The sequence below is a fragment of the Adiantum capillus-veneris genome, chromosome 27 (genome assembly GCF_014529385.1).
Source record: "Adiantum capillus-veneris isolate H3 chromosome 27, ASM1452938v2, whole genome shotgun sequence".
Classification (NCBI taxonomy): domain Eukaryota; kingdom Viridiplantae; phylum Streptophyta; class Polypodiopsida; order Polypodiales; family Pteridaceae; genus Adiantum; species Adiantum capillus-veneris.
In genome coordinates this window covers 123302160-123590517 of record NC_140957.1, presented here as the reverse complement: position 1 = coordinate 123590517, position 288358 = coordinate 123302160, and the positions used below count along the sequence as shown (strand labels likewise).

Here is a 288358-nt window from a genome sequence, read left to right as displayed (position 1 = left end):
GACCATACCAATCACTACCAAGGGATTAACTGTGAAGGGAATCCTTGATGGTGGCACTGGGGTCCACAACCATAGTAGTGAAGATGGCCAATGGGTCTATTGTTAAACCTATTGGGATGCTAGAAGATCTCAAGATCAAGGTCTTTGGACATAAAATAAGGATTACCTTCATTGTTATGGATTTCTCCAAACACACTATGGCATCGGAGATGATCTTAGGACGTCCTTTCATGAGGGAAGCAAAAATGGTGCATGACTGGTCTAAAAACCATGTTTACTTGCAGTTCCAAGATTCTATCATTCGAGTGGATCTTGTAACTAGCCGAGCACATCCTCTAGGAAACAGGTTTATAATTGATCATAGATCTGACACCACAGTTCACTCGGCCCCATTGCAGTATTGTTACACGTGTAAAGCGGACACTGATGTTGGGGAAGTTTCTCCTTATATGGATGTACTACCTGGGATGACTGAGTCAGACAATGTGGATTGGATCCACCTAGCAGCAACTATAGACACTTGGGGAAATAGGGAGACGACATGGGTAACACCTGAGGGGGATGAAATGCCACCACTTGTACCCTTAAATATGCTATAAGAAATGCATATAGCTTCTGATGACCTACAAGATGAAGGTTTGACTGGCATTGGAACCAGTAGTGCCTCACAAGACTATAGCCCACACGATTTGGGGTCAGAATCATCAATTGAAATTGGCTCTGAGGACGAAGAATCTGAGTTAAATCTTAGTGCAAATGTGGGGAAAAACCATTCAGGGCCCAGTGGTACCCTAGATGACAATCTATCCAAGGGAGCAGAAGACACAAGTAGTGATTCATCTAGTGACTCTTCACTAGAGATCGGCCGTAATCGAAAATTAAACAAGATGAGTAAGAGATATAAGAGACAATGATATCGAGAAAATGTGCGTGCTAGAATAAATGAAAAGAAATCTATCACAGAATGGCTTAATTATATAGGGGCATGTGATGCTCATCGAAAGTTGGTAGATAACTAGGGTGAATACCTTCAAAGCTTTTATGTGGTGTAGTCCACAACCCATTGACATCGCACAACTAGAGGCTACAGAGAAGCCAAAGTTGAGGCCGTACCATAAGGAGACAACAAAATCGAGAGTTAGCTCAACAACAAAAGGAATCGGAAGTGAAATCACAGTCCATAGAACAACAAGACTCCACAAACTTACACCCTGCACACCTGAACATTTCAAATCCTATACCACAGAGGAACGTAAGGTTGTGTATACTAAGGCTCAAAGAAAACATATCGATGGGAGCAGTGGAGTCTATGACGGTCAAGCGATAGTTAAGGAAATAGAGTTAGCAAACCCAGGAGAAGAGTCCAAACCTGTTTTCATTGCCCAAGATCTGACAGAGACTGAGGAGTCTGTACTTAAAGAACTTCTCAAGGAATTCAGGGATATATTTGCCTAGATATATCATGATATGAAAGGTGTTCCACCTTCCTTGGTGCAACACACAATCCCCATGAATAGCATGGCTAAACCACTTCAGCAACAACCCTATCCAATGAATCCTAAATATGCAAAAATCGTTCAAGAAGATATTGAAAAGCTTGTGGAATGCGAATTCATATACCCTATTGAGCACTCATAATGGGTGTCTCCAATAGTGATTGTGCCAAAAAAGAATGGGAAACTCAGAGTGTGCGTGGATCTCAAGAAGGTCAATGCCGCCACTAGGAGGGACCATTGTCCCTTGCCATATTTAGAACATGTGCTTGAAAGAGTTGCAGGGAAGGAAGCTTATAGCTTTTTAAATGGGTACTCTGGCTACAATCAAATCACAATTGCGCTGGAGGGCCAAGCTAAAACAGCCTTTATAACCGAATTTGGAGTGTTCGCATTTCGTGTTATGGCTTTTGGCTTAACCAATGCCCCTGCTACCTTTCAAAGATTAATAAACACTGCTTTTAGAGAATATTTGAGGGAGTTTTGTGAAGCCTTCTTAGATGACCTTTGTGTTTATTCCTCTTGGAAAGAACATCTATCATGCTTACGAAAAGTGTTTGAGAAGTGTAGATTGTATCGCATCTCCTTAAACCCTTTCAAATACCAATTTTGGGTTAAACATGGAGTCATTTTAGGACATATAGTGTCCAAAAATGGGATTTCCACAGATGAGAGCAAAATGAAAGCCATTGCTGAGTTGCCACCTCCTACAAACTATAAAAGAGTTCAAAGGTTCATGGGCCATGTTGGTTATTACCGACAGTTTATTTTAAACTTTGCCGAGATAGCTCGTCCTTTGTACAAACTTCTCATTGAGTTCCAATGGACCGCGGAGTGTGACCATGCTTATGAGTCATTGAAAAAGACCTTGACTAGCGCTCCTATTTTACGAGTGCTCGATTGGAATGTAATTTTCCATGTGCATATTGATGCATCGAACTTTGCTATTGGGTGTGTTCTAGCTCAACCAGGAGAACATAAACTTGACTACCCCATTAGCTTTTCAAGTCGTCAATTGAATGATGTCGAGAGAAACTACACCACTACAGAGCGAGAAGGTTTAGGTATGATTCATGCAGTGAAGAAATTTCGCTACTACCTTCTGGCCAATAAGTTTGTTTTCTATGTTGATCATCAAGCATTGTTGTATCTAGTAAATAAACCTTGTTCCACGGGAAGAATTACATGATGGTTGTTAATTCTCCTTGAGTTTGATTTTACCATTGTCGTGAGACCTGGTAAAAGACATGTCATGGCGGATCATTTGTCTCGCATACCCACTGGAGTCGATGATGAGTTGCCTGATACTTCTCTATTCCTAGTCGAAACCATACATGAATGGAGTGAGAAGATTGTGAACTTTTTAGTTAATGGTTTTCCACCCAAAGAGCTTCGTAAAGACATAGCTCGAAAATTGTTAAAAGAATGTGAACCTTACTCTCTCATTGCAGGAACTCTCTACAGGCTGGGGAAGGATGATATTCTTAGACGTTGTGCCCGTGAGGATAAGTATTTATACATACTACAAGAAGCCCACATGGGTATAGCCGGAGGACATTTCTCAGGGGAACTAATAGCTAGAAAGGTGTTGCAATCAGGCTATTGGTGGCCTACCTTATTCAAGGATGCATCACTTTTTGCAAAAGGATGTGATGAATGCCAACGTTAAAAGATCACACAATGAAAGGATAGGATGCCCTTACATCCTGTTAGTGAACCATTTGAAAAATGGGGTTTAGACTTTGTAGGCCCAATTAGTCTGGCAGCTTGTAGCACTCAATCTTGATATATTATCATTGCCACTGACTATGTGACAAAGTGGACAGAAGCCAGGGCGACACATAAGGCTGATGCGAGGTCAACTGCCAAGTTTCTCTTTGAGAACATTATTACAAGATTTGGTTGTCTCTTTGAGATTGTGAGTGACAATGGTACTCATTTTATAAATGAGTAATAAAAGAACTCACTACCAACTTTATGATAGCTCACCATAAGTCCACACCTTATTATCCACAAGCAAATGGCCAAGCTGAGAGCACCAAGAAGACCTTAATCTCTATCTTAACCAAAACGGTGGAGGCTCATCGCACACATTGGGATTTAAAGCTTACATCATCTCTATGGGCTTATTGTACTGCGTACAAAGTTGCCATTAACTGCACATCGTTTAAGATGGTGTATGGCCAAGAAGCGGTTATGCCATGGGAGTCTATCGTTCCTAGTCTTCGAGTAGCTTCTCAAGAAGGTTGGGATGGTAACCCCTTAGTTGAGCGATTATATATCCTTGAAAGGCTAGATGAAGAGAGGCAATTAGCTGTGCAAAATGCACTTGTGGAGAAAGATAGGAGGAAGAAATGGTTTGACCCTCATCTAAAGAACAAAGATATCAAGGTTGGTGATAAAGTCCTTATGTATGGAGTGCGTAACGAAAAGAAAAAGTTGAAATATGTGGGAAAAGGACCATATAGAGTATGTGAGATCACCCCACAAAGAACCATTCGCGTGGAGACTCTTGATGGAGTTGAAACCATTGGATTCCTCAATGGGAGCAAATTTAAAAGATACTATGATCCTTTAAGCCAAGAGAAGCTACGTGCCATCCATACAAAAAAGGCAGCCAAGGCACAAACATAATTAAAGAAGATACAAGCTCAAGATGAGGCTAAGGAGCGACAACAACGCACAAGACGAAAACAAGAGGCTAACCTTGGAGTCACACATGCATTCCACGTTGAAATCGACAAGGATTGGTTGGACTCTGACACACCTCTACGATACCCTATTGAGCTAAATAGCACCTATGGAAAAGTGCTATATAACGCCTTATTGGACACGGGTGCTAAATATAATCTGCTATCATATGGGGTGTGGTATCAATTAGGGAAGCCACCTCTATTTGAGAGTATTATCCAAGTCAAGGGTGTCAATAAGAAAAAAACTTCAATTTTTGGAATCTGACACACTTTTGTCAGTTATGACAATGGGGTTGTAGCTCAAGACTTTTTGGTCATGCCTGTTGGAACTATGGAGGGTAATATAAACCTAGAACGCACGTGGATGATAGCGACCAAATGCACTATTGATTGGGGGACAGGGGGTGTTACAACACAGAAACCAACTCTTAGCCCTGCCACTCAAGCCATAGTCCCTGAGATATTGCCTCTTAAGCAAATAAAACCCAAAACATTGCATGTCCAAGAGGTTGAACAATATGTCCCCATACCCCAACTCTCTAGAGCTTCAACTGATGTAGTTGAAATAAAGTTTGAGACACACAAGACCCATCCCAATATAACAAAGAAAACATACAAGTGGGTCCCTAAAGCTTCTTTAGCGACTATAGTCAGTGTTAAAAGACAGGAGCCTGGTAAGAGACGTCCCATGCGTCCCAAGAAATGTAAAGAAACGTTGCGTTGGATTCCTAAAAAACTATTGGAAGCCCAAGGCTACTATAAAGAAAATGATCAAATCTGGGTACCAAAATGTAAATTGTGCTCTTACTTGTCACCGGGCCCATATGAGATCAATCATGTGCCTCCAAAACAAATTGAAGATCGCGGAAAGGAAAAAATCAATGAATGCTACACACCTGCTCCGGAGCTAGTTTGGGTACCGAAGAAAGAACGATTTGTTCCACCTAGCTCAAGAACAGCGAAATCAAATGAAGCTTCTTGCTCTTTGTGTAGTTCTTATACGGAAATAGAAGCTTCAACACAACCTCCACGTACCATTGTACATATCCATACAAGCAAGAAAGAGTTTGCACCTCCCGTTGTAAGTTCACCACCTACAACAATGTTGCAAATAAAATCATGGGAGAGTACCTTACCACCCTTGCAACTAGATGAAACGCATAGGGCGGTCAAAAACTATTGGTTAAAGCCTTCACCCATAACAACTTGGAACAATTGGTTTCAAAAGGTGACGACATCATTCCAAAAGGTATGATCTACCCAAACAAGGGGGGAGTGTTTGCTGACATCCATCATTCAGTTTCTTCTCTCAACTTTCCTCCCTGACCTCTTAATATCCAATCTTAGGAAATGTATATATAAAGCCTTATACTCACATAAACAGGATAAAAAAGTAAAAGAGCAGGAGCCATAACACAAAATCATAAAAACACATTATGCACAAGAACACGACCCTTGTAATATTTTCACTCTAACCATCATCTATTTGTGTGTACAGATATGGCTAGTATGCTAGAGTCATCCACTCAAGCCTTGGGTGAGAGGTACCCTCGTTACTTTCCACAAATGTTTCACATGGTCTTTCCGGTGCTTGCCTGTGAATGGGATTTGGTAGGTACGCTAGCATGTGAGAGGAATTTCGAGGAGTTAGAATGGCTGATATGTCTCTTGACCACGACTGATCCATACTTAGTAGAGAGTGTATCTCCCATTCCACAAGCCTATCCTTTTGACCAAGATGACTATAGGTGTCTAGTGACCTTCTTAGTCTGATGATGAAGAAGATTTATATGATTATATGGATGGCACATATGGTCTCACGGATGATGACTTTGTTTTTGTCGACGACAAGGATAGGGGTTTAGCCCTAGGATTTCCCCCCAATCTCTACAATATCCTATTCCCTTGACTCTCTAGAGGGAGTGCAAATAATTAGGTTAGGGTTCCTTATGTTTTTTTAATCGTGTTCAATAAGTGTTGGTACCTTTTCCCACTGATGTGCCTCCTAGAGGTATTCTTTGTGTTTCTTAGTGTGTACAGGAACGTATTGTTGTTGTTAGGTTTTGGACCTTCATAGGATCTTTCTCTCATCACACTTCAAATCAAGCGCAACCATCAACACAAACAGGTATTTCTTGTCCATTAGCATTGCCCCTTATCTTCTTGCATCCATGTTTGTTTGCTTTAATTGTGATTGATAACATAATATCCAGCACATTTTCTTAGTATCAAACATTAAATTCAATGTAATTTTTTGTCATAATCACTTGTCTAGGTTTAAAAATCAAGCAGTCCGACTAAGCTAGTTTGACCAAGCTAGGTGTTAGAGATCTTCTCTTAATACCATGGGGAATGCCTTCCTAATAATCAATGGATACTTAGGTTCTTAATCCGATTTAGGCAGCATTGTGTGAAATGTATTAGGGCTTTCTAGTGGGATTAGTCCCTATTGACCTTTAGCTTAAGTCTTATAAAGGGAGTTTACTAGTGTGATGAGCCTGGGGAGGGTAACAGTGTTATATGACCCGCCAAAGTTACAAAATTAAAATGCTGAAAACGAACAAACAAAAAATCAAAGTGCCACAATGTAAAATCTTAAGCTGGAAGAGAAACCTCAGCTTGATTTGGTACTCCACTCACATGTATCGCCTATGGTACTACAGCCCTAGAGGTTCCCAGTGTGGGCGCTTTCCTTGAAAAGCAAAAAACCCAAGGCATACAAAATAAGCACACATCAAAATTGGATCACTGTGAAAAGACTTTGGGGGGTCAAAAAAAAGGTAATCAGTCAGGCGATGATTTCATGAGAAATTCCTTTTATCGTAGCTTAACTACAAGGTCTTCTAGGTATAGCCTCTAGTCAACCCTCGGACATGAAATACTTGGCTCTCGCGATTAAACAACTTAATTGACCAGAGAAAATTGAGAAGCTTGCCCATGGTATTAATAGTCGATCTTTAGTGCCTTTCGACCGTTAAATGAGCGACCCCAGACTTGTTTAATTTTTTTACCTTTACAACTGTTTACGCATTTGATTATATTGAAATTTAATGTTTATTGCTGACAAATGGTTTAGAATTCTGCTACCAATCAATTTGTCTGCCTAAAACTGCATACGCTTTTTACTTGTATATGAGAATGCAATTACTGTGCCAATGTTGTTTGATTTTGCAATGACCGAAGAAGGCTAAGGACATTCATCTCAAATGCTCTTCCACCTCAATGAATAATCTTTAACTCAATAGCTTCCGAGGACGGAATCTACATCAGGAAGGGGGGCACGTTAACCCTCATGCACATTCCTATCACCTACAATGGGGGCTGTATTATTTATTTGTTAGAGTCAGGTACTGGGCTTGTCGGTCCAATAGGAAAAGGGTAAGAGTGATCGCCGATGAGAGGCGCACTCTAACTGGAACATGTATTAGTTGGCTAAGCATGGGTGCCCAAGTGTGAATGGAGCGAGCTCATATAAAAGTCAACTAAACCTAAAGTTCGATCATTCTTTCATTTGTGCAATTGAAGAGTGCTCTTGTTCCATATCCATCCTCTTCTTCTTCACCTCTTTGTGTGTGTGTGTGTGTGTGTGTGTGTGTGTGTGTGTGTGTGTGTGTGTGTGTGTGTGTGTGTGTGTGGATGCGTGAGAGAGAAAGTGTGTGTGTGTGCGATCGAGCATTGCAACGACGGCATGGTGGCGGTGAAGCATTTGAGCGCGGCGCAGCGGCAGCTCCTTCTTCTTCACGGCGAGGAATCCTCCATGATAGCAAGCGTAGAGCGGTGAGTGACACACCATCGCCATCTTTGAGCTTACTACTTTAGGCTAGTTGCGTGCTTGGAGCCATTTGTGGCTCGCACACAGTGTATCGGCAAGTTCCTTGCATTGACACGTGCGACAAATGCGCACAGCATTGCATGGGTGCCCAAAACTAATGAGCACAATAATCACAAAAATGATCGCTTAAGATTTCACTAATTCAGTTGCTCTTACAACTTGAAGCTTATCATGAGCCCAATCTACATTATACAACACTGCATTTATGAAAATTAGATGAGAGATATTATTTACAAAAGGAATCTATAAATTGATTTTGCACTTCTACTTCAATCCATCTTTCACTTTGACCATTGTAACTTACAAATGTGTAATGTGTGAAAATCACTACAAAAATTCTCCCTTCCTAAAGGTTATACGTCCTCAAACGCTGTTGGAAAAGGTTTGTATGGGTAAAGAATATTTTGAGCATTTCAATGCCAATAGGAAGAGTATTTGCCAATATAGATTCTTTGTTGTGGCCAAAGGTGTTTGGTGTCGCAGACCAAGGTGGTAGAGTTGCTATAAAAGTATTTTTAGAAGGCAAGGTAACTCCCAGCAGGCAGGAATTGTCCCTTAGAAGGCCGAACAGTGGATCAGTTACACCAGTAGTAATTACCGCAGGCAGTTATTGCAGTAACTCTTGGGAGCTATAAATAGGACCCATTACATTGTAATTGGGCTTCTTAGTGGTTCCGAGCTTCTTCACTTCTTATTTTAGCTGCTTGTCTTTTGGTTTTAGCTCTCTAAGCATTCTCGGGTTTATGAGCTCTTCGCCTCTAGCTTCACTTTGTAACCATTTGAGCTTAAACCTATCATACATTGTACTGGTTGTCCTTGAGCTATTAATCTGAATTTGCTAATACTCTTTCTAGTCTTTCAGTATGTCTCTCGTTTCAATATAACATTCTAGTTCAGTTATCTAATTTAGTCCAGTTAGTTCTCTGTTCCAGTCTCACTAACTGAACTGACGACATAACCAGTAGCTTTAAATTCTAACACTGGAATCAGTTGTCTGAAGAGACCAGCTCCAATTCCATTTTGGCTATCACGGTGGTTAGAGTTGTTCGCTCTTCGACCAGAAAACTCTTATCTCCCAGTTAGAATTTTTAGTTGTACTGATGGCACCCAAAGTCAATCGTGGTCGCAAACCATCAAGTCGGTTAGGCACTGATTCCAACCGCATCAACCCTATTCCTCAGGAATCAGAAAGAGAGTCTCATCCTAAGAGAGACCCGGTGACTGAGACTGAGGCTCAAGATGAGCATAGTCATGTTGATGAGGCCAGGGACTCTCAGCACTCCATTCAGTCCAAGAGGAGAAGGGCTGAGCGGGAAGAACGCAAAACCAGGAGTTCTCGGTCCACATGAGACTGAAGAATAAGTTGATTGGGATACTGACACAGACCACTATAGGAAGTCTTCAAGACGAAGTCAAACTCCCAAGGACAGAAGAAGCAGAGATGATGCCGATCGACATGATTATACTTCTTCATTGAAAATCTCTTTCCCGGTGTTCAAAGGGGGGAAGAAAGATGAACCAGATGTTCATATTCAAGATTTTGAACAGTATGCTTGATGAAGATGACTGGGGAGAATATTGTTCTCAGACACTAAGAGATGCAGCAAGGAAATGGTACTACCATTACCCAACTTTCCAGCTCATATCATACAACAAATTGCTCAAGGCTTTAAGACTGGAATATCTAAACAACAGGGGTGATGAGGACATCCTCTGCGAGCTAGATAAGATTAAACAAGGAAAATTGTCAGTTAGAAGTTATGTTAAGAAGATCATGGAGTTAACCAGGCAGTTGCAGGAGCCACCATCAGAAAATTGGTTACGTGCATGGTTTTTAAATGGGTTCCGCAGTAAGAAGCTCAGAGAACAGGAGGTGCCTGCACCAACAAAGAAATTAAATGGTTTGGTGCAGCGAGCTCTGAAGCTTGAATAGCAGGCTAAGAAGGAGAGAAGTCACAAGAAGAGGAGGTCTAGCAGTAGTAGTTCTTCCGTTAAGAATTATGATTCCAGTGAGACCTTCAGTAGCTCTGCCAGTAGCTCAGATGAAAAGAGCAAAGATAAGGCCAAGAAGGGGTCTTGGTCCAGAAAGATTGATGAAATGGCCCGGTAGATTGCTGAAATCGGCCAGATCAGACAACCAATTAGGAGATGGAAACCTGGTGCTCAAGGTGCAAATCTAAAGATCATGTTTCCAATGAACGTCCACAGTGTACCTATTGTAAAGCATTTATGGAACAATTGTGGCATTCGCATTCATCACTTCAACAAGGGAAAGGTTTTGTCTGTAGTAGCATTTACCAATGTTGAACCAGCAGAGTAGAGACAACTAGTGTACCCCAAGAGGAGAAATCAGGTACCAGTGGTACTGGTACTGGGCACGACAGATACCAAGGAGGTATTGGCCGAGGCTGAGGTCGTGGTAACTTTCAAAATCGAAGCCTTAACTGTTATACTTGTGGCAAGTATGGGCATTTTGCGACTCAGTGTCCAGAAGTACCTAGAACTACGGCTACTGAGGCGAAAACCCTAGAGCCAGTTCTAATAAGAGCAATTACATGCAGTAAAGACATAGTCATTGAGGAAATCCCAGATGAGCCTGCAAAACTAGTCAGTTCTGAAACTAGAAAATGGGCTCAATAGAGAGAGGTATGGAAGGCAAAGGGCAAAGAGAAGGTAGTCAATAGATGGTAGGAGCAGAGAGAACTGGCGGCTAAGATCATAGAAGATCTAGCCAGGAAGCTACGAGAGTAGCGAGAAAGTTCTAATGCTCGGGTCATTGAGAAGATACCAACCCAGTCTTCTAAGAAAACACAAACAGATCAGTCAGAGTCTGGGATTCCTGAGACTATGATGGCTACAGTTCAGGGACTGGTGGAAGAACTAGGGAACGTTAAATCAGATGTAACTGCAATGGGAAACAGTGAAGGGGGCATAGCAGGTACTAGAACAGAGGAGTGGCACTGTGCAGATAGTCCCGATTCTTCAAGTTCTATAATAACTCTAATCAAGAGAGAGAAGAACTTCATGTTAAGATCTGTGAAAGAATTCAAAAAATAACAGTAAAATTCATCAGACAGCGAATGAAAGCTGAAGCGGATGCCAAAGCAGTTGACTTGGCAGTTGTCAGAGATGATGAAGTGTCAGTGATCCAGGTAGACTACAAAGTTAGGAAATAGTAGGAGCCACTCTATGGTGTCATACTGGATGGAGGGGCAGGAGTAAACATCATGGGGGCACACCTTCAGCAAAGAATGGGTATCACAAACTTGAAACCAGCACCCTTCAAAGTTTGAATGGCCGATCACAGAGTTGTGCAAGCAACAAGGATGATAGAAAGTATGCAGATAAGGGTGGGGAAAGAAAATTCTAAGACCAGCTTCCTAGTATTGGATGTGCAAGGCGCATATGGGATGCTACTAGGACGCCCATGGTTGCGAACGGCACAGGCTATTCATGACTACGCCAATCAAACTCTAACAACACAGGGTGCCAGTAAAAGATTCAGATCCAGACAAACAACACTAGGAGGTAGAGAAAGACACTGCGACCAGAAAAGCTTTGCTAGAAGTATGGAGTAAAGAAAATTGAGAGGATGCTGGCAACAATGAATATTTTTCCATTGGCTAAGATAGACCTAAATGCAGTATTATTTGACAAAGATTAGGTTGAAAAGCAAAGGAAGCAATTTCCAGGTCAGTTCACTGAACTGAATTCTAGAGAAAGACCAGTTCAGCTAACTGGAAGGCCAGAGAAACCAGTCGACTCTAAAGAAGAATTCTAAAATTCCAGTACACCAGTGGCCTCTGAACAAGCACACTCTGTAGAAGTTATGAAGTTCGGAATGACAATTCAGAACTAAGAGGTCCGTCAGAGTCAACCAAAAGGAAGGGAGGTGGGCCTAATTGGTTGCTTCCAGATGATCAGGAAATCAAAGAGTGGAACCTGGGTTTCGAGGAGAGTCCTATTGATCAAAGTAAACAAGCACTTGAACCCAAGAATGAAAGAAAAAGCGCGACTCATGTTCCAGAAGTACAAAGACGTATTCGCATGGGAACATACCGATCTAAAGGGTGTAGATCCGGAGGTCTGTCAACATAGAATACCTTTGAAGCTGGATGCTAGACCAGTGCGACTGCAACGGTACAGAATGAATCCAAATTATGCTAAGAAGGTCAAGGAAGAAATAAACAACCTTCTTAAGGCTGGATTCATTACAAAAGTCTCCAGTAGTGATGACAGGCTGTTTCCTATTGTGGTAATGCCCAAGAAGAATGGAAAGCTTAGAGTTTGTGTGGATTATTGAAATTTGAATGCTCAAACCATTAAGGATCCTTTTCTATTATCTTTTATGGCTATGCTTCTCGATGAGATTGCACGCCATGAGATGTATAGCTTTATGGATGGCTATAGTGGTTATAATCAGCAACAGATTGCTCCTGAAGACCAAAGTAAAACTACTTTTATTATTAAATGGGGTGCATTCATGTATCTGGTTATGCCATTAGGTCTTTGCAATGCTCCAACGACCTTCCAATGATGTATGATGGAAAAATTCAATGAGTTTCGCCACCATTTTCTCATCATATTTATGGATGACTTCACTATATTTTCAACTGAAGAGAAGCATTTACTCTTTCTGAAAATGGTTTTCCAGCGTTGTAAGGAAAAGAGGATCTGTCTGAACCCATTCAAATCTGTTTTCTTGGTCTGGAAGGGACAACTACTGGGACATATAGTGTCCAGAAATGGCATGGAGATGGCCAATGATAAGATCCAATGTGTCCAGCGGGCCAAGGCACCCCGTACAGCATCAAAGTTAAGCTCGTTATTGGGATATATCAATTTTTATAGAATATTTATTTATATGTTTGCTTCCAAGGCATTACCCTTGTATGAGCTCACAAAGAAAAATAGCAAGTTCATTTGGACTGTTGAATGTGAGGAGAGTTTTCAATGTTTGAAGAACGCCCTTATCAGAAATCCAGTACTTCGACAACCTAATTAAAGTTATTTTTCATGTGCATGTGGATGCTTTGGGACTAGCAATGGGAGCAATCCTGGCTCAACCAGAAGGGAGAACCGATTATCCAGTGTATTTTGCCAGTCGAAAATTCAGTCAGGCTGAACAAGGATATACTACTACGGAGAGAGAAGCCTTAGGAATGGTTTTCAGTGCTACTAAGTTTTGACATTATTTCCTGGGCAAGCTATTTCATTTTATGTGGATCATCAGGCATCATTATTTTTTATTAACAAAGTTATTATTCAAGGAAGATTGATCAGATGGATGATGTTCCTGATGGAGTTTGTATTTCACATATTTCACAAGCCCGGTAAATCCCACTGTGGTGCTGATTTCCTGTCCAAAAGTATTGATGGCTACTCTGAAGTATCCTTGAGAGATGAGCCAATGGACGCAGAGCTGTTTCAAGTAACAGCTGAGGAAAACATAGATCCAGAATGATATGATGTATATCAGTTCCTTTCCAATGGAGGATTCCCAAAAAACTGGACTCAAAATCAGAAGAAGGCTCTGATTATTAAGAGTCTGAAGTTCACCACCATAGGAGGATTGCTCTATAGACTGGGAGTAGATAGGGTTCTTTGAAGGTGTGTGCCAATGGAAGGAAGAATGCAAGTTATTTTTGAAGCACGCGATGGGGATTCTAGAGGACATTTCTCCACTGATATTACTTACAAGAAGATTTTGCAGGCTGGATTGTGGTGGCAAAGTCTCATATCTGTTGTTAGGAGTTTTTGTAAAACATGTGATATATGCCAGAGGATGGGCAGACCAACAGTAGCCCGTATGACTCCACTTACTCCAGGTCAACCACTGGGAGTATTTATGAAATGGGGTCTGGACTTCATGGGTCCATTCAAGAAAATCACTCCCAAGGAAGAACCGGTATATATTGATGGCCACTTGTTATGTCACCAAATGGGTAGAGGCCAAGGCTCTTTTAGATAACACTGCGAAGTCCACTGTTGTATTCTTATTTGAAAATATTATCTATCATTATGGATGCCCTGTGGATATTGTGTCTAATCAAGGGACACATTTTATTAATGATACTATGGATATTTTGATGGAAATGCTCTTAGTGAAGCATAGGAAGTCAACGCCATATTATCCCAGGTGCAATGGGCAAGCAGAGAGCAGTAATAAAACCATCAAAACCATTCTCACCAAGATTGTACAGAAGGAGCCACACCAATGGAATCTTCAGCTCTAGACTGCTCTATGGGCCTACAGGATAGCTTATAAAGTCACCGTTGGATTGACACCGTTCAGAATGGTGTATGGTACTGAAGTTGTAGTACCTATTGAATTCATGATTCCCAGTCTCAGGATGGCGATTGAGTATGGATTGGATTTGAATCACAATCTTAAACATAGATTGGAGGAATTAGCACACTTGGATGAGTTAAGACAACGTGCTATGCTGGAACACGAGATTGTTCAGCAAAGAAGGAAGCACTAGCATGATAGACGAATCGAAGTTAGGGAGTTCCAGAAGGGCAACTTGGTTTTGCTCTATCAATCCAAACTGCACCCTAAGAAACCAAATTTAAAGATAGCTTGGGCTGGTCCGTATGAAGTTGACTGGGTGTTTTTTTCAATTGCACAGTAAGGCTGAAGGATTTATCTGGATTACTGTTGCCAGGTGTTTATAATGGGGCCAAGATCAAGCTATATTATTCTAATGAGAAAGAGACTTCCAGAGAAGAAGAAACTGGCATTTTGGGAACTGATGGCCAGGAAAATTCAGAATCGGCCATTCTAAACCTCTTCCATGTACAACCAGTACCAGAGCCAGTCACGGTGTCAAGAAAGTCTTAGCACAACAAAACAATGCCAGTGGAAGAGACAGTAAAGTATCCGAGCCAATACCAGCTTTTATGGGGAAAAGGATCAGTGGGACTGCATGTGATAATCTTTAAAAGGAACATGGGGAGTATTAGCCAATGCATGTGTGCCACATCACTAACACAGTGCACAAAACTCTAGGAACGGCAAGTAGTGGAGCTTTTATGGCGCAAACGTGTATAACAGTAAGGCGAGTGGGCATTCTTTTTCACAAATCTCCTGTGCGACACCTGCCTGCTGTTACACACTCGCCATCACCAAGCTCTGAAGCTTCTTCACTACAACCACAAACCTCCTCGTCCGAAGAATCTGTCGATCACTGTCTGTCCCTACCCGACACACCTAGCTACGGATTTGACTATCCAAGTAAGTCTTCTTCCTCTACAGACTTACCAAACTTACCATCCTCACAGTGCAGGGGTAGAAGGGAAATGTCGGAGAAGATGCAGGATACCATAAATGAAACTTTGGCAATCATCACCTCTCTTAAAGATTCTCTACCACTTATCCCACATAGCAAGATACAAAGGTATGTGTTCACTAAGCAGGCAAAAGCGTTGCTGCGACTATGGGACTTGCATGTGGTGGTACAAGCTACAAGAATAGATTTTGACACGGCCATAATCAAGCAGGTTCTTGATTCTTTCAATGCTGAGGATGGCAGTGTTGTTGTCAACGGTGTAAAAGATACAGCAACTCTTGATGATATTGCTTATGCTTTCAGAATGCCCAATGAGCCAAAGCCGACCACAGCGTCTGTAGAACAGATAAGTCCGACTCTGAAAGAGGATGAAGCAGCCAAGAAGAAACAAAAGTCTAGCGCACAAGGGGTTCCTGTAGTAGCAGGACTGGACGTCCCCTCAGCTTACAAGTTTGTTGATGAGGTTGTTGGCCCAAAGAATAATCCCACGTATGTGTCAAAAAAGTTGTTTGCTATGCTGCTTGCAAAACGATTAGACGTTACAGGTAAAATCAACTTATGTCAGATCTTATCTCATAATGTGCTCCAGCAGATTGCCAAGCTGAAATCTCAGAATGTATTCAAAGCTTGGTATGTTTGGAAATTTCTATATTGGACAACTACTCCAGATGTTCATTATCAGGTATGGATGGCTTGGAGTCGGAAGCGCATTGCAGAGACTAACAATGTAGAGCTATCTTCAGACGAAGAGGCTCCAGGCAATCAGTTGACCCTAACTGGACTAAAGAGGAAGGCCACACAGATGGAAGCCAGTGGTTCAAAGAAACCGAGGATTACGTTGGCGAAAAGCACTGCTTTATTAAAGCAACTAGAGAGTCAAATTAAGTCTTTGCCTCCTCAAAAACTTTCAGCAGGCCAGATTTCAGCCACACTTGAAGAACAGACTCTAGCACAGACCAGTGCTGGGAAGGGCCAGCAAGAAGAGCAGACTCCGACAGACACCAGTGCTGGAAAAGGTCAACAAGAAACGTCCAGTGTTGAACAGGTGGCAGTTCATATTGACAAAGGAAAAGGGTTCAGAACTTGTCAGTCCAGCCAACAAAATTCCTTTCAGTGAATTGGATTTATCTATAACCAAAAAGGACAAATTGCATTAGTTACAGAATCACCCTCTCAAAGGACGACTAATTCTTCACAAACCTGACTACACAACATTACCTTACATGGATCCTGTTACGATTTATGAGCCAATCCACTCCGACCCGACAACAGCAATAGATGGCTGCTTGATTCTTATCCAGTCATCATGGAACACAATTGCCAACACCTTTGGACAAATGATGGATACATCAGCTTCCACTGATGAAGTGTCCAAGTTAAAAGAAGAACTGGGAAGCAGCCAGCAGCAGCAAGTTCAAAAACTGAAGCAGGATATCACGGCACAATCTTTGAGGCACAGTATTGTTGAAAACCAGTCAACCAGGACAATCAAGGAGCTACAAGCAAAGCTGTTCAAGCTTGAAGTAGAGAATAGGCAGTTAACTGAAGACAAGGTAGAAGCTGTAAGAAATGCTATAGATTTCAGACTATGTTGAGAATGAAGAGGGTAGATTACAATGCGTTACTAACTAACCACACTGCATTGAAGGCTTCTCTTACATAGAGGTATATATATAATAACCTGGCTAATATTCTGAGTCCAGAGGGCAATGTCACTCTGAATATGGATAATTTAAAGGCACTTATGGAAACCATGCAGAGTAATTTGCAAGACAAGCTCTCTGAATACAATAGTGCTTTAGCAAATCAAGCTATCCTGGATTATATTGATAAGCAGAATGATCCTGATGAGGATTCTGAGAAATCAAAAGATCAGGATGAGGAAGGGGAGGACAACCCAACAGATAAACCTGATGATGATGATAATATTCCTCTTTCTCCACGTGCGGGCTCTGGTGTTGGTGGATTAGTTGCCACAGGGGGCAGTCAACCCAAAAAAGACCAGCCAGACCAGCAATCGGAGGACCAGCGGTCTGATGATCAGCAACCAAGAAATGGATAGATGGACAACACTAGAGGTTCTCTAGTACACCTGTCACACACAGCACAGTCCAGACAACAAAGGAAAAGCGAAAGCTGTGACTAAGTCCCTAAAGGGTGATAAGCAACATTTATTACATCTCATCACACTGAACAAGAGAATGATACATCAACATAGGATGTATTTGGAGGATGGTACTCTTATCTCTGATCTAGAACGCTTTCAAAGGCTATATGTTGGAGCCAAAGTGATGATTCAGCATTGGAAATCAATTGCCTTCCATGGTCAAGAATTGTGTCAATTGCCTGTACATCCCAGCAGAATCCAACTGCTAGAAAGGATACCTGAGTGGCACTGACTTGTGATGATAGGATAGGTAATCCACACTGGCAGCGACAGTCCACTGCAGACCAACATTCTCTAGCCCCTGAACTAGATCTACTGCTTGGAAACAGGCCTACATACAAGTGCATGAAGAAAGTGAGAAATCAATTGAAAGAAGTTTTACTTCATATGCAAATTGCCAAAGGAGTTTTGGACTAGAGGGTGCAGGCTCTGATTGAAGATTAGACTTCCAGCAGTAAAGGACCTCGGACTCAAATGACAGTAGGAGAACAGGCAACTGCTCTCTGAAGACTCTTTCAACTAGTCCGAGTTACTAGGAAGATGATACAGCAGGAGAACCAGGATGTTCTCAATTTTTTGGAGTTTGTACCTAGCTCTCCAATTCTCCCGTATGCATTACCTACTAAAGAAGCTGAACTGCCCAGATTTTTTCCAGCTTTGTATCCTCAGCATCCAGAACCAATGGATCGGCTCACCTACTTCAATATCACTGATGAACTTCAGGACTGGAATGAGCAAGCCAGTGTGGAATGAAAACCGTGGCAATCCCTGATCAATGACGCTCTCAAACTGGATGATGTCATGGGACTACAAGGAGAAATGTAGAGGGTCAAACTCTATATGGTGTTACCATATACATCTGGTAGTGATGTGTGTGAACACACTAGGACCGCCGGGGCATTTTTTCCCTCTTTAGGAGGTTTTTTCCCCCGTGCATTGTATATACGCCCATCACTCTAGGGCTATCTATTTTTTCATTGCACACTAAGTAACACATTCTCTATTGTGTGCCTTGAGCTTCCTTCGTCTTCTCCAAGCTGTGTGTGTTTCTCTGCAACCCTAATTCCAACAATTGGTATCACAGCAGGTCACGTCCTCCCGGGCTTAGTCGCCAGCTGCTCCAGCACACGCCTGCTCACTTTCTCCGATTTCAGTGAGCTTTGGTGAGCGTTCGCAGGTCGACAAATATTTTGGGCGAGCTCGATGAGCTCGGTCTGCTCAGATTTTCGATTTGGGCTCATTTCGGCCTCCGTTTCCACTACGGGCAGTACTGCATAGGCTATTTCGTCATTTTGTGCAGATTTTCTGTCAGTGCCGTTTTCTGTATAACAGGTGCCTTATAGTCTTCTACAGTTTGTGCTATATAGCACAAGTTCTTCCCGCTCCATTTCTCCTATTTTCGGGCAGTTTTCACATCAGGTGCAGCATTTACCATGGCTGACACAACAACACAGATGTGTTCAAGATGTTTGCTGCTGAGGACAGGTTGGATGGGGACAACTACCCTATGTGGGCTTATATGATGCAACATGTTCTTGTGTCAAAAGGTGTCTGGAACATTGTGCAGGGCATTGATGTACGTCCTAGTTCTGAAGATGTAAGCGATGTTGAGGATGTTGCAGGTCTTGCTGCAAGGATTGCAGCTGTTAGAGTTGTTTTGCCTACGGCAGAACAAGCTCGTTGGAATGTTAAGGATGCGCAGGCTCATGCATTGATTGCGTTGTCTGTGAAGCGCACCATTATTCCTCACATCCGTTCAGCAAAATCTGCAAAACATGCTTGGGATATTCTAGCAGGTCTTTATGCAAGCCGCAATGAGGCTAAAATTGCTTTGCTGCGTAAAGAGCTAGAGTCGAAGATTATGCATGAGGAAGATGATATGGACACTTTCCTTGCTAGTGTCAAGGATATCAATGAGCAACTCATTTCTGCAGGTGAAGTCATTTCGGACAGTTCCCTTGTGCAGACTGTTCTTGATGCCTTACCAGATTCCTACCAGACTTTTGCTAGTACTTGGAGACTAATGACCCAAGGAAATCCTGAAGTTGTCAAGTTTGATGCATTATGCACATTGCTGTTGCAAGAGTCACTTTCTAGAAAAAACAGGACTAGACAACGTGCAGTTGAACAGGCTTTTATTGCTTCTCAATGAAAGGGTGGTAACAGTAATGCAGCCACTTCTTATGGTTCTGCTGCGAGTGGCAAAAATTCTGTTCCTAATGCTTCTGCTAGCAGCACTTCGTCTGGCAATTCTGGTGATAAGGGCAAAAAGAAGATGCGTTGCCATTATTGTAAAGCCAATGATCACTTGATCAAGTCGTGTCCTAAGTTGAAGGCCAAAGAGGCTAAGAAGAAAGAGGGTGGTTCCACTGCAAATGCTGGTTCCACTACAAATGCAGCCATTGTTGAGTCTTCTGTGAAAGGAGATTGTGATGCTGATGTTGATGCAGAATGGGCTTTTAGCGCAGAGTGCACTTACAATCCTGTTGTCCATGATGCATGCTTGTCAGTTGCTGCAGATTCACATGTGTGGTATTTCGACAGTGGTGCTACAAAGCACATTACCTCACATCGTGAATTGTTTACCTCTCTCGAGTCTGTCCCTCATGGGAATTCAGTCACTTGTGCCAACAACGCCTCTTATCCAGTTCAGGGAGTTGGAAAGATTGTGCTCACTGCTGCTAATGGCAGTTCCTTCACACTTGTTGATGCACTTTATGTACCTGGGATCAAGAAGAATCTCTTGTCTGTATCTGCACTTGCTAGACTTGGACTTGTAGTCAAATTTGTGGATGACAGATGTACAGTTCATGATCTCAGTTTTGGTGATGAAATTGTTGCATCTGGGCTTTTGTGCCGTGGGCTGTATAAGCTCACTTTGTATGACAAGTGTGGACAAAATTTTGCAAATGCTGTTGCAGATTCAAGGGCTATTTCAGATGCAAAACTTTGGCATGCACGTTTTGGTCATCTGAATTTTGCCAGTTTGCTGCGTTTGCAGAAATATGATATGGTTGCTTCTTTGCTGCCTCTTGAAGCACCTGTCAAACATGTTTGTGAAGGCTGTATTCTGGGTAAAATGCAGCGTTCTAAGTTTCCAAAGGATGGTTCAGTTAGGGCCACATGCAGGTTGCAGCTTGTGCATAGTGATGTTTGTGGGCCCATGCAAACTCCGTCCTTGGGCAATTACCTGTACTTCGTGACTTTCATTGATGATTACTCCAGGCATGCATGGGTATTTCCGCTTAAAGCGAAGTCCGAAGTTTTTATGTGCTTCAAACAATTTTTGGCTATGGCTGAAAATGTCTCAAGATGTACTATGGGCACCCTCCGTTCCGATCGAGGGGGGGAGTATATGTCTCATGAATTTAATGCATTTCTGGCTAGTTGTGGGATAAAACACCAATGTACAGTGCCTTATACACCTCAACAAAATGGTGTTGCTGAGAGGAAAAACAGGTCACTAACGGAAATGGCACGATGTATGGTCAAAAGTCAAGCTTTGCCGCATTCTTTTTGGCTTGAGGCCATCATGTGTGCCACTTATGTACTTAACAGGTGTCCTACGAAAGCTTTGCAGTCTATTACTCCATATGGAGCATGGCATGATAGAAAGCCTTCTATTGAGCACATGCGTGTTTTTGGCTGTTTGGCATATGCTTTGGTGCCACAAGTGCAGCGCAGAAAATTGGATGATAAGGCTGTCAAATGTATTTTTGTTGGTTATAGTGCTGAAAGCAAAGGTTACACGTTGTATCATCCGCAAACAAAACGTATTCTGGTTTCACGGGATGTAGTGTTTGTGGAAGACTCTGTTCAGCCCTTGCTGTCATGTACTAGAGACAGTAATGTAAGCTCACAGGACATTTATGACACTTTGTTGCCTCTTTTCAGTGGTGGAAATACGAATGTAAGTTCCAATGTGGCAAATGTACAACCTATGGGGGTTTCTGAAAATGTTTTAGAGCAGCCTATTACTCATGCAGATGTACATGATGTACTTGATGAGGAAAGGGCTGAAAATGAGCAGGCTAGAGGTATGCCAAAATGGCTGGTGCACACTTTGCATGACAGTAAATTGGATGCACCTTTATCTAGTCGTACTCGTTCAGGCTCTCACCATGCATCTTATGCATCAGATTGTTATGCTTTGGCTGTGTCTAGTTTACATGATGTTGAGGAGCCTCTGTCTTTTGATGAAGCACAGAATTCAGAAAATTGGATTGCTGCCATGAAATCAGAATATGATGCACTTATAGATAATGACACATGGACTTTATGTGATTTGCCTCCTGGCAAAAAGGCCATTGGTACGAAGTGGGTTTACAAGTTGAAACGCAAGCCGGATGGTGAGATCGATCGCCATAAGGCTCGACCTGTTGCAAAGGGTTATGCACAACAAAAAGGCATAGATTATGAAGAGACTTTTGCTCCCACTTGTCGTATGACTACTGTGCGTTTTCTATGTGCATTGGCAGCTCATTTTGGTTGGGATGTACATCAATCATACATTGTTACTGCTTTCTTGAATGGTGACATATTTGAGGAAGTTTATGTAACGCAGCCTCGCGGTTTTGTCATAAAAGGACAAGAGGACAAAGTGTGCAAATGTAAGAAGGCTTTGTATGGGTTGAAGCAATCTCCTCGTGCTTGGTATGAGAAAGCTGACACTCATTTGGTTAAACGAGGCTTTCGTAACAGTCCAACAGAAAGCACATTGTATGTAAAGCGTGAGGATGATGTATTTCTCATTGTGGTTCTTTATGTTGATGATTTGCTGATCACTGGACCAAATGAGAGACATATTGCTGAATTTAAGGCTGATTTGAATGCTACTTTCAAGATGAAAGATTTGGGGCTGTTGCATCATTACTTGGGTATACAGTTTAAGTAGTGTGATGGTGGTATTGCCTTGTGTCAGAAAAGTTACATAGAGACATTGCTATGTAAGTTTGGACTTGAGGATTGCAAACCTATTGCCACTCCCATGGAAACAGGTTTGAAGTTGAGTCTACATGATGCTGGCGATCCTGCTGATGTCACTCTTTACCAAACTGCTGTTGGCTGCCTCATTTATGTATGCAACACAAGGCCAGATATTCAGTTTGCAGTCTCGCAGGTAAGCAGATTTATGCATAGCCCAGGGTCTAAGCATTGGCAGGTTGTCAAGAGGATTTTCCGCTACCTTAGTGGCACTTTACATCTTGGCTTGTTTTATCCCAAGGGGGGATCATTGCCGCCAGACTTACATGCTTTTTCGGACTCAGATTGGGCTGGTTTTTTTGACACGCGAGTGTCCACAAGTGGTTTTTGTTTCATGCTTGGCAGTTCATGTATATCATGGTTGAGCAAGAAGCAACCTACTGTGGCCACTTCGAGTTGTGAGGCTGAGTACAAGGCAGTCTTCACAGCTACGGTTGAGTGTGTATGGCTCAGACGCCTTATGGCTGACTTGGGTGTTGGACAGGACACTGCCAACACTATCTACACTGACAATCAGAGGGCATTGGCAGTTGCGAGGAACCCAATTTTTCATGCTCGCACAAAGCACATTGAGGTGCATTACCACTATGTCAGGGAGAGGCTCTCAGCAGGAGAGATCAGCTTGGCTTATGTGCCAACACAGGACAACCTTGCAGATCTTTTCACAAAGGCATTGTCTCGTGAGAAGCTTGAAGCTTTCCACAAAGCTTTGGGCTTACTCCCCTTTGTGGACTGATCCTGTCCTCAGGGCATGGCACTTCCCTTTACTCATGTGCCAGCTCTCGTTCACCGCATCACGCCAGGGGGGATTTGTTACCATATACATGTGGTAGTGATGTGTGTGAACACACTAGGACGGTCGGGGCATTTTTTCCCTCTTTAGGAGGTTTTTTTCCCGTGCATTGTATATACGCCCATCACTCTAGGGCTATCTATTTTTTCATTGCACACTAAGTAACACATTCTCTATTGTGTGCCTTGAGCTTCCTTCGTCTTCTCCAAGCTGTGTGTGTTTCTCTGCAACCCTAATTCCAACATATGGGACATTGGAAGATCCAGCTCCGTGGTTTAAGAAGATCACAAATCAGTTGCTTCAACTGACTGTGGAGTCTTTAAGATCCCTGAAAAGGATATCACTGCTAAACCAGGATTGGGGCCACAGTACAAAGAGGAGGTTGAGATTCTCTTTGAAGTAAGAATTTAAAACAAATCAGCCTCTTCGGCAAGGATGAATCCACACAGTGTCGGACTCTGTATGATCCTGACACCAAAACCTACAATCCTCTCACGCCTTATGAATTTGAGATGTCCACTGAAAGGCAGGATCATCTTGAGCAGGAGGCCATTTACAGATTTATACAAAAGGACAATGCTAGCAATGGGACTTTGAGGCACCAACACAGAAGAAGGGCAAGAGGAAGTGGGTTTAGTGTAAGGATACTGGGTAGTTCCATCTCAAAATCAGACGGTGGATTTTCCCAGTGAGGCACTGGAATTTCTTTGGTTGGGCACCCTTGGAATTACAACTATAGGGGTGTCCAGCACTCAACAAGCATGAAAATGGTATAAATCTAGCAATATCGAAAGAGTATTACCATGAGGAACATTGGCCAAACTACCAACCAAAAGGGTTTAGGGTTTAGGGTTTAGGCCAACCAGAAGGCCGGATGGTTTCCTCAACACCAAATCAGAATTACGTGGTGGATTTTTTTCCAGAAATTTTGGAGTTATACCAAAATTCAAGAAAGGAGGTAAGGATGTAGAAGGCAAGGAAAATCCCAGCAGGGGGGAAATGTCCCTTAAAAGGCCGAACAGCGGATCAGTTACACCAGCAGTAATTACCGCAAGCAATTACTGTAGTAACTCCTGAGAGCTATAAATAGGACCCGTTACATTATAATTGGGCTTCTAAGTGGTTCCTAGCTTCTTCGCTTCCTAGTTTAGTTGCTTGTCTTTTGGCTTTAGCTTTCTAAGCATTCTCGGGTTTATGAGCTCTTCGCCTCTAGCTTCACTCTGTAATCATTGCTTCTGTAATCATTTGAGCTTAAACACATCATACGCTGTACCGGTTGTCCTTGAGCTATTAATCTGAATCTACAAATACTCTTTTCAGTCTTTTAGTATGTCTCTCATTTCAATATAGCATTCTAGTTCCGTTATCTAATTCAATCCAGTTAGTTCTCTGTTCCAGTCTCACTAACTGAACTGATGACATAACCATTAGCTTTAAATTCTAACACTGGAATCAGCTATCTGAAGAGACCAGCTCCAATTCCAATATTGTTGAAAAGTGGTTATGAAGTGCGTTGCTTGGAGCTTATTTGGCATTTAGTGTAACATAGATACAAGAATATGAACACGTTATTAGAAAACTTAGATTAGGGTACATGAATACTTAGATGACCAAAGGGGAAGAGAACCCAATGGGAAAAAGTACTCTTGGTATACATGCATGGGCTTTTTATATGTACTTGACTCAACTAGAAGTGGATTTGGTCATGATAAAGTACATATTAAAAAGATATAATAAGCTACACAAAATGATTTGGATTTAAGGCAAAGGATTGTAGTGTGAGAATAGTGTGGATATTCAAAATTCCATATAGGTTAAGGTCCTCTTTGAGTAGAAAATATAGGAATTAAATACAAGAGAACAGAACCTTTAATAATGTGGGTCCTATAGTAGAAGAAGTAGTTAAGTAGTTATTAGCTTTTTCATTGATATTCAACTTGAGCTGCTATCTTACAAGTTAAGTGCAAGAGTGGCACACAAAAAGAGTTTCTAATGGATATGTCCAATGATAAGACGTCTTTATGCCTATATGGAAATGCATTGAAAAACAAATGTTGGAACAAAAGAAAGAATTGATGAGTACTTAAAAAGTAGGCATAGTTATCAAAGCATTTTAGCAAGCTACCACCTCTTTTAAGAAATGTTTTCACTGTCAAGGATAGGTGCTCCTATCTCTTAGTGCACTTGTACATGACTGTTGGGCCCTACAAGGACTAGAGTATTCTTTGACCTTATGTTCACCTCTTCCACCATGATAAACACACTTATATAGTTCAGTTCTCCCAACTTTAGCTAAGCCTATTACCTTTTACCTTTAGCACAAAGTTTATTAGATTTGAAGGCTTTGGAATTGACACTTTGCTCATTTAGTCTCTTGGTTTCCCGAGTCTGAATATGACTATGCTAAAGGATTCTTTTTTCCACCTTGAAGGCTTTGGAATTGACAGTTTTCTCATTTAGTGTCTTGATTGCCCGACTTTGACTATGCGAAAGGGTTCTTTTTTGCACCTTGGTGTGTAGACTTTGATGACTTGAGCTGGTACATCAACAAAGTGGAGAGATTGTTGCTGGCATGAAGTTTCTTCTTGGGGATTGTTGACTAGGCGACTTCCCATCACACAGGTGACGTGGTCCTTATTGTGATTTGGAAACTTTGGGTAATGATACCATTGTTTTCCTCATGGATTCATTTAGTCTTTTAGTGTGAAGATCTCCTTGCATCTTAGATATTATTGCATTTGGCCTTGGGTTGATTTGCCTTGGACTAGGAGTTGCTGCATAGTTTACCTTTTTTATACTTGACTCTACTTCCAAAGCACTCGGAAAATGGCAAAGCTCATGTTCATTTCCACGGGCATCCTTGTATTTGTATCTAAATTGAGTCACATGAAAATACTTGAACACGTCCTTACAGTGCCATGCTTCATTGTTCTTAGGCAAGAGAAGCTTAAAGCATTTTCCCTTACCATCATTATACATGCAAAAATATTTATCAAAAGAAGCAATGGACCTCAATTAATAGTGACCTACAATCATGTGCTCAAACATTTGTGGTCATCTTTTGGGAATGGTATTTAACACTTGGGGGGTCCATTGTATAAACATGCTAGTATACCACGTGAGTTTAGCAAAAGGGTTTTTTATTTTTTAAAATTTAAGCAATTTAACAAAGATACATTAACGAGAGAGAGGTTTTTTATCCATTTTGGAAGAAAATCCGTTACTTCATCGAAAAAGAGTGGTCAATCTATTCATGTTCAGATATTAACATAGGGATTTTTTAATACCCTATTAATGCACATTATATAGGGGGGTTCTTCATAGTGGAACCCCAAAGATTTTGCACCATCTTTGTTGGCTTAGACACAAGCATTGTTTTTGTTGGACAACGCACTTGATCAATAGGGAGTTGTGGGCTTGATCAACATGAATGAAGTCTAGGTGATTAGTTTTATGAGTTGTGGGCTTGATAGTCTAGGTGGTTAATTTTATGAGGTAATGGGCACAATGATTCCCCCTTCCTATCTCGCCCCATATCTAAGTCAATGGGTAGGGACGTTTTTAGGGCTCAAATCCTCACCTACCACCTGCTCTAGAGGAGGAGTAACATGCGGAATGGCCTTCCCAGAGTAGACATTATTTTGATTAGCTTTATGAAGGTTTTTAATATCCAATGATTACTCCCTAGTTGCATCTTGATCTACAAGGAATCTGCACATGAGAGTAGGGATAAATTAATGCCGTAAGCATTGGTTTCATTAGGGCTTGATGAGCAAGACCACATTTTGATATGTAACCATTGCAAAAGTTTCCCATGAACACAATGGATTTAGTGATTGGGTCTCTTTTGAGCTTGATTTGAGGCATAATGGGAGGGTCCAATTGTGCGTCTACATTCCTTACCCCATAGAAATTGAATCCAAATTCATTATGGTACTTATAATCTAGTGATGGGCTGTTAGGCACCATGTGAAATACTATAATTTGATCATCGTTATCTAGGGTCTTGTCTTCCTTTAGCTTCTCCTCACTATCATGTATTTGCAAGAATGCTTAGGATCTTTTTCTCCGAACAATGGCCTTTCTAGATTATTGGGTGCCCTTATTTGATCCGCACTAAGTTCTATGGTTATTGTAGTTGTGAGTGTGGGAATGCAGTGCGTGTGCAGAGAGAGAGAGAGAGAGAGAGAGAGAGAGAGAGAGAGAGAGAGGATGTGGGTGAAGCAGTTCACCATAATGTGTGAGAGATCCCCTTTTTTTTCTATCTAGTAAAGAATAAGGTGTGTACAAGTGAAGGCGGTTGGACGCCTCTGATGTGTCCAAACGGGGTAAGAGTCACACCGCCTTTACCCCAACATTCTCCCACTTAAAGTCAAATATGCCAATAAGTGGTACTACTATATGACCTAGCAGCATGTACATGAGGTATAAAAAGGAATCTTTCTGATGTGTCCAAACGGGGTAAGAGTCACACCGCCTTTACCCCAACATTCTCCCACTTAAAGTCAAATATGCCAATAAGTGGTACTACTATATGACCTAGCAGCATGTACATGAGGTATAAAGAGGAATCTTAGCACAACCTATGCTCACTAGCTCTCTTAAATTCGATGCATGCCACTGTATAGGCTATAGTGGTGTGTGAAAATGTATATCCCTGCTAGAATCAGCATGCATACCCCCTGTAGGTATACTTTAATGACATGCACTACTCCATGATGCATCATGCTAGCGTCAATCATCAAACAACTGACAACCCCAATTGCAAACACTCCCATTGTAGTTGTTATGTCGGGTCTTGACACTAGGAGGTCGTACATGAGATTCTTTAAGGCTTATGATAAACACGTAATCTCTGTCAGCATATCCATGCCAATCGCATCAATGCCATGTGTGCAGTGACCTCTACCAATCTATCCATAGGAGGTATCTCAACCCTCATTGCATCACCACTAGAACTACTCACACATGGACACGTCAATCCTTACTCCACGGTAGTCGTCACTCCCTCATTGTCCATAGGGACTGTATCCACATGTCCTGCCATCACCATATCAGCCTCTAGGATGAGCATGTCAAAGAACTTCATATCGCTCATCTTTGTGGTGGGAAGCATCTTTGTCCTAAGAGGATAAATCCACTGTGTCTCGCTAGAGTACGGCCGCTCTAACTCTGCATCTACAGACACGTCATGCATAGAACTCTCGAGCTCATCCACAAAAGATATGTGTCTAGTCGCTGACATGATTATAATATAATCGAGACCATGCCATCTTGCACCTCAGATACATGCATGGGGTAAACCTAGGCAATTATGGCTCCTCTTGCAATGACTAGCAAACCGCAATGCATTTGGAAAGAGTGCTCTCTAAGCACTACCTGGCATCCATTATCTCTCAACTATCTCATCAAGATCAAACTATGTGTCAATTGAGGAGCATATCCTACATGAAAAATTGTGTATAATGCACCACAGGGCAATGAAAAATATATGTCTCCTACACCCTCTATGTTACACGTTGAACCATCAGCAAGTCACACACAACCAAGTCTCCCACTAGAAAAACTACTAAACCACTCACGACAGGGTGTGATGTGGAAAGCATCATCACCATCTAGTAACCACTGTCGAGAAAGTGTGTTATCCATAGACAAATCTGTAAGAGGTATACTTGAGTCAAGAGTGACATCACCATTTGGCATATACCGCCACTATTATTGCCTCTCTAATATGTGTCAAAGCCGCATTTGCATCTCTCATACATCAACATCTCTACCTCATGTGTCTAAAGCAAGGACGTCTAATGTGCCCTTTGTGACCACAATGCCAATATCTTAAGTGTCGACACAAATGAGACCTCTATCTCACGTAATTCATCATCATAGACTCAAACCTATCACACATTTCAGCTGCCATAAGTGACTACCTATATTGTGTAAGTAGAAGATTTACGATCAAAACCTGTAGCCATAATGAGCATACTCTATCACTCGAGCAATATCACCAAAACAATGGCCATAAAAATGGGATAAACAAGAGCTATGGCTCTACAACATGCACAAGGGCAAATGCATAAACCAATGTTGAAGAGAAGTGCACCAAACCTGAGATGAAAGGAGCGCCCTACAGGGAGAAAACACTCTCAAAAGAGCTCATCATCAGCATTCATAGTGCTCAAGTGCATCAGCACATAAAATCTCATGCACTAGTGTAGCCACACTATGCTCTACATTGTCTCAACTGCCAAAATGTACTTGGAACCTATAAAGTAAGTGGGAGAATGGCCTAAGCACTACCAAAGCTCAAGTCCGCTACCTGTAACTCATAGTCACTACAAGCCAAACACTCTCACAATGCGATGCATTGGGTTAACCCTTTGTATAAAGGAGGGGATGTAAAGAATAGCAAATTTATTTGGCTGCATAATGGGGGAAAAATTGAGTGAATGGGCTTTTAAAAATGGCTAGTCTGCAAAAAGACAAGCTGCTTTTTATCAATATTATAGCAACATTGATCATCTTGTCACTCTTTATGTTCTCATGGAGGATAAGTAGATTGAAAGGTAAAAAGTGACTGTATCATTCCTTTGTAGACTTTTGTGTAAAAATTTGTAGAGGAGGATGGAAGAACTCCAAGTGCCAAGCCAGTTTATGGTTACGGTTTCTTGCATCTATGAGAAGGTGATATGTCCACTCATGGGAAGAGGAATTTCAAAAAAAAAATTAAGCACTATTGCGGTTAAAAAAAGGACTCCTCCATTGTCACCAACTCTCTTTGTGTTATGCATTGATTAATTGGAGAAAATGGTACTTGAGTTTCTGTAACAAGAAGGCATTGAAGATGTTACTATCTCCTATGCAATAATCATTCTTTTGTTGTATGTGGATGATGTAATGCTTCTAGCACATACATCAGAAAATGTACAAATCTTATGGTAATCCTTGAGAACTTTTTCTTGCAAAAAAGGCAAAAAAAGGCTGATTGTGAATCAATCCAAAACAAAGGCTATGCTTGCAAACGGAATATGATCATGAAGTTGAAATCCACCATCGGGAAGTCATGCATTTTGTACATTAATGAGACACTTTAAGTTGTTGAGAGCCTTAAGTACCTTGGCCTTGCAGCTCCAACAAATCACAAGTAGGTGAATGTGATATGCATCATTTGGAAGTTGCAAAGAGAGCATACTATGCATTTGAGGACACGTCCAATTTGAGGGATGTCAAATGTTGGCTCTCAAGAAATACATTTTTGACACATTGGCAACATCAGTTCTTTTTTGTGGAGTTAAAGTGTGGGCACGATCAATCCTCTCCTTCCAATACATCTCTATTCTTCTTTTGCTGCATTCCCCCTCCCTCCTCCACCAATGAGATTATATGCCACCTCCCGACTTACAAGTTTAGAAGGGGGAAGTATTGGTGACCTATCCTATCGTATACACTTGTCTAGATTTTTCCAAAAACCCTCTTACATGTACTTACGTTGTATTGTAAGTTTTCCATGAGCCTCTAATTGTGAGGTCAGCTGAGTACAAGGCACCTTTCACAACTGTTGTTGAATGTGTTTGGCTTAGACGTCCTTTGAATGACTTCTGTGTTGGCTGCTACCACGATCTTCATTGACAATTAGAGTGCTTTAAGAGCTGTAAGGAACCGAGTGTTCCATGCTTGCACAAAGCACATCAAGGTGCATTATGATTATGTCAAGAAGAGATTTTTACAATAGAGATCAACTTGGCATATGTGCATACGTAAGATAAGTGTGCTAATCTTTTCACAAAGGCTATGGCTTATGAGAATTTTGAAGCTTCTTGCAAAGCAATGGTCTTATTCTTGTTTATGGACTGTTAACATAGGGTATATCACTTTCCTATATATGAGTGCCAGCTCAAGTTCACTGCATCACTCCCAGGGGAACTTTGTTACCATAATATGCATATTATGGTAGTGATGTGTGTGAATACACTTAGGGTTTCCAAATCTCTTCTTCCTTCTTTAGCAAGTTTTCCTTCCTCCAGCTTGTATATACGCTCATCATTCTAGAGAAATTTTGTCTTTAAATTGACAATAATACTACTTCCTACGTTGTGTGTTCTTGAGGTTCACTTTCATCTTCTCCATCTTTGCGTGCATTTTCATAGAAGCCAAAGAAGGAAAGTTTATGTGAGTCAAACGAGTGGCAATGCTACTAAGAAATTTGCACATTTAGTTGATGAGAAGTCTATAAATGGGAAGAAAAATAGAAGAAGCAATGCTATTAAGAAATTTGCACATTTAGTTGATGAGAAGTCTATAAATGAAAAGAAAAATAGAAGAGACAATGCTATTAAGAGTGTGACATCAAAGTGCTCTCCCAGTAGCATCAACATTATCAAAGCTATCTCCATAGGAGTAGCAATAGGCTTGAGATCTTCAAGGTGGAATCTACACAACGTCTCAGCATCTTGTTTTTGACACAAAGCAATACCTCTACCTACTTGCTTTAATTGTATGCCCAATGATGCAAAATCCCCAAATCATCTCATAAGGGGCACTCAAATCAGCCTTAAAATCAACAACGTGTCCCTCATTTGGTCCAATGAGCAACATGTCATCAATGAGAGCACAATAATTAGAAATACATCATCTGCATACTTGATATACAAAATACTCTCAGTTGTACTATTTTGAAAATGATTCCAAACAAGTAAGCATGAATCTTTTCATACCAAGCACATGGAGCTTGCCTTAAACCATAGAAAGCATTATGAAGCTTGCACACTTTGTTTTCCTACCTTTTTTGAAAAAAACCATGAGGTTGCACTATATAAACTTCCTCATGCAAATCACCATTCAAAAATGGAGTCTTTATGTCCAGCTCATGTATATTCCAACCATTATGAGTTGCAATGCACAAATTCTATGAATGTTGGTAATAGCAAAATTGGGAGAAAGAGTATCATCAACATCAATGCTTTTCTCTTGAGCATACCCTTTTGCCACAAGTCTAGTCTTATAGCAATCAACCCCATGATCTTTTTTCAACTTGAAAACCCGTAAAGTCCCAATTGCCCTTTTGCTAAGGGATCATGAGTAGGACATGGTTTGTTCAAAGGTCCTAGTACTAGCTCTTTGAGCCGCCAATAGTCTACATGAATTATTAAGAATCTTTGGGAGTAGGGATCATGTTACCAAGCATGAGGTGTTTCAAAATCATCAAGTAAAGTTGAAAGATGTAAAAAAGGATGCCTTTCCTTAGGAATGTCACAGTGTTATTACTCAAAATTTTCCCAATCTTTTTTATAAAACAAATTTTTTTGAAAGGTGCTTGTTAACGTAGTGATGGTAGATCTTGGCAAGCTCAATTGAGCACTAGACTACATGCCACAAGAGACTAAATGTCGAGAAATTTAGGGTGATATGCCTTCTAGGACTAGAGTGACCATGGGCAACCATGCTAGTCTAGACAAGCCACCACTATATAGACAGGCCTTGAGGTGTTATCCTCATATTATGTATGCATACCATGAGTGGGCAAGTTAAGATTTATGATACCATTGAGCTAATTTCCAAGGTTTTCATCTCCTGAGGTTATACTTTAGGCTATGGGAAGTGAATCTATGTTACAAAGGGGGGAAGGGACATTAATTTAAGTGGCAAGACAAGTTTTTTTTTTGGGGGTGGGGGGGGGAGAGAGAGAGAGAGAGAGAGAGAGAGAGAGAGAGAGAGAGAGAGAGAGAGAGAGAGAGAGAGAGAGAGAGAGAGAGAGAGAGAGAGAGAGGTAGGGAGGTAGGTTCACCCAAAACAAAACATGATTGATGATTGGGGGATGAGAGTCTTTGTTGCAAGTGGTCTAAAAAGGAAACACCCCAAATTTAAAGTAGTTTTATTTAGCATGTGGACAACTAAGGCTTTTGCGAAGACCCAAGAAAGTGAACTTGTGTCAAGATTTACTTGCTATTGATGGCCTCTGCAATGGTTCATGATTGGCATTGGCAAAATAGAAAAGCAAGTCCAGATTGTACAAAGGAGGGCATTCCACGTCTCCTAGATGCCACCATTCCTTGAAGGATAGACAAGGATCTCCCCCAATCTTTCATGTAAAGTTGAAGAGAAAAATCTATTCAACATGGTGGAAATTTATTGGCTTGAGAGGTAGACATCACAGTGTAGGGATCATAGTTATTATCAGGTTAATTCCTAATCCACAAAGGAATAGTTTGCTAGCAGAGCACATACCCCCTCTGAAGAAAGGAGGGATTATTTGCTACTTTGAGCATCATTTAGGGTTTAAGGGTCCCAAAAGTGGTATTACAACCAAGAAAGTCAAATCACAATATATGCTTATGGTGAAAACCTAAGAGACTTAAGGAATACACAACATAAGGCAAAAACCACCATTGATACATTTTTAAACTATAGAGGTTATGAAGACTAGGGGCTATATAAAAGATTGGGAACTATTGTACTATGGACTTACTACAAATTCCACTAAAAGAGGTCACTCGCACATTCATGCATATAGATCGGTAATATAGAAGAGTCCAAACCGACAGAAACTATAGAGGTTATGAAGACTAGGGACTATATAAAAGATTGGGAACTACTGTACTGTGGACTTACTACAAAATCCACTGAAAGAGGTCACTCGCACATTCCTACATATATATCGGTAATATAGAAGAGTCCAAACCGACAAAAACTATAGAGGTTATGAAGACTAGAGGCTATATAAAAGATTGGGAACTATTGTACTATGGATTTACTACAAAATCCACTGAAAGAGGTCACTCGCACATTCATACGTATAGATCGGTAATATAGAAGAGTCCAAACCGGCAGAAATCGCATTTGGAAGCCCAATGGCAAACAAGGTCCACGCATATAGAATGACATGCATACATAAAAGGTCCACACGTAGAGAATGACATGCGCACGTGCGCATGCACACACACATGGAGAGGAGCACAAACAGGAATGGTCCAATCCCTCTCCTTGCACGAGTGAGCTTCTTCCTAGTGCATCTATTTTGTTGCATTAGTTGAACTCAAATGAGCTCAAAATAAGTTCGTTTCACTTAAAATAGTATATGCCTAATTCAGCATAAATTTTGCATGGTTTAAGAGGGGTTTCCTATGAGCTCAGAGCTTAATAGAATTTTTTCTTTGTTGTAGAAGTGGATGCCCTCCCAAATCAATGAGTCTTTGTAGTCTTCATCTACTTATCTATCAACATATATCAATCACACATTAGATTGTGTTTCTCACAAACGGTATATTCAAGGTAGATAAAAATATCAAATACTTATTATTTATCATTTTCATTAAAAAATCCCCAAGTTTGAGAGTAAACCTCCTCTATTTTTGCCTCAATTAGCAATCTATGCCATACTACCTTGATATGCACTTTGTACATAATTATTATGATTCCTCAACGTGCGTGATCCACACAAGAATGTGTGTTTCCTTGATCAAGGCTCTACCCTCTATAATTACTTGAGGAACAAGAAATTATCACCATTTTTGTCTCAATCAACTCGCGACAAATATGTGTTACCTCAATTGATCATCTAAACAAATATCTTTTTGTTATCAACGCTCTCTAGAGAAAATCACCATGCACTATCTCATTCGACAATTTTTTGAATTATGTGCTTCAAAAGAAAGGGGTTCCTCTTCATCACATACACTAGAAGTAGCCAAAGTATAAACAATCTCATGCATATGACGCATGGCAAGAACATGAATGAGTACAACTAGTCATAGGTGCAGCCAATTTACTGTGACATAAAGTATGCACCGGCTATTTTGGCATATCCTTAGCCTATTTATTCTCAACCCTTTCCACATCAGGTACATCATGTACATCTTCATCAATAATAGACTGATCTATAACATTTTTGAAAACCCCCATAGGCTCTATATTTGCATCATTGAAACTTAGATTCAAGTTTCCACCATTAAAAAGGGGCAACAAAGTGTCATAAGTATCCTACGAGCTTACATTATTATTGTCTTTGGTACATGATAACAAAGGTTCCACAAATACAACACCTCATGAAACCAGGATACACTTTGTTTGTGGATGGTATAACTCGTAACCTTTGGTTTCAGGACTGTAAAAACCAACTCTGATACCAATTGTTGGAATTAGGGTTGCAAGGATGCACACACAACTTAGAGAAGATGAAGAAGGTCGAGTCACACAACAGAGAGTATATTTCTTAATGTAAAAATAGAAAGATAAGTTAGTCCTAGAGTGATGGACGTATATAGAATGCACAAGGGAAGAACCTCCTAGTGATGGAAAAAGTACCTTGGCGGTTCTAGGTGTGTTCACATATATCACTAGTGTAAAACCCAAGAGCTGCGTAATCAAGATTCTCTGCTCAACCCCCCATTATATAGCCATTGGCCACTGAATAGAATCTCCTTGTTCGCCTTTAGCAGCCGGCCCTTGGCTCGAGTCCTACTTTCATGGGTTTGCCCTTGGCATGACATTACTCCCCCCTTGGAGAAATGTTTTCGTCCTCAAAAACCCAAGTAGTAATATCTTCGTAAGAACACTGATGTTTTCTTAATTGGCGTCCCATACGTGGGCAGTTTTCCTTATGATCGATAATAGGTGCAGTGAGGAGGTTCAAGGAAACCAAGAGCAAAATCTTGATTTTCAACATTGTCATCCTTGTGCAACCACTTGTATCTAACCAGTTCTTAGACTTTCTAAAGATAGTGGAAAATGCAAAAAAATCTTGGCGCAACTTTTCATGAAGTTGTGAGCCAGATTTCCAACTCGCGCGAGTATCTTGAAAAGCTCATAGCTAGTGAGGATAGAATAGGGAGTGTCCTCATGTCAGACTTCTGAACATTTTGGAACTCAAGTAACTACATGTTCACCCCTAATGAAGGCTACATGCCAACATGCTTTGTCAGCAGACCTACTAGGTCCTTGACGTATGAAACTATTGAATCGGTATCTAACCCCACCACAATAAGTGTTCAAGTTGAAAACCTATGCAAATTCTAGAATAGGGAGAGAATTGCCCATTCAGATTGCTTTCTGCTAACGTATGCTCTTAGCAGATCCTTTAGCACTAGAAAAATACTTGTAAGCTGTAGAATACTTGTAAGCGGCCCATCCAACGCGGGATGAATAGTAGCAATAAGAGTGAGGTACTTTCCCCCAACCACTTACAGATAGTCTTCCACGACTGACGATAAACTATGACTCAATCAGTCAGTATTTAGCCATATAAAATGTAAATACTCGATATGGAGTGGAGGCAACCAACTAGGTTGAAAGCGGGTTGGAGTGGAGTAAGCTCATAAAGTATAGACCATTCCACCACAGACACCCATCCGGAGCCATGACCTCGTATGGTAGGGTGTAAACTCATAAATCTTCTTGAAAAGTTGCACTTGAAGTGCAAAAATTTACAAAAACAAGAAAGTCCATGAATTTGCATGCCGCTCCTAACAAATTTGTGTTAAACACTAGGGCCCATAACACCTAGTGTGCATGCAGTTAATCCGAACCGCAAGTCCAGGATGAGACTTTTCATGGCACTTACGTGAAAGCCTTGCAACAAGAGTTGGACCATGACAGAATGTGAAAACTCGGTCACACCCAGGTACCAACCATGAGACATTCTCATGAACGTATCATACTTGGCTATATGTAGAAACGACCCTCCATTAAGGTGGTTGCACAGCACTTGTAATCACAACAAGTCTGTACGTAGTACCCGACAATTTCTGGCCACTAAAATTGTTCCTGATACGATGTGCTCCAAATGGTCTAATAAACAGATGTGACTAGCACATAGGGACTTTGTCGCGACACATCATTAGGAATTAGGCGCCAATGTCAGTCCCTGAGACTCATATTCTCCACATGTGGAATATGTCTCAAATAAGGATGTCAGGAAAAATGATATCCATCAAGTACGAGCTTGTACTTGTGTGTGAAGGTAACTAAAAACACTCTACGACGTGAGTGAACCCTCATTATCATTGCTCCACACCGGCTAAACCGAACTCCTTGAGTTCCTAGACCATGTTGTATCCCATGTGACAACATGTACCAAACAGAACCATACCATGTAAGATTAGTGAAGATAAAGAAATGAAACTTGTAACCCTGGGTGTTGCCGTGGCAATCCAAACCCTTGGGTATAGCTTGCAAAACCAACCCCCTTGGTGAAAGGTTGGAAAGAACCTTTTGACTATCCCTTGGTAGATAGTGTTTCTTAAAAAACAAAGTGTGAAGGTGTCCAAAAATGACCATCAACACGTATTCTGTGATTTAGTAATCACATATGTGGTCATACCACAAAACTGTTCTCCTATATACACGCCTAGTGCTATAGAGAAAACGGGAGATCCACGCAAGGCGGAACCCCTAGCTCTTATGGACAGCCATGCTGTTGGAAATGCTTGCCCCATCTATACGCCATGCTATAGATCAGCCTATGCGAGTGTAAGTTTACCAAACTAAGCTCAGTCGTTGCACCAAAACATGTAGTGCTAACAAAATACACATATGTAATGACAAGATTTTTGCTTGGCATTTAACATCAATGTGGAGTCCACAGGGTAGATCTGTTCAAGCTAGAGAACAATCACCCAAGGAATGCCAACAGTTGGGTCTTATTTGAGCTCTGACAATGGCTCTTAGCCAGCCGGTCTGGCTCATAGCCCTTATGTCAAATAGTGTTCAATTGATGAATCGATGAAGATTAATTTGGGTGGCTGAGGGTTAGAGCACCTTGGCTCAGGCTGACTCACAAGCAAAGCATGTATCAAAAGCTTCTTAGAAAGTTTTCATTATTCTTCAAGAGAAATAAGAAAGAGAGAGAAGGAGAGCATGTTGGGCTGAGGAACTTTCCTGAAACTAGTATGATGTGTATAGTTGGTTCCCCTGCTCTGGTGCATCATATGCCTAGCGTGCAGCTGATCCTTAAGCATGCAACAATCTGCCGATATGCCACTCTCATCGAGACAAGTAATTGAAAAACTCAAATCACATCTGGATGCACCTATCGTGTAGGGGTCGTGACTGTACAAGGAGGACTTAAATATGGCACTTTGCCTGTGAATTAGTCCTAGATTTAGGTTCTTTTTAGTGGTATTGTGTGGTGACAACAACCAAAAATCATGTGAAACAATCCTCAAATTATCTTGTCCTTCATAGAGTTTCCGGTGTTATAGCGGAAGCGCAATCCATAGGGTAGTGAATTCATTCCACCTGGCTAGCATGCCTTGCATGCAAAATTGTATCCCTTGGCTACATTGACGGCTCAAACATAAAAGCCAAAATCATAAGTGCTTTGCACAGTCGGTACTGGTAGGGATGCTGTGAGTTGATATCCCAATGTTTGCCAGTGCCCCAAACTTGTGTGCTAATTCCCTTGATGCGTAATCAAGAGGCACTATCTTAGCACGAGTTAGAAGCCTTGCTTCACGTATAACTGGCAAAGCTCTTTGCTTTGCATAATTGACAATCCTTTCCAACGGAAATGCATAAGCATGAAAAATCAAGCAAATCTTAACATAGTCTAACCTGGTCTTCCGACTGTAAGCAGACATCCTGAACCTTTGAAGGAGAAACTTGCTCGAATCCGCCGACTCATAGCCAATTCAAATGAGTGAGAGAGAGTTGTCGCGTGTATCATAGATACTCTCATATGGCATTCACGCCCGTCTGGTACATAATGAAAGATCCTGCAAGCATAGTGCCAAATCCCTCCCGAGCTTGTATGCTCATAGCATATGCCAATCTTGGGAAGTCTTAATGCAAAATGCACAAATTGAATACGTGCTTCACATAAGTAATGTGTAGCCAACAAATGCTGCTATCGATCCACATATATCTTGGGAAAATTGATCGACCATGTCGAATATCTCATCCTTGACAATGTGCAGCTAATGAACAAGTAGATGGCCTTGCCGATCATGTGCCGTTGTCGGCTGTCCGAGACATGGGAAAGAGATCTCTGTCGGATGTGCAAAGAGTCGGCCATGCCGAACAATTTGGCACCATGCATGAAGTCTAGGTACAGGCCTTGCCGAACGCCATGAGTTTTGGTTAGTCTTACCGGTTAACCTCTGACGAGCGTATGCTTGGTATGAGTTTGTGATCTAATTTGTGGGTGTTAACCAACAATATATGCAACAAAATGTAAATGCTTCGAACTGTCACAAGCCGTGCTTGTACTTAGAGTGCTAAATGTGGAGTTATGCACAAGAATTTTCCAAGACATGCCGTGCATGCTTGCTTGTGCCACAAAATCTTGCGCGACAGAAGCACCTTGTGCTTGCCGTCTCAGTAATCACGCGAATCGACATGCCATGCTGTCAATATCTTGCATGTTGCACGACCATGCATGCCAAGCGTGTTGTAGCCTTAGAAATTTCTTGCACTGCATAATTGTAACTAATCAAATAAGAAAAGTGAACAAAATATGCATACCATGTTTGCTATTTGTGTGTAGATCGCCTCCCAAAACCGAGGTGTCCTTGCCACATAACTGGCAGTAGAATTTTTGAATGATGTTAGTGCCAGCTTCTGAAGACGAGGGTGAGTCCGTGGTCATGATGTCCAGCATCCTGTCGATGGCCTTGCAAAGCAGCATTAGCAATGGCTTGTAGATATAGTCGTGCTATCTTCAACTTGAATTTTCTATCGACAATAATCGTGCCATGCCATAAAAAATGGTTGTGCCAGTAGCCATGCTTGAGGCTGTGGCTACCAATTTTCTTTTTGTGCGTAGTCAAATTCTTGGAACTTGTTTGCAGCCTTGCATGCTGTGTCGATTGTTTCTTGTCGTCGGCATGATGCTAATTCCTTCTCATCCAACTGAGTGTTGTAGACATCGTGTTGCTCGAATGCCTTGCATGCCTTGACAAGTTGATGCCTTGTCAAAATTGCGGCAATCGTGGAGCTGAGATGGTGTACCAAATCCATGGTAATGTTGTCCGAAGAACCAGAAAATTTGCTAAAGGGATGCTCGTGCAATCTAACGCCCCTGCTCCTAACCAGCTCCAAAACAGCTAGGCTTGGCTTTGCCGTGGGTGAATGGCCGCTTGATCACTTAAATCACAAAGTCCTGGGCCCTTGGCCAAGTGTGAAGGTCAACAACATAAAAACTGCAGTAGCGAATCGCGATGACGGGGCCGCTTGCGCAGGAGAAGACAGAGGGAGAGAGCGCGCCATCCCGACTTCGTCTACTGACGACGTTGCAACGGGATTTTTTACCCATGAGGAGGCGCTCCCATCGAACCCAGCCATGCAGACTTTCGTGCAGGTCGACAACCCAACATGTGTGTGCAAGCGACCGTTCTCACAATCGGTTGGAGCCCACCATGGTGTTCGGTGCAGCCCTTTCACCTTCTTTCAAGGGACCCTGCCCACGCCATGGTAGCCTAGCTCGAAGGGGGGGGAGAGAGAGAGAGAGAGAGAGAGAAAGAGATGCACAAAGCCATGCAAGTCACATCTTTTACCCCTTCCTCAATAGCTCTCCTCCCCCGAGCTCTGATACGAGTGTAAAACCAAGGAGCTGCGTAATCAAGATTCTCCGCCCAACCCCCATTATATAGCCCTTGGCCACTGAATAGAATCTCCATGTCCGCCTTTAGCAGCCGGCCTTGGCCCGAGTCCTACTAGTGTAAAACCCAGGAGCTGCGTAATCAAGATTCTCCGCCCAACCCCCCATTATATAGCCCTTGGCCACTAAATAGAATCTCCCTGTCCGCCTTTAGCAGCCGGCCCTTGGCCCAAGTCCTACTCGCTTGGGTTTGCCCTTGGCATGACAACTACCACGTATGGATGAAAGCACAAATGGGTGGACAAAAAAGACAACGGAGCTATTTTTTAAAGTGTTTGACCAAATATATTTGACCAAAATGAAAAGATCTAGGACATGTTATATATCACTAGATAGCTCTTCAAAAAAGAATCTAGATCTATATTGGGCACACAATTTACAATTGATTTGTAAAAGAATTACCAATCCACTTTTTAAAAAATAGCTATTAAAAAACAGTTTTCCACCCTTAAAAGTGTACCATACATTCATGTTTGCACTCATATATGGTAACAAAAGGTGAATAGTAATTGTGGAATACTCTCTCAAAGAATCTGCCAACAACAAAAACAGGATGGCTTCTCTAAGCTTCCACCGTAGATGGCACAAAGCTAATGTCCAGTTCATCGAGAGCTAGACCCAAACTCCCCAAGCCTGCATCTGATTGAAAACCGCCACCCTGCAAGACAGGATAAAAGATGTCAAGCCTCACAAACCAAATCGATTAATGATACAAATCAATGGAACAGAATGATTAGTTAGGTCTGCAGAACATGGCTTCATTCAGAAAATCACCTAATACAACAAGAGAGTCATCAAGAAAATCAAGCCCGAAACCTGAGTAGACGTCCGGGACACACACACATATACAGAAATTGTACATTTTATATTTTTTCTGATTGGACCTACCTTTTCATGTGAAGCATTGAAACCTTATTTTGTTTTCAAGTTTTTCAAAAGATCACTTCATTCAATAGCCTAGCCTTACATAACTTGACCTTCTTTTCATTTTTTTGTTTTAGAATACCAATGTGAACCTTCACCTTGTTAAATGGGCACGACCTCCAAACTTTTTTCAATTGCATTTACATGGTTACTTGATCCACGTTTACAAATTTAGCACCTTATGCATCTCAAAATTTCATGATTTTACCCATTTACAAGATTTATAACCGATTGATCGCCAAAGTGAATCATTTTTCATGTTTTCAACCTATGGAAACAAACAGCAAATTTTTGAAACGACCATTGAAAAACCATAGCTTTCCCCGGAGTAAACAGTTTTAGAATCACCATTTTTTGCTTACTGTTAATATAGTCATGAGAACTAGGCTTTTGAGGATGAATTTTCCTTTTGTGATGTCATTATCTACTAACAAGGATCTACAACCATGAGAGACCCGGTTACATTCAAAAAGATTAAGTGTTTTTCTTTTACAACATAGAATTTCAATGCGATGTCTAATTTCTTGATATATAGGTCCCTCCTTTTTCCATAGAAAAAATCCATTGTTTTCGACACATAATAGAGCTTTATAATGGACACTACCTCAAAATCCTTTTTCTACCTTCACATACTAAAACCAGAAAGTTCATAGGAAAACAAGACACTTTAGTGTATCTAAACACCTGGGTGTTCACATATTTAACTAGTGATGAAGGGAAGGAAAGAAAACTTCCTTTTCTGCGTGTGCATGTGGCAACGGAGTAATACAAGGCAAGACTTCAATATAGAGAGACTAGTTGAGATTTCTTCTCTGAACTACTTTCGACTTGAAACCTTGTTTACTTTCTTGAACAATATGTTTCAATGCACTAAAATGTGGAATGCTTGACATGGAAACTCTAGTTGGTTAAGCTCCTTAGGGCCAAGAAGTACCAAGCCACATTGATAACTTCACACCTTGCCAGTCCTAGTTGGTCCGAAGGAAGCACTTCGTAACATATTTGCTGCCAGTCCATCTTCACCTTGACTAAGACCTTTATAATGAGGTGACCATTACCATTCCAGACATATGTTGCCAAAGATCTAAATATATTTGAACTTCAGTCATCCACAGAAGAGCACTCTTCCTTCTTAGGACTAGCCCTAGGAAGGTTCATATAAATCAAGCCTACTAAACTTACCCCTTTCTAGCCAAAATGCCTCAGACAGAGGTACATATACAGATTTCCCACATGAATCCCTCAAAACCAGCTACATACTCAAATATTTACGAAGAGCAATGACTAGAAGGGGTTCCCAGTACATTTAAGTAGTTGACAAATCTCCAGCAACACCCCCTTACGCACAAAAATTACACACACCATCAATGCTCAAACGTTTCCGAGGGCTTATTCCCTCTCCAACAACATTTACCTTCCATCAATGTGTGAACAAGAAGAAAAACCTTTGCCGAGGTACAATGCAAGCCTCCTTTGTAGTAGCCACAGTGGTTGAGAGGTGATGATAAGATGTACAAGGTGTGAAATATTGCGAAGGGCTTCTAGCCCTAGCATGCATTGGACATAACTTACTTTAACCAACTGTACATTCTCAGAAGAGGCAAACTTGAAACACATCTTTCGTCTTGCCGCAAACAAACAGGAGCAAGTCCATGCGCCTTTGGCCACCATCTCAAAGAATCTGCCAACAACAAAAACAGGATGGCTTCTCTAAGCTTCCACCGCAGATGGCACAGAGCTAATGTCCAGTTCATCGAGCGCTAGACCCAAACTCCCCAAGCCTGCATCCGATTGAAAACCGCCACCCTGCAAGACAGGATAAAAGATGTCAAGCCTCACAAACCAAATCGATTTATGATACAAATCGATGGAACAGAATGATTAGTTAGGTCTGCAGAACATGGCTTCATTGACCAATATCAGAAAATCACCTAATACAACCAGAGAGTCATCAAGAAAATCAAGCCCCGAAACCTGAGTAGACGTCCACACACACATATATATAGGTGAGTACCAATAATACCCCTCATATTTGTGGAAACTCCCAAAATACCCCCCCTCACATTCAATATTCCCAGCATATCCTTAGACAAATTTTGGAAGGATTATGCCTATTTTGCATGGTTTATTTCTTTTGACAGCAGAAATCTACCTTTAAGTTTTGTTTCAGGAGTTGGGGGGATGGGTATCCTTTATCATCTCCCCAAAACAAAGCAGAAAAAGATATACATACAAATAAAAACGGAAGGGGAAAGAGACGACAAAGACTCCAATTGCACCCGCACCCATACTGCTAGGGCAGACGCTTTTGTCAAAAGTTTCCCTGAACTCATCCCCCAAGAGGCCAACCTTATCTACTCTCTTACAGAAGAGCCCTTGAGAGACCATATTGCTGAAAGTTATGGGCATGACAACCACCGACTACCTCAGGTCAGAGGCCTAGGTACGCCAGGACTTGCTTCAGCCTTCCCTTTGCAGTTTCCTCTGTCAGGTAGCTTATCGCTCACCATGCTAAACTGCCCTTGAAACCCGACGGTTTTTCCAAAGGAAATGCCATACTCACTTGGAACGGCACTCTGTTGGCGTATGTCGGTGTGTCCCTAGGTCTTTTCTTTTTGTTTCTTGTTTTGTTTTTGCTTTTGTATTTGTGGTGGTGTGTCTGTGTGTCCCTTTGATGGTTTGCTTTAGGGGATGTGTGGGTTTAGTTGTGTGCCAGTGTGTGTGCGTGGAAGCTTGTCTTTAGAGTCTATGGGGGTGTCCTTAAGGTATGCTTTTGGGTGTGTATGCGTGTGCAAGTGTGGGTGCGTGGAAGCTTGTCCTTAAGGTTTGCGTTGTATACTTTTATTTCTGTCGTTTTGTTTTGCTTTTTGTTTTTGTCGTTTTTGCTTGTTATGCTTCCTTTGCTTGCCTGAGTTTTTTGTACGGGGGTTTAATTTTGGTTGTTGCTTGTTCGTGGTTGGTTCGTTCGGGGTTGGTCAGCTTCGCTCCGCTCAGCTCTTTCTACCAAGCTTCTTCAATCGTTTTCCACCTGGATGTTGCGTCAAAGCCTCCTACACTGCCTCATGGAAGTTCCCTCTCCAAATACGGTCTTCACCCCCCCTTCAGCAAGTGGACTACTAGCTCTTCTGGATGAAAGCTCCTTGTCACCTTCGGTGCAGTGCTTTGTTACCCACCTCGTGCCATACTCCTGATGTCACGTGACACATCCCAACCCTATGTGTCCGTGGACAAGCTACACCACAACAAGGTTCGGTCAATTCAGTAAAGTCTAGATTAGCAGTGATCTGGCACTTTTGTGAGTCTATTCGTAGACCGTGCATGGCCAATCACTTAGCATAGATGCATATCCTCCAGTTGCACACAGCATGATCATCGAAATTCCCATCAGAATCCATTAGCATCAGTTAGGGGAATTTTCCAATGCATTTAGCCTATTTTCCTATTTATTGGGATTTTCACTTATTATTTTTAAGTGACTTTCGAACAAAAGTAGGTAGGGCAATTTTGCTAAGTTAATATATAAGCAAACCCAAGTTAGCACTTTCTGGCAGAAGAGGCAGCAAGAGCTTCCCGCTCAACAGGCAACTGCTCAGCAGTACCCCCCAGCACCCCCCGTGTTTGGATCTCCATCCTCGCCGGGCAAGTCCCCATCTCTGGCGTTTTCCCTCTTTGCAGTTGCCGCCGGCAGCATCAGGTTCCCAGCATCTCCCCCTTGCATGATCGCCCATAGTACCTCTTCCGCAACGTTTTCATCACAAAAACGCTAGCCTAAAACCTCAGCTTTTTCCAGCGTTTTCAGCCCTAATTACTAACGCTAGCCCTGCTGCATACTTCAGCGTTTTTCCAAGCATTGGATACTTGCAGATCAGCGTTTTTCTAGCACCATCAACCAGCGTTTTTCAGCCATATGAAAACGCACTTTCAGCAGTGATAAAAACGCAGAATTCAGCCTATAGAAAGGTAGCAGTGCCAATCCCTCTTGGTTGCAGAAGATCCCCAAGTTTAGCCCCGAAAAACGCAGCCAAAAACAGAGAATTTCAGCCCCGAAACAGTCCACGAAAATCAGCGATTAGAAGACCACAGATTCCAGCCTAAGTCGCCGTCGGCATCACCATCGTCGTCATCGGCACAGCCCCATTGCATCAGTCCATTGCATTCGCATTGTACACCTTTGTGCAATCAAAGTAGACCACTCTCGCCGACGAGAGTGGGGCCTTCGGAGGAGGGTTTTACAACCTCTGGGGTGTCGTATCTCTTCTCTCTCCTTCTCTCAGTCTCATTCACTTGCACGCACAATATCCACTCACTCTGTTCGTGATCATAGCACTCTCCATAAGACGGAAAGCTCTCTCTTTCCCTAAGAACTAAAAGGAACCTTGAGCAATAAAGATCACTAATCTTGAGAAAATACAACATTCATTCCGCTGCACCTAACACCTGAAGTATCTTGGTGATGTCAGTTGTCTCTGTTAGTGTAACTATGTCAGTTTCTATAAATAATTAATTTATTTACTAGAAAATAATTACTTAAATAGTTGTGTAGTCTAGAACAAGGGCTCTCATCTCACAGCCATAGCTACGTTCTCTAGAAGTTTTGTCGCGAAAAGTTGCAGCCTACACTCTCTTTCTCGAGTGTAGTGGCTGTAAATTCTCTAGTTTCAGCCCCTAATCACCTCTATTGGGGTGAATTTCAACACAGTATTCATAGAATTTCATTCTCTACCTACCCTACGTATACGCAAAATTTGGTGCGATTCAATCACAAAAAAGGCCTCCATTTTGGCATTGGAACGTGCACAGGTAACAATTTCAAGATATGTGAAGAAAATTACAGCAAGCTTATGTGCGTGCAATTTGCGTGTTTCTCCCTTGTGTTTATTGCAGGAATGACTAAGTATGAAGGTGACCAATTAGCGGAAGATAGACTCTCTTCTTTGAGAGCTTTCGAGGAGGTTTGTGGAAGATAGACTCTCGCTTACGAGAGCTTCCAAAATCTCACAAAAGAGGGGAAGAATCCTCTCAGCCAAAAGCAAAAAAAGGATAAGAAAGAATGGAGGACAGGCGTTTGCCCCGTACCTATGCTTATTCCATAAGTATTTGTAAGTTGCCTCATGGATTAAGCTTCATAGCCTTTTGCAAGGCTTCATGCAACCCGGCTTCAAACTTCCGCATTTCTCCGAATCTTGAATGAGGTCACTTTCAAGAGAACGTCCCAAAACTTATCCACATATTGTGGAATTGTTTCGTTCTCTAACTGAGAGAGTCGATCCCATTCCTTCTTTGCTTCTTCCTCATAGTCTAGAGGAAAGAATTGTGCATAGAATTCCTTCTTAAAACCGGTCCAATCTTGAGGCTTGCGTTTATCGAGGTTCAGAGTCAACCACCAACTACTGGTTGTGCCTTTCAGGTGCATACTGACATGGCGAAGCTTAGACCTTTCTTTAAAATTCTCTTCTGCAAATGCAACTTCAAACTGGTAGATAAAAGCTAGAGCTTTGTCGTTGTCCCGCCGTCCGTTGTAGGAGTCAAATTTTACATCTTTGTCACCTGACTAAAATGATTTCTGTCTGCGGTGCTTCTTCTTATAATGCTCCTTCTTTCTGTGTTTAGACTCCTTGTTGACATGAGCCCTTTCCTTCAAGTGCACTTCCTGCTGAAAAGGATATTAAAGGAGCATATCTTCTAGAGAGACTATATCATCCAAATCTTTCATATAAGAAAACTGAGGAGAATCAGGAGGATTCAGTTCTTAAACCTTTGGATTAAACCGCACATGACGTTCTCGAGGCTTGTTATGCACGATGCGGGAGGTTCCAACTAGAGGATCTTTCTGAGGTTCTGGCCTCTTTGGCTTCTGCCAAAGAAAACTCTCGTGCATGCGGGAGGTTCCGACTAGAGAGTCTTTCGGATGCTTTTGTCTCTTTGGGTTCTGCAGGATTTCTCCCGACTCCAATGGCATTTTCTCCTTTCCTTTTTCAAGGGTATGAAGAATCTTCTCAACTTGTGGATGGGAGAGAGGTTTCTGCAACTCTACCACCTGCTGCTGGAGGAGAGTAAACTCTGTCTCACATCCTTCCATTTCTGTAATCTGCCAACAGTCATCAATCTCTTAAGAAAGAGAGAGATGACCTAGCTCTGATACCACTGTCACAAAAGGCGGAAGCGTAAACTGACTTTTAAATGCAATTCATATACTCAAGAGAATTGGAGAGAGAGAGAGAGAGAGAGAGAGAGAGAGAGAGAGAGAGAGAGAGAGAGAAAACTTGACACATTACAGGGGACTAGAAGATGGGTTGGTCCCCCCCCCCCCCAATAAAGAGAATATCTTTATTACTTCGGGAGAATGTTTACAAGCACAAGAATGGGGTAAACGCCCGTCCTACATTCTTTCTTATCCTTTTTCTGCTTTTGACTGAGAGAGTGAGAGAACTAAGAGGATTCTTCCCCTCTTCTGTGAGATTTTGGAAGCTCTCGTAAGCAAGAGTAACTTCCACAAACCTCCTCGGAAGCTCTCAAAGAAGAGAGTCTATCTTCCGCTAATTGGTCACCTTCATAATTAGTCATTCTTGCAATAAACACAAGGGAGAAACGCGAAAAACGCACACATATGCTTGCTGTAATTTTCTGCAAATAACCTGAAATTGTTACATGTGCACGTTCCAATGCCGAAATGGAGGCCTTTTCAGCAATGGAATCGCACCAAACTTTGCGTATACGTAGGGTAGGTAGAGAAGAATGAGATTCTATGAATGCTTTGCTGAAATTCACCATAAAAGAGGTGATAAAGGGCTGCAAACAGAGAATTTACAGCCACTTCACCCGAGAAAGAGAGCGTAGGCTGCAACTTTTCGCGACAAAACTTCTAGAGAACGTGGCTATGGCTGTGAGAGCCCTTGTTCTTGTGAGAGTGCGCATGTGTGGGAGAGAGAGAGAGAGAGAGAGAGAGAGAGAGAGAGAGAGAGAGAGAGAGAGAGAGAGAGAGAACACAAAACGCTGGTGTAGGGAAAGAGGGGGCAATCAACCCCCCCCCCCCCCCCCCGACTACCAGAGCATAAGACCTATACGAATGCCAGATGATATCTGAGAAGTGGGTACCTCCCTGGCCCCATATATAGGTGCCCAAGGGGGAGGTCGAGCAATGCCAATGAAGAGCCTAGGACCCGGCCCATAAGTGGGCGGCCAGACAATGCAATGGGTGGCAGCCCGGTGACATACTAACCGTACATGTATGCCCTAGACCTGAGTGAAGCAGTAGAATAGTGTAAATCTAACACCCCTCTCATCACCGGATGTTGAACAAACCGCATGAAGCCGAAGAAGTGAGGCAAATGATGAAGATGTCTGCGGCAATGTCCACTGAAGGACATTACTCCATATGTGTAGCAACAGTTTGGGGTGTCACGAACCGCCGAGAGATCTCTATGGTAAAGTGCCGTCACGAGCAGTGTAGTAAGTTGTTGTACTCCGCCGATACATGGTGAAGATACTGCGTGGAGGTCCCGAACTAAGTGTGAAAACAACTCCTTGTCATAAAAGAAGTGTCAATAGACCTGCAAGTGTCTTGCCCAATAGGATTTGGGGTGTCTATAATCAAACAATCTGGAGAAAGTGGGGAAGCCCAGGAACCGTCATGAAAATGACCGAAAGCCTGTCAATGCATGAACCTGCAACCCAATGTGACCAGGTGGCTAAGCTGTGTAAAACACTAAGAAGGCCAGATGTAGCTATCTACACCGTAAACGTCCTCCGAAACAAGGAAAGAGAAACTAAACAGTCTCAACTCCTTAGGTGTCAACCAAAACAAAATCCGCGCCACCACCACCACCAAACTGCATCCCCCTACTACCCAGGTCGGGGGATAAGTCTGTTGTAAGGTTAACGAGGGTGAGTGTAAGCCAGAGTAACTGCGAAACGTTTCAAACCCGAAACGTTTCACCCTGAAACATTGTGTTCACCCCGAAACGTTTCACCCTAGGCTAAGGCCTCAATGAAACGTTTGACCAAAACGCCAATTTTGTATATATATAGTGTTATGTATAGACAAAACAATTGTTCACAATGCAATGAGTAAATACACATGCCATGTTAACCTTGAAATAGCATATACATAATAAATAAATAACTATTTAATGCCCAGATTCTCGAAAGGGATTTTTTTAAAAAGGCATTTCACTCCAGGCGTTTCACCCTGCAAGTGAAACATTTCACCCGTTTCGCGTTTCAGGCTTGTTGCATTTCGGCCTGCTGAAACGCATTCCGTGGTTTCGTTGGTGTAAGCAACTCTGAAGGTAGCAATCCAACTGATCAAGAGTGTAGAATCGGAACTGCACTACCAACCAAGCCAAGCCCGAGTGACTCCAGATGTAGTCGCGGGATGCCTGATCTCCCCCGAGATCCTCCAAGAGAGTCCAAAGCACTGAAGTCCTACTTCAGTTTGTAGATCCAAGCAATGAACCTATCCAAGATCCTCTCCCTAAGTCCATGTAGATGCTCCTGTGTAAGCAAGTGATCAGACGTGTCGAGGTCAAGTGATAAGTGTCTATCTGTCACATGACACATCCCAACCCTATGTGTCAGTGGACAAGCTACACCACAACACGGTTCAGTCAGTCCAGTCAGTCTAGATTAGGAGTGACCTGGCACTTTTGTGAGTCTATTCGTAGACCGTGCATGCCCAGTCACTTAGCATAGATGCATATCCTCCGATTGCACACAGCATGATCATCGAAATTCCCATCAGAATCCATTAGCATAAGTAGGGGAATTTTCCAGTGCATTTAGCCTATTTTTCTATTTTTGGTTATTTTCACTTATTATTTTTAAGTGACTTTCCAACAAAAGTAGGTAGGGCAATTTTGCTAAGTTAATATATAAGCAAACCCAAGTTAGCACTTTCTGGCAGAAGAGGCAGCAGGAGCTTCCCGCTCAACAAGCAACTTCTCAGCAGTACCCCCCAGCACCCCCAACGTTTATGGACTCCATCCTCGCCGGGCAGTCCCCATCCTTAGCATCAGCCATCGCCATAGAAGCTTCCCTTTCTTGGCGGTTTTCCCCCAGCATGTAGCATCGTCAGAAGGCATCAAAGTCTAGCGTTTTCCTCCTAACCGCATCAGCGTTTTTCAGCATTTACTAACGCTAGCCAGCAGCAGCAGATTCCAGCGTTTTCATCAGCTTCCAGCCTTGGTAAAAACACAGCCATAACAGGTTTTACAGCAGAGGATTCAGCCCATAAAACGCAGCCTTGAACCTGGTTGTTCCAGCGTTTTATTCAACCCTAAGTCCCTCGCCAAAACAGGGATTTTCAGCCGTGTGAAGCAACCCCAATACCACTCAGAACCTCAGCAGTTTTCTCCCTTTGGACAGCAGATAGAAGTAGACCAATTCAGCCCCGAAACAGTCCAAGAATTCAACATATAGAAGATCCCAGATTTCAGCCATCAAGTCGTCGTCGTCATCACCGTCGTCGTCGTCGGCATAGTCCAAGTTGCATAAGTCCATTGCATACGATTGTACACCTTTGTGCAATCAAAGTAGACCACTCTCGCCGACGAGAGTGGGGCCTTTGGAGGAGGGTTTTACAACCTCTCGGGTGTCGTATCTCTTCTCTCTCCCTCTCTCAGTCTCATTCACTTGCACGCACAATATCCACTCACTTTGTTCGTGATCATAGCACTCTCCATAAGATGGAAAGCTCTCTCTTTCCCTAAGAACTAAAAGGAACCTTGAGCAAATAAAGATCACTAATCTTGAGAAAATACAACATTCATTCCGCTGCAACTAACATTGGTATCAGAGCTTTGGAAGTGTTCTGCATTACTCAAGGAAAGAACCACAAGAATTTTTTTTGCTTGTTGCGATCGCACGTACCCAAGTTTACTTGGGCGTGGCGATTCCTAATCGTGTTTTGTTGAAGAGTGACAGGAATCCCAAGAAAGAAGGGCTTGTCCAGCCTCCCCTTGTGTCTCTTTTCACTCATTGAGAGCGGACCGTGCACTTAGCGGCCGGCCAATCGACATGAGGTGGGAAAAAGCAACCTTGGTGTGAGCGCAAGGCCGCCAAGAGGTGTGCCCGCAGAAAAGGGTAGAACTCGGATGAAGAGAAGATCCTTCTCAACGCGATTTGCAAGCGAAAGAAAACCTCAAGACCCTCAAGAACACAAGAACCTCAAGAACCCAAGACCCTCAAGAACCCAAGTTCCTCGTGAACTTAAGAACCCAAGTTCCTCGTGGACTTAAGACCCCAAGAACCCACAAGAACCCACGATTGCAGAATGGTCATCACTCGAAGCGGAATGGATACTTCGCTTCGAGGTGATGAGCATGAGAGAGGCGAAGAAGAATTTTCCCCACCAGGAGGTTTTTCCGACCCTTCCCCATCTATGACAAAGATCGCACGAACTCTTATGGAGGAGTTGGACCAAGAAAGAGAAGCAGAAAGAAAAGCCTACGAAGAAGACATGGCAGCCATCGAGCGTAAGTACCAAGAAAGAATGGCAACCATAGCGCGTGAGAGCGAGCAAACACGCTTGGAAGCCAAAGAAAGACAAGCAGAATTTGATCGTGAGAACAAAGCCCTCAAAGAACAGAGTGACTGACAGAACAAAGAGATGTTGCGACTTTTTTCTCAAGTACAAGCGTACTTTGCACAGAATCACGAAAAGGAGACGCTCTCAGTCTCTTTTTCTCCAAAGCATGACCCACAGGATTTGCATGATTGTGTGAAGCATGATGATGATTTGATTGACAATGACTTGCATGATGTTTTGATTGACAATGATAAGCACAATGATTTTGATGACAAAGATAAGCATGATGATTTGAATGATATTGCTAAGCATGATGATTTGGATGACAATGACAAGCATGATGATTTGCATGATCAAGATGTGATTTCTCACAAGCATGATAAATTGCATGAAGATGATGTGATTGTTCACAAGGATGATGTGTTAGTGGATACTTTTTCTAGCGAAGCTAACCTCGTTGTGAATTCGATCAATCACGAAGATCCGATCTTGGCTTTCGAGTCGAGGTCCAAAGAACCCCCACAGGACGATTCGATCATTCAAGACGAACCAATCTTGGCTCTCGAGCCTTGGTCCAAGGAACCCTCACAGGAAGTATTGTGTGATCGCATGATTGATACGCACGCATTGTTCGAGTGTTTCATTCGTGAAGGTTTCCTATATTTTAGTCAGCATCGTTATGTGGTCCCTTTCCTAGGCATGACATATTGTATGTTGAGCACGTTTCTCTCATGGATAGCACGAATGTATGCGGATTGTTCATGAAAAGCTGAAAGATATGTATGTCAGGAAGTCACAGTCCATGTCTCTTCCTTGGCATGACACAGTTTCCGAAAGAGCACATGATAGTATGAGCACCAAGCACAAGCATTTCCATTGGGATTTGCCACAGTTGATTGATCTCGATCATACAGAAAAGATTCGACGGCATTGTTTGCATGTGTTAGATGAACGGTTTGTCACTCCGTCTCTATGTTCATCCACATTGCATACACAGTCTTTAGAGAAGACAAGATTTTTTTCCTTTACTTTACATGGAATGGGTATGTTCATGGTTTTGTGTTGGAGATGGTTTCAGGAATTTTCAGCCATGGAGATTCTTGAAGACGAAAGAAGCAGGATACTCGACGAAGTTGACGCAAGAAAGGTGATTCAAACGATTTTGAGTCGCTTTCGGCGCGGCCCAAAGAAGCAAGCATTGCAGACCTTTATGAAGTTCAAGTACCGCTCGGCCCACACAACAAAGTGGGCCGACGAAGAGTCCCTTCCAGGATTCCGGATGCTGTTTCTCCCTCGATGCCATACAGTTCGGTACCAGTACCTCACTTTGAAAAGGAGGGGATGTCACGTGACACATCCCAACCCTATGTGTCCGTGGACAAGCTACACCACAACACGGTTCAATCAGTCCAGTCAGTCTAGATTAGGAGTGATCTGGCACTTTCGTGAGTCTATTCGTAGACCGTGCATGCCCAGTCACTTAGCATAGATACATATCCTCCGATTGCACACAGCATGAGCATCCTAATTCCCATCAAAATCCATTAGCATCAGTTAGGAGAATTTTCCAGTGCATTTAGCCTATTTTTCTATTTTTGGTTATTTTCACTTATTATTTTTAAGTGACTTTCCAACAAAAGTAGGTAGGGCAATTTTGCTAAGTTAATATATAAGCAAACCCAAGTTAGCACTTTCTGGCAGAAGAGGCAACAGGAGCTTCCCGCTCAACAGGCAACTTCTCAGCAGTACCCCCCAGCACCCCTAGCGTTTATGGACTCCATCCTCGCCGGGCAATCCCCATCCTCAACATCAGCCATCGCCATAGAAGCTTCCCTTTCTTGGCGGTTTTCCCCCAGCATGTAGCATCGTCAGAAGGCATCAAAGTCTAACGTTTTCCTCCTGACCACATCAGCATTTTTCAGCATTTACTAACGCCAGCCAGCAGCAGCAGATTCCAGTATTTTCATCAGCTTCCAGCCTTAGTAAAAACGCAGCCATAACAGGTTTTACAGCAGAGGATTCAGCCCATAAAAACACAGCCTTGAACCTGGCTGTTCCAGCGTTTTATTCAGCCCTAAGTCCCTCGCCAAAACAAGGATTTTCAGCCGCGTGAAGTAACCCCAATACCACTCAGAACCTCAGCAGTTTTCTCCCTTTGGACAGCAGATAGAAGTAGACCAATTCAGCCCCGAAACAGTCCAAGAATTCAGCATATAGAAGATCCCAGATTTCAGCCATCAAGTCGTCGTCGTCATCACCGTCGTCGTCATCGGCATAGTCCAAGTTGCATAAGTCCATTGCATACGATTGTACACCTTTGTACAATCAAAGTAGACCACTCTCGCCGACGAGAGTGGGGCCTTCCGAGGAGGGTTTTACAACCTCTCGGGTGTCGTATCTCTTCTCTCTCCTTCTCTCAGTCTCATTCACTTGTACGCACAATATCCACTTACTTTGTTCGTGATCATAGCACTCTCCATAAGACGGAAAGCTCTCTCTTTCCCTAAGAACTAAAAGGAACCTTGAGCAAATAAAGATCACTAATCTTGAGAAAATACAACATTCATTCCGCTGCACCTAACACTGTCCACCAAAGATGGTGGTGTCTTCTCTGAGAATGTCGGAATCCCATATGCCATGAGCATGGTCATATCTCGTGTGAACTACTCTGATGAGTGTATAGGTGTGTCCATAGCAGAACACAAGTGACCACCCCCGCTCTGGAGTGCGCAACCGCCGAATATATGGACACCACGGCCAATAGAAAAGAACACATTGAATAGACTTTTAGCACTTCAATCACAACTGAAACTGAAAGAGAGAGAGCACACGCAACACAGAGTGGTCGAATTCCACCCCTGAGAGTACTGGCCCCAAACCTTGGCGCCCCTTTTGATATTTCTGTATATTACTTGAACTTAGTGCAATGCTTGTAATCCACTCTCTGCACCTTCCAGCCAAAGCGTGCCAAAGAATGAGCCCTCTTCACATATTTATAGGCCCTTGGCCATAAAAAGCAGTTACATGAAAATCTTTCAAACTCAAAAGCTGATATAAAAAGCTGCTAGCACAAATTACTGAAATCCGTACAGTGCCACGTCAGTACCTGTCAGCGCAAAACGTGGAAATCCGTACATTGCCACGTCAACGCGAAATCTGGGCGTCCATATAGTGTCCACCCAAAAACGCAATTGCAAGGTAATCAATACACTGCTGTCCACCGATTTTCAGCTGCTCCTACGCTCCCGGCAGGTCCAAAGCGGTGCAGAGGGCGTGGGGAGGGTGGTGAATCACTGTCACTGCCCCTGAAGGCTGAAAACAGAGAAAACAGCAAGGGAACCTGGCTATAAAAGCATGTGGATGAAGAGGAATGAAGAGGAATCAAGATGGCAATGCACCGGATGCAAGGCCGGGTGGGGTAGGCAAGATCCATAGAGGGTGTGACCAAGCGCTGAAAACGCTGACCTGCTGTCCAGAAAATGCTCGCAATTCAGCCCCAAAAACGTACATGCTGCTGTCCAAAAAAACCAAATCTGCTGGCTGAAAACATAGCTAGAGGGAGGGGTGTTGCGACGAGGAAACAAAAGGCTAGCTCTTGCAGCCAGAAGGTGATTGCCATGTGGATTTGCAAAAAACGCAAGTGGAGAGGGGTCCTCCACAACAAAAAATTCTGCATCCTGTCGCTTGCCTCGCTGATGTAAAAACCGCTCCCAGATCTGATCTTGGGAGAAAACCTGATGCAAAGAGAGGGAAGAGGGGGCGATCAACCCCTGACGACTAGAGCATAAGACTTGTACAAATGCCAGATGATATTTGAGAAGTGGATACCCCCCCGGTCCCATATATAGGTGCCCAAGGAGGAGGTCGAGCAGTGCCAATCAAGGCCCCACGACCCAGCATAAAAAGGATATATGTAAGGTGCCCATACAAGGTGGGCGGCTGGATAATGCAGTAGGTGGCGAGCCTGGAGACATACTAGCCGTACATGTATGCCCTAGACCTGAGTGAAGCAGCAGAGTGGTGTAAATCTAACAATTCTAGACTGTGCAGATTTCAGCCCATTAGCATTGTCGTCGTCGTCGTCGTCGTCAAGTACCACAGCATCTAGAAGCATTGTACTAGACCTTGTGCAATCTAAAACAAATACCTCTCTAGCAATAGAGAGCCCGACCCTTGGAGGGGGGTTTGGGACCCCATCTGGTGTTGTATCTCCTCTCTCTCCCAGCACTCTCATGCACTTGCACTCACAGATTTCCACTCACTTTGTTTGGTCATTGCACATTATCCCTCTAAGCAAGGAAGGCTCTCCCTTCCTCTAGAGTAAAAGAACCCTTGAGCACCCACAATTCACTCATCCTAAGCTTACACCATCATTCACCTCAAGGAAACAAACACAAAGAACCACATTTTTTTTTTTGCTTGTGGTCACACATAACCCAAGACCACTTGGGCGAGTCGATCCCTAATCTGTGTTTTTGAAGAGTGGCAAGTAACCCAAGAAAGAAGGGCCAGACAAGAACCCCGAATACTCAAGAACCTCAAGAGCCCCGAGTACTCAAGAACCCCTAAAACCCCGAGCATCCAAGTACTCAAGTACCACAAGAACCCAAGTATAAGGTGCAACGGAATAAATGTTTGCGCTTTGCTCAAGATGAGTGCTCCGAACTGTGCTCAAGGTTCCTTTTGTTCTTATGGAAGGTAGAGCCTTCCGTTCTTAATGAGAGAATGCTATGATCACAAACAAAGTGAATGGACACTGTGCGTGCAAGTGTATGAGACTGAGAGATAGAGAGAGAAGAGAAATACGACACCAGAGACGTTGTAAAACCCTCCTCCGAAGGCCCCACTCTCATCAGCGAGAGTGGCCTACTATTGATTGCACAATCTGGTACAAACGGTATGCATGAGACTGATGCAAGTCTAGGCTATGTTGACGACGATGACGGGGATGACGAGGCCGACAAAGGGACTGAAAATGGAATGCTTCTAACTACTGTCCAAAAAGGCTAACTGCTGAAATCTGGTGTGGATGAATTGCTCATTTTTCGGGGCTGTTTTGGGCTGCTGAAAAACATTGCAATAGCCTGATAAAAACACTGATGACTGTTGTGTTTTATGGCTGAAAACGTTGTTGTCCTGATGCGATCTGATGCTGAAAAACGCCAGGGAACAAGGCCTTCTGGCGATCATGAAAAACGCTAGGTGCAAGGGGGCGCTGCGGTCAAGTATCTGCTGAAAACGCTAAGGCAAAAGGGGGCTGCTGGCGATCATGCAAAACACTAGGTGCAAGGGGGGGGGTACGGTCAAGTATCTACTGAAAACGCTAAGGCAAAAGGGGGCTGCTGGCGATCATGCAAAATGCTAGGTCTTAGGTGAGGGAAAACGCCAAGAGGTTCTTGGGGAGTCTTGCTGAGAGAGGGGGGAACCTGTCGCCAATGGCCTGCTGTTCTCCTTGCTCATCTGCTGTTTAGGGCTAACCTTGGTTTGCTTATATATTTTCTTACCCAAATTGCCCTACCTACCTTTGTTGGAAAGTCACTTAAATTAATAAGTGAAAAAAGTCAAAATAGAAAAAATAGGCTAAATGCCCTGGAAAATTCCCCTGATGGAATCTCACGGATTCTGATGGGAATACTGACGATCATGTTGTGTGCCACCAGAGGATATGCATCTATACTAAGTGACTGGGCATGCACGGTCTACGAATAGACTCACAAAAGTGCCAGATCACTTCCTATTCTATACTGACTTGACGGAACTGAACCCTTGTCGTGTTGTAGCTTGTACACGGACACATAGGGTTGGATATGTCACGTAACATCCCCTCCTTTTCAAAGAGAGGTACTGGTACCGAACTGTATGGCGTCGAGGGAGATCACTAATAGCATCCGGAATTCTGGAAGGTACTCTTCGCCGGCCCACTCTAATGTGTGGGTCGTACAGTACTTGAACTTCATAAAGGTCTGCAACGCTTGCTCTTTGGGCCGCGTCAAAAGCGACACAAAGTCTTATGTGGCTCCTTCAATGCTTCAACTTCGTCTAGAGTCGTGCTTCTTTCTTCTTCAAGAATCTCCATGGCTGAAAATTCATGAAATCATTTCCAACACAAAACCATGAGCATACCTATTCCATGTAAAGTGAGTGGAAAAAATATTGTCTTCTCTAAAGACTGTGCATGCAATGTAAATGAACCAATAGACGGAATGCCAAACCGTTCACCATATACACACAAACAATGAGATCGAATCTTTCTCTTAGGATCTAGAGCAATCAACTGTGGCAATTCACAACGGAAATGCCCATGCTAGGTGCTCATACTTTCATGTGCTCGTCCTACGAATGTGTCATGCCAAGGAAGAGACATGGAATGTGACTTCCTTAGATACATACTTTTCATGAGAAATCCGAATACACTCGTGCTCATCCATGAGAGAAACGTGCTCAACATACAATATGTCATGCCTAGGAAAAGGGATCACATAAAGATGTTGACTAAAATACAGGAAACGATCACGAATGAAACACTCAAACAATGCATGCATACTAATCATGCGAACACATAATACTTCATGTAAGGGTTCTTTGAACCTAGGCTTGAGAGCCAAGATCCATCCTTCGTGATTGATCGAATCTGCAACGAGGTTAGCTTCGCTAGAAAAAGCATCAACTAACACATCATCCTTGTGAACAATCACACTTGAATCCGTACCAGGAAGGAAGGAAGAGACCAGCCAACACTCATGCACTTGTGCCCATGCATTGAATTGGGCTTGTCAAACCAACACTCGAGTCCAAGCAAAGAAATTTCCATGTCCAACTTAACTTTTCAAATGAAACAACAAAAAAATGAAGGTGAGATTAGCTCGCTAGAACCTCACCTCTTGACTCATTCTCAGTTCCTCAGCCCGAGCAGCAGCCTCCGCTTGAGCAATCCTCTGCCGGAATGTTTGAGCCATCTCCTCAGCCTAAAAAATGACAAGAAAACTCCTCATTGATAGCCATATTTATATCGTTAGCCTTCAAGAAATGGGAAAGCAAGTCACAACTTACTGAATCGTAAACAAGGGAAGGATTTCGTAGCATGTCTCCTGGTGTTGGCTCCAGCTTTTTGGTAGACAGACTAATTCTTCCCCTCTCTCTATCTTGACTCAGAATCATGACCTGAATCAAAGATTAAAAGTGAGCCTCACCATTAATTAAGAGCAAAAAAGGAAAGGGGGGTCGGGACGCTCATAAAACCTCACAACTAGACATAGGGAATCCAATTCACACCTTAAGCTTGTCACCCGGTTGCAAGACATTCTCAACGTCTGTTATCCTTTCATGGCTGATCTGGCTTATGTGCAGCAAACCACTCACTCCTCCCATGTCAATAAAAGCTCCATAAGGTTTTACACTTTGCACCACACCTTCTACAACAGATCCTATACCCAAGGAAGTTTGATTCTCTGCCAGTGCCTTCTTGTTGCTTAAAACAAGGCGTGATTGCTCCTCATCTAACTCCATAAACTTGACTGGAATAATACGACCAATCAAGTCTTCAAAGAGCGTTTTCTACATAATTCAAAAAGCCAGAGTTTATCCTTGGCTGAGCCTAGAGAATCACTTTCAAAAGAAAGTTTAATTACTTACTGAAGCAATGTGGGAAAATGGTACAAAACCCCGTAGACCTTCTATATCTACTACAAGACCACCTCGATTGGCTGCAAGTACCTGTCATACAAACAGATACACCAATACCATTATAAGATTAAAAGAAATATGTAACATTTGGATTCAGAGGAAGAGAAATGAGAAGACCTTCAAATAGAGTAAGAGAGCACACAGTCTTTTAAGTTTTCACAAGGGCAAACAAAAAGATGCCATTCACGCTAATGCATGGACCAGAAAGAAACTTCAGACCACTTGCAGCCAAACATACACATGAACAGCACTAGAGAGCTTTAAGGCACTTCAAAAAGTCTGAGAGGCACTGATCACAGTGTTCCAAACAACTTCAACCCTAAACTCTCCAACAAAAAGGGCGAACACATCTCAAAGTTGGAAAATTCTTTACCAAACAAAACACTGCAATTATGATGCTTTATACTTACAAACGCTTTCACAATAGCATCCTCAGACTGTAGCTGCTTGCAACGTTCCCATGCTACATCTAGCTGTAACTTTTTTAAACTCAGCACCATCCGTCCGTGGTCATCATCAGATTTCATGACATAAAAATCATCTTCTAGTCCCGGGAAAAGCCCTACTTCTTCTACATGCTTTATTCTCAGAATTGAGGCCTCGCTTGTAGGTAAAAATGCAGGAGCTTTAGCTCCAATATCAACCAAGGCCCCATTGTTGTTGGCCAAAAAAACAGTTCCTTTAACCTGCAAAGAGAACATCTCACCTTCAATGATGTTTTCGGAAAAAAAGGCAAATCTCATAATCAGCGACAGCGCGGTACAAATCACACCAGACAGAATAATCGGCAGATACCAGTTTCCTCTAGACAGAGAAAACAACCTTATGACAATTCTTTGCGTTACAGTCACAAAACGTTCTCACCCTAAAAAAGAAGGCTGTATACCAGCCAAATTAGCTAAACTATCTACCAGGATTGGCTGATGCACATTCTAGGTTTTTACTAAACATCTAGCAAAATGCTTATCAGACATCTACACTGAACTGATACCCCCATCAGCACCAGCACAATCTAGTTGACAATTTTCAACTTCAAGTAGCATGCCTGCCACAAGTCAACCCCACCCTAGGCGCGCGCACACACATGAAGGCTGGGGCATAAAGCTGCTTGTAGTTGTTAAAAACCTGAAAGTAGCAGCTATAGTATCCAGCCAGTAACTGCAGCTGTGGTGATCACAGACCAACCACTACCTTGCTATAAGTTTTCTACCAATTTCAGAGAGGGTCTCTCTCGGTCTCTCTCTCTCTCTCGTGAGTGTTCACTGACACAACCACTCACCGTCTGTCCGATCTCGAAGTTGAAGTCATACTTGGAAAGAGCTTGGGAGAACTCTTCCATAGAAAAGGAGAGGCCCTCCAGGGGGTTTTCAGTGGCACGAAGGAAGTGTTGTTCGGCAACAGCCAGAAGGTTATCCTTCTTCTTGGGCACAACGGCGGCTGTCGCGCAATGGATGCGGCTAACATTCTGGGCAGCACGGAAAAGTCTGTGGCCGGAGAGGCCGCTGCATGTGAAGCCCAGGGAAGAGTTAGGACTAAGGCCCAGCGGTTCCTTCATCGCTGTCGATGCAACACGTTGGGCTACTGCTGCCACCATCTCTCGCCCTCCTCTTTCTGGCTTTTTGGTTGTGTCGGAGTAGCTCGGAGCAGCACGCCACACACTTCCGCTTACATTTGCTTCGGATAAAGCCGTGTTATGTACGCGCGATGAGAGAACATCAATTAAACTAGACTGCTCCGTTAGCTGCAGTAGGCTTATTGTAGATTTAAAATCAACCCAAATGAATTAGAAAAGAAACGAGCACGTCTACAATTGTGCTCAGCTTTGTTATTGTTGTGACCCTCACTCTATTCTTTTTAATAGGAATCTTGAAAGATCTCTTGGGTTTAGGGAAAGGAAAAAGGAAAGGGCACACTTTTGCTATTGAGTTAAGTGGATTGGGAAGTCCTAAGGGGCTAGCTTGGTTGGTTGAACATTTGATCGTCTACCATCCGGGTCAAGGGTTCTAGTACGGGTATCGGTTGAAGTTTATTCTAATATAATTGAAAATCACGAGAGATGCTTGGGGAGATTTAGAAGAGAGTGAAGGGGAAGCAAGCTATGTATAGAGGCCATGCTCCTCCCTTCCCGATTTGGGAATGTGGAATTGTTCTCTCTCTCTCTCTCTCTCTCTCTCTCTCTCTCTCTCTCTCTCTCTCTCTCAATATAACTGAGAATCACGAGAGATGCTTGGGGAGATTTAGAGGAGCGAGAAGGGGAAGCAGGCTATGTGGAGGCCATGCTCCTCCCAATTTAGGAATGTGGGATCTCTCTCTCTCTCTCTCTCTCTCTCTCTCTCAAATGAGAGGATTCGTGATGAGATAAGTTGCTTGGGAGATCACGACCACAATGAGTTGAGAGAATTTGTTGTTGTGAGGGACGAGGACACGTAGGTGCACCAAGGTGCAAAGGGTTACGAGGGCACACAGGCGAGGCGAGGGGGCTAAGCGACTTATTGCTTTTAAGCCTTTGTGAGACGGTGTTAACATTTGTGTACCTCTCTCTTTAAAGAGGAGCATTGAGTATTGTGTCAAACATTATTTTTTATATTTTTAGAATATATTGTAATCTAAATAGTTCATTGTTAGATTTTTTTCAAAAAACATAATCTTTTATTGTGATGCCACATGTTTAAAAATACTAGTGTCACTTTTTATATTTCTCTCTCACACTAAAGGCTCTCGTACATAAATTCTTCTCAAGAAGTTCTTCTAAGCAGCCTTATGTAGGCATAATGAATTTTCACCTTGTTCGATTTTTTATTTTTGTGAAGCCATGAGGTCTCCCCAATCTCGAAAAATTGAAAAGCCTTTCAAAACATGAAAAGGAAATAAGTGAAGGGTGAGTTTAGGAAATGAAAAGCCCCATAGAAGTGGAAAGTCAAAAGATTTTTTGTGTTTTTCTTTGTTTAATTTCTCTTTAACGTTTTCTTCTCTTTAGAGAGTCCTTGCACTATGTAAGTAGTGAATATATTTATTTTCCAAGAAGCAAGGAAGCAGGGTAGAGGATGTCAGCTACCAATTGAGTCGGTGAAACATGGCATGTGTCGTGCCTCCAACATTGAGGAGCCATCAGCAAGGGCAAGGCGACATATCACCGATAGTAAGCAGCGAGGGAAGCAAGGGTGGAGAATGACCTGTGTTCAAAGGCAATGAAGTAGGACGCATCGGAGCATGTCAGGGAGTGGAGTACGAAGCGCAAGAGCATGTGAATTGCTGAGGTGTGACAGGAGAAAGGGCTAGGTCTAGGTTGTTTCTTTCTTTTATAAAACTATTAAAAAAAGACAGTAGATAGCAACTCACTAGAGTGACTAGCCCATAACAGATAAAGTTATGTGAGTGTAGAGCCTGTGTTCAAGCATCGAGGTGACCTTGAATTGAAGCTTTGATTTTTGACTGGAAGCTTGGGAGCACAGCAAATCTGATGAGATTTCACAAAATAAAAGTGAGAAGTAACCAGTATGTACCCAATCTCAGAAAAGGAAAAATCTTGTGTAGAAGAAAAAGGATACAAACTGAATGGTTTTTAGCCTTATGAATTACAAATTTCCTAATAGTCACAAAAGAGACGGATAGCCATCAAGTTGAATTAAACTTGTAAGTTCTATGCCAACACAAAGGTTGCTCTCGCCATCTGTGTATGCTCCTCACTTTCTACCATGAGTAGAGCCTCTCTCTCTCTCTCTCTCTCTCTCTCTCTCTCTCTCTCTCTCTCTCTCTCTCTCTCTCTTTTGGATACCCTCTCTTGGTGTAATTGGTGATGAGAATGTTGACTAAATGTAATGCCAGCGTTGCCTTTGCGAGTGACTGAGGGAAAGTCCTAGAAGGAGAATTGAGCCTTGCAAATCTGCATGCGAATATAGGGAGGGGATGTCCTTGCATGGAAGTGGAAAGAACAATACACATAAGATGTGTGGCGGATAAAGTTGTCAACTAATATGCAAAGAAGACTAGGGGAGACATGTTTGTGGAGAGAGATAGAGAGGGGGGGGGGGGGTTTTAGAGTTTTGGCAGTTCACCGATGTGGTCCCATTATTTATTTTGGCTTTTAGGCATTTATTTTACTTATTTGTCAAAGTTTGGGTAGGGCAATTTACTAAGGTTGTTATATAAGCAACCCCTTGCCTCCATTGTATACACATTCAGTTATTCATTGCCAAGGTTGATTGGTTCAGGAGACTCTCTACACTTTCGCATCGTTGACTTTGACATGGTATCAGAGCCCTTGGTGGAGCTTCGTGCTCGAAGAGCCTTGGTGGAAGAAGAGCGGCCTTGGGAAGAGAAGACCAGTGAAAAGAAACACATGCTAGTTTCGCCGCCTAACTACTCTTGGAGTGCCATGGGAAGATAAAGGGCCACAACAGTTAACGTTTCAACATGCTAGCCGCTACAGCACGTTTGACGCTACCTGTTGAAGAACTAGGACGACTGCATTTTAAAACGCTCGTCAATGTAGTGTAGTGGAGAACGCACATGACCTCCACCCCTTCCTACTCTTCCCCCCTCTTTTGTGCATGCGTTTTAGACAGCATTGTCAATAACTCTACTTGACGACAGCACCGACCATCCTCATCCACAACATTTTTGACAAGCCCTGCTCCTTCCCATTGTGGCAACGGCCCCTTCTACCCTAATGCACTAGGAGCATTTTAAAATGCCGATATGTGTAGTTCCCACCACTTCATTGCTGACAATTACCCCCACTTACCCAATCTACATAAGGCACCATCGATTGCTTTGGGGTGTAGTTCAGAGAGGGCATTGGAGGGACCTTTTCTTGATCGTCTTTGGGCGGGCGACGAGGTAGAAGCTTGTGAAGGGTATCAAACTTTGAATCGGCTTTGGGAAGGCGGCATCTTGGAAGGAGAGGTGTGAAAGAGGATCGGCTTAGCGCGAAGCCGATTAGTGGAGTATTGTGCGGCCATCTTTTGGCGCAGCTTGGGATTAGTGCGGACACCTTTTGGAGAAGGTCCTAATCCTAGTTCTTGCAACTTCAATATCATCCCCCCTTGCTCGAGTGCTAGTGACTAATTGAACGGCACTAACTAAGATCATTCGAATTTGATCATGCGACTCCGGTTCTCACGAAAAGCCTTATGGGATATTGTTGACGACTTTGTTGGAATTAGGGTTGTAGAGAAACGCACATATCTTGGAGAAGACGAAGGAAGCTCAAGGCACACAATAGAGAGTGTGTTACTTAGTGTGCAATGGAAATATAGATAGCCCTAGAGTGATGGGCGTATATACAATGCTTGGGGGAAAAAACCTCCTAAAGAGGGAAAAAATGCCCCAGTGGTCCTAGTGTGTTCACACACATCACTACCACATGTATATGGTAACAAATCCCCCCCGGAATGATGTGGTGAACGAGAGCTGGCACATGAGTAAAGGGAAGTGCCATGCCCTGAGGACATGATCAGTCAACAAAGGGGAGTAAGCCCAAAGCTTTGCGGAAAGCTTCAAGCTTCTCACGATACAATGCCTTTGTGAAAAGATCTGCAAGGTTGTCCTGTGTTGGCACATAACCCAAGCTGATCTCTCCTGTTGAGAGCCTCTCCCTAACATAGTGGTAATGCACCTCAATGTGCTTTGTGCGAGCATGAAAAATTGGGTTCCTCGCAACTGCAAATGCGCTCTGATTGTCAGTGTAGATACTGTTGGCAGTGTCATGTCCAACACCAAAATCAGCCATAAGGCATATGAGCCATACACACTCAACCGTAGCTGTGAAGGCTGCCTGTACTCAGCCTCACAACTTGAAGTGGCCACAGTAGGTTGCTTCTTGCTCAACCATGATATACATGAACTGCCAAGCATGAAACAAAAACCACTTGTGGACACTCGCGTGTCAAAACAACCAACCCAATCTAAGCATCTAAGTCTGGCGGCAATTATCCCCCCTTGGGATAAAGCAAGCCAAGATGTAAAGTGCCACTAAGGTAGCGAAAAATCCTCTAGACAGCCTGCCAATGCTTAGACCATGGGCTATGCATAAATCTGCTAACCTGTGAGACTGCAAACTGAATATCCGGCCTCGTGTTGCATACATAAATGAGGCAACCAACAGCAATTTGGTAAAGAGTGACATCAGCAGGATTGCCAAGATCATGTAGACTCAACTTCAAACCTGTTTCCATGGGAGTGGCAATAGGTTTGCAATCCTCAAGTCCAAACTTACATAGCAATGTCTCTATGTAATACCACCATCACACTGCTTAAACCGTATACCCAAGTAATGATGCAACAGCCCCAAATCTTTCATCTTGAAAGTAGTATTCAAATTAGTCTTAAATTCAGCAATATGTCTCTCATTTGGTCCAGTGATCAAAAAAACATCCACATAAAGAACCACAATGAGAAGTACATCACCCTCATGCTTTAAATACAATGTGCCTCCTGTTTAACTGTTACGAAAGCCTCGTTTAACCAAATGAGTGTTAGCTTTCTCATACCAAGCACGAGGAGATTGCTTCAACCCATACAAATCCTTCTTACATCTGCACACTTTGTCCTCTTGTCCTTTTATGACAAAACCGCGAGGTTGTGTTACATAAACTTTCTCAAATATGCCACCATTCAAGAAAGCAGTAACAATGTCTGATTGATGTACATCCCAACCAAAATGAGCTACCAATGCACATAGAAAATGCACAGTAGTCATACGACAAGTGGGAGCAAAAGTATCTTCATAATCTATGCCTTTTTGTTGTGCATAACCCTTTGCAACAAGTCTAGCCTTATGGCAATCGATCTCACCATTCGGCTTGCGTTTCAACTTGTAAACCCACTTCATACCAATGGCCTTTTTGCCAGGAGGCAAATCACATAAAGTCCATGTGTCATTTTCTATAAGTGCATCATATTCTGATTGCATGGCAGCCATCCAATTTTCTGAATTATGTGCTTCATCAAAAGACAGAGGCTCCTCAACATCATGTAAACTAGGCACAGCTAAAGCATGACAATTTGATGCATAAGATGCATGGCGAGAGCCTGAACGAGTAGGACTAGACAAAGGTGCATCCAATTTACTGTCACGCAAAGTGTGCACCAGCCATTTTGGCATACCTTTAGCCTGCTCATTTTCAGCCCTTTCCTCATCAAGGACATCATGTACATCTGCATCAGTAATAGACTGATCTGTAACATTTTCAGAAACCCCCATAGGCTGTACATTTGTCTCATTGGAAATTACATTCGTATTTCCACCACTGAAAAGAAGCAACAAAGTGTCATAAATGTCATGTGAGCTTACATTACTGTCTCTAGTACATGACAGCAAGGGCTGAACAGAATCTTCCACAAACACTACATCCCGTGAAACCAGAATACGCTTTGTTTGCGGATGATACAACCTGTAACCTTTGCTTTCAGCACTATAACCAACAAAAATACATTTGATAGCCTTATCATCCAATTTTATGTGTTGTGTTTGTGGCACCAAAGCATATGCCAAACAACCAAAAACACGCATGTGCTCAATAGAAGGCTTTCTATCATGCCATGCTTCATATGGAGTAATACCCTGCAAAGCTTTTGTAGGACACCTGTTAAGTACATAAGTGGCACACATGATGGCCTCAAGCCAAAAAGAATGCGACAAAGCTTGACTTTTGACCATACATCGTGCCATTTCCATCAGTGACCTGTTTTTCCTCTCAGCAACACCATTTTGCTGAGGTCTATAAGGCACTGTACATTGGTGTTTTATCCCACGACTAGCCAGAAATGCATTCAATGCATGAGACATATTGTTAACCCTCACGGCACACGGACACCCATCACCTACGATGGACGCGTATTATGTATTTGGTAGAGTCAGGTACCGGGCTTGTCGGACCAATAGGGAAAGGTAGAGTGATCGTCGATGAGAGGCGCACTCTAACACGAACATGCTAGGGTTAGTTGGCTAAGCATGGGCGCCCAAGTGTGAATGGGGTGAGCTCCTATAAAAGCCAACTAAACCTAATTTTTACTCATTCTCTCATTTGTGCAATTGAAGAGTGCTCTTGCTCCATCTCCATCTTCTTCTTCTTCACCTCCTTGTGTGTGTGTGTGTGAGAGAGAGAGGGAGAGTGTGTGTGCGATCGAGCATTACGAAGGCACGACGGTGGCGAAGCGGTTGAGCGCGGCACGACTGCAGCTTCTTCTTCATCGCGGCGAGGAATCCACCACAAAGGCGAGCGTAGAGCGGTGAGTGACACACCCTTTGTTTTCTTGAGCTTGCTAGTTTAGGCTTGTTGTGTGCTTGGAGCCGTTTGTGGCTCGCATACGGTGTATTGGCAAGTCCCTTGCTTCGACAGTGCGGCAAGGAGCGCACATTTTTGGCGCCGTTGCCGCACTGTCGAAGCAAGGGACTTGCCAATACACCGTGTGCGAGCCACAAACGGCTCCAAGCACACAACAAGCCTAAACTAGCAAGCTCAAGGAAACAAAGGGTGTGTCACTCACCGCTCTACGCTCGCCTTCGTGGTGGATTCCTCGCCGCGATGAAGAAGAAGCTGCAGTCGTGCCGCGCTCAACCGCTTCGCCGCCGTCGTGCCTTCGTAATGCTCGATCGCACACACACTCTCCCTCTCTCTCTCTCTCACACACACACAAGGAGGTGAAGAAGAAGAAGATGGAGATGGAGCAAGAGCACTCTTCAATTGCACAAATGAGAGAATGAGTAAAAATTAGGTTTAGTTGGCTTTTATAGGAGCTCACCCCATTCACACTTGGGCGCCCATGCTTAGCCAACTAACCCTAGCATGTTCGTGTTAGAGTGCGCCTCTCATCGACGATCACTCTACCTTTCCCTATTGGTCCGACAAGCCCGGTACCTGACTCTACCAAATACATAATACACGTCCATCGTAGGTGATGGGTGTCCGTGTGCCGTGAGGGTTAACATGCCCCCCTTCCTGATGTAGATTCCGTCCTCGGAAGCTATTGATTTGAAGCTGGTTCGTCGAGGTGGGATCGCATTTGAGATGAATGTCCTTAGCCTTCTTCAATCACTACAAAATCAAACAACATTGGCACAGTAATGGCATTCTCTTAAAAAGCATATGCAGTTTTAGGTAGACACATTGATTGGAAAAAGAATTTCAAACAATTTGTCAGCAATGAACATTAAATTTCAATGTAATCAAATGCATAAACAGATGTAAAGGTAAAAAATTGAACAAGTATGGGGTCGCTAATTTGACGGTCGAAAGGCACTAGAGAATATTAATACCATGGGTAAGCTTCTTAATTATTTGTGGTCAATTAAGTTGTTTAATCGCGAGAGCCAAGTATTCATGTTCGAGGGCTGACTAAAGGCTATATCTAGAAAACTTTGTAGTTAAGCTACCATAAAAGGAATTTCTCATGAAATCATCGCCGGACTGATTACTTTTTCTTTGACCCCCCAAAGTCTTTTCACACTGATTCAATTTTGATGTGTGTGCTTATTTTGTATGCCTTGGGTTTTTTGCTTTTCAAGGAAAAGTGCCCACACTGGGAACCTCTAGGGCTCTAGTACCATAGGCGATACATGTGAGTGAAGTACCAAATCAAGCCGGGATTTCTTTTCCAGCTTAAAATTTTACATTGTGGCACTTTGATTTTTTGTTTGTTCATTTTCAGCATTTTAATTTTGTAACTTTGGGGGGTCATATAACACTGTTACCCTCCCCAGGCTCATCACATTAGTAAACTCCCTTTATAATACTTAACCTAAAGGTCAATAGGGTTAAGCCCACTAGAAAGCCCTAGTACATTTCATACAATGCTGCCTAAATCGGATTAAGAACCTAAGTAACCATTGCTTATTAGGAAGGCATTCCCCATGGTATTAAGAGAAGATTTCTAATACCTAGCTTGGTCAAACTAGCTTAGTCGGACTGCTTGATTTTTAAACCTAGACAACTGATTATGACAAAACATTACATTGAATTAAATGTTTGATAGTAAGCAAATGCGCTGAATATTATGCTACCAATCACAATCAAAGCAGACAAACATAGATGCAAAAAGATAAGGGCAATGCTAATGGACAAGAAACACCTGTTTGTGTTGATGGTCGTGCTTGATTTGAAGGTTCCATGAAGGTCCAAATCCTATCAATAGCAACACGCTCCTGTACACACTAGGAAACAAAAGGAATACCTCCAGGAGGCACATCAGTGGGAAAAATTAAAACTCCTAAAAAACAAACTCAAAACACAATCTAGACCCCTAACCTACCTATCTGTCACCCCTTTTCGAATCAAGGAAAGAAGATATTATATAAACCGGGTGGCCACCCTAAGGCTAGGCCTCTATCCTCATCATCTAGATAAATAAAATCGTTGTCCGTGAGGCCATAGTCTTCCTCGGTCTCTATTAGTTCCTCTTCATCATCCTCTTGTGCAAGCATGCTAATCAAGAACCTCGTGATGCGTGGATACTCATCTTGTGCAAAAGAATAAGCATGTGCCATTGGAGACACATTCGCTACTGGGTAGGGATCACTAGTTAGCCATAGACGTATCAGCCATTCTAACTCCTCAAAATTTCTCTCACATGCAAGGCTCTCTATCAAATCCCATTCGCAAGAAAGTATAGGGTAGCATACGTAGAACACTTGTTGAAAAGACAAGGGGTACCTTTCATCAAAAATAGAAGTGCATGCCTCTGGTGAAGTAGCCATTTCTGACAAGACAGATAGATTTGGTTAGGCCTTTAAAACATAAGAGTTGTTTTTGTGTGTTGCTTGAATTGACACGGTGAATTTGGACTTATATGTAAGATCTGATAGGGTGCTCTCTCATTGCTAGGCGCTCTTGCTCTTTACTATTTTTGTTTTTTTGTGAGTATAAGGCTATATATATACATTCCCTAAGATCGGAGATTAAGAGGTCAGGGAAAAAGGTTGAGAGGGAAGCAAGTGAATGATGGATGTCCACAAACACTCCCCCCTTCCTTGGGTAGATCATACCGTTTGAAATGAGCTTGTCACCCTTTGAAACCAATTGTTCCATTTGGTAATAGGTGAGGATTTTTGCCAGTAGTTTTTTATTACCCTAGGTGCCTCGTCAAGTTGCAAGGGTGGTAAGGTACTTTCCCAGGATTTTATTTGCAACGTTGTTGTAGGTGGTGAACTTACCCCGAAAGGTGCAAACTCTTTCGTGCTTGGATGGATATGTACAGTGGTAGGTGGAGGTTGTGTCGAAGCTTCTATTTGCATATAGGAACTACATGAAGAGCAAGAAGCTTCATTTGATTTCCCTGTTCCTGAGCTAGGTGGAACAAATCGTTCTTTCTTTGGTACCCAAACTAGCTGTAGAACGGGTGTGTAACATTCCATGATTTTTTCCTTTCCGCGATTTTCAATTTGTTTTGGAGCCACAGGATTGGGTTTACATGGGCCAGGTGACAGGTAAGAGTACACTTTACGTTTGGGCACCCAGATTTGATCATTTCCTTCATAGTATCCTTGGGCTACCAATAGTCGTTTAGGAATCCAACGCAGCGTTTCTTTACATTTCTTGGAGTGAGTGGTACGGTTCTTACTAGGTTTCCATTTTTTTGCATCAACCATGCTCACTACAGAGGTTTTAGGGACCCACTTGTATGTGATGGTTCTTGTGTGTCTCAAGCTTTCTTTCAACTATATCAGTTGAAGCTCTAGAGAGTTGGGCTATGGGGACGTATGGTTCAACCTCCTGGACATGCAATGTCTTGGGTTTTATTTCCTTGGGCAATATCTCAGGGACTATGGCTTGAGTGGTAGGGCTAAGAGTTGGTTTTTGCGTTGTAACACCCCCAGTCCCCCAATCAATAGTGCATTTGGTGGCTATCATCCACGTGCGGCCTAGGTTTATATTACCCTCCATAGTTCCAGTAGGCATGACCAAAAAGTCTTGAGCTACCACCCCATTGTCATAACTGACAGAAGTGTGCCAGATTCCAAAAACCGTAGTTTTTTTCTTGTTGACACCCTTGACTTGGATAATACTCTCAGATAGAGGTGGCTTCCCTAACTGACACCACACCCCATAGGATAGCAGATTGTATTTAGCACCCGTGTCCAATAAGGCGTTATATAGCACTTTTCCATAGGCACTATTTAACTCAATGGGGTATCGTAGAGGTGTGTCAGAGTCCAACCCATCCTCTTCGATTTCCACGTGGAATGCATTTGTGACCCCAAGGTTAGCCTCTCGTTTTTGTCTTATACGTTGTTGTCGCTCCTTAGCCTCAGCTTGAGCTTGTATCTTGTTTAACTCGGTTTGTGCTTTGGCGGCCTTTTTTTGATGAATGGCCCGTAGTTCTTCTTGGCTTAAAGGATCATAATATCTTTTGAATTTACTCCCATTGAGGAATCCAATGGTTTCAACTCCATCAAGAGTTTCCACACGAAGGGTACCTTGTGGGGTAATTTCACATACTCTATATGGTCCTTTACCAGCATATTTCAACTTTTTCTTCTCTTTACGTACTCCATACATAAGGACTTTATCACCAACTTTGATGTCCTTGTCCTTCACATGGCGATCAAACCACTTCTTTCTCCTATCCTTTTCCACAAGAGCATTTTGCACAGCCAATTGTCTCTCTTCGTCTAGTTTTTCTAAGATAAACAAACGCTCGGTTAAGGGGTTACCATTCCATCCTTCTTGCGAAGCTACCCTAAGACTAGGAATGACAAACTCCCAAGGCATAACCGCTTCTTGGCCGTATACCATTTTGAATGGCGTACAATTAATAGCCACTTTATAAGCAGTACAATAAGCCCATAGAGCAGATGTCAACTTCAAATCCCAATCAGTGCGATGAGCTTCTACCGTCTTGGTTAAAATAGAGATTAGAGTCTTGTTGGTGCTCTCGGCTTGTCCATTAGCTTGCGGGTAATAAGGTGTAGACTTATGGTGGGATATCATAAAGGTCGTGGTAAGCTCTCTTATTACCTCATTTATAAAATGGGTACCATTATCACTAACAATTTTAAAAGGGCAACCAAATCTTGTGATAATGTTCTCAAAAAGAAACTTAGCTGTTGTCCTCGCGTCAGCTTTTTGTGAAGCCTTAGCTTCAGCCCACTTTGTTACATAGTCCGTAGCAACTAGAATATATCGAGATTGAGTGTTGCGAGCTGCGGGACTAATTGGACCTACAAAGTCTAAGCCCCATTTTTCAAATGGTTGGGTTACTTTAATAGGATGTAAGGGCATTCTGTCCTTGCGCTGTGTGGTCTTGTAACGTTGGCACTCATCACACCCTTTTGTAAAAAGTGATGCATCCTTAAATAAAGTTGGCCACCAATAGCCTGATTGCAACACCTTTCTAGCAGTCAGGTCCCCTGAAAAATGTCCTCCTGCTATGCCCATATGTGCTTCTTGCAAGATATACAAATATTCATCCTCGCGGGCACAACGCCTAAGAATATCGTCCTTGCCTAATCTATACAGGGTTCCGGCAATCAAACAATAGGGTTCACATTCTTTTACTAGCCTTCGAGCGATATCCTTACGAAGTTCCTTGGGTGGAAAACCATTAACTAAAAAGTTAACAATGTTCTCACTCCATTCAGGCATAGTCTCAACTATGAATAGGGAAGTATCGGGTAATTCATCATCAACTCCTGTAGGGGCTTCACAATTGGGTATGCGAGACAAATGATCAGCCATGACGTGCCTTTTACCGGGTCTCACTACAATCGTGAAATCAAACTCCAGAAGAATTAACAACCATCGTGTGATTCTTCCTGTGGAGCATGGCTTGTTTACCAGATACAACAACGCTTGATGATCCACATAAAATACAAACTTGTTTGCCAAAAGGTAGTAGCGAAATTTCTTTACTTCATAAACCATTGCCAAACCTTCTCGCTCTGTAGTGGTGTAGTTCCTTTCAGCATCGTTCAATTGACGGCTTGCAAAGCTAATGGGATAGTCCAATTTATGTTCTCCTGGTTGAGTGAGAACACACCCAATAGCAAAGTTTGATGCATCAATATGCACATGGAAAATGACATCCCAGTTAGGTGTCCTTAAAATCGGAGCACTTGCTAGTGTTTTCTTCAATTGTTCATAGGCCTGGTCACACTCTTCAGTCCATTTAAATTCAATGAGAAGCTTGTACAAAGGACGTGCTATCTCAGCGAAAAATAAAATAAACCGTCGATAATAACCCACGTGTCCCATGAACCTTTGAACTCCCTTGTAATTGGTTGGTGGTGGTAACTCTAGAATCACTTTAATTTTGCTCTCATCGGTTGAGATACCATTCTTGGATACTATATGCCCTAAAATAACTCCATGCTTGACCCAAAATTGGCATTTGAACGGGTTCAATGAGATACGATATAACCTACATTTTTCAAACACCTTCCGCAAACATGATAGATGTTCTTTCCAAGAAGAGTAAACACAAAGGTCGTCTAAAAAAGCTTCACAAAACTCTCTCAAATATTCTTTAAAAGCAGTGTTTATTAATCGCTGGAATGTAGCAGGGGCATTTGTTAAGCCAAAAGCCATCACACGAAATGCAAACACGCCAAATTCTGTGATGAAGGCAGTTTTAGCTTGGTCCTCTAGCGCTATCGTGATTTGGTTGTAGCCTGAGTACCCATCTAGAAAGCTATAAGCTTCCTTGCCTGCAACTCTTTCGAGTACATGTTCGGAATATGGTAGGGGGTAATGGTCTCTTCTAGTAGCTGCATTAACTTTTTTGAGGTCTACGCACACCCTGAGTTTCCCATTCTTTTTTGGCACGATAACTATTGGCGACACCCATTCAGAGTGTTCAATAGGATATATGAACCCACATTTGATAAGCTTTTCTAGTTCTTCTTGAATGATCTTTGCGTACTTAGGATTCATCGGGTAGGGTCTTTGTTGTACGGGCTTCGCAGTGCTAATCATAGGGATTGTATGTTGGACCACAGAAGGCGGAACACCTTTCATATCATGGTATGTCCAAGCGAATACGTCCTTGAATTCCTTGAGAAGCTCTTTGAGGACCGCCTCTTCAACTTCTGTGAGGTCTTGGGCAATAAAAACAGGTTTTGATTCTTCACCGGGGTCAGCTAATTCTATTTCTTTAACTATTGCCAGACCATCATAGATTCCATTATTCCCATCGATAGGTATTCTTTGGGCTTTTGTGTACACAACCTTTGCTTCCCCTGTGGTGTAAGATTTGAAATGTTCTAGTGCAGGATGCAAGTCTGTGGATTCTGGTTGTGCGTTGGTTTGTGCTTCCATTTCTGCTTTCTTGTGTTGTCGAGCTAACTCTCGGTTTTGACGCCTCCTTGCAGTGCGGCTCAACTTTGGCTTGTCTATGATCTCTAATTGGGCTATGTCATGGGGTCGTGGTCTACACCACATAACATTTTGGAGATATTCACCCCAATTGTCTACCAATTTTCGATGAGCATCACATGCTCCTATATAACTGAGCCATTCTGCTGAGGATCTCTTCTTGTTTATCCTAGCACGTACATTGGCTCGATATCGACGCCTCTTAAGGTTTTTCTTTTTCTTATTTGAGACCTGCTTTTGATTTGCATTTAGATCTGGCTCACTAAAGGAGTCCTCGTTGGTGTCCTCTTCACTCTCGGAGGAGCTATCATCGGTTGATGTGCTCGGTCCTTCCGAATGTTTTGACTCTGAACTTGCTCCACTCTCTAATTCATGAGATTCAGAATCCGTTTCACTCTGGGAGTCAGTGTCCAAGTCGTGTTGGTCAAAGTCTTCTATTGAGCTATCGGTGTCACTGTCAAATTGGTCCACAATTGCCTTGCCCTTAGAAGATGCATGTATGGCACTTATCATGTTCAGAGGTGTAATTTGTGGTACCTCTTCCCCCTCTGGTGTGACCCAAGTGGTTCCTCTATTTCCCCAGGTATCTATGGTTGCAGCTAGGTGTACCCAATCCACATTGTCCGACTCAGTCATCCCAGGTAGGATATCCATATAAGGAGAATCTTGGCCAATGTCTGTATCCTTCTTACAAGTGTAACAATATTGTAGTGGGGCCGAGTGAACTGTGGTGTCAGAGCGATGATCAATAATGGTTTTACTCCCTAAGGGGTGTACCTTACCAGTCACCAAATCCACTCTAAGGACAGAGTCTTGGAATTGCAAATAGACATGATTTTTAGACCAATCGTGAACCATTTGTGCTTCCCTCATGAATGGTCGTCCTAAAATCATTTCATATGACATAAGGTGTTTAGAGAAATCCATTACAATGAACATATGTCGTACCTTGTGTCCTAGAACTTTGATCTTAAGATCCTTGAGCATCCCCATAGGTTTGGCTATGGTACCATTTGCCATCTTTACCACAATGTTAGTAACACTGAGGCGGGGTTTTCCCATGGATTCCCAACAATCTTTTGTAACGATGCTAACTCCCGCACCACCATCAAGAATTCCCTTTATAGTTAATCCCTTGGTAGTGATGGGTAGGGTCGCATTAGACTAGTCGCCTTCAAAATACTGCCCTAATTCGTTAATGGGTACCTCGATCACAGACTCGTGTCTATCTAAGTCAAGTGATTGCACATGATTTTCCTCATCAATCATAATCGAGTCAGGCCTATTTGGTTGCGCAAACTGCGGTAATCCCGTTCGTAGCTCTCCGTTAAGGAATGCTCGAAGTGCAAGGAATAACTCAGGATCTCCATACAGCTTTGCTATGATCGTGGTTCGGACCTCAGAAGACATGAAGTCCACTAGTTTGGCAACATTCATTGGCGTTTTGCAGGGTGTAGGTCCTTGACTAGGAACTGGTGAGGATGGAATCTCATATTCCTCAATGGGATCAGGTATTCCTTCGTTAAACATCCTTTCCAACAAGAAGGGTGTATGCTCACTTTCTGATGTCCCGTCCTCACTCCCTTCTTGGATGATACTAGATATGGCTAACGGTCTATGGTTCATGTGGGGTGGATGAACTTGCGTGGGAAACACTGTGTCATGAATTTTGACCTGCATGGGTTCTGGTTCTAGTTTCCTTTGAGTCTCCTCCACTAAATCTCTTAGATGTTTCACCTGCTCAATCTCGTCTACTGGGTTTGGGTACGTCCCAATCTTCTTTTTACGATTCTTCCCTTTTTGCCCCTGCGGTTTATCTTGGGGGTCTTGGATTGGATTTGGAAACACTTGTGGTGTTTTCAGAGGCTCCTTATGGTTTTCTCTTATTCGGTTTTCATTTGGTTCCATGTTACGGTTTTCTTTGTCGGTCTTTCTCTTTGTGGTATTGGTTCTAGTCTCCATTGTCTCGACTGAATCTGAATCATACTCGAGGTCATTCATATACACGGGGTCATCTCCTGTTCCTATGTTTATTTTGGAACTTGGCTTTGAATTTTCCGTATTCTGCGACTTCTTCCTTCGTGTCTTCTTTTTCTTTGCTTGGATAATTGACGCGGTATCTCTCTCTTCGAGGATATGTCCTGGCCCTTGAAGCATGGACCGTGTAATCGCATAAGCGGGTGCGACGGGTGGTATTGGTGATGTCACACTAGCAATTTCGACCAAATTCAGGGGTGTGATTTTAGGCGCATTTGGGTTATAGGGGCATTGGGCAATCAAGTGATCTATGCCACAACGATTACATGTGAGTATTGGCATTGCAGACGTGCTCCCTTGATTCATTTGCATCTGTGCAGCATTCTTTTGCAGCCTAATAGGGCACTCCGCTACTCGATGTGGTCCACCACACTCGTAGCATTGAAGAGGTGGCCTCCTAGCCTGGGTGTTGATATTTTGACCTCTGGATGCGAGAGCAGCAGCTTGATAAACCGGCTTGACTTGTCCCCAACAATCTTCCATGTAGTACATAGGACACTCTTCCAATGTATCAAGTCCGTAGGCAATACTAGTGTCTATTTCCTCCTCACAACCATCTGCATAAGCATTAGATGGCTCACAACCCACTTGGTTCATAGGGGCGACTCTTGGATGCGGGGGCTGCGGTCCTAGCACAGGAGGTGGTAGCGGTGTAGCTTGTACAACATTTTGAGGTCTAGGGACCATGTGTTGCGGTAGTTGCTCAACAGGTGGAGTAGGCATCAATACAGGAGCTCGAGGTGCATCCGTCCAGGCTACAGGTGGTCTATTTGCCATCATACGTTTGATCATTAAACAATCCTTAGCTTGGTGACCATACCTACCCCATGCGTTGCAAGTTCCATTAAATTTTACTCTAAACGTAGGGCACTCACTAGTGCTATGTGGACCTAAGCAAATGGAACACCATTGTTGCTCCCTTCTTGGATACATGTGACTATTTTGAGGGGGTCGATTATCCTTAAGAGACTCTTGGATTGCCTTGGTGAGGTCTGTCAAGAATGTCTCAAATACCTTTGGCTCATTGGAAATGGGCTTTGCAGTCATGGGTTCATACTCAATGGCTTGTGAGCTAGTGGATCTCGTGTCAGTAGACACCCTCATGCCTGCTATCATCAAGTTGTCCTCTAATTGGATTGCATTGGCAGTGACATCTTCCCAGGTTGTGATACCTCTAATCACTAGTCCATTATAGATTCCTTCATTCCTCAACCCTCGAATGAATCGATCAAGCAGTTGGTTATTGTTGAAGCGCTCATTTACAGGGCAACGAGAGTTTAAGTGCTTTAGATGACTAATGAAGTCCCTTACTGACTCTCCTTCCTTACGTTCGGCCTTCTGTAGCTGAGATGCTACACCCCAAAGCACACCTTCTCGTATGTACTCCTTTAGAAACAACCTTCGAAGGGTAGGGTAGATTGTTTTCTCGTCCACCCTTAGGGTTCTATACCAATCTCCAGCCTTCCCACTTAATGTCAAGCTTAAGGCATTGCACTTATGTAGTTCGTTGCGTTCCCCTAAGGAATCACATACTTGTTCAAACACTTCAATGTGTTTTCTAGCATCTTCGTCCCCATTGAATTTTTGCGCGAGTTTGGCAATTTGTACTGCCTTACTTCTAGGCTCTCTATCAGATGCGTGACGCATATTTTCCGCGATAGATCGACCTATGGTTTGAGCAAACACTGCCAAGTCACCTATGTGAGGAGGTAGGGCCGGTGGAGGTACTCTTGGAATCATATGTGGGAGAGGAACGGGTACCGGTCTTGGCATATGTGTAGATGATGCAGGATATGGAACATAACCAGGCATAGGTCCACTCGGATAAGAGCTAGGGAGCGGCACTCGAGGAGCATAAGCAAGTGGTACAATTGGAGGTGTGGGGGCCATGTGTGCATAAGGGGCTAGAGGCACATACGGTCGAGGCCCCATATTAGGTACTACAACACTAGGTAGTGGCACTGCGCTAACCGTAGATGTCATCGGTACATTCTCTGTCAGGCTTATCCCTGGAGTGAGCACTGGGTTTTCCTTAATAGAGGGTTGAGCCAAGTTAGGGAAGCTAAAGTTTTCGCTCGGAGGCTCAGATTGCATAGAGACCCCATGTGAAATGACGTAAGATGGGTCCATGGGACTCATTAGAGGAGTCTCCATTTGTGATAGAGTAGGCTGTTGAGCCTTGCTCGTATCCAGAAATCTCATGGGGCCAGTTGAGAGTATATTTACTCCTCGGTTTTGCCTTTCAGATTGAATAATGCCATGGATAACATTACAGATCATTTTCTATTGATCTTCGATGCTCGTGGCACTAGAGGTGGATTGTACAATCTCTATCCATCCTACATGGTAGGCGTGGCCAGAGTGTAGATCCGTCAACACCTCAGTGTGGAGGTCGTATGTCCAATGATCATTAATGAACAATCCTTCTAGAGTCGACGTGTTAACGGTTTCTTGTGAGGTAGAAGCAATGTTGCTCCCCGTGGTTTTACTTGTCACCAACGGTACTCTAGAGGGAACTTCTGAAGGAGGCAGCTCAACAGGGCCTTCTTGGTAAGAAGTTGGCAGGATATCCACATGGACACTCTTTGGGGGTGTGGGGTCCACGTGCGATGTGAAAGGAGATTCCACTTCCCCACCCCCTTCGTGTGCTTCATTTGCATCAGGTTCCGAGCGAGTAGCTCTACCTAATGTTTCCATGAAACGGCTAAACATACTAGTACTAGGCTGTGGAGCTTCGGGAGGTGCATGGCCTTCTCTCTCAGTGTTTTGGGTAGGGTATGCTTCCATTATTTCTGAGTTGGAGGAGGAATCACTAGCGGCTATTTTAGGGTCTTGGGTGGTGCTACCTTGTGTCCCCGCTGAGGGTCTAGAGCTTATCGTGGATGGATAATGGGTGTCCGTATGAACAGAGGCACTACCAATGTGATCGTGCTCTAACACTCGTCCAGAGCGTAAGTGCATGTGCTTTTGATACCCTAAGGTGTCAAAAAGCTGCTCTAGGAGGCCTTGTGACTAGTTTTTAGCGTGTTTTTTGTTTGTTTTTTTGCTAGATTTTTTAGAGCGTGTCGTGGAATGGGCCGTGTGATAGCTCGAAACGAGCGTATCGGTCAGAGGGTCGTGCCGTGCTTTACAGCCCTCTGTTTGGTCACTCTATGCCCTCGGAATCCCTAAAACTGTCAATTTCCAGTAGGGAACTAGGCCCAAACTAGAAAGTCTGAGGGTGCAAGTGGGAAGAGAAAGGAGGAGAGTGGAGGACTTGTCCCACATGCTCTCATTCTCTCTTGAGGGAGTAGGGTATATATATAAGAGTGAGTTTAGTATATATCATAAGACTGAGGACTGAGGCTTGGGCTTGGGCTTGGGCTTGATCCCAATCTATCTTTTATACAAACCAACCCGTCCGTTTTAAGAGTCACGTTTTTTATTTTCGAATTATACAAACCAACCCGTCCGTTTTAAGAGTCACTTTAGCCGCCCGCTCGCTCGCGTTTTTGATTTCCGATTTTTTATTATTTTTTTTTAGGAATTTTTTTTTTGGGAGAAAAAATAAAAAAATTTTAATTTTTTTTTTCTTTTTGGGTGCAGAAAATACAGAAATTGAAAACGCAGATATGCAGAAATTGCAGAAAACGCAGATATGCAGAAATTTCAGAAAACGCAGAAATTGAAAAAAAAACGCAAGAAATGCAAAAATTGCAGAAATTGAAAACGCCGAACTTGAAAATGCAGAAATTGAAAAAACGCAGACAATAGCAGAAATTGAAACTTGACAGCAAATGCAGAAAACGCAAAAAACAAAAATCTCCACACACTCCTTCCCTGCCTTTCCTATGATAGAAATTGCACCACAAGGAAGCGTAAAGTGCTAACCGAGCTTAGTGTAGGGCATATCCCCGGCAACGGCGCCAAAAATGTGCGCTCCTTGCCGCACTGTCGAAGCAAGGGACTTGCCAATACACCGTGTGCGAGCCACAAACGGCTCCAAGCACAAAACAACCCTAAACTAGCAAGCTCAAGGAAACAAAGGGTGTGTCACTCACCGCTCTACGCTCGCCTTCGTGGTGGATTCCTCGCCGCGATGAAGAAGAAGCTGCAACCGTGCCGCGCTCAACCGCTTCGCCGCCGTCGTGCCTTCGTAATGCTCGATCGCACACACACTCTCCCTCTCTCTCTCTCTCACACACACACAAGGAGGTGAAGAAGAAGAAGATGGAGATGGAGCAAGAGCACTCTTCAATTGCACAAATGAGAGAATGAGTAAAAATTAGGTTTAGTTGGCTTTTATAGGAGCTCACCCCATTCACACTTGGGCGCCCATGCTTAGCCAACTAACCCTAGCATGTTCGTGTTAGAGTGCGCCTCTCATCGACGATCACTCTACCTTTCCCTATTGGTCCGACAAGCCCGGTACCTGACTCTACCAAATACATAATACGCGTCCATCGTAGGTGATGGGTGTCCGTGTGCCATGAGGGTTAACACATATACTCCCCCCCTCGATCGGAACGGAGGGTGCCCATAGTACATTTCGAGACATTTTCAACCATAGCCAGAAATTGTTTGAAGCGCATAAAAACTTCGGACATTGCTTTAAGCGGAAATACCCATGCATGCCTGGAGTAATCATCAATGAAAGTCACGAAGTAAAGGTAATTGCCCAAGGACGGAGTTTGCATGGGCCCACAAACATCACTATGCACAAGCTGCAACCTGCATGTGGCCCAAACTGAACCATCCTTTGGAAACTTAGAACGCTGCATCTTACCCAAAATACAGCCTTCACAAACATGTTTGACAGGTGCTTCAAGAGGCGGCAAAGAAGCAACCATATCAGATTTCTGCAAACGCAGCAAACTGGCAAAATTCAGATGACCAAAACATGCATGCCAAAGTTTTGCATCTGAAATAGCCCTTGAATCTGCAACAACATTTGCAAAATTTTGTCCACACTTGTCATACAAAGTGAGCTTATACAGCCCACGGCACAAAAGCCCAGATGCAACAATTTCATCACACCAAAGCTGAGATCATGAACTGTACATCTGTCATCCACAAATTTGACTACAAGTCCAAGTCTAGCAAGTGCGGATACAGACAAGAGATTCTTCTTGATCCCAGGTACATAAAGTGCATCAACGAGTGTGAAGGAACTGCCATTAGCAGCAGTGAGCACAATCTTTCCAACTCCCTGAACTGGATAAGAGGCGTTGTTGGCACAAGTGATTGAATTCCCATGAGGGACAGAGTCGAGAGAGGTAAACAATTCATGATGTGAGGTAATGTGCTTTGTAGCACCACTATCGAAATACCACACATGTGAATCTGCAGCAACTGACAAGCATGCATCATGGACATCAGGATTGTAAGTGCACTCTGCGCTAAAAGCCCATTCTGCATCAACATCAGCAACACACTCTCCTTTCACAGAAGACTCAACAATGGCTGCATTTGTAGTGGAACCAGCATTTGCAGTGGAACCACCCTCTTTCTTCTTAGCCTCTTTGGCCTTCAACTTAGGACATGACTTGATCAAGTGATCATTAGCTTTACAATAATGGAAACGCATCTTCTCTTTGCCCTTATCACCAGAATTACCAGACAAAGTGCTGCCAACAGAAGCATTGGGAAGAGAAGTTTTGCCACTCGCAGCAGAACAATAAGAAGTGGTTGCATTGTTGTTACCACCTTTTCTTTGAGAAGCAATAAAAGCTTGTTCAACTGCACGCTGCCTAGTCCTTTTTTTTTTGGAAAGTGACTCTTGCAATAGCAATGTGCATAATGCATTAAACTTGACAACTTCAGGATTTCCTTGGGTCATAAGTCTCCAAGTACTAGCAAAAGTCTGGTAGGAATCTGGTAAGGCATCAAGAACAATCTACTCAAGGGAACTGTCTGAAATGATTTCACCTACAGAAATAAGTTGCGCATTTATATCCTTGACACTAGCAAGGAAAGTTTCCATATCATCTTCCTCATGCATAATCTTCGACTCCAGCTCTTTACGCAGCAAAGCAATTTTAGCCTCATTGAGACTTGCATAAAGACCAGCCAAAATATCCCAAGCCTGTTTTACAGATTTTGCTGAACGGATGTGAGGAACAATAGTGCGCTTCACAGAAAACGCAATCAATGCATGAGCCTGCGCATCCTTTACATCCCAACGAGCTTGTTCTGTCATAGGCAAAACAACTCTAATAGCAGCAATCCTGCAACATCCTCAACATCGCCTACATCCTCAGAACATCAATGCCTTGCACAATGTTCCAGACGCCCTCTGACACAAGTACATGTTGCGTCATATAAGCCCACATAGGGTAATTGTCCCCATCCAACCTGTCCTCAACAGCAAACATCTTAAACACATCTGTAATGTTGTCAGCCATTGTAAATGCTGCACCTGATGTGAAAACTGCCCGAAAATAGGAGAAACGGAGCGGGAACGACATGTGCTATATAGCACAAACCGTAGAATACTATGAGGCACCTGTTATGCAGAAAACGGCACTGACAAAAATTCCGCACAAAATGACAAAATTTGATGGAATTAGGGTTGCAGAGAAACACACGCAGCTTGGAGAAGACGAAGAAAACTCAAGGCAGACAATAGAGAGTGCGTTACTTAGTGTGCAATGGAAAGATAGATAGCCCTAGAGTGATGGGCGTATATACAATGCACGGGGGAAAAAACCTCCTAAACAGGGAAAAAATGCCCCGGCGGTCCTACTGTGTTCACACACATCACTACCACATGTATATGGTAACAAATCCCCCCTGGAGTGATGCGGTGAACGGGAGTTGGTACATGAGTAAAGGGAAGTGCCATGCCCTGAGGACATGATCAGTCCACAAAGGGGAGTAAGCCCAAAGCTTTGCGGAAAGCTTCAAGATTCTCACGAGACAATGCCTTTGTGAAAAGATCTGCAAGGTTGTCCTGTGTTGGCACATAACCCAAGATGATCTCTCCTGTTGAGAGCCTCTCCCTAACATAGTGGTAATGCACCTCAATGTGCTTTGTGCGAGCATGAAAAATTGGGTTCCTCGCAACTGCCAATGCGCTTTGATTGTCAGTGTAGATACTGTTGGCAGTGTCATGTCCAACACCAAAATCAGCCATAAGGCATATGAGCCATACACACTCAACCGTAGCTGTGAAGACTACCCTATACTCAGCCTCACAACTCGAAGTGGCCACAGTAGGTTGCTTCTTGCTCAACCATGATATACAGGAACCGCCAAGCATGAAACAAACACCACTTGTGGACACTCGCGTGTCAAAACAACTAGCCCAATCTGAGTCCAAAAAAGCATGTAAGTATGGCGGCAATGATCCCCCCTTGGGATAAAACAAGCCAATATGTAAAGTGCCACTAAGGTAGCGGAAAATCCTCTTGACAACCTGCCAATGCTTAGACCCTGGGCTATGCATAAATCTGCTCGCGTGTGAGACTGCAAACTGAATATCCGACTCGTGTTGCATACATAAATGAGGCAGCCAACAACAGTTTGGTGAACAGTGACATCAGCAGGATTGCCAGCATCATGTAGACTCAACTTCAAACCTGTTTCAATGGGAGTGGCAATAGGTTTGCAATCCTTAAGTCCAAACTAACATAGCAATGTCTCTATGTAACTTTTTTGACACAAGGCAATACCACCATCACACTGCTTAAACTGTATACCCAAGTAATGATGCAACAGCCCCAAATGTTTCATCTTGAAAGTAGTATTCAAATCAGACTTAAATTCAGCAATATGTCTCTCATTTGGTCCAGTGATCAAAAAATCATCCACATAAAGAACCACAACGAGAAGTACATCACCCTCACGCTTTACATACAATGTGCTTTCCGTTGGACTGTTATGAAAGCCTCGTTTAACCAAATGAGTGTCAGCTTTCTCATACCAAGCACGAGGAGATTGCTTCAACCCATACAAAGCCTTCTTACATTTGCACACTTTGTCCTCTTGTCCTTTTATGACAAAACCGCGAGGCTGCAATACATAAACTTCCTCAAATATGTCACCATTCAAGAAACCAGTAACAATATCTGATTGATGTACATCCCAACCAAAATGAGCTACCAATGCACATACAAAACGTACAGTAGTCATACGACAAGTGGGAGCAAAAGTCTCTGCATAATCTATGCCTTTTTGTTGTGCATAACGTTTTGCAACAAGTCGAGCCTTATGGCGATCGATCTCACCATCCGGCTTGCGTTTCAACTTGTAAACCCACTTCGTACCAATGGCCTTTTTTCCAGGAGGCAAATCACATAAAGTCCATGTGTCATTTTCTATAAGTGCATCATATTCTGATTGCATGGCAGCCATCCAATTATCTGAATTCTGTGCTTCATCAAAAGACAGAGGCTCCTCAACATCATGTAAGCTAGACATAGCTAAAGCATAACAATCTGATGCATAAGATGCATGGCGAGAGCATGAAGGAGTACGACTAGACAAAGGTGCATCCAATTTACTGTCACGCAAAGTGTGCACCAACCATTTTGGCATACCTCTAGCCTGCTCATTTTCAGCCCTTTCCTCATCAAGGACATCATGTACATCTGCATCAGTAATAGGCTGATCTAAAACATTTTCAGAAACCCCCATAGGCTGTACATTTGCCTCATTGGAACTTACATTCGTATTTCCACCACTGAAAAGAGGCAACAAAGTGTCATAAATGTCATGTGAGCTTACATTACTGTCTCTAGTACATGACAGCAAGGGCTGAACATAATCTTCCACAAACACTACGTCTCAAGAAACCATAATACGTTTTGTTTGATGATGATACAACCTATAACCTTTGCTTTCGGCACTATAACTAACAAAAATACATTTGACAGCCTTATCATCCAATTTTTTGCGCTACACTTGTGGCACCAAAGCATATGCAAAATAGCCAAAAACACGCATGTGCTCAATAGAAGGCTTTCTATCATGCCATGCTTCATATGGAGTAATACACTGCAAAGCTTTTGTAGGACACCTGTTAAGTACATAAGTGGCACACATGATGGCCTCAAGCCAAAAAGAATGCGGCAAAGCTTGACTTTTGACCATACATCGTGCCATTTCCGTCAGTGACCTGTTTTTCCTCTCAGCAACACCATTTTGCTGAGGTCTATAAGGCACTGTACATTGGTGTTTTATCCCACGACTAGCCAGAAATGCATTCAATTCATGAGACATATACTCCCCCCCTCGATCGGAACGGAGGGTGCCCATAGTACATTTCGAGACATTTTCAACCATAGCCATAAATTGTTTGAAGCACATAAAAACTTCGGACTTCGCTTTAAGTGGAAATACCCATGCATGCCTGGAGTAATCATCAATGAAAGTCACGAAGTAAAGGTAATTGCGCCAGGACGGAGTTTGCATTGGCCCACAAACATCACTATGCACAAGCTGCAACCTGCATGTGGCCCGAACTGAACCATCCTTTGGAAATTTAGAATGCTGCATCTTACCCAAAATACAGCCTTCACAAACATGTTTGACAGGTGCTTCAAGAGGCGGCAAAGAAGCAACCATATCAGATTTCTGCAAACGCAGCAAACTGGCAAAATTCAGATGACCAAAACATGCATGCCAAAGTTTTGCATCTGAAATAGCCCTTGAATCTGCAACAACATTTGCAAAATTTTGTCCACACTTGTCATACAAAGTGAGCTTATACAGCCCACGGCACAAAAGCCCAGATGCAACAATTTCATCACACCAAAGCTGAGATCATGAACTGTACATCTGTCATCCACAAATTTGACTACAAGTCCAAGTCTAGCAAGTGCGGATACAGACAAGAGATTCTTCTTGATCCCAGGTACATAAAGTGCATCAACAAGTGTGAAGGAACTGCCATTAGCAGCAGTGAGCACAATCTTTCCAACTCCCTGAACTGGATAAGAGGCGTTGTTGGCACAAGTGACTGAATTCCCATGAGGGACAGACTCGAGAGAGATAAACAATTCATGATGTGAGGTAATGTGCTTTGTAGCACCACTATCGAAATACCACACATGTGAATCTGCAGCAACCGACAAGCATGCATCATGGACGGCAGGATTGTAAGTGCACTCTATGCTAAAAGCCCATTCTGCATCAACATCAACAACACAGTTTCCTTTCACAGAAGACTCAACAATGGCTGCATTTGTAGTGGAACCAACATTTGCAGTGGAACCACCCTCTTTCTTCTTAGCCTCTTTGGCCTTCAACTTAGGACACCACTTGATCAAGTGATCATTTGCTTTACAATAATGGCAACGCATCTTCTTTTTGCCCTTATCACCAGAATTTCCAGATGAATTGCTGCCAGTAGAAGCATTAGGAACATAATTTTTGCCACTCGCAGCAGAACCATAAGAAGTGGCTGCATTGCTGTTACCACCCTTTCTTTGAGAAGCAATAAAAGCCTGTTCAATTGCACTCTGTCTAGTTCTGTTTGTTCATGAAAGTGACTCTTGCAACAGCAATGTGCATAATGCATCAAACTTGACAACTTCTGGATTTCCTTGGGTCATAAGTCTCCAAGTACTAGCAAAAGTCTGGTAAGGCATCAAGAACAGTATGCACAAGGGAACTGTCTGAAATAACTTCACCTGCAAAAATAAGTTGCTCATTGATATCCTTGACACTAGCAAGGAAAGTGTCCATATCATCTTCCTCATGCATAATCTTCGACTCTAGCTCTTTACGCAGCAAAGCAATTTTAGCCTCATTGCGGCTTGCAAAAAAACCTGCTAGAATATCCCAAGCTTGTTTTGCAAATTTTGCTGAACGGATGTGAGGAACAATGGTGCGCTTCACAGACAACGCAATCAATGCATGATCCTGCGCATCATTAACATCCCAACGAGCTTGTTCTGTCGTAGGCAAAACAACTCTAACAACTGCAATCCTTGCAGCAAGACGTGCAACATCCTCAACATCTCTTACATCCTCAGAACCAGGACGTACATCAATTCCTTGCACAATGTTCCAGACACCCTTTGACACAAGAACATTTTGCATCATATAAGCCCACATAGGGTAGTTGTCCCCATCCAACCTGTCCTCAGTAGCAAACATCTTGAACACATCTGTGTTGTTGTTGTCAGCAATGGTAAATGTTGCACCTGATGTGAAAACTGCCCGAAAATAGGAGAAACGGAGCGGGAACAACCAGTGCTATATAGCACAAACCGTAGAAGACTATAAGGCACCTGTCATGCAAAAAACGGCACTGACAAAAATTATGCACAAAATGACGAAATAGCCTGTGCAGTACTGCGTGTAGTGGAAACGCAGGCCGAAATGAGCCCAAATCAAAATTCTGAGCAGACCGAGCTCTACGACCTCTCCCAAAATATTTGTCGACCTGTGAACGCTTGCCAAAGCTCACTGAAATCGGAGAAAGTGAGCAGGCATGTGCTAGAGCAGCTGGCGACTAAGCCCGTGAGGATGTGACCTGCTCTGATACCAATTGTTGGAATTAGGGTTGCAGAGAAACACACACATCTTGGAGAAGATGAAAAAAGCTCAAGGCACACAATAGAGAGTGTGTTACTTAGTGTGCAATGGAAAGATAGATAGCCGTAGAGTGATGGGCGTATATACAATGCACGGGGGAAAAAACCTCCTAAAGAGGGAAAAAATGCCCCGGCGGTCCTAGTGAGTTCACACACATCACTACCACATGTATATAGTACACACATCACTACCACATGTATATGGTAACAAAATTGCATGTGCAGACCTGCATGTAGTGGAAACGGAGGCCGAAATGAGCTCGAATCAGAAATCTGAGCAGAGTAAGCTCTATAAGCTTACATGGAATATTTGTCAACCTGCGAACGCTCGCCAAACCTCATTGTAATCGAAGAAAGTGAGCAGGCGTGTGCTGGAACAGCTAGCGACCTGCGAACACTTGCCAAAGCTCACTGAAATCGGAGAAAGTGATCAGGAGTGTGCTGGAGCAGCTAACGACTAAGCCCAGGAGGACGCAACCTGCTCTGATACCAATTGTTGGAATTAGGGTTGCAGAGAAACACACACAGCTTGGAGAAGACAAAGGAAGCTCAAGGCACACTATAGAGAATGTGTTACTTAGTATGCAATGGAAAGATAGATAGCCCTAGAGTGATGGGTGTATATACAATGCTTGGGGGGAAAAGCCTCCTAAAGAGGGAAAAAATGCCTCGGCGGCCTAGTGTGTTCACCCACATACTACCACATGTATATATAAGAGACTTGGAGCCCCATCCCATGAGGGATCCCAATAACAAGTACACCAGCCTTCAAGATGATGATATTTCAAATCGTGTGTCGATTGGCATGTGGCTAATGCGAAGGCTATGTCAATCATTACAAAATCTGTAAAATAGCCTAGTAACTTGTGTGTAACGGAAAATAGCATGAACATAGTTAGCATTTCATTAGAGTACATTCCTAATGAGCATAACAAGAGTGCTTGGGTGGAGAGAGCAACAAAAAGCATAACACCTAGTTAGATAGGCATGAACAATACTTCACAAGAGAGAGAAATTAAGATTTTGACAACAGTTGAGGACCGGATTTACATGGAGCTGCTCCAAAAGGCTTTGTATTATAGGTTTCCCCCATCAAAGGAGACATTTTACAATACAATTCTTGTGTTCCTTCAATAACTAGCTAGTGCAATGAAGATGAAAGCTTCAAGCACTAAGCAAAACACTTATAAAACACAACATCAATTCCCTCACGGTCTCAGACCCAAGACCTCACACACCTTCAAAGATGGTGAGAGCTAGCGGGGTATGAGAGTAGATTGAGAGGAAGAAGGAGTAGTCTTACGAGAAAAAAGTATATCTCACTTATATTAGCATAGCATAGCGTAGTAATTAGCATGGTAGAGGAGATGAGAATGCATTGAAGCTTGGCTCTTGGTTGGATTTGCATCACAATGCCAAGAGTTGTTGGTGTAGGCCTCCCTTCTCACAAGCTTGGAGTAGGTGATAAGCTTTCCATTAAAGCTTGAGAAGGAGAGAGAGAGAGAGTCTTCTTGCTTCACACATGAGCTAGTGTGAGTGTGTGTAGAATAATGCCTTTGAAAAATCAGCCCCCTCCCTCTCTTGGTCGACCCCTCTTGCTAAATCCTCTTGCCAGCACCTCATTGGACCTCTCCAGGCTTAGGCAATAGGATTTAAGAAGCATAAGTGATAGCCTCTGAAATGTGTCCCCCTTTCCCCTTTTGCAAGAGCTTTAGGTAATTTAGTAATGTAACTAAACTCTCATTGGACCCCTTTGTCTCCTGGCCTATAGGAATAATGCAAGCATTTGGGCCGTTGAATGCTCATTGGAACCCTTGGGAGACTGTCCAATAGTCTTCTAGAGAGCTTAATTCTTATTGGTTCTTTTATTAAGTGCTTTTAAATGAATTAAACTAGATTTACTCTAGACTAATTCTCATTGGTCCACCTCCATGGCCATCCAATAGGATTTGAGTGCACCTTGTGGGCAATTGGCCTAGGGAGCTGACATGTGTCCCTCATTCCCTTTGTGTAAAGGGAGCCTATGAGTGTGTGTGTGTGTTTCTCTCTCATCTCCTACTTATAGGGATCGCCCCCTCCTATGTAGGAGCCTTGAAGACTTTTTTGGCACACTCACTAAGCATCCAATTTTACTAAGCTTGACCATTGGACACAACCTTTGAATTTTGGAACCTTAGCATTTTGGAAGTCTTAATGGGCTGAACCTTAGGGTTTTTAAAGCCAATTGTTTCACATTGCTCTTTTGTAGATGGCCCCCCCTTTGGATCCCTACGGTGGCCGGTCTGCCAGCTTAACGAATATTATAGCTTTTTCTCCCCTGGCACTTCCCCATATTAAATGATTAGTTTAGCATGAGAAAATCATTTAGCAGAATTAGATATTAATTATTATGACATTACCTCTCTCTTGAAATCGTAGTCGTCCTCGACTATGGGGTAGAGAAGATCAAGCCTATTCATTAGTCCTTTTTCTAGCGGGTAGAGGATCCCTATCTTACCCTACGACATTGTTTCAGAATGGATGACTAATCCATTTGGCGCTTGAGAGCCTAAGGCTACTACAAGCATGTTTGCACATTAGTCCTATCAAGCTTCTATAGTAGAGTGACAAGCTCTACTTGGTGTTTGGGAGATGCCGTCTCACAAACTTGATTCTAAGCATGCATACTACTTCACATTTGTGCACAATAAAGGAAAAGAGACTCTTATAAGACAAAAGCTTTGTTCATTTTAAACATTTGTACATTTCCTTACTCTAGGGAAGCATTGACAAGGTTTAGGTTATCCTTTAATTGTATGCCTTGCATCCATCTAGCATCTTCAAAAGGATAATTCTTAAACTTAATAAGATATCGTCGGATAGTCTTACCGCCTCTTAATACCTTGTCTTCATGTCGGAGAATGGACTCAGACTGCAACATCTCTTCTTGGTCCTCGGTCTCTGGTGGGTTTTCAATAGTTGATTCTTGAGGTGTCTCTCCTTTATAAGGTTTTAGTAGGCTCACATGAAAAGCATTGTGTATGAGCCAATGGCTGGGCAACTTGAGTTGATAGGCCATCTCATTGATTGGTCTAAGAATCTGGAAGGGACCATAGTACTGTTTTGCTAACTTAGCATAGTACTTTTGGTGTCTCGTAGGATTCTTTCCCGTCCTGTGCCTTAATTGAGCCTTGCGAAATTTAAGTAAGACCATATCATTTTCTTTAAAGGATTGGGCCCCTTTTGTGCTTATCAGCAGCAGCCTTTTGCCTTTGCTGTGAGATAGAGATAGCATCCTTAATCTTTTGGAAAGATTCTTGTAGGTCTCGGCTATACTCATCTGCAGTGAAGATCTTCTCGTGTACCTTAAGTAGCAGGGGACTTTTTGATCTTCCCTCAATTACCTCGAAAGGTGCTTTTTCCGTGGAAGTATGTACAATGTTATTGTAGGCATACTCCACTTAGGGTAAGTACTTCTCCCATTGGGACCTTTGATCTACTTCCGTTACATAGGCTTTTAGATAAAGAATTTTTAGGTTAGCTATTTCACTTTGGCCATCCATTTGTGGGTGAGAGGCCGAAGAGAAGTTTAGCCTTTTTCCTAAATTCTCAAAGAGACCCTTCCAGAAATTACCGGTCATTTTAGGATATCTATCCGACAGGACATTGGCAAGCCATGGTACTTGAAGATTTGTGATATGAAGAGGCATTTGATGGGCTTTGATAGTCTTTTTGACAAGTATAAAATGAGCTTGTTTGTTGAACCTATCTACTATCATCCATATTCCCGTATTCCCATGGATAGACTTAGGCAATCCAAATATAAAATCCATGGATATGCTCTCCCATGGTGAAATAGGGATTGGCAAAGGTTGAAGCAATCCAGGTTGCTTCCCTCTATCAAACTTCATCTTTTGGCATACCACACATTTAGAAACATACTCTTGTATGTTTGCTTTCATGGTAGGCCAATAGAAATATGTTTCAATCTTTTTTAAGGTAGACTGAATCCCTCTATGCCCCGTATAAGGAGGAGCATGAGATTCATACATTACTTTCTCACGTAGTGAGTTAGTAACGCATAGTCTATTGCCATAGAGAAGATAACCATCTTGTAAAATCAATGGTTCCTCTTTCTTCCCTAGTGCAAGGGCCAAAATCACATCTCTAAAATCGGGATCAATAGCATACTCATCTATCATAGAAGATAGATCATTGTGAGTTGCGATGGAAACCGCATTCACTCTCGGCCGTCTTGAGAGTGCATCGGCTACTTGATTATGCTTGCCAGCAATGTGAGCATTATGAAAATGAAATTGTGAAAGGAAATTTGCCAACCTCATTTGTTTGTTGGAGAGCTTGGTCTGTGTCATGAAGTACTTAAGGCTTCGGTGAACGGAGTCCCCAATAAATAGTGTTTCCATGAGTCTAAGGCATGTAGAATTGCGAGGAGTTACTTTACTATATGCCTAGAGCTTGCTCAACAGGGTCCAACCTTCGACTTTCATAGGCTATGGCGTGCCCTTCTTGGAGCAAAACAGCTCCAAGAGGCAATCACCACTAGCGTCATATTGGACCTCAAATGGCTTTGAGAGATTCTCTAGTATAAGCACAGGTTGAGAGATAAGCTTTTTGAAATCATTGTTCTTCTTGGCAAACCATGTATACCTGATGTTTCTCTTTGTTAGGTCATGTAATGGTCCTGCTATTAGTGAGAGCTTTTCTATGAAGCGTCTATAGTATGCACACATACCTATAAAGATTCTTAGTTCATGAAGATTCCTCGGTTTAGGCCATCCTTTTATTACCTCTAACTTTGATGGATCCATTTGGATGCCATCTTGAGAGATAATGTGACGTAAATATTGAATCTCTTGTAAGAAAAACTCACTTTTCTTTCGATTAACATAAAGTTTATTCTCTCTTAAGACTTGAAATATTATCTGGAGGTGTTGCTTGTGTTCGTCTAGGGAATTAGAGTAGATGATAATATCATCAAACAACACTCCTGTAAAGGTTCTGTGAGGCATGAATAGCTTCTCCATCAAGCGGTTAAATGTGGTTGGTGAATTGGTCAAGCCAAAAGGCATGGCAATGTATTTGTAAAGACCAAACGTAGTGTGAAATGCGGTCTTTACAATGTCTTGATCAACTATCCTTATTTGATGATAGCCACTTTTTAGGTCAATCCTACTGAAGTAGATGGACCCTTGTAGCTTATCAAATAGGTCTTCCACCCGTGGAACGGGAAACCTATTCTTGAGAGTGATCCTGTTTAGTGCTCTATAGTCGACACACATACGATATGTGCCGTCTTTCTTTTGCACTAATAACACGGGTGAGAAAAATGGAGATGAGCTAGGCCTAACCATGCCCTTTTCAACTAAGTCATGCACTTGCCGCATAATCTCCTCTTGTTGAGCTTGAGAAACTCTATAAGGAGGCTTATTGGATGGTGAACTTCCTGGAAGAAGTTCAATTGCATGGTCACCGTTGCCTTGTTTAGGAGGTAATCAACAAGGGATGTCATCAATAAAAACATCTTGAAACCCCTTGAGAAAATTGGATAACTGTAATTCCTTGTGATTTTTTATATTTTCTTTTGCTAAAGCATTAGGTTCATTTTGAGAATCGATAACAAAAATCATGTACACGGAAATAGAGCTCTTTTTTGACTTATTGAAAGCTTGCGTATGTACAATGGGTATGGTGTTACCCATCTCTTTGGCATCTATGTACATATCTTTTTTCCTGTACTTAAAATAGATTTCCTTTTAGGGAATTTAACATTGGGAGACATGCGATCAAACCATGGTGCCCCTAGGATTACATCCTTGTGCTTGAGAGGAGAGATAAAGAAGTCCTCTTTGTCCACATAACTTTGGACATGGAGTCTCAATTTCCCGATTAAGGGAGTGACTGAAGCTTCTCGCCCCTTGAAAGCACCATCTACGATGGGTAGGACATCTCCCATCTCATAGGCTTGGATGCCTAGCTTGGTGGCCAAATCTGTGGATATGAAATTGCGAGTAGAACCAGGGTCAAAGAGAATAAAAGCATCATGTTCTCTTACCTTTCCCCAAGAATGGCATAGAGGAGATCCTTTGTGGTGAGCTTCCTCTTCTTGGATTTCGACCAAGGTAGCTCTAGGAGGCTCATGGTGGGTGTTCTTTTGGGGACAAGCACAGTACGCATGCCCTTGCTCGTCGCACTTGAAACATCGGTTATCCTTGTGATAACGCTCAAGCTCTTTAGGAGAGAGTTTGTTTTTGCCTTTGTAAACTCCCTTCTTCTTAGATTTGTTGTTATTGGAATTGCCCTTAGGAGACTTTTGGACATTGTCCTTCCCCTTAGGCTCATTGGAACCCTTGTTTTCCGTGGGCTTAGGATTTCTCTTAGCCCCTGTTTGGAAATTGATTCAAGAAGCCACCATAGTATGGTGTATAACCGCAGATATGGTGCGTGGCCTTTGAGAGTTGATATACTTTGCCATTTATTCAGTTAAGCCCGCACAAAATTGTTGTTTTTGCTCTACAAAGTCCATCTTTTTGAAGACAGTGGCTTTGAGATGTAAGTCCCAAAACTTGTCTACATATTTTGTGAATGGATTCGTAGGGAGAGAGCTTCAAGCTTCGCCATTTGGTGAGTACTTTGTCTTTGTCTTTGCCAAAAATTGCTTCATGATATAAGCTCTTAAAGCTTTCCATGTTCATGGAGCTTCACCGTTGTCCTGTAGGCTAGACCACCATTGCTTGACGGACTTTTGAAAGTGCATGGCTACATGGTGTAGCTCAGAGGACTCCGTGAAGCACTCATCTCCAAACGCCGCATTGAATTGTTGGATAAAGGCCAAGACTTTGTCCGTAGCACCAAAGGTGCCATCATAGGTAAGGAAAGAGATGCTCTTTCCTCCCTCTTTGAACTTCTTGAGCTTGGACGACCTCTTCCATGCGGCATAGGATTTCCTATGGCCTCTTCTATTTTATGGTTCAAAAGTTGCACCATCTCTTTCTTCAGAAGATGAAGAATTTGAGGAAGATGGAGAAGAGGGTGACCTCTTTCTCGCCTTTTTCTTGCGTTGTCCCTCCTTGTCTACAGCATCACTTTCTTCATAAGAGGAAGAGGATGAAGAAGATGGAGAAGAGGGTGACCTCTTTCTCGCCTTTTTCTTCTCTTGATTTTTATCATCCCTCTTTGAATTATGGTGTGGAGAGGTGTGCAACGGTCTTCTCCGTTTAGGAGGTGATGGAGAGCGTTTTGCCGGCTATCTTCATGGAGCCATATCCACCGAGGTGGCAAGAGACTCACTTCTTTCTCGTTCCTTTGGTGGGGGCTCTTGATCGAGTTCTCCTTTGGGAAGGATATGCATCATCAAGAAGCAAATTTTTGAGCCCTTCGTATGGATCCTCTTCATCTTCCCGAATCGGAGAGAGACCTCTTTTGGGAGTCTCGCAAGGAGGCTTCCTAGGTACTCTCTCATCATGGTGGGGAGTTTGGAGAATCCCATGAGCACGAAGCTGCGTTGCACTTCACTTTGGAGGGATGGATTGCCCATGGCTTGTTGAAGCCTAGAAACAAGGTAGTTAACAAGCATAGGGGCATCATTAGTAGCCTGCTCATCAACAAAATCAAAGCTATCAACATTAATTTCACTCTCTTTACTATTGTCAGCCATTCCAACAACTTTTAGGTGTACTTTGGCACTTTTGGGTGTACTTTGGCCCTAGTTGCTACTCCTCTTTACCCCTTTAGAAAAGCACTTACGCTATTGTACCCGTCGCTCGAATACCATTAATTGCAAGGAATACAAGAGAGGGTCTTTCAACACCAAAACAACACCTGCTCCTGTCAACTTTCTAATAGATCAATAGTGGTTAAGCCGTAGGCAAGCCACGTAGGACTCCACTATTAAGACCATAGCTCTCGACGGTGATGCCTCGTTATCTGCACAAAGGCAGGCGCACTGCAAGGCTGAAAAATCCCTATTCTACTTACTCAATTGCAATTAATAATAACAACCATTTAGAGGTAGCTTGAGGACCTCCCTTCTTGAGCAATAAAAGAGAAACCTTGTGCTCTGATACCAAGGTAACGTTTAATGGCCTAGTAACTTGTGTGTAGGGGAAAATAGCATGAACATAGTGAGCATTTCATTAGAATAGATTCCTAATGAGCATAACAAGAGTGCTTGAGTAGAGAGAGCAACAAAAGGCATAACACCTAGTTAGATAGGCATGAACAATACTTCAAAAGAGAGAGAAATTAAGCTATTGACAACAGTTGAGGACCGGATTTACATGGAGCCGGTCCCCCCTCCAAAAGCTTTGTATTATAGGTTTCCCCCATCAAGGGAGACATTTTACAATACAATTCTTTGTGTTCCTTCAATAACTAGCTAGTGCAATTGAAGATGGAAGCTTCAAGCACTAAGCAAAACACTTATAAAACACAACATCAATTCCCTCACAGTCTCAGACCCAAGACCTCACACACCTTCGAAGATGGTGAGAGCTAGCGGGGTATGAGAGTAGATCGAGAGAAAGAAGGAGTAGTCTTACGAGAAAGAAGTATATCACTCATATTAGCATAGCATAGCTTAGTAATTAACATGCTAGAGGAGATGAGCATGCATTGAAGCTTAGCTCTTGGTTGGATTTGCATCACAAAGCCAAGAGTTGTTGGTGTAGGCCTCCCTTCTCACAAGCTTGGAGTAGGTGATAAGCTTTCCATTAAATCTTGAGAAGGAGAGAGAGGGTCTTCTTGCTTCACACAAGAGCTAGTGTGAGTGTGTGTAGAATAATGCCTTTGAAAAAGCAGCCCCCTCTCTCTCTTGGTCGACCCCTCTTGCTAAATCCTCTTGCTGGCACCTCATTGGACCTCTCTAGGCTTAGCCAATAGGATTTAAGAAGCATAAGTGATAGCCTTCTGACATGTGTCCCCCTTTCCTCTTTGATGAGAGCTTTAGGTAATTAATTAATGCAACTAAACTCTCATTGGACCCCTTTGTCTCCTGGCCAATAGTAATCAGGCAAGCCATTGGGCTGCTGAATGCTCATTGGACCCCTTGGGAGACTGACCAATAGTCTTCTAGAGAGATTAATTCTTATTGGTTCTTTTAAGTGTTTTTAAATGAATTAAACTAGATTTACTCTAGTCTAATTCTCATTGGTCCACCTCCATGGCCATCCAATAGGATTTGAGTGCACCTTGTGGGCAATTGGCCTAGGGAGCTAACATGTGTCCCTCATTCCCTTTGTGTAAAGGGAGCATGTGAGTGTGTGCGTGTTTCTCTCTCATCCCCTACTTACAGGGCTCGCCCCCTCCTGTGTATGAGCCTTGAAGACTTTTTTGGAACACTCACTAAGCATCCAATTTTACTAAGCTTGACCATTGGACACAACCTTTGAATTTTGGAACCTTAGCATTTTGGAAGTCTTAATAGGCTGAACGTTAGGGTCTGTAAAGCCCATTGTGCACATTGCTCTTTTGTAGATGGCCCTCCCTTTGTATCCCTATTTTCCGTCCTTTGGATCCCTATTGTGGCCGGTCTACCTGCTTAACCAATATTCTAGCTTTTTCTCCCCTAGCACTTCCCATATTAAATGATCAGTTTAACATGAGAAATTTGTTTAGGAGAATTAGATATTAGTTATTATGGCAGAATCTCTTACAACGGACCTTTCTCCATCCATTCAGACTTTGAAGGCTGCCAACCATATGTGGTTCAAGCTCGTTGGAATGTTTGATCGGGGTTCTACGATGCAAGCAGTCACCCGTCTTTGAGAGTTATTTTCCATCCAGTTTCCACGAGGAAGTTCCATGCAATCATTCCTTGTGAAGGCTAAAGTTATTCATGATCAACTATTGGCTATGAAAAGTGCACTAATGAGTAGTTAGTTAGTTGCTTCGGTTCTCACGAAGTTGCCTAAGGAGTGTGAATTGGTGGCTAGAACACTTCGGCTACAAATCACGAAGGAAAAGCTCGAATTTGATGATCTCAACTCTTTTCTCATTGAAGAGGAAGCCGTGTTGAAAATTCAAGGCAAAATTTAGATTTTTGCGAGAGGTGGAGAAGCACTTTCTGCTTTGAATTCCAAAAAGAGGACGAAGAACCGTTGCTACAATTGTGAATAGCATGTTCATTTGACCAAGGATTTCAGATCCAAAGGCAAAGTCAAAGATTCAACAAAGGACAAAGGTAAAAGCAAGAATCAGGAGGAAAGTAGTGATAGTGACTCATGGAAGGACAGCAAAGCGGCTCCTCGTGTAGTGGAGTCTACACTGGCAAGGTCTCTCGCCTTCTAGTCACTTCTAGAAGGCAAGGTCTCTTGCCTTCTAGTCACATGGAGATTGGTTCCGCCACAAGCTTCAACGAGAGAGAGAGTATTGTGACTGGTAGACAGGGGCACACAATGCTCCGTATTTTTAATTTGGACCCTTGTGTTGGGGTTCAAGTTATCAGTGTTTAAACCCATAGGTCGAACTTCAATGAACATGCATCTGACAAGGAACCAATCAGATATATCTAAAACACTATGGATGAGTGCACCTATCCATTTTTGTTGGTCGGATCATGGACAGGATATGTTCCACATTTCATTACCTTGGAGTATTATATTTTGGACGTGATGTGTTCACAATTCACGAATGGGGATTCTTGGATGTAGTGTGGTAAACAATTCAAATTTTCTAAAAGGCAACCGATGCTCAAGTCGGCATTCTTCTAAGGTACAAGGTTGAGGGTAGCAAATCGGAGGTGTATCCAATGGTAGAAGATACCTCTACAAGGTGTCCATGGTAGCTTCTTTATCAACTTAGTCTCACTATTGATGTCCACTATGAGCTGCAAAGAGGGTGTTAGAGTTTTGGCATCTCAAGTGAACTAGCCAAAGCGGTCCCATTATTTATTTTGGCTTTTAGGTATTAATTTTACTTATTTTCAAAGTTTGGGTAAGGCAATTTACTGAGGTTGCTATATAAGCAACTCCCTACCTCCAATGTATACACATTCAGTTATTCATTTCCAAGGTTGATAGGTTCATGAGTCTCTCTCTCTCTCTCTCTCTCTCTCTCTCTCTCTCTCTCTCTCTCTCTCTCTCTCTCTCTCTCTCTCTCTCTCTCTCTCTCTCTCTCTCTGCGCTTACGCATCGTCGACTTTGACAGGTGAAGTGCGCGAGCAATAGCGTGCGTGCATGTGTGTGTGTGTGCAACAATGGAGAAGAGAGAAGAAGAGAGGAGACACAAGTTTGGGTGGACTCCAAACACAATAGTGTTTTGGGTTATGAGTCCTTATTGTTTTTACGTAGAATGAATAGTCAGTGTTAGTTCTCGATTTATCGTTGTCGGCCGCCCAAAACTTAGGCACGTCACATTGGGCTTTACTACCCCAACAACCTCCCACTTAAAGGACAATGTGCTTTAAGCTGGGGTGACAACGTATATATACATACAATACAGGTAGACAATGACCATGATCATCTACCCAATGCCCATGAGTGCCCGACAATATGCAAACTGCTATGAAGGTAAGCCCTTTGTTAGAAGATCAGCAGAATTCTCACTGGTGTGAATCTTGGCAAGTTGCAACCACTTGTCCTCAAGCACCTCACGAATGAAGTGATACTTCACATCCACATGCTTTGGCTTTGCATGAAACATTGGATTCTTTGCCAATTGTATAGCACTTTGGCTATCACAATGTAACATAGGTATCTCAACATTGATTCCCAAGTCTCCCACTAGCCGACCAAGCCATATAGCTTCCTTGCAAGCTTTTGAAGTTGCAACATATTCAGCCTCTGTAGTAGACAAGGAAATGCAATCTTGAAAACGAGATCACCATGAAACTGCACCTCTGGTGAATTCAAAAACATAGCCTAAAGTGGACCTTCTCTTGTCCAAGTCTCCTGCATAATATGCATCCTTGTAACCCATTAACATATATCTGCTAATCACTCCCACTGCAAAAGCAATATGAGGACGTGTAGCAATCATAGTATACATCAAACTCCCAACTTGAAGATGAATAAGGCACTTGTGCCATTTCAACCTTTTCCTCTTCAGACTAAGGGCAATCATTTTTAGAAAGTTTCACATATGGAGGCAATGGAGTACTCAATGCCTACCCCCTCTCCCGCTTGAGCACTTTAGTACTCAGATTGTGACAGATAGACCAATTTCTTGCATCTATCTCGCCTAACGTGCTTGCCAAGGATATGGATTGCTTCACCCATGTCTTTCATTTCAAAGTTCGCATGTAACTATAACTTCAAGGCTGAAATCTCATCCCTGCATTTCTTGGCAGTTAACATATTATCCACATAAAGGACCAAAATGAGCAAACTACCATCTTTAGCTCGCTTAGTGTAGAGGGAATGGTCCATATCGCTACATTTGTAGCCTTGAGAAAGCATGAACAAGTAGAATTTGTGATACCACTCCCTTGGTGACTGTTTTAGACCATAAAAGGTCTTTTCTAACTGACACACCAAGCCTTCATTGCCCTTCGCAACAAAACCTTCTGGCTACTACATATACAGTTCTTCTTGAAGATCACCATGCAAGAACGTTGTCTTGACATCCATTTGGTCAAGTTCCATGTCCTTTTTAGCAACCAATGTAAGTACACACCATAGAGTAGTCACCTTGACAACTGAAGAAAAGATCTCATCAAAATCAATACCTTGCTGCTGCTTAAATCCTTTAGCAACAAGTCGTGCCTTGTACTTGGGTTTATTATCATGAGGTGTAACTTTTTTCTTATACACCCATTGCATGTTAATGCTATTTTACCTTTAAGCAACCAAACCAACTTCTAAGTTTGATTCTTATGCAGCAAGTCCATTTCTAATTGCATAGCTTTCTCCCACTTTGCCTTGTCGTCCATTGGCATGGCTTCCTTATTAGCAGGAAGGCTCTCCACAATCTGTCAACATAATGTAGTCCAATGAGGGAGTAAATCTATCAGGAAGCCTTGAAACCCTTGTAGATCTACTAATATTTGGTTTAGTCAGTTGTCCCTCACCAACATCTTGTACTAGAAGAGGATTCTGGCCTTGTTGTCTAACATGAGTCACTTTAGCCCTATTGTGAATAACTCCATCTCCTTAGAAGATGACTCTCCTGACCTCCATTGTATGCACATGCTTCTTATGCATCTTCTCTTCATTAAAGTATACGTCATTGCCGCGAACAATCTTTTTAGCTTCACAATCCCATAACTGAAAATCCCATCTTGCCAAGATTGCCATAGCCAAGAAATATGCATTTCTTTGACTTAGGAGCCAACTTACTTCAAAACTCCTTTGGAACATGGCAATATGCTTCACATCCAAAGACTCTAAGATGCTTGTAAGAAGGTGAACTTCCTAGATCAAAGCTCTTTAGGTACCTTCTCATCTAAAGCCTTGGTAGGAGATCTATTAATAAGATGGACATCATTTGCTAATGCTTCCACCCAAAATCCATTAGGCAACTCTGCAATAGACAACATGCTATGCAACTTCTCTTGTATGGTACGGTTCATACTCTTAGCAACACCATTTTGTGGAGGGTTATATGGAGCAGACAACTCTCTTTTGATGCCTTTGGAATCACAAAAATTCTAAAAGGCTTTAGTGACATACTCACAACGATTGTCTAACCTTAAGCACTTGACTTTCTTGCCAGATTGATTCTCCACCAATACCACAAAATTCTAAAATTTTAAAAGAACTTCATCCTTCTTCTTGAGAGGATATACCCACACTTTCCTTGAGAACTCATCGATAAATGTAACAAAGTACAATGAACCTCCCATGGATACATTAGGCATAGGTCCACACACATCAGTATGCACTAACTCTAGTGGGTCGCTTTTCCAAGTGCTTCCCCTTTTGTGTGGTGATTGTGTCTGTTTACCATAAAGACAATGCTCACAAACTGAAAAGTTTGAGAAATTGAAGCTAGAAACATAACCAAATAAAGACAAGATTTTAGTTCCCTTTTGAGACATATGTCCTAATTGGCAATGCCACAAAGAAACACTTGGCTGCTTGGTTACACAAATTACATGGGTTTTAACATTGGATACATGTAGTGTTGGAATTAGGGTTGCAGAGAAACACACACAGCTTGGAGAAGACGAAGGAAGCTCAAGGCACACAATAGAGAGTGTATAACTTAGTGTGCAATGGAAAGATAGATAGCCCTAGAGTGATGGGCGTATATACAATGCATGGGGGGAAAAACCTCCTAAAGAGGGAAAAAATGCCCCGGCGGTCCTAGTGTGTTCACACACATCACTACCACATGTAAAACTCTACGGGATTTTTTCTAGATTCGCGCCATGGTTTGAACGTATTCACAGTTTGCTCTCTAATGGTGTGGTGGTCGAGTTGACTCCCACTCTAATAGCTATCTGTAGTTTTTTTGGCTTGGGGTTTGCGTTGAGTTTTGACTCATTTTGCAAAGGAAATTCTGTTTGTTTTTCCCCGTCTTCTCACCATAAAAGTTCGCAGTGTTATGCCATCTTCTACAGTGGTCGATATATTCCCACTTTGACAGTGATCGAGTGCTTACTCTCACTTCGACAGATTTTGACAGGTTTTGTCAGTTTGGACATGGTTTGGTGTTCCTGTACCCACTCTCGTAGGAGTGAGGATTGTGATTGTGTATGCTTGTGTGGCTACAGATAGACAGTCACAGGTTTCACAAATTTTTGCATATATTTTGCAGGCAGTTTCTCTCGTGGGATGCATTTTATGCTAGTTTGCTCTCCACTTCCGTATATGGTTATACGCTTTATGCTCAATTGAGCAGTTTGTCCTAGTTTATGCTTGGAGACTTTGCAGATTGTGGAGTTGATTTTAGGCATATGTTTTGATGCGATTGATCATGCTTTTGAGCATTTTGTAGTGGTCAAGTTACCTCCCACTTTGTTGCTAGTTTGGCATGGTTTATGGTTGAGATTGTACTTGAGATTTTGCTCAGTTTACAGGGGAGTATCAGTCAAATTTTTCCCAGATTTCTCGCCATACTTTGACTCTTAGCCATACATTTATGGTATGCTCATAGTGGTTACGAGTTTCCTTTGATTTTGCCTCATGTTCTCACATCGATGCATATTCCAAGCGTGAGACTACAACATGCAGGTTATAGGTTTTCACTATTGAGCTACTGGTTGGTTTATTCTTGATTAGCATAGTGGTCGAGTGATATCCCACTTTGTTGCCATTTTGGCGTTCACATATGGCAGCATATATGTGTGACATTGAGAGACGACGGTCTCGTTCTTGCCGATACATGTGTTGTTGGCATTGCGGTCACACAGGGCACATTAGACACCGTTGTTTCATACATATGAGACAACAGCGAAGATGTATGCGTAGTGTAGATACGGCTTTGACAGATGTTAGAGAGGCACTTCCAGTGGCAGTCTATGCCAGTGACCGTGATGTCATGTTTGCCTCCAGTGTACCTCTCGCAGATTTGTCTATGGTTAGCACACTTTCTCCACAGTGATTACTAGATAGTGATGCAATTTTCCACGTAACACCATGTCGTGAGTGGTTTAGCACATTTTTTAGTGGGAGACTTGGCTGTGTGCACTTGGCCGATGGTTCGGCGTTTGACGTAGAGGGTGTAGGAGATGTTTGTTTATCATTGCCCAGTGGTGCGTCATACACGCTACAACATGTGCGCTATGTTCCTCAGTTGAGAGACAGAGCTTGATCTCAGTGAGACAGTTGGCAGCTTTTGGTTGTCAAGTATTGCTTAGAGAGCAGTCTTTCCAGATGCATTGCCACAGGAGCCCGCAGCGGCCCGGTATATCCTTTGCATGTGTCTGAGGTTTGCGATGGCGTAGTCTCAGTTTTGCTGTTAGCATGCTTTGAGAGAGAGACAAGACGTGTCTTTTTTGCAGTGATCTCCATCATGATCAGAAGATAGAGCAATTTAGCTATGCAGGACGTGCTAGTAGACTCTATACAGACAGAGATAGAGCGGCAGTGCTCTAGTGAGACACAACAGGCATCGTGAGACTTTGTGCAGGCAAAGGTAGAGCAGGTCTGCTTCCTAGAGACACAGACATAGCTGACATATATGGAGTTTTTTGACATGCTCATGTTAGAGGCTGATGAGTTGGTGCCAGGATGCAGAGTTTTGCCTATGGGTGAGAGAGATGTAGCTTCCCCAGTGTCGATGTTGACACATCCATACGCGATGGGTAGTCCTAAGGATGCAGTGATTGCAAATAGCGTAGGGAAGGCAAGTACAGCCAGTCTTGCACAGATTTTGTCAGCGTTCGGGCATCTCACGTTCGACTTGTTACTATCGAGGTCCGACCTAGCAGTTGCAGTGGGAGCATTTGCAGCAGGGGTTGTCAGCCGTACGGTGGCTGACACTAGCATGATGCTTCGAGGAGCTTTGCAGACCATACAGAGTTGTCTGTGGGATTTACATGTAGGCTCTAGCGTGGGTACACACACTCTTCTACCACCAGAGCCGATACGACTACGTGTAGATAGACAAAGTGAGCCAGTGGGCATAGGTTGAGAGAGTCTCTCACCTAGTTTCTTGTACATACTAGTAGTTTAGCTAGTAGGACTCACTTATCGGTACATCATCTTTAAGTGGGATATTGTTGCGGTAAAGGCGCTCCGCCTTTTGCCCGCCCGGACGTCCAGTGTCCGACTGCCCGCCCACGTGTTTTCATACCCTTATTCTTCATTACAAATGAGAATAAGGAGCTCCTCATCTTATGTCTTGTGAGGCTGCTCCACCCACACCGGCTTGTGCTCTTCCCCCTTCCCCGCACGCATCGCACCGCACACACACGCACGCATCCGTGCACACGTGCACTCATCATCGCATCTCATTAAATCCTTTCAAATGCCAATTTTGGGTTAAACATAGAGTCATTTTAGGGCATAGAGTGTCCAAAAATGGGATTTCCACAAATGAGAGCAAAATCAAAGCCATTTCCAAATTGCCACCACCTACAAACTATAAGGGGGTTCAAAGGTTCATGGGCCATGTTGGTTATTATCGATGGTTTATTTTTAACTTTGTCGAGATAGCTCGCCCATTGTATAAGCTTCTTAGTGAGTTCCACTAGACAGCCGAGTGTGACCATGCTTATCAGTTATTAAAAAAAGCCTTGACAAGTGCTCCCATTCTATGAGTGCCTGATTGGAATGTAATTTTCCATGTGCACATTGATGCATTGAACTTTGCTATTGGGTGTGTTCTAGCTCAACTGGGATAAAATAAATTGTACTAACCCATTAGTTGCAAGTCGTCAATTGAATGATGCTGAGAGGAACTACACCACTATAGAGCGGGAAGGTTTAGCTATGATTTATGCAGAGTAAAGAAATTTTGCTACTACCTTCTTGCCAACAAGTTTGTTTTCTATGTTGATCATCAAGCGTTGTTGTATCTAATGAATAAACCTTGTTCCACGGAAAGCGTTACACAACGGTTGCTAATTTTTCTTGGGTTTGATTTGACCGTTGTGGTGAGACTCGATAAAAGACATATCATGGCGGATCATTTGTCTCACATACCCAATGGTGAAGCCCCTACTGGAATCAATGATGAATTGTCCAATACTTCCTATGTCCCTTAAGATGGGTCCCATCCCATGGTGTGGACTTTTTGCGGTGAAGTAAAAAATAAGCTAGAAGTACTACACAATGTGTGCGTGAGTGTGCGTGTGTGTGAGAGAGTATGTGTGTGTTGCATGCGCAACACACACACTCCTTCTTCTCCTGTTGTTTCTCTCACTCTATGTCCACTGTAGCAATACAATGATTTCTATCCAATTAAAGACACACAAATGCATCTTTGTTTGATATGGTGCAGATAAAGAGATGGGCTATCATCTCTGGCACAAAAAATTCATAAAATTATTTGCAATTTACATGTGATCTTCTATGAATTGAAGATGCATAAGGAATCTGTCAAAGAGGTTGAGTACAGAAGAGTCACATTTAAGGATGTTACTTCAAATTCTGTAACAACTCAAAAGTCTAGTGAGTAGCTTTCCACTAGCAATGCTCCAAAGAGAGTAGAGAGTGATAGACATGGATTAAGATGCTCTAGTAGTGCCTCACATCCTCCTGAGCAGTTTAGCCAGGTGTGGGTCATGCCATGCTAACTAACTATAGAAAGCTGGCTTGCTTTCAAGAATCCATGCAAATGGATGATAATTGTAGTAGGAGCAACCTATGCAATCTAAGTATGACTCGATTTTTAATAATTAGACTTGGGAATCGATCACATTTCCTAAGAGAAAGCATCACCGTGCAAATGGGTTTACAAGAATAAGTAAGCATCAAGAGATCTAAGCTTAAGTATAAAGCTAGACTCATAACTAAAGGTTTCGAGCAACAAAAAGGTGTAGATTCTAACGAAATTGTTCCATCTATGGCATGATGACTACTTTGCATAATGTGTTTGAACAAGTAGTTATTGAGTACTTGGAGTTGATCTAAATGGATGTGAAGATATCTTTTCTCCGTGATGATCTCCAAGAGGATGTGCACATGCAACAACCTGAAGGGTTTGTTAAGCCAAACAGAGAAGAGCTTGTATGTAGACTTAGAAAAGCACTTCATGGCTTGAAGCAAGGATCCAAACAATGTTATTGAAAGTTTAGTACACTTTCTCATGGATACAAAAGGAGTCAAGAGGATCACTGCTTGTAGACAAACGAGCTTAGTGATGATCACTCATTCTTCTTTTGTTATATGTTTATTGTTGGGAAGACTCTCGTGAGATTGCCAATTTAAAGCAGATGTTGTGTCAAGAAATTTTTCTATGAAGGGTTAGGGAGACGCTAGTCCCTTTCTTGCTATACAAATCAAATGTGATGCATCAAAAGGCATTCTTGACTTGTCTCATGAATTGTACATACATGGGGTCTTGCATCGTTTCAATATGCAAGGGGGAAGCATTGAGTACCCCAATGTTTGCATATGTGAAACTTAGCACGCAGGATTCTCCTAAATCGGATGATGAGAAGACTGAAATGGCTAAGATTTTTTGTATTCCTCAGCTTTGGGTAGGCTCATGTATACGATAGTGGCTACAAGGCGGCTAGGCATTGCATTTGCAGTGGAAATGGTGAGTCATTACATGGATAACCTTGGGATGGAGTGAAGCATATCCTAAAGTACTCGAAACGTACATCAAGCAAGTGCTTACACTTCGGAAACAATGACGCATCCATCATTGGATACATAGTTGCAGATTATACAGTGAATGTAGACAGCAAGAGGCCTATATCTAGCTAATAATGTTTTCATATTTGTTGGAGCAGCTATCTCTTGGAAATCATGTCGTCAAGCTTGTACATCCTCTTCCACTATAGAGGCTATGTTGCAGCATTAAAGGCCAGCAAGGACGCTTTATGGTTGGCATGTTAAGTGGGGGATCTAGACAAGGGTCATCAAATTTTGGTGTTGAATTGTGATAGTTAGTGTGTCATTTCCTTGGCAAAGAGTCTCATGTTTTATTCCAAAACAAAGCACATTGAGGTGACAGAGGTTGTTAGTGTAACAACCAAGTGGCCAATCAAACAACCAATTAACCCATCCATTAACCGTCATTTATCCTAATAGAAGAAGGAAGTGCATTATACTACTACAAACCCCACCCATCTACGTCTCCTCCTTCTCCACATTACGCACTGTGTGCACGCTCCCCGCTCCCACATTGTTCAGTAAGATTGAGTGTTTGAATTGTGATTTTCATGAAGAAGTTTATGTCGCGTGGCCTCATGGTTTTCTTCATAAAGGGTAGAAAAACAAAATACGCATGCTTAAGAAGGCTTTATATGGTCTCAAACAAGCTCCATGTGCTTGGTGAAAAGATTCATGCTTACTTGGCTGCATATGTCATATGGTTTTCAAAATAGCCTAATTGAGAAAACTTTGTATATTAAGCATGCATGTGATATATTTATAATCATTGTGCTCTATGTTAAAGACATGTTATTCACTAAAGTAAATGACATATTTCCAATTTTAAGCTTGATTTGAATCCCTCTTTTGAGATGCTAAATTTGGGGCTTTTGCAATATTATTTAGACATACATTCTAAGCAGGTTAGGATGTACTAGACTTAGTACATTGAGACATTATTGCATAGATTCAACCTCAAGGATTTCAAGCTATTTGCTACTCCTATGGAGGCATGTTTAAAGATTAGTCTTCATGGTGTTGGAGATTACATTGATGTCACTCTCTATCAACACGCTATTGGTTCCCTCATTTATGTATGCATTACAAGGCAGCATGTTTAGTATGCAGTCTTCCAAGTGAGCAAAGTTATGGATGGCCCACACTCTACCCATTGGAATGCAATTAAAGGGATCTTTTGCTATCTAAATGGCACTTACATCTTGGGTTGTTTTATCCCAAGGAGGGATCATTTGTTGCAAGATTTACACGCTCTTTTGCACTCAAATTGGGATGGTTGTTATGACACACATGTCCTCTGGTGGACTTTGGTTCATGCTTGGAAGCTTATGCATATTTTGGTTGATCAAGAAGCAACCTACAATGGCCTCTTCTAGTTGTGAGAGTGAGTATGGGGTAGCTTTCACAATTGTCATCGTGTTTCAATCAGATGCCTTTTTACTGACTTGGTTGTTGGTGATCATGGCTACCACCATGATCTTTAGTGACAGAATGCTTGGGAAATTGGAAGAAACACATTGTTCCATGGTTGCACAAAACACATCAAAGTTTATCATCATTATGACAAGGAGGGAATATGTGTAGGAGAGGTCAACTTGACATATCTGTCTATGCAGGATAATCGTGCTAAGATTTTCACAATAGCTTTGCATTGTACAAAGCTGAAAGCTTTTACTCCTTTGTGAATTGCTCACAAAGAATCTAGCACATCCCTATACAGGAGTGGTAGCTCATGTTTACCATACTCCCAATGGTGATTTGTTGCCATATTATGGTAGTGATGCATGTGAACACACGTAGGAACACCAAGGCACTCTTTTCTCTCTTTAAGAAATTTTCCCCCCCGGCTTATATATACTCTCATCACTCTAAGGCAAGCACTATCTTTGTAATGGCACACTTTGTTATACTACTTTGTGTGTTGTGTGCTCTTGAGCTTCTCCTTCATCTTCTCCATCTTCCCTTGCCTTCCTACAAATAGTATTCATAACAGCAAGGACATGAACTTGTATATCCAATACTATGAACTATCCCATCGTGCATGAGCTAGATACTAATCTCTTTTTTCCAAATATTTTAGCCTTGATTTAGGAGGTCAAGTGTATCTCTTTGTAGCATAGAACATAGCTTGAGGAAAGAAGAAAGCATCTTAATCTCTACCTTCCCACACACTTACCAAATGAAGACATTGCAAGGTTATCAATTGATATAATAGCATCTTGTGGCAAAGCAATGACTGAGGTGCATTTTGGATTGTATAATGTAGCATCTAAGTGCCATGAAAGGACAATAATTAACATTATGTTTTAACTCCAGTAGGGATCGATCACTAATAGCATTGAGTGGTAAACCAATGACTAAGGTGCATTTTGGATTTTAGAATGTGGTATATAAGCGCCATGAAAGGACAATAGTCAACATTATGTTTTATCTTCAATAGGAATGGATCAATGTGCTTGTGCAACTTGCCTCTTTTTTCACTAAAAGGGCATGTCTTTTTCATTTTGGTGCTTGGTCATCAAACTTGATCATGCATGTCGTTACCCAACACCACTTTTCTAACAAGCTTCATGCATTATGAGTTTTTGATTATGCCATTTGACCTCCAACTACATTTATGAACTTGGAAAACATTTAATACCCATATTTGGCTAAGATTTTTGTTGTCTTCCTCTATTGCATCCTAGTTATAGTGTACCAAAGAAAGTCATTTAGTACATCTTCTAGAAGTGTTTTGATTACATCAAGACAAGCTTTAATGAAAGTAACTATGGTCTTCTTATGACAACAATGCTTTATCTCATTCATATCATTTCAACAAACAATATAGCAATGGATGATTTCAAAATGGATGCTATTATAAATTGGCTTCATCCTACCTATAGTCAAAATCCTAACAAATTAAAAGTAGACTATATTCAATGCACAACATGGATAGTGCATGCATGAGACAAGTTGTAGTTTTTTGGCCCAAACATATTGATTAGTTGTAGTCGTTAATAGCTTGGACTATAATAGAAGGATCAAATTTGCCTTAGTCACAAATGTGTTGCATTGAAATTTGTTGAGCCCAACGCACAACCCATTTGCATTGTTGCAAGACATGACACCTTGGCTGAAAGATATTCATCTCGATCGGATGGTTGCACTTTGTCGTTGCTCATAATGCCTATGTACACATGTTAAAGGTGCTCGCCTTTTATGAAGGTCTAATGAAATGGAAAAATCCACCAAAATACCGGAGTCTTGAGATGACAAAACTCTGTTCTAGCTACCAAGTAAAGGCCCCATGAGAAGTCTACTCACTTTCTTCAGTAGAGAAGAGGATACAATTTTTTATGGTCTTTTACTCTAAGGAAAGTGCAGATTTATGATAGTGTGCTCTTAGCTAGAAACCTAGAAGCTTCTACACAAATCTAGCGATAATTATGGAAAAGATTATTGGCTTATGAACATGAGAATTAAATAAAGACTATAAGATTGAGATCTCTACGTGTTTCTCTCGTTCATCCTCCCTCAATGTTTGTGAGCATGAGATGATGTAGCATATGAGAGTTGCTTTATGAGATTCTTCTAAGATTTGGTTATGTAAGGGTTTTGGCTTTTGCCTATTCTCGTGTGTAACACCTCTAGTTTGCTTAGATGCATAGGTGGAGCAAAACCATGTAATAACATGTTGAAAAAGGTGCCTAAGGGTGTGGATACCCATGGGGTTCATTCCTAAAGGGAGTTGACTCACCTAGAAAGAGTTACGAGGGTCCTAAAGTTCCTTGAAAAGTCGCCCACGAGTTTGTAGCTTAGTTTGGCTAATTTTGGGTCCCTATGAGATGTTATGCTTGATGTCAAATGAGCTGCCTATGTTAGCTCTATATTATAAGAATTTTGTGCACATTTTTAAGTTGTATTAAGCATTCAAGTTCAAGCATTGTACATTTGATAACATTGAGTCTCTCCTTCTTTTTTTCTATTACACATACACACACAGACATGCCATGAATGCTACACTCTTGCACGCACCATAGATACCCACAACTAGTATCAGAGCTTATAGAGGATTGAGCGTTGTTTATGGTGTAGCTAAGTAGCTGTATTATTCGCTCGAGATAGTGGGGTTGGGGAGCATCTTCTACAAATGGTAGATAGGAGGAATTTGCAAGCTTGACAACAGCCCCTGTAAGGGTTTGTGCACTTTGCCCCACATGTCGAGGGCAGAGAACTTGCCAAATAGAGTGTGCGAGCCAGAAATGGTTTGAAGCACACAACTAGACAGACCTAGCAAGCTCAAAGAGGCAATGGTGTGTCAATCATTGCTCAATGCTTTCTGTATGGGGAAGGATCCTATGCTGCAAAGAAGAAGGAGCCACCATTTTCGTCCTCAATCGTCGATGCCGCCGCAATGCTCTCTCTCTCTCACTCACTCTCACTCAAGCATACACACACACACACACACACACACACACACACACACACACACACACACACACACACACACACACGCACGCACGCACGAGCACACAAAGGAGAAGGAGATAGAGGTAAAGCAAGAGCACTTCTTAGCATGCACCTCAAAGAATGAGGATTTTAGGTCAAAATGGACCTTTTATAACAATTTGACCCATTCACACATGGGCACCCACAATAGCCGGTCATGGTAAAAATAATGTAAAAATGGGATAAGTGGTGCGCCTCTCATCGGTGATCACCTAGACACCTATTGGACCGAAAAGCCCGGTCCATGACTCTAATAAATGATAAGATGTTCGTCAAAGGTGATAGGGTGTTTGTGAGGGTTAACATGCTCCCCTTCCTGATGTAGATTCTGTCCTCGGAAGCTATTGAGATGAAGCCCATTCGTTGAGGTGGAAGAGCATCTAAGATTGAATGTCCTTAGCCTTCTTCAAACACTGCAAAATCATTTAAAATTGGCACAATAATTGCATTCTCATATACAAAAAAGCATATGCACTGAGTAAGCACACAAATTGATTGGTAAAAGAATATTAAACAATTTGTCAGTAGTAAACATTAAACTGTAATATAATCAAACGCATAAGCAGTTGTAAAGGTCAAAAAATAAACAAGCATGGGGTTGCTAATTTAACGATTGAGAGACACGAGAGGTCAACTATTAATACCATGGGCAAGCTTCTTAATTCTCTCTGGGCAATTAAGTTGTTTAATCGCGAGAGCGAAGTTTTTTCTGTTCGAGGGCTGACTAGAGGCTATACCTAAATGACCGTCTAATTAAGCTACAATAAATAGAAATCATTGATTCAATTTTTTATGTGTGTGCTTATTTTGTATGCCTTGGGCTTTTTGCTTTTTCAAGGAAAAGTGCCCACACTGGGAACCTCTAGGGCTCTAGTACCATAGGCAATACATGTGAGTAAAGTATCAAATTAACATTTTATATTGTTGGTATTTTTGTTTATTTGTTTTTCATTGCCTTTTAATTTTTTAACTTTGGGGGGTCATATTGCATTGCACTATTACCCTCCCCAAGCTCATCACAATAGTAAACTACCTTTGTAATAGTTAAACTAAAGGTCAAGAGGGATTAAGCCCACTAGAAAGCACTAGTACATTGCACACAATCCTGTCTAAATCGGATTAAGAACCTAAAGTAACCATTAACAATTAGGAAGGAATTTCCCATGGTATTAAAAGAAGGTATCTAATGCCTATCTTGGTCAAACTAGCTTAGTCAGCAGACTACTTTATTCATAAACCTTGACAAGGGACTATGACATAAAATTATATCGAATCTAATTCTTAATACTAAGCAAATGTCTTGAATATTATGCTATTAATCACAGTTAAAGCATACAAAATAGATGCTAAAAAAAAAAGGAGGCAATGATAATGGACAAGAAACACCTGTTTGGGTTGATAATTGCACTCGATTCGGAGAGTGAACTAGACAAAGATTCAAAATCCAAAAAACTACGATGAATTCCTGAACACATTAGAAAACACAAGGAAAACCTCTAGGAGGCACATCAATGGGAAGAGGCACCAACGTTTATTGAACACAATCAAAACAACATAAGGAACCCTAACTTAATTATTTTCATCCCCCTAGAGAGTCAAGGGAACAAGATATTGAATAGATTAGTGGGTAGACCTAGGTCTAAACCCTTATCCTCATCATCGTCGAGAAAAACAAAGTCATCATCCGTGAAATCATACGTGCCATCTGTGTAATCATGTAAATCTTCCTCATCATTAGAGGCACAAATGTTCTCACTAAGAATATCACTAGACGTCTATAGTCATCTTGGTCAAAAGGGTAAGCTTGTGCAATCGAAGAGACTTTCTCTACTAAGTAGGGATCAATCGTGGTCAAGAAACGTATCAGCCATTCTAGTTCCTTGAAATTCTTCTCACAGGCTAGCATATCTACCAAATCCCATTCACAGGCAAGCATCGGGTAGACTATGTGAAACACTTGTGAATAGTAAAGAGGGTACCTCTCACACAAGGTAGGAGTGGATGACTCTACTGTACTAGCCATATCTATACACATAGATAGAGTTTGGTTAGTGTGTAAATATTATAAGGCCCATGTCTAAAGGTCGTATCCTTGTGCATAATGTGTTTTTATGATTTTTGGGTCCTGTAATAAAATTTGTAGTTTTTCAAATTTTTGTTTGGTGGCTCTTGCTCTTTTAACTTTTTATTTTGTTTTCTTAAGTATAGTGCTATATATATAGATACATTCCCTAAGATTGGGAGATTGAGAGATCAAAGAGGAAGGTTAAGAGGGGAGCAAGTGAATGATGGATGTCAGCAAATACTCTGTCCTTCCTTCTTGGGTAGATCATACCTTTTGGAACACTGTCGTCACCTTTTGAAACTCATTGTTCCAAGATATAATGGGTGCAGACTTTGACCAATAGTTTTTGACCACCCTATGCATTTCATCTAGTTGCAAGGGTGGTAAGGTACTCTCCCATAATTTTACTTGCAAGGTTGTTGTAGGTGGTGAACTTACAACGGGAGGTGCAAATTCTTCTTGTTTGTATGGATATTTACAATGGTAGGTGGAGGTTGTGTCGAAGCTTGTATTTTCATATATGAACTACATGAAGAGTAAGAAGCTTCATGTGTTTTTTGTATAATTGAGCCAAGCGCAACAAGTCATTCTCGCTTGGTGTACCCAAACTAGCTCCGGGTCAAGTGTATAGTGTTCTGTGATCTTTCCCTTCCCACGATCTTCAATCAACTTTACCGTTATAGGATTTGAATCACATGGGTCTATAGGTGACAGGTAAGAACACAATCTACGTTTAGGCGCCCAGATTTGATTATTGCCTTCATAGTAGCCTTGGGCTTCCAGTAGTCGTTTAGGAATGCAAGACAATGTTTTCTTACATTTCTTAGAGCGAGTAGGGCATCTCTTACAAGGCTCCTGTTTTTTAGCATAAGAAAATGGTCGCTAAAGAAGCTTTAGGGAGCCTTTTGTATGTTTTCTTTGTTATATTATGATGAGTCTTGAGTGTCTCAAGCTTTGTTTCAGCTATAGAATTTGAAGCTCTAGATGGTTGGGCTATAGGTATAGATGGTTCAACCTCTTGGACATGTAATGTTTTGGGTTTTATTTCCTCAGGAGGTGATATCTCAGGGACTATCGCTTGAGTGGTAGGGCTAAGAGTTGGTTTTGTGACACTCCCAATCCCTCCATCAATAGTGTATTTGGTCACTATCATCCACATGCGTCCTTGGTTTATATTACTTTCCATAGTTCCAGCAGGCATGACCAAAAAGTCTTGAGCTACAACCCCATTGTCATAACTAACAGAAGTGTGCTAGGCTCCAAAAAGTCAAGTTTTGTTCTTGTTGATACACTTGACTCGGCTAGTACTTTCAAATAGAGATGGCTTTCCTAACTGACACCACACTCCATATGACAACACATTATATTTAGCACCCATGTCCAATAAAGCATTAAATAGCACTTTCCTATAGGTGCTATTAACTCAATAGGGTATTGTAGAGGTGTGTCAGAGTCCAACCAATCATCCTCTGTTTCAACATGAAATGCATGTGTAACTCCAAGGTTGGCCTCTCGTTGGCATCTTTTACGTTGTTTTCGCTTCTTAGCCTCAGCTTGAGCTTGTATCTTCTTCAATTCTGCTTGTGCCTTGTTTGCCTTTTTTTTATAGATGGCACATAGCTCCTCTTGGATTAAAGGATCATAGTATCTTTTAAATTTACCCCATTGAGGAATCCAATGGTTTCAACTCCATCAAGAGTTTCCACACGAATGGTACCTTGTGGGGTGATTTCACATACTCTGTATGGTCCTTTTCTCGCATATTTCAACTTTTCTTCTTGTTACACACTCCATACATAAGAAATTTATCCCCAACCTTAATATCTTTGTTCTTTAGATGACGGTCAAACCATTTTTTTCTCCTATGTTTCTCCGCAAGTGCATTTTGCATAGCCAATTGCCTTTTCTCATCTAGCCTCTCAAGGATATATAAACGCTCAACTAAAGGGTTACCATCCCAACCTTCTTGTGAAGCTACCCACAGACTAGGAATTACAAACTCCCATGGTATAACTGCTTCTTGACTATATACCATTTTGAATGGTGTGCAATTAATAGGCACTTTGTAAGCAATACGATGGGACATGGCATTGGTGATAATAGGATATGGAGGCACACTTCACCCACCCCCCATATGGTGGTGCAAGGCCTACTGCCATGTATCAAGAAACAAGATTTTCCATAACACTCTATAAGATCTTGATAAAGCTGACCTCATGCAAGATCAACACTTTAATATCTTTTTCCTTTCCTTGCTACTTGTCTCTGTATTTTTCCATATTATGCTATATCAACACAAAACATCTAGACTACCATCAATAGGCTCAAGGAAGTGGCTATAGTACTCTAAATAATTGTAGAGGACAATGAGAATGAGAACAAAGCATGGTTAGAACACTCTCTCCCCACCATGAGAAGATGAATGGAAGCCCATGGAAGAAAATGAAGAATGATCCTATGAAATGATAGTGCATGAAACACATGCTCCATGGTCCCCCCCATCTTTCATCTTATCTCCACCAACACCTTCCATACCCTTGCTCATACCTTATGAACTAGATGATGAGGACGCAATAATTGCGAAATAACATTTATTTGTAGTTGGCCTATCCCTAGGGGTTGCTAAGAAGCCTTTAGAAACTTACACATACCCATACATCTTAGATCGGCTACTATAACATTATTTGGAGGAAGCTTCACACCAAACATGGAGCTTGTCAAACTTTTCCCTGATAGCCCCCCTCAATACAAGAATTCTACTCACCCTCATTGATAAAAAAAGATAAAGATGCTTTGAAGGTTGATACGTAGGAACTTCTGCACGTGAACTTTTTTTATATCATATAATCTTACTCGGTTTCTTGCCTCTTTAGCATGTACAACTTTGAGACACAAAGGTGCAATACAAAGATAGGCACTTTGTTGGGTGTAAAGGGTGTAATTTTTGTCTTTGGGTGAGACCCCACATACACCACCCAACTATGGAATATACACAAAAAGTTTAGTAATTGTGGTTGTGAGCATAGTGGAGAAGGCATTGTTGCAATGATGGGAATATCCTATGGTTCGATCATGCTTTATGGATGATCATGGATAAATCATCTTTGGTTTTTTCTATAACATCTCTCAAAAAATCAATGCTAGCATTTCTTAGATGGATCTCCATAGAAGCACGAGGCTATTAAAGACTTACTGATCCATTTGTATTAAAGAAAAAGACTCAAGGAAGCTGTTAAGCATATGGTACTTTCCAAATAAGCTCCCCCTTCCAATATTAGCCCATTTGAGTTGGATATCTTCATCCAGAAGCTCATTGCACTTGCAAGAGGCACCTGACATGAAGGAAGAACATGTAAGAGGGGACGAGTAGATTTCTCTCAATCGCAAACAGGGAGAGGCACATTTGGCACATCCTAAGGCCACAACAATAGAGCCACATCTGGTCTTACACCCCATAAGATGTGGAATGTACCCTTTCCTGTAGATTCCTCTGCAAGTTGTCACACAGAAGATAGCCATACATTCCCAACACACCTGGCCAAGCAACACAGAGATGAACCTACGTTGCTTTCACCATCGCTTGTATTTGAAGCATTTTTTGGTATATACACCATTTATTTGGGTAAATAAAAATAATTTCTTTTTCCTAACCATTGTAAAACTCAAGCTATTTTGGCACAATTAGCACTATTTCCCTCACATATATACACTAATTTCCTCAAATTTTAGGATGAATATATCTTTCTACTCTTGCTTCTTTTACATTATTGAATCTTCAAGCGATGTAACTCACGGGAGTTTATAATCGTGTTAGCCTTGAGGAGATCTACGTGTGGATATCAACACCGCAAGCGTATCACAAGATCCAAGCATGAACTCCCACAACCTTCCAGGTGATATACCTTTCATTTTGCGTGTCATTTTGTGTATCCAATTGTTAAGTCAAAGTCTTGGTACTTAGGAGTACCTGTTAGGTGAGTTGAAATTCAGATTTAGTGGCACTTTCTCTTTTAGAGTGAAAATTTAGGATTTGAGGGTCGAGAAGTGTTGTTGACCCTACAAGGATAGTGCCCACTAATTTTGGTGTTGTTTGGAGTTGATTTGATACTGGTTTTGCCTATTGATGCATGAGTGGATCATAGAGATGAAAACAAGGTTTTCCATGGTTATAGCACACGTAAATATTTTTAATGGATTGTATTGTGTTCACACAAGAGATTGAAAACCTGTTGGTATGCCTCCATGCCCTAGTCAATCCACTTGCTTCCTAGGATTGACATTATAGTCTTGGGTTTGTCTCTTCTTGAGATGTGATAGGTGATGGCAATAGAAACCCCAGATAGCAGTTGCATACTCCTTTCCTACTATTGTGCATGACCTAGAGCACCACCATTCATCCAAGAAGCACCACACAAAGATTAAGCACTCAAATGAATAATAAAAATTGATTATCTACTTCACATACACTTGAGAGAGAGAGAGAGAGAGAGAGAGAGAGAGAGAGAGAGAGAGAGAGAGAGAGAGAGAGAGAGAGAGAGAGAGAGCATTGGTTCTATCCATAATCTTAACCGTTGGTGCAGCTAAAGTTGGTCGAGGCTATGAGGAGTGCAATGTTGGGTTATGTGTGCTCATAGTGGCATGCCAAAGTAGTCAAGGTTCAAGGGCATGCAAAGGGCAGCATATATGTTGCTTTATGTGGTTTTAAGTGCTTTGTTGTGTGCCCATCAAAGGTGGTTGGTCAAAGTGTGCAAAATACGAAAAAGGGAGTGCGAGATGGGGCCTCAGTGTGATGTACAAGCCAGTCTAGACAACCCCTCAATCAGAGCTACGGAGTGAAAATTATGGTGGTTTGAAGTTTAAGGTAGTTTGTAGACCCTTGCCAGAGTGGGTAGTAGTAGATCGTGGGTCAGAGTGAAAGTGAGGGCATGGACCTGAAGAGTTTGTCATACGGTGCATGTTGATCTTTTTGGATTTCAATCTGAGTTCAAATGTCCAAGTTATGTGCAATTGAAGTTTCACCTTGGGCTAGTTGTGTGCTAGTTTGGCCACCTCGATAGACATGCCATCTAGAGTTTTTTTGAGCTTGCCAAGCTTTGCCGTGTGTACTATGTGGAGCCTATCAAAAGTGACAGTGCATCAATCGGAGCAATGGAGGTCAAGATATGCCCGACTGAAGTTTGTACGGTTGCCAGGGGAGCATTGCCATATGTTTTTCTTGCGTATTCAGGATATCAATTTGGGGACTTGGAGACCACGAAGTGTGGAGAGAACTAGAGGGTTTGGAGTCGGCATGGGTGACTTTTAGCCGGGCTTTGCAGCTCGACCATTGGATGTGGGAGCAAGAAATGAAGGCACTTCAAAGGGGCACAAAAAACCAAATTTTTAATGGAAATTGTGTGGGGTTTTCTAACTCTTGGAGGGTGCATTGAGCATGGGACTGCCATGTGACTCCAGAATAACCCACATGTGGGTGCTAGGGTTGGTTTTTTGGGGTATATAACCTGGGCCATTAACCCCCTATTGTAGACAAAGAGAGAGAGAGAGAGAGAGAGAGAGAGAGAGAGAGAGAGAGAGAGAGAGAGAGAGAGAGAGAGAGAGAGAGAGAGAGAGCTCCCTTTTGGCATGCTATGGCATCGGGCCCCAAGGGCATTGTGCGTGGCGATTGGTGGCATCATTAAGTGCTGCTCCGCAGGTCTACCATACGCTAGCATGTCGTGCTGATTGGTTTGGCAGCCCAAGAAGGGGATGTTCACATGGGGTCCTCACAGGGCCCCCCCTTTTTATTGAAGGCATGGCATCCAAGGGGTAGTAGCACCGGGCGCTACTATCCAAGCTTAAAATAGGAGGGCTTCAAGCATGGGTTGACATGCAGGCAATTTTGGCAGTAAGAAATGGCTCATATGAGCTAAAAGTGGACAAGTGTATTGTAAAAATAGTGGTTGCCAAAAAAAGACAACTTGCCCTATAAGGGGCAACGTTTTGGCTATTTGGAAGAGTTTTTGGAGGGTTGCAAGAGAAAAGAGACCTCAGAGTCAAAGGAGGCACTCTTTGCAAAGGAAGCCAACAAGGGTTGCTTAGAGGGAGCTTTTCGAGAAGGAGAAGTGATTTTGGAGAGCAAGAGAGAGCTCTGAGGAGCTTTGTAACCCAAATTTTGGATGAACCAAGCACACTATTCCCCCTATTGCTATCAATTCCACCATCCCTTTTTAGCTCTCTCCTATGTGCACTTCTATTGTGGGTTCCAATGTGTGAGAGTTTCCCTCATGATGTTCTTTTGGAGGCAGTGAAAGTGAGCATGAGAGAATTGTTGTGTGGTGTTAGTGTGTGCGATTGAAGCCATGTGGGTGTTGTGTGGCTCAGGATTCTCTAAAATGTGGACAATCATGTTGATATAGTAGTGTGGAGAATGGGTGGTGCAAATTGTATCATTTATGAAGATATTTTGAGGGGATTAGCGTGTTGTGATCATCCTAAGATATAGAGAGGCAATTTGTTAGTGTTTTTGGGTGTGCTTACATTCCCCCTTTCCATCTTTTGGTGCCCCCACTAAGGATCATCTGATTGCAGGTCGGTTTGATCAAGAAGGCATTTGAAAGGGGGAAGGGGATACACACCCGGAACACACAATGAATGCCTCTCTATAGCTTAGGATATACAAAACACCGCTAACCACTCAAATTCACCTTTGAAATCAACACGAAATCACATGCACAACCGTTTTGGTACACCAACACACACATATACTTCTTGGAAATCTCAAGCACATGCCACCCAACAAAAAACCTCCAATTCCACACCACAACACACATCAAATTTCCCTCTCTCTCACTTCACACACCAAGACCTCGGTTTGGGGTTGCACGCAATCGCACTGACACCGGCAACACCACATAAAGCACAAGAGCAAAAAGGAAAGGGCGAGTGGGGAACCACACACAGTGGGGCAATGGAAAGCTTCTCATTCAAAGAAAACCATAACAAAGCATCCATGTATTGTGCAGAGAAAACCTCCTTGCTCTTCTTCTTCTTCACGTTCCCAACCTCTCAAAAATGGCCCAAAAAGCCTTTACAAAATTGAAAATTTTTATTTTTTGCAAAACTCCCGATTGTGAGTGTAATATATTAACATAATAAAAAAATTTACAAAGCCAAGCAATGCTCGGACCGAGCCATGGCATCATAGAGAGTCCCTCCACCATACATCGGCTATCTCAGAGTTCAGATACAATGATCGTGTGGTGTGGTGCAAAGAGATAGAGACATAGTACGAAGAGATGACACATGACATACACAAAGAACCTTATCTAATTACTTTTATTAATAATAATTTCTCCTTGAAATCTTACAATTTTTTCCTTTTATACCCCTGCTAAGGGTTTCATGTACAAGAGTTGGAAACACTTCAAAAATAGCTTTAGATACAACTTGAGAGCTCACATTCCCAAATTCTTCATGAATACAAAGTGAACAAAGATCTAATGGTTTTTTGGATTACAATCAGTTTTTGTTACAAGAGCTCAAAAGCCTTCTCAAGAATATCCTCGTTGGAAACTTTCAACACTCCCCCCCCCCCCATTTCATGTTGTCCTGGACATGAGTCAATGTTGGGGTGGTTGTAGAGTTGTGGGGTGATGCTGCAAATACCAATGGGCACTCCACCTGGGATCTTCTTTATATTCCCTTGCAAGCCGGATATCTTCTTGGGCATAAGGCTTGAAGGTAGCTTGATGATAAAGCTCCATGGCGTGATAGCTGACAAAGCATGTCCAAAGATCATTGACTTCTAGTCCAAAGATGTTGGTCTCTAGCATAAATAAGCCTAAATAAAAGGCCTACTCAAAAGCACTCATATAGTACAAAGGCATAAATATAAGGCGCGTAAAGAATCCATGAAAAATATGCTAGTGGGGTTGCTTGTTGAGATCATATACCAAGCCTTTGTTCCCCTCCAAAAAAGACATCCATGGGTTATTTGTAACATGAGCTATGTGGTACACATTGATACAAGCTACTAGCATTTGTCAAGCCGCAAGACAGATCTGCAAAGCCTTCATATTGATTTATTGTTGCGATGAGAGTACATAGAAGCTATTTCTCATCTAATCTTTTATTAGCATCTAGACCTAGTAATCCTGGATAATTAAACCAATTTTGGTGCCTTTTTGGCATTGCTTCATATTGCACGTTTTCACTCTAGGCACTAGGCAAAAATTGGCATCCTGTTGGAGGTGTAGAGGGTACTCGCATCAAATGAATCAGCCACTTGGATGCTTCTTGGGCCATGCTTTAGATATCTCCTCTTGTTTGTGTTTAGCAATTATCATGTTGTTTCCCTTGGTTGATTTGTGGTTGTCCTTTAGGTTCCCTTTTTGTATCTTCATCATCTTCAAGATCGTTGATTTGAGTGAACTTTGATTGCTTACAATCAAGCTTTGCTTAAAATGTTGCCACCAATGCACACAAATCCTCATTCTCCTTCTTTAGAGCATTCTTTTTTTGTAGTTCATCTTCATGGGCCATGGCTATCGTGGTGGCATCTTGCCTCATGCACTCCTCTATTCTAATAACTTTTTCTAGTTCTCTAATTTTCTCTTCAACATCTGAGGATGTAGCACTTATATCTAAGAGATTTTCAAGTCTAGGGTTGGTCTTGATTCTTTTGATGATGCACTTACGAGCTGCCAAATCCTCTTCTATGCTCTCTTATTACACTTCTACAATTGCTAACTTGCCTTGCAATGTGTTTGAATGTTTTGCAATTTCCTTGATCACTACTTCCAGTTAATCAATGATATATTTATGTAAGCTTATGGAATTTTGTGCCTCTGTTAGAGCATGTTGGGCCTTCGTGAATTCATGTTGTTGAGGTTCTATTTGGATTTAGAGAGCCTCCACCTCCTACCTAGCTATGAGAGCCTCGACCATAGCATGCTGCATCCTCACGCTCATTTCATTATGTGTCTTGCTCAGCAGATGCCTCCGTTAGATCACATCGTAGGGCTAAGATAGTGGTCTCATCCTATGTGTGCCCTTGCATGGCTACATTATACATGTCTACATCAATCCACTATAGTTCCTGATAATAAGAGTCCGTCATAGTCCATTACCCCTGGCTGAAGTGCTTGGTACAGGTACAATCCTTCTTACACTATCTGGGGATTTTAAGACCGAGGGAAGTTATCCTGATATTTACTATACTTCTGTGCTTGTAAGACCTTTGGATGAGATGTAGCTTCCCGAGCTACTTGTTGTTCTACACCACCAAAGAACATTCACTCACTTTGGAGTGAGAACTCTTTGAAGTGCTCTCTGATTGGGGTCTTCTCTTTCTGGCCCTGATGATTTCTGCCTCTTTCGCATCTCATTCATCCTTTTTCTTCTCCATTCAAGCGAATAATTCTTCAAGTTCTTCCACAGTTATTGGTGGGGCCATAGGATTCTTTGTTTGCAATTCTTTGGGAGTCCATTTTTATGCAAAGTCTTCTTCATTAACCTGTTTCTTCTTGAACCCTTTAGCTAGTCTTTCATCTCTTGCTTTCTTTTGAGATTTCTCTTCCGTAGCTAGATTCACTTGTTATCGGCTTCTTGCCATTCTTCTCTGTAGGTTCTTATTCAATTGAATCAGAAGCTTGCAATTTCCTTTTTTATATCATCCGAGATTTAGTCTAAGTAGATCTTAACTTTACGATCTCTTCTTCACTTCCCTCTTCCTACTAGCAGGTCCAATTGTTTTGACTAGGTGCTTCAAGAAAAGTTTGGGATGCTCCAATGGCATGTTACACACTTCTAGTGAGTATCTCTAGAGCTTTGAGATATGTTACCTTTGCTTGCTTCTTCTTCTTAATCGGAAGATCCAAGATATATTAAGCATTGCTAATCATCAGTGCTTGCCTCTACTGGCAAGCCTAGGTATATGTTGTATGATTTGGCATTATGAAGCATCTTGGCCTCTTGTCTTCAATCAAGAAGAAATGCATAAGCATTCGGGTGGGGAGCTCCGTCCCTCGTCATATCATGTTGGCAAACGTGGTTGTTGCTCCTTTTCTGATGAATACCTTGTTTTCTAGCTCCTTCTTTGCCCTTCGTCATAATACCTTTGTTTGATAAGTGTAAGGACTTGGCTATGAACCCTGTAATGAACAATACTTGCACCTTGTCATTTTCCAAAGTTGTGATTTTTGTAGATTCATCTTCCTTAATGCTTATGTATAGCTCACAAGCTCTTTGAATGTCCACACCACATGGCGACATTGGAAGTAGTTTAATAGAGGTGCTTTGTTTGAGGGCTTCCTCCACTAGCAATCTTTTAGCGAGGGTGTAAGTTTCTTCCATTATCATGGGAAGCACTTCCATATTGTTTTCTTGGTCTTTGTAGGCAACTTTATAAATGATGGTGCCTTCCAACTTTAATCTTCCTCTTTCAATGTATATGGATATCTCTTTGAGGGAGTCCTTGAATGGTAAACTCTGGTAATGCTCTAGCTTCTTCTCGCAACACTTCTTTGGGTTGCCCTTGGTTTCAGTCTTTATAGCTATTGTAAAATTATCGCATTTTTAGTGATCTCTCGAAGCCAAATTTGCCATTTTTCTTGCTTCCATGCATCCATTGGACTTATTGGGTTATTCACTAGCTTAGAATGACTATATGATTCATGCAAAATTCACAAAACTTGAAAATTTTTCCATTTATACAAGGCTAAGAAATAACGCGATTTTTCTCCATCTACCATGGATATATGATCTATTTTGGATTGTGATTTCATGAGCTTGATAAACATTATGATAATAGGCTTGGTTGAAATATGGTGACATTTGGACAACTAGATTTGATGAACCAAGGGTTTCCAATGTTGGCGACATGCTCAATTGGACTGTGCTCACAATGGATGTGCCTTTTTTAACTCCGTCCATATAAGAGTGGTCTAGGGATTCATATCAAGTCTATTATTAGGGGGCTGCTTTTAAGAATGTAGAAAAAAAAGCCAATTTTTTTCTTAGTTTAAAGATTTGGACTCATATGAACTTGGTGCTATGTGGGCATGTTTCCATTGGTATTCTAGTGATGTGTATCAGCCTGAATCAATGATGTGTCGCTCTAGGTAGAGATTAGAGGATCTCTCACCTTAGTATAAGGTAAAAATCTTAAGTAAATACTGATAGAAATTTTCAACGCATGTGATACTTCATAGACAGGTGTATCCAATTTAGGAGAAAACTATGGTAGCATTAAAAAATCAATGTGGTTCAAAATGAACACTACAAAGAAAAAATCACCTTTTTTTCTACCATACTGAAATAGAAAAATTTTCAACTTTCTGATCATTCTCACATGTATGTATACTCCCTGAGACACATTTGTGTGTCTCGAGGTGTCACTTTCACATTTAAAAGCCAATATCTTTGCAGTTGACATTTGTAGTCTAATTGAGACACTGACTCCTGGACTAGACCATAGGTCATTGCTCGACACAATGCACGATCATAGACTTGTTTTTGTAGACCTCTAGAAGTCGCGTATGAAGTTTCTCTTCATTCCATTACCATTTAAGTTGTTCATGGTGGTTTTGATGCTTTCTATACCCGCATGCTTACATGGTTGGTCAAACCTTGCATGTACAATTTGTTGCAGTCTTCCTTTACAAAAGTTGGCAGCAATACCTCCCACCAACTGTTGGTCCAATTTGAGGCTCATGTGGCACCAACATTAAAAAAAAAGGAATTTTTTCCCTCACACTTGTTTTTGGTTTTGATGTCCAGGACTTGTTAGTCTACCTAAGAACAATCTGCCTACATGTTTTGGAAGGATTTGGATGACCCTGGCATTGGTTAAGGATTTGTTTGCATTTTGCGGGGTGAGAGTCCATTCATGATTTCTACCTGCCATGCTTGAAATTCAACTGGACTAAAATGGAGTGAAGAGTATTAGAACTTTACCTCTCATATTTGATGATGCCATGGCTTGTAATGTGCCTGGCGTGCAGTTCACTTGAAGGTCGCACCAAACTCTCTCTCTCTCTCTCTCTCTCTCTCTCTCTCTCTCTCTCTCTCTCTCTCTCTCTCTCTCTCTCACCAAGTAGAAATGAGGTACTATGAGGTGATTGAGCTATACATACCCCTCGGGCTTCTAACTCACTTTTTGACGAAACTTCATAGGTAGTCCTATCTCATATGTATGATGGCATATGTATCAGAAAACTCCAAAAATGACCATCGTATAGCCAAATTCCATCAATTTTTCCAAACCCACACTTTTATCTTAAAAAGATGATTTTTATAATTTAAGTGACCCTTATAGAATCTCAAACGACCTACAAATTGACTTTTGGAAGTTCCTATTATTTCATAGACTCTTTGTGCATGTATACTACTTCTCCCCTAATATTTTTTTGCCTTTTTGTTATTTTTGGTTTAACAAAATCAACAAAAAACAATAGAATACAGAGAAAAGTGAAAAAAATAAGTGAAAATTTCTAGAAAATAGCTAGAAAACTAAAGAAACCTAATGCTTATAAACAATCCTTATTTGCTCTTTTTTTGGATTACTCTACTTTTCCTTATATTTTTAGTAAAATGCACTACTATGTACATATTATATGGAACACAAGTCTAGAGGCTGCAGTATACATGTTGGAGCCGATAGGAGTCTCTCTATTTTTGTGTTTTTGATTTGCATTTTTGCTAGGACGTGGTTCCTCGGGAAACATTTCCCAAGCTTTCCTCAATCAAGACAAATGGATATGGTAAAGAAAAATAGTAATCAAGCCAAACAGGTATGGCACATGCTCCTGTGGCGCACCTAGGCGGTGCGTGTTGTGTTGCTCGGCGCATCTGGGCAGGCTAGTGGCGCTAACATTGGTGTTTTGTGGCCCAGATCCATTGGATGGTGGCTATCTGTACTGTGATGTGGCAAGGCAATCTGGGCTCCTTCCCACGGCCTCATAAGTCGCAAAAGTTTTTTGAAGGCAAGGGTGGCCTTCCCACTAGCACTAGCGCTAGTGCTAGGAGAGAGGCCTGTCTCGTGTGCAATGAAGGTGAAAGAAAGAGAGAGAGGAGTCGCCATGAGCATACAAAGAGGCAATCCTCATGCAATGTTGCCATAAATGGATGGACAAGACTTAGCAGGCGCTCATTGACTTGCTAAAAAAGGATAGAAGGTTCTATTAAACCAACTTTCTTACCATTTTCAAGGGTCTTTCCAAGACCAAGGAGGCCTTTTTTTGGCCCAGCAATCAAGAGGTTTCATAGTGAGATTGAGGAGTGTGTGTAGATTTTTTTTAGCCCAGCGATCAAGAAGTTTCACCATGAGAGTGTGCGTAGATTTTCTTTGGTTGAATGAAGCTGATAGACACTCCATTCCCCCACCCACTTTCTCTTATGCTACATATCTTTGTGTGTGTGTCGTTGCCAGCGGATGTGTGTGATTACAGACCGCTTTGTGGTCCACACACACACACACACACACACACACACACACACACACACACACACTTTGTGTGTGTTAGTAGCCTGTCCGATAGAAACTATGCAGATGGTGTGTGAGTGTTAATCCCCAAAGTGTGGGTATGTGTGTTTGGTCTTGGTGAGCTGATTTGCCAGTGTGAGTGTGTTGTTCAAAGGTGTTTTCCAAGAGGATAGGGGTGATGTGAATACCTTGGGCTATAGAGAGGCCTTTTTGTGTGTGTTGGGTGTGTTCCCCATTCCCCTCTTGAGCGTGTCCTGATTTATAAGGGTGTAACTGTTTGTATCATCATGTGGGTTGGGATTCTATTTGAAACTGTAAGTGCTTGTTGAACACGATGTAGGATCATTTTGATATATGAATCTATATACCAATACTTCTTCATTCATTTTCTTCTGTCTATGAAATGTTTCTTGTTCATTTGTACCTTACTTGGTGTCTTATTCTGTTAACTCCTCTCTTTGATGTTTTGACATGACACCCACACCCAAGTAACACTGTCAACCACGATCAACCACCAAGAATCTGCCAAACCTATGAAGTCGGAATCCATGGCACTGACTATTGAGGAACATCGGGTAACATGTTCCAGTAGACAAGGTCCCATGGTCCACCTTCCCCCATTTCCACTCTACCAAGAGAAAGAAGACATTTATTACGGTAGTCTCACATACCACTATGTTGCTACCATAAGAACACTGATGTTTTCTGTGTTGTCCATATGACCGATACTTGGTGTAGTGAGGAGGTTCAATGAAACCAAGAGCAACATCTTGATTTTCAACATTGTTGTCCGTTTGCAACCAATTGTATCTAAATGGTAACTCAATTTATAGCTCACTTGAGTACTTTAAAGGAGTAACCACAACTAAGAGGCATAACCAGTTTGTAGACTTTCTGAAGGTATTGGAATAATGCAAGAAAACCTTGGTGCAACTTTCCATGAAGCTGTGAGCAAGATTTCCAACTTGCGTGAGTATCTTCAAAAGCTCATAGCTACTAAGAGATAGAATAGTGAGTGTCGTCATGTCAGACTTCTGAACATGTTGGAACACACAGAACTATATGTTCACCCCTAATGTAGGTTACATGCAACATACTTTGTCAGCACACCTACTAAGTCCTTGACTTATGAAACTATTGAAATGGTATCCAAGCCCACCACAACAGGTGTTCAAAGTTGAAAACCTAATCAAAGAAAAATCTAGAATAGGGAGAGAATCGCCCATTCAGAATGCGTTGTGCTAACGTATGCGCTTAGCAGATCCTTTAGCAAAGAATACTTGTAAGCTGCCCATCCAACATGGGATGAATAGCAACAGTAAGAGTGAGGTACTTTTTCCCAACCATTATAGACAGTCTTCCCAGATGAATGGTAAATTGGGTTCATATCATATCGTACAACCTTATTGAGGAAGCAACAATTTCCTAAAGAACCATCATGGTTATCTTAGAAGATCCACAAGCACCCAAACCGAGTCATGACCTCTAGTGGTGATTGGTAGACCCAAAGGAATCTCATAGAGATACTGCACATAGAGTCAAAAAAATGCTTCATAAGAAATCACTAATGGGATGAATATGCATGCCGTCCCAAATCAGCCTTTGTTAAATACTAGGGCCCATAACACCTACTGTGCATGCATTTAGCAAAAAATAGATCCACCTGTATATCCATAGTCATCATTGCCAATACTTATGGAAAATGTGATGCTCGTAGTACACATTAAAGAGAAATGTAAATAGTTTTGAAAAGAAACTAAATACCATCCGTGGCAATCATTTGCAAGCCTTGCTGAAACATTAATCACTTCTAGGGACAAACAATGAAACTTTTTCATTAACAACTTAGAGCCTTGCTATATGTATAAACAACCATCTGTAATGTTGTTTAGAAGTACTTGTACATGAACAAGTCATTCTAAGTATCCGACAATTTCTGGCCGTCGAAATTGTTCTTGACACGTCGTGCTGAAAATGGTCTAGAAAACAGATTTGACCTGCACTTAGGGACTTTGTCGTGACACATACTTGAAATAGGGGGCGCCAGTGCCATTCCGAGAGACTCATATTCTCCACATGTGGAATATTTCTCATGTAAGAATGTCTGAAAAAAGAACATCCTTCAAGTACATGATGTACTTGTGTGTGGAGGTAACTGCAAACACTCTACGACAGGAGTGAGAGGGACCCTCATTAGCCTTGCTCCACATTGGCTAAACCGAACTCCTTGAGTCTCTAGACCATGTTGTATCCCAACGGAAAACATGTGCCAAATAATGGGTCTATAACTGCATAATGCAAAAACTTATGTTGGACACTACGACCCCAAAGGCTTGGCTCTTACATGACCTTGTCATCTCTCTGAAGAGCAAAAATGGATGACAACATAGTTTATGCATCCTACGTAGAAAAAACAAACCAAAAAACATAAAACCAAATCAGATGCGTTCTTGGAGGGTGAACATAGTGTTCACTTATTTGTAGGCATTTGTCCAAATTTCCCGCCCGCAAAGCCCTAGGAACATTAATTGAAAATTAGTAATATGCAAGTAGTATTGCACATGATTGCACATGTAACCTTGGGTGTTGCCTTTGCAATCCAGACCCCTTGGTTGAAGCAACATTGTTAGACCCCTTGGTTAAATGTTGCATGAAAACTGCTCAACGAGCAGCTGGCCCTTGGCCCTTGTCCGTGATCCCCGTTGGGTTGTTGCCCTTGGCAAGTTATTACTTTTGAAGTTGAAATATTTCCACTACCCCTTGGAAGTTTGTGGACTTCGTTCCTTGAAATTGCAAGTGTGAAGGTTCCAAGAATGGACCATCAACCCTTACTAAGTGAATTAGTAATCACGTGTTGGGTCAGACCCCAAACTGTACTCATATAAGCACTCTTAGTGCTAATAGGAGCTCCACTGAAATTGGAGTCGTATGCACAACGAGATCATTGTCACACCCAAAAATCCATAATGTGGGGTTTTTGTGAGCAGTTGTACCGTCTAAAATGCTGGCTTCATCCTTACAGCTTGGTAGAGATAAGTCCGGATGAGTTTAAGACGTTCAAAATCACTAATGGAAAGACTCTTGCTTGTCCATTTACAAACAAATGGCTCTTAGCCATGCCCAAAAATAGGTGGTAATAAATGGCTCTTAGCCCTTCGTGTTACCGTATTAGCATATAAAGATTGCAATAAAATCATGTCTAGTTTCACCTTTCCCACATAGAAGTTGGAGGGGGAGAGAGAGAGAATGCTGGGCTGAGGAAATCCCCTTATTCTAATGTTTTGTATGTCCCTTGCATATGATCCCGTGCAGACTATGCCTGTGTCATAGCTTATTCTAGAAGCATACAGCAGTGTAATTGTACCATGCCCTCGTAGAGAGGGGTACCAAAAGTCACATCTTAACCCACTTACTGTGTATGTGAGCGTGATTGTATCAGGGCGCAGATGTATGGCATGTTGCCTGTGAAGAAACATAAAAATAAAATGTCTAAAAACAACAAAAATTGAGCTTGTCCTTGACAGAGTAGCTAGTGATATAGCGGAAGCATATACAATGATGGGTGGTGTACATCCATCATACTAGTATGCCATGCATACATATCAAAAAATGGAATGATAAGCCCTTGGCTTCAATGACAGTCTCAACCATGTGAGCCACTGGTATACATGCCTTGCACGATTACACTGGCATAGATACATCACAATGCACCGTTGCGGAAACTATGAGCTTATATCCACATAGTGCTAAAGATGTGTGCCATTATCATTGATCTAAAATCAATCAATAAGACTTGTGCACATAAGAGAATCCATACGTCACATGAAATCGAGCAAAGCACGTTGCTTTGTACAGCGGCCTCTGATGGAGTCTATCCAAGCACTTTGCATGGCATAACAGAGAAATATTGTCCAAAGGAAAAGTAAAACTTATACAAAACCAACATAACTTGAAATGGACTAACCTTATCACCCGCGTGTGGCAAGGTTGTTGGTAGATCGCTTGAATCCGGCTCATGGTCACGAGTGAGTGAGCGTATGTAGCATATACACCCGTATGGGATGTAGAAACCTGCAACTTTGTGGCAAGTTCTCTCCAGTTCGTATGCTAAGAGCATATTCCAATCTGTGGAAAGCGCGATGCCAAATACCAAAAGGGAAGCCTTGCTTCACATAAGTACTCATGTAGTACTGGTGCGCATAGCAAACAGATACTCTTGCCAGTTGACAAGGGCATTGCAAAAGAAAGTTGACCTTGTCGAGCATTCACAAATAATCGACCATGTCGAATTGTAGTATGTATTGAAAAACAAAAAGAAAAAAAAGTCGTGCAAGATATGTACCTTGTACCTGATTGGTTGCACGCTTGCTGACAATGGATGGGTCCCATCATTTCCCGATTTCATGAATGATAGACAACCCGCCTAAGAGCCATGTCCTAGCAAACTGCGGTATATCAACATTCATTGCCACCGCTGCCTGTTGATCAGCAGTCTCGGTCATGGTGCTCCATCGAAACCTTGTTCAAGTCAATCCATGAGTACATCCCTTGGATTAAAGCTCCCTTGGAGCATCTTGAGAACACGCTACTTGTCGATTTAGTCCTTGATTTGCAGTGCACTATGGCATTCTGATATTGTTGAAGGTTCGTATCCGTAGTTCTTCACATGCTATAAATTGGATGCTTTCCAATGTCATTCTTGTACTTTCCATGCCCTGCATGTCTCAGCCCTTGCTGGTGGTGCTAAGGACTTTCCTCCCTCTGTTGAATGTGGGCTCGATGGGAGTGCATGCTTGTGTGGCGAGCATGTTTTCCAGCTTTTAGAAGGAGTGACAAGCAGTCGGCCATGCCGAGATTGGCCTTGCATGGAATTTCTGAAAATACTCGTCATGGCCATACTCATGGTCGGCTTCACAAGACAGGAACTGCTCATTGAGACTCCTCTAGAAACCATTGTTCAACTTGTAATTTGTTAGCCATGTAAACTGTAGAATTTCCACCCAACCGGCCTTGCTTAGGGTAGTCGCAAGAACATTAAATAGCTGATAGATCTCTTGCATATTGTCATGTACCGCAAAACCTTCACAATGCTGCACTCGCGATCGTTGCTCAAGTCAACAAGGCTGAGCGTGGACACAAGATCTTGGTTTTTATGGGGATGTCCAACTTTTGGGTATTTTAGTGTGAAACAAAAGAAACGGTGGTTTGCTGCACACAGTGCAGATGGAGAAGAAGTGCTCGCACCGCTCCATGCAGAGCTTTTCGGCCTTGCTCGCAGAAATGAAATGTGATGTACATGCTGGGGCGATCCCCCATTTGGAGTCAGTCCCGCTTCAAAACATGCAGGCCACGCTCCTCACTTCTGCAGACAAGGGTCACTGCCCACGAAAATTTCCGTTGTCCTCTCCTCGACTTGTGCAGGCCGCCTCTTCCACGGCCCTCCTCTTGCATGCTTCATGCAATCACCGCTTGCATGCTTCATGCATGGCGCCCATCTCCTTCCTCCTTCCTCCTGGCAAGAGCCATGCTCAGCCATGGAAATATACACGAACGAGAGAGAGAGAGAGAGAGAGAGAGAGAGAGAGAGAGAGAGAGAGAGAGAGAGAGAGAGAGAGAGAGAGCATGCACTCCTTGAGACTCCACACCCCTTCTCCTTCCTCTCAACCTTGCTCTGATACCAATGTAAAACCCAGAGGAGACTGAATACTGGATCCTCCTCCCAGGCAACCTATTATAGGAGAGCCGATGGCCCTTTGCCCTAAATGGATCCCCTGCCCACACCTTCAGTCCGACCCTTGGCCTAAGTCTTGACCCCCCTAGGTCGGCCCCTGCCCTCTAGCCCTTGGCCTAACATGTAGACTCCATTTAGAACTCACTTGAGTATGTGAAACGAGTTATCACAACAAAGATGTACTTAAAAGAGTACCTCTTTTCCACTTTCCATGAAAGTAATTGGCTAACATAACTTATCATAAAAAATGAAGTCCTTGACTTAAAACCATTCTTCATCAATAAACAACTCGAGGTTGAGAGCCTGATATAAACATGAAGAGACTGAACTTAGCCTCACAACATGCTTTGCCCCATGGTAAGCAATCTCCAACTAGGGGAATAAAGTTTCCAATTGGATTGCTTGGTGCTAACATACACACTTAGCATATCCTTTAGCACAAGATTAACACTTGTAAACTGTCTATCCTCTCTAGATGATTGGCAGGTGTTTCTCCACTATTTACAGACAATCCTCTAAAACAACTGTTAAATAGGAATCCCAATTTTTGGCAACAGAGCTGATTAGTCAACAATGTTAAGGACAACCATCTTGGTTAAATTTACTGAGCTTATTTACAAGCACCCAAACCAAGCCATGATATCTATTGGTGATTAATGGATCTACAATTAATCTTATAGAGATATTACACATATAGTGCAAAATGCTTTAGAAGCTACTAATGTCATGAACGTGCATGCCGCTCCAAATCTGCCTTTGCTAAATACTAGGGCCCATGACACCTAGTGTGCATGCAATTAGCAAAAATAGATCCGAACATGTATATCCATAATCGTATCTGCCAATGCGTATGGCTAATGTTATGCTCACGGCTCATGGGCAAAAGAACTAAATACTTTCCATGTGAAAACCGTGTCAACATATTTGGTCCATAATAGAATGTGAAAAGCCATCACATCTAGGTACCAAATGAACTAATTCATCAAACAAAACATAACTTTACTACATGTATAAACAACCATCCATTAAAGTTGTTTAACAATACTTGTAACCTTAGCAAGTCTTACTAAGTATCCGACAATTTCTGGCCACTAGAATTGTTCCAGATACAATTACTAAATCAACAAATGCGTACTTGGAGATTGAACATAGCGTTCACTTATTCGTAGTCAATTGCACATGCCCAAAGTAGCCAAATGCACATGCCCAAGTTTTTCGCATGTAAAGGCCTAAGAAACCTAATCGAAGGATTAGTGAAATCAAGCAGTATTGCACTAGTAATTCTTGGGTGTTGCCTTTGTAACCCAAACCCCTTGGTTAGACTATGTAGAAAAACTGCTCAACATAGCATCCTAGGGTGCCCAACACAGTCTACTATGTTTAATATTGAGTGAAATTAACTTTGGAAGTTGAACTTGTCCACTACCCCTTGGCAGCTTATGGGTCATACCCCTACAATTATTACTCTGCATCTGTTGAAAAGCTTTTTGTCGTTGTCCTATGACAAAAATCTTGCAATCAATGATTCCAAGACGAAAGTATAGGTGACTACATTTGGAGAGATGGACTTGCTTTGCATCCGTTGAATATAGGCTAGAGCTTTCTGGCCCTACTCCTGTTGTGCGTAGAGCCACATGCCTTCAAGATGCATGCGTAGGTGATTCCATCCACTGAAAACACATTAGAGCTTTTCCTCGTGTGGAGAATCGTGCAATCAGTGAATTCCAAGAGTCCACTCTTCGGTCCTACTCCTTGTGCATATCCCTATTTCAAGCCTTCTAGGTGAAAGAGTTGCATGCTGCTGTGGATGGAGTTTCGCAAGTTGGGCGCTTAAAAAAAGCGTAGCTCGATAAAATGATGGAGCCATTTGAATGTCTGCCACGTGGATTAATTTTTGAGGGCCTATGGGGGCTGCTCTTATACAGTTATACATAATACGTTCACAAAAGTACGTCACCGGCTGTCGGGTGCCAACAGTCTGCTCGGAGAAGGCTCAAGTGAGCGCCAGCGTGGATAGTGGCAACGAGTATGATCCCTTCCTCACGCTCCGTGGATAGCAAAGATGGAGAGAAGATGGACAGAAGCAAAGGCCAAGGATTGCCGGACCAGGTTCTTGTTGCTTTTTTAAATTAACAAAAAAATGAATGAGAGAGAGAGAGAGAGAGAGAGAGAAGGAATGTGGTCAGTTGTTCTAACGTCATAGCTAAGAGAGAAGAAGAAGAAGAAGAAGAGAATTTTTAACGTCGTGGGAAACTATCCCAAGAGACCTCAAATATCTATCCCCGACCAGAGTTGAGAGAGAGAGAGAGAGGGAGAGAGAGAGAGAGAGGGGTGGTAGTTACTGAGAGCTAGTTCACATGAGAGTGTGGTTGCCAACTGGCAACTTGGCTTACAGGCCATTCTCACGTTGAGTTTGAAAGCAACAAAGGCTCCGCTTTTTGTATTCACGCGCTGAGTTTTGTCGGCTAACCTGGAAAATAGCAAGATGTGTTCAACAAAAGTTTGCGAAAAGAAACGTCTTGTTTCAAGAGGGCAATAGCAGGTAACAATATATATAAAGCTTTCTACACGTGTGTTTAGGAGTGATTCAAGTTAGGTGACTTGTTGTCAAAGGTAATTTGAAAGTACAAACATGCACGTGTGAATGAGAACCATTCCTTTTCACGTGTGAGGAAAAGTTTGGAAACGCTTCATGTAGAAGCCCTCGTAGAGCACCTCCACACAGTGCGTTTGGAAAGAGAGTGAAACTATTCACTTTAGCTTTCCCACGTTCGAGTGAAGGGAGATAGTTTCACAAAAAGGTGGAACGTGTAGCTAATGATGAGAGTTAGGCTTGGAGTTTTGACTAAAATAAGACTTAAACTATTCCAAACTTTCTTAAGTTTTGCGTTTTTGCAAAAGTTTGTGAAACTATGCATCTCAAGCTATTTCATAGGAATTAGCCTAAGTTTAGTGTGCGTGAGTTTCATAACACCGTGTGAAGATGCTGTTAGTGAGTTCTCATGGAGAAAATCTGAAAACGTCCTCTTATTTGAAAACGTGAGAGAGTGGGAGAGATCTCTTTTTTAAGAAAAATGACAAGGAAAAAGTAGGTGAGAGAGAAGTGCAAAAAAGGTTTGTCTTTTCCTCCATTTAATGAGGAACAATATTTCCTCTTTGTCTTTACTTGTGGTTGCCATCTTGCTCCACCCCTTTGGCATGGAGCTGTTTGGAAACTTGTTGGCAGCATGTTGCCAATTTTTTAGTGGAAACACTCCATGTGAACACAAAAAGTTGGCAACATGTTGCAACCATAGTCACAAGGGACGTGTCCCGAGGAGTGGGGACGGGGCTCAAATGGAGTTCTAGTGTAAAAAAGAGGGCGGGACGGCAAATGGGGACGGGAAGCCCAAAAATGGGTGTCCCCTGTGAGTATGGTTGCAACCTATATAAACTGGCTCTAAGAAGTCGTGATACCAGTGTCAGACTCCCAGAGACATGGTAGGTGTATTTAATATTGAGAGCATCAAAGAGAGAAAGACCTGCTCTGCTGAGAGAGAAATGAAATGAAATGAAATGTTATATTTAATGTCTTCAAAAGGCCAAAATGACCTATGAGACCAAACTGATTACAATCCTTCTAGATCTAATCCAATGTCTGGGTACAAAAATAAAATGAAGAGAAGTGAGACTAAAAACTAAAAGACTAAATCGTCAGCATGAAAATCATCATCATCATCATCCATGCCCGAGGATGCCTGGCATCGGGTGTTGTCCGAGAAAGTATTGCATCGGTCGTTGAAGAGCTTCATCAATGTCCGCCTCTGAATAGTCGTACTAGACGTCTCCCATGTTGCGCCAGAATAGTCTTGATTCTCTGGTGGAGCCTCCATCGATGTCACGGTCGCACCCGTAGACGTGGACGTCTAGCTTTCTTGAGCTCAGTCGCTTTGCCCACTAATATACCTCTGGTAGAAGTGGGCTCTGAAGTCTTCTGTGAAGCATGCTTATCCGGCTACTGAGTCCTTGCTCTAAAGAAGTCAGTGATCTCCCTCCGTGAATGTCTCCCACTACCTGGTCTCCTCGAGAGACATTCCCTGTGTCTGCGCAGCTCTAACAAAAACAACTGAGGCCTTTGTGATCCTAATATCTCATGACTCTAGCCAACGGTCCAAAACCCTCTTTGAATAGACAGTGAAAGCACCCTTGTATCTCATAGTATACCGGACAATGACAAACGTGATGTAACTGTGTCTCTAGCTCTATATGACATTACTGGTATATCCTGGCTTTTGAGAGAGAGAGAGAGAGAGAGAGAGAGAGAGAGAGAGAGAGAGAGAGATTTTATTATCGTCCTCGGAGGTCAAATATGACCTATGGGACCAAAGTTACATGTGATGTAGTATGTGTATGGCTGATGAGTGACTCTCGATGCTCCAAAATTGTGGTGACGAGAGTCGCAATGGAGAGCCCACACTGTGGCTGGGAGAGGAAAGTGTGTAGGTCTAAGTCATGGCTGAAAATGTGAGAGAAGCAAGTTCGGATGTGACCAAAAGCTGAGCACTCTAATAGTGTGTGGTACTCAGACTCTCAAACTTGCAGTGAGCATAATGTGCACAATTGATTTGATTCTTCTCCATTGCCCCAATGCCTTGTCTCGCATCGAAGGGAATGGGAGCTAAGCCGAATGGCTGTGATAGTGCGTATGACCGACAAAGGGATAGGCTCAAGCATGCAAGCATGAGTACGGTTTCCTCTTTCAGCGAAGAACATGGTTTTGTAGTTGGGACAATATGGGTGGTGTAGTGTATGAAGCGTGACCCACCTGATTTCTCCCAAGCCGTAATACATTGGCGTTGTAGAAAAGCTTCATTCACTCGGGAGTCAATTAAAGCATCATGTAGCAAGTGTAATGCATCCCATCTCCCAAACCACTTCTTTATGTCTTGCATCCATCCCGTGCTCAAGATCTTGCTTTTATGCGTCTTTTGAACTTTTTTGCTTACTTCCCATGCAATTGTAGGAAGTCGATGTGAGGGGTTTTGACGCATCTTTATCATGTACTCCACGACCCTTTTCATGCCCATAACCTCAATTGGAAGAGATCTCCGACTCAAGAAGTAGGAGCATATATGGTGTTTGTGTCTTAACTTGGAGAAAGTTTGTAAGAAAACGCTTTTGGACATTCTCAAACGCTCTCTTTCCCGCTTCCAAACGACGCATAGCACGTTCATGCCACTTGTGATTGGACGGAACCTCAAGGCCAAGGTATTTAAAGCACTCAACAACTTCAAGCGTCTCATTGTTGTACACAATGCATGGCTTCTCCCTTATGGTTGGTTTTCACAAGCATAACCTTTGTTTTGGATTCATTCACAATGAGCTCACCATTCAAGCAAAAGTTCTCAAGGACAGCCAAAAGATTTTGTGCATCTTCTAAAGTGTGTGCTAAAAGCACTACATCATCCGCATACAACAAAAGCATAATTACCGCATTGCAAATAGTGACCTCTTCAATGCCTTCTTCATGCATAAAGTAAAGTACCATTTGTTCCAAATGATCGATGCATAGACCGAAGAGACTTGGTGACAACGGACATCCTTGTTTAACTCTAATAGTGCTTACAAATTTTTTTGAAATTCCTCTTCCCATATGCAATTGACACAGCACCTTCTTATAGATTCGAGAAATTGCAAGCATAAACTCACTTGGCACTTGGAGTTCTTCCATCCTTTTCCACAAATTGTTACGTGAAATCATATCAAAGGCTTTCTTAAAGTAAACAAAACAACAATACAATCGCTTGCCTTTCAACCGACTTTCTTCCATGAGAACACGAAGAGTGACAAGATGATCAAAGGTGCTATGGCATCGACGAAAACCCTCTTGTCCTTTGGCACGCTTGTCATTTTCTTCAGCCCAATCACTCAAGTTCATCTCCATTATACACCTAAACAACTTTGCCATAAGAGACCCATCATTATAGTCCGGTAGTTGTTTACATTCTTTACATCCCCTCCTTTATGCAAAGGCTTGATCCAATTAGTACTCCAATCATAAGGCATACCATGTTGAAGTGCAAGATTGAACATATCACACAGCCACTCATGGGTAAAATCTCCTGTCTATTGTATCATCTCCAGCTTGATACCTTGAAGATCTCCCGCTTTGCTTTTAAGCCCACCGCATACTCAATAATAAAAAAAGACGGCATACATGAGAGTGAACCATGAAATGAAGCATTTGGTTGCTCATATGATTGCTTACAATGTGTGTACATATCCACAAGACTCAAGTTACCAAAATTCTCAACTTGCTTGTCCCTCAAGTTTCTCCTTGAAAAGGTTATTGCTGTACTTCCCATCTTCTTCTCTTCTTTTGAATCAATGCCTTGTATGCATGCAAATGGCTTTGATAGTTGTCTTTGTCCATAGTTGCATCAAGCTTTATCAAGGACTTTCGAGCATCTTGACATTCTTTATCAAACCACCTTTTGCGTGATCTATCTTTGTTGATACCATGGAGATGCTTTATGGCAAAGCATTCTTTGGCACAAGAACAGATAACTTTCTTGAAAACTTCCCATTTAGTTTCCAATGGTGCGTCATATTGAAGCTTTGTCATCCATAACTTTTGCTCAACCATTTCAATGTACATTGGTGCCCGTTTGAAATCCATACATAGTGATAACTTCTCTTCCCTTTGGCTGAGATTAGCATGCTTAGTTGCTTCTCCACATGCAAGGTCAATACGTAATGTCCGATGGTCTAATTCTGGGGTCCATTGGCCAAACATAAACCTTTATATGCGATACATGATGGCTTCGGAGAGTAGCATATAGTCAATCACACTATCCCCATTATGTTTTCTACATGTAAATCCATTGGTTCCACTCCACAAAGATACACCATTGGCAATGAGCATACCTGTGCTATTACACATGTGTAAAAGTAAATTTCCATAGTGATCCGGCTCTTTCTCATCCATTGAAGTACGATCATACAAGTGAACTTCTTCCAACTCTCTTGAAATGTATGGCATATCAAATTGTTGAGTATCAGGTTGCAATGTTTTTGTGCGAGTATTCGTATCCCCAAATATAATAACCACCTTCGCCTTCGAAATAAGCAATGTCCTTTTCTAAATTAAAAAATGGATGATCTCTATCCATGCAAGCATAAAAGGAGGAATCATGATAAGAAATGTAGCAACCGGCTACAAAAGTGGGTGCTCATTTTGGTGTCATAATTTTTGGTCATACATAACGTAGAGAGAGAGAGAGAGAGAGAGAGAGAGAGAGAGAGAGAGAGAGAGAGAGAAATGAAATGTTATATTAACGTCTTCAAAAGGCCAGAGTGACCTATGAGACCAAATTGATACAAAAGTGGTGAATCTGTTACAATGTCTGAAAAGTGTGAAAGTGTGAAAATAAATGCGAAAAACTAAATACAGAGTATTAGATAAACGCATTTTGGGTGTCTGGCTAGAATGCTTCTAATCCTTTGTTGTAGTCTCCTCCGGTGAAGTGTGCTTCTGCATCTCGGTCGTGGTCGTCTCGATTTCCTAAGCTCAATTGCCCTGTCAATGAGGGTGCCTTTGGTATGAATGTGGGTACTCCTTTGTGCTCGCTGTTGGCCTCTTGCTTCTCCTTCCATTCTTGCTTCTCTCGATCCGAAGAAATTTGTGATCTGCCTCTGAGGTTGTAATGCTCTTTGTCTTTTCATTAGAAATGATATATTAAGTTTTAACGTCTTCAAAAGGCCAAAATGACCTATGAGACCAAAACGTTACAAACTTGTGAATCTGGTACCGTGTCTGAGTACAAAAAGAAATATTAAAATGAATCTAGAAGTGCTACTAGCTCGAACTGTGTGGGGTATGTGTGATCACTGATACAATGGGTGTCCAATACAAGAGAAAGATACAATGGGTGATGGATCCATCCTCATCTATACTCTGGATGTCAAGATAGTATGGCTTGAATCCTCTGTTGCTGTGAAGCTCCTCTCCTTAGTCGTGGGTGTCTCGATCTCCCTAGTTTCAATGCTCGGTCCATGAGAGTACTGAGGGTGTGAGTATGAGCTGAGCTTTGCAGTGGTGGCTGCTCCTCTATCTGTCCAATGTTTGGTGTGAAGAAATTAGTAATCTGTCTGTGGGATTGTCTCTCTCTAGATCTCCTCAGTAAACTATCTCCGTGTTTGTGTAACTCAAGTAGATATAGGCCAACACATCTCTGGTCTTGATAGCTCATGACTCTCGAGAAGGGTCCGAAGCCTTCTCTGAGTAGACAGTGTAAGCGACCCTATATCTCGTAATACACTATGCACTGACATATATAATGTGTCCTTGTCTGTGGCTCTGTATGGCATATGCGGCATATCCTGCTAGCTGTTGGTATTCCTCTGAATCTACCAATCTCAATCTCAAGCTGGTGTGAAGATGTCTGTATCTGACCAATGGCATACCGTAACCCATGAGAGAGATGTGTATCCATATAGCTGGGATGAATCACAAACCCATCCCCTGTGTGTTGAAGAAGATGCTCTCTATAGAAAGCCATCTTCGTGCCCAACTCCTCTGTCGGGTCTATCCATGTCCTCTTGGTGTCTAACTAGGTCAGGTCATGACAAATGAGTCTAGTAATCTCCACCTGTGTAAGAGACAATGATGGTGCATCAAGGGAGTACTGGAAGGGAGGCAAGATGTCCATGCTGAAGCCATGTATCTGGAACCATGATGACATCTGTGCATACCAATATTATGTGTCCCCCTATAAAGCTAATTGTGTGGAGGACTCAAGGGCCAATTTGGCATATCTGTCTCCGGTAGTATCCCATAAGCTTTGCATAGAGGAGATTGATCTGGTAAGCGCCTCTATCTCCTCGGGGGGGGGGCATACCGTCCGGTGAGTCAGAGATCAACACAATATCATCAGCATACAACAACAATGGAATCCATGTCCCTGACAGTTGGGCACCTTTGTCACCCTCTCTATCAATATAAGCAGAAACCTCATCTATATACATACCAAATAGAGTAGGAGACAATGGACAACCTTGTTTCACTCTAATATTGGAGTGAACTAAATTAGATATCCCCTTTGGAGTGCGTACATGTCCCACCACTGATCTCTATAGAGCCATGATCCCCCAAATCAACTCAATAGGCACTCCCATCTCTTGTAGTCTGCACATCAATGCTCTTGGCACCATGTCAAATGCTTTGCGGAAATCCACAAAGTTACAATAAATCTGTCTCCCATGTGCCCTACCCTCCTCAATGATGGCTCTGAGTGTCAGAATATGGTCAAGAGTGGAGAAGCCTCTCCTAAAACCGGCGTGTCTTGCTGCTCGTATGCCCTCACTCTATGTCCATCTGCTCAATTGCTGCTTAAGGATAGATGCATACAACCGTGTCAATGTGTGTCCAATCATAATAGTACGGTAGTTTCTAGGCTCCGTAGGACCACCTGCCTTGAAGATAGGCACAATAGTAGACAGTCTTAAAGTCTCAAGTAGACCCTCCTACATGACACGATTGAAGAGAACTGCAAGAACCTCTGCCAGCATATCTCTGGCATGTATAAAGTGCTCTGCTACTAGACCATTATGATCATATTCCCTCCTGGTCCTCATCTTGTCAATGGCCGTCTTTACCATCTCAGTGGTAAAGAAGGTACTTGTAGATGGGCATGGCCGAGGAGGATCTGGAAGGGGTGTTTGTCCACGGACCGTATGTAAGGATGTTGCATACTAACCCCACACATCAGGAGAAGTAATCATTGGGGGAGGGGAGTGCTCATGAAAGAAACGCCATGCCTCTCACGAGTCTCTACTCGAGAACAACTGGTATAAGTTGCGTTCCATTTGAGCTAGGAATGCTATCCTCTTTCGTTGCACAAGGTGCCTGAAGGCTATCTAAGACTGCCTGTGATTGATGACCCCTAGGAGAAGATCTCTCTGAAGCTGTGCTCTCGTCTCTCTACGCTGCTTGTCATACCAACTGTTTTGAGGCATGGTCCCAGAATGGCGTCTCTGATTAGGCTGAGTGTGTGGGTATGCCTCTGCTGTTGCATCATGCAATGTCTCAGACAATAAAGTGATGATCTCCTCCACTGAGAGTCCTGGACTGGCTGTTGTACACAGACAACTATAGATCTCCTCTGTATAAACAAAGTTAGTCTTTGGTGTAAATGTATAGCGGGTATGTGTCCTCCCTCCTGACACCTGGGCTGTATTGTACTGAAAGGAGACAAAAAGTGTCAAGAGAGCATGATCCACTGCTACACCCACTGGTCTTGGTCCTACTGTGAAATCGTGAATGCAGGGAATGAAGCTCAGATGTGCCATGACATAGTCCACTATGCTAGCCCCATGCCTGTGTGGAAAGCATGTAAAACCAGACGCTCTAGGAAAATGTTGTAGGCCATTAAGTATCGCCAAACCATGTGTAATTGCCATCTCCGTGAGATGTCTCCCATACTATGTTTGCTCTCTGTCTTGTGAATGTCTATCAAGCCCCAAATCTCCTACATCCAGTTCTCTAAGCATCTCCTCTGAAGTGTTTTAGAAGACTATTTGAGAATTGCCCGTCCGGGCATTGAAGTCCCCTAGGAGGATGATGTCACCATCCTTGGAAAACTCCCATATGTCATTGTCTAGGATTGAAAAAGGTGGCTGACCTCGAGGCCCAACATAGACTGATGTACTGGGGGGAAAGTAGCATATTGCAATGTATAAAAATCGGCCTGTGTCGGGCCCTCAGCCTCACCCACATGTATCTAGCATGATTGTCTCTTCGTACAATGTGTAGAAGTGGCTGTAGCTGCTCTCTGAACCCTTGCCATGCTCAGATCATGTGCCAGTCCGGCAAGCTGTCTCCCTTCTATATCCTGTCACATGTGGCATCATCGGTTAGGTGCAGCGGAAGAGAATAAGGATTTGCTCGGATCTAGTACTCCGCACACAAACACAAGGGACACTTTACTTCACTTGAAAGAACTGAAGTGAACTGAAAGAGAGAGACGAGAGAGCGAGAAAAGAGACGACACAGGGATGTCGGGTCCCAACCCTCAAGGGACCCCTTGCTCTGTTGCCAGAGCAAGTACTTTCTTTATTCTTGCACAATGCTACTACAATGATGCTGATGCTAATGGGTACTGATGCTACTAATGTTGGGGACTGGGTATTGAGGTACTGAAGGGGTACTAAGGTACTGAGGTTCTATGTCGATGACGATGATGTTGATGACAAGGTACTGATGGGTCTGTGTCAATGACGATGATGTCGACGACGGATACTGCGGGTTCTATGTCGAAGACGGGGAGGTCGACGACAAGGTCTATGTCGAAGACGATGAAGTCAACAATGAGGTACTGATGGGTCTGTGTCAATGACGATGATGTCGACGACGGATACTGCGGGTTCTATGTCGAAGACGGGGAGGTCGACGACAAGGTCTATGTCGAAGACGATGAAGTCAACAATGAGGTACTAAGGGTCTTTGTCGACGACGGTTCTGTGTCGGAGACAGTGAAGTCGATGACAGTTTTGTGTCGAAGAGCGTGATGTCGACGATGGGGTCTATGTCGAAGACGATGACGTTGACGACGGCAACTGCTGGTCTATGTCGACGACGACGATGACGGTGACGATGACGATGACGATGACGACGATGGTGTCGTCGTCATGTCCGGGACTGGGATGACGATGACGAAGTCGTCATTGCCAAGATAGGGATGTGCGATGACGATGACGAAGGTGTCGTCGTCAAGATAGGGGCTGCGATGGCGATAACGATGTCGACGACGACGATGGTGTCGATGACGACGGCGTCAAGGCTGAAAACTGAAAACGCTAGGCTTCTTGCTGGGGATCTGCTATTGTGGCGGCACTGCGGCTTGGATCTGCAACCGCCGAGTCACACTAATGCTGAAATGCAAAAATGCCAGGCTGTCTTGGCTGAAAATGCAAAATGCTAGGCTGATTTGGGTTCTGCTTGGCCGATGCGGCGAGGATCTGCTATGGGATGGGAAGGATCTGCGAAGCTAAGGGCTAAACTGAAAACACTGGTGGCTAATGGCTGAAAACGCTGGGCTGAATTGCTGAGAAAACATTGGGGAGCCTCAGGGTGCCTGCCGATCTACTGCGGTGCCTGCCCTTTCTGTGTCCCTACTTCTTTTGCCTCTACTGAGTGCCCAATGGGTTTCTTTTATAGATCTTTAGCAAATGGTCCTACTTACTTTTCCAACAAAAGTCACTTATTAATAAACAAGTGAAAAATGTGTACTTTGGCAAAAAGGGTTCAATGCTCTGAAAAATGCTCATGCTAACTGACTGTGCAAGAGAGGGTATGCAACTGTGACCGGCCTGGGCATGTACGTCTTGCTAGAGGCTCACAAATTGCTAGGCTCAATCCTAAGTTAGGCTATGACTGATGCTTAACCATGGCAGAAGCGTGTCCTTGTGGCGCAAGTGAAGTGCGCACATGACGTCATCTGTCCAAGGGCTTGATGAGTCTATGAGAAGAATATAATGTCCCTGTCCTGAAAGCTATCCTCAAAGGCGCCCACATCCAACCTATAAGATCCATTACAATTCTAGGCTGCCATCTTCAGTATGGTCCCATAGGTCTCACAGTGTCATGTAGAGCGTCGCTCTACAATCACCACTCGACCATCTCTGTAGAAGGCAGTCTTTCCCTTCTCCCTTGTTGCTCTAATCTTTGGCATCACCTCTCTCATGTGAGCTAGTTGCAAGAGGGTGAGATCATCACCGAGAAAAATATCTGTCTTTCTTGAGGGTCGGTCTCTTCTTCAAGAACTCCTCCTCCAAGGAGGGGAAACGTAGTATGAGTGCTCTTCTTCCAGGTTCATGTTAATGATGGCAAGTGTAGAAGAAGCCTCTTTACCTTCTTGGCGACCTCGATCCATTTCTCAGCCGCCTCCACTTTCTTTTGTGTCTTGGCGATGACCTCGACCCAAGATGACTTCTTTTCCTCGTCCGCCTTGATGACCCGCACTTGTTCTTTGATTGTGTACAGCTCCTCCATCATGGAAGGCTGAAATTCCCCTTCTTCAAGTCGCCCACTTTTGACGTCAAGAAGCTCACCTTGTAGATTTCCGATGATGGAATCTTGGATGCCCACTTTCTCCTCGAGCGAAGCAATCCTCCTACGCATGCCATCTCTTTCTTCGGTCCATCTTTGAAGAATAGCGTTCCTCTCCTTCTGCCACTCTTCCACTTCGTTTCTCCACTCTCGTTTCCTTCTCTATTGCCGACATCCTCTGCCCTATCCGCATGAAAGAGGCTTTGTGGGCGGCCGGCGAGGGATGCGTCTTCTTACACTTGGGGGAAGCCGTTGGCACTCCTCCGATGCTTCTCATGAGAGAGAGAGAGAGAGAGAGAGAGAGAGAGAGAGAGAGAGAGAGAGAGAGAGAGAGAGACTCTAAGACAACAAAAATACAAGAAACCCTAAAAACAGCAAGAAACGCTTGTGAAACCTTAAAAAACAGCAAAACACAGATTTGAAACCCTACAAAACAGTGGCAAAACCCTAAAAAATAGCAAGAAATAGTGATGAAACTTAAAAAAAACAGTGACGAAATCCTAGAAAACAGCGAAAAAACAATTTCGAAACCCTTTAAGATAGCAAAAAATCAGTGACAAAACATTAAAAACAGCCAAAAAAGCAATTTCGAGACCCTGAAAACAACAAAGAAGTGGTGATGAAACCCTAAAAATAGTGAGAGACCCATGAGAGAGAGAAATGAAATGTTATATTAACGTCTTCAAAAGGCCAAAATGAACTATGAGACCAATCTGTTACAAAATGGTGAAAGAAAGAGAGAGAGAGAGAGAGAGAGAGAGAGAGAGAGAGAGAGAGAGAGAGAGAGAGAGAGAGCGCACGAGCTAATAAAAAGGGCTATTGGTTTCTCTGAATCTGCAAGAGCAGCTTCATCCTTGTGACAACTCCGCAAGCGAGTTCCCATGACCTTTGTGACGTGAGCTGATAACCGTCCCAAATGTTGGAACTTGGAACATCGGGGGGACTAGAGAGAGAGAGAGAGAGAGAGAGAGAGAGAGAGAGAGAGAGAGAGAGAGAGAGAGAGAGAGAGAGAGAGAGAGAGAGAAATGAAATGTTATATTAACGTCTTCAACAGGCCAAAATGACCTATGAGACCAGAGCGTTACAATGTGGTGGATTTGATACAAAGTCAAAGTAGCAAAAATGAAATGACAAAAGGATGAGATATAAATACTATGACATCTTGAGCTGGTAGGTGTGAAATAAGCAGCTAGCTGGAATAGCTAAACCATGAGTCACAAGAGATCCAACATTGGTCGCTAGCGGATCTCATCAATCTCCTCCATGGTAAGCAGTTTGACTGGGCGTCGTGCATGTCGGGCCAAAGTGATCCAGATCCTCTGATGTAGCCTTTGTCGATGCTGTGTAGTCTTCCGCATTCGAGGGCGTCTGGATCTCCCCAATTCAGCTGCTCGGTCGATGAGTGTGCCTCTGGTGTTATACAACAAGATCTGCTGTGGTAGTAGCTCCTCCGGGTGTCGAGTGTCTGCTCTAAAGAAGTCTGTGATGTGTCTCTGGGACTGGCTGACCTCTCCTCTCAGTAGGCTCTCTTTGTGTCTACGCAGCTCGAGCAGAAACAAACCCAGGCATCTCTGATCCTCGTACCTCATGACTGTGGAGAGTGGTCCAAAGCCCTCTCTAAACAAGGAGTGGAAGCAGCCTCGTATCTCGTAGTAGACGGGGCAGTGGCATGTGTAGTTTAACTCTGTCTCAGGCTCCATGTCACATAGGGGGCATGTCCTGGCCTCTGCTGGTACTCTGTTGTATCTCCCAGTCTCGATCCGCAGCTAATGTGATGATGTGCGTATTTGGCCAATAGCGCACCGTACCCCATGAGACAAGTGGGTGTCCGTGTATCTGGGCCTCGTCACAAAACCGTCCGTCGTAAGCTGGAGAAGATGTTCTCTGTAGAAAGCCATCTTCGTGCCTAGCTCGTGTGTTGGCTGTATCCCTGTCCTCGTGGTGTCTAGATGAATTAGGTCCTGGCGGGTGAGCCTGGTGATTTCGGGCTGTGTAAGAGTCATGGAGGGTGGACCCAGTGAGTACTGGAAGGGGGGCAATCTGTCGATACTGAACCCATGCGCCTGGATCCAGGATATCATCTCCCCATACCAACATGCCGTATCTCCCTGCATGGCTAACTGTCGAGAGGACTCAAGTGCAAGGCGGGCGTATTTGTCTCTGGGAAGTGCCTACATGCGGTGTATGAAGGAGACAGATGTAGTGAACGCCTCAACTACTAGTGGGGGGGCAGCTAGCTTTGCTCGGATAATGGCACGTGGTACTGAGGCCTTGGCTCTAATGAGCCGCGAGATCATAGAAACCAGGGGCTTCTCCATATCCCCCCAACCATCAGTGCGACCCGTCCCCCCGTGACGATCCAATGAAGTCCCCCATATCTCAGCTCCATAGAGCAATGCAGAGGCCACTAGCGTGTCAACGAGCCAGAGCTTCGTCCGAGGCTCCTGAAACTGACTCTGTGGACACATCCTCTCTAGTCTACCCAATGCCGAATGGACTCTAGTCAATCTAGTCTCTGCTGCTCTCCTTAATGAGAATGCTGATCCACTAAAAACCACTCCGAGGTAAGTGTAAGCATCTGTATACTCCACTTTCTCGTGGCCGTATGTGAATGCGGGTGCTGACCTCTTGATCCACTGTGGGGTCGTATTAAATATCATGACCTTCGTTTTTCCAAGGTTGACAGACAAACCACTTTCATGGGCAAACCTATGCAAAGCATCCAAGTGACGTTGCATCCCTTCCGAAGAGTTGGAGATCAACACAATATCATCAGCATATAACCATAGCGGGATCCATGTCCCCGCCAGCGGTGCACTCCGTTTTGCTTAGTGCTTGAAGCTTCCATCTTCATTGCACTAGTTAGTATTGAAGGAACACAAATAATTGTATTGCAAAATGTCTCTCTTGATGGGAGAAACCTATAATAAAAAATCCTTTTGGAGGGGGGACCGGCTCCATGTAAATCCGGTCCTCAACTGTTGTCAATAGCTTAATTTCTCTCTCTTTTGAAGTATTGTTCATGCTATCTAAATAGGTGTTATGATTTTTGTTGCTCTCTCCACCCAAGCACTCTTGTTATGCTCATTAGGAACCTATTCTAATGAAATGCTCACTATGATCATGTTATTTTCCGCTACACACAAGTTACTAGGCCTTTAAATGTTACATTGGTATCAGAGCACAAGGTTTCTCTTTTCTTGCTCAAGAAGGGAGGTCCTCAAGCTAGCTATAAATGGTTGGTATTATTAATTGCAATTAAGTAGAATAGGGATTTTTCAGCCTTGCAGTGCGCCGGCCTTCGTACAGATAATAGGGCATCACCGTCGAGAGCTATGGTCTTAATAGTGGAGTCGTACGGGGCTTGTTACAGCTTAACCACTATTGAGCTATTAATTAGAAGCTTGATAGGAGTCAATGCTGTTTTGGTGTTGAACGACCCTCTCTTCTATTCCTTGCAATTAATGGTATTCGAGCCACGGGTACAGTCGCTTGAGTGCTTTCTAAAGGGGTAAAGAGGAGTAGCAACTAGGGCTTGAAGTGCCAGAGTATACCTAAAAAAGTTTACACCTAAAAGTTGTTAGAATGGCTGACAATAGTAAAGAGAGTGAAATTAATGTTGGTAGCTTTGATTTTGCTAATGAGCAGGCTACTAATGATGCCCCTATGCTTGTTAACTACCTTGTCTCTAGGCTTCAACAAGCCATGGGCAATCCATCCCTCCAAAGTGAAGTGCAACGGCAGCTTCGTGCTCATGGGATTCTCCAAACTCCCCACCATGACGAGAGAGTACCTAGGAAGCCTCCTTGCGAGACTCCCAAAAGAGGCCTCTCTTGGATTCGAGAAGAAGAAGAGGATCCATACGAAGGGCTCAAAAATTTGTATCTTGATGACGCATCTCCTTCCGAAAGGAGAACTCAAGAGCCCCCACCGAAGGAACGAGAAAGAAGTGAGTCTCCTGCCACCTTGGCAGAGATGGCTCCACGAAGACGGCGGGCTAAACACTCTCCATCACCTCCTAAACGGAGAAGGCCATCGCACACTTCTCCCCACCATAATTCAAAGAGGGATGACAAAAAGCAAGAGAAGAGAATGAGGTCACCCTCTTCTCCATCTTCTTCATCCTCTTCCTCTTATGAAGAAAGTGATGGTGCCGACAAGGAAGACAAAGGCAAGAAAAAGGCGAGAAAGAGGTCACCCTCTTCTTCATCTTCCTCAAATTCTTCATCTTCTGAAGAAAGCGATGGTGCAACTTTTGAACTATCAAAAGAAGAGGCTATAGGAAATCCTATGCCGCGTGGAAGAGGTCGTCCAAGCTCAAGAAGTTCAAAGAGGGAGGAAAGAGCATCTCTTTCCTTACCTACTATGGCACTTTTGGTGCTATGGACAAAGTCTTGGTCTTTATCCAACAATTCGATGCGGCGTTTGGAGATGAGTGCTTCACAGAGTCCTCTAAGCTACGCCATGTAGCTATGCACTTTCAAAAGTCCTCCAGGCAATGGTGGCCTAGCCTACGGGCCAACGGTGAAGCTCCAGGAACATGGAAAGCTTTAAGAGCTTCCACTATCAAGCAGTTTTTTGCCACCGATGCCAAAGACAAAGTACTCACCAAATGGTGAAGCTTGAAGCTCTCCCTACGAATCCATTCGCAAATATGTAGACAAGTTTTGGGACCTACATCTCAAAGCCACTGTCTTCAAAAGGATGGATTTTGGAGAGCAAAAACAACAATTTTGTGCGGGCTTAATTGAAGAAATGGCGGAGTATGTCAACTCCCAAAGGCCACACACCATATCGGCGGTTATACACCTTACTATGGTGGCTTCTCGAATCAATTTCCAAACAGGGCCCAAGAGAAATTCTAAGCCCACGGAAAACAAGGGTTCCAATGAGCGTAAGGAGAAGGACAATGTCCAAAAGTCTCCTAAGGGCAATTCCAATCACAATAAAGCTAAGGACAAAAACAAACTCTCTCCTGAAGAGCTTGAGCGTTATCGCAAGGATAACCGCTGTTTCAATTTGCGGCGAGCAAGGGCATGCGTACCGCGCTTGTCCCCAACAGAACACCCGCCATGAGCCTCCTAGAGCTACCTTGGTCGAAATCCAAGAAGAGTAAGCTTGCCACAAAGGATCTCCTCTATGCCACGCTTGGGGAAAGGTAGGAGAACATGATGCTTTTATTCTCTTTGACCCTGGTTCTACTCACAATTTCATATCCACAGAGTTGGCCACCAAGCTAGGTATCCAAGCCTATGAGATGGGAGATGTCCTACCCGCAGATGGTGCTTTGAAGGGGCAAGAAGCTTCAGTCACTCCCTTAATTGGGAAATTGAGGCTCCATGTCCAAAGCTATGTGGACAAAGAGGACTTCTTTATCTCTCCTCTCAAGCACGAGGATGTAATCCTAGGGGCACCATGGTTTGATCGCATGGCTGCCAATGTTAAATTCCCTGAAAGGAGAATCTACTTTAGGTTGAGGGAAAAAGATATGTACATAGATGCTAAGGAAATGGGTAACACCATACCCATTGTACATACGCAAGCTTTCAATAAGTCAATAAAGAGCTCTATTTCCGTGTACATGATTTTTGTTAAAGATTCTCAAAATGAACCTAATGCTTTAGCAAAAGAAAATATAAACAACCACAAGGAATTAGAGTTATCCAATTTTCTCAAGGGGTTTCAAGATGTCTTTATTGACGACATCCCTTGTGAACTACCTCCTAAACGAGGCAATAATGACCATGCAATTGAACTTCTTCCAGGAAGTTCACCGCCTAATAAACCTCCTTATAGAGTTTCTCAAGCTCAACAAGAGGAGATTATGCGGCAAGTTCATGAGTTAGTTGAAAAGGGCATGGTTAGGCCTAGCTCATCTCCATTTTGCTCACCCGTGTTACTAGTGCAAAAGAAAAATGGCACATATCGTATGTGTGTCGACTATAGAGCAGTAAATAGGATCACTATCAAGAATAGGTTTCCCATCCCATGGGTAGAAGACCTATTTGATAAGCTACAGGGATCGACCTACTTCAGTAGGATTGACCTAAAAAGTGGCGACCATCAAATAAGGATAGTTGATCAAGATATTGTAAAGACCGCATTTCGCACTACGTTTGGTCTTTATGAATACATTGTCATGCCTTTTGGCTTGACCAATGCACCAGCCACATTCAACCACTTGATGGAGAAGCTATTCAGGCCTCACCGAACCTTTACTGGAGTGTTCTTTGATGATATTATCATCTACTTTAATTCACTAGATGAACACAAGCAACACCTACAGGTAATATTTCAAGTTTTAAGAGAGAATAAACTTTATGTTAATCGAAAGAAAAGTGAATTTTTCTTACAAGAGATTCAGTATTTAGATCACATTATCTCTCAAGGTGGCATCCAAATGGATCCATCAAAGCTAGAGGTAATAAAAAGATGGCATAAACCAAGGAATCTTCATGAACTAAGAAGCTTTCTAGGTATGTGTGCATACTAAAGACGCTTCATAGAAAAGTTCTCACAAATTGCAGGACCATTACATGACCTAACAGAGAAAAACGTTAGGTGTACATGGTCTACCAAGGAGAACAATGCTTTTGAAAAGCTTATCTCTCAATTTGTGCTTACACTACCGGATCTCTCAAAGCCATTTGAGGTCCAATGTGACACTTGTGGTGATTGCCTTGGACCTGTTTTCCTCCGAGAAGGGCACGCCAGAGTCTATGAAAGTTGAAGGCTCGACCCTGTTGAGCAAGCTTTAGGCATATATGAAAAGGAACTCCTCGCAATTCTACATGCCTTAGACTCATAGAAGCACTATTTATTAGGGACTCCTTTCATTCTGCGGACGGATCACCAAAGTCTTAAGTACTTCATGACGCAGACGAAGCTCTCCGACAAACAAATGAGGTGGGCAAATTTTCTTTCGCAATTTCATTTTCATATTGCTCACATTGCTGTCAAGCATAATCAAGTTGCCGATGCACTCTCAAGACGACCGAGAGTGAATGCGGTTTCCATAGCAACTCACAATGATCTATCTTCTCTGATAGATGAGTATGCTATTGATCTCGATCTTAGGGGATGTGATTTCAGCCCTTGCATTAGGAAAGAAAGAGGAACCATTTACCTTACAAGATGGTTATCTTCTCTATGGCAATAGACCATGTGTTACTAGCTCACTACGTGAGAAAGTAATGTATGAATCTCATGCTCCTCCTTATACGGGGCATAGAGGGATTCAGTCTATCCTAAAAGGGATTGAAATATATTTCTATTGGCCTACCATGAAAGCAAACATACAAGAGTATGTTTCTAAATGTGTGGTATGCCAAAAGACGAAGTTTGATAGAGGGAAGCAACCTGGATTGCTTCAACCTTTGCCAATCCCTAATTCACCATGGGAGTGCATATCCATGGATCTTTGGATTGCCTAAGCCTATCCATGGGAATACGAGAATATGGACGATAGTAGACATTCAGTAAACAAGCTCATTTTATACCATCAAAAAGACTATCAAAGCCCATCAAATAGCAAACCTCTTCATTTCTCAAATCCTCAAGTACCATGGCTTGCCAATGTCCATAGTGTCCGATAGAGATCCTAGAATGACTAGTAATTTCTGGAAGGGTCTCTTTGAGAATATAGGGACAAGGCTAAACTTCTCTTCGGCCTATCATCCTCAAACGGATGGCCAAAGTGAAATAGCTAACCTAAAAATGCTTGATTTACTAAAAGCCTATGTAACGGAAGTAGATCAAAGGTCCCAATGGGAGAAGTACTTACCCTTAGTGGAGTATGCTTACAATAACACTGTACATACTTTCACGGGAAAAGCACCTTTCGAGGTAATTGAGGGAAGATCAAAAAGTCCCCTGCTACTCAAAGTACACGGGAAGATCTTCGTTGTAGATGAGTATAGCCGAGACCTACAAGAATCTTTTCAAAAGATTAAGGATGCTATCTCTATCTCACAACAAAGGCAAAAGGCTACTGCTGATAATCACAGAAGAGACCAAGCCTTTATAGAAAATGATTGGGTCTTACTTAAATTTCGCAAGGCTCGATTAAGGCACACGACGGGCAAGAATCCTACGGGACACCAAAAGTACTATGCTAAGTTAGCAAAAAGGTACTATGGCCCCTTCCAGATTCTTAGGCCGATCAATGAGATGGCCTATCAACAAAAGTTGCTTAGCCATTGGCTTATACACAATGCTTTTCATGTGAGCCTACTAAAGCCTTACAAAGGAGAGTCACCTCAAGAACCAACTATTGAAGACCCACCGGAGATCGAGGACCAAGAAGAGGTGCTGCAACCTGAGTCCATTCTCCGACATGAAGACAAGGTATTAAGAGGCAGTAAGACTATCCGACGATATCTTATTAAGTTCAAGAATTATGCTTTTGAAGATGCTAGATGGATGCAAGGCATACAATTAAAGGATAACCTAAACCTTGTCAATGCTTACAATGCTTCCCTAGAGTAAGCAAATGTACAAATTTTTTGTCTTATAAGACTCTCTTTTTCTTTATTGTGCACAAATGTGAAGTAGTATGCATGCTTAGAATCAAGTTTGCGGAGACGTCGTCTCCCAAACACCAAGTAGAGCTTGTCACTCTACTATGGAAGATTGATAGGACTAATGTGCAGACATGCTTGCGGCAGCTTAAGCTCTCAAGCGCCAAATGGATTAGTCAGCCATTCTGGAATGATGTCGTAGGGTAAGATAGGGACTAATGAATAGGCTTTATCTTCTCTACCCCATAGTGGAGGACGACTATGATTTCAAGAGAGAGGTAATGTCATAATAACTAATATCTAATTCTCCTAAATGATTTTCTCATGTTAAACTGATCATTTAATATGGGGAAGTACCAGGGGAGAAAAAGCTAGAATATTGGTTAAGCCGGCAGACCGGCCACATTAGGGATCCAAAGGAGGGAAAATAGGATCCAAAGGGGGGGCCATCTGCAAAAGAGCAATGTGCAACAATGGGCTTTAAACTTTAAAGACCCTAAGGTTCAGCCCATTAAGACTTCCAAAATGCTAAGGTTCCAAAATTCAAAGGTTGTGTCTAAAGGTCAAAGCTTAGGAAAATTGGATCCTTTGTCTGTGTACAAAAAGTCTTCATGAGTCCTACATAGGAGGGGGTGAGCCTTGGAAGTAGGGGATGAGAGAGAAACACACACACACTCACAAGCTTCCTTTACACAAAGAGAATGAGGGACACATGTCAGCTCCCTAGCCCAGATGCCGACAAGGTGTACTCAAATCCTATTGGATGGCCATGGAGGTGGACCAATGAGAATTAGGCTAGAGTAAATCTAGTTTAATTAATTTAAAAACACTTAATAAAAGAACCAATAAGAATTAAGCTCTCTAGAAGACTATTGGACAGTCTCCCAAGGGGTCCAATGAGCATTCAGCAGCCCAATGGCTTGCCTGATTCCTATTGGCTAGGAGACAAAGGAGTCCGATGAGAGTTTAGTTGCATTAATAATTACCTAAAGCTCTCACAAAAGGGGAAAGGGGGACACATGTCAAAAGACTATCACTTATGCTGCTTAAATTTCATTGGCCAAGCTGGGAGAGGTCCAATGGGGCGTCAGCATGAGTAAAATGCAAGAGGGGTAGACCAAGAGAGAGAGGGGGCTGAATTTGTCAAGTCATTATCACACACACTCTCACACAATCTCATGTGTGGAGCAAGAAGACTCTCTCTCCTTCTCAAGCTTTAATGGAAAGCTTATCACCTACTCCAAGCTTGTGAGAAGGGAGACCTACACCAACAACTCTTGGCTTTGTGATGCAAATCCAACCAAGAGCCAAGCTTCAATGCATGCTCATCTCCTCTACCATGCTAATTACTAAGCTATGCTATGCTAATATGAGTGACTATGTGAGGAGATGTACATCTTTCTCGTAAGACTACTCCTCCTTCCTCTCAATCTACTCTCATACCCCGCTAGCTCTCACCATCTTCGAAGGTATGTGAGGTCTTGGGTATGAGATCATGAGGGAATTGATGTGTTTTATAAGTGTTTTGCTTAGTGCTTGAAGCTTCTATCTTCATTGCACTAGCTAGTATTGAAGGAACAAAAGAATTGTATTGTAAAATGTCTCGCTTGATGGGAGAAACCTATAATACAAAGCCTTTTGGAGGGGGGACCGGCTCCATGTAAATCCGGTCCTCAACTGTTGTCAATAGCTTAATTTCTCTCTCTTTTGAAGTATTGTTCATGCTATCTAAATAGGTGTTATGCTTTTTGTTGCTCTCTCCATCCAAGCACTCTTGTTATGCTCATTAGGAACCTATTCTAATGAAATGCTCACTATGTTCATGTTATTTTCCGCTACACACAAGTTACTAGGCCATTAAATGTTACATTTGCATAGGCATTTGATGACGGATGTGAGTGTCGAATCCGTCCTCTTTTTATTTTCTTCGATGGCGACGTTGAGCTTGTCTTCGATCTTCGTGAGGTCTTCGATTCTTGCCATTGTCATGTCCTTTGGGTGTGGTTGCTGTTTTCATGCTCAAACTTGTGTGCGTGCGTGCATTTGAATGTATGTGTGTGTATGTGTATGTGTGATCCTTTCAGTGGGTTTTCCTTGCTTTGAGGTTTCCCACTAGTAAATTAATCAAATCAATTTACAAGAAAAAAGTATGTGTATGTGTCTCACTCTCTCTCTTGTGTCTCTCTGTTTTTTTTTCCTATCTGTTTTTCTCTCTTTAACCTCTGTGTGGCAGCAATTAGGGCAGCCGGGTGTGGGGGGAGCCCGCCGGGTGTGGGAGCAGCGGCCAGCAATGGGGTGGGCAGCAGCAGGTCACGGCTGCGGCAATGTTGCCAGGGGAGCAGCACGAGGGGAGGGCAGCACGAGAGGGACCACCTGCGCGCAGTGAGAGAGAGAGAGAGAGAGAGAGAGAGAGAGAGAGAGAGAGAGAGAGAGAGAGAGAGAGAGAGAGAGATGAAATGAAATGTTATATTAACGTCTTCAAAAGGCCAAAATGACCTATGAGACCAAAAAGTTACAATTGATGAATCTGATACCATGTCTGAGTACGGAAATTACAAAGTTACAAAGAACTAACACTAAGACGCTAAGGAGAAAGGAAATGGGGGGGGGGGGGGGGGGGTTTGTGGGTTCAGATAAAATCTCTCATCGGTCGCTATCGGATCTCATCGACCTCCTCCATGGTTAGTACTTTGGTTGGACATCTTGCATGTCAAGCTAGAGTGATCTGTATCTTCTGTTGCAGCCTTCGTCGGTAATGGGAGACCCCCCGAGGTCGTGGACGTCTGGATCTGCCAAGTTTCGTGGCTCGATCAAGCAGTGTACCTCTAGTATGAGTAGGCTTTGAAATTTGCTGTAATGACTGCTCCATTGGCTCTCCTCTTGCTAGTGTAAAGAAATCTGTGATTCGTCTCTGAGACTGTCTTTCCTCTGATCTTCTCAGCAAGCTCTCCTTGAGTTTGCGCAGCTCTAGCAAGAACAATCCGAGACACCTCTGATCCTTGTATCTCATGACTCTAGAAAAAGGTACGAACCCTTCTCTGAACAGGCAGTGGAAGCGGCCGCGTATCTCATAGTATGCCGGGCAGTGACATGTGTAGTGTAGCTCTGTCTCTGGCTCTAAGTTGCATAGGTGACATATCCTAGCTCCTGCCGGCACCCCTCGAAATCGGCCAGTCTCGATTTGGAGCTGATGCGAGGATGTGCGTATCTGTCCAATAGCGCATCTTATCCCATGAGATAAGTGTGTGTCCATGTATGCAGGCCTAGTCACAAAGCCGTCCTCCGTGAGTTGGAGAAGATGCTCTCTGTAGAAGGCCATCTTTGTGCCTAACTCCTGTGTCGACTGTATCCATGTGCTCCTGGTATTTAGCCGAATCAGATCCTGACGTATGAGTGTGGTGATCTCTGTCCGTGTGAGAGACAGGGAGGGTGCATCGAGGGAGTATTGAAGCGGAGGTAATCTATCCATCTTGAGACCATGGGACTGAAACCATGCTGTCATCTGTCCATACCAACATGCTGTATTGCCTTGTAGAGCTATTTGTCGAGATGACTCCAAGGCAAGCCGAGAGTATCTGACCCTGGGGAGATCCCATAGACCGTGCATAAAGGAAACTGATCTCGTCAATGCCTCCGCCACGAGGGGGGGGGCCGGCTAGCTCGGCTCGGATAATCTCATGTGGTACTGAGGCCTTAGCCCGAATCATCCGAGTGATCATAGAGACCAGAGGCCTCTCCATACATCTCCATCCATCTGTGTTGCGAGATCTCCCATGTGGTTTACTGAGGGTCCCCATACCTGAACTCCATAGAGCATAGCTGGAGTCACTAGAGTGTCAAAAAGCCAAAGCTTTGTTCGTGGTTCCTGAAACTGAACCTGTGAACACATCCTCTCCAGTCCTCCCAAAGCTGCATATGCTCTCGTCAGTCTAGTCTCTGATGCTCTCCTTAGTGAAAACACCGGTCCATTGAAGACTACCCCAAGATAAGTATATGCATCTGTGTACTCCACAGTCTCCTGGTCATACATAAATGTGGGTGCCGACCTCCTGACCTACTGTGGTGTGGTGTTGAACACCATAACCTTGGTTTTCCCCAGATTGACAGACAATCGACTGTCATGAGCAAATGTATGCAGAGCATCCAAGTGACGCTGCATCCCCTCTAGAGAGTCAGAAATCAGCACAATATCATCAGCATATAGTAACAACGGAATCCATGTCCCTGCTAGCTGAGCCCCCCCCGTCCCCCTGACGCTCTACATAGTCCGAAAACTCATCCACATACATCCCAAGAAGAGTCGGGGATAGGGGGCATCCCTGCTTTACTCCAATAGTGGAGTGGACCATGTCCGACATTCCCTTAGTGGTGTGTACCCGCCCCATCACTATCCTGTATAGAGCCATAATCCCCCAAATCAGCTCTGTAGGCACACCCATGTCCTGTAATCTGCGTATAAGTCTGGCTCTCGGCACTGTGTCGAAAGCTTTGCGGAAATCCACAAAGCTACAATAGATCCTCTTGCCACGGTGTCTACCCTCCTCAATAATAGCTCTGAGTGTCAGAATCTGGTCAAGAGTGGAGAAACCTCTCCTAAAACCTGCTTGCCCTGGTGCTCTTATGCCCTCTCGCTCTGCCCATCTACTCAGCTCTCGTTCAAGAATGGATGCATACAGCCTAGCTAATGTGTGACCAACCATGATGGTGCGATAATTCCCGGGAATCATGGGATCTGCTGACTTGAAAATAGGCACAATCGTGGACATACTCCAAGTCTCAGGGAAGCCTTCATACATGGCTCGATTAAACATCATAGCCAGGAGCTCTGCGAGCATACCTCTGGCATGGATGAAGTGCTCTGCTACCAAACCATCGTGATCATGTGCTCTCCTTGTCTTCATCCTGTCAATAGCTTTCCTTACCCTCTCGGCAATAAAGAAAGAACATGTCTCCGGGCATGTCTCTAGTGGGTCCGGTAGAGGTGGTTGTCCTGATGTTGTAGAGAGAGAGAGAGAGAAAGAAAGAAAGAAAGAAAGAAAGATTTTTAACGTCTATGTCAGGCCGAAATCGGCCTATGAGACAAATCAAATGTACATGGTGTGTATGTCATCCGTCTATCGGAAAGACAAATGAAACAAAACTGATACAAAACTGAACTGAATGTAGGTAGGTAGGGGAGTATCTGAGGAGGGATGGAGCTCTATCTCTAGGGGTATATGCATGTCTATATGCTCAAGGTAGTACAATCATGAGAATGAGAATGAATCAAGCTATCTAGCTCCATCCTGTACAAATGGGGGGATGTAAGATGTGGTACATGGGCGGGGCTGGTGCCAAGGCTACCCGGATGAAAGCTGTCGGGTCAGCCCTCATCTGAGCTACTCGCTCCTCAGTGGCACGGCGCTCCCGGGCTCGGATCTCCTTGATCTGTCGGTGGTGGGAGCTCGCGCCCCTGTAGCCTGTGACTCGTGGTCGTCGTCTAGCTCGGCTCACCTCCGCCTGTGGGAGTGTCACTCCCCTCTGAGTGTCTGGTGAGGGAGGGGCGGCAATCCTCTGAAAGAAGTCTGTGAGCTGCGACTGTCTCCCCTCTGTCTGTGTAGCTGTGCGTGGCTGTAGTAGTGTGTCCCGATGGCTCTGTATCTCTAGTAAGAAGCGTCCGAGCTGTCTCTGATCTCGAGAGTCCATGATCTCTCGGAGTGGGCTGTCCTCTGAATAAGGCCTCATACCTGCCTCTGATCTCAGTGTATGCTCTGCATCTACATACAAAGTGCTCCTCACTCTCCACCTCCTCTGTGCAGGCTCTGCAGACTCGCTCCTCCCTGGGAACACCAGTATGTCTCCCTGGGAGAGGGAGAGAGAGAGAGAGAGAGAGAGAGAGAGAGAGAGAGAGAGAGAGAGAGAGAGAGAGAGAGAGAGAGAGAGATGAAATGAAATGAAATGTTATATTAACGTCTTCAAAAGGCCAAAGTGACCTATGAGACGAGAAAGTTGCAAGGTGGTGGATCGGATACAAAGTCAGAGTAACAAAATAACAAAGCCACAGTACAAAACAAAGATATATACTATGGGATCCTAGATTGGTCGATGTGAACTAAGCAAAAAAACTAAGCTAAAACTAGGCAAAAAATGGGCGTCTTGTTGGGATAGCTGAATCACAAGAGATCTAGCATCGGTCGTTGGCGAATCTCATCAATTTCCTCCATGGTTGAGAGAGAGTATATTCTCTCCCTCTCGCGATCCATGTGTTGCCATCTTCATCAACGCCCGAGATGATCTTTGTGCATTGATTCAAAGAGGTGTGGCACAACTTAAAACGGCCTCCGGCTTTTGCCTTCTTTTCCCACTTGGGCAAGAGATTTTCTTTGCTTTTTTTTAAAGAAGGAAATTTCTTCTTCTATCACGTGGCACCTCCCTTGAACCTCAACAGAAGACATCTTAGACATCTTTGCATTATATATAGAGAGAAGAGATGATGTTTTGTGTTGATCTGTTTTATGAATATTAATTTTGCAAGTCATATTCTTATCTTATGAAAAATGGTTTATTGTATTGCTCTGTTTTACTAGTACTCATTTTGCAGAAGGATACAGCAGTAACAGGAGACGGGACAATGAATAATGCAACGCCAAGGACGGATGAAGAGAGAAAAAGGACACCTCCAGCAACAGAGAGGGAAATTGATGCAATGTCTTTACGATCATCTCGAGAGAAGGTTTGCATATCCTTTTCTCAGAGTTCTGAGAGGATACTGCAGAATTTTAATGTTTTAAGCTGGGGGTCATGATTTGTCCATGTCTGTCCTAAAACTAAAAGGCATCAAAGTACTCAACAAGGCGGAATTCAGATAAGTTTACCACGATATCAAGCAGTGGAGGGTTAATCTTCTCTCAGGAGGGCCACAGCATGTTGCTATTTTTCTATGTAGCAGTGACAGAAGGTTGAAAAGTCTAGCAATGCTTGCGGATATGTATATGACAAATTAAGATTATGACTTGTTAACAGGACTTGATCTGAGGTTGATTGACACCCTTTTCAGGCCCGGCTGAAATCGTTCTAGTGTGATGTTATATGCTTTTACTGAAACTTGAATGCATCTGTGCATTCGAATACTAGGAATGCTACAAGAAGGGGCTGGCAAAAACAAGGGAAGTAAGCGTTGAGCCAGCGAGTACATGAGTAATGACCTTCTTTGACTTGAATAAAATCAAATAGCACACGAGAAGATTTTGATTGGGTACAGCAGTGCTATAATGTAACACCTTATGCTCATGGAAGCTTGGCATAAATTCCTAGAAGCTCTGTAGACAGTTGACCAGTTCTGCCGAGCCGAGTGCTGGGCCTCAAACCTGCATGTCCAAGCTACATATGTTGTTCTGGTCTTTATTGCAGGTTGGTCACTAGGTAAGTGGACAAAGCTGAGGCTTTGGAGTTGACAATGAAAGTTATTTGGAATACAGCAGATCATGTACTGCATGTCAAAATGCAAGAGGGTTTCTGTGGCGAGGTCAAATGGGTGATGGAAGCTTAGGATGATTCAATCGACAAACATATTCATGATCTTGCAAGAGATCCAAGGCAACAACTCATTGATACTAACATCCACTGTGCGCATTGGTATATGCTAGAAGAGAACACACCAAAGACTGAGTTCACCACTGATATGACGAGACAATACAATGTGTGTATATACAACCATGAGAGAGGAGGTAGGTGTGATTGGGAGTAATTTTAGGTGGCTACAATCTAGGAAAATTAGATCCCACTAATCAGGGGTAGGTGATCCAAACTAGGTAAATCAAATCTATAAAAATTATGTGAATCTTATCTAGAGTAATCTAATCCACCATTACAATCCAACGTCCCCCCTAAAGGATGGATTAGATTTTTGCTGTGCTTCTAATCCCCCCTTCAACAAGTTGAGTTTCCACCCGTTGTCATGGTGAAAGAGACAAGCCAATGCAAGAGGCGTGTGGCTTCCGTCCTAGGACAGATTGAAATCCGCCCAATTACTCCCTGAGGGAACATACTGGAGACATATGAATCCATGTGCTACCAGCTGCTTCGTAGCTAATCCGCACATGCTTGATTTTTTTTACACTCTCATTAAGTCAAGGAAGGCTCTCCCTTCCCGTCAGTAAAAGGAACCTTGAGCACTCTCTGATCACTCATCCTGAGCCATACACCATCATGCACTTCCGCTGCACATTACAATAGAGCTATTAACGCTACATTGGAAAAAGTCGATCGATTTTTTATTGGCCAAGGATGCGTAGGGATGTGTACAACTATGTTACTAAGTGTGATGTATGTCAAAAAGTTAAAGTCCCTCATGGTAAGCAACAAGGGTTACTCATGCCGTTGCCTATCCCAAACGGACTGTGTGAGGACATAAGTATGGATTTTGTAACTAATTAATGTCAAGTGCAGCGGAAGTGTTTAAGAATTTTGCTCGGATCTAGTACTCCGAACAAACACAAGGTTACTTTCTTCACTTGAAAAGAGAAACTGAACTCAATGAACGAGAGAGAGGTAGAGAGAGAGAGAGAAAAGAAAGACGACACAGAATGTCGGGTCCCAACCACCCTCAAGGGCCCCGTTGCTGTGTTGCCAGAGTAAGTACTTTCTTTATTACTTGCACAAATGCTGATACAATGATTAAATGCTTAGATGCTACTGATACTGGGTACTGTTGAGTAGCTGAGAGATACTTTGGTGGATGCTTGGTACTTGAGAGGCTAAGTGCTGGGTACTGTGGGTACTGGGTGCTTGATACTGTGGGGTACTTTGGGTACTGAACGTACTTGGTTGCTAAGAACACGAAGGTCCTGATGACCCCTACGCTGAGTTGAAGCCAAGCCAAGACGCAAGGGGTGCTAGATGCTTGGGTACTGCGTCGATGTTGTGATAGTTGGTTTGTGACGGTTGAAGGATCAAAGGCTCAGCGATTCCAAAGATTGATGGAAAAAGTTGTTTTCGTATTCAAGAGCCGATAAGAAGAAAAGAGGCTCACAGGGTGTTTGTGACGATTGAAGGCTCAATGATTCCAAAGATTGGTGGAAAAAGTTGCTCTCATACCCATGATCTGAAAGGACAAGCTCCAAGGAAGAAATGAAATGTTATATTAACGTCTTGAAAAGGCCAGAATGACCTATAAGTCCAAAAGGTTACATCCGTGTGTGACTGTAGTACAATGTCTAGGGAGCATAAAAATAAAACTTAAAATAAATAAGGGTACCTAGAGTGGGTAGATATGTAAGCGTACCTTATATCCTCATCATTATCATCAGCATCACATACTACACCATCTCAAAACATATAAGTAGAGGCACAATTGCATGAGACAACAGAAAGTGCATGAGAAGGAGAGCAAACAGGTCATAGGAGAGTCTTGCAAGAAGAGGTGCATGTAGCAACAAACAGGTTTTATTATAGACTTTTTAGAAGATTGAAACTTATCCTGAGTGCTCCTCTTGATGCTTGTAACTGGATAATTGGCGCTTTTGGGGACTATGCTTTCAGTCCTTTGGGTATTCATAACTTTGTGCACTTTGTAGAACTGTAGAATTGGACTTGGGACAAAGAAGTTTGAAAAATCAATTGCTTTGAACATTATTTAATTCTTTTGCCTAATTGTGAAACACGTCCTTTGATTGTACGATTAGGGAAGATGGACCTAAGCACTATCAAAGAATTCTGAATAAGACAAAACTTCCTTTTATTTCAGTTAATATGTGAGCAAAATAAATGCAAACATCTACAATCACTATTTATCTGCATTGATTTAAGGAGCATCTAGAGAATGGATAAGCTTGGAAGTCCATTTAACTTTCCCAATGAAGATGCCATGGTATTTTCTATCATAAGTTCACTTGATTAAGTTTGTGTGTTGCAGATAGTTGTAAAGGCATCCAGAAAATGGAAGGAATTTGGAACTTCATGGAGCTTCGCTGATAGAGATGCCATGGTATTTTTATCATAACCTCATCTGATCAGCTTTTTATATTGAGTTGTATAATAAACGACCACAAATTTTCATTATAATGAGGATGTAGGACCCAGGTTCATAGCTCTGTACATATATCTTGAAGTAACAGGTAGCACCTGAGCCCTAAACATCATATCACCGCAAAAGCATTACTTCTTTCAACATGAATGTGCAAAATGTCTAAACGCAACTTTATTGCAGACAGTCTATGCTCCTGAGCAGTCTCTTCTTTCTGTAATCATTACCAGGAAACATTTAGCAGTGGCACAATGGAATGCAGACCCTTCAAAGATCAATCATATGACAAGGCTCTTGCAGAACAGGAAGTGGCAATACAGTCTGTTCCCAATGTCAAGAATGTGGCTGCCCAGACCATCCAGTCAGGACTAATATCCTTCATGACAATAATAACATAAAATACATCATGAATTAATGCAGGAATGGTTGGCTGACATCTTCATGAAACCATGTGTGGTAGCTACTTGTCTGTTCAACTACACTTCGTTGAAGGACCCAATAATCTCAGTGATTAATATTGATAGTGCAAAGCTTATGGAGAGGGGTCTGTTAAAGGTTGTCAGCTAAGAGTCATGGTTGTGATAACACCATTCAACATAAAATGTCACACGAAGTGAGGAGTATAGGCTAATAAATGTGGCTGGTATAGGGAGTGAGCCATCCTATATTCCTTTGTCCCATAAACATGAATTTTAGCTTGCTATAGACGTACAAGTCTTCACATATAAATTTCTGGTCCCATATCAACTCAATGTGCAGGTGGGTCATGGTCTCTATTGGTGGTGGGAATATTGGCTCACCTTCTCTGCGGAGGTGGGCAAGATAATCGATGTGCAAATTTTGGGCTGGGTCGTGAATACTACAAGCTAGAGCTTGAGAGTTTGAGACATAGTGGCTCCTTTGGCTTTGGGTGCTGCACCGAATCATTTTTGATGATGGTGCAGGTTCACCTCCTGTGCAAAGGTGGGCAAGATCATCAACCTGCAGCTTTTAAGTTGGTCGAGGATACTTAAAGCGAGAGTTTGAGAGTGGAGACATGGTAACCAAGGTGCTACAGTTTTGAAATCACTGCTTCACTCCTGAGGCGTAAGCTCTGTGGCAGGTTGGAGTGTAGGCCAACCCTCTTGTATCACAATCATCTAGCTAGCTGAGGACAGCTCAAAATGGAGTGCTCGGCCCGTGAGGGTGGACCAAGCAGCGACACCCCAAGTGTACTGCCTAGCTGACAACAAGGCTGGCATCAACTGTAGAATCCGAAGCCAAACCTGTTGTGCCATGGGGCAGTCCCATAGACAATGCCTCTGTGACTCAAGTGGGTGGTCACAAGCGGCACAACCCGCTAGGTAGCCACTATAAACCAACCAACTCCCAACTGTGGTAGCTCGATGGGCGACTAGCCATTGGAACATGGTGACTCTCCTCGGTTGTCTGCTGTCCCACAAGCACTCCCAAAAGTTCGTCAGGAACTCAGCTGTGAGACTCTCCTCTTGCTAGTGACCTGCTGGAGCAGGGCGGGCCTCTCTCTGAGCAGCCGGTATGTGACGCCCTGGTCGTGCTGTGTACTGGAAGAAAGGGATCCCTCAGTGATCAGCTGAAGCAAAAGGGTCCCTCCACCAAAACCACTCCCCAAGGTCCACTGCACTTGCGCCAAAGGGCGACTCCCATGCCCAAAGCCTCCAATGTCCAGTCTCAAGATCTGCTGGGTCAGGATCAAGCACACAGATCCTCTCTGTAATGCCCACAATTTGAATCGGCTGAAAACAACACTCTGCTACGTGTGGTCCCTCAGTAGTAACTCTGTGGCGGGGACCCTATCCAGAGGCCTGAGTCTGAACAGGCCCTAACTGTGATGAGGACCTCAAGGCGAGTGAAGGCCCCCATCCAGCTGGGAGCCACTGGCTCGAGAGGCGTGTGCCACTCTGCTAGTAGAGCCTGGACGATGCCCTGACACATCCTCTGTACCCCCCTCATGCTGCGAAGCTGGATGCTCTGACTTTTTTTTTTTTTTTTTGGAGAAAAAGATCCTTCTATTAGTTACTGAAACTGCCCATAGGGCTACAACCACCTCTTCAAGAGAGGGCTACAACAACCATGGTGGGAGACTCTCCCAATGAAAAAACCAGAATATGTACAATGGGGCTAAATCAAGAAATGGGGGGAGGGAAGAGCCACACAGGTGGTCGGTAATGCCATCGGAGTACACCTTGGACTATGGTGTAGAAAGGCCCAGGGCGCCAGAGTCGAAGGAAAGCCTCGCGGCGCTCCCGCATGCGGTCGGAGCTGCCCTGTAGTCCCTCAAGCTGTCCTCTAGGAGTATGGATCAGCTCTAGCCAAAAGTCACGAATAGTCTCTGCTGGTGGCACAGGGCGAGCCTCAAAGATGCGGAAACAGTGGGCCCGCCAGATGAACCAGAGTGTCAGGCCAGTGATGAGCTCCCAACACTCCTCTCTCTCACTGCACCACTCCTGTAGAGTAAGCTCTGTAGCAGGCTGGAGTGTAGGTCGCCCCTCCTACATCACTATCATCCTGCTGGTGGAAGATAGCTCAAACTGAAGTGCCGGGCCCGTGAGGGTGGACCAAGCCGCTGCCCCCCAAGTGTACTGTCGAGCAGTGGAGAGAGCAGGCATCAACCGAAGAACTCGTAGCCACACCTGCTGGGCAGAGGGACAGTCTCAAAGACAGTGATGCTGACTCTCCACCAAATGGTCACAAGTTGCACATGCGGCCGAGAGACCACTATGCACTAGCCAGCTCTCTACTGCTGTAGCTCTGTGTGCGACCAGCCACTGAAACAAGGTGACTCGCCTCGACTGTCTGGAGTCCCACAACCTCTCCCAAAAGGCTGCCAAGAACTCAACTGTGAGACCCTCCTCCTGCCAATGAGGTGCTGCAGCGGGGTGGGCCTCTCTGTGTGCTGCTAGTATATGACGTCCCCGTCGAACAGTGTACTGAAAGAACGGGACTCCTGGGTGGTCTGCAGAAGAGAAGGGGTCCCTCCATAGCCACTCACCAGGATCCCACTTGTAGCAGGCTACAGTGTCACTTCACAGGACAGGCAATTGGACAGTTAGCTACAGTTGGTCTGGTTCACACTGGACGCACCCTTTGGGCTGGGAGTGACACGTGGCAGGGTACCTACGGTGGTCTAGTGGACATCGTGGCCAGGTCACCACCACCACTCAGTTTGGAGATAGACTTAGCTGGCTGGACATTTATGGGCCGTTGGTGGCTCTTATGGTTGTACATATGAGTAGTCGTTTTGGGCGAGTTGGATTATCTTGTACGTAGTCGTCTAGAGAGAGTCTTACACAGAGCACTGCTTCACCATCCCTGCACATCTAAGCCTCGATACCCCATTTGTACCTGTGAGTCCTGGGCTGGAGCTGAGTGTGCTGCCACGCCAGAGTCTGTACATGGTTCTTTGAGCGAGTCGAGTCCACATGTTCTGGTCCACTGTTGTGTCTTTGTTGTTATCCATTGTTTCTGTGTTTCATTCTGTTTGTGAGAGTTTCCATTTGTTTGAGTGAGATTGTCACGCACATTGCACTGAGGGGCACCCACACTGTAGAGAGCACGACACATTATCCGCGCTACAGGTGCTCTCATTTTGGCGATCACGGTGGGACCTCAACTGAAGTCTCACTCTGTTGAGTAGCTGGGTTCTTCGCTTCGCCTGTGCAGTGTGTTGGTCTGGTCCAGTTTCACCCTTGACAGCTTAATCTAGCTGGTCTAGTCTCTCGCCTTGTTGGTCTGGTCCTCTCTCGCCCTGGTCCACCCAGTACTCGTCCTGGTCTAGTCCTTCTCGTCCCTGGTCTAGTCCTTCCTCGTCCTAGTCCAGGCCAGGTGGTCTAGTCACTCGCCCTGGTCTAGTAGAGTCTAGACCAATGTTCAGCCGAGTGAAGGTTGTCTTGCCCAAGTGAAGGTATTCTTGCCCAAAGCTTGGTGGGGCTGGCGGTTACTGCATGACACATACAAGGAGGTCTTTGGAGCGTCAAAGTGCACTACTGAGTCCTCTGAAGTACTACCACAGACGGCGTCAACCCTTGGTGCATAGTAGAAGCATATTAACCCCATCACCCATACCTACTCATACGGCTACCTCCATTCCTTCGATCGGTTCTACATCCTCCAGGTCACCTTCTCCGGTAAGGCTCTCCCGCATTTTGTTACAGCAAGCTAGTGAGCAACAGACTCAGGAGCAAGAGGCCATGGAGGAGCTCACAAGTGTTCTGGCAAAGGTGAACATCAAGTTCCCTACCTTTAAAGGTCTCTCCGCAGAAGATGCAGACGACCATGCTCGGAGGTTTTTCTCTCTTTGCAGAGGTCGTGGCCTCAACAGAGAAGACGCATACCTGGTGCTCTTCCCGTCCACCTTGGATGGTCTTGCAGATAAATGGTACAGTCAGTTTGCTGAAAACCACTTTACTACTTGGACCATGTTAAGACAGCAGTTCTGTGAAGCTTTCCGACCAGGGGATTATCAAGAGAAGATTCTAGATGAGTTGGCCAACCTGTTGCTCCAGCCCAAGGAGACATTTGCAGAGCTCATGACCAGAACAAAGTCCCTGGTCGCCAAGCTGCCTCAGCAACCAGGGGAATTCATGGTGAAGAAGTGGGTAGAGAAGGCTCTGCCTAAGACTTCTTAACAAAAGCTCAGAGAAAGTCTTCGTCCTGAAGCCAGTCTGGAGGACTTTGTTGCTACTGCTACTAGAATAGAGGGAGCAAGAAGGCCTTTCACTGACTCTCCTCAGTTAGATACTACCCTTGTACTCATGGACAGTCCATCAGACCCCTTGACTTCTTTAAGAAGGGAATTGGAAGCCCTAAAGTTACAGCGGGCCCTTCACGAAGAGAGATCCTTCTCTCTCAGACAGGAGAAGCCTCTACATCAAGAGGCTTATGATCAACTTAAAAGAGAGTTAGAAGAGCTCAGGTCTCAGCAGGAGACTAAGGCTATGGTATGGTGTAGTTCATGCCGCTCTCCAGGACACCCTCCACAGGACTGTCCCCTTCGCTCTTATTGCCACTTCTGCGAAAAATCGGGTCATGAAGATAAGGATTGCTACTATATAAAGGGATTGCACAAAATACAGCAAAGTCTTGGTCCTACTCTCCAACAGGGGTTAGCACCAGCATCCAACATGGTTTCCCACTACAACCATCCCAACTACATGCCACCTTTGCTCAATACCCCTGTTGTCCAAGGTATGTCAAGTACTTTCCCGACTCAAAGTTTTTATAATTCTAATGCCACCTCAACCCCTCAGAGCTTCTACACTTCAGCCTCCAACTCCATGCAGCAACCACCTCGTTCCCCATTTTGTCCTTCCAATCGGCCCATACTCTGCTACAGATGCGGAGAATATGGGCATTATCAAAGCAAGTGTCCTTTACCTGAGGGGTCCCCTCCTTGTCGTCATTGCCCTGATTCGAAGGATCACTACAGTAAGGATTGTCCCACGCAAAGGGCATCCACGTCTTCAAGCTCGACTCAGAACCAACAAGAATTCACCTTCCCGAAGATAAACTTGATTATTGTGAACACCGTGCCTCAACCATCACCTGCTACTCATGTGGTTAAGCCACTGCAAGTGGAGGAGCCTGCTGGTGTCCTTACTCGGGCACAAAGAGCAGCTCTTGGTCTCAATCTACCCACAGGTCCACCTCGCTGGTGTCCTTACTCGGGCACAAAGAGCAGCTCTTGGTCTCAGTCTACCCACAAGTCCACCTCGCCAGTCCCCACTTCCTCAAGCTGGTCTATTTGACCCAAAGGACGAGTCCTTCAAAATTGCTCAGAGCAAACTAACTTTCCTGTTATCTGACATTGATGGAGCCTTCTTGGAAGCAGTGGCTGACTTGGAACAGATTAAGGTCCCAAAGGGAGCCCAGTTCGAAGGCGCCAAGCCCATAGCAGAAGCCATCTTGAAAAGTACTTTTCAGCAAGTGTCACTATACGACATGCTTAAGGCTCGACGCACACTTAGAAGTGACACCCTGTCAGTCATTCAGTCTCTGTACCCGGGGGCTGGGCCTAGTGGCGGGCACCTCCCTGTACAACCCTCAGAGTCTTATTTGATTTCCTATCCATCTGCTCCCCTCACCGATTATAAAAGTCCTCGCCTCACTGTATCTATTCTTGGGCACCAGCTATCCGGCGTCATCGTTGATGGTGGATCTGGAATCAATTTGATGCCCGAATTCACTATGATGGCCTTAGGTCTAAAACCTACCCGACCTGCTCCTTTCACCGTTACATTGGCCGATCAGAGAACAGTCTACCCAGTGGGCATAGTCGACAAGGTGCCTTTGAAGGCACAAGATTTCACTTTCAACTTGGATTTTGTGGTAGTTAATCTTCCCCAGGTAGAGGGAGGTTATCCCTTGCTGATTGGTAGGCCATGGTTGCGACATACGAAAGCACTTCACGACTGGGGAAACGACGCCATGTGGATACATACTCCTGGCTCTCCTATACAACAAATTCGTCTCGAAGGAGGTATAGATCCGGTCGTTCAGCATAGCTCTTTGTCAGTAAAGTCCAACCCTGACTTGGAGCACCCGGTCCCTCCTGATGGGTCCGATGAAGACTTATTGCAGTGGTTAGAAGCTACCTCTTCGATGCCATGCTATGTAGTCTCTCTTTAACCTTTGCCAACAGATTCACCCTCCCTCCCTGATCCTACACCTGAAGCTACAGCTGAAGCCAGTAATCCGAGTCAGCCAAGTGAGCTAGAACCAAGTGCACCGGTCTTTGGTGCCCATCCTTCCGAGGGTCCCTTAATGGAAACCATCGGCCTGGGTGAGCCTATAACCCACCATAGAAGGGGGAAAAAGTCTCCCTTGCAAGAGTTGGCCAACACCCCAGCTCCTTCCTTAGCTTCTACCCCATGTGACTCTCCACCCATGCCGGAGCACTTTGAAGTATCTGAGGATTTACCATTTGCCGAGCTTCCATCAGGATGGTTGCAGGAAGAGTATGCTGATTTCAGCATTGATCACACGCCAGCTCATAATGTCGAGAAGCTAACAGAGGCGGCAAGGTCTTCTCTCCCTGACGCAACCTCGCCCACTGCACGGCCTGACCCAGTCAGAGAGGTCAACCTAGGCGGCCCTGACAACCATCAGCCCATCTTGTTAGCCACTTGGTTATGGGATCACCCCGCTCTACTCGACCTGGTAATCTCTTCCGTGCGCTCTTTCAAGGATGTGTTTGCCTGGTCTTACCATGATTTGGAAGGAATCCCAGTAGAGCTAGGAGTCCACACAATTCCTCTGGTTGAGGGGGCTAAGCCGGTCAAAGGACGGGCTTACAAACTGAATCCCAAGTATGCAGAAGTAGTCAAAATCGAGTTGGAAAAAATGCAAGAAGCAGGTATTATTGTACCAGTAGAGCACTCAGAATGGTTGTCCCCTATGGTTATTGCCCCAAAGAAGCAGTCCAACAAAATTCGAGTTTGTGTCGACTACCGGGCTTTGAATAAGGTCATAATCCCTGATGGATTTCCGACACCTTTCACTGAGAGAGTTCTCGAAGATGTCGCTGGCCATGTACTGTATAGTTTTATGGACGGGTTCAACGGCTACAATCAGTTGGGAATACATCCTGACGACCAAATCAAAATAGCTTTTGTGACTCCCTCGGGTATTTTCATCTACACTAGAATGTCTTTTGGGCTTAAAAATGCACCGCCTTCTTTCAATCGCATAGTATATCTCATCTTTTGTCCTCTGCTTACTGATCACCTTCGCATATTCATGGACGACTTTTCCACCTTCTCGGGTGCTCAATGTTCGACCCCGGCTGGACATTTATGGGCCGTTGGTGGCTCTTATGGTTGTACATATGAGTAGTTGTTTTGGGCCAGTTGGATTATCTTGTACGTAATCGTCTAGAGAGAGTCTTACACAGAGCACTGCTTCACCATCCCTGCACATCTGAGCCTCGACACCCCATTTGTACCTGTGAGTCCTGGGCTGGAGCTGAGTGTGCTGCCACGCCAGAGTCTGTACATGGTTCTTTGAGCTAGTCGAGTCCACATGTTCTGGTCCACTGTTGTTATCCATTGTTTCTGTGTTTCATTCTGTTTGAGAGAGTTTCCATTTGTTTGAGTGAGATTGTCACGCACATTGCACTGAGGGGCACCCACACTGTAGAGAGCACGACACATTATCCGCGCTACAGGTGCTCTCATTTTGGCGACCACGATGGGATCTCATCTGAAATCTCACTCTGTTGAGTAGCTGGTTTCTTCGCTTCGCCTGTGCAGCCTGTTGGTCTGGTCCAGTTTCACCCTTGACAGCTTAATCTAGCTGGTCTAGTCTCTCGCCTTGTTGGTCTGGTCCTCTCTCACCCTGGTCCACCCAGTCCTCGTCCTGGTCTAGTCCTTCTCGTCCCTGGTCTAGTCCCTGCTCGTCCTGGTCCAGGCCAGGTGGTCTAGTCACTCGCCCTGGTCTAGTAGAGTCTAGACCAACCTTCAGCCAAGTGAAGGTTGTCTTGCCCAAGTGAAAGTCTTCTTGCCCAAAGCTTGGTGGGGTTGGTGGTTACTGCATGACACATACAAGGTCTTTGGAGCGTCAAAGTGCACTACTGAGTCCTCTGAAGTACTACCACAGACGGCGTCAACCCTTGGTGCCCAGTAGAAGCATATTAACCCCATCACCCATACCTACTCATACGGCTACCTCCATTCCTTCGATCGGTTCTACATCCTCCAGGTCACCTTCTCCGGTAAGGCTCTCCCCCATTTTGTTACAGCAAGCTAGTGAGCAACAGACTCAGGAGCAAGAGGCCATGGAGGAGCTCACAAGTGTTCTGGCAAAGGTGAACATCAAGTTTCCTACCTCTAAAGGTCTCTCCACAGAAGATGCAGATGACCATGCTCGGAGGTTTGTCTCTCTTTGCAGAGGTCGTGGTCTCAACAGAGAAGACGCATACGTGGTGCTCTTTCTGTCCACCTTGGATGGTCTTGCAGATAAATGGTACAGTCAGTTTGCTGAAAACCACTTTACTACTTGGACCATGTTAAGACAGCAGTTCTGTGAAGCTTTCCGACCAGGGGATTATCAAGAGAAGATTCTAGATGAGTTGGCCAACCTGTTGCTCCAGCCAAAGGAGACATTTGCAGAGCTCATGACCAGAACAAAGTCCCTGGTCGCCAAGCTGCCTCAGCAACCAGGGGAATTCATGGTGAAGAAGTGGGTAGAGAAGGCTCTGCCTAAAACTTCTCAACAAAAGCTCAGAGAAAGTCTCCGTCCTGAAGCCAGTCTGGAGGACTTTGTTGCTACTGCTACTAGAATAGAGGGAGCAAGAAGGCAGTTCACTGACTCTCCTCAAGTAGATACTTCCCCTGTACTCGTGGACAGTCCATCAGATCCTTTAACTTCTTTACGCAGAGAACTGGAAGCCCTAAAGTTACAGCGAGCTCTTCAAGAGGAGAGGTCCTTCTCTCTTAAACAAGAGAAGCCTCCACATCACGAGGCATTGGAACAGATTAAGCGCGAGCTAGAAGAGCTCAAGTGTCAGCAAGAGACTAAGGCTACGGTTTGGTGTAGCTCATGCCGCTCTCCAGGGCACCCTCCACAGGAATGCCCCCTTCGGGTTTACTGCCACTTCTGTGAAAAATCTGGACATGAGGACAAGGATTGTTACTACCTCAAGGGATTGCGACAAATACAGCAAAGTCTTGGTCCTCCTCTTCAGCAAGGGCCAACACCTGCATCAAACATGGTTTCTCCCTGTGGCCATCCACACCATATGCCACCTTTGCTGACATCCCCTCCTATGCAAGGTATGCAAAGTACTTTTCCGTCTCAGAGCTTTTATCATACCCATGCTCCCTCATCACCTCAAAGCTTCTATGCGTCCACCTCCAACTCAATGCACCAGGAGCAAGGACCACCTCGCCCTTCGACTCGCCCTTTGAATCGGCCCTTTTATGCTATATATGTGGAGAGTATGGGCATTACCAAAGCAAATGCCTTCTGCCCGAAGGGTCCCCTCCCTGCCGTCATTGCCCTGATTTGAAAGATCACTATAGTAAGGATTGCCCTAAAATTCGTGCATCCATGGCTTCGAACCCAAGTCAAAGCCAGACTGAGTTTGCCTTTCCCAAGCTCAATTTGATAGCAGTTAGCACTGTTTCTCAGCCGCCCCCTTCTACCCACGTGGTTACCCCTCAAAATAAGCCGCCGCAGTTGGCAGCGGAGCCATCATGCGTCCTCATCCGGGCCGAGAGAGCCGCTCTTGGTCTTAGCATTCCATCAAGTTCAACTTCCCCACACAATGTCACACCAGTGGGTACCCTGCCTGCAACTGTTAACAAGCCATCCCCTAGTGCCATGAAAGAATCCAAATCTTTGCTCTCAGATATTGATGAAGCTTTCTTGGAAGCAGTTTCCGATCTACAGAAGATCAAAGTACCAGAGGAACAACAACAGGTAGAAAAAGCGAAGCATACAACAGAGACAGTCTTGAAGAACACTTTCCAACAAGTGTCCCTCTATGACATGTTGCGGCTAGATGCGAGTTTTAGAAGTGAAACCCTTGCAGTTATTCAGTCACTTTACCCTGGAGCAGGTCCTAGTGGCGGGCAACTCCCAGTGCGACAGTCAGAGTCCTATATGATATCCAATCCTGCTGCCCCACTCACTGATTATAGAAGCCCTCGCCTGACAGTGTCCGTTTTGGGTTGACAATTCTCAGGAGTGATAGTGGATGGTGGATCTGGCATCAACCTGATGCCCAAGTTCACTATGTTAGCTCTAGGTCTACAACCTACTTGCCCTGCCCCCTTCACAGTTACATTGGCCGACCAGCGGACAGTCTACCCAGTGGGTATAGTGGACAATGTGCCTCTGCAGGTACATGACTTTACTTTTAACTTGGATTTTGTTGTGGTTCGTCTTCCACAGGTGGAGGGTGGATTTCCCTTGCTCATCGGAAGGCCATGGCTGTGACACACTAAAGCACTTCATGATTGGGGCAACGATGCCATGTGGATACATACTCCTGGCTCCCCGATGCAACCAATTCGCCTAGAAGGAGGCATGGATCCTGTCGTGCAACATAGTTCCTTGTCTTTAGCAACCAGCCTCGAATTGGAACAGCCTACTCCACCGGATGGGTCAGATGAGGATCTGTTGGAATGGTTGGATGCTACCAAATCTATGCCCTGTTTTGGAGTTTCAATTCACTCTTTGCTTGAAGGTACACCCTCTTCCAATGTTTCCAAGGTAACTAAACCTTATGAGCCACATGAGCCAGCTCAAGAGTTGAAGGTCACAGAAGATACTCCTGATGCGCTCTCGGTGAAAGCCCTCTTGATAAAAGCCGTTGAATTTGGAAAGCCGAGGAAAAAGTATATAAGCAAAAAGAAATCTCCCCTACAGGAGTTCAACCCCCTTCAAACATCAGCCCCATTGGTGTCTGCTTCTCCAACCAGAACGAAGCTAACCTCTGTGTCTAGCCAACTCCCTTCACAGAGCAGGTCCTGCTTGATGTGCTGGATGAATTCCCTACTCCTGCTCGTTGTCTTGCTGAGATTAGTTGGTTCTGTCCTCAACCTGCACTTTCATAATGCTCTGACCTTCCTCTCCCTTACCAACACACCCTCGTCCCTACCCACCCCCTCACATACCCTCACCCCTACCCACCCCCTCACACACTCTCGCCCCTACCCTCCCCTACTCGTCCCTACCCTTTTCCCCCTAGCCCTACCCACCCCCTCTCTTACCCTCGGCCCTACCCACCCCCCCTCGCTCCTACCCTATCCCTACTCGCCCCTACCCACCCCCTCACACACCCTCGCCCCTACCCTCCCCCTCTCGCCCGTACCCACCCCCTCACCCCCTCTCACCCCTACCCACCCTCTCCCTCCCCCTCTTGCCCCTATCTAGTCCTCCCCACCCTCGCCCCTATCTAGCCCTTCCCACCCTCGCCCCTACCCACTCCCCCTCCCCCTCGCCCCTATCTAGCCCTCCCCACCCCTCTCAGGTTCAGCAAGTTTCCCCCACCCTGCATGATCGGCTCCATCCACTTGGTTGCCATCCTGTTTGCTGTGAAGGAACTTTCATTCTGCCATCATGATGGAGCTTAACCCTATTTGCGGTGTTACTCGGGCTTATGGTAATCCATCTTTTCGAGAAGAGTGTTGGTGCAGAAAAGTATGGCAAGGTTCATCTGCAACTGCAAGCATGGACCAGGCTATGCAATCATACATTCTGGGTTCCTGCTTAATTACAAGCTTAAGGCGATTGCAATCAAGAAAGATGTACGGGTGCAGTAGCTAGTAGTTTTCTTTCATAGTATCAGTCTTCCTTTCACCGAGACGGTGAGCGGTCTTGTGGTGGGCAACCTGTAGCAGGGCTACAGTGTCACTTCACAGGACAGGCAGTTGGACAGTTAGCTACAGTTGGTCTGGTTCACACTGGACGGATCCTTTGGGCTGGGAGTGACATGTGGCAGGGTACCTACGGTGGTCTAGTGGACATCGTGGCCAGGTCACCACCACCACTCAGTTTGGAGATAGACTTAGCTGGCTGGACATTTATGGGCCGTTGGTGGCTCTTATGGTTGTACATATGAGTAGTAGCGGTCGGTTATCTTTTCATCCTCTTCACCTTTGGTCCAGCGTCATCGACGTAGCGAGTCATCTGTAGCGCGGATAATGTGTCATGCTCTCTACAGTGTGGGTGCCCCTCAGTGCAATGTGCGTGACAATCTCACTCAAACAAATGGAAACTCTCTCAAACAGAATGAAACACAAAAACAATGGATAACAACAGAGACACAACAGTGGACCAGAACATGTGGACTCGACTAGCTCAAAGAACCATGTACAGACTCTGGCGTGGCAGTACACTCAGCTCCAGCCCAGGACTCACAGGTACAAATGGGGTGTCGAGGCTTAGATGTGCAGGGATGGTGAAGAAGTGCTCTGTGTAAGACTCTCTCTAGACGATTACGTACAAGATAATCCAACTGGCCCAAAACGACTACTCATATGTACAACCATAAGAGCCACCAACGGCCCATAAATGTCCAGCCAGCTAAGTCTATCTCCAAACTGAGTGGTGGTGGTGACTTGGCCACGATGTCCACTAGACCACCGTAGGTACCCTGCCACGTGTCACTCCCAACCCAACACCGTCCAATGTGAACCAGACCAATTGTAGCTAACTGTCCAACTGCCTGTCCTGTGAAGTGACACTGTAGCCTGCTATAGGTTGCCCGCCACAAGACCGCTCACCGTCTCGGTGAGAGGAAGACTGAAACTGTGAAAGAAAACTACTAGGATGTACAATGGTGAGTTCTTGAATCTGTCATCCAAGAGATAGAGTGGTGGCCACTGCTGCATTCGAAGTATCAGCCTCTGGAGGTGGGGCCATCAAATCGATTGTGGGGCCTTGCTGTATGCGAGCTCTCTTGTCAGTAAGTGTGTTTCCTGAGAAATGACCAGCCACCTGCTGCTGAGCAGATGGTAGCACCTGTCCTGTAGTGTACTGAGGACGTCGAGTAACACAGCCATGCCGATGTGCTCCAGCAACTCCATCACAACAAGTCATATTTTGCATCTGAGGCAATGGTGAAGACTGAAACCCCTGAGGAGGAGGATACTGTTGCTGCTGTTGTTGATTGTAGTACTGAACGGGAACTGGAGTCTGTGAGTAAAGTCCCATAAACTGTTGAGAAAGACCCGTTGCTGCATGCTGCACTGGTGTACCTGCTCCAGGCCACCCATATCCCATACCCATCATCGTAGGTTGCGTTGCCCTATTTTCCTGTAACAACAATTCTCTAAATCCTTGTAGTTGATTCTGAAGGTCACTAGTCACTTGAGACTTTAACTTCAGGGCTTGCTGGAGTGCGAAAATAGTGGCATCGCTATCCGCGATGGTGCTCTCAGCAACCTTCAGAGCTCCCTCCATAGCTGCGTAAGTAGCTGCGTGACGCTGGTGTGTGGCTACTAAACGCTCTGCTCCCAGCTCAATGGTGGCAATGGCTTGCCTAAACTCCTGCAATATATCCTCAGATAGCCGAAAAAATGATGTAGAGTCCGACCCTGTGGAAGGTCCTGGTCCTGTAATAGTGTCAGGGTGAAGAGAGCTGGAGAGTGGTACAGCTGGTGAGACTGGTGTGACAAGTGGCACTGCTCGCGGTGGACTAGGCGCATGCCTCTCTGTTGAAGTAAAGATGGTAGGAGTGGCTGCCGCAGGACTAGGCATAGGAGAAGAAGCAATTGCCACTGGGACGTGGGAGCTAGTCACTGTGGTAGGGGTAAAAATATCAGCAACAGAGAGAGGAACACACACTTTAGAAGCCACAGCTGTGACATGCATAGTGTGATCTGGACCACCTGAACTTACCATCGAATCAGTAGCGACCGTATGCGAGGAACGTCGAACATGTTGCTTCACTCGAAGCTGTTGGCTTTTCGAAACTGGCAGGGATACTAAAGACTCTACTGTGTCCTTCACTACCTTTGCTCTCTTTTGCTTTGGCTTTTCAGATAGATCCATTGTTTGTTCAATATCTTTCCGTTTTCCCTTAGAGCTTTTACGCTGCATCTCCGCATCCACATCCATAGGACTAACAAGTATATTAATGACCCAAGCCAACATCGGAGGTGCGAAGCATTGAAAGCTAGATTGCACAGATTGCACCTGAGCTATGAATCTTTTTTCCCGCGACTGTAGAGAGGTAAATAAAATTTGATGAAAGCCACACGGGATGGTGTGGATGAGGTAGTATAGGCCTTCGCAGTGCGAGAATATAGTAGGCACGTCACATCTGGCCTTGCCTTTGCCCTTGCCCTTGCTGACTTTAGGATCTCTGACCAAAAAGTAATACTTGAAAATGGCCCAGAGCTGTTTATTCCTTGTATAGTCAGCATGATTCGTACTGAGTAGTTCTTTGCATGCCTTGATTGTCGCATCTTTTGAAAGTTGTGAATAGGTGCGGGTAGCCGGTTTTAATGCAAGAAAGGTTGACATCCCCAAAGCGTTACCTATTCGTGTAGCAGTCAGTGGGTGTCCTCTGACTTTGGGAAAAAACTTGAGGAGTGCATGCACCATATCCATGGGAATATCCGAAGGCAGATTTGTGTCTGCTAATGCTGACAGACCTAGCTTGTGTAGCTGGTCTTTTGATAAGACTTCTCGAAGCGATGGATGAGGCTGCTGCAGATGGAAGTTCAGTGTGAACTTGGTTTGGGTCTTGGAAGAAGGAGGCCGAGGAATTTGATGACTCAATACCTGCATGATGTCTTTCCTCTTCTTTTGGTTCTTTACAACTTCCTCTTCTTCATCATCCTCTTCCTCTTCCTCTTTGCTAGAAGATTCTGAGTCGGAAGCAGAGCTTGAGTCGGACGCCTTGTAATTTTCATCACTGTGATCAGTGGAAGAAACATCGGTGAGGCCATGGCTGGAGGTATCCACATCCTCTTCCTCTGCAGAACTTTGGGATGTCTCAGTTGGCCTCTCTGGAGAGAGAGCTTTCTTCTTCCTTACTTGTTTGCTTGTACCAGCCATCGTAAAGCTATCTCCCTGGCTGGTCAATGTGCAGTGTGCAGGGTGAACTCTGGAACGCCCAGATGCAGAGATGAGAGATGTAGCGCTGCAGTTGGAGTATACTGTTTTCCAAAAGCTGTACCTGGAAAAGCTTGATTAAGCAAGAAGCGATAACCTTGTACTTTCAAAAAGCGATGGCCTGTACTTTCAGAAGCGATGGAAAAAGCAAAGCTGACGATCAGGCAAAGCGATCCCAAAGCTGATGCAGTTTGGGCGAGGGGATTTGGATAGGGTAAGGGCGAGGGTTGCAAGAAGGTATATAGGCGAGGGTAGAGATTGGATAGGGGCGAGTGCTTTGGGTGGATAGGGGCGAGGGGATGAGAGTGGATATGGGCGCGTGTATGTGAGAGGGTAGGTAGGGGCGAGCAGTAAGGGAGGGTAGGTAGGGGCGAGGGGGTGCAAGTGAGGGTAGGGGCGAGGGGCAGGGGAGGGTAGGTAGGGGCGAGGGGGTTGGGATAGGTTAGGGGCAAGGGGAGTGTGAGAGGGTAGGTAGGGGCGAGAGGGTTGGGATAGGGTAGGGGCGAGGGGAAGGGGAGGGTAGGTAGGGGCGAGGGGGTTAGGAGAGTAGGGTAGGTAGGGGTGAGTAGCAAGGGGTAGGTAGGGCGAGGGGAAGGGCAAGGGCAATTTTGGTAGGTTAAGGGCTCAGCGAGTGTGAGCAGGTACATGCTAGCAGATGCAAAGAGAAGGTACAAAGTGCTAGCAGATTCAAAGAGAGTATAATTTTTGAGCAGGTACAAAGTTCGAGCAGATACAAAGAGAGGGCAATTTTGACTCTAGATAAAGAAGGGTATTAGTAGATTAAGGTTCCTGCAGCAAAGCTGAAATTTTAATGGCACCAAAGGTTTTTGTTGCTATTGGAATCAAAAGTTCTTTGACATAAACTCTGCCATATTCTTCACATAGACATTATTGCATTGGGAGTCTCACCAAGTCCTTGATTACACCTTGTTCACGGTCCCAATCGCCATCTAAGCAGAGTCCCCAAGCAGATTCCACTTTTCAAACTGAACAAAACCACTCCGACGAGAAGCTTGACTGAAAGCTTAATTGGAAGGACCTTAATACTTAACCGCAAATAACACTGAGAATAGAAACAATTAGAGGAGTGACTGATTAGAGGAGGAGTGACTGGACTCTAGAAGTTCCCGATAATACCCAATTACCAGGGCTTAGTGGAGAAAAGATATCTTAGAGGAAAGGTGGAAACTTACAGACCTAGCAAAAACTGAGACAGTAACACAACACCCGTTCTGATGGAAAGATAGTGGGGAGGAGAGAGATGGGACATAGAACCTACAGATGGCGGAATAGTTGCAGACCCTTTACTCAGAGGAGTAATAGCACTTGATTCTGGAGCCATTTACCAGTGGCAAAGGAACGCCTTCCAAAGTGACTAACTGGACAGCCCCCTGTGGCAAAATCTCCTGTACTATGAAGGGCCCTTGCCAGGCTAGAACCAGCTTCTTTGCTTTTTTCAAATATTTTGCCTGATAGAGTAACACAAGTGTGCCTTGTGTTATTTTCGGCTTTCTGAGGTGGCGATCATGCCACGCTTTGCGACGAAGTTGCTCCGCTTGCAGAGCATGTAAAGCTAAACGGCGGCTTTCATCCAAAAAGGTGAGACAGGATATAGAAGCAGATTCCATGCCCCAACTTGCACGCAGACTGCCCACCCTAGGGGATCCGGAGTTGAACTCAAATGGAGCTATGGCTTCCAAACCGAAAGCGAGTTGAAAAGGCGTTTGATTCGTTGTTGCTTTGAAAGATGTGCGGTATGCCCAAAGAGTGCCGTGCACAACCTGAGCCCACGATGCTGGATGGAGATGACATGCTTTCCGCAGGAGGGCGATTAGAACCTTGTTGGTGCTCTCGGCCTGCCCATTGGCTCTAGGGTAATAAGAGCACGACTTGCGATGAAAAATCTTGTAATTGGCCAGCAAATTTGAGATCATGTCATTGACAAAATGACTACCCCTATCACTGGTGATCTCTAAGGGACATCCAAATCGGCATAAAATATTTTCATATAAAAATTTGGCTACTGTATTGCCAGTGCAATCTACTGTCGCCAGTACCTCTGTCCACTTTGTTGCATAGTCTGTAGCCACTAGCAGATATTTGCGATTACCTGGTTGAGCCGGGGGATATATTGGACCCACAAAGTCCAAGCCCCATCTCTCAAAAGGTAGCCACGCCATCGAAACCTGCAGAGGACGGTTGGATTGCTTTCTTGGCTTCGGCCCACAACATTGGCACACATCACAAACCTTAGAATATGCTATTGCATCCTTAAAAACGTAGGGCCACCATAGACCACTCTGTAGAATCTTCTGGGCAGTGATGTGACCAGGGTAATGGCCACCAGTGGGACCATTGTGGGCATCCTCCAGATATATGCTCCACCTCATGAGGCAAGACACAACGCTTCAGAACACCATCTGGTCCCGATTTGTAGAGCTGGCCCCCAATCAGAGTGAAAGGCCTGGACTTCAATAACAATCTTCTCTTCTGCAGTGGAGATGCCTTCTCTGGGTATAGTCCAGTAGATAGAAAATGTAAGACCTCGCCGTACCATTCCGGTGTTGTATCGATTTTAAAAAGACTGCTATCTGGAAAGTCATCCGCAATCCCGGTAGCTTCTTTACCTGTGTGAATGCGAGAGAGGTGGTTAGCCATTACATGATGCTTACCAGGACGGAGTACCACTTCAAAATCAAACTCTTGGAATAGGAGGAGCCATCGCCACACTCGACCTGCGACCTGTGGCTTATTAAGCAGATAGCGCAAGGCATGGTGATCAGTAATAATTGTGAAGTGGACCCCTAGCAAATAGTGACGAAATTTTTGTAGAGCATACACTATAGCCAAACCTTCCCTCTCTGTGGTGCTATAGTTGCGCTCTTCTTTGGTGAGTAGGCGACTTGCATAATGTACAGGGCGATCCAAGTTGAACTCTTTGCTAGGTTGAGTCAGCACAGCACCCACAGCCAGCAGACTGGCATCTGTATGCACATGAAAAGGTAGGGCCCAATCCGGGGCAACTAGAATAGGCGCTTCAGTGAGGCGTTTTTTTAGGTATGCAAATGCTTCGGCCTCCGGTGTTGACCATTGGAAGGGAACAACAATACTAGTGAGCCGGGTCAATGGTTGAGCCACCTGTGCATACATACGTATAAACCTGCGATGATAGCCGGTGTGGCCCACAAAGCTCTGAACACCTTTGGGATTTATGGGAGGAGGTAACTTCAAGATGGCCACTATCTTCTCTGGGTCAGGTGCTAGACCTTGAGCAGACACCACATGGCCCAACAGTGTGCCCTCTGTGACCAAAAAATGACACTTGTTCGGATTGAGCTCAAGTGATTAGTGACCTTCAGAATCAACTACAAGGATTTAGAGAATTGCTGTTACAGGAAAATAGGGCAACGCAGCCTACGATGATGGGTATGGGATATGGGTGGCCTGGAGCAGGTACACCAGTGCAGCATGCAGCAACGGGTCTTTCTCAACAGTTTATGGGACTTTACTCACAGACTCCAGTTCCCGTTCAGTACTACAATCAACAACAGCAGCAACAGTATCCTCCTCCTCAGGGGTTTCAGTCTTCACCATTGCCTCAGATGCAAAATATGACTTGTTGTGATGGAGTTGTTGGAGCACATCGGCATGGCTGTGTTACTCGACGTCCTCAGTACACTACAGGACAGGTGCTACCATCTGCTCAGTAGCAGGTGGCTGGTCATTTCTCAGGAAACACACTTACCGACAAGAGAGCTCGCATACAGCAAGGCCCCACAATCGATTTGATGGCCCCACTTCCAGAGGCTGATACTTCGGATGCAGCAGTGGCCACCACTCTATCTCTTGGATGACAGATTCAGGAACTCACCATTGTACATACTAGTAGTTTTCTTTCACAGTTTCAGTCTTCCTCTCACCGAGACGGTGAGCGGTCTTGTGGCGGGCAACCTGTAGCAGGCTACGGTGTCACTTCACAGGACAGGCAGTTGGATAGTTAGCTACAGTTGGTCTGTTCCACACTGGACGGACCCTTTGGGCTGGGAGTGACACATGGCAGGGTACCTACGGTGGTCTAGTGAACATCGTGGCCAGGTCACCACCACCACTCAGTTTGGAGATAGACTTAGCTGGCTGGACATTTATGGGCTGTTGGTGGCTCTTATGGTTGTACATATGAGTAGTCGTTTTGGGCCAGTTGGATTATCTTGTACGTAGTCGTCTAGAGAGAGTCATACACAGAGCACTTCTTCACCATCCCTGCACATCTGAGCCTCGACACCCCATTTGTACCTGTGAGTCCTGGGCTGGAGCTGAGTGTGCTGCCACGCCAGAGTTTGTACATGGTTCTTTGAGCTAGTCGAGTCCACATGTTCTGGTCCACTGTTGTGTCTCTGTTGTTATCCATTGTTTTTGTATTTCATTCTGTTTGAGAGAGTTTCCATTTGTTTGAATGAGATTGTCACGCACATTGCACTGAGGGGCACCCACACTGTAGAGAGCACGACACATTATCCGCACTACACCACTGTAATCGTGCCAGTAGACAACACTCCCAAGCCCATAGCCTCCAGTGTCCAGTCTCAAGAGCTGTTGGGTCAGGGTCTATGACGCAAGTCCTCCCACAGATGCCCACTACTCGGATCCTCTGAAAACAGCACTCTGCTACGTGCGGGGCCTCTACTGCAACTCGCTGTAGTCGTCCCCCACCCTAAAGCTTGAAGAACAGAGCTTGGACAGTCTCTGAGCAGGCCTTGACTGAGATGAGAACCTCCAGTCGTGTGAAGGCTCCCATCCAGCGGGGTGCTACCGGCTCGAGAGGCGTGAGCCACTCAGCTGGAACTGACTCTGAGATGTCCTGACACATGCTCTGCACCCCTCTCATGCCCTGTAGATGGAGCCCCTGCACCTCCTCTGACAAACCTGTGAAGTCTAGCCAGTCACCTAGAGAGCGCGCTGGACCTGCTGCCATGGGACCCCAGGAAACATGAGGCTGACTACCAACCAAGTGGCCTCTCTGAGTGCTAACCATGGGGTTCCAGACGAGGGGCTGCGGTAGGCGTTCCTTCGTGCACGTCGGCTGTCTCTGGTCCAGGCCACGCCGTAAGAGCTCCCAAGATCGAAGCAAACTCACAGCGAAGCGGTCCTCCAGTCTCCTGCTCAAACCAACTCTGCGCATCTCTGTAAAGATCCATTTGGTCGAAGGTTGCCAAGGGCCTCCTGACTGAGGCACCCTAGCACGAAGCCGCTGTAGCAAGAACTCCTTCCAAAGCTCTCACCTGGAAGAAGTCCTCTGACGATGAACTTCCCAAGAAGGGCTCTGCTCTGCTGTGCTGGATCAATGATCCCAAGCCCTCCCTGTGAACAAGGAAGAGTGATGACCTGCCAAGCCAACTTGGCTTGGGCTATTTGAGTGTCACGTCCTGACCAAAGGAAGTTCCTTATCAGCCTCTCTTTTTTTTTTCCGAGAAATAGATCCTTCTATTAGTTAATGAAAATTGCCCATAGGGCTACATCCACCTCTGTGAGAGAGGGCTAGAACAAGCATGATGGGGAGACTCTCCCAATGAAAAAACAGCATATATACAATGAGGCTAAATCAAGAGATGGGAGGAGGGAAGAGCCACACAGGTGGACAGTAGTGCCATCTGAGCACCCCCTAGACTATGGTGTAGAAAGGCCGAGGGCGCCAGAGTCGAAGAAAAGCCTCGTGGCGCTCCCGCATGCGGTCGGAGCTGGCCTGTAGTCCCTCAAGCTGTCCTTTGAGAGTATGGATCAGCTCTAGCCAAAAGTCACGAACAGTCATTGCTGGTGGCACAGGACGAGCCTTAAAGATGCGGAAACAGCGGGCCCGCCAGATGAACCAGAGAGCTAGGCCGCTGATGAGCTCCCAACACTCCTCTCTCTCACTGCACCACTCCTGTGGAGTAAGCTCCGTAGCAGGCTGGAGTGTAGGTCGCCCCCCCTGTATCACTATCATCCTGCTGGTGGAAGATAGCTCAAATTGAAGTGCTGGGCCTGTGAGGGTGGACCAAGCCGCTGCCCCCCAAGTGTACTGTCGAGCCGTGGAGAGGGCAGGCATCAGCCGAAGAACACGTAGCCACATCTGCTGAGCCGAGGGATAGTCCCACAGACAGTGACGCTGACTCTCCACCAACTGGTCACAGGCTGCACATGTGGCCGAGAGACCACTATGCACAAGCCAGCTCCCTACTATTGTGGCTCTGTGTGCAACCAACCACTGGAACAAAGTGACGTGCCTCGGCTGTTTGGAGTCCCACAGCCTCTGCCAAAAGGCTGCCAAGAACTCGACTGTGAGGCCCTCCTCCTGCCAATGACGTGCTGCAACAGGGCGGGCCTCTCTCTGTGCTGCAAGTATATGACGTCCAAGCCGAACAGTGTACTGAAAGAAGGGGAGTCCTGGGCGGTCTGCAGAAGAGAAAGGGTCCCTCCATAGCCACTCACCAGGATCCCACTGTACTCGTGCCAGTGGACAACACTCCCAAGCCCATAGCCTCTAGTTTCCATTGTCAAGCGCTGCTGGGTCAGGGTCTATGACGCAAGTCCTCCCACAGATGCCCACAACTCGGATCCTCGGGAAACAGCACTCTGCTACCTGCGGGGCCTCTACTGCAACTCGTTGTAATCGCCCCCCACCCTGAAGCTCGAAAAACAGGGCTGGGACAGTCTCTAAGCAAGCCCCGATTGAAATGAGAACCTCCAGTCGTGTGAAGGCTCCCATCCACCGGGGTGCTACTGGCTCGAGAGGCGTGAGCCACTCAGCTGGAACTGACTCTGAGATGTCTTGACACATGCTCTGCACCCCTCTCATGCCCTGTAGCTGGACAACGTGCACCTCCTCTGACAAACCTATGAACTCTAGCCAATCACCTAGAGAACGCGCTGGACCTGCCGTCATGGGACCCCAAGAAACATGAGGCCGACTCCCAACCAAGTGGCCTCTCTGAGTGCTAACCATGGGGTTCCAGACGAGGGGCTGCCGTAGGCGCTCCTCCGTGCATGTCGGCTGTCTCTGCTCTAGGCCACGCCGTAAGAGCTCCCAAGATCGAAGCAAACTCATAGCGAATCTGTCCTCCAGTCTCCTGCTCAAACCAACTCGGCGCAACTCTATAAAGATCCATCTGGTCGAAGGTTGCCAAGGGCCTCCTGACTGAGGCACCCTGGCACGAAGCCTCTGCAACAAGAATTCCTTCCAGGGCTCATCGCCTGGAAGAAGTCCTCTGACGACAAACTTCCCAAGAAAGGCTCTGCTCTGCTCTACAGGATCAATGATCCCAATCCCTCCCTGAGAACAAGGAAGTGTGATGACCGACCAAGCCACCTTGGCTCGGGCAATCTGAGTATCGCGACCTGACCAAAGGAAGTTCCTGATTAGCCTCTCTACCTGGCTGATACAAGAACTCGAGAAGATCCAGCAAGAAGTGATGTACCACATAGTTGCCAACAACACCTGGTTGGCAACTACTACTCTACCAGCCAGCGAAAGTCGTGCTGAGCTCCAATGTAACAACTTTCTCCTGATGGACAGGAGAAGAGGAGCAATCTGCTACTCGGGGGACAAGTCCAAACCAACCTGACAACCCAAGTACCGAACTGCAGTCCCTGGAGAATCCACCTGAAACCCTCTCTTGGCATCCAATCTGGCACAGGAGCATTGCCAACCGAGAAAGCCACTGTCTTTCTCCAGTTGATCAATGCGCCCAATGCACAGCAGAAGGTCTCCAAAGCCTGCTCACATCTGTGTAGATTGGCCTCCTGGCCCTTTAAGTACAAGGCTGAGTCGTCGGCAAACTCAGCGTCCCGAAGCTCATCTCCCCGTATAGGGAGTGCTAAGCCTCTCAGACCAACCTGCTGTGACACCAAAAATCTGCTCATCGCCTCCGCATAGAACAGAAAGAGAAAAGGGGCAAGAGGACAACCTTGTCTGACCGATCGTGTGAGCATGAAGCGCTCACCTCTACCTCCTGCCAAAAGCACCTGACTGTGAGCCTGTCTGTACAAAGCTGACACCCCTCTGATCCAAGCATCTGAGAAGCCCATCCTGCGTAGCGTGCCCTCGAGAAAGTCCCAATCAGCTGTCGTATGCCTTCTCAAAATCGAGAAGAAGAATCACAAGGTCCTCCCCACGGAGCCGTGCAAGGGCAGAAGCCTCCCAAAAAGTGAAGATGTTGTCAAGGATACTGCGTTCCTTGACAAAACCTGTCTAAGTCCCATGTATAAGGCTCTCCAAAAGTGGTCGAATCCTCAAACTCAGAGCCTTGGCAAGAATTTTGTGGGCTGAGTTGAGGATGGTGATGGGGCGCCACTGTCGAATCTCATCCAAGGAGCCACCCTCCTTTGGAATAGGGTAAATCATGCCCTCACTCATGCTATCCGGCATCACTTCTGTGTGCAGAATGTACTGAAAGGCACTACAAAGATCTGGGCCAAGCAGGTCCCAGTACTCCAAGAAGAAGCTGGGAGTCAGCCCATCCTCACTGGGACAGCTACCACGAGGGAGGGCCCTAAGAGCCGTGTGCAGCTCCTCAAGCTGAAGAGGCATCTCTAGCCTCTGGCGCATCTCCTCAGTAACAAGACAAGGCATCTGTGCCCAAACCTGCTCCCTGCATGCATCCTGTCGCTCTGACTGGGGCTCAGCCGACAGTAACTCACGGTAAAAGTCAGTAGCAACTGTACGCATATCCTCGGGCTCACAAGCAACTGACCCATCGGGTCTCCTCAACTGATTGACCTTGGCATGTGAGTTCCGAGGTCCCACTGTCTCAAAAAAGGCACTTGTAACTCTGTCACCCACCTGAGTCCACTGAGATGCCTGTCGGTGAAAGGAAAACTCATGACGTCTCTCCTCTGTGCAAGCAAGCTCCTGTCGAGCTTGCTGTAATTGCTCCTCCAACCATGGACTGTCTGGATGCTGCTCCTGCATCCTCTGTAGTGAAGCAATGCCTCGTTTGAGACGCTGCTCCTCCTCTCTCGCTACAGCCCGCCGAGCCAAAGACTCCTGGAGAAAACTATGGGACCGTAGGTGCGCGGGGAGAACCTACATTGTATTTCTGTCCAGTAAGGAATCCAATATCGATCATCTAGTGTTTGCAGAGTGTGAATAGTGGGCGACTCGCGTTGCCGGTAAGTATTGTCGATAACTATGGCACCGTAGGTGCGCGGGGAGAACCTACATTGTATTTCTGTCCAGTAAGGAATCCATTATCGATCATCTATCTGTTTGTAGAGTGTGAATAGTGGGCGACGTGCGCTGTCGGTAAGTATTGTGTTGTGCATAGATGGCCAACGACACAAAAGGGGAGAGCAAGTTTTTGTAGTCCGATCACAGCAGACGAGCAAGCTGAAGAGCCTTTTGGCTGTTTCCTTGTGGCTTTCAAGCATTCACCTGGTGGCCATCCTGTTGCTGTGAAGGCTTTTTGTTTCTGCCATCACGATGGAGCTTAACCTTATTTGCGGTGTTACTCGAGCTTCTGGTCATCCCTCTTTTCGAGAAGAATGCTGTTGCAGACAGTGTTGCAAGACTCATCTGCAAGCATGGACCATGTCATTTTTCTCTCACTATGGTTATGGAGGATAAAGATGTGCTGGATCCAAACCAAGCATATTTCTTTGCTGTGGAGCCTCATTCTGTTTTGCCAATTGGGATTCTTGGACTACGCAATCATATTGGGTTCCTGCCTATTCAAAGGCTTAAGGCGTTTGCAAGCAGTGCAGTGTTTTTAAACTCCACTTTTTGAGGCATGTAAGATCGTGGTTGGGCCTAGCACCTGCTTCAAGACAGATGTACAGATGCGGTACCTAGTGGTTTTCTTTCATAGTTTTTCAATATTCCTCTCACCGAGACGGTGAGCGGTCTTGTGGCGGGCAACCTGTAGCAGGCGACAATGTCAATTTCACAGGACACACAGTTAGTACAATTGGTCTGGTGTGGTTCACACTGGATGGACTCTTTGGGCTGGGCAGTGACACGTGGCAGGGATATGGACGGTGGTCTAGTGGACATCGTGGCCAGGTCACCACCCTCAGTTTGGAGAGAGACGTAGATGGCTGACATTTATGAGCCGTTGGTGGCTCCTAATGGTGGGACATATGAGTAGTAGCTGTTGGGTCATGTTTATCATCTTCTTCATATATGGCTGAGCGTTGTCGTCTAGAGGAGCGAGTCTATACACACAGCACGTCTTCACCATCCCTGCACATCTGAGCCTCGACGCCCCGATTGTACCTCTGAGTCCTTGGCTGGAGCTGAGTGTGCTGCCACGTTAGAGTCTGTATCGGTTCTTTGAGATAGTCGAGTCATATGTTCTAGTCTGCTGTTGTGTCTCTGTGAGCTCAGTTGTTATCTATTGTTCCTTTGTTTTCAGTCTGTTTTGAGTGAGATTATCACGCACATTGCACTGAGGAGCACTCGCTGTAGAGAGCACGACACACTATCCGCGGTACACTGCTGAGGAAGCTTGGCAACTAGAGACTTGGTTTTAGTCATGAGTTCTGCAAAAGTCTCCTCTGGCTGGAGCATTATGTTGGCCAACTCATCCAAAACCTTTTCCTGGTAGTCACTTGGCCTGAATGCTGCACAGAACTGTTGTCGTAAAGCTGCCCAAGTTGCAAAATGGTTCTCTGCAAAGTGACTGTACCAGTTGTCTGCTAAGCCGTCCAATGTTGATGGAAACAGCACCAAGTAAGCATCTTCTCTATTAAGACCACGACCTCTATAGAGAGATACAAACCTTCGTGCATGGTCGTCTGCATCTTCTGAGGAGAGTCCCTTGAAAGTAGGAAACTTGTTGTTTACCTTAGCCAAAACACTGGTCAACGCCTCCATGGCCTCTTGCTAATGAGCTCGTTGCTCAATAGCCTGCTGTAACAAAATAGGCGAGAGCTTTACTGGGGAAGGTGACCTGGAAGTTGTGGAACCGGATGGAGGAATGGGTGATTCCGTATGTGGAGGTATGGGTGATGAGGTTGGTGGACTTCTACTAGGTACCAAGGGTCGTCTTCTGTGGTAGTACTTCAGAGGACTCAGTAGTGCACTTTGACGCTCTAATGACCGCCTTGTATGTGTCATGCAGCGACCACAAACCCAACCAAGCTTTGGGCAAGAAGACCTTACACTGGTTGAACATAGGGCAAGTGACTAGACCACCAGGCTGGACCAGGGACGAGGAAGGACTAGACCAGCGACGAGGAAGGCCTAGACCAGGACGAGAGCTGGTTGGACCAAGGCGAGAGAGGACCAGACCAGCAGCTGCACAGTGCAAGGCAAAGTAAGCGAAGCTAGGTGAAAACCAGCTAGCTTTCTCGCTTTGCACCTCAACAGAGAGTGAGACTTCAGTTGAGGTCCCACCGGGTGTGCCAAAAATGAGAGCACCTGTAGCGCGGATAGTGTGTTGTGCTCTCTGCAGTGGGTGCTCCTCAGTGCAATGTGCGTGACATCTCACTCAAAAAAGAATGAAAACACAAGAAACAATAGATAACAGCTAATCAACACAGAGACACTATAGCAGACCAGAACATATGGACTCGACTATCTCAAAGGACCGATACAGACTCCGGTGTGGCAGCACACTCAGCTCCAGCCCAGAACTCACGGGTACAATGGGGGTGTCGAGGCTCAGATGTGCAGGGATGGTGCAGATGTGTTGTGTATAGACTCGCTCTCTAGACGACGACGCTGGACCATATACCGAGAAGATGATAATCTTGACCCAACAGCTACTACTCACATGTACCACCATAAAGAGCCACCAACGGCTCATAAATGTCAGCCATCTAAGTCTATCCCCAAACTGAATGGTGGCGGTGACCTAGCCACGATGTCCACTAGACCACCGTCCATATCCCTGCCACGTGTCACTGTCCAACCCAGAGAGTCAGTCCAGTGTGAACCAGACCGGACCAACTGTACTAACTGTGTGTCTTGTGAAAGTGACATTGTAGCCTGCTACAGCATTGCCCAGCCCAGAGAGTCCGTCCAGTATGAACTAGACCAGACCAATTGTACTAACTGTGTGTCCTGTGAAAGTGACATTGTAGCCTGCTGCTACAGGTGGTTTCTACGAAATGGATTTTCAAGACAAAGTACAAGGCCAATGGTTCCCTCGACAAACACAAGGCGAGACTTGTTGCGTGGGGTTTCACACAGCGACCTAGCGTGGACTTTGACGAGACCTTTGCTCCCACCGCTCGCATGACTACCATACGCATAGTGTTTGCTCTCGCAGCCAACTTTGGTTGGTCTATCTTCCAGATGGATGTCAAAAGTGCGTTTCTGAATGGAGATTTGGATAAAGAAGTTTATGTGGAGCAACCTCTTGGGTTTCATATACCAGGCAAGGAGGATTGGGTCTATTAGTTGTGGAAAAGATACTTGGCGCTCTACTACAAGAGTAGTTTTCACACTCGACTGGGTGCACACATCTTTAGCCAATTTTGGGCTTTTATGTTTTTTGCACCAGTTACACATTTTGCCCTACCTCAACCTAAGATTCTATAAATAGAATGCTTAGGGTCTTGTAGTCATTCAGATTGAGATTGTGTATTGAGAGCATCATTTGCAGAGCACTTGCGCTCTCTCTCTCTCTCTCTCTCTCTCTCTCTCTCTCTCTCTCTCTCTAGCCATGCCTACCCGCCACCTTCCTCGCTAGCGCCACCCCACTGCGCAGCCCCTACACCCCCTGTAGCTGTCCACGCGCCACCCCTGTGGCTGCCTACGCGCTGCTGCTGCTCTCACCCGCTGCTGCTGTTTCATCCCTTGCACACGCTACTGCTGCGGCTGCTGCTGCACCCGCTGTGGCTGCCCTGCTGCGATTGCACAGTGCCAAGAGTGTAGCACCTGCCGCTGCCTCACTGCACCAGGCCCGCTGTCTCACTGCTACATGTAGCCACTGCCGCATGTTTCCCCACCTATGCAATCAACGAAAGGGTATCCAGAAGCGGTCGAACAGTGAGCTCATCGCCTTTTAAATCAATGCCGAAGGACACGCCCCCCAAGGATTCAAGGGACACGACAATCACATGTACTACAGAGGACATTTGGGGACTGCTACTGTCTATCCAAGAACAAGTACGACAACAGAATGAGGTTATTTCACGCCAAAATGAAGACCTCAAGAACCTGACACTACGCAACCAAGAGTTGGATCATACCATTGCACTGCAAGCTCTGAAGCTTCAACAACAAGAAGACACCCTGAAAACACTGCAAACTCAAGTGCTGGAACAAGGCAGTCACATAACACAGGTCACCAATAATGTAACCGATGCACCGGAGGGGTCTCCTCCATCTTGGGCACAAATAGTGAAACAAGAGAGGACAATGGGACACAGGACAGGAGAGATGTATACCTATGAGAGTATGTATACGCATGAGGATTCTACCGAATACAAGGAAAGGGAGAAAAGATCCCAAAACATTGTGATACGAGGCATGCCAGAACCTGAGGGGGAAACAGTCATGTCATTGAATGTAGACGTTACCACCCTGTTAGCAGAAAAGCTTGATATGCAAGATGCAGGGGTATATGGGGCACATAGAGTGGGTCAGAAGAAGACTGATGCTCATAGGGCAGTTGTATGCACAATGTTGGATGCTCGCAAAAGGGCCATAATTTTGGAAAATGCACGCTTCTACTTGAAAGGCACTCAGTACTATGTAAGTGAAGATAGAACACCGACACAACAGGCGGCAAGAAGGAAAGCATATGAGGAACGTCTCAAGGAGAAAAAACTAGCATCACCGCCTAAAAATGCATAGGGGCACGCGACCCATGGGATCACGACCATACAGGTAACAAGCTGGAATTGTAGAGGTTTCCCATGGCATAAGGGAGAAGGGCTGGTGGATATTCTACCACAAGCTGACATACTCTTCCTATTGGAAACATGGGAACAAAACACATGCAGGCTGCCGGACATTAGTGGATATATCAAGCACTCCGTATGGTGGAATGGTACCAAAATGCGAGGACAAGGAGGTGTAGCTGTAATGTATAAGGAAGAGCTTCAAAAGATGGTTGAGGTATGCAAGATCGATGACCACAAGCGCTATATATGGGTTAAGGTTTGCTCATCAAAAGGATTGATCTTTGTTGCAGGATGCTATATCCCGCATCGAGAGTCACCTTTTTATGACACAAACCAGCTATCCAAAAATGATCCCTTTGCTGACCTATGTACAGACATTGCAATATATGCACAAGAGGGAGCAGTTGTCCTTCTTGGGGATTTGAATGCCCGGATTGGAAACACACAGGTACAATTGACAGACCATTCAATGCATCCTGCGGATAAGAATGGGGAACTTATACTTGGTTCTATGTGGGATAGATGTTCAAGCGATAACATCATGAATGCACAGGGGTCAGCCATGATAAGTATGATGAACTCAATGTAGCTTGTAGCCATGAATGGTGCAGATAAGTTTGTACACTCTGGATCATACACTTGCTACACGGCAAATCATGGGAGGAGTACAAATGATTATGCCTTGGTGAGATACGATGCATTGGAATTGGTCCATAGTTTTGAAGTGGGTAGCAGGCTACCAACCTCCGACCATACCCCAATTCATATATGCCTACACATGCCCAGTATGCCTATTGTCAACACAATGAATACACCAAATTGGTCATACAAAATGCAACTCACGAAGAAAGAGGACTATGCTAGTCTCTTAGATAGCTTACTGTTTAACCGGAACATGCCTTGTGACATTGAAGAGACGTGGAAGATCTTCCGACATGCAATGGAGGAAGCGGCAAAAATTACTATGGGCAAGTATCAAAATGGTAAACAGACCAGGAAGGGTTTACCTCATAATCCTTGGTTTGATGTAGAATGCAAGGAGGCCAAACGCAAGATGAGAGGCTTAGCACAACACTCAACTGAATGGGAATGGGCTTCTAGAGAATACAATACACTCAAGAGGAAAAAGAGACGTATGTATGAATTCTCAAAAGAACAACAAGACCTCAGCAGGTTCAAGAAAGAGCCAAAGAAGGCTTGGCGTAACATGAAGGGGAAGAAAGGGGATGTGATGGGAGATTTCAGCCTAAATGAAATGTATGCTTATGTACAAACTTTGTATGCCCCGTCGGGGACTCAAGAGGCGACATACACGGGGGCTCATGCCGAACATCCAAAGCCCATCACCTTCCAGGCAGTCATTAAAGGCCTCAAAAGCCTGGCGAATGGGAAAGCAGCTGACACATTACCTCTTACCTCTGAAATGCTGAAATGGTCAGGTATTGAGGCTAAGAAATGGATACACCATATGATGAATCAAGCAATCAACCAATACTTACCCCAAGATTGGCAAGAAAACTGGGTGAAAGCGCTCTTTAAAGGAGGTGACCGCAATTTGCTCACTAATTATCGCACCATCATGGTGAGCTCATGTATGGCAAAACTATTTGGAAGCATTATTAAGAAAGATCTTTGCACATGGGCTGAAAATAACGGGAAACGTGCCATTGGACAAGCAGGATCTAGAGCCTGCCACAGCACGATAGACCACCTTATCACACTCCGGGTCTTGATGGATGAAACCAGGCTAAAAGGCAAAACCCTGTATTGTTGTTTTGTGGACTTCACGAAAGCGTTTGACACAGTACCCCGTCAAGGGATATGGTCACGTATGGAAACTCTGAGAGTTCCTATGCTTCTCAGGGCAGCAGTGGGACATCTCTACCAAGAGGTCAGATGTAAACTCAAGACAAACACAGGATTCTCACAAGAGTTCAGGAGCACCATGGGAGTTAAACAAGGATGCCCTATGTCACCTACGCTTTTTGGACTATGCATAGATGAGCTTGATGATTTCATTAACAAGGCTATGGGAGAGGGGGGAGATCACCCTAGCATTGGTACTTTCACGCTTCTGCTCCTCATATATGCCGACGATGTGGTTCTCTTTGCCTACAAGGCACTCCTTCTACAGAAACTTTTGGATGCAGTACATGCATTTTGCAATGCAACGGGCTTGTCAGTCAATGTAGCCAAAACAAAGGTTATGTCAGTCCACACATGTAGAAATGAGAATCAGCCCATCATCACGTATGACGGGCAAGCACTCCAAGCGGTTGAGAGGTTCAAGTACTTGGGCATCTATGTACCTTCAAACCATGCATGGGGAAGTTGCGCGCAAAACAGAATTGATGCAGGACAAGCGAAATACTATGAATTTGAGAACATGTGCAAGCAAAGTGTCACAAGGCGATGGGAAATCAAGTCTCTAGCATTTGATGTATGCGTGGTCCAAACAATACTTTACGGTGTAGAGGTATGGGGGGGGAGTATCCCCGCTAGCACTTGGAATGACATTGAAAAGATACAGAAAAAATTCCTATGTAGACACATGGGGATCAAAACTACCACCCCATACTCAGTGATGCTTTTGGAGACAGGAAAGAGACCCTTGGAAATGCAAGCCTTACAAAGGGTACACAGATACCTCATGAAAGTTAAGATGATGCCGGAGAGCCGTCTACCCCACATGACATGGCAAGCCGGATGTAAACCGCAAAAGAATTACAAGAGTAAATTTCTCACATCCAGTCTCGTAGAAGACATACGGAAATGGTTCTCTAGATGGAATGTGGGAGACCATGTGGACATGCACATAGAGGAAGGCACTGAACATGAGCATGGGCTGAATTTTGAGAGAAGCATACTTGAAGCCCTACACACTAGATGGAGTACAACAGTACACAGGTCCAAATTTGAATACTACGGCAAACACATCAATACACGATATTGGGAGACCTACAAGACTGGGGACACCCAGATGCATATCAGGACACCTATGTCCCACCGGGCAAGACGGGCCATTACTTTGATGCGGACGCGATCACACATGCTCAAGATTGAAACGGGAGGGTGGCTGAATATTAAGGAAAATAGAAGGACATGCACACAATGCAATTTAAACAAAGTGGAAAGCGAGGCCCATGTCACCATCGAGTGCCCAACATACGCACACATCCGTGCTGATTTCCCATTGCTATTGCAAGGAGATGTCACCTTTGAGGAGCTTCTCTCTCGGACATACCCCTCCCGAGTAGCTTTAGGCATCTACTTTGCCAAAGTATTGGATCATCACACAACACTAACACACAAGAAAGCTACTAGCCCACTACCCCCTCTACACACATGAGGGGAGCCTCTTGTAGATTTTTTTATTTTTTTTTTGTGGTCCCATGGGTCATTTTGGCCCCCCGAGGACGTAAATACAACATCATCATCATCATCATCATCATCTCTCTCTCTCCAGCGTTTTCGGCGCGCGTGGCTCACACTCTTTCTGCTGCTCACTCTCACAATGATTGCATCACATGGTTATTTGATTGATTGTGGACTCCCCCCCCCCCCCCCCCCCCCCCCCCCGCGGGTGAGGATTCTTGGCCAGAGGCAGAGGCATGACATATTGCCCTAGTCCCCTTGGGCTATGGTTTGATTTGTTGTCTTATTGCAATTTGGCAGTCCTTGGATGCAGATTACTGCTGTCCAAGCCACTTTTGCACGCTTTGCTGTTGCAAAAGCCTTAGTTTCTCAAGCTCCCCATGGCGAAAATCTCATGGAATGTACAGGGCTTGGTGGGACCCACTTTGAGTGATGTCAGGGATGGTAGGAGCTTCAGGGATGCTTGGTACATAGAGCCATGTGCAAGCACAAAACTGCATAGGGTCAATGAAAAACGAGGATGGGAGGGGGGTTGTATTTTGTTATTTGACTATTCAAGGTAGGATCAGGAAGGTGGAAAAGTAGACTGCAGGAACTTCTACCATGAGCTTTTCTAACAAAATAATCCCAAGAGTCTAGTAACAGTTTTTATGTCTTACTTACTAGGCTAGCAACTTGATATAGCCATTGGTGGATGATATTTTTCTCTACTCCAAGAAAAAATTGAGCTAGAGTCGTCCCCATGCCAAATGGCAGGAGAGAAGCGATGTCCCATGCGAAGGAAGTCCACCATGAGGTTCAGGCGTCATGTGGCTATGAGAGAGTCCACTTTGAGCGAAGAAATCTGTAGAGATTATGGAGGGAGGCTTAGAGATCCATTCATGATAATGGCATGCTAATTGCAATGTGAATTAGACAAGGGAGATAGGTATGCAATAGAATGTATAGGGAGATAGGGATGCAATAGAATGTATATACAATACTAGATTGATTGATCATGATACTATATGTGAAGAATGTACAAACGAGCTCATTATATAGAGCTAGTGCAAGCTTCTTATCTGGCATCATTGATAACAACATACCTTGGGTTCCTTTTCCACATATGACCACATGTTTCTTTTCCACCTATGCATCACATGTTTTGATGCCACCTATGTATCTCAGTAGGATAGAGGAGATACACACCATCATAGGACGAAGCCCACAATCCTCAACAAAATCTAACTTGTTGATGCCCTGTTTAAAAGTGTACCCTCTTATTTACCTTTTGTTCTAGGGTCACTTTACAGTTGGCAAATGCTCGCCATACTCTCCGTTCTCCTTTCCATCTAAAGGTCCGCACCATCTGTCATTTTAATATGAAAATGACGCGGACAGCTGAGTGCATGCAATTATAGTTTATTATTTACATTTTCGATTTGAGATTTAAATTTACGTAATGCTGTTTTATTTTGTGTTTGCAGGGACATTCCACGGAACAATGTGGTGCAATATCAACCGCAAGATTTTCAAGAAGATTTTGTAAAGGAGGTTTTAACAAGCGAGGAGTTGTGCTCCTTTTTAGGAACAGTAAAATCAAGGTAAGAAGACAACTTTTTCAAGGGTGTATGCTTATTCTTTTCTGGAAAAGGCCAGATTTCTGCAGGATTGATGGAAAGAGCACACAATTTAATAAAGAAAGAACAAGTGCTCAAGCTCACTTTTAATTTACTTTCCTCTCTTGCTCTCAACTGTGGACTTCTCTAGTCTAGTCTTTCTATCTTTGTAAACTTTAGGTTACCTCACACACAACACTTTGCATACACTCTAGTAGCTTATCTATTATGTAGCTCTATGCCCACTATTTCTTTTTACTCTCTTTGCTGTTGAAAAGTTCGTGGTGCGGCCAAGAAGGGCCTTTCACTGTGAGAGTTTGGGGCTTGAACAAGAACACACACCCACTTGTTTAAGAGAAAAGATCATTGAAGAAAACATTCAGTTCAGCCATGAAAGCTCCACTCTTACACAAGCCCAAAAGTAACTCAAAACTCATGTGTGTCTAATGATTTCATGTAGCCTTAACCCCAAGTACATAGATAAAGTGCTTGTTGGCCCTGTAGAAAACCCTATCTTCCTTCCTCAATTATTCCTCAAGGCGATTTTATGGAAGCTTAGGCACTTCCATAGACAAGCCCACACACTTATTTGATGAGAGAAAACCCTAATTGGTAGCCTCACACTTAAAGACAAGGTGGAAGGAGGGGTGGACTTAACTAGTGCACGATGGAAGAGCCGTGTCCTTTAGAAAAAATTATTGTTTGTCCGAAGAGGATTGCATGCGAACCGACCCAAACCAGATGGATGAAAGTACAGAACTTTGCCGCGCTTGGGGCAAAGTGAAAGATCAGGAAGCCCTTATCTTTTTTGATGGAGGAGCCAAGGCTAAATTCATTTCACGTGAATTGTCGCGAGAGAATCTAGACTTGGGGTGTCCAAGTTTGTTACAGCTCAACATTTATTTCTTTGGCAATTTTGACCTTGTAAAGAGGTTTTCAGTAGTTGACAGCGTAACAGAGTGGTTTCTATGAAGAGATACATGCGGATCGGTGTTAAATGGGAAATCCTTCTCAACATCATGCTATAGCTGAGGTCTGCCAAGGACTCACTCACACCCTCCAAGCAAGAGGGATTACCTTTTCACTCATTCTTCAAGGACAGGAGACCTCTATCAAGACTACTTTGCATGTACATGGAGTGCTCTTTTCATATGAGAGGTGGTAGTGGAGCACGATCCTCGTCAGCTATTATCACACTTCTCTGTATAACCATGAGAATATTTCCACGCCTCTTGTGATTCCTGCATATTTATTGGAGTTCAATTAAATCTGTTTGTTTTCCTTTCGGGGCGGTTTTGTCTGCGCACACGCGTGCTCGCGTGTGTGGGTGTGCGAGCAAGATCCAAATGAGAAGACAGATCCAAGATATCCACCACCAAAATGAACTTAATCAACTGCCTTCTGTTGTTATTTCGTAGGTTAACGTATGCTTTGCAGCAAAATGAAGCAGTGGATTTGTTTGAGGATGACTTTGCAAATTTGGCCGAAGAAGAAGACCATCCAGGCCATAAGGCAATTACTAACATAATGGTAACAAGGGGTCATGTCATCAGAACAGCGTCATTTCAACTATGAGGGGAACAAATGCATCATTGCTAAAATTCAAATTGGCATAGGAGTATCAATCTTTCTCGGACCTCCTCTACAGTAAGGGCAAGATGGTGTCTTCTATAGATTGGATGCCTGGAAAGCATGGAGTTTTGGCAGCAGCCTGTTCCGAATCAAAATCCTTTGATGAGAGGTTACAAGTGTCCGGGAAGCCAAGCAACTCTTATGTTATGATTTGGAGCTTCTCAGATCCAATCTATCCTCAGGTGAGATTATGTGAGTCTTGTATGGAATAGGAACAGCTTCATAAGATTTGTGTTAACTCTTCTAATCTGGGTTCTTTGTATATTCTATTCGTCAATTATGTCCAAAACTTCACTACACTTAAGTTTTCCAATATAAGTTTTCTTGTAGGCATGAATTCATCGGCATTAATGTAAGCTGTCAATAATATCAATATCAATTTTTTTAATTGCCAATCCAATCCTTTCTATGATCAAAGATCATGCATCAGACAGTTAGCTGTGTAAGTATAGAAAAAGCTTTGCACGCCTCATTCTTTATTGCTCATGCCTTTATTGCTTGTGACAGATTATTTTGGAAAGTCCTTCCGATATCTTTAGCCTGCGTTTCAATCCAACAAAACCAACACTTATAGCGGGTGGCTGTTATAACGGACAGGTGTGATTATAGTGTTTTAGATGGAATCAAAGGATCTCATCCTTTTAATGTGACTTCTTTAGTGCTAACTACTTTTCAGGTGGATTCTGCTGTATTTGTGCATGGTCTTTCACATGCAGCTTTCTTTTGCATGAAAGGTCTTTTCAATAATCTTACTTGGCACTTGCATGTGAAAGTGCTAAATTGCATGACACAAATTGTTGACTCATTTCAGTGAAAAAGGGCTCCAAATCAACAGATGTCTGAGATGCTCCTTTGTTGTAATGGGTGCCAAGATGAGGTCCTGCCGAAAGCTGCATAGTAGGCTACAGATAATTCTGTCCTTCAACCTGTGGCTTGTGCCAGTTGCTTATTCTCTAGTGTTTTATTGCCTTGTCCAATGACCAGCCAGTTTCAGAAGAAGTCAATGAGCCTCCCTATCTGCCCTGGCAGTTGATGTGGTTTCTTCTTCCGTCGCTTGCTCTTCCCATTCTACACTTCGACCTTCGTACTTCAGAGCGTGTTGCAGTGTTCTGTTGTGGTAGCCAGGGTTGTTTTCTCTTACACAGTTGCCAATTGTCGGTCGTCTTTGTGATGCACGTGCTGCATCTGCAGGGCTTATGATGAGCCTTTTCCCAATCCTTTCTTCATTTCCCTTGTAGCTGCTATGGGATGTTTTGAACTCTTTGTAGTAGATTTTTCCATTGGGACGGTTATTGTGGGAATCGCTGATGGTACTATTATGAAGCTGTTCTTTGTTTTTTTTTTTTGTTGAAAAATTGAGGTATATATTCGTTTGATTATTGTTAGTAGTCCAATGAGCAATTAAACTTGATAGGGAAATCAGACCTCTTCCTTATATTGCAGAAGCACAAAAATCTTTTATCTTTCAATTAAGGATCTTGTTGATGTTGCCTCACTCATCAATCTTTGGATAACACACTTAAGGCTAGACGACAATAGCAAGCGAGCTAGGAGCATCTTGACAATTTCAGCTGACCACCTGCCACAACTCTTTTTGTGACAAAGATTGGGGGAGCTTCTTTCCACAGCAAGAAGGTATCCACGCTGAAGTTTATGAAGCTCTTCTCTACACTGTGAGATGCACCTAGAGCTTGTGTATGCAACTTGGGATGCTCTGTTTTGCTGGAGGTTGAGCTAGTCCACAATCACTTGGAGCTAGGCTCATTTTCCCCTATACTTTACAATGAGGAGCATACTCATGAAACGTCCAGGTTTTGCCTTCTTTAGGTGGGTAGGTTGTTTCTGTCATAGACAAAATTTTGCAGGTGATTTTCACTCACAGGGTCACAGAGTCCATGGAAAGAGCATTTTCTGCAAACTTGGAGACCTACATCCAGAAAAAGTATGCCGATGGGCCAGAGTCACCTTCATAATAGCATTTTGTAGTTCACACTTGTGTCTTTAACTCTCATAGTATGCTTAGAAATCTTTAATTCTCTTGGAATGCTTATGTGAGGGGAAATAGAATCAGCTGTTAAAGAAAAAGGATAATGTGAAGTTTAAACGAGTTTGTAAGCTGTTCAAGTAGTAATTTTGAAGTTTGTCACCTTCCAGGTGATACTATGGGACATAAGTGCAGCTGAAGAACAAGTAGGAAAGAATGAGAAGGAAAGTGTCAAAGGATTTAAAAAGGATAAGGACGAGGAGAGAAGGCGAAAGGCCCCTAAAGTTATGTTTAGCCTGTTAAGCTTTGTGTCAAAATCGCACACAGCTATTGTATCCGATTTGCATTGGTTACCGGATGTTCAGGTGGTAAGTCTCTTCTGTTTTCCTGTGAAAGTTTCTTCAGGTTTCAGGAAAAGTCATTGTACAGTCTGCACAGCAGAGCAATAGTTGTGCTGAGTAATGACCCACCTAAATTCTGAGTGCCCTTTCTGCTCTTCAAGCTAGAGGGCCCCCAGAAACTTGTGAGACAGTATTCCCAAGAGGCGAGCATGTTAGTCTCAATAGCTGCTGATGGGAAGGTACATTGCCTAAAATGTATTTCTACCACGACAAATAATTTCTTTGTTAAATCCCCTTTGATCTTCTTCAGCATGCATGCTGCTTAATTACGCAGATAATATTTTGGGATGCATCCCTCAAGAAGCATGAGGATATTGACTTAGAAGTGCTTGACGAAACCAAATCTGCCGAATTAGCATCGGAGAAGTATAAATGGAGTCCTGTGCTCCAAGTAGACTTGACATCCTCAAAGACCCCAGAACGGCAAGTGGGGCTTTTAAAGATCATCCTGTCATCAGATTCTCGATTTTTTTGCTGTAATGAGGTGAGCAGGGACACATTTAATTTTTCTGTGTCTGAGCTATTGGACACTTTTAATTGTGTTTTCCTTGTGAGGGAGACAGAGTGGAGATATATTAGACGGCGATATCAATACTTCAAATAGATGTGAACTAGTAAAAAATATTTCAGAATGCCACAATGGACAAGTTCGAAGTCTTCAGCGCTCACCATTTTTTGAAGACATCATACTGTCAGTAGATGTCTGGACTTTTGCTTTGTGGAGAGTTGGTTTCAAGGTAAGTACCATGGTCTGATTCATTAATCATTATAGCACATCTGTGCTTAGTCCGTGGCAATTTCACTGCAGACACTTTTGCATCAGTTTTACAGAAATGGAAACGAGTAGTTTTACCTTTTACTAGCTTGATTGAAATGGAAATGAGTAGTTTTACCTTTTACTAGCTTGATTGAAAAACTTTACTTCAGGGCCAATACATGGAAATTTGCAGTGGGTCCATGGAAGTGTATGCTAGCTAGTCTATCAGTAACTGGGGTAGCCAAAGACCTTCAGGTGGAATCATCCTCACCAAAAGGCTATCTAGAGGCCCATTGCTGCATTCAACAGCATCTTGAAATAAAAGGAAACTTGTAGTTACTGATTGGAACATGGGGTGAACATAAATTGATTACGAACTAGAGGACCTTAATGTTAAGACTGTGGGGATTAATGTTAGATAACATGCGGGGACTTGAAATGCCCATGTACCTCCTCTAACTCAATCCTTGTATTAATAATTAGCTTAAGGACACTTTTTGCTGTTTCTTCATGTGGGGTCTTCCTGGATTCACCCAGAGAGACTGTACGAGCTGACTTTTTGGGAGCTTGCTGAGACACTGTGTCCGTTTATTGGCTCCAGACGAGAAACGTCAGTCATGACTGTCTTTTTCCTGACAGCCAGCAGCTACTCCTGCTAGGGCCTCATTTTCAATTGCTTTCTTGACTTTCACAGAAACCAATTTTTGTGTCACGATCTGTGGAAGGTTATCTCACAGCTGGTTGCTGGAGTCCGTCGCGGCCAGGAGTTATATATATTGGCTCAATTGATGGAAGCATTGAAGTATGGGACCTCTTAGACCATAGTCACCAACCATCTCTGATTGCATCAGTTGGTTCTTGTCAGGTTACTTCATTGGAATTCTGCCTTGCTTGTGAGTGTCATTTTCTTTCTGTTTTATATCCTTAATTGGTAAGAGCATTGCAGAGGGTGCTTGATTGTGTGTTTTCTGTCCATGTTCATGTTTGTGTATAGCTCCTCAGCTTTTAGCAGTTGGTGATATTCAAGGGATTCTTCACATTATGGAAATACCACGGCGACTTCGAAGAATGCAGCACAAGGAAGTAAGGCCATACAACTGAAAAACAATTCCCACACAACATATTGAGGCTTTTGAATTAGAAGCCTTATTATTTAATCTTTCATCAAAAGTTCAATGTTTTTGCAGAGTTCGTGTAAGCAGCTATGATTTACATGCTGCAAGTTAGAGTAATTCCAATTTGGCTTGTGTGGTTTGATTTCTGCTCACAGAAAGCTCTAATGCAAAAGTTTTTTGAGAGGCAAGAAGCATGGGTAAATAATGTTGAAGGACGTGCAGCAGAGAGGACCAAACAAGCTTGCATAAGGCAGAAAGAGGAATTTGACAGAAAGGTTTCTTCAATACTTTCTCCAGTCAGTGTGGTGTGTGTGTGTGCACGCGTGCGTGCGTGTGTGTGTGTGAAATGAAATGTTATATTAAACGTCTTCAAAAAGCCAAAATGACCTATGAGACCAAACTGATACAATCTTGGTGAATCTAGTACAGTGTCTGGGTACAAAATAAAACAAAGTTGAAGTAAAGTGAAAACTAAAATCATCCTCATCATCATCATTAATGCCCAAGGATGCCCGACGTGCTGTCCGAGAAAGTATTGCATCGGTTGTTGGAGAGCATCGTCAATGTTTGCCTCTGTAAATAGTCGTACTGGACGTCTCCCATGTCGTGCTAGAATAGTCCTGATCCTCTAATGGAGCCTCCGTCGATGTCGTGGTCGCCCTCGTAGACGTGGGCATCTAGCTCTCCCAAGCTCAATGGCTTTGTCAACTAATATACCTCTAGTATAGGTGGGCAAGAGACTCTCCTTGTGTCTACGTAGCTCTAGCAAAAACAACCCGAGGCATCTCTCTGATCCTGATATCTCATGATTCTAGCCAACAATGACAAATGTGATGTAACTCTGTCTCTGGCTCTTATGACACAACTTGCAAATCCTGGCCTCCGTTGGTACTCTCCTGAATCTGCCAGTCTTAACCTCTAACTGATGCGATGATGTGCGCATCTGACCAATAGCACATCGTATCCCATGGGATAAATGAGTGTCCATATAGGCTGGTCTGATCACAAATTTATCCTCTGTTAGTTGGAGAAGATCCTCTCTATAGCCATCTTTGTGCCCAACTCCTGTGTCGGCTGTGTCCGTGTGCTCCTGGTATCTAGCTGAATCAGATCCTGACGTATGAGTCTAGTGATCCCTGTCCGTGTGAGAGATAGGGAGGGTGCATCCAAGGAGTATTGGAACGGAGACATCCTGAACCCATGTGATTGAAACCATGATGTTATCTGCCCATACCAACATGTTGTATCCCCCTGTAGCTCTAGTTTTCGGGATGGCTCAAGGGCTAGCCGAGCATATCTATCTCTGGGGAGGTCCCATAAACTGTGCATGAAGGATAGTGATCTACTAATTGCCTGGACGACGAGAGGGGGGGGCAGCTAGCTCGGCTTGAATAATCTTGTGTGGCACTGAGGCCTTAGCGTGAATCATCCAGGGATCATTGAGATTAAAGGCTTCTCCATACATCTCCATCCATCAGTGCTACCAGATTTGCCAGCCGATTTGAAATGTTTGACTCTGGTTTCAATGATTGGTGATTTTACTCCCAGGTGGAGTAGTGAGAAATGTTGTTTTGCTATTGTTTGAACCTCCGAACTACGCAGACGAGATGTCTGGGGAGTGTTTGGTTGTATGCTTGTAAAATAATTGTTGTTGTGACTCCCGGCCCGGACCTCGATGGTTATGCGGGAGGAGTATTAAGAAGTTTGAGCAATGGTTACTCTCAGCACCTCCAAAGGACGCAGACTGCGGTCTGGGGGGCGTTTGGTTGTAAAAGGTCTCTATATCTCCTGGCCCGAACCTTTTTAGGTTATGCGGGAGGAGTGATGAGGGAGTCGTTGAATATCTCCCGGCCCGGACCTTGTTAGGTTATGGGGGAGGAGTGTTCATCGACGACTTTATGTTTCTATGTCTTGTAACATGCATATGTGAGCATTTGTGTTGCATTGTGATGTGCCAACCACTGAATATTCCTACTTGGATGAGATTGCCCGGGTATGTAATTTTAGTGCATCAAGACACCCGTGGAAGGTCAGTACGGTCTGGGTGTGATGGCTAATTTTACTACGCCGGAATATCAAGAGTTCCGATGTGGACGAAAGGAGAAGCTAACTCCTTGATAAAAAGAGCCAAAAGGAGAAGCTAACTCCTTGATCAAAAGAGCCGAAAGGAGAAGCTAACTCCGTGATCAAAAGAGCGGAAAGGAGAAGCTAACTCCTTAACAAAAAGAGCAAATTGAATGTCCCTCGGAATGACCCTCGGATTTTTTTTTTTGAGCTAAACTTGAGTTGTTTTGCAGATATGCTGTAATCGCGGACAATTACTCTCTTTCAAGAAGGAGAGATGTAACAAATTGGTGACGTGCCAACTTACTAAAGAACGGAGCTACCAGCCGAGGGGCCTAAACCCTAGAAGAAGCAGAAGCAGTAACAGATTTCTGAAAATTGCGTAGCTGTTGATGACGTGGTAGATTTCCGAAAATTGCGCTGGCATGATGACGTGGCAGACTGCCAAGGGCTTTAAATATGAGGTTAGGGCTCATTCTCTGGCATGCTTCCTGGAGAAGCTTCAGAGTCTGGAGTACCGGCTTGTACTGTGTTGATGCAATATAAAGAAATGCCAAAAGGGGTGCCAAGGTTTGGAGCCAATACTCTCTCGGGTGGAATTCCGCCACTCCGTGTCGCGTGTCGTCTCTCTCTTTCAGTTCAGTTGTTATTGAAGTGTTAAAAGTCTGTTCAATCTGTTCTTTTCTATTGGCACGTGGTGCCCGTCTTGTGACAGTGGGTATGAGTATGAACTGAGCTTTACAGTGGTGGCTTCTCCTCTATTTGTCCAGTGTCTGGTCTGGTGTGAAGAAATCAGTAATTTGTCTTTGGGATTGTCTCTCTCCATATCTCCACACACACACACACACACACACACACACACACACACATACACACATACTCACACACATAGAGAGAGAGAGAGCCACTAATGAGAGCGCACACAAACAATCAACAAGCTGAAAATGAATAAACTTCCAACTCAAAAGAGATGAGGGAGAAGATCGACTCAGTACTTGGGACCAGAAGAGGGCTGGTCCCCTCCTTAAAGAGAATCTTTATTAGGGAGAATTCTTTGACAAGCACAAGAACCGGAGTGACCCCTCTATTCTAATTCTTCAGACTCGATGGTCAATTCCTTCCCTTGTGGGAAATTTCTGAGAGACGAGCTCTCAATTTTGTTTCCGCCTGTTCCCAGAGCGTGAAGCTCTACTGACCGTTCCCGATTCTGTCCCGGATTCTTTGAGCATAGGCCAAGGCCTCCTCGCTCCTTCTCCATGGAGTACCTGCAAAAGCACAAATACGAAACAACTCATATGGCGATATCTGTTCCTGATTGGTTTTGATAATTTCAGTAGATCTACAATTCCTAACCTTACGATTTGAGTGGACATTTAAATATCTTAAATTTAATAAAAGAAATTACTTAGAAAAGTAAGAAAATAGTCCATTTAGCAACACATAGAGAGAGAGAAATGAAATGTAATAAAATGTTATATTAACGTCTTCAAAAGGCCAAAATGACCTATGAGACCAATCTGCTACAAAATGGTGAATCTAATACCATGTACATTATGCATACATTCCACAATAGTGGGTAGGGGTGGGGTGAAAGCTGATACAAAGGGTGAGCTGATACAATGGAGCTCTCTTGTAGTCGAGGCATTATATACATATACATTAGTATTCGGGACGGCTCCTATGTCGCGCCAGTATGGTATGGATCCTCTGTTACAATCTGCGTCGATATCGAGAGGGCCCTCTCATCCGTGGGCGACGGGACTGCCCCAACTCTATCGCCCGATCAAGCAGTATGCCTCTGGTGTTGTTATGCTGTGGGCGCTGCTCGAACTCCTCTGTCTGTGATTGAAAGAAGTCTGTAATCATCCGCTGTCGCTGGATCTCTCTCATTGTGCCCCTCTTCAAGAGGTCCTCTCTGTGTTTGCGAATCTCCAGTAAGTATAATCTGAGGCATCTCTGATCCTGGAATCTCATGACTCTAGAAAGTGGCCCAAAACCCTCTCTGAATAGACAGTGAAAGCGGCGTCATATCTCATAGTAGATTGGGCAGTGACAACCAATCTGTAACAAAATGGTGAATCTAATACCATGTTTGGGTGCAAAAGAACTAGAACAGAGATACTACTACTAGAATCCATCCTCATATGCACTCTGGATGTCGAGAGAGTATGGCTCGAATCCTCTGTTGTAGTCTCCGTCGATGATGTGTAGCCCCTCTCCTCAATTGTGACCATCTGGATCTCTGTAGCTCCAGTGCTCGGTCGATGAGAGTGCCGGTAGTCGTCGAATGAGTGTGGGCTGAGCAAGAAAAACAAGAAAATAGTCCATTTAGCAACACAAAGAGAGAGAGAGAGAGAGAGAGAGAGAGAGAGAGAGAGAGAGAGAGAGAGAGAGAGAGAGAGAGAGATGAAATGAAATGAAATGTTATATTAACGTCTTCAAAAGGCCAAAGTGATCTATGAGACCAGAAAGTTACAATGTGGTGGATCTGATACAAAGTCACAGTAACAAGATGACAAAATGACAAAATAAAATACTATGAATCCTAAACTGCTAGGTGTGAACTAAGCAGCTAAACAGTTAGCTAGGATAGCTAGATCACAGGAGATCCAGCATCGGTCGTTGGCGGATCTCATCAATCTCCTCCATGGTCAATAGTCTGACAGGGCGTCGTGCATGTCGAGCCAAAGTGATCCGAATCCTGTGATGCAGCCTCCGTCGATGCTGTGTAGTCCTCCGCAGTCGTGGGCGTCTGGATCTCCCCAGCTCAGTCGCTCGGTCAGTATGCCTCTGGTGTAAAGCGACGAGCTCTGCTGTGGTAGTAACTCCTTCGGGTGTCCAATGGCAGCTCTAAACAAATCTATGATCTGTCTGTGAGACTGGCTAGCCTCTCCTCTCATCAGGCTCTCTTTGTGTCTGCGTAGCTCGAGCAAAAACAAACCTAGGCATCTCTGATCCTCGTACCGCATGACTCTAGAGAATGGTCCAAAGCCCTCTCTGAACAAGCAATGGAAGCGGCCTCGTATCTCGTAGTAGACAGGGCAGTGGCATGTGTAGTGCAACTCTGTCTCAGGCTCGATGTCACACAGGGGGCATGTCCTGGCCTCTGCTGGTACTCCGCTGTATCTCCCAATCTCGATCTGCAGCTGGTTTGAAGATGTGCGTATCTGGCCAATAGCACATCGTATCCCATGAGACAAGTGGGTGTCCATATATCTGGGCCTCGTCACAAAACCATCCTCCGTAAGCTGGAGAAGATGCTCTCTGTAGAAAGCCATCTTCGTGCCGGGCTCCTGTGCTGGCTGTATCCTTGTCCTCTTGGTGTCTAGCTGAGTCAAGTAGTGGCGAATGAGCCCGGTGATCTCGGATTGTGTAAGAGTCAGAGAGGGCGCATCCAGTAAGTACTCGAAGGGAGGCAATCTGTCTATGCTGAACCCATGCGCCTGAAACCATCATGTCATCTCCTATACGAGCATGCTGTATCTCCCTGCATGGCTAATAGTTGAGAGGACTCAAGTGCAAGGCGTGCATATCTGTCTCTGGGAAATTCCCACATGCGGTGTATGAAGGAGACAGATCTGGTGAGCGCCTCAACCACTAGTGGGGGGGCAGCTAGCTCTGCTCGTACAATAGCTCGTGGTACTGAAGCCTTGGCTCTAATGAGCCGCGAGATCATAGAGACCAGAGGCTTCTCCATGTCCCCCATCTATCACTGCGGCTTGTCCTCCCGTGATGATCCAGTGAAGGTCCCCAAATCTCAACTCCATGAAGCAATCCAGAAGCCACCAAAGTGTCAAAGAGCTAGAGCTTCGTGAGAGAGAGAGAGAGAGAGAGAGAGAGAGAGAGAGAAAATGTTATATTAACGTCTTCAAAAGGCCAAAGTGACCTATGAGATCAGAAAGTTACAATGTGGTGGATCTGATACAAAGTCATAGTAACAAGATGACAAAAATGAAATGACAGAATGACAAAATAAAATACTATAGAATCCTAAACTGCTAGGTGTGAACTAAGCAGCTAGCTGGGATATTTAGATCACAAGAGATCCAACATCGCTCGCTGGCGGATCTCATCAATCTCCTCCATGGTCAGTAGTCTGACCGGGCATCGTGCATGTCGGGCCAAAGTGATCCGAATCCTCTGATGCAGCTTGCGTCGATGCTGTGTAGTCCTCCGCAGTCGTGGGCATCTGGATCTCCCCAGCTCAGTCTCTCGGTCGATCTGTGTGCCTCTAGTGTGAGGCGACGAGCTCTGCTGTGGTAGTAACTCCTCCGGGTGTCCAATGGTAGCTCTAAAGAAGTCTGTGATCTGTCTCTGAGACTGGCTAGCCTCTCCTCTCATCAGGCTCTCTCTGTGTCTGCGTAGCTCGAGCAAAAACAAACCCAAGCATCTCTGATCCTCGTACTGCATGACTCTGGAGAATGGTCCAAAGCCCTCTCTGAACAAGCAATGGAAGCGGCCTCATATCTCGTAGTAGACGGGGCAGTGGCATGTGTAGTGCAACTCTGTCTCAGGCTCGATGTCACACAGGGGGCATGTCCTGGCCTCTGATGGTACTCCGCTGTATCTCCCAGTCTCGATCCGCAGCTGGTGTGAAGATGTGCGTATCTGGCCGATAGCACATCGTATCCCGTGAGACAAGTGGGTGTCCATGTATCTAGGCCTCATAAAAAAACCATCCACCGTAAGCAGGAGGAGATGCTCTCTGTAGAAAGCCATCTTCGTGCCTAGCTCCTGTGTTGGCTGTATCCCTGTCCTCCTGGTGTCTAGCTGAATTAGGTCCTGGCGTATACAGATCCACATACGACTTGAAGATAGGTACAATAGTGGATAGGCTCCAAGTATCAGGCAAGCCCTCACACATGGCACGGTTAAACATAACTGCTAGAAGCTCTGCTAGTAGATCCCTGGCATGCGTGAAATGCTCAGCCACTAAGCCATCATGATCGTATGCTCTCCCAGTCCTCATCCTGTCAATAGCCTTCCTCACCATCCCGGCGGTGAAAAAAGCACATGTGTGTGGGCATCGATCGGGGGGGTCAGGAAGGGGGGGCTGCTCAGGAACTGTGTACAGAGATGATGCGTAATGGCCCCAGTCCTCTGTAGAAGTGATGGCGGCGGGGGGGGGGGGAGTGCTCCTGAAAGAGGCGCCATGCCTCACGTGAGTCCTGACTCAAGAATAGCTGGTATAGATCCTGCTCTAGGCAAGCCAAAAATGCCCTCTTCTTCCGCCGCACTAGGCGTCGGAAGTCAATCTGTGACTGTCTGTCCCCCAAAAGCACCTCCCTCTGAAGTCTAGCTCTAGTGTCTCGGCATTCCTCATCATACCAACTTTCTGGGGCATGCTCCCCGAGCGGCGTCTCTGCTCAGGCTGGGTATGTGGGTATGCTTCTGCTGCTGCATCATGTAGTGTCTGATTCAATATAGTAGTAAGATCCTCCAGAGGTTGCCCTGGCTCCTCTGTGCACAGGCATCTGTAGATCCCATCTATGTATACAGAGTCCGTCTCCCGTGTAAGGTGTAGTGAAGATAGTCAACGACACAAGAGCATGATCCACTGCCACACCAACAGGTCTGGGTCCAACCATGAGATCCTGGATACTAGAGATGAGGCTCGGTTGTGCCTGACATAATGCATTGTGTTGGCTCCATGTCTGTGTGGAAAGCATGTAAAACCCCCCGAAGCGAGAAATCTCTGTAGGCCATTCAAGATGGCCAATCCATGTGCAGTTCCCATGTCTATCAAGTGTTGTCCATACTCAGTGTGTTCTCCATCTTGTGATAGTCTGGATAGGCCTCATCCAGCTCTCTCAGCATCTCCTCTGAAGTATCATAAAATATTGTCTGATGATGGGCAATCCTAGCATTGAAATCCCCTAGAATGATGATGTCACCATCTCTAGAGAACTCCCATATGTCATCATCCAAAATAGAAAAGAGGGACTGTCCTCTGGGTGGTGCATACACTGACGTGCTCGGAGGAAAGTAGCAAATAGCAATGTATAGATATCTGGCTGTCTCTGCTCTCAGTCTCACCCACATGTACCTAGCTTGCTCATCCCTGCGAGCTATGTGTATGAATGGATGCAAATCCTCCCTAAATAACACTGCCACTCCTCCTGATCCCCGCCCTCTGTTCTGTGTTCGTGTCTCCTGTCTACAGGTTGTCTCCCATCTATATCCACTAATGTGAGGCATAGACTGCCCAGGGGCCTGATGTGTCTCAAAGTAGAAGACGATGTCTCTTTGTAGCGCGGATAATGTGTCGTGCTCTCTACAGTGTGGGTGCCCCTCAGTGCAATGTGCGTGACAATCTCACTCAAACAAATGGAAACTCTCTCAAACAGAATGAAACATAGAAACAATAGATAAGAACAGAGATACGACAGTGGACCAGAACATGTGGACTCGACTAGCTCAAAGAACCATGTACAGACTCTGGCGTGGCAGCACACTCAGTTCTACCGAGGACTCACAGGTACAAATGGGGTGTCGAGGCTCAGATGTGCAAGGATGGTGACACTGTGCTCTGTGTAAGACTCACTGCTCTCGAGGACGATGCTGGACCAAAGGTGAAGCCGATCATCCCGATGACCAACCACTACTACTCATATGTACCGCCATAAAGGACCACCAACGGCTCATAAATGTCAGCCATGTGGTGACCTGGCCACGATGTCCACTAGACCACCGTCGGTACCCTGCCACTGCCACTGCCACGTGTCACTCCCAGCCCAGAGGGTCCGCCCAGTGTGAAACAGCCTAGACTAACTGTACTAATTGTCCAACTGTTTGCCTGTCCTGTGAATAGACACTGTAGCCCTGCTACAGGTTGCCCGCCACAAGACCGCTCATCGTCCCGGTGAGAGGAATACTGAAAAAACTGTGAAAGAAAACCATTAGGTACTGCATCTGTACATCTTTCTTGTAGCAGGTTCTAGGCCCAAAGTGGAGTTTAAACACACTGCATTGCTTGCGAGACTCAGTATGATTGCATAATCCAAGAATCCTAATTGGCAAAAAAAATGATGCTCTCCAGCAAAGAGATAAGCTCAATTTGATTCCAGTGCATCTTTATCTGCCCTAACCATAGTGATAGGAAAATGACCTGGTCTACGCTTGCAGTTGCTAGATGAACCTTGCCACACTTTTTGCAACAACACTCTTCTCGAAAGGTGGGGTGAGGGGAGGGTAGGGGCGAGGGCTTAATGGAGTGAGGGAGAGGGTAGGGGCGAGGGCTTAAGGGGGAGGGTAGGGCGAGGGCGAGAGGGGGGAGGGAGGGTGAGGGACTAGGGCGAGGGGGAGAGGGGAAGGGTAGGGGGCCGAGACCTCTTCTTTAAGTGCTTTGGAGTCCGCCTTAAGTGCTTGTAGCTCTGCGTGCAGGTCCTCTTTCTCTTTCTTCCACTGCGCGCCTTCGTTGAGAAACATTTGAAGAAGGTTGGCCTTCTCTTTCCACCATCCCTCCGTATCTGCTTTCTAGTCTTTCATCTCCCTTTCCATTTGTGTTATCCGCTTGTTAGTAAGCACAAAAGTTGCTTTCGGACGGGGCTTACACACTGGCGAAGCGCTCATGACCTCCATCAAAAAACCCAATCTGCACTTTTGCAAGGCCAACCCACTATGTCCACATCACACATACATCCATGTCTTGCATAATGCATACATATGTTTCCCTCATATCAATCATACATTCTTGATATTTGATTTTCTGATTTTCTGCTAGTTTTTTGTCGAAGCTGTTGTGCAGGTTTTTGCAATTTCTTTCGATGTTCTCCAATCTATTGAGTTTCCACTTATGCATATGCTATCCCCTGTGGTTGGTACGCTGAGTTGAGAGAGAGAGAGAGAGAGAGAGAGAGAGAGAGAGAGAGAGAGAGAGAGAAAGAAAGCTTTATTAACGTCTACTAGAGGCCGAACTCGACCTATGAGACAAAATCGATGTACAACTGTCAATGCCCTTTGGGTGACCAGAAAAAGGACAAAATATAACATGAAATAAAATAAAATAGGACTAAATTAGTAGGATAGGAGTGATGAGTGGAGTGGGGTGGGAGATGGAGCACTAACACTAAGGGTATGTGAAATATATGTGTAGGGGTGTACAAGAATGCAATGCAAACTAGCTAGCTCCATCCAGTCCCATAATGAGGATGTAATATCTGATACATAGGCGATGGCGAAGTAAAAATCCCTTGTAGCATGATCTCCGGATGTAGATGTAAATGAGCGATCTGCTCCTGGATACGACGCTGATGACGAGCCCGAATCTCTGTAATCTCCCTCTCATGTAGTACAGGTGTCTGGAAACCAGGTGCTCTCGGTCTTCGTCTGGCTCGAAGGTCCTCGGCTCACTGAAGGGTAACCCCCTCCTGTGTCGGTATATGCACTGTAGTAAATCTCTGAAAGAAGTCAGTGAGCTGGAGCTACCGTCTCTCCCTCCTTGTAATAGGATCCTGTAGTAGCATCTCCCTATGACGCTGTATCTCCGTCAAGAACTGGCCAAATCGGCGCTGGTCTGTAGACTCCATGATCTGGCGTAGTGTGGGGTGTCCACTGAACAAGGAAGTGTATCTGTCTCTGATGTCACTGTATGCTCTGCACCTGCATACGTAATGCTCCTCGCTCTCAACCTCCTCCTGACATAGTCTTCAGATCCTCTCTGCTCTAATGACTCATGCCGCTCTGCCTGCCTCAATCTGAAGCTGGTGTGATGATACTCTGAGCTGGCCAATCGCCACTCGGGCACTGTGGGGCATGTATACATCCATATATCTGGGCCTCTGGATAAATCCATCCTCGGAGATGCTCAAAAAGGAGTCTCTGTAGTATAGCATCTTCGTGGGCAGGGGCTGGTGGGGTGTGATCCAGGTCCGTGTCGTGTATTGCTGTAATAGGTCCTGTCTCATAACTCTGTTCCTCTCACTATGTGAGAGCTGTATTTGTGGGGCATCTGGATCGTACTGAAGAGGTGGTAAGTGGTCTATGTCCCACCCACATCGAGTCAATAACTGTATCATCTGTGCATACCATGATCCTGTGTCACCATCCTTCGCTAGCTGTCTAGATGCCTCAAAAGCTCTGCGAGATAGTCTAGCAGGGTCCATATCTCGTACTCTGTGAATAAAGCAGACCACCTGGAAGAGAGCCTCTACTAGCATGGGCGGGGCAGCAAACTCTGCTCTGATAATGTCATGTGGTACTGAAGGTTTACTACGAATCACCCGTGAGAACATCAAGATCTGTGATCTCTCAATCTGTGTCCAAAAGGAAGTAGAGAGCCCAGGTGCCCAAACTGCCGCTGCATACATCAATGCTGGTGTGACCAAAGTATCAAAAAGCCACCCCTTTGTGCGGGGTTCCTGAAAGTGTGCCTGATGACACTGTCGCTCAAGCATGGCCAGGGCAGCATATCCTCGTGTCAATCTATCCCTCGCTGCTCTTGTCATAGAGAAGCGTCCCGCTGTGCTAGCAAATGTGATACCCAAGTATACATATGAATCCACCACCTCAATCTGACCTCCTGTAAGGGTGAAGATCGCCTGTCGTCTAATGTGTCCAGATGTGTGAAATATCATAACCTTGGTTTTCCCAAGGTTCACTGACAGCCCTCTCTGTGTACAAAAATCATCTAGAGCCTATAGGTGTAACTGGAGTCCCGCCTATGACTCAGACACTAGAATGATGTCATCAGCATATAGCATAACATGGACAAGTGTACCTGAGATGTCAACTCCTCCTCCTCCTCTGTGTATGATGAAGTCAGCTACCTCGTCGATGTAGAGCCCAAAGAGAGTGGGAGACAGTGGGCATCCTTGCTTCACACCAATAGTGCTAGCAAGGGTCTCAGATAGACCTCCTGGACAACGTACTCGACCCAGTACCTTCTCATGCAATGCATAGATGCCCCATATCATCTCCGTGGGTATCCCTAAAAACTGAAGCCGATGAAAGAGGCGCTCCCGTGGTACTGTGTCAAAGGCTTTGCGAAAATCCACAAAGCAGCAATATAGCCTCTTCTTCCTTGCCTTTGCCTGGTCAATCAGACAACGGAGAGTGAAGATATGATCAATAGTAGAGAAAGCCCGTCTAAAACCTGCCTGCCCTGGAGTGCGTAGTCCCTCTCTCTCTGCAAGTGTACTCAGCTCTGCCTCTAGTACTGCCCCATATAGTTTGGCCAATGTATGACCAATCATGATCGTCCTGTAGTTCCCGGGGTCTGTCATGTCCCCAGCTTTGTGAATAGGAGCTATGGTGTGCATGGTCCACTCTGCTGGGAAGCCCTCTGCTAGTACCCTGTTAAACAAGCGGGCAATAAAAGGTGCAAGTGTATCAACTGCATATATAAGGTGCTCACTCTGCATGCCTGTATGATCTGTTGATCTCCCATGCTGTAGACGTCTAATGGCTCTCTGTACCATACTTTCTGTAAAGAAAGTCGATGTGGTAGGACGGGATACTGATGGCTGGGGGATCGGAGGCTGATGAGGTACATGGTAAAGACTCTTAGCATATGTGTGCCATGTATGCAGATCCTCTATGGGGGTAGGAGAGCGAGGCTCTCTAATCCTTCGCCACGCTGTGGCAGCATCTCGGCTCATAAGTAGATGATACATATCCCAATACTGTGCTTCCTCGTATGCTCGCCGTTTGCGGCGTGTAAGGGACAGCATCTGCTGTCTAGCCTCTCTCTGAGTGATCTCTCCCAAAGCCTGCAGTCTGCGAAGACGTCTGTAAAGCTCCCTACACTCATCATCATACCAACGGTTCTGGGGCATGGTCCCAGATCTCATCGTATGTCCTGTATGCATGTGGTGGGGGAAACTGCTAATGGCGGATGTGTGTAACAATGAAGAGAGCTGAGCAGTAAGTGTACTCATGGGTGCCGATGGATCCATCTGGAGTAGCCCATCATAGACATGGTGCTCCTATATGTCAGCCAGGTCATGTGTGAAGTAGACTGTGGTGTGATGCGTGGCTCTGGGTGTGGCAGGTGTACATGATGAACCTGCAAAGGATAGAGATAGGTATGTGTGATCTGCCCCAATCGGGCAATGTGGTATAGTGAAGGAGGTCACCGCCTGTGCTGCCTCTCTGGATCCAAGTACATAATCCACTGTGCTCCCTCCCCCCCCAAATGGAAAGCATGTCAATGCGCGGGAGCCAGGCCACCGTAACATCGCGTTATATATAACGAGATGGTGACGGGCGCCGAGCTCTAGTAAGTGGTGCCCATATCTAGTACTGTCTGGCCCAGTGTCATCAGAAATCCGGGTGGCGCCTGTATCCTCTGTCTCCATAACGAGCATCATCTCTGGGTCCTCCATATCATACATCTCACACTGCCTACTCTGGGTCCTGGCGTTGAAGTCCCCCATCAAAAGGACCTCACCCATAGTGGAAGAGTGCATAATATCCTCAGAGAGAGCCGAGTAGGGTGAGTCGCCTATTGGTATCGTCTCCTCCTCCTCCTCCTCATCACTACTCTCAGTATTCTCCTCTCCTTTAGAAGTGGCATATCTCGACCCTCTAGGTGAGAAGTAGCATAATGCAATGTATAATACTCGTCCCGCAGATAGGTGTAAGCAAACCCACATGTATCTCGCATCTGGGTCCCGAGCCACTATGTGGACTTGCCCCCGCATCTCTCTCTTGACAAGCATGGCTATACCTCCTGATCCTCGTGCGGTACTCTGTCTCGTGGTCCTCCTGTAAGCTGACTCCCACTGGTATCCCTCCATTCTGGGTAGGCCTCGCTCTGGACTTTGATGTGTCTCGGTGAGTAATATGATGTCATGCCCTTACATTACTTCCTCTAAGCGTCCTGGGTGTGTCCATAAAGCTCCATTGCAGTTCCAAACTGCAATATGTATGCCTGATCCTGGTGGCTCATGTGTCCCATAGGTCGCTTGGTGCTATGCGACTATCTTCCCTTCAATGAAGACGTGTCCATCCCTATAGAATGCTTTCTGGCCTGCTTCCCTAGCTGCTGTTACTTTAGGCATAAGTCGTTTACGATGGGCTACTTGTGCCTGGGTAAGGTCATCATCCATATATATGGTCTTATCCTTTAGATCCCTCAAGATGACTCGCTTCTTGAGAAAAGCAATCCTCTTTGCATCATTCTCAAACTGAAGGATAAGGGCACGTTCCCTTGTGAGGTCTTTGCCTACTCTCCATACCTTATTAAAGGGGACCGGTTCATCTGCATTGTAACCCAACATTTTACATAGGGCAGCGCCATCCTCTTTTGGCGAAGTACCCTCTACTTCCTTGATTCCCGTGATCCTGACATTAAGCCTCCGGGCTTGACGCATCCTCTCCTCCGTTAGTGTAGCATTAACGAGATCTATTTCTTTTATAGTAACCGCCTTTGCTTTCCCATTCACTATTGTCCATTTCTCCTCCTCCTCTTGTTTCACTTCATTCTTTACCCTATCTACCCATGTCTTATGTGAGGCCTCAATCTTCTCCACTGTTTCTGCAACCGCAAGAGTCGTCGTCAGCTTGAGTTCCTCATGAGCTCTCTTTAGATCTGCTAAATCTGAAATTACCTCCGGTGAGAATTCTCCTTCCTCCCGGCCCTGTTCTTGAATCTTTTTTAATTCAATTTTCAAGTTCTGTACTTCGTTTTTCAAGTGTTCTTTTGATCCCTGAATGGCTTTAATCTCTACTTTGAGATGCGCATTCTCTTCCTCTAGGCGGTTGATGCGATCCAAGAGAGACTTTTGGACAACGTTTAGGCTTTTGTCAAGTTCTTTTTTTGCATCAGTAATCAGTCTTTTAAGTTGAGTTTCTAAAGCACTCGTCATTGTTGTTATTGCAGGTATGTAACGAAAGCGAGCTCAAGGGGTCCACACTACCACATTATGCATACATCAATTCCACATTATGCATACATCATATGTTTGACCATTCATGTGAACATTCTTGTCTGCATTAACCACCACAGTAACCACAGTCATGTGTACATTATTGTCTGAATATCCAATTATACTATGACTGTCTGTCTGCTGTTTAGTGAAGGTCCTGTATTCTGAAAATTCGTGACTGCAATACCTGTGTTCTACCTGTTGCGTCACCTGCAGAGAGAGAGAATCTCCCTGCGTGCTGCCTCCTGAGAGAGAGAGAGAGAGGGCCTGCTCGCTGCCCTTAGAGCCCACGCTCTGCTGCTCTTGGTGCGATGAGACCTGCACACAGCAGCCCTGCAACCTGTTGCGTCACCTGGGAAAACACTAGCGCGCGCGCGAGAGAGAGAGAGAGAGAGAGAGAGAGAGAGAGAGAGAGAGAGAGAGAGAGAGAAATGAAATGAAATAAAATGATATATTAACGTCTTCAAAAGGCCAAAATGACCTATGAGACCATCAGATACAAAGTGGTGAATCTAATACAATGTCTGAAGTACAAGTACAAAAAGTACTGAAAGTAAAAATGAGAACTGAAATGAAGTGTGAAATGTGAGATGTGAAAATGTAGAATAGGCCCTCAATGACAATCTGGGTGTCGTGCTAGAATGCCTCTGATCCTCTGCTGGAGTCTCCGTCGATGTAGTGTGCTCCTGCGTCTTTGTCGTGGTCGTCTCGATCTCCCGAGCTCAATCGCCCTGTCAATGAGGGTGCCTCTGGTATGAATGCGGGTACAACCCTGTGCTGGTGGTTGGTCTCTTGGCTCCCTCGATCCAAAGAAATCTGTGATCTTTCTCTGCGACTGTCGTACTCCATGTCTCCCCAACAGACTGTCTCTATGTCTGTGTAGCTCAAGTAGATATAAGCCAAGGCATCTCTGGTCCTGATACGTCATGACTCTATCTAGGGGTCCAAAACCCTCCCTGAATAAGCAATGGAAGCGCCCTCGTATCTCATAATACACAGTGCAGTGGCATATGTAGAGAGAGAGAGAGAGAGAGAGAGAGAGAGAGAGAGAGAGAGAGAGAGAGAGAGAGAGAGAGAGAGAGAGAGAGAGAATTGAGTACCGAGAGAGAGAACTCTGTGTGTCCACAAACTGCTGCAGAGCACCCCCAAGAGGTAGGGCTAGCCCTTCCTTATAGTCTTGCGAGGAGATTTGCCATCTGGCGCTGCATGAGAGAGAGAGAGAGAGAGAGAGAGAGAGAGAGAGAGAGAGAGAGAGAGAGAGAGAGAGAGAGAAATGAATTGAATGAAATGTTATATTAACGTCTTCAAAAGGCCAAAGTGACCTATAAGACCAGAAAGTTACAATGTGGTGGATCTGATACAAAGTCAGAATAACAAGATGACAAAATGACAGAATAAAATACTATGAAATCCTAAACTGCTAGGTGTGAGCTAAGCAGCTAGCTGGGATAGCTAGATCACAAGAGATCCAGCATCGGTCGTTGGCGGATCTCATCAATCTCCTCCATGGTCAGTAGTCTGACCGGGCTAGAGAGAGAGAAAATGAAATGAAATGAAATGTTATATTAACGTCTTCAAAAGGCCAAAGTGACCTATGAGGCCAGAAAGTTACAATGTGGTGGATCTGATACAAAGTCAGAGTAACAAGATGACAAAAATCAAATGACAAATGTCACAATAAAATACTATGGAATCCTAAACTACTAGGTGTGAACTAAGCAGCTAGCTAGGATAGCTAGATCACAAGAGATCCAGCATCGGTCGCTGGCGGATCTCATCAATCTCCTCCATGGTCAGTAGTCTGACCGGGCGTCGTGCATGTCCAGCCAAAGTGATTCGAATCCTCTGATGCAGCCTCCGCCGATGCTCTGTAGTCCTCCGCAGTCATGGTATTCTGGATCTCCCCAGCTTAGTCGCTCGGTCGATCAGTGTGCCTCTGGTGTGAGACGACAAGCTGTGTTGTGGTAGTAACTCTCCGGGTGTCCAGTGGCAGCTCTAAAGAAATCTGTGATCTGTCTTTGAGACTGGCTAGCCTCTCCTCTCATCAGGCTCTCTCTGTGTCTCCGTAGCTCGAGCAAAAACAAACCCAAGCATCTCTGATCCTCGTACTGCATGACTCTGGAGAATGGTCCAAAGACCTCTCTGAACAAGCAATGGAAGCGGCCTCGTATCTCGTAGTAGACGGGGCAGTGGCATGTGTAGTGCAACTCTGTCTCAGGCTCGATGTCACACAGGGGGCATGTCCTGGCCTCTGATGGTACTCCGCTGTATCTCCCAGTCTCGATCCACAGCTGGTGTGAAGATGTGCATATCTGGCCGATAGCACATCGTATCCCGTGAGACAAGTGGGTGTCCATGTATTTGGGCCTCATCACAAAACCATCCACCGTAAGCTGGAGGAGATGCTCTCTGTAGAAAGCCATCTTCGTGCCTAGCTCCTGTGTTGGCTGTATCCCTGTCCTCCTGGTGTCTAGCTGAATTAGGTCCTGGCATATACAGATCCACATACGACTTGAAGATAGGTACAATAGTGGATAGGCTCCAAGTATCAGGCAAGCCCTCACACATGGCACGGTTAAACATAACTGCTAGAAGCTCTGCTAGTAGATCCCTGGCATGCGTGAAATGCTCAGCCACTAAGCCATCATGATCGTATGCTCTCCTAGTCCTCATCCTGTCAATAGCCTTCCTCACCATCTCAGCGGTGAAAAAAGCACATGTGTGTGGGCATGGATCGGGGGGGTCGGGAAGGGGGGGCTGCTCAGGAACTGTGTACAGAGATGATGCGTAATGGCCCCAGTCCTCTGTAGAAGTGATGGCGGGGGGAGGAGTGCTCTTGAAAGTGGCGCCATGCCTTACGTGAGTCGTGACTCAAGAATAGCTGGTATAGATCCTGCTCTAGGCGAGCCAAAAATGCCCTCTTCTTCCGCCGCACTAGGCGTCGGAAGTCAATCTGTGACTGTCTGTCGCCCAAAAGCACCTCCCTCTAAAGTCTAGCTCTAGTGTCCCAGCATTCCTCATCATACCAACTGTTCTGGGGCATGCTCCCCGAGCGGCGTCTCTGCTCTGGCTGGGTATCTGGGTATGCCTCTGCAGTGGCGTCTCTGCTTAGGCTAGGTATCTGGGTATGCATCATGTAGTGTCTGTGTCAATATAGTAGTAAGCTCCTCCAGAGGTCGCCCTGGCTCCTCTGTGCACAGGCCTCTGTAGATCCCATCTATGTATACAGAGTCCGTCTCCCGTGTGAAGGGGTAGTGAGTAGGGGCTGTTGTCCGTAGCCTGTGTGCTACACTAAACTGAAAAGAGATAGTCAACGACACAAGAGCATGATCCACTGCCACACCAACAGGTCTGGGTCCAACCATGAGATCCTGGATACTAGAGATGAGGCTCGGTTGTGCCATGACATAATCCACTGTGCTGGCTCCATGTCTGTGTGGAAAGCATGTAAAACCCCCCGAAGCGGGAAATCTCTGTAGGCCATTCAAGATGGCCAATCCATGTGCCGTCCCCATGTCTATCAAGTGTCATCCATACTCAATGTGTTCTCCATCTTGTGATAGTCTGGATAGGCCTGTCTCTGCAGCATCCAGCTCTCTCAGCATCTCCTCTGAAGTATCATAAAATATTGTCTGATGATGGGCAGTCCTAGCATTGAAATCCCCTAGAATGATAATGTCACCATCTCTAGAGAACTCCCATATGTCATCATCCAAAATAGAAAAGGGGGACTCTCCTCTGGGTGGTGCATACACTATCGTTCTCGGGGGAAAGTAGCAAATAGCAATGTATAGATATCTGTCTGTCTCTGCTCTCAGTCTCACCCACATGTACCTAGCTTGCTCATCCTTGCGGGCTATATGTATCAATGGCTGCAACTCCTCCCTGAATAACACTGCCACTCCTCCTGATCCCCGCCCTCTATGCTCTGATCGTGTCTCCTTTCTATAGGCAGTCTCCCATCTATATCCACTAATGTGAGGCATAGACTGCCCAGGGGCCTGATGTGTCTCAGAGTAGAAGACTGTCTCTTCCCCTGAAACTATCCTCAAAAGCGCCCACATCAAGTCGCATAGATCCATTACAATTCCACGTGGCAACTTTGAGTGTGGTCCCATGGGTCTCGCACCGTCATGTGGAGTGCCACTCTACAATCACAACCCGGCCATCTCTGTAGAAGGCCGTCTTTCCCTTCTCCCTTGCCGCTTGAATCTCTGGCATTACCTCTCTCATATGCGCAAGCTGTGTGAGAGTGAGGTCATCTCAAGGAATATGCCCATTTTCTTTAGTGTAGGACGCTTCTTCAAGAAGTCCTTCTCTGCCTCCATGGATGGGAAACAAATGATTAAAGCTCTCCCTTTTGAAGTCTCCCCATTGCCTTGTGTCTTCTTCCCCACCCTCCATGGCTTTGTATGAGTAGCCTCACTACCCATCATGCGGAGAAGTTCTTCAACTTCCCCTTCAACATCATCTCGGTCTTTTAGACCGGTTACTCTTATATGCAAAGCTCTAGTTTTCCTTCGCTGCTCTTCTTCTAGAGTCATATTGATGATTATAGCAGTGGGGACAGATGTGGTTTCTTTCCCTTTCCCTTTCTTAGTACTTCTATCCATTTCTCGGCCTCACCCGCCTTCTTTTGCGTCTTCGTGATCACATCCATCCACGAAGACGTCTTTACCACCTTCTGTTTCTCCTCCTCTTTGATCATCCATACCTGCTCCTTGATGACCTTGATTTCCTCTATCACCGAAGGCTGGAATTCCCCTTCCTCTAGTCCACTGCTTGCTCTATCAGCAAGCTCTCGCTCGAGGGCCGAGACCTCTTCTTTAAGTGCTTTGGAGTCCGCCTTAAGTGCTTGTAGCTCTGCGTGCAGGTCCTCTTTCTCTTTCTTCCACTGCGCGCCTTCGTTGAGAAACATTTGAAGAAGGTTGGCCTTCTCTTTCCACCATCCCTCCGTATCTGCTTTCTAGTCTTTCATCTCCCTTTCCATTTGTGTTATCCGCTTGTTAGTAAGCACAAAAGTTGCTTTCGGACGGGGCTTACACACTGGCGTAGCGCTCATGACCTCCATCAAAAAACCCAATCTGCACTTCTGCAAGGCCAACCCACTATGTCCACATCACACATACATCCATGTCTTGCATAATGCATACATATGTTTCCCTCATATCAATCATACATTCTTGATATTTGATTTTCTGATTTTTTGCTAGTTTTTTGTCGAAGCTGTTGTGCAGGTTTTTGCAATTTCTTTCAAAATTCTCCAATCTGTTGAGTTTCCACTAATGCATATGCTATCCCCTGTGGTTGGTACGCTGAGTTGAGAGAGAGAGAGAGAGAGAGAGAGAGAGAGAGAAATGAAATGAAATGTTATATTAACGTCTTCAAAAGGCCAAAGTGACCTATGAGACCAGAGAGTTACAATGTGGTGGATCTGATACAAAGTCAGAATAACAAGATGACAAAATGATAGAATGATAAAACAAAATACTATGGAATCCTAAACTGCTAGGTGTGAGCTAAGCAGCTAGCTGGGATAGCTAGATCACAAGAGATCCAGCATCGGTCGTTGGCGGATCTCATCAATCTCCTCCATGGTCAGTAGTCTGACCGGGCTAGAGAGAGAGAAAATGAAATGAAATGAAATGTTATATTAACGTCTTCAAAAGGCCAAAGTGACCTATGAAACCAGAAAGTTACAATGTGGTGGATATGATACAAAGTCAGAATAACAAGATGACAAAATGACAGAATGATAAAATAAAATACTATGGAATCCTAAACTGCTAGGTGTGAGCTAAGCAGCTAGCTGGGATAGCTAGATCACAAGAGATCCAGCATCGGTCGTTGGCGGATCTGATCAATCTCCTCCATGGTCAGTAGTCTGACCGGGCTAGAGAGAGAGAAAATGAAATGAAGTGAAATGTTATATTAACGTTTTCAAAAGGCCAAAGTGACCTATGAGTCCAGAAAGTTACAATGTGGTGGATCTGATACAAAGTCAGAGTAACAAGATGACAAAAATCAAATGACAAATGTCACAATAAAATACTATGGAATCCTAAACTACTGGGTGTGAACTAAGCAGCTAGCTGGGATAGCTAGATCACAAGAGATCCAGCATCGATCGCTGGCGGATCTCATCAATCTCCTCCATGGTCAGTAGTCTGACCGGGCGTCGTGCATGTCGAGCCAAAGTGATCCGAATCCTCTGATGCAGCCTCCACCGATGTTGTGTAGTCCTCCGCAATCGTGGGCATCTGGATCGCCCCAGCTCAGTCGCTCGGTCGATCAGTGTGCCTCTGGTGTGAGACGACGAGCTTTGTTGTGGTAGTAACTCCTCCGGGTGTCTAGTGGCAACTCTTAAGAAATCTGTGATCCGTCTCTGAGACTGGCTAGCCTCTCCTCTCATCAGGCTCTCTTTGTATCTGCGTAGCTCGAGCAAAAACAAACCCAAGCATCTCTGATCCTCGTACTGCATGACTCTGGAGAATGGTCCAAAGCCCTCTCTGAAAAGCAATTGAAGCGGCCTCGTATCTCGTAGTAGACGGGGCAGTGGCATGTGTAGTGCAACTCTGTCTCAGGCTCGATGTCACACGGGGGGCATGTCCTGGCCTCTGTTGGTACTCCGCTATATCTCCCAGTCTCGATCCGCAACTGGTGTGAAGATGCGCGTATCTGGCCGATATCACATCGTACCCCATGAGACAAGTGGGTGTCCATGTATTTGGGCCTCGTCACAAACCCATCAACTGTAAGCTGGAGGAAATGCTCTCTGTAGAAAGCCATCTTCGTGCCCAGCTCCTGTGCTGGCTGTATCCATGTCTTTTTGGTGTCTAGCTGAGTCAAGTCCTGGTGGATGAGCTTGGTGATCTCGGACTGTGTAAGGAGTCAGAGAGGGTGCATCCAGTGAGTACTAGAAGGGAGGCAATCTGTCTATGCTGAACCCATGTGCCTGAAACCATGATGTCATCTCCCCATACCAGCGTGCTGTATCTCCATGCAGGGCTAACTGTCGAGAGGACTCAAGTGCAAGGCGGGAATATATGTCTCTGGGAAGTTCCCACATGCGGTGTATGAAGGAGACAGATCTGGTGAGCACCTCAACCACTAGTGGGGGAGCCGCTAGCTATGCTCGAACAATAGCACGTGGTACTGAGGCCTTGGCTCTAATGAGCCACGAGATCATAGAGACCAGAGGCTTCTGCATGTCCCCCCATCCTTCACTGCGGCCTGTCCTCCCGTGATGATCCAATGAAGGTCCCCAAATCTCAGCTCCATAAAGCAATGTAGAAGCCACCAGAGTGTCAAAGAGCCAGAGCTTCGTCCGAGGCTCCTGAAAATGAACCTGTAAACACATCCTTTCCAATCTACCCAATGCTGGATGGGCTCTGGTCAATCTAGTCTCTGCTGCCCTGAATGAGAATGCTGGCCCACTAAAAACCACTCCGAGGTACGTGTATGCATCTGTATACTCCACAGTCTCCTGGCCGTATGTGAATGCTGGGGCTGACCTCCTGATCCACTGTGGGGTGGTATTAAATACCATGACCTTGGTTTTACCAAGGTTGACGGACAAACCACTTTCCTGGGCAAACCTATTCAAAGCATCCAAGTGACGTTGCATCCCCTCCGGAGAGTCGGAGATCAACACAATATCATCAGCATATAACAATAATGGAATCCATGTCCCTGCCAACGATGCACCTCTATCACCATCTCTCTCAATGTAGTCAAAAACCTCATCCACATACATACCAAACAGAGTAGGAGAGAGCGGGCAGCCCTGCTTCACCCCAATGGTGGAGTGAAGCGGTGTGGATAGACCTTCTGAGGTGCGTAATTTCCCCACGACTGACCTGTATAATGCCATGACCCCCCAAATGAGCTCTGTGGGTACTCCCATCGGTTGTAATCTACGCATCAATCTAGCTCTAGGCACTGTGTCAAATGCTTTGCGGAAATCCACAAAGCTACAATAGATCCGTCTCCCACGTGATCTACCCTCCTCAATGATGGCTCTGAGTGTGAAGATATGGTCAAGAGTAGAAAAACCCCTCCTGAACCCTGCCTGCCCGGTTGCGCATATCCCCTCCCTCTCTGCCCATCTACTCCGCTGCTGCTCAAGAATAGATGCGTACAACCGTGCCAATGTGTGTCCAATCATGATAGTGCGATAATTCCCAGGCTCCATAGGGTCTCCCGACTTGAAGATAGGTACAATACTAGATAGGCTCGAAGTATCAAGCAACCCTCACACATGGCACGGTTAAAAATCACTGCTAGAAGCTCTGCTAGTAGATCTCTGGCATGCGTGAAATGCTCAGCCACTAAACCATCATGATCGTATGCTCTCCCAGTCCTCATCCTGTCAATGGCCCTCCTCACCATCTCCGCGGTGAAAAAAGCACATGTGTGTGGGCATGGATCGGGAGGGTCGGGAAGGGGAGGCTGCTCAGGAACTGTGTATAGAGATGATGCGTACTGGCCCCAATCCTCTGTAGAAGTGATGGCGGGGGCGGGGGGGGGGGGGGGGGGGGGGGGGGGGGGAGAGTGCTCCTGAAACAGCCGCCATGCCTCACGTGAGTCCTGACTCAAGAATAGCTGATATAGATCCTGTTCTAGCCGAGCCAAAAATGCCCTCTTCTTCCGCCGCACTAGGCGTCGGAAGTCAATCTGTGACTGTCTGTGAGTGATGTCCCCCAAAAGCACCTCCCTTTGAAGTCTAGCTCTAGTGTCCCGGCATTCCTCATCATACCAACTGTTCTGGGGCATGCTCCCCGAACGGCGTCTCTGCTCAGGCTGGGTATGTGGGTATGCCTCTGCTGTTGCATCATGTAGTGTCTGTGTCAATATAGTAGTAAGCTCCTCCAGAGGTCGTCCTGGCTCCTCTGTGCATAGGCGTTTGTAGATCCCATCTATGTATACAGAGTATGTCTCCCGCGTGAAGGTGTAGCGAGTAGGGGCTGCTGTCCGTAGCCTGTGTGCTACACTAAACTGAAAAGAGATGGTCATTGACACAAGAGCATGATCCACTGCCACACCAACAGGTCTGGGTCCAACCATGAGATCCTGGATACTAGAGATGAGGCTCGGCTGTGCCATGACATAATCCACTGTGCTAGCTCCATGTCTGTGTGGAAAGCATGTAAAGCCCCCTGAAGCGGGAAATCTCTGTAGGCCATTCAAGATGGCCAATCCATGTGCCGTCCCCATGTCTATCAAGTGTCGTCCATACTCAGTGTGTTCTCCATCTTGTGATAGTCTGGATAGGCCTGTCTCTGCAGCATCCAGCTCTCTCAGCATCTCCTCTGAAGTATCATAAAATATTGTCTGATGATGGGCAGTCCTAGCGTTGAAATCCCCTAGAATGATGATGTCACCATCTCTAGAGAACTCCCATATGTCATCATCCAAAATACAGAAAGGAGACTGTCCTCTGGGTGGTGCATACACTGACGTTCTCGGGGGAAAGTAGCAAATAGCAATGTAAAGATATCTGTTTGTCTCTGCTCTCAGTCTCACCCACATGTACCTAGCTTGCTCATCCTTGCGGGCTATATGTATCAATGGCTGCAACTCCTCTCTGAATAACACTGCCACTCCTCCTGATCCCCGCCCTCTATGCTCTGATCGTGTCTCCTGTCTATAGGCAGTCTCCCATCTATATCCACTAATGTGAGGCATAGACTGCCCAGGGGCCTGATGTGTCTCAGAGTAGAAGACTGTCTCTTCCCCTGAAACTATCCTCAAAAGCGCCCACATCAAGTCGCATAGATCCATTACAATTCCACGTGGCAACTTTGAGTGTGGTCCCATGGGTCTCGCACCGTCATGTGGAGTGCCACTCTACAATCACAACCCGGCCATCTCTGTAGAAGGCCGTCTTTCCCTTCTCCCTTGCCGCTTGAATCTCTGGCATTACCTCTCTCATATGCGCAAGCTGTGTGAGAGTGAGGTCATCTCAAGGAATATGCCCATTTTCTTTAGTGTAGGACGCTTCTTCAAGAAGTCCTTCTCTGCCTCCATGGATGGGAAACGGATGATTAAAGCTCTCCCTTTTGAAGTCTCCCCATTGCCTTGTGTCTTCTTCCCTACCCTCCATGGCTTTGTATGAGTAGCCTCACTACCCATCATGCGGAGAAGTTCTTCAACTTCCCCTTCCACATCATCTCGGTCTTTTAGACCGGTTACTTTTATATGCAAAGCTCTAGTTTTCCTTCGCTGTTCTTCCTCTAGAGTCATGTTGATGATTGTAGGAGTGGGGACAGATGTGGTTTCTTGCCCTTTGCCTTTCTTAGCGACTTCTATCCACTTCTCGGCCTCATCCGCCTTCTTTTGCGTCTTCGTGATCACATCCGAGAGAGAAAGAAAGAAAGAAAGAAAGAAAGATTTTTAACGTCTATGTCAGGCCGAAATCGGCCTATGAGACAAATCAAATGTACATGGCGTGTATGTCATCCGTCTATCGGAAAGACAAATGAAACAAAACTGATACAAAACTGAACTGAATGTAGGTAATGGAGTATCTGAGGAGGGATGGGGTTCTATCTCTAGGGGTATATGCATGTCTATATGCTCAAGGTAGTACAATCATGAGAATGCATCAAGCTCTCTAGCTCCATCCTGTACAAATGGGGGGATGTAAGATGTGGTACATGGGCGGGGCTGGTGCCAAGGCTACCCGGATGAAAGCTGTCGGGTCGGCCCTCATCTGAGCTACTCGCTCCTCAGTGGGACGGCGCTCCCGGGCTCGGATCTCCTCGATCTGTCGGTGGTGGGAGCTCACGCCCCTGTAGCCTGTGACTCGTGGTCGTCGTCTAGCTCGGTTCACCTCCGCCTGTGGGAGTGTCACTCCTCTCTGAGTATCTGGTGAGGTAGGGGTGGCAATCCTCTGAAAGAAGTCTGTGAGCTGCGACTGTCTCCCCTCTGTCTGTGTAGCTGTGCGTGGCTGTAGTAGTGTGTCCCGATGGCTCTGTATCTCTAGTAAGAAACGTCCGAGCTGTCTCTGATCTCGAGAGTCCATGATCTCTCGGAGAGTGGGCTGTCCTCTGAATAAGGCCTCATATCTGCCTCTGATCTCAGTGTATGCTCTGCATCTACATACAAAGTGCTCCTCACTCTCCACCTCCTCTGTGCAGGCTCTGCAGACTCGCTCCTCCCTGGGAACACCAGTATGTCTCCCGATCTCAATCTCTAACCTGTGTGAAGCCCCTCTCAGCTGACCAATCGCCACCCGTGAGCTATGTGGCATATATGTGTCCATATAGCGTGGTCTCTGTATGAACCCCCCAGATAATATGGTGAGAAACTGGTCTCTGTAATCTGACATCCTCGTCCCCAAGCCAGGTGACTCCCAGACTCTCCTAGTGTATAGCTGCCACAGATCCTGTCTCAATACCAAGTTTCTCTCACTGCGAGAGAGGTGAACAGATGGTGAGTGGGGGTCGTACTGGAATGGTGGTAGGCTCTCCATGTCAAGACCGTGTCCCTCAAACCATGCTCTGACCTGTGAGTACCAAGCTCTCGCATGCCCACTCTCTGATAGCTGTATAGCTGCCTCAAATGCTCTACGAGTAAGTCTGTCAGGAGGTAGCTCTCTCATCCTCTGGATGAAGCAGACTGTCTGGAATAATGCCTCTACAACCATAGGTGGTGTGGCGAGCTCGGCTCTAATAATGTCATGTGGCACTGTCTTCTTGCTGCGGAGCAAGCGTGAGATCATACATACCTGTGGCCTCTCAAGCTGTGTCCACTGGTCATCCGTCAATCCTGGTGCCCATACTGCCGCCGAGTACATCAGGGCCGGGGTGACTAAGGTGTCAAAAAGCCAGCCCTTCGTGCGGAGCTCCTGAAAGTGTGCCTGGTGGCATCTCCGCTCTAGCATGGTCAGAGCTGCATATCCTCGGGTGAGCCTGTCAGCAGCAGCCTGCCTCATAGTGAAGGGTCCTGGTAGGCTGGTGAATGTGATGCCAAGATAGACATAGGAGGTGACTACATCAACCTGTCCTCCTGCTGCTGTGAAGGTGGCAGCGCTCCTCACTGCACTGGATGTGTGAAAGATCATGACCTTGGTTTTGCCAAGGTTCACAGTCAACCCCTTGTGTGTGCTGAATTCGTCCAAGGCCTCAAGATGGCGTTGCAAGCCCTCGGGTGACTCTGAAATCAACACAATATCATCAGCATATAACATGATGTGGACCGGAGTACCTGCCAAGTCGCTCCCCTCTCCCCCTGCTCGTAGTATGTAGTCGGAGATCTCGTCGATGTAGAGCCCAAAGAGTGTCGGGGAGAGTGGGCATCCTTGCTTAACACCAATGGTGCTAGCAATGGTCTCTGAAAAGCCGCCTGGGCAACGAACCCGACCCGTCACCCTCTCGTAGAGAGTATATATGGCCCAAATCATCTCTGTCGGTACCCCAATGCTGTGAAGGCGCTGGAAGAGTCTCTCGCGTGGGACTGTGTCAAAGGCCTTGCGGAAATCCACAAAGCAGCAGTAAAGCCTCTTCTTCCGCGCCTTTGCCCCATCAATGAGGCAGCGCAGAACGAAGATGTGGTCAGTGGTGGAGAAAGCTCGTCTGAAACCTGCCTGGCCTGGAGCTCGTAAACCCTCGGTCTCTGCGTAGCAGCTAAGCTGTGCCTCAAGTACTGCTCCATATAGTTTGGCCATCGTGTGGCCAATCATGATAGTCCTGTAGTTCCCTGGGTCCAGGGTGTCGCCAGATTTGTGGATAGGCACTATGGTGTGCTGTGTCCACTCCTCTGGGAAGCCCTCCCCTATAGCCCGGTTGAAGACATGTGCAATCAACGGGGCTATAGTGGAGGCCGCATAAATGATGTGCTCACTCTGTAATCTAGTGTGGTCAGCTGATCGTCTGTGCTGCATGCGGCGTATGGCCCTCTCTACCATCTCTGCTGTAAAGAAGGAGGAGCACGTGGGGCGTGGCTCATGTGGCTGTGGGATAGGAGGCTGCCCTGGCACCTCATAGAGGCGCTCTGCATAATCATGCCATATCTGTGGATCCTCAATAGCTGTGGTCGGACGTGCCTCGCGCAGGGTGCGCCATGCCGTCGCGCTATCTATGCTCATGAATAGGCGGTATAGCTCAAGCTCCTGTGCCTCTTCGAATGCTCGCCGCTTTTGGCGTGTCAGCGTCTTCATATCTCGTCTGGCCTCTCTCTGTGATCTCTCCTAAGGCTCGCCGTGCACGGAGGCGTCGGTATAACTCTCTGCACTCATCATCATACCATCGGTTCTGGGGCATAGTCCCGGGGGGGGAGTGCGTCCTGTGTGAGTGGTGTGTGGAAAAGAGCTAATAGCTGAAGTGTGGAGAACGGAAGAGATATGTGATGTGAGAACTGAGAGTGGTGTGGATGGGTGGAGGAGGCATAGGCCATGCTCGACCTCGGCTGAGTAAAGAGAGGCTAGCTCATGTGTGAAATGGATGGTGGTGTGTGGAGTGTGTGCTGTGGAGCTATGTGGGATGGTATCTCCGGTGATGGAGAAAGAGAGGTATGTGTGGTCGGCTCCGATGGGTATGGGTGGAATGGTGAAGGATGTGATAAGGTGTGTAGCCTCCCTGGGTCCCATAATATAGTCGACTGTACTCCCCCCTCCCTCTGTAACTCCATGTGGCATACAAGTCAGGCCCCCTGAGGTGGGCCACTGGGCCATCCCGTTATAAATAACGTGACGGTGCTGGGAGCCAAGTCGAAGTAGGTGTCGTCCGTAGGCTGTGACTGGAGCTCTGTCTGCTGTATCTCTCATAGTAGCCTCCTCATCTAGAGTGTGTAGTGCCTCTGGGTCCTCGTGGTCATATGTCTCACACTGCTCGCTGCGCGTACGAGCATTGAAGTCTCCCATAAGGAAGACTTCACCCAGTGTGGAGTACTCCATAATCTCCTCCGTGAGGCATGCGTACGGTGACTCCTACTCAATAGGGGCGAATCTGGAGCCTGTGGGAGCAAAGTAGCAAAGGGCAATGTAGACGATCCTGTCTCGTGAGAGCTCGAGGCGAATCCACATGTATCGGGCCTGTGGGTCCCGGGCAACAATCTGTAGTCTGCTGTGAAGCCCCTGTCTAAAAAGTATAGCCACTCCTCCTGAACCGCGAGTGGTGTGTTGGCGCATACATCCCCGATGTAGAGACTCCCATTGGAAACCATGTATCCGTGGTAACCCTCTCTCTGGGCTCTCGTGTGTCTCTGTAAGTAGAATAATGTCTCGACCTCTCATCACCTCCTCAAGTCTCTCTGGGTGTGTCCATAGGTCTCCATTGCAATTCCAAACCGTGACATGAATCTCCTCGTGTGTCCCACAGGCCGCGAATCCCTATGCGATGGTCTTGCCATCAATGATAACCCTACCATCTCGATATACTGCCTTCTTCCCTTCTTTGCGGGCCTGGTGGACTCTAGGCATGCACGTGCGGCGGTGATCTTGTTGCATCTTTGTGAGGTCATCATCAAGATAAATCGGGGGGCCTTCTAGCCCTCTCAAGATGACCCTCTTTCGGAGGAAAGAAGTTCGAGACTCCTCGGAGGCGAATTGGAGGATGAGAGCTCTCTTCTTTGGATCTTTGCCGGCTCTCCAAACTTTGGAGAAAGGGATCTCTTCTTCCTTGTATCCCACTTTCTTGCATAAGGCTTTCCCATCGCTCTCGGGTGTGGACCCTTCTTCTTCTTTGATGCCGGTCACTCGCACATTGAGACGGCGAGCTTGTCGCATTTTCTCCTCCTCGATGGTTGTGTGTACGATGAGTACCTCATCTTTTTGGGCTTCCTCTCTTGCTACCTTCTTGATATTCTTTTTGACCACTTCGACCCATCCTTCTTTGGTGGCTTCTAATTTGTCCTCGATGCTTGCGGTGAGGGCTTTGGTGATCTCCTCCTTGAGGGCTTCCTTAGCCTCCTCTTTAATCTCTCCTTCCTCGGGGGTGAGGGATGTGATGGAAGCATGAAGGAGGTCGATTTGTGCCTTCATCTCTTCTTGCTCTTTCCTCCATCTCTCCCTCTCCTTCTCGTTCTCCCGTGCCCTTCTCTCCTTCTCCTCTTTGAGGTTTTGGATTTCCGCTCTCATGTCCTCTTTTTCTTCGTTCCATAGCTTGATGAAGGTGGCTTTCTCCTCCCTCCATATCTCTCTCTCCATCCACCATTCTTTCATGTCCTTCTCCAATTGTGCAAGCCTCTTGTTCGTGAGCATGAAGGTTGTCTTCATTGTCGATTTCGGCGTCTTGATGATGGGGGAAGACATAGTTGTATTCGGAGCTACCCTCTCTTCATATTGTGAAGAAGAGGGGAGAAGGGGAGTACGTGTATGTATGCGTGTATGTGTGTAGTGTGTGTGTGGGTATGTATCCGTGTGTGTGTGTGTGTGTGTGAGAGAGAGAGAGAGAGAGAGAGAGAGAGAGAGAGAGAGAGAGAGATGGCTGTGTGAGGGGGAGGCTGGGGGCAGTTCAGCAGCAGGCGGCAACAGCAGGCGGGGGCAATGGCGGGAGCGACGCAACAGGGGGAGTCGGCAGCGAATGGCAGCGGCGGCAGGGGCGGCAGTGGCAGGTGGGGCTGCAGCAGCGGCTGTGCCGCGAACTGCTACAGCTGGGGGTGGGCAGCGCGCGGACACGCAGGGCAGCAAGGGGCGGCAGTGGCAGGTGGGGCTGCAGCAGCGGCTGTGCCGCGCACTGCTACAGCTGGGGGTGGGCAGCGCGCAGAGAGAGAGAGAGAGAGAGAGAGAGAGAGAGAGAGAGAGAGAGAGAGAGAGAGACGTGCTTCTGCTGCTTGTGTTCTTCTTTTTACTCCTCGTTGCATTTCTGTTGCCTTCATAAATATTCATTTTAGAAGGCTTTGTCATTTTTTAGAGTTCTCTAGCTTAGTTTTAAATTAATTTTATCACCAACTTTTAATCGCCATCGTTGTTCTCTGCGTTTTCTCTGCTCTTTGCTCGGTGTGTGTGTGTGTGTGTGTGCTTGCACGTGCGAGACATAGAGAAAAAGTGTGTGTGTGGGAGATAATTCCAGATCAAAAAATCTGTATGCTCAGCTCTCAGTTATCTCCCTTCACTGTATGAGAGACTCTGTGGCGCCTACCATTTGCTCTTACAAACGTAGGAAACGAATGGCCGCAGAGTCCTCAGAAATGGATGAAATCCAAGCGTGCTTAAAAGAGAATTTTGAGGATGGACGGGATGCCTTGGAGGGTCAGGAACCCACCGTTGAGGTGCTCATTCTAGTTCATCTCAAGGAGACAGCAAGCAACTGGCCATCTCCGTTTGGCTGAAATTCCCCCTCTTCAAGTCTGTTTTTTAATCTTATTTTGGCCATCTCTTTGTGGAGGTCTGAGATGTTACTCTTTAGTGTGGTAATTTTTGTTGACAAGTTGTTCCTTCTCCTCTTTCCACATCCTCTCCTTCTCTTCTTTCTCGTAAAGAAAATTAACCTTTGCGCTCCTCCATGTCTTCATTTCTGATTTGATGTTGGAGATATGCTTGGACTGAAGAATATACTAGATTTTGCTTGCCATGGGTGAAGTTGGGCATGACATGTAGGTATGAGAGAGAGAGAGAGAGAGAGAGAGAGAGAGAGAGAGAGAGAGCTTTTGAAAGAAGAAACTGCACTACACATACATATGTTCCCACATTATGCATACATTCCACAATAGTGTCAACATCAAAATAAGCTCTCCCCCATTTTTGCATACATCTACACTATGCAAAAATCTTTCTAATTTATTTGATTTTTGATTCTGCACCTGTATTGATTTTGCAAAATTTTGCCTGTTTTATGATCTGTTTTTATCTAATTCCTGCTCTGTTTTATTTGAGAAGCTTGCTCCTTGCTTGAGGTTGCCACTCTGCGTGAAGTTTCCCCTGTGCTTCTTAGGAAAAAGCCCTTTGGTTTACGATTTTATTAATCGTACGCTAGTCATGACTGCCTCTCGAAGTTTGTCAAGCTACTTGACACGCTACTTAAATCTGTTGCTCTGGGCAGTTTGCGCCTCTGCTATTGTGTGCCGCTCGAAATGAATGAAATTAACATCTTCGAAAGGCCAAAATGACCTACGAGACCAAAGAGTTACATCATGGTGAATTTGATACAAAGTGTCGTTAAAAAGGTAAAAGAAAGAAACTAATTAAACAAACAACACTACGAGAGTTGTAAAAGGTGGGTATCAAGAGCGTGAGGGGTACGTACATATACAAAAGGTGGATATGTATCTCAGAGAAAGATACAGAATGGTGGATATGTGTGTATGAGAATCAGGGATGGCTCTCTCACACACACACACACACACACACACACACACACACACACACACACACAGATGAGATGAAATGAAATGTATATTAACGTCTGCAAAAGGCCTAAAAGACCAATGAGACCAAAAGAGGCTACATCATCGTGATCGGGTGATCCATATAATGGCATGAAAAAGACTCAACAAAATACCAAACACCCTACACAATAATGACATCACATGAAGTCTCTTGTAGGCTTATGCATCATGGCCTCAATCTCCTTCTCTGGGAAGAACTTGGTTAGAGCCGCTCTATGCCTCTCCATGATGGCATGGATCTGACGATGAAACATATGACGTCAATGTGATCTACCACGTTTTGTGGTCGTTTGGATTGGCTAATCTGTATAACTCTATCTATCAGAGCCCCCTATTGTCAAAGTCGACGATGCAGAAGCGTAGAGACCAAGGGAAGTGAGCAAGAGAGAGAGAAATGAAATGAAATGAAATGTTCTATTAACGTCTTCAAAAGGCCAAAATGACCTATGAGACCACAATGTTCCAACCTGATGTATCTGATACAATGTCTGAGTACCAAAATAAAAGGAACTGAAAACTAAAAAGCTGAATGCTAAGTCTAAAGCTAAATGCGAGCTAATCAGGTAGCTAAGACTGGGCTGATACAAGTTCTGATATAAATGATGATACAAGAGCAGATACAAAACACTTCTTATGTGGATCACAAGAGGTCCATCATCGGTCGCTGGGCAGATCTCATTAGTCTCCTCCATGGTCAGTAATCTGATCAGGCGTCGTGCACGTCGAGCCAAAGTGATCCGAATCCTCTGATGTAGCCTCCGTCGATGATGTGTAATCCTCCTCAGTTGTGGACATCTGGATCTCTATCACTAGGAGGTGTATTTTTCCTGTTGCCTTCTCTAAATATGTATTACATAGTCCCCAAAGAGTTGGTCTAACGGTAAGGCTTTGGCCTCTCAACCTACGGGTTGTGGGTTCAAATCCCCTGTTGGGTCACACTCTAGAGGGACACCTTGTGCCCACCTGGTGTTCACGTTGCTAGGGCTCTTGCCCTTGGACACTCGAGTGCATCCTCCTCCTGGGGTGGGTCACCCGAGGAGGAGGTTCCTAGCTGGTTGCTACGAGTTCTCTCCGTCGTTCCCAGCATGTGGTGCATCAATTAGGTGGCCATGGTGATGCCTACGCGTGGCTCTTGCCCGATGGTACGCAGCCCTTGCCCGACCATGTAACATGGCTAATATTTGGAAGGGATAAGCACCTCCCCCTGTGGGCCCTCTGGTGTGTCGAAAAAATAAATAAATATGTATTACATATTTTTCTTTATTTTATTTTTACTTGTTTTCCCGGAACCCTTGAAAAGGTGCAAGTGGACATTGCATGGCCAGTGTGGAACGGCTGTGGCCGAACACATCGGGAGTCTAGGTCAGTCAGTCTGGGATTGGTCAGGCCAGTTAGCACTGAATTTTGATGAGTATAGAAGCCTCTATGCGCCAAATGAAATTTGGGCCACTCGGAAAGTCACTCATAACTTTATAAGTTAGTGGGAACTAGGGAATTAACTCAAAGAGGCAAACTGGACATTTGGCAGAAGGAGAGCAACTTGCAGCACACCTCAGCTGGAGGGGGCGCCCAAGAGAAAGAGAGGGCTGATTTTTGCTTAAGTGCAGTTACAGTGTGTGTGTGAGTAGTGGCTCCAGGTCTACAACTTTAATGGAAAGCTTGCCTTCTTGTCTGTCTCATGTAGCGCGATGATTTGCTCTCGTGCATCTCTCTCTCCCCTTTGGCACATATGGTAATGTCCCACTAGTTGGGCTACTCAGATGAATATGTACAGTTCTGGGGGTTTATGCGCGTTTGCCAAAGCAAGAGCCTTTTGAACAGGAACCGGATTAGCTAACTGCTAATCCCCCACAAGTACGCACAGTTCCTTCGCGGAAGATTGCGAGTTTGGAGGGTTTTCTCGCGTGAAAACTCATCCAGTTCACAAGGGAACTGTCCCATTACGTGCAGGAGCCCTTGGGATGCGTGTAGGCGTGTTCGCTCCGCTAAAAAGGATCCGAAACAGAGAATTGCAGCCTGCTGTGTTTTTCTCCAGGTTTAGGATTTTGCACCTAAACTCCAAGGGAGCACCAGGGGAGCTTCGTGAGAGCCTTGGGATGCGTGTACAGGGTTTTGGGCACCCGTCAGCAGAAAAACAGAGAATTACAGCACGCTGAAATTCTGTTACAGCTCACCAAAAAGCTCCCAAATTGCGAGGGAATCCGTCCTAGACAGGTGTTTTTGACCTACAAGGGTTTTTGTGCCGTTGTGCTACCAAAATCAGGTCAGAAACCTGCGTTTTCAGCCCTCACCAGGTCTGGACAGCTTTGTGAGAGTTTGGTCCAAGTGTACGGATCTGCAACTGTTAATTGAATAAAGAAATACCGAAAGGGGCGCCAACTTTTGGGGCTTACAGGGTGTCGGTCTTGTGTGCGCAATGACATTCTAGTCGCTGGATGCAACTGTGTTCTCTTTTCTTTAGAGTGCTCTGTGTAAAGTTAACAGGTTATTGAAATAGTACTGTCCTCTACGTTGTACATGCCGGTTACATAGTTTCATCGACGGGATAGTCACTTTTTCTTCAAAAAGTGCAGCGTGGATTGTTGTGGGTGAAAGCAACATAGAGCTTGTCGTTATGGTAGAGAAGAGAGACCAAGTACCTGATGAGGGATCTTCCTCACATGGTACAGAGAAAGTTCCTTCAACTGTTCAAGAAGAGGACAGGTTGTTTAGAGCTCAATTGTGTTGCTGCATGGACATGTTTCAACAGTTGGCTAGCAACCCAAGGATGCAGGAGGTCTTATAGGCTACACAGGAATTTCAGGCTCCGACACAGGGTTTTCAACCTCCTACACAGGGCATGACTGAGCTGTTGCAAGAAAAGGAGATTTTCAATGCGCAGAGGACTCATGATGCTCGAGGGAAAGCCCATGTGGTTGAGCAACCAGCGGTGTCCAATGATCCAAAGCAACTTGCTTTAACTGAACAGGAACCATTTGTGAATGGTCAAGGGAGTAATGAACAGGCTATGCATCAGACCCTTCCATTACCTATTACTTATCCTGGTTACTTTGGAGGTGGTTCAGTGTTTCAAGCTATGGCTGAACCTTCCACAAGTTATATGCCAGGGAATGTGTTCGGGACAATGCAAACAGGCATGGGTAACCCTGTGTACGCGAACATGGGTGTCCAACCAGGTTTTCAAGGTGCCTATGGCACTCTTGAAGTGGATGTGATGACAAAATGGCACGAGTTAAATTCTAAATAGTGTGCAGAGAAGCCCTCCAATGAAGAAGGTGACACGTCCAAGAAGCAGTCTAAATCTTCTTCAGGACGAGGAAAAAGACAAAAAAGGCATTTTTCTGGCAAAACCTTTGAAGAAAGGAAAGCTCTTAGGGAGGCCAAGAAATGTTGCATTTGTGAAGAGGAAGGACATTTTGCAAATGAATGCCCATAGAAGAACTCTTAGGATAGGAAAAACCTGAGTTTCTTCTAAGCTGAGGACACTCGCGCTCGCTACTGCTGGACACTCCCCCCCCTTGTTGCGCCATCGCTGTACCCCCCCCCCCCCCCAAAACCCCGTCCGCCCCCGTTGGCTGCCTCTTGAGATCCCGCACTCTGCCCGTCTTATCCATTTTCCCCCCCGCCTCCTTCTCCCCGAAGCCTTCTGCACTTGGCTCTGGTAGCACTGTTCTTTTTTGGACAGTGCTCGGTTGCAGAGTCGCTTCACCGCCCGCTTCTTCGACACAGCAGTAGACACAGATGGAGGCTCCAGCTCCATCACAGAGGGATTCGTCCGAAGCCCCCTCGCCCGACCCCGCTGATCCCACCATTCGACTTGCTCTTTCGCCGACAGAGCAAGCGAGCCTGGCCGCAGAGGTAGAGCGCTTGCAGGTGACTTCGGTCATCTGCAAGATTCTCGGCACCCGACCTAGCAGAGGAGAGCTACGTGACCTTCTCCAAGCCCGCCTTCTCGTAGAGGTGGCAAGATCTTTGACGTACAGATAGTTGGACGAGGTTACTATCAGATCCAGTTTGAGACCTCCGAGATGGCGTCCAAGGTCATCACCATGAGTCCATTGACTATCCGAGCAGCACGAGCCCACTTTCGACAGTGGAGTCATGGTTTCGACCTTGCTTCGGATGTTCTAGTAGAGGAGGCAGGTATCCCTATCTCCATCTGCTTTCCGGGTTTGCGGAGGGAGTACTTACCACTTTTGTCCAGGATCGGCTCAGCCATTGGGACCGTCTTGGAGACATCTCGCACGGCAGCCTCAGTAGCTGTCAAGGCGGCTGGCATTCCCTCAGTTCGCGTTTTGGTCAGAGACACTCACACGCTCTCGAAGGTTATTCTTCTGCCTCGGGTGAGTGGGGGTTGGTTTAGACAGAGTGTGGAGTATTCGGGCCTCCCGAACCAGTGCTTCATTTGTCGACAGATGGGCCATCTAGCGAAGGCCTGTCCACGGAGGAGGCCTTGACCTACACCACAGCCTCAACCCCAGACAAAGACACAGAGCACACATGTAGAGCCACCCTCTGAGTCTGGGGTTCCAGCGGAGGAGGAATGGCAGCAGGTCCGTGGTCGACGAGACCAGGGGCCACAGTGACAGCCTGGCACTCAGAGTGGTCCTCAGGCGCCTACTCAGCAGCAGTGGGTTCCCACGGGGAACCGGTTTGTTCCTCTTGAGCAGGATGAGGTCCCTGCTCCAGCCCCCACCCCAGCTTCACCCTCGACAACCCCTCCCCCTCCAGAGTTCCCCCCCTCTTCCTCATCCTCCCCCGTGCCTCCTGCTCCCGCCGCCACTTCCTCCCGCCCCTCTACTTCTACCGCCCCCCCGCCCCTCTTCTCCACCGCTCCCCCCTGCTCCTTCTCCCCCCCCTCCCGCTTCAGTTCCTCAGTCGTCCCAGGGGCCAGGGCCTTCTGCGGCTGCTAGGAGGTCTCTTGGCAGTGCCTTTGCCACGAGTCGCTTGGCGAGAGAGGGACAACCTTTCTTGCGGCCCCCTCTACAGGTACAGACGTCCCCCCTTGCAGATATCCCTCGAGGTCTGACGAGCATTGACATCCGGTGCCGATGGGATTTCTTCGACTACGACTTCACTCGTTTTCTCGGCGACCCCTCAGCAGACCATGAGGCAGCCTGCTTCAGGGTCCATGTTCTGTTCCTTGCAACTAGGGGGACAGAGGCCTTAGACTCAGTAGTTGGCTTCTCCTTTCCCCTCTGCAGCAGGGACCAGACAGAGTGGACTCTCGACTAAGTGTTGGGATGGTTGCACACACAAGTCCTAGAGTTCTCTCACCACATGGGAGAACTAGGAGTTACAGACATGCTTCAGACTCTGTGGCCATTGGCCAAGTTTGCGGTGACACCTCCAGATTCAGCAGGATGTAGACACATTGTGGTTTACTTCTTTGCCGATACACAGTGCTTGCCATGCTATGTATACATTCATGAGGACTCCTAGATAGAGGAGGTTGCTTTATGTACGGCTCGCTCTGCTTGGGCTTGGGCCAGGCACTTGTTGCAGTCACGCCTATCTAGAGGACGTTGGGATACGGATTACTCCCCATCTAAGCCAGCCTCGAAGATAGCCCGTCTAGCTGCTGTGGCAGCATCTGTTCTCTCTCGCTCCCCATGAGGATCGTCTCATGGAACGTGCAGGGACTAGGTGGGCCCAAGTTTCAGCGTCACCGGGGCCGACTGCATCAGAGCTTCAGCGTTGCCTTGTGGGAGGAGAGACTGATCTCGTTATGTTTCAGGAGCACCATCTGTGTGAGAGCCGCATTAGATGTTGTGGTCAGCTCTTGCGTGGACGATATGACACTTTTTGGTCAGCTGCTTTTGGACCTGGAGGCATCCATGGTGGGGTATGTATGACTATTGCGGACTCTTTGCAGTAGGCTATTGTGGGCAGAGGGATTATTGTGCCAAGCAGGGCTCAGTGGATTACTATGCAGGTTTAGGGTTGCCTAGTGGGCTTCCTGAACATCTATGCGCCCAACATGGCGAGTGCTTGAGCAGAGTTTTGGTCACAGATAGTTGAGTCTCTGCCGTAGGCAGAACACTGGTGCATAGGACGGGACTTCAACATGTCGGAGGACCCTTCTGACAGGATTGGTGGTAGCCACGCTATTGTGTATGGAGTTGAGCTAGCAGCTTGGGAGAGGTTTTGTATGACTCTGAGGGTCTCGGATGTTTGGCAGCACTCTCGTTTTGTGAGGCCCCAGACAGCCTGGCCTTCTCTCGTTCGGACCGCAGAGTTATCGCGGATAGATCGCTTCTACACTAGTGACCATTTCAGTGACTTGGGAGGGACAGTGGGCATTCTGGCAAGGACTTCCTTCTCGGACCATGGACCAGTGATCCTCACAGTGGACCCAGATGGGCGACAAAGTGACGGGTGCTTTCTTTGAGGCAGTGGGACCTCAGCATTCGCATGCCAAGGTCAGTCAGTTGAGGAGGCCCGACGGGTCAGTTGCTTCTGAGCCCGAGGATATGCATGCAATTGCTACTGACTTTTACCGTGAGTTACTGTCTGCAGAGCCCCAGTCAGAGCGCTAGGATGCATGCAGGGAGCAGGTTTGGGCACAGATTCCTTGTCTTATGACTGAGGAGATGCGTCAGAGGCTTGAGCTACCACTTCAGCTCGAGGAGCTGCACACGGCTCTTAGGGCCCTCCCCTGTGGTAGTTGTCCAGGTGAGGATGGGCTGACTCCCAGCTTTTTCTTGGAGTACTGGGACCTGCTTGGCCCAGATCTCTGTAGTGCTTTTCAGTACATTTTGCACGCAGGAGTGATGCCTGACAGCATGAGTGAGGGCCTGATATACCTCATTCCCAAGGAGGGTGGCTCCTTGGATGAGATTCGACAGTGGCGCCCCATCACCATCCTCAACTCAGCCTACAAAATTCTTGCCAAGGCTCTGAGTTTGAGGATTCAACCACTTCTAGAGAGCCTTATACATGGGACTCAGACAGGTTTTGTCAAGGAACGCAGTATCCTTGACAACATCTTTACTTTTTGGGAGGCTTCTGCCCTAGCACAGCTCCGTGGTAAGGACCGAGTGATTCTTCTTCTCGATTTTGAGAAGGCATAGGACAGAGTTGACTGGGAATTTCTAGAGGGCACTCTACGCAAGATGGGCTTCTCAGATGCTTGGATTGTACAGACAGGCTCACAGTCAGGTACTTTTGGCAGGAGGTAGAGGTGATCGCTTCATGCTCACATGTTCGGTCAGACAGGGCTGTCCTCTTACCGCCTTCCTCTTTCTGTTCTATGCGGAGGTGATGAGCAGGTTTTTGGTGTCGCAGCAGGTTGATCTACGGGGCTTAGCACTCCCTATTCGGGGAGATGAGCTTCAGGACACTGAGTTTGCCGACGGCTCAGCCTTGTACTTAGATGGCCAGGAGGCCACCCTTCACAAGTGTGAGCAGGCTCTGGAGACCTTCTGTTGTGCATCGGGCGCACTGATCAACTGGAGAAAGACGGTGGCTTTCTCGGTTGGTAGTGCTCCTATACCCGATTGGATGCCAGGAGAGGGTTTTAGGTGGATCCCCCTAGGGACTGCAGTTCGGTACTTGGGCTGTCAGGTTGGTTTGGCTTGTCTCCCGAGCAGCAGATTTCTCCCCTTCCCCTGTCTATCAGGAGAAGGTTGTTACATTGGAACTCAGCACAACTTTCTTTGGCTGGCAGAGTAGTAGTGGCCAACCAGGTGTTGTTGGCGACTGTGGTACATCACTTCTTGCTAGATCTTCTCAAGTTCTTGTATCAGCCAGGTAGAGAGGCTGATCAGGAACTTCCTTTGGTCAGGACGTGACACTCAGATAGCCCGAGCCAAAGTGGCTTGGCAGGTCATCATTCTTCCTTGTTCACACGGAGGGCTTGGGATCATTGACCCAACACAGCAGAGCAGAGCCCTTCTTGGGAAGTTCATCGTCAGAGGACTTCCTGGAAGGAGTTCCTGTTACAGCGACTTCGTGCTAGGGTGCCTCAAGCAGGAGGCCCCTGGCAATCTTCGACCAGATGGATCTTCACAGAGATGCGCAGAGTTGGTTTGAGCAGGAGACTGGAGGACCGTTTCATTGTGAGTCTGCTTCGATCTTGGGAGCTCTTGCGGCGAGGCCTGGAGCAGAGACAGCCTACTTGCACGGAGGAGCGCCTACGGCAGCCCCTTGTCTGGAACCCCATGGTTAGCACTCAGAGAGGCCACTTGGTTGGTAGTCGGCCTCATGTTTTATGGGGTCCCATGGCAGCGGGTCCAGCGCGCTCTTTAGGTGACTGGTTAGAGTTCACAAGCTTGTCTGAGGATGTGCAGGGTTTCCAGCTACAGGGCATGAGAGGGGTGCAGAGCATGTGCCAGGACATCTCAGAGGCAGTTCCACTTGAGTGGCTCACGCCTCTCGAGCCATTAGTACCCAGGTGGATGGGAGCCTTCACACGACTGGAGGTTCTCGTCTCCGTCAGGGCCTGCTCAGAGACTATTCCATCCCTTTTCTTCAAGCTTCAGGGTGGGGGATGACTACAACGAGTTACAGTAGAGGCCCCGCAGGTGGCAGAGTGTTGTTTTCAGAGGATCCGAGTAGTGGGCATCTATGGGAGGACTTGTGTCATTGATCCTGACCCAACAGCTCTTGAGACTCGACACTGGAGGCTGTGGGCTTGGGAGTGTTGTCCACTGGCATGAGTATAGTGGATCCTGGTGAGTGGCTCTGGAGGGACCCCTTCTCTTCTACAGACCACCCAGGAGTCCCTTTCTTTCAGTACACTATTCGCTTGGGACGTCGTATACTAGCAGCACAGAGAGAGGCCCGCCCCACTATAGCACCTCATTGGCAAGAGGAGGGTCTCACAGCTGAGTTCTTGGCAGCGTTTTGGGAGAGGTTGTGGGACTCCAGACAGCCGAGGCGAGTCACCTTGTTTCAGTGGCTGGTCGCACACAGAGCTACAGCAGTTGGGAGCTGGCTAGTGCATAGTGATCTCTCGGCCGCATGTGTAGCTTGTGACCATCTTGTGGAGAGTCAGCATCATTGTCTTTGGGACTGTTCCTCGGCCCAACAGGTGTGGCTACCAGTTCTTCGGCTGATGCTTGCTCTCTCCACTGCTCGGCAGTACAATTGGGGAGCAGCGGCTCGGTCCACCTCACGGGCCCGGCACTTTAGTTTGAGCTATCTTGCACCAGCATGATGATAGTGATGCAGGAGGGGCGACCTACACTCCAGCCTGCTACAGAGCTTACTCCACAGGAGTGGTGTAGTGAGAGAGAGGAGTGTTGGGAGCTCATCAGTGGCCTGACACTCTGGTTCATCTGGCGGGCTCGTTGCTTCCGCATCTTTGAGGCTTGCCCCCTTTGTGGCTTTTCCCTCCCCCCATTTCTTGATTTAGCCCTATTGTACATGTATTGGTTTTTTCATTGGGAGAGTCTCCCATCATGGTTGTTGTAGCCCTCTCTTGAAGAGGTGGTTGTAGCCCTATGGGCAGTTTCAGTAACTAATAGAAGGATGTTTTTCTCAGAAAAAAAGAAGAAGTCGCAGGATAAGGATGACAAGTCAGATCATAAAGGGAAGAAGCCAAAGCCGAGTGCAGGACTTGTCCCAGATTTGGTTGGAGACCAGCCAAACATAGATGCCACGGAACTGTGCAGAGCTTGGGACAAAGTTAGCGACTAGATAGTGCTGGTTTTCTTTGATCCAGGAACCCGTACAAATTTCATGTCACCAGAATTGCATCGAAGTTGGGCATTCGTGTAGAGGAGGTGGGTATGACAGGGGAAGCAGGTTTGGCATGCCCAGGTCATTCACATCCTGTTACTCCCATTTTGGGGAAGCTTCGTCTGCACATTCAGAGCTATGTGGATGCGGAAGAATTTCATATTATGCCACTTAAGGGTTGTGATGTGTTACTAGATATCCCATGGTGTTACAGGCTGCATGCTATGGTGGATACTTACAACAAAAAGATTACCCTTGTACATAGAGGAAAGACTCATGTCCTTGGTGTAAAGCTTAAAGGCGAGTCTGTTCTAGTTGTTTCTGCTTCTTCTATTTCATCTGTAATAAAGAATCATCTTTTTGCGTACTTGATCTTTGCAAAAGAAGTACCTGAAGTTGTATCTAATTTGTCTACCTTAGATAAAGACAGGTCAACTTTTTTGAGTGGTTTCAGTGATTGTTTTTCGGACTCTTTGCCTGGGGAGTTACCTCCTAAGAGATGTGAGGATCATACCATAGATCTTGTGCCAAGTTCTAGTCCACCGAATAGACCACCATACAGGGTTAGTGCAGCCTCGCAGAAAGAGATTATGAGTCAGGTCAACGAGCTTTTAGAGAAGGGACTGATTCAGCCCAGTTCATCCCCTTTTTTTTCGCCCGAACTCAAGGATGGTTCATGGCGCATGTGCATTGACTATCGCGCCTTGAATAAGAATACCATCAAGAATAGGTTCCCCATACCAAAAAATGATGACATTCTTGATCGGCTTGAGGGAGCGTCATTATTTACAAGGATAGACCTAAAGAGTGGCTACCATCAAATACGCATTAGGCCAGAAGATGTCCACAAGACTACGTTCAGGATAACATTTGGTCTCTATGAGTTTCTTGTCATGCCATTTGGTCTCACAAATGCTCCTGCCACGTTTAATAGAATGATGGACATAATTTTTAGACCACATAGAAACTTTGTGGGCACCTTCTTTGATGACATGATTATCTACTCAAAGTCCGAAGAGGAGCATAGGGATCACCTGACCGTAGTTTTCAATGAGTTACGTAAGAACAGGCTACTCATCAATGCGAAGAAGAGTGAATTCTTTTTGGAAGACATTCACTTCCTTGGGCACATTGTTTCAAAGGATGGGGTACGCATGGATCCCGCCATAGTGGAAGCAATTAGGTCATGGCCAGACTTGAAGTCCCTACATGACATTTGAAGCTTTCTAGGCTTATGTTCCTACTATAGGAGGTTCATCCGAAATTTTGTTGAGATTGCTTCTCCACTCCATGCACTGCAAGGAAAAGTTACTTTCAAGTGGACAGCCAAGGAAATTTTAGCCTTCAAACACTTGAAAGAGAAGCTGACTTCAGATCCAGTAATCATTTTGCCAGATCTTTTGAAACCTTTTGTGGTTCAGTATGATGCGTGTGGCCATAGTCTTGGTGCATTTCTAATGCAGAATGGTCGAGTAGTCGCATATGAGAGAAGAATTTTTTTGAAGACCAAAAAGAACTTGCAAGTCTATGAGAAAGAATTGCTGGCAGTAATTCATGCTGTCACTAGTTGGAAACACTATCTGCTAGGGGCTGATTTTGTTGTCAAAACAGATCATCAAACCTTGCGGTATTTTCTCACAAAAACGAAGTTGTCTGAGAAGCACATGCGATGGGCAAACATCTTGTCAATGTTCCATTTTCAGATTGTTCATGTGCAAGGGAAAAAGAACGTGGTGGTTGACGTGTTGTCATGAAAGCCCAAATTTCAGTAGTGTCAATTCCGTACCATTGTGAACTAGATGAAATGAAGACACAATATGCTGAAGATTCAGATTTTGCAAGGATCTATGACCAGCTTGTTGATGGGCAACATCATGAGCACTATATGCTTAAGAAATTAGAATGACTTTCTCATGATGCATGGAAAGTTATGCGTTACTAAATAGTTACGACCAAAGATTTTGATGGAAAGTCATGCTCCACCTTATGCTGGGCATCGTGGAATTGATGCAACAGTGAAAGGGGTTGATGCATTCTTCTATTGGCCAACTTTGCGTCAAGATGTTGACACTTTTGTAAGATCATGCTTAGTTTGCCAAAAAGTCATATTTGACAGGTAAAAGCAACCGGGATTGTTGCAACCATTGCCGATCCCTGATAGACCATGGGAAAGCATAGCGATGATCTTCCAAGAACACAAACAGGCAAGGCACCATTTGAGATAGTGGAAGGAGGGAAGAAAGTCCTGCCCATTTTGCAAACTAAGGACAAGATATTTGAGGCAGACAAGTATGTGCAAGTTATGGATGAAACATACAGGAAGATAAAGATTGCTCTTGAGAAGACTTAGACTAAGCAAAAGAAAGTTGTTGATCGTCACCGTCGTGAACTTATATTTTCACTTGGTTATTTGGTTCTTTTGCGATTTGAAAAGGCCAGGTTAAGAAAAAGGAAAGGCAAGGAACGTTTGTTTCCTAAGCTCAATATGCGATATTATGGTTCTTTTCAGATTTCGGAAACGATCAGCGATGTAGCTTACAGGTTGAAGCTACCAGAAGGCTGGAAAATACATACTACTTTTCATGTCAGCCTTCTAAGACCCTTTGTTGGTGATGTGCCAGAGAATATGCTTGACGAGGAATAGCCCGAAGGGGAAGAATTAGATGAGATCCTTGTTCCTGAACAGATATTGGCACATAAAGAAAGGAAGGTTAGAGGAAAGGTTGCAAGAGGCTACTTGGTGAAGTTCAAGATTTATCCATCTTTGGATGCCAAATGACTAGAAGAGTCTGAATTCGTTGATTCACCTCAGCTATTGCAATTGTATCTTGAAGCCTTTCAGATGGAACCCACAGTGACTTGATGTAGCCTTTTTGGAGCAAGGCAAGAGCATGGTTCATGATGCTCAAGAGAGTAGTTAAGCAATTGTATCTACTCTTTCCATACAGAATTTAGCTAGAGCAGTTTGTGCTTCAGAGTACACTAGAAGACTTGTGTGCTTGATATATGTGTGGTAGCCAGGTTGGTGGGATTGTTTAATCGTCCAACGCTACATTTCCGGAAGCATGTATATCTTGGATTCCCATCATAGAATATATGTGATATCAAAAGATATCCGCATGTATAATTGGCATGCAAGCGAGGTTGCTTGCAGTATGTCAAGGGTGTGTTGTCTTCTCTAAATATGTATTACATATTTTTCTTTATTTTATTTTTAGTTGTTTTCCTGGAACCCTTGAAAAGGTGCAAGTGGACATTGCATGGACAGTGTGAAACGGTTGCGATCGAACACAGCGGGAGTCTAGATCGGTCAAGAGTCTGGGACTGATCGGGCCAGTTAGCACTGAATTTTGATGAGTATGGAAACCTGTGTGTGCCAAATGAAATCTGGGCCACTCCGAAAGTCACTTAAAACTTTATAAGTTAGTGGGAACTAGGAAATTAACTCAAAGGGGCAAACTGGACACTTGGCAGAAGGAGAGCAACTTGCTGGACACCTCAGCTAGAGGGGCGCCCAATAGAGAGAGAGGGCTGATTTTTGCTGAAGTGCAATTTCAGTGTGTGTGTGTGTGAGTAGTGGGTGCAGGTCTACAACTTTAATGGAAAGCTTGCCTTCTCGTTTGTCTCATGTAGCACGATGATTTGCTCTCCTACATCTCTCTCCCCCCTTTGGCACATATGGTAATGCCCCACTAGTTGGGCTACTCAGATGAATATGTACAGTTCTGGGGGTTTATGCGCGTTTGCCAAGGCAAGAGCCTTTTGAACAGGAACCGGATTAGCTAATTGCTAATCCCCCATAGGTACGCACAGTTCCATCGCGGAAGATTGCGAGTTTGGAGGGTTTTCTCGCGTGAAAACTCGTCCAGTTCACAGGGGAACTGTCCCATTGCATGCGGGAGCCCTTGGGACGCACGCAGGCGTGTTCGCTCCGCTAAAAACGATCCGAAACTGAGAATTACAGCCTGCTGTGTTTTTCTGCAGGTTTAGGGTTTCGCACCTAAACTGCAGGGAACATCAGGGGAGCTCTGTGAGAGCGTTGGGATGCGTGTACAGGGTTTTGGGCACCTGACAGCAGAAAAACAGAGAATTACAGCACGCTGAAATTCTGTTACAGCTCGCCAAAAAGCTCCCAAATTGCAAGGAAATCCGTCCTAGACAGGCGTTTTTGACCTACAGGGGTTTTTGCGCCGTTGTGCTGTTGAAATCAGGTCAGAAACCTGCATTTTCAGCCCTCTCCAGGTTTGGACAGCTTGGTGAGAGTTTGGTCAAGTGTATGGGTCGGGTCGTCAACTGTTAATTGAATAAAGAAATACCGAAAGGGTTGCCAACTTTCGGGGCCTACAGGGTGTCGGTCTCGTCTGCGCAGTGACATTCTAGTCGCTGGAAGCAACTATGTTCTCTTTTCTTCACAGTGCTGTGTGTAAATTTAACAGGTCATTGAAATAGTAGTGCCCTCTACATTGCACAGGCCGGTTACAATCTCCATAGCTCAGTCGCTTGATCTATCAACGTGCCTCACCTAAGTCCTGACTCAAGAAAAGAGAGAGAGAGAGAGAGAGAGTCTCTTGAACCAATCAACATTAGCAATGAATAACTGAATGTGTATACAATGGAGGCAAGGGGTTGCTTATATAGCAACCTCAATAAATTGCCCTACCCAGACTTTTGACAAATAAGTAAAATAAATACCTAAAAGCCAAAAGAAATAATGGGAACACATTGGGCAGTTCACTTGAGATGCCAAAACTCTAACACCCTCTCTTCAGCTCATAGTGGACATCAATAGTGAGACCAAGTCGATGAAGAAGCTACCATGGACACCCTAGTAGAAGGCCTTGGACTACTGGATACACCTCGGTTTTGCTATCCCCAACTTTGTATCTTAGAAGAATGCCATCTTGAGCATGGGTTGCCTGTGTAGAAAATTTGTTCTATAGACCACACTATGTCCAAGAATCCCCATTCGTGAACTGTGAACACATCATGTCCGAAATATAATACTCCAAGATAATGAATTGTGCAACACACCCTGTCCATAATCCAACCAACAACAATGGATTGGTGCACTCATCCATAGTGTTTTAGATACGTCTGATTGGTTCCCGTTCCCTGCTAGATGCATGTGCCTTGATCTCCGACCTACGTGTCCAAACACCGATAACTTGAACTCCAGCACAAGGGACCAAATTAATTATAAGGAGCATTGTTTGCCCCTCGCTGCCACTCACAAGCCTCTCTGTGGCGGCACTCATCGATGTGACTAGAAGGCGGGAGACCTTGCCAGTGTAGTCACCACCACACCGGCAGCCTCTTTGTTGTCCTTCCCCGAGTCACTATCACTACTTCCCTCCTGATGCTTGCTTTTACCTTTGTCTCTTGTAGAATCTCTTTCTTTGCCTTTGGATCTGCAATCCTTGGCCAAATGACCATGCTTTCCACAATTGTAGCAATGGTTCTTTATCCTCTTTCTGGAATCCGAAGCAGCAAGTGCTTCCCCATCTGTCTGAGAAATCTGAATTTTGCCTTTAGTTGTCAACACAGCTTCCTCCTCAATGAGAAAAGAGCTAAGATCATCAAATTCGATCTTTTCCTTCGTGACTTGTAGCCGAAGCGTCCTAGACACCGTTTCATACTCCTTAGGCAACTTCATGAGAACCAAAGCAACTAATTGAGTACTCATCAACGCACTTTTCATAGCCGATAGTTGATCATGAATAACTTTAGCCTTCATAAGAAATGATTGCATGGAACTTCCTTGTGGAAACTAGACGGAAAATAACTGGCCATGAAGGGTGTCTGCTCGCATCGTAGAATCCCGATTAAACATTCCAACGAGCTTATATCTTTAACAGTCATTAAAGTCTGAATGGTTGGAGAAAGGTCCTTTGTAAGAGATTCCGCAATGGCCGACGTTGTCTTCGCATTAGCCGCATCCCAATCGACACACGATTTGAGATATTTGTCATCTTGAAGGCTAGTGTACCTATTGTTGGGATCTTTTGTTGGACGGGGCTCCGAGCCTCGACAACATCCCTTAAGTCTTTCCGTGAGAACCTGAGTTGCATGATCAAATTCCAATGAGCGTAGTTATTGCGGTTTAGTTTGTTGCTGGCACTCGAGCAAGGGGGGGCCATGATGAAGTTGCAAGATCTGGAACTCTGGGAATCCTTCTCGCACTCCAAGGGTGGCCGCACGAATCCCAAGCTGCAAAAATAACCAAGCCGATCATGTCCTCCTCTTCGTCTCAAAAGCTTGAGCTTTGAAGTGCTCCACACAAGGTACTTTGACGTCCCTCTCTTAAGATCCGATCTCCTCGCCTCCAAGTTGCTCCTCACAGCACTCGACACAGCCCTTGCTAAATCTCCAAACCTCTCTAGGTACTGGCCCACTGTCACTGTTTTAAAAATGCTTAGTAGGCACTCACCGTGTGAAGCAAGGTCCAAGTGGTGGGGGAATTTGTGCCAGCAGAAAGCGTTTCAAAAAGTTGTAGGGCATTTTGGGAGCCTCTGTTGCTGGCAATTGCTAGCCCATAAGCTAGCGTTTTAAAACGCAAGCTCTTGGTGGGTGACGAACTGGCCAACAGGGGTAGGTAGCATCGTTCTCCACATCGACAAAAGGGGGGGGGGGGGGTTTAAACGCTACCGCAGAAGAGAATGGTCTATGAACGCGGGTGCAACAAGGTAAGGAGGGAGACCACAAGTGGTTTGCGTTTCAAAACGCAAGCCACAGCAGCTCTCCAGTGATAGTGCGTTTTGACATGCGTAGAGGGAGAAGATGGTCTGTGAACGCGGGTGCGACAAGGTAGGGAGGGAGACCACAAGTGGTCTGCATTTCAAAACACAAGCTACAGCAGCTCTCCAGTGACAGTGCGTTTTGAGATGGGCAGAGGGAGAAGATGATCAGTGAACGCGGGTGCAACAAGGTAGGGAGGGAGACCAGGCGTGGTCTGCGTTTCAAAACGCAAGCTGCAGCAGCTCTCCAGTGACCGTGCGTTTTGAGATGTGCAGAGGGAGATGGAAAAATGCGAAGGTGGCAGCGAGGTGGTGGGTGTTGATGGCGTTGGCGACGAGATGATCTTCTCAAGCTCTGTTAGCAGTTGCGTCTCCACCAAGAGTCTTCACCAAGGACACGGCTCTGATACCATGTCAAAGTCGACGATGCGGAAGCGTAGAGACCAAGGGGAGCGAGCACGAGAGAGAGAGAGAGAGAGAGAGAGAGAGGAAGAAAAAGAAGAGAGTTTTAACGTCGTAGGAAACTATCCCAAGAATCAGACACTTATGGATTCCAACAAGAATCAGTCGACTCCTTCAACATCTGCTGATGCGGGAGGAGATCACAAAGAAGATTCAACCAAATTAACAGAGGAAGAGTACGGGCCACCTCTGCCTACACAGTACGAACTTCAAGAGATGGAACGTCGACAGCAGCTAACAAGTGCACAAAGTAGATGATTAAATTTGTGAAGGACCCTCAATCTGAAAATTTTTGTCTCAGCAATCCATCTCTGAAGTGCACACTCAGTGGTTGAAAGCCACCGAACCACCCATGAAACCGGCAATCAATAAACCTCCTTCTCTGAGGATGTTTACAGAATAGGAACTTCAAGAGGTGGTTCAGACTCAGATTGGTCGGCTTTTGGACGCGGACAATCAATCCAAAAACCAAGTGAAAAAGCGTAAGAAGGGGAGTGACTACCCTGGTTATTTGGGCCGTCAATCTTCTTTTGCATCTGCAAGAAAGCAGAAGAAGCGTGTACGATTTTAAGGACTACCCAGTCCTTCTTCCTCTTCTTCTGACAATTCTTCTAGCTCTTCTGACTCGAGTGAGGAGGATTGGAAAGGCAAAAAACAAAGCTTCGGAAAGGGCAAGAAAAATGCAAAGAAATCCAGATTTTGCCCGGTTTTTGACAGTTCTACATAGGAGTCATCCTCTGACAGTTCGGACTTTAATGACCATATGTACTATGCGAAGAAGAAGCATTTCTACAAAGCCAACCAATATGACTTCCTCGAAGATAAAAGCAAGAAAGCAAAAGAATTCAAAGAAGGTGGACAATCGATTAAATTTGCATCCTTTTCGGGATTCCAAGATGCTCCGAGGGCTTTGGCCATCATCCAGCAGTTTGACATAGTCTCTCGGGAAGGCATTACTCAGAGCACTCCAAGATTAGGAGGGCTGCATCTTTTCTTAAAGGAAATGCTCGAACTTGGTGGTCCACTCTTCTTCTGAGGAAGGAAGCTCCACTCAAGTGGTTGAAATTCAAAAGGCTCTTTATTTTCTTCTTGGCTGACCCGGGAGTACGAACGAGATATACGAACCGCTTGGAACCATCTTCGGATGACCAAGGGAGATTCTTTGTACGCTTATTGCGAGAGATTTTGGGACTCTTTTCTACGAACCTCTTTATTTCAGAAGGTCTCTTTAAGGAACAGATTGAGCGGTTTTGTTGTGGACTCCCTACAGAGATCCGAGACTACTGCCTGGAACAAAAGTCAAATTCTATTGAAGAATTTATGGGTCATGCGAAACGGGGTTTCACGATACATTCGGGAAATTTGCTTACCCCACTGATGAGATCTGACTCAGAGAACCGAACAAACCTCCAACAATGAAAGTAGAAAGAAAAAGAGTTCCCAAGACAAGAAGGATAAGGATACACGATCCCGGCTCACTCTTCGAGAGAGGGTCAAAGAAGGGAAATGCTTTGGTTGCGGGTAACATGGGCACATCTCCCCAAAAAGGCACAGCAAGAATAGACTGAAGACAGGCCAGAGAGTTCTAGAGCAGGAGAGGAAGGTGGTAGAAAAGGCAAGATGAAAGCAGGACTAATACCAGATTGCATGGGTAGTGACTCAAGCCTGATTGATGAAAGTAGAGAACTTTGCCGATCTTGGGGCAAAGTGAAAGATCAAGAAGCCCTGATTTTCTTCAATGGAGGAGCCAAGGCCAACTTTATTTCGCCTGAATTGGCAGCGCGGCTCCAGTTTACACCCGATAGGATGGGACTACTTGCAGAGGTAGTTTTAGCGGCACCTGGACGGTACATAATGTCCTTGGAAGGTTGTGATACCTCCTAGGAGTCCCTTGGTACCATAAGAACAATACCATGGTTGACTATCGGGCAAAGAAAGCAACTTTGACAAATGAAAAGGGCCAAAAAATTGTACTTGATGTAAAACTGAAGGGCGAGTTTGTCCCTATTGTATCAGCTTCGGCCATTTCCAAATTAATGAAATCAAGTCTCGTTGTTTACTTGATCTACTTGAAAGAGTTTAATGATGAACTCAGAACGAACATGTCTAAACTGAAGGGCGAGTTTCCCCCATCTCGTCCTGAGGATCACACCATTGATCTGATTCCTAGAAGCACATTGCTTCGCATCCTTAACATCCCCCCGAGTGCACTGCATGTAATGCGTGCCATAGTCATAAATGACACTTTGCATCCTCGTAACGAAGCGATACCATGCAGCACCAAGATCAAAATGCATGTGAGCAAGAAGCGGGGAAATAATATCAGAAATCATGTCACGAAAAGCCGCATGAGTGAGATGAGCATTGTTAATATGGAGTAGACGTTTGTTAGAGAGAGGTCGATCACAAAGAGATTGCCCAAAACTCACATTCAACAAAACAGGGTAATGATGAGATAACTCTAAGGTGTAATCGATACTGACCTCACATACAAAATCCTCATATTGTTGCAGATGAAGCAAATACCATCGATCCAACCGCGCTCGATAAGAAGAGTGAGCAACGTGCTGAAAAGAAAATCCAGAGGCATTTGGGTGCAAATGCCACCATAAATCAATCATCGGAGTAGTAGCAAAGAGATTATCCCATTCTAGCCTTTCGGTAGACAACATGTGTGAAGTACCTGGTACTATCATCCATTGCAGGGGTATTATTAAAATCACCATAAAGGAATGCCTTTGAAGTCCATAAACGAGAAGAGATGTCTCGCCATAGAGCAGCCCTTTGCCCGAATGCTGTATGCGCATAAACACCTCCAAATTCATAAACCTGACCGTTCAACAGGCATTGAACCACCATCCAGCGGCCCTGAGGATCAACCTGGATTTTATAGTCACTAGAGGTCTCTCCATTGCTCTCCATCCAAGTCTGAGATTGATGGTTCAAGCTAGGGCCCCAAATCTGCACCCCATACAATAATGTGGAGGTCACCAATGTGTCGAAAGCCATAGCTTAGTGCGGGGCTCCTGGAATTGCACCTGTGAGCACATCGGCTCTAAGCCTCCTAATATTGCATGCTCTGTATCAGTCTCATTGCTGCTGCCTCTTTCATGGAGGACGGCCCTCTAAACTGCACTCCCAATTATGTGTAGAACTCCACATACTTCACCATCTCCTGCCCATACATGAGAGCCGGTGTTGATGCCCTCACCCATTGCATTGTAGTGTTAAAGATCATTACCTTGGTCTTACCGAGATTTACCAATAGGTTTTTGTCATGTGCAAAGGTTCATAATGCATCAATGTGCTTCTGCGGCCCATGTGGTGAGTCAGCTATGGATAGCTGCTAGGTAGCATAGGATCTCCTTAGTATGGGCACAATGGTATTATTGCTCCAGCTCTCAGGAAAGCCTTCACACATCACTCTATTGAACATCTCTCTCAACGGAGGTGCCAGCATATCTCGAGCATGAGATAGGTGCTCTGCAACTAGCCCATCATGGCCCTGTGCTCTCCTAGTTTGTAATCTATCTATGGCATCATGTACCATGCCAAGAGTGAAAAAGGTATATGTAAAGGTACGAAATCTTGGTGTCAGCTATATGGGGAGCTGATCTGGTGCGGTATATAGACTCGTAGCATGCTAGCCCCATGTGTCTGGAGAGGTGATGGGTGTAGTTTCCCGTTGCTCATGAAAGAGCCTCCATGCCTCTCTGGAATCCTAACTGGAGAATAGATGATAGATGTCCTGCTCAAGCTCCACTAGAAAGGCCCTCTTCTTCAGCCTCACCAAGCATTGGAAGCATCTTTGAGTAATCTCCCCAGTTGCTACTGGCCACACACACACATTCACAGAGAATGAAATGAGATGTTATATTAACGTCTTGAAAAGGCAAAAATGACCTATGAGGGTATGTAAGCCTACCCTACATCCTCATCATCATCATCATTGTCGGTGCAAACAAGGAATACTAAAAAGGGGGCAGCCTGTCCATACTAAACTCATCTCAGCTCTGATGATCTCATGTGGCACTGAGGCTTTCGCCTAGATCAGCCAGGAGATTATGGACACAAGAGGTCTCATATGTACGCCCTCATCTACTATGATGATCCAAGCTAGGCCGCCATATCTGCACTCCATAAAGCATGGTAGAAGTGAGGTCTCATATGTACGCCCTCATCTACTACGATGATCCAAGCTAGGCCGCCATATCTGCACTCCATAAAGCATGGTAGAAGTGACCAAAGTGTCAAAAAGCCACAGCTTAGTGCATGGCTTGTGACATTGCTCATGTGAGCATATCCTCTCTAGTCCTCCTAATGTTGCATGTCCCCTCTTCAATCTTGCCTTTGTAGCACCTCTTGTAGAGAAAGTAGGTCCATTGAATACAACACCAAGATATGTATAGAAGTCTACATTCTCCGCTATTTCTTGTCCATAGGTAAAAATAGGCATTGATCTCCTAACCCACTGTGTTGTAGTATCAAATACCATCACCTTGGTTTTGCTTAGGTTGATGGAGAGCCCACTATCGTGTGCATAATCATTTAACACATCTAGATGTCTTTGCATACCCTCTAGAGAGTTGGAAAGAAGCACAATATCATCGGCACAAAGCAATAGAGGTATTCATGTACCTTACAACTGTGCCCCTCTTTCCCATGTGGTCTCAACATAGCTAGAAATTTCATCAAAATACAATCCAAACAAAGTCAGAGAAAGTGGGCATCCCAGCTTCACCCCAATAGTAGAGTGAACAGGCTTTGAAAGACCTTGTATTGTCCGTACTCTTCCTATAATCGTCTCATAAGGTGCCATGATATGTGTGTGTGTGTGTGTGTGTGTGTGTGTGTGTGTGTGAGAGAGAGAGAGAGAGAGAGAGAGAGAGAGAGATTTTATTAACGTCTTCCAAAAGCACGAACTTGTCCTATGAGACAAATCAATGTACATGTGTGGGGTATCCTCTTTCAACCAACAAAATGAAAAAGAATTGAACTGAAAAGCTTCAGTTAAGTAATCAGCTGATACTAGGTGTTCAATGAGTGGGAAGAGGGGAGGGCGTTGGAGCTCTACTACTAGGGGCTCAAAATGCCAAGCTATATGGGTTGGGTATACAACCATGATATGTGATTTAGCTAGCTCCATTCTGTACGATATTGGGGATATAGAATGGTATATACCAACGAAGGGGGTGTACACAACTCTTTGAAGAAAATGTGTGGATTTGCATGCTCACTTATAGAGGTGTGGTGTCCAAAAAGCACTTGCCCTTTGTCTCCTTGGGGCTCTGAGTGTCTCTGCTCTTAGGAGAGTAACTCCCTGTTTTGAGAGAGAGAGAGAGAGAGAGAGAGAGAGAGAGAGAAATGAAATGTTATATTAACGTCTTCAAAAGGCCAAAATGACCTATGAGACCAATCTGTTACAAAATAGTGAATCTGATACCATGTCTGTATACAAAAGAACTAGAACAAAAATACTACTGCACAATGGCAGAATGGGGGAAGAAAGGGTTGAGATCCATCTTCATCTGCACTCTGGGTGTTGAGAGAGTATAGCTCAAATCCTCTACTTAGTCTCCGCCGATGCTGTGTAGCTCCTCTCCTTAGTCGCGGTCGTCTGGATCTCTGTAGCTCCAGTGCTTGGTTGATAAGAGTGCCAGTAGTGGTCGGGTGACTGTGGGTTTGCGGCGGTGGCTGCTCCTCTGGCTGTCCCATATCTAGTGAAAAGAAATCTGTAATCTGTCTTTGGGACTGTCTCTCTCTAGCTTTCCCCAATAAAGTGTCTCTATGTCTGTGTAACTCAAGTAGATGAAGTCCAAGACATCTCTGGTCCTCATAACTCATGACCCTAGATAAAGGACCAAAACCCTCTCTGAATAGGCAGTGGAAACAGCCCCGTATCTCATGGTACACTGTGCAGTGACATATGTAATGTAACTCTTGTCTTTGGCTCTATCTGGCATAAGCGACATATCCTGTTGTTTGCTGGTATCCATGTGAATCTACCAGTCTGAATCTTGAGCTGATGTGAGGATGTGCGTATTTGACCAATGGCACAACGCAAACCATGAGACATATGTGTATCCATGTAGCTGGGTCGAATCACAAACCCATCTCCTGTGAGGTGGAGAAGATGCTCTCTATAGAAAGCCATCTTCGTGCCCAAAGAAAACCTTGGTCCGGTGAAGGCTACCCCAAGGTAAGTGTATGCATCTGTATACTCCACAATATCCTGACCATATGTGAAAGTAGGTGCTGATCTCCTGATCCATTGTGGTGTGGTGTGGTGTTAAACACCATTACCTTGGTTTTACCAAGGTTTATAGACAATCCACTATCCTCTGTAAACTGTGTAATGCATCCAAATGTCGTTGCATACCCTCTAGTGAGTCAAAGATCAACACAATATCACCAGCATATAACAACCATGGATCCACGTCCCTGCCAGCTGAGCACCTCTATCGCCCTCTCTGTCAATGTAATCAGACACCTCATCAACATACATACCAAATAGAGTAGGAGACAATGGGAAACCCTGTTTCACCCCAATAGTGATTTGAACTAAGTCAGATATCCCCTCTGGAGTGCGTACATGTCCCATCACTGATCTGTATAAAGCCATAATCCCCCAAATCAACATTGTGGGTACTCCCATATCCTGTAGTCTGCGCATCAATCGAGCTCTCGGTACCATGTCAAATGCTTTGCGGAAATCCACAAAGCCACAATAAATCGGTCGCCCATGTGACCTGCCCTCCTCAATGATGGCTCTGAGTGTCAAAATATGATCAAGAGTGGAGAAACCCCTCCTGAAACCAACCTAACCCTTTGCCCGTCCCTCACCCTCTGCCCAATTACTCAATTGCTGCTCAAGAATGGATGCATACAACCGTGCCACTGTGTGTCCAACCATAATAGTGCTATAATTCCTAGGCTCTGTAGGATCCCGTGCCTTGAAAATGGGCACAATAGTAGACAACCTCCAAGTCTCCAGTAATCCCTCACACATGACACGATTGAACAACACTGCAAGAACCTCTACCAGCATATCCCTAGCATGTATAAAGTGCTCCGCTACTAGACCATCATGATCATATGCCCTCCCGGTCCTCATCCTGTCAATGGCTCTAGTTACCATCTCAGCGGTAAAGAAGGTGCTCGTAGGTGGGCATGGCTCTATAGGATCTAGAAGGGTATAACGATGTCGCATACTGGCCCCACACATCAAGAGAAGTAATCACTGGGGGAGGGGAGTGCTCATGAAAGAGTCGCCATGCCTCTCCTGAGTCTCTACTCAAGAACAACTGATACAAGTCTCGTTGACTTCAACATCTCTCACACAAACTCCAAGCACGTTATTTTGTATTCTTGTACTTTGTTGTCAAAACTTCCCGAAGAAGAGGAGTGAGGTCTTAAGGAGACTATGAGACCCGAGGGCAAAACGGACACAATCGTCACACACTTGTGGAGAACTTGAGACCCCAAGAGGAGGACATAAACTCAAAAAAAGATCACTGTCATAAGCTTCAGTTTAGGAGGGCGGTTCTTGTGGTTAAGCTTAGCTTATTCTCAAATCATGTAGACACCCTACTTGGCACATAACAGACAATAGTCATGCACATCAATTTTTGTACAGTCCCACCTAAGATTTGTGTACTACATGGTGTCCCAAGACGGTTTATTTCACGATGTAAGGAGTGTCTCTTCTCTCTATGCATACATAAGCGGCAATGCATACTATTTAACACATTTCGCAAGCAACACAATTTTCATTCTCTCTTCTCATCATAATGGCTCTCTAATTAATCCACCCTAATATTCATAATACTCAATTTTCAGATTGAAGAATATATTGGCTTCCTTGTTTGTTGCTTTTATAGTAAGATGTGTTTTTAAGTGCTATGATTTCAGGAAAGAGAGAAGCAGCTAGCCAAATGCTGTTGGGATGATGAGATGGAGGTAATTTATCAGCAGTACGAAGCTGAATGCCGTCACAAATTTGAAGTAGTCGCACCAATTGAGCAATGTGCACCATAACAAACACAAAAAGTCACTTGCTCATCACATTTGTAACAAGCAATGAAGTAGAGTAGTTAAGAGACAAATAGGAATCCACCATCTTTCTACTATAAGGGGACAAAGTTCTTGTCAATTCTTGGCCCCGCTATTGTTACATAGCATATCCATGTTTTCAACCATCAGGGATTAGCTGAGTGCCTGGTTTTTTAGCGTACAAGGTGGCTGGTGCCTCTCTCTCTCTCTCTCTCTCTCTCTCTCTCAGGTTGCCCCTTGAATAACAGGTCTTGAATTCAACATTCCTTAAATAGACCGTTGAGGTGTCTGTCAAAGCATCATGGGATATTTCTCTGCCATCAATCCCACCGCTCGATCTTCGCTAAGGGCAGCCTCTAGAGGGGGGAAAGGCTATTATTAGAGATTTCAAGACTCCATCCCTACTTCAAAGATGTAGACTTAGATCTTTTACACAACTATGCACAATTATTTTTCTGCCAATGTAATATTAAGCTCTCACGAGTCATGAGGGCTTGGTATGCACAGATGATAATGAGGTTCAACATGGTCTTGAAACAAAGCGGTTTCAAAAAAATATTGTCTGAGCACATGGTTTCTCTCACTATATGAGGCGCAAAATTGGAGTTTTGAGTCCTATAACAATAGTGAGAGTTATACATGTGAGAAACATAAAATTCCAAATTTAGATATCAATATAGGCAATGCGTTGTGAAAACTTGTTAGAAACAAGGATGACAAAGGCAATCTAGTATCTATTGACTTCCCAAGTGACCCAATAACTTTGGTGTGAGCTCAAAGGAAAAAAAATTATGGGTAATCTACAAGGCCTATCACAATCCTAATAGCATGCACTCTTTCCCTAGAAGATCTCCTAAAGGTGGATGGGGAGAGATTTCTAAGTAGAAAAATGGCATTGGGTAGCTATAGCATATAAATCTTGAAGCAAGAGTTTTTTTCTTAAAAGACTTGTGTTAGATGAGATGCTCTCTAAGGATTGAGATTATATGCATGGAAGAGGGCACATGGCTCTCACAAAGACAATATGCATTGAATAGTTTGTTAAAGTATGTTATGACTGATTATAAGACGATTGCTATACCCTTGGATTAGAATTTGATGGTGCAACATGGTTGGGTTTGAGAGCCAATTTATGTAGCTTACAAAGAGGACACATTTGCATGTAGTGGAGATGCGCATTGCCTATGTGAGTGCTACTTGGACCATATGCTCTTTTATGAGGTTGCCACAGTTTTAGCTTTGTGGTCACACAAGTGCAGATTGGGTTGGTAGTCTAGCAAATCAAATATCTACTAACAAATTTATGTTTTCATTTGGGTGGGAGTGTTATCACATGAAATAGTATAAAAGAAGTAACCCATGATTTTTTTGTTGTATTAAGGCTAGTTGTCTTTTACTTGGATAACCTTAGTAGTATACAATTAGCTCTAGCCCTAGTGTTCCATGCAATCACAAAGCATATTGAGGTATAATACACTTCATCAAAGATAAGAGTCTGGCTAGTAGCATTGGCCTTAGGTACGTGAAGTGGACGGGCAAAGTGCAGGCATCTTCATGAGGGCTCTAGGAGAGCTCAAGTTGAGGCAGTTTTGACCAATGCTTGGAGTACAAGAAATTGCATTGATCTTGAGAGGATGTGTTCAAAAATCAGGCTTTAGCACTTCTTGCCTTCTCTAATAATGGCATGAGGTGGTGAACACATGGATCAATGCTCGTGTTACTAAAGTTGGACCTCACTGACATGGTCTACCTACTGAGAGTGATGGCCCTTATCTTGCTAGATCACTCATTAGTGGTTTCACATTGATTAGCATACATAGTCACTCTATAACCTTGTAATTCTTATGTTTTGTAGACCATATTATCATTTTTAATAGAGTGAAGAAGCAACAGATTTCAACCTTCATCTCCATTGTAGATAAGTAGTACAATATGTAGTCAAGTAGTACAACTAGGAACTACGAAAGAAAATGTCAAGAGTAGTGTCAAGATCATTTAAGGTGAGCTCAACAGTAGTACAACAAGTTAATAAGTTATGACATCGATGAGGACATATAATCAAGCATTAGAACTAGAAATCGCTAGGGTTACTTCAGAAAAGTCGAAATGATAATGATAATTGTAAAAAATACTTAAAAGTTCTTGAGGAAAAGCCAAAGACTAAGCATGTGAAGTCGAGAAATGTGCAAGACACTTTGTGTCACGTATGCATTCAAAGCATGTCCAAGCTAAACGTAAGTGATGTCTCACACTAAGAAAAATTGAGAGGTGGAGTGAAGAGGTAAACAAAGAGAAAAAGCCACAAATTTTCATACATGCATCAATAGAGTTTCTCTCATACGCTAAGAGGTGAAAAAAAATCTTTCTCCTTGGGGTCACTGGTACTAAAACTTTTTTGCCATTGAAACATATTTGTACAATATGTTCAAAATGAGGCATCATGCTAGCGATCAAAACAAGAAACCAATCTATAGATGAAACACGTCGTCATCTTCAGGGTCGGACAATAGTAAATCTAAACTTTAGCAAAGATAGAATTCTCACTTGCAAAAACTTTTTTGCTATTGAAACATATTTGTACAATATGTTCAGAATGAGGCATCATGCTAGCGATCAAAACAAGAAACCAATCTATAGATGAAATGCGTCATCATCTTCAGGGTCGGACAATAGTAAACCTAAACTTCTTAAAGCAAAGATAGAATTCTCACTTGCATCCATAGAAACAAGATAGAAAATTTATTAGCCTTGGATATGTTTTACAGGTGTCAAAGAACCTATCAATTGTGATCCATGTCATACTTTAAAAATAATCAATTTAGCTACTTTCCTAAAATAAACAAAGTTTTGAAGTAAAAGAATTTTTGCATACCCATCGGAAGGCCATTACCCCTTTGAGATGGGACTAGTTTAACGTTAAGTGACCTACTTCCTATTCAAGTATAAGTGTCTTCACATTTTGAAAAAAAAATCATATTCTTAAATTATTGAAAAAAAAGAACACTTTTCATATGATGTGACTACCATCAAGGAAATATTTTTATCAATGGTAGTCCTTGTTATTAGAGTAAATTTCTTCTTTATTTTTAATTTTTAATCTTCTTATCAACGGCAATCCTTGTTTTCACTACGACTCTCTTTTCGATTTCTTACCCTAGTCCAGACCATTGTTCCACATTGTTATAGTAATATCAAGGCAATCAAAGAAGACCCCAATGTAACTTTCATTCATTATATAATCTACGTAACCAGAGCAATGACGAGAAGTCATCAATCCAAGTAATCCATCCAAGTTAAAAAGGACTTACGAACAAGGTATTGCACAAGAACTAGTTTTGCATAACAACTCCAAAACCCAAGATTTTTTCATCATGGTGCCAAACATCAAATCTGCAGTTTCTTTATAAGTATTTTAAAAATAGAATTTTACCAATGCTTCTCTCTCTAAGGGCATGATCAAGGAATCGTACTTCATGTATAGTGTTACATGCAGCCAGTATTCAATTATTTTGGCAACATAAGAATGCTTAGCATAAATATCACACTATAGTCCACAACGTTTGCAAAGTCATGCATAGACTATGAAAATATGAAGGAATGTATCAATGAAAGAGGCCAGCAACTCTTACAAATCTAAAAAATTATGGCAACCAAAAATCAGCAATACAAAAACCATAAGCAATGCTCAAGCGTGCTTGTATGAAAACCACAAGCAATGCTCAAAGATATTTGTATAAGAGAGCACTCCCTATAGAGAATTCAAATATTTTTGGAAATGGGAGTCTTGCCATAACAGGTCTAGCCAAAGGTAGCAAGGAGGGGTAAAGCGTTGCCTAAACATTAGTGATTCGAGATCAAAAATATGAGCCATAACTTCCTATTATCAAAAAATAACCACTACTCTAGGACCATTTTCAAAATCAACATCAAACTTTTGTTAGAATCAACCAAGCATAATGACCAACTAAAACTAAGTATGAGCAAAATAACACTAAGGAGATCAAAGGTAGTTGGTGAGATAAAAGGACGGCTATCCGGTAAGGGGCATACCCTTTAAGCAGAGTATTCCCGTTTTATAAATAATTTTAGCCAAAAGAGATCAAGACAGAGGACTACCGGACTTCAATAAAAATGACTACTTCTAATTAAGCCAGTAATACATTGATTTCCCAAAAGCAACACACATAGTGGTAAGATATGTCCATAAGGTAAATAAATTTCTTGCTTAGCAAACCAGTCAAGTGTAGCTCACAATCCTTAAATTAATTTCCAGATATTAAAAACCAAAGTATAAAGATAATAAGAAATTACTACCATGAGCAAGTATCTCAAAGACTTGCAATTCGTTGTCTACAACCAATCAACAATGCATTAATGCATCTAAATTACATAGTCAATGCTTGCCAATTATACTAAAAGGCCAAAGCATTTACAAAATCTATTAGAAGCATGACTAAAAAATAATATAAGTCAACCAATGAAGAAAACCCTTCAAGGCTACACCTAGTCAAGGAATAATTTCTCGCTAGAGTAGGTCAAGTTGATCCAAAAAGTGCAAACAACCAAATCATGATAATCTTAGTATTACAAGAATACCATAGCATTAGAGTACTATCAAAGTCAAACCAAAACAAGTCAATAATCATTCAATTAAGAAAAGACCTATAGAGAAGATCCTTCTCCAGTATCTCCATGACGATCAAAGAGGAGTAAAGATCAGAATAAGCATCACCCAATAGGCTGGCAACCACAAGAAATTCATCCTCAAACACATCACTTCCTTTTTAGAAACTTGTATCAAAGACACCCAAATTTGGGTTAGCAATTGAGTGTTAGATCAGAGAATCTACAAAAAAGATTAGACACCTCAAAAACTTAGCACCAGACAGGTTGGCAACCACAAGACCTTCATATTCAAACACATCACTTCCTCGACAGGTTGGCAACCACAAGAACTTCATCGTTAAACACATCACGTCCTTTTTAGAAAGTTATATCACAGACACCCAAATTTGGGTAAGCAATTGAGCATTAGATCAAAGAATCTACAAAAGAGATTAGACACATCAAAAAATTTGTTCTTTTTGAAAAAATTAGAATGCCTTACATGTATACAATATTCAAAAACTAGTAAAATAGGACAGAGAGGTATCAATATCGATGACAATATTTAGTAAATTAGTAGAGCTAGGAACTAGGAAATAAAATATTGAGATTATCGGACAAGATCATTGAAAGTTGCAACATCAATGAGGTTATCTAATCAAGCATTAGAACTAGAAATAGTTAGGGTAACTTCAGACAAGTAGACCTAATAACAACAACTGTAAAAAATACTTAAAAGTTTCTTGAGAATAGTCCAAGGCAAAGCCAAAGAGTAAGCATGTGAAGTAAAGAAGTGTGCAAGACAATGTGTGTCACTCATGCATTCAAAGCATGGCCAAGATGAAGGTAAGTGATGACCCACACTAAACGAAATCGAGAGGTGGAGTGAGGAGGTAAAAAGAGTGAAAAAAGTCAACAAATGTTTATGCATTCATCAAAAGAAGACGTTCGTGCTCTCCCACACACTAAGAGGTGCAAAACAATCTCTCTCTTTCTCCTTGGGACTCAAACCCCCTTCTTCATTATTCGTGTGTGTGTGTGTGTGTGTGTGTGTGTGTGTGTGTGTGTGTGTGTGTGTGTGACTGTTTTTACTTAAATAATAACACATAAATGAACTTTAACATTCAAAAGACAGCTCGCTTTAGAGAAAAGACAATGATTAGTACAAAACAACTCAGTCTTAGAATTATCTTTGTACATGGCTTATGAGAATGAAGCCTCATTCTAGTATACAATGATAATGACTCATTAAAGAAGTACTTCCAAGTAGTAGGAGCAAGTGTAATCATGGACACGCATTTGCTTTAAGCCAAAAAAAATCCAAGAAAGAATAGAGTCCTCACCTGCATCCATCCAAACAAGACAACAAATACGGTAGTCTTGGATGTGTTTAACAGGTGTCAATGGACTATTTCAGTTGTAATCCATGTCCAACTTACAACTTTTTTAACTTAAACCATTGTCCAAAGTGTTCATGTATTCCAGTTCTTTGATTTATTTTGTAAAAAATGTTTATTATCCCAAAGATTTATAAAAGTACTTATAAGTATGGTTTCTATATATCCCCATTGTTTATTAGACCTTAACTAGATAATAGCATACATATCATTCTGATTAGAAGGCCACCACACCTTCTGATCCAAATGTCTTAATCCCCATATCATCTCATTAGTCTTTTAATATCAGAATTACTTTGCCAGTTTTGTCAAGCTCCAGCACCTCTAGCTTTTTTTAAATATCATGAAGCCATAAAGTATCCAAATCAAAAAGGCTTTAGCTATCTCTCAACAGAAAATTCCATTGATAGTTAAAGGTATCAAGCTCGGCTATCTTATCAAGTAAAACCAAATTTCACATGCCCTCTTTGTTGGGTATAAAGCCCAATGTGGTCACCCAGGTAAGTGGGCGGGCGGCCTCGTATGTACACATATTCTTTTGTAAAAACCTAATAAGAACTCACTATGCTCTACACATTACAGTAGAGCGATTTCACCATATCGTCGTGCTCTTCTTCTAGCACTCTCTCTCGCGTCGCACTTCTGCTCGTACTCCTTCAACTGGTATCAGAGCTCAGATCGAGGCTCGGGGCAGCACTGCAGGAGGCTAGAGTCACCAGTTCAGATTGGAGTGAAATTCGACAGGCAAAGACACGGCCCCAAAGACAGGTGTGCTCAGAATTTCATTCTGAGGTCATCTCGGTCACCGTTCGGCTTCGACAAAGTTCTGCGCAGGCCATTTTCGACTACGTGGTCTCAGCGGGTGCAGATCCGACTCTGCAAATTTGGGGTTTTCGGCCTACGACTGCAGGTGCTGAGGATATCGACACTCCCAAAGTGTTGATTTGTGGCTGTCTACACATCGAAGGACGGCTCACAGTTCTTGGAGGCGTGTCACATACGACATGGGCGCATCTACACACAGACTGTAGGCAACATCCACTAGTTCATCAGGTAGCTTGTGTTTGCTGCTTGATATTCCAGATTTCATCCTGACATTGCAGGTACTTCCACATGGGATGTATTGTCAGAGATGATGTATGTCTGTTGAGGGTTTGTTGGCTATGAGTCACGCAGCAAACAACCGCCGCAGCGGTTACAGCATACAATGGGAAATTTGTGGATGTATGACTTTGTGGGAAGTCTATGTACTGTCAGATTTACTGCAGCCTTTGTTGAGGGTCGAGTGAGGATTTATTGAGCTGGGGGATTCTCGAATGTTGAGATCCTTTCGGTGATACAGGTCTTGGAGCGATCCCTCGAGCACCCTTAGATAGGCAGCTAGGATGTATTGACTGTGAGTTAGACAGTTGGGATTGCATCTTTGCTTTACTGCCGTTGAGGCATTGTCGCAGTCTATGCTTACAGGACAGTGACAGGACAGTGAGAGACAGTACAGGTGCAGGATAGGTTTACCCGCAGCTTACAGTGTCAGAGAGACAGTGTTTTTTGAGCTGTTTTTGGTCTGTTTTTTGAGTACACCAGAGCCATTTTACAAAGGAGACTCTGCCGAAATTTATGCAGAATCTGAAGCTTTCTTGGTTCATTTGACAGGTTGATATTGGTTCAGAGGTCAGTTCACAGGGGAAACTCTGCCGAATTTTTCCCAGGAAAGTAAACTACTGTGAAGCGTAGCTATGGCTCGATCACAGGACACTACTCTTTACAATATCAAGAAGCTAGATGGAACCAATTTCCCATTGTGGAAGAAGCAGATTTGGCACGTGTTGGTACAAAAGAAGCAGATAAAACCTATAAAGCTCAAGGGGATAAAACCAGAAGATATGGACGAAGATGAATGGAGCGAAATGGATGAATTGGCACTTTCTACCATTATGCTGACTTTGGCAGAAAGCGTTTACTTCAATGTAGCAGACGAGATGTCGGCTTATCAAGCATGGATAAAGCTGAGTGATCTTTATGAGAAGCAGAGTGCAGCTTCATAGGTATATTGGCTTAAGAAGCTTGTTGACTTGAAGATGAAAGAAGGAACACCTATGTCCAATCATCTGAATGAATTCAACACAATCTATAGTCAGTTGTCAGCTCAAGGTGTCAAGTTTGATGAACCGGTTAGAGCTATGTGCCCGTTGATCACATTGCCGGAAAGCTGGGACACTTTTCGCACAGCTTTAAGTAATTCTGCACCTCCATATGGTTTGAACATAGCAGGTGTAGAAGGAAGTCTACTTACTGAAGAAACCAATAGAAAGACAATGGACAAAGGCAAAGGAACATCCTTAGTTGTCAGGGGAAGGACCAAAGAAAAGTACAAAGGTGGAAAGAGGAATCAGTCTCGTAGCAAGTCCCGCAGTGCTAAAAGCAAGAGTGACATAGAATGCTACCATTGTGGCAAGAAGGGTCACATGAAAAGAGACTGCAGAGAATGGAAAGCAAAAAAAGGCAAAGAGAAAGCTGAAGACCATGGTGAGAAGAACAAGTCCTCAGTGAAGATTCAAGAAATAAATGTGACAAACACTGTTGCAGAGGATGACAGTCTAGTGTCAGGAGACATCTACTTCTTGAAGAATACAATGGACTCAACTCTTCTTACAGCATCTGATGGAAATGCACTGAGTGACTGGATTATAGACTCAGGGGCATCACTTCATGTGTCTCCAAACAAGGAGTGGTTTACCTCTTATGTGACCACTAAAGATCATGTTCGGCTAGGCAATGGGCAGACATGTGAGATCTTAGGTGTTGGAGATGTTCAATTGAAGTTTCAGAATGGCTCTTCTTTCACGCTGAAGAATGTGAGACATGTTCCCGCAATTACAAAGAGCTTGATCAGCACAGGTTTACTTGATGATGTTGGCTACATCACCACTTTTGGACAGAACATGTGGAAGATATCCAAAGGTTCTATGACAGTAGCACATGGAGTAAAGTCTGGAGGACTTTACATGATTTATGTATCAAATGTCTCTAAAAATGTAATCAATGTAACCGAGCAGCCGAATGTTTCTTTGTGGCATAGCCGGTTAGGACATATGTCCAAGAAGGGAATGGAAATCTTGTCTCGTTCTGGTTATTTGCCTGGCTTTTCATTTAATGATTTTGAATTCTGTGAACATTGTCTGTATGGTAAGCAAACACAGCAGCCACATAAGCATAGAAGCAGTAGAAGAGATACACAGTTGGCACTTGTTCATAGTGATTTGTGTGGACCTATGCCTAACCTATCTCTAGGGGGAGCTTCTTACTTTATGACATTTATAGATGATTACTCGAGGAAAGTATGGGTTTACTTTCTCAAGCACAAGGATGAAGCATTTAGTGTTTTCAAAACATTTGTGACACTTGTGGAGAATCAGAGTGGCAAGAAGCTTAAATGCTTATGCACTGACAATGGTGGAGAGTATGTTTCAAAGGCCTTTCAGGACTTTTGTGAGTCAAATGGTATAAAACGTGAACTTACTACTCCTTACAATCCTCCTGAAAATGGTGTTGCTGAGAGGATGAATAGGACCATACAAGAGAAGGTCAGAAGTATGTTGTCTAATGCACGGCTGCCAAATGGGTTTTGGGTTGAAGCTGTATCAACAGCTATTCATCTTATAAATAGATCTCCTAGCAAGGTTTTGCAGAAGGATTCAGTGCCAGAGATGGTATGGTCAGGCAAAATGCCCTCATACAAGCATCTCAGAGTCTTTGGCTGTGAGGCATATACTCACGTTCCAAAGGAATTTAGGAACAAACTTGAGCCAAAGAGTAGAAAGTGCATCTTTCTAGGCTATGGTAATTCTGGTGAGATGGGGTACAAACTTTGGGATCCCGAATCAAGAAAGGTTGTCCGCAGCAATGATGTTCACTTCAATGAATCCAAATATCATTCTAAACCAGAGAGGGTTGAGGAGATTAGAAGAGTTGTCTTCCAAGAAGATGGACCTGCACGTGCAAGACAAAATGTCAGGGCTCAAGAGGAGCAAGGACAGGATAGAGTGGAACCACAGGTTGTGGCTGAGCCTGAGCCACCTATTGTGCGTAGATCTGGACGTGTCACGCGACCTCCTGATAGGTTTGTTCCATCTATGAATTATGTCATGTTGACTGATTGCAATGAGCCTTCATGTTACAATGAAGCAGTGCAAATGAAGGACTCCGAGAATTGGCAATTGGCCATGCGGTCAGAGATGACAGCTCTGCATAAAAACCAGACATGGAAGCTAGTTAAATTACCACGGGGCAAAAAGGCTCTACCCTGTAAATGGGTTTACAGGTATAAGATCACCACTCATGATAGTCAACCAAAGTACAAAGCAAGGCTTGTTGCCAAGGGCTTTAAGCAAGAACAAGGCATTGACTTTGATGAAGTCTTCTCTCCGGTGGTCAAGATGACTACATTGAGATGCTTTCTTGCATTGGTTGCCATATTAGATTTGGTGTTGCAAAAAAATGGATGTCAAGACAGCATTCTTGCATGGTGATTTAGATTTGGAAATTTACATGCAGCAGCCAGAAGGGTTTGTTGAGAAAGGCAAGGAAGATTGGGTATGCCAATTGTTAAAGAGTCTTTATGGCTTAAAACAATCACCGAGGGCATGGTACCATAAATTCCACAAGTTTATGCTTTCTCAAGGCTACAAACGTAGTGAGTTCGATCACTGTCTATATACAAAGAAGGCTAAGGATGGCAGTTGGCTGATCCTTATTTTGTATGTGGATGACATGTTGATTGCTGGCAAGCACTTGGAAGAAATTTCAGCTTTGAAGTCAAAGATGGCAAAATCGTTTGACATGAAAGACATGGGTGAGGCAAGTCATATACTTGGTATGCGCATTGAGAGAGACAGATCAAAGAAGTTGATTTGGTTATCTCAAACAGAGTATATTGACAAGGTTTTGCAACGTTTCAATATGGAGAACGGAAAGGCATTGAGTGTTCCATTGCCACCATATGTGAAACTTAGCAAACAAGATTGTCCTGTGTCTGAGGAAGAACAGGCTGAAATGGATAAGATTCCATATGCGTCTGCAATGGGTAGTTTGATGTATGCAATGATTGCTACTCGCCCAGACATTGCATTTGCAGTGGGAGTAGTAAGTCGATACATGTCAAACCCAGGCAAGAAACATTGGGAGGCAGTGAAAGGAATATTGAGATACCTGAAAGCTACAAAGAGTATGCGTATATGCTATGGGAGTCAGGAGCTAAGTGTAAAGGGTTTTACAGACTCAGATTATGCAGGTGACTTAGACAACGAAGGTCTACGTCAGGGTATGTCTTTACATTGGCTGGTGGAGCAGTATCATGGCGTTCTAGATTACAAGATTGTGTTACTCAGTCTACTACAGAGGCTGAATATGTTGCAGCATCAGAGGCATGCAAAGAATCAATTTGGCTTAATCGACTAGTAACAGATTTGGGAATCAAAGAAGAGATGCTTGTGTTATATTGTGATAGTCAAAGTGCTATACAATTGGCTCGCAATCCAGTTTATCACTCAAAGACAAAGCATGTGGATGTGAAGTATCATTTCATCAGGGAAATACTCGAGGATAACCAACTTCAGCTTGTCAAAGTTCACACCACAGAAAATCCTGCTGATCTACTTACAAAAGGACTTCCCTCAGAGAGCTTTGCGCATTTTCGCGAGCAGTTAGGTGTAGGGTAGTACATCACTTCTCTACATCTCTTGTATATTAGCTTGTATAGTAGCTTCTCTCACACTTAAAGTACCACATTGGACTTTAAGTGGGAGGTTGTTGGGGTATAAAGCCCAATGTGGTCACCCAGGTAAGTGGGCGGGCCGCCAGGTATGTACACATATTCTTTTGTAAAAACCTAATAAGAACTCACTATGCTCTACACATTACAGTAGAGCGAGTTCACCATATCGTCGTGCTCTTCTTCTTGCACTCACTCTCGCGTCGCACTTCCGCTCGTACTCCTTCACTCTTGGGCTTACAAAATCCATCATACCTCAGTTTGTATGCCAAATGAGAAGAAAACATATTAAATCAAGTCATCTTAGCTTTAACAAAGTTAAAAATTTGTTGTACCCCAATGATCAACATAAAAAGTGACACCTTTCTTTAAGTTGGTATCCTGATATGAGTTTAGTATCAGCTAGAACAAAGGTTACTCCAAAGTATGCAGTAAACAGTCCACAAAGTATAAAGATCAGTCACCCTTTGGGGCTAGTCTTACCCAATAAGCCATTCCCTTACCTGTGAGTGCCAAGGGTGTATTAGTCAAAAAGACTATCAAAGCCCATTTAATGGCAACCCTCTTTATATCACAAATCTTCAAGTACCACGGCTTGCCAATGTCCATAGTGTCGGATAGAGATCCTAGAATGACCAGTAACTTTTGGAAGGGTCTCTTTGAGAATTTAGGGACAAGGATAAACTTCTCTTCGGCCTATCACCCGCAAATGGATGGCCAAAGTGAAATAGCTAACCTAACATTTCTTGATCTACTAAAATCCTATGTAATGGAAGTGGATCAAAGGTCCCAATGGGAGAAGTACTTACCCTTAGTGGAGTATGCTTACAATAACATTGTACATACTTCTAGGGAAAAGCACCTTTTGAAATGATAGAGGGAAGATCAAAAAGTCCCTTGCTACTTAAAGTACATGGAAAGATCTTCGTTGCAGATGAGTATAGCCGAGACCTACAAGAATCTTTCCAAAAGATTAAGGCTGTTATCTCTATCTCACAGCAAAGGCAAAAGGCTGCTGCTAATAAGCACAGAAGAGCTCAAGCCTTTAAACAAAATGATTGGGTCTAGCTTAAATTTCCCAAGGCTCGATTAAGGCACACAACGGGCAAGAATCATATGGGACACCAAAAGTACTATGCTAATTTAGCAAAAAGGTACTATGGTCCCTTCCAGATTCTTAGATCAATCAATTAGATGGCCTATCAACTCAAGTTGCCCAGTCATTGGCTCTTACACAATGCTTTCCATGTGAGCATATTAAAGCCTTACACAGGAGAGCCATCTCAAGAACCAAACTATTGAAGATCCATCGGAGATCGAGGACCAAGAAGAGGTATTGCAACCCGAGTCCATTCCCCGACATGAAGACAAGGTATTGAGAGGCGGTAAGTTTACCCAACGTTATCTTATTAAGTTTAAGAACTATCCTTTTGAAGATGCTAGATGGATGCAAGGCATTTAAAGGATAACCTAAACCTTGTCAATGCTTACAATGATTCCCTAGAGTAAGCAAATGTAAAAATGTTTAAATGAACAAAGTTTTTGTCTTATAAGACTCTATTTTTCTTTATAGTGAGCACATGTTAAGAATATGCATGCTTAGGTTCATGTTTGCGGAGACAACGTCTCCCGAACACCAAGTACAGCTTGTCACTCTACTATAAAAGATTGATACAGACTAATGTGCAGACATGCTTGCGGCAGCTAACGCTCTCAAGCACCAAATGGACTAGTCCTCTATTCTGGGACAATGTCGTAGGATAAACTAGGGGTCCTCTACCCGCTAGCAAACGGACTAATGACTAGGATTTATCGTCTCTACCTCATGGTCGAGGACGACTATGATTTCAAGAGAGAGCTAATGTCATAATAACTAATATCTAATTCTCCAAAATTATTTTCTCATGTTAAACTGATCATTTGATATATGGAGATACCAGGGGGAGCAAAATCTAGATATTGGAAAGGCTACCAGACCGGTCTCAACGGGGGATCCAAAGGAGGAAAAATAGGGATCCAGATGGGGAAGGTTTGCTAAAGAGAAAAGTGCATCAATGGAGTTTAAAAAGACCTTTGGGTTCAACTCCATTAAGACTTCCATAGGGTAAAGTTCCAACTTTTTAGTCTACAGGTCCTAGGCCATGGGAACCATTCCCAGTGACTAAAGTGCTATCTTGTAAAGTCAACAAAGTACTCCAGCAAGAAGACAAGAGAGAGGGCAAGCTGGGATGAGACAGAGCACTCACACACACACACACACACACACACACACACACACAAGCTTACCTTTACACCTGAAAGCAAATAGGACACATGTCAGGCATGCAAAAAAACCCCCAATTTTTCCATAAAAGAATTAATGAAAATTAAACACCCTAAAAGAATATTGGACAGTCAAAAGGTCCAATGAGAAATAAGCAGCCCACAAATTTTCTTAATTTCTATTGGCCAGAAGACTAAAAGGTCCAATAAGAATTTAGATAATTAAATTAATTATCTAAGCTTTTACAAAAGGGAAAAAAGTTGGACACTTGTCACAAGGCTCTTAACTTGGCATCTCAAATGCTATTGGTTAAGCTTTTCAAGGGCCAATAGGGAGCTAACATGAGTAAAAAGCTTTCTCAAATGCTATTGGCTAAGTTTTTCAAGGGCCAATAGGAAGCCAGCCTGAGTAAAAAGCAATAGGGGTCGCCCAAGAAGAGAGAGAGGACTAATTTTGCAAGGCATTATGGCACACACACTCACGCAAACTCATGTGTGAAGTAAAGAAGACTATCTTCTTCTCAAGCTTTAATGGAAATCTCGTCATCTACTCCAAGCTTGTGAGAAGGGTGGCCTACACCAACAACTCTTGCCTTTGTGATGCAAATCCAACCAAGAGCCAAGCTCCAATGCATGCTCATCTCCTCTACCATACTAATTACTAAGCTATGCTAAGCTATTAAGAGTGATTATGTGAGGAGAAATACTTCTTTCTCGTAAGAATACTCCTTGATCCTCTAGGTCTACTCTTATACCCCGCTAGCTCTCACCATCTTCGAAGGTGTGTGAGGTCTTGGATCTGAGACTGTGATGGAATTGATGTTGTGTTTTCAAGTGTAAGCTTGGTGCTTGAAGTTTCCATCTTCATTGCACCAACAAGTTATTGAAGGAACACAAAGTATTGTATTCTAAAATGTCTCCCTTGATGGAGGAAACCTATAATACAAAGCCTTATGGAGGAGGGACCTGCTCCATGTACATCGAGTCCTCAATGGTTGTCAATAGCTTAATTTCTCTCTCTTTTTGAAGTATTGGTCATGCCTAATTTTAACGAGGTGTTATGCTTTTTTTGCTCTCTCTCTAACCAAGGACTCTTGCTATGCTCATTAGGAATCTATTCTTAATGAAATGCTCACTATGTCTATGTTAATTTCTGCTACACATAAGTTACTACCCCATTAAAATGTTACATTGGTATCAGAGCTATTGGTTTCTCTTTTCTTGCTCAAGAAGAGAGGTTCGCAAGCTAACTATAAATGGTTGGTATTATTAATTGCAATTGAGTAAGTAGAATAGGGATTTTTCAGCCTTGCAGTGCGCCTACTTTGTGCAGATAACGGGGCATCACCGTTAAGAGCTATGGTCTTAATAGTGGAGTCCTACGGGGCTTGTCTTCGGCTTAACCACTATTGAGCTATTAGAAGCTTGACAGGAGCCGGTGTTGTTTTGGTGGTGAAAGACCCTCTCTTCTATTCCTTGCAATTAATGATATTTGAGCCACGTGTACAGGAGCTTGAGTGCTTTTCTAAAGGGTTAAGAGGAGTAGCAACTAAGACTTGAAGTGCCAAAGTATATTTAAATATTTTACACCTAAAATTTGTTAGAATGGGTGACAATAGTAAAGAGAGTGAAATTAATGTTGATATCTTATATTTTGCTAATGAATAGGCTACTAATGATGTCCCTATGCTTGTTAATTACCTTGTTACTAGGCTTCAACAAGCCATGGGCAATCCATCCCTCCAAGGTGAACTGCAACAGCAGCTATGTACTCATGAGATTCTCCAAACTCCCCATCGGGAAGAGACAGTATGTAGGAAGCCTCCTTGTGAGACTTCCAAAATAGGCCTCTCTCCGATAAGGGAAGAAGAAGAGGATCCGTACGAAGGGCTCAAAAATTGTACTACTTGATGATGCATCTCCTTCTTAAAGGAGAACTCAAGTTTCAATGGTAGAGCCCTCAACGAAATAACAAGAAAGAAGTGAGTCTCCACCACCCTTGCTACTTAAAGTACACGGGAAGATCTTCGCTGGAGATGAGACTAGCCGAGACCTACAAGAATCTTTTTGAAAGAATAAGGTTGCTATCTCTATCTCACAGCAAAGGCAAAAGGCTACTGATAATAAGCACAGAAGAGCTCAATCCTTTAAACAAAATGATTGGGTCTTGCTTAAATTTCCCGAGGCTCGATTAAGGCACACAACGGGCAAGAATCCTACGGGACACCAAAAGCACGATGCTAAGTTAGCAAAAAGGTACTATGGTCCCTTCCAGATTCTTAGATCAATCAATGAGATGGCCTATCAACTCAAGTTTCCCAATCATTGGCTCATATACAATGCTTTCCATGTGAGCCTATTAAAGCCTTACAAAGGAGAGCCACCTCAAGAACCAACTATTGAAAACCCACCAAAGATCGAAGACCAAGAAGAGGTGATGCAACCCGAGTCCATTCTCCAACATGAAGACAAGGTATTGAGAGGCAGTAAGATTATCCAATGGTACCTTATTAAAGTTTAAGAACTATCCTTTTAAAGATGCTAGATGGATGCAAGGCATACAATTAAAGGATACCGTAAACCTTGTCAATGTTTACAATGATTCCCTAGAGTAAGCAAATGTAAAAATGTTTAAATGAACAAATTTTTGTCTTATATGACTCTATTTTTCTTTATAGTGTGCACATGTTAATGAATATGCATGCTTAGGATCATGTTTGCAGAGACGATGTCTCACGAACACCAAGTAGAGCTTGTCACTCTACTGTAAATGATTGATACGGACTAATGCGTAGACATGCTTGCGGTAGCTAACACTCTCAAGCACCAAATGGACTAGTCATCCATTCTAGGACGATGTCGTAGGATAAAATAGGGGTCCTCTACCCGCTAGCAAACGGACTAATGAATAGGCTTTATCATCTATACCTCATGGTTGAGGACGACTATGATTTCAAGAGAGAGGTAATGTCATAATAACTAATATCTAATTCTCCAAAATAATTTTCTCATGTTAAACTGATCATTTAATATGGGGAGATACAAGGGGAGCAAAGGCTAGATATTGGAAAGGCTGCCAGACCGGTCTCAATAGGGGATCCAAAGGAGGGAAGATAAGGATCTAGATAGGGATGGTTTGCTAAAGAGCAAAGTGCATCAATGGAGTTTAAAAAGACCTTTGGGTTCAACTCTATTAAGACTTCCATAGGGTAAAGTTCCAACTTTTTAGTCTACAGGTCCTAGGCCATGGGAACCATTCCTAGTGACTAAAGTGCTAACTTGTAAAGTCGACAAAGTACTCGAGTAAGAAGACAAGAGAGAGGGCGAGCTGGGATGAGACAAAGCACAAACCGGCTCTCCCCTTAGCTGACCCTTAGGTTTTGTTTTCTCTTTTTTCCTACTCTACCCTCTTGATGGACCCTCAGTCCTTAATTGATATATATCAGCCCACACTTAGAATGAATCGTTGTAATGTTGTGTTTTTGGTCCCATAGGTCATGTATGACCTCCGTGGATGATAATCCAATCTATCTCTCTCTCTCTCTCTCTCTCTCTCTCACACACACACACACACACACACACACACACACACACAAGCTTCGAAATCCCAAACCGGCTCTCCCCTTAGCCAACCCTTAGGTTTTGTTTTCTCTTTTTTCCTACTCTACCCTCTTGATGGACCCTCAGTCCTTAACTGATATGTATCAGCCCACACTGAGAATGAATCGTTGTAATGTTGTGTTTTTGGTCCCATAGGTCATATATGACCTCCGTGGACGATAATCCAATCTCTCTCTCTCTCTCTCTCTCTCTCTCTCTCTCTCTCTCTCTCTCTCTCTCTCTCTCTCTCTCTCTCTCTCTCTCTCTCACACACACACACACACACACACACACACAAGCTTACCTTTACACCTAAAAGAAAATAGGACACATGTCAGGCATGCAAAAAAACCCCCAACTTTGCCTGAATCCTATTGGATGGACAACGCGGTGGACCAATGAGGATTAAGCTAGTGTAAATTAAATTTCTTATTTTAGAAATGCTTGATAAAAGAACCAATGAAAATTAAACACCCTAAAAGAATATTGGACAGTCAAAAGGTCCAATGAGAAGCAGCCCACAAATTTGCTTAATTTCTATTGGCCAGAAGACTAAAAGTTCCAATAAGAATTTAGATGATTAAATTAATTATCTACGCTTTTACAAAAGGGGAAAAGGGTGGACACTTGTCACAAGGCTCTTGACTTGGCATCTCAAATGCTATTGGCTAAGATTTTCAAGGGCGGCCAATAGGGAGCCATCATGAGTAAAAAGCTTTCTCAAATGCTATTGGCTAAGCTTTTCAAGGACCAATAGGAAGCCAGCTTGATTAAAAAGCAATAGGGGCCGCCCAAGAAGAGAGAGAAGATTGATTTTGCAAGGAATTATGGCACACACACTCACACAAACTCATGTGTGAAGTAAAGAAGACTATCTCCTTCTCAAGCTTTAATGGAAAGCTCATCATCTACTCCAAGCTTGTGAGAAGGGAGGCCTACACCAACAACTCTTGGCTTTGTGACGCAAATCCAACCAAGAGCCAAGCTCCAATGCATGCTCATCTCCTCTACCATACTAATTACTAAGCTATGCTAAGCTATTAAGAGTGATTATGTGAGGAGGAATACTTCTTTCTCATAAGAATACTCCTTCTTCCTCTAGGTCTACTCTCATACCCCACTAGCTCTCACCATTTTCGAAGGTGTGTGAGGTCTTGGGTCTGAGACCATGATGGAATTGATGTTGTGTTTTCAAGTGTAAGCTTGGTGGTGCTTGAAGTTTCCATCTTCATTGCACCAGAAAGTTATTGAAGGAACACAAAGTATTGTATTCTAAAATGTCTCCCTTGATGGGGGAAACCTATAATACAAAGCCTTATGGAGGGGGAACCGGCTCCATGCACATCCGGTCCTCAATGGTTGTCAGTAGCTTAATTCTCTCTCTTTTTGAAGTATTGTTCATGCCTAATTCTAACGAGGTGTTATGATTTTGTTGCTCTCTCTCTAACCAAGCACTCTTGCTATGCTCATTAGGAATCTATTCTTGATGAAATGCTCACTGTCTATGTTAATTTCCGCTACACATAAGTTACTACCTCATTAAAGGTTACACGCATAATCTCCTCTTGTTGAGCTTGAGAAACTCCATAAGGAGGTTTATTAGGTGGTGAACTTCATGGAAGAAGTTCAATTGCATGGTCCTCATTGCCTCGTTAAGGACGTAGTTCACAAGGGATGTCGTCAATAAAAACATCTTGAAATCCCTTGAGAAAATTGGATAAGTCTAATTCCCTGTGATTGTTTATATTTTCTTTTGCTAAATCATTAGGTTCATTTTGAGAATCTTTAACAAAAATCATGTACACGGAAATAGAGCTCTTTATTGACTTATTGAAAGCTTGCGTATGTACAATGGGTATGGTGTTCCCCAACTCCTTAGCATCTATGTACATATCTTTTTCCCTGAACCTAAAGTAGATTTACCTTTCAGGGAATTTAACATTGGCAGCCATGCGATCAAACCATGGTGCCCGTAGGATTACATCCTTGTGCTTGAGAGGAGAGATAAATAAGTCCTCCTTGTCCACATAGCTTTGGACATGGAGCCTCAATTTCCCAATTAAGGGAGTGACTAAGGATTCTTGCCCCTTGAAAGCACCATCGGCTGGTAGGACATCTCCCATCTCATAGGCTTGGATGCCTAGCTTGGTGGTTAACTCTATGGATATGAAATTGTGAGTGAAACCGGGATCAAAGAGAATAAAAGCATCATGTTCTCTTAACTTTCCCCAAGCATGGCGGAGATCCTTTGTGGTGAGCATCCTCTTCTTGGATTTTGACCAAGGTAGCTCTAGGAGGCCCATTTTGTGTATTCTTGTGGGGACAAGCACGATAAGCATGCCCTTGCTCCCCGCACTTGAAACAACGGTTGTCTTTACGATAACACTCTAGCTCTTCAGGAGAGAGTGTATTTTTGCCTTTTTAAACTCCCTTATCCTTAGCTTTGTTGTTGTTGGTGTTGCCTTTAGGAGACTTTTGGATAGTGTCCTTCCCTTAGGCTCGTTATTACGATCCTTGTTCTCCATGGGCTTAAGATTTCTCTTAGCCCCGTGTTGGAAATCTATTTGTGAAGCCACCATGGTATGGTGTATGACCACAGATATGGTGTGTGGCCTTTGGAGTTGACATACTCCGCCATATCTTCAGTTAGACCCGCACAAAATTGTGGTTTTTACTCTCCAAAATCCATCTTTTTGAAGACAGTGGCTCCAAAACTTGTCTACATATTTGTGGATAGATTCATAGGGAGAGAGTACTTTGTCTTTGGCATCGGTAGCCAAAAACTGCTTCATGATGGAAGCTCTTAAAGGTTTCCATGTTCGTGGAGCTTCATCGTTTGCTAGTAGGCCCAGACCACCATTGCCATCTTCGTGGAGCCATCTCCGCTGAGGTGGCAGGAGACTCACTTCTTTCTCGTTCTTTTGATGAGGGCTCTACCATTGAAACTTGAGTTCTCCTTTGGGAAGGAGATACGTTGTCAACAAGTAGTAGATTTTTTAGCCCTTCATACGGATCCTCTTCTTCTTCCCTTATCAAAGAGATCCCTCTTTTGGAAGTCTCACAAGGAGGCTTCCTAGGTACTCTCTCTCTTCTTGGTGGGGAGTTTGGAGAGTCCCATGAGCACGTAGCTACCGTTGCACTTAACTTTGGAGGGATGGATTGCCCATGGCTTGTTGAAGCCTAGTAACAAAGCAATTAACAAGAATAGGGGCATCATTAGTAGCATGTTCATTATCAAAATCAAAGCTATCAACATTAATTTCACTCTCTTTACTATTGTCAGCCATTCTAACAACTTTTAAGTGTAAAATTTTTAAGCATTCTTTGGCATTTCAAGCCCTAGTTGCTACTCCTCTTAACCCCTTTAGAAAAGCAATCAAGCTCTTGTACCCATGGCTCCAGTATCATTAATTGCAAGGAATAGAAGAGAGGGTCTTTCACCACCAAAACAATATCGGCTCTTGCAAGCTTCTAATAGCTCAATAGTGGTAAGCCGTACGCAAGCCCCATAGGACTCCACTATTAAGACCATAGCTCTCAACGATGATGCCATTTTATCTGCACGAAGCAGGTGCCGTGCAAGGTTGAAAAATCCCTATTCTACTTCCTCAATTGCAATTAATAATACCAACCATTTATAGTTAACTTGAGGATCTCTCTTCTTGAGCAAGAAAAGAGAAACCTTGTGCTCTAATACCAATGTAAAATTTAATGGTCTAGTAACTTGTGCGTAGCCGAAAAAAACATAGACATAGTGAGCATTTCATTAAGATTAGATTCCTAATGAGCATAGCAAGAGAGCTTGGATGGAGAGAGCAACAAAAGCATAACACCTAGTTAGATAGGCATGAACAATACTTCATAAAGAGAGAGATATTAAGCTATTAACAACAATTGAGGACCGGATTTACATGGAGCCGGTCCCCCCTCCAAAAGGCTTTGTATTATAGGTTTCCCCCATCAAGGGAGACATTTTAGAATACAATACTTTGTGTTCCTTCAATAACTTTCTGGTGCAATGAAGATGGAAGCTTCAAGCACCAAGCTTACACTTGAAAACACAACATCAATTCCCTCATGGTCTCAGACCCAAGACCTCACACACCTTCAAAGATGGTGAGAGCTAGCGGGGTATGAGAGTAGATCGAGAGGAAGAAGGAGTATTGTTATGAGAAAGAAGTATGTCTCCTCATATAATCGCTCTTAATAGCTTAGCATAGCTTAGTAATTAGCATGGTAGAGGAGATGAGCATGCATTGAAGCTTGACTCTTGGTTGGATTTGCATCACAAAGCCAGGAGTTGTTGGTGTAGGCCTCCCTTCTCACAAGCTTGGAGTAGATGATGAGCTTTCCATTAAAGCTTGAGAAGGAGATATTCTTCTTTATTTCACACATGAGATTGTATGAGATTGTATGAGAGTGTGTGTGTGTGTGTGATAATCTTTGCAAAAATCAGTCCCCATTTCTCTCTCTTGGTCGACCCCTCTTGCTATTTGCTCATGCTGGCATCCTATTGACCCATGTAAAGCTTAGCCAATGACAATTAAGAAGCATAAGTGATAGCCTTGTGACATGTGTCCCCCTTTCCCCTTTTGTGAGAGCTTTAGCTATTTAAATAATGCAATTAAACTCTCATTGGACCTCTTAGTCTTCTGGCCAATAGGAATCAGGCAAGCCATTGGGCTGTTGAATGCTCATTGGACCCCTTGGGAGATTGTCCAATAGTCTTCTAGAGAGCTTAATTTCTATTGGTTCTTTTATCAAGTGTTTTTTAATGAACTAAACTAAATTTACTCTAGCATAATTCTCATTGGTCCACCACTATGGCCATCCAATAGGATTTGAATGTACCTTGGGGGCAACTGGGCTAGGAAGCTGACATGTGTCCACTATGTCCTTTGTGTAAAGGGAGCTTGGAAGAGTGTGTGTGTGTGTGTGTTTCTCACATATATGGCTCGCCCCCTCCTAGATAGGGATGTGGGAAGACTATTTAGTCTTCCCCATGACCATCCAATTCCCCCACACTTTGGCCATTCGACATTACCTTTGAATTTTTGAACCTTAGCATTTTGAAAGTCTTAATGGGCCGAACCTTAGGGTCTTTGAAGCCTATTGATGCACATTACTCTTTTGCAGATGGCCCCCCCTTTGGATCCCTATTTTCCCTCCTTTGGATCCCTACTGTGACTAGTCTGCCAGCCTAACCAATATTTTCGTTTTTTCTCCCCTAGTACTTACTCGTATTAAATGACCAGTTTAACATGAGAAAATCGTTCAAGAGAATTAGATATTATGACATAAAGGCACATGCTTCCTCTCTCTCTCTCTCTCTCTCTCTCTCTCTCTCTCTCTCTCTCTCTCTCTCTCTCTCTCTCTCTCTCTCTCTCTCTGTGTTCCTCCCTCGCCCTCTTGCTAGCATTCAAAAAGAGAGTAGTTTTGAATGCTAGCAAGAGGGCGAGGGAGGAACAGAGAGAGAGAGAGAGGAGAGAGAGAGAGAGAGAGAGAGAGAGAGAGAGAGAGAGAGAACCAACCTGCAAAGCTCGTTGCTCGATGAAGAAGAAGAAGAAGAAGAGAATATTTACTTTGTTAGTTTTGTGAGTCATTACAACTATGGGTTAGAAACGCTAAAGTGGAGACAATTTATGAACGATCAACTCGCCTAGGTACACTCACACCCACCCATGAAAACACACGCACACTCACACACCCATAGACACTGAGACTGACACAAAATCGTTCAAATTGATCCATTTGTTTTGTATTCGATTGGCGGCCTGATTTTGACAGGAGTATATGTGTTTGTATCGGTGTTTGTTGACATGCTCATATGTTAGTGTGATCTATGTTTTCAATATAGTGTGTTCGATCTTGTTAGGTTTAACATTTTATGCCTTGGGCGAGCTATGAATGGATAGACCTCAATGGATGGCCTAGGATATGATTGAACGAGACATTGTTGGTATCTCAGCGACGATGAATGGATGCACATGCTCAAGATGGTTGTTTTGTTTGCAGTTGTTTGTTGCACTTTCTTGAGAATGGAAAGCCAGGTGAAAGGCGCATATGTACACATCATTTACCTACCTTGGCAATCTGATGTAGGTTCTCTCTCTGTCCCTACCTACCTCTACAACAACACTAACAAGAGACAATGCCTTTGTGTGTTTCATGATGGCCTTGTTCAAGGAGGCCTTGCTCTCCCAAAGGCCCGAGTTCACATTTTGAGCAAGTGAGGGGATAGGTGCCCGATTACACATTTTGAGCAAGTGTAGTGAGCTTCTTAATTCATTACAGGTGAAGGGGAGCTTCCAACCATCAAATAGTCGGTCGGCTCTCTATCTTGTAGGAAAACAGCCAAGCGCTAGCGCTCACTGATTCCTATGCTATTGATAGATAGTGTGATGGATTGGGGGAGAGAGGGAAGTCACACGGAGAGGATATTGATGACTAAGCACTAGAGAGAGGGAGAGTGAGAGGGTTGGAGGGTGAGAGTAGGGTGCAACGAAAAGATGTTTAAGTTTTTGATAATGAAGGTGAACGAGAAAGGGCTATAGTTTGAAGCCTATATAAAGGGATGTCTATATAAAGTGTAGCGAGCTTCCAGCCATCAAATAGTCGGTCGGCTCTCCGTCTTGCAGGTGAAATCGATTGAGCGCTAGCGCTCACTGATTCCTATGCTATTGATAGATAGTGTTAGGGATCGGGGGAGAGAGGGAAGTCACCCGAAGAGGATATTGATGACTTAGCACTAGAGGCAGGGAGAGTGAGAGGGTTGGAGGGTGAGAGTAGGATGCAATGAGATTATTTTTAAGTTTTTGATAATGAAGGTGAACGAGAAAGAGCTATAGTTTGAAGCCTATATAAAGGGATTTCTAGTAGCAATTTTTGATCAAAGATATCCGTGTTGAAGACAAGTAATCATCACTCACAAGGTTAGTCAAGTCTCCTTCTCTCTCTAAAACCTACTCTCGTAAGCATCTATGTGACACTAGAGATATAATGTGGGTTAGAGAGATAGAGGGAGTGACGGATAGCATGTACTGGACATGTAGGTAAGAGGGGGAGGGAGAGGGTGATAGGGAGGGCGGACGGGAGGGGTAGGGAGAGAGGGTTGGATATATAAATAAGCATAGATATAGGGATAGAGAGAGAGAGAGACTGAAAGAGTTTTAAGTGGATAGGATTTTAGATCTTCTACATTTTCGTTATGAAGATTGAGAGGGAAGTGTGGGGAGAGGGACAATAAAGGAGTGTGTGGATTAGAAATTTAAGACTCAAATAATTGAGAGATATAGATAGATAGAGAGAGAGAGAGAGAGAGAGAGAGAGAGAGAGAGAGAGAGAGAGAGAGAGAGAGAGAGAGAGGAAAGACTGTGAGAGATAGAGAGCGAGGAACAGATAGAGAGAGATCGAGGTTGCGAGGAAGTTGAGGAATTGAAATTCAAGAGCAAGAGAGAAAAGGTCTTCATTTTTGTTTCAGATCAAATCTTTGCTTCTCGGCTTTTAGTTCTCTCTAAAGATGACCAAGAAAATCGATGTTGGAGCTAGCGTGGAGTTCATTTACAATGGAAAAGAAATTGGTATAGGTCGAATAGAGAAGACTTCAAATCTGGCTAAGTTACACGGAAGCAGATAACCTTCAGGTTGTTTTTCCGTTGCTATGCTAGAAGTGTATGATGGCAAGGATGCTTTTTTGCCACATATTCCTTCAACAAATGATGAAATGACTACTCTGAAGAAGGCTGAGAAAATCCTTGTTGCATGGCTAAAAAGCGATCTGGTGATTTCTTTGCAGGGTGCAACACATATAAGAGAGAAACATGAGTATGCTCACTAACATCCAAATGATGAATATATTTTCATACACTTTGAAATTCGTGCATTTCTTGTTGAC

The 288358-nt window shown here is 44.3% G+C and overlaps 3 protein-coding genes and 2 pseudogenes across 5 annotated transcripts; 2 read left to right on the top strand and 3 right to left on the bottom strand.

Annotated features, from left to right (window-relative positions):
* Nucleotides 1-39981: 39981 nt before the first annotated feature.
* Nucleotides 39982-40600, bottom strand: LOC147422698 (uncharacterized; annotated as a pseudogene).
* Nucleotides 40601-43045: 2445 nt separating this feature from the next.
* On the bottom strand, nt 43046-61684 carry LOC147422697 (small ribosomal subunit protein bS1c-like). The gene is made up of 7 exons (XM_086503693.1): nt 61252-61684; nt 60383-60658; nt 59922-60002; nt 59562-59843; nt 59340-59450; nt 59168-59254; nt 43046-43570 (listed from the first exon to the last, which is right to left on the bottom strand). Exons 1-7 carry the CDS (start codon nt 61564-61566, stop codon nt 43475-43477), a joined length of 1248 nt encoding a protein of 415 aa, XP_086359819.1. The 5' UTR covers nt 61567-61684; the 3' UTR covers nt 43046-43474.
* A 74014-nt stretch (nt 61685-135698) lies between these two features.
* LOC147422694 (uncharacterized) lies at nt 135699-263380 on the top strand. Of its 3 annotated transcripts, none has more exons than XM_086502636.1 (16): nt 135699-135863; nt 161941-162072; nt 165253-165324; nt 165594-165724; nt 199617-199733; nt 201167-201278; nt 201365-201562; nt 201888-201977; nt 203535-203732; nt 203867-203944; nt 204040-204249; nt 204329-204502; nt 205217-205415; nt 205517-205605; nt 205793-205912; nt 262690-263380. In XM_086502636.1, the coding sequence occupies exons 1-16, from the start codon at nt 135783-135785 to the stop codon at nt 262813-262815; spliced, it is 2127 nt and encodes a 708-aa protein (XP_086358762.1). In that variant the 5' UTR covers nt 135699-135782; the 3' UTR covers nt 262816-263380. The 3 variants fall into 3 exon arrangements, with proteins under 3 accessions (XP_086358762.1, XP_086358763.1, XP_086358765.1); XM_086502637.1 differs by lacking the exon at nt 135699-135863 and adding an exon at nt 135996-136296; XM_086502639.1 differs by lacking the exons at nt 135699-135863; nt 165594-165724 and having other exon boundaries at nt 162006-162072.
* On the top strand, nt 193940-194725 carry LOC147422696 (uncharacterized). Its single transcript, XM_086502387.1, has one exon. It carries the CDS (start codon nt 193940-193942, stop codon nt 194723-194725), a length of 786 nt encoding a protein of 261 aa, XP_086358513.1.
* LOC147422695 (uncharacterized) lies at nt 260242-260932 on the bottom strand (annotated as a pseudogene).
* Nucleotides 263381-288358: the final 24978 nt, after the last annotated feature.

Coding starts and splice junctions, on each gene's coding strand:
- LOC147422697 (XM_086503693.1), bottom strand. CDS start 61,566: ATGGTGGCAGCAGTAGCCCAACGTGTTGCATCGACAGCGATGAAGGAA. Junction 60,003..60,382: donor ATGCTATTGTGAAAGCGTTT/GTAAGTATAAAG, acceptor TTTGTATGACAG/GTACTTGCAGCCAATCGAGG. Junction 59,255..59,339: donor CTTCCCTTGTTTACGATTCA/GTAAGTTGTGAC, acceptor GTCATTTTTTAG/GCTGAGGAGATGGCTCAAAC.
- LOC147422694 (XM_086502636.1), top strand. CDS start 135,783: ATGATCCCTTCCTCACGCTCCGTGGATAGCAAAGATGGAGAGAAGATG. Junction 201,279..201,364: donor AGGCAATTACTAACATAATG/GTAACAAGGGGT, acceptor AAATTGGCATAG/GAGTATCAATCTTTCTCGGA. Junction 205,416..205,516: donor ATTGGAATTCTGCCTTGCTT/GTGAGTGTCATT, acceptor GTTTGTGTATAG/CTCCTCAGCTTTTAGCAGTT.
- LOC147422696 (XM_086502387.1), top strand. CDS start 193,940: ATGCCGAAGGACACGCCCCCCAAGGATTCAAGGGACACGACAATCACA.